Raw genomic sequence first — 237,369 nt, forward strand, 5'->3', positions numbered from 1 at the left:
AATTGATTTAATCCAATGCAATATAACTTCTAGTCCTCTAAAGTTGCTTTCAACCAGGTCATCAATAATCCTATTGCTAAATACAGTGTCAATTTCCAATTACTATCTTACTGTTTCTCTTGGCAGCAATGGACTCTAATTGTGCCTGCTTCTTGAAATGTTCTTCCTTTGGTTTAGGGTTGCCACACTCTCCTGGTTTTCCTTCAACCCCTGTGGTCCCTCCTTTGTTTCTTTTGTGAATTTCTTTTCTGCTTGTCAAGTAATTTTGTTGTTATTATTGGTGATGGTGTTTTGTTCTAGGCCCTTTTCTCCTTCTATGCATTGTTCCTGGGTCATTTTATCTACCACTCTGCAGCTTGAGTGCTCTTTTTAACACAGCAATCTGACAGATCAATTCTTTGCTGAAAACCCTTCAGTAGCTCCCCAGCACCTTTGGGATAAAGTCTAAAGTTCTCGCTGTTGCTTCCTCCACAAAGCCTTCCCTGGGCTCCAAGTCTGGGGCAGGGGCCTTCTGGTATCACTCCATACTGGACTGTTACTGCCCATTGGTCATGTTTCCTCTTGGAGCATGAGCTCCATGAGGGAAGAGAGAATATCCCATTCATAGTTGTATCCTGAGCAGAGCAGACATGTAGATACCTGTGCAACAAATCAGTGAATAACAGAAAAGACCTTGGGGGAGAAGGTGATTCCTTGTTGTAAACAGAAGCAACTAGATGTTTTCATACCAAACAATGTGTTTTCCATTTCTTTTACCCCTAATCTATCCCCCATCACTTAAGCAGCAGCAAGCGCTCTCTAGATGTACTGCCCTCTGCGTAGACATGATATAGAAGATCAAAGTCTTGGTTTTTGAACTCTTAACTAGACCTTTTAAAATCTATTGCAGAGAAGATGTTCTTGAAAGCGTCAGTTTTCATTGTAAGAGCCAGGTTCTTGAGAGGGATTTTGTTTTAATCCAAGAGACATCTCAAGAGCCAGAACCTGATGAACTTGAAGTTCAGTTTATGCCATCAACTGTCGAATTGGAAAGAACATGTGAGCTTCCCCTTCACACAGAAAATATAATCCTTTTTGAGCTTGGAGCAAAACTGAAAAGGATTGGGAAAGGAGAACAAGAGAGTTTAGGTTCAACAGTGGGGTTTTGTTTCCTGTTTCCCCCCACCAAACAATAGTAGACAGAGGGGGTTCATGCTACACTTCATTCCTGGAACTCTGAGGAGACACAGCCTTTCAAAGTACCCTGTGTCAACAAGGGCAACTGCCACAGAATAGAAGTGGCACTGTCACCTGTGTAGGCAAAGTAGGTCTGAGATGTATTCCATCTCCTCACCACCCCCAGGCTTCTCACCCCGTAAGCCCAAGTCTCCTTGGTTCGTCGACCTTTGGAATAAATTGGAAAAATTCCTTGGTGCCCAGCCCCTGAGAGGAGAGTGAGAGTGAGGTGAGAACTGGGTGCCTGCAGGGACTGCTGTGGGGTAGGGGGTGAGCACCCCACAGTAGAGGCTGAGGGGGTATGTGGCCCAAGCCAGGGACCCGATGGAGGCTCAGATATACCAGGGAGAGCTGAAGTGGGAGCCACCACTGAGCTCCCCACGAAGCAATCACTGCTCTTTGTCTATACCAAGACCATAGCTTCCACTCACCAGAGAACATCATCTCTGCAGCAGATGCAGTGCCCAATGGCCAAGACCAAGTGAAGGCTAGAGTTTACCAGTTAGGCAAGGGAGCACTTGACCGTAAAGCCTGTTCCCTGGCATCAGAATAATACATAAACCACAAAACAGAACATTGTGAGAAAGGGATTTGGAGGAGAATCCTAAGAGACTGACTTTAAAACTTGAAATGATTGAGTTGTCTGGAATCGGCATGGTTTACTATTTTTCTGCCATTAGTAGAAATGGCGGCTGAAGAGCTAGGTCGAGAAATAAAGAAAATTACATATTTCCTCACCTAAGTCTATGACCTGAGGTTGTAAACAAGCCTGCTGTACAAGTTAAGGTCAGAAAGGTGGGCTTGCGAGGGGAGCTCCAGAGCTTACAAGGACTGACCTGATTTCCTGACACAACCGTGGACCAGGAGGCCTGTGTAACACCAATTCAGACATGATTTGCAAAGAATGATCATGTATTTGAAAGCAAAAGTCTGAGGATGAGCCAAGATAAAATCTCAAGTCAAATGGGGAGTTCTGATGGTGGTCTGCAGAGGAGGGGTGTGGAGGACCGAACAGCCCTACCCCGAGCTCCCTTCTATAGAGTGGAAAAGCCTGGGGTTCTAGGAGCCTCATGGGATGCGTTCTGAGCTGAGCAATGTTGTGAGTGCATGCTGTTGTTGACTAAATTGGAGAAACTGGAACTGATTTGAGAACATAGAAGTATTACAACCATTTATCTTTGTCCAGTGTGGATTCAAAACAGTACTTATTTGTGGACCATCCCTCCCAAACTATTTTTAACTTGCAAACCTAAGCAATTAAAAACTGGACCTAAAACCACATTTGAATGATTCCAACTCACCTAGGAACAGGCTGGGCTCAACCATGATTCTCAATACTTTTGATTTTACCTGTCAATAATGAACTACTTTTTTCTTCTAAGAAGCTTATGCCACAAAGTCCTCGGAGTACACAGACTCCCATGAAAAAGTGTCTGATGATACCCATATACCTGAAATAAAATTTGGCAGTATCTGCTTAGTGCTAATAAATGAAGGGATGTCTTTGGGGTTCCTTGATCAAATTGCACTGGAAAATGTGAGTTGTGCTGGGAAACTTACAGTGCCAGAACCCAAAAAGAGTAGATTCTGCGTCCATCTTTGAAGCTATAGAAATCTCAGGTCAGTTTTCTGTATCGTAGCCTGATTTACTTGTGCTGTGGCACATAGCTAGGAGTTAGTCATTTCAACTATTATTGGCATCTGAAACTTCCCGGTGGTTAAGACACAAGGTTCTAGAGTCTTGTGACCTTGTTGAAATTCTGGGCCATCACTTTCTAATTGTATGATCTTGGACAAGTTATTTAACTTCTCTAAGCCTCAGATTCCCCCGGAAATAGAGGATCATTCTAAGGGAAGTTGTGGTGAGAAATTAAATAATGCCTGTCAGGTGCGTGACACCTGGTGCCAGATAAGGGCTCAATAAACGTTAGCTATTGCTATTATCATTATTTTACTTGTTTTGTATGTAGGCAAATCTCCCCTCAAGTAAAACATTATGTATGAAAATCTAGACTTGCAAAAAAGGTTAAATGCGGGGAGGGGGTGGTTATTTGCATTACAAAAGGAATTTTTAGTTAATGAAAGAACTGATAACAGGGTTCCTTTCAGACAGTTTCCCAGTATGTTTAAAATGATTTGATTCACACAAAACTGGGTTTACATGTTTTAGGAACACAGCTAGTGTGTAAAGCAAAGGACATCTGTAATACAATCATTCAGGCCAGATCTGAGCCACTGTGACAAGTTAACAATAACAATCCCGGGTATTCCCCTCTACCCTTTATAAAAGGATTAGATGAATTCTCTGTGGTTTCAAAGGGCAGAGCTGGGACCAATGGGCGGAAGATATAGCAGGGGAGATTTCAGTTCAATATAATGGAAAACTCTACCAAACCACTGCTGTCCAAAACTGGAATGGATTGCCTCTGAGGTGGCATCTTTCCCAACAATTCAAGTAAATTCATCAACTCAAGTAAATTCAACAATTCAAGTAAAAGCTAGGTGTCAACTTGTCAGGACAGTTGGAATGACTCTTGCATGAGATCAGGGAGGTATTTCCCAATCCTAAATACACAAAATATACACACTAAATCAATTCTCTGCCTTGGATACCAGGAATAGGTTGAGGAAGGAGGTAGAGAGAGGCTATTCAGGAGGAGGGGTGGAAATAAAGGGAATGAATTGGAAAAAATATTGCTCCTCTGGTTGGGAAGTACTCGATTAAATGAATTCTAAGATTTCTTCTAATTTAAAGATTCTGAAACTCTCCAATTGTTTCACAGATGTTATTTTAACCATATTCCTGGGAGAATTTTCCTATTTCAGTTGCGGAAAACTAGAACATAACACCTAAAGTGACTAGTAAAATGGGAAAAGAATGAAGACATCCTGACCCTTTTAGACTTTTGATCCCACAGCCTTTTCTCAGCTGGTGAGAATGAAAATTGGGGAAACAGAAGATAGAAGCGGCCTTAAAGCTAGAATGGGTGAAAATCAAGTCAGCTTTGGAGACCAGTGAAAGATAAGCTCAACCAAGCTTCCATATTACTAGCTTTAAAGACTTCGTACACCAGCATTCTTGGAAAAACACTTCAGAGTACTGTAATCATACAACAAGTGAACCAAGACTGAACATGTGGAACCAGCGTCCTCTTTAACGGAGCACCTAGAAGAAGATTCTTTGTCCCAGTTAGCCTACTTGTCTTTCAAGTAAAGTTGATCATCTGGCCTTTGAATCAATTGGTTTACTTGGCCATATGTGACCGGATCACACTGCTGTTTCCATTCCTGAGTCTTCTGTGCTACAAAGAATACTTCCCTTCTGGTGGACACCAGCTGGCAGGACAAAGCCAGCTCTGCCTAGAGAGAAAGTAAAAAGCCAATTACGGAGAGCAGAACCACTTTGTGATATAGATTTTATGGGTTATCTAGAAAGAGGAGAAACCAGACACTAACAGGAAAGGAATGCTATCCTGGGCTGGCCCCAGAACCTGCTACTAGTAGATGAGAAATCAGAGATTCTGTGCAAAGGGTGATCGTCAGCCAGGAAAAACAGGAAGCTACCCAGTATCACAGTCAGTCATTCTAAGAAGGAGAGGAAGAAAACATAGGGAACGGGGGTGAAGAAGAAATACTCTAGTTATACAAACAGTGATATCGTCTTGGGGGGAGAATCTTTCCTTTGCTGTAGTGCAAGAATTGGCACAAAAGTCAGCACCACTATAGCCTCTAGTGCCCCCCATAATCTAATATTCCTCTGCGAGAATATCCCTTTCTGACCCCTGATAGGGAAGCAGAGGGAGGTGAGTCATGAAGCTGCCCCAGATTCTGTGCTCCAGGTGGAGAAGGCCTCAAGAAGGTGAAGGGATGAGCTAATCTGAGCTTCCTGGCCCCATTTCCAGGGATGTGATTAGTGGAGAGGCACCTGGGACTTGCTCCACTTCAGGAAACCCGGTTATGGGAACTGGTGGGGCACAGACTTGGCTCAGGACCAGAGAGAGGCAGTTAACCCTTTCCTATTGCCTATATGAGAAGCAGGCTCTCAACAGATTCCCAGGGGGAAAAAAACTACTCAAGTGGACTTAATTTTGCAACAGCCTGATAAGGGGGACCTCGGGGATATTTTCCACATAAGTGCCTAGGGTCATCTCTTCAGGGCCTTTGAATGCTGTAGGGGAGCCTGAGAACAAGGTAGCTCCTAAGAAGTATCCAGGAATGATATACACAGAGAGGGCACATTCAAAAGGGAAAGACAGCTCAACAGTTCCTAAAATGTCACTGTTCACCTGGTAGCATTCCCTAGGATGTTCTGGCTCTGCTCAAACCCTTGGGTTTGGGTCAGAGTCAATCCTGGGCTCTTTTGGCCAGACAGGGCATTTCTTCTCAGAATAAACAGCATGTCCCAAAGTGGGCAAGCAACAGTAATCCAAATCCTGAGGTAGGTGGAGGAATGCAAACAAAGTCAATATGCCACTAAGTCTAAGGACAGGGGAGAACTGGCCCTCTGAAGACACTGGTAGTATGACCCTGAACTCCAGGGCTGAAGATGTCCAAAGCAGCATCCAAAGGCTCCTCGGTTGACCTGGTTGACTAAGGTGACCTTAACCTCACACAGGTCATTTCATTTCTTTGGGCCTCAAATTTTTTCATCTATTGGGGATCACTGATAACCTCTACTACAATCCCTTCTGGCTCTAACACTCCACTGCTCTGAGAATGGGGTCTAAGTAAAAACAGTTTTAATAATATGGAGTCAGTCCAATAGTATGTTAGTTACTAGATCTCAAACAGGATGGGGGCACACACCGATGGGTGAAAGAAGGGTGGGAACTGTGGCTCATTCAAGCCTTAGTTTGTAAGGAGATGAGGGTACCTGAGTTCACTGTCTTAGCTTTTGCACGGAGGGGTTGGCTTCTCATGGTAATGTTAATGTCCCTGTACTACAGAACTCTTGAGACGAGCAGTTAGGCAGGTCATATCCACGTGGGAGAAGGAAAGGGTGGTTAAGAGATTTTTATTTCAGATTCTGGCTCTGCCATTTACAAACTCAGTGTCATACAATCTCTTCTTGGAAGCTCATTCTCATCATTAACAAAACAATGATAATAACACTTCCCTTACAAGACTGGGAGGATTACTTAAGATAAAGGAAAGGTGAAGACCACTTAGCACAGAGTAGGTGCCCACCTGGCAAGCCTGCATCAAACTTTGCTGACTACAATGGTTTATGTGGTGGCAATCCTGACGGCAGGCCCTCAGATCACAGCCTCTCTTCCTCACTTCTGCCTACATCTGGCTGTGTCCCTAGCCACCTCTGTTAGGCCTCCCCTGCCTCTAGGATGGTATTGGGTATTCCACTGCATGTTCATCCCTGATGCTCACTCCAAGGCCAAGGGATGGAAGCAGGATGACCAACTCACTTGAAGTACTTCTACATTGGCAGATGTTCCTTCCCAGTGTCATTCTCAAGGTGGGGCATTTTCTGCTGAGCCAACACGCTCCATGGGAAATATATATATATTTTTTCGGTACGCGGGCCTCTCACTGCTGTGGCCTCTCCCGTTGCGGAGCACAGGCTCCGGACGCGCAGGCTCAGCGGCCATGGCTCACGGGCCCAGCCGCTCCGCGGCATGTGGGATCTTCCCAGACCGGGGCACGAACCCGTGTCCCCTGCATCGGCAGGCGGATTCTCAACCACTGCGCCTCCAGGGAAGCCCTTGGGAAACATTTTAAAGAGCATCTTGGTTTCTCACCCATCAAATGGTGAAGATAACAATTATCTCACTAGATACTTGTGAGGGTAAAAAAAATTGATGTAAAGAGCCAGTGGTATCCTACAACAGGTAGTCATTCAACCTTAGCTCTCTTCCCCTTGGCAACTCCCCTTCCTAAAAGGGACACCCGAGAGAGAAGAGAGTGAAAGGGAGAGGAAGGCTCCAACGATTCCCCAAAAGTCAGCTCTCATATCAAGTCTGAGATGGCATTATGATGAATTTTCCATAAATAAAAGCCACTTTTCTGCAATAGATCTACCTATTGAGCAACAGAGATGGGGAGGGTGGTCAACAGTGCTGAGCAAAGATGGACAAGGCTCTATGATTCAGGTCTCAACAGTCATGTCCTCTGGAGTAGCACCAAGGTTGTGTGCTGGACAGGCACTCTGCCAGCTCCCCTGCCTGTTCTGCCCAGTCCTGGCTTTCTGGAGCTGGGGTGGAAGAATTTTCCTTGAAGGAAAGCAGCCAACACCCTGCACCACCCTTCTTGGGCAATGCTTTGCCAGGCAGGACTCTCTCTCACCAGTTTTCTTTTGGATGCCTGAGGAACCAACTGCCAAATCATCAGTTTGGGCTCAAGCCCCTCTTACGAGTCTGGAGGACTACCTTCCCGATCAGTTGGGAATGCTCCTGGAAAATCCCGGAGCTTCTGTCAGCTGGAGCCTAAGAAATCCAGGTCCTGTCGTTGGCATATTTAGTGCACAAACGTGGGGGGCTTGTTCCCTTCCTGATCCTGCCTAGGGGCTGGCTGGGCACCCTGGGATTAAGCTGGGGATCTGCTTGGGACAGGTTGCCAGATAAAATGCAAGACGTCCAGTCTTGAATTTCAGAAGAACGATTTTTTTTTTTTTAGTATACATATATCCCAAATATTGCATGGGATACACGTATGACTAAAAAATTGTGTTTTTTAAAAATTATTTTTTAAAATCTGAAATTCAAATTTAACTCTTTTTTAACTTGCCAAGGATGGGAAACCAGAGGTTGGCCTGGGGCACCTGGGGCAGTCCCCCCAGGAGGTGAGACTGTTTGGAGGTCAATCACCGGTTTGGGGATCTCGCTTCCGGCACCGGCAGCCCCTCTCCCGGCGGAGGCAAAGAGCTGAGAGGGCTGCACCTCGCGCGGGGACCGTGGGAAAGTTCTTTCGGGAGGAAGGGAGGAGTGGTGGCCTGTCCTCATTCTTGCTCGCCTACAGCCTCGGTTGCCACCCGCAGGCTCTTCCCAACACCGCGGCCGGCCCAGCAGCCGGCCCACTGACGTCCGCTACCGCGGGCACCCTCCGGACCACTCCTAGCAGGTCCTGGCGGCTCGCCGCAGGGGTCGGGGCGGGGCGGCGCTGAGTGCGCAGGCGCGGCGAACCGGTGGGCGGGGCGCGCGCGCGCGCGTGCAGGAAGGGACGGCGTTGCGCGGCCAGCCGTGGGCGTGGGCGTGGGCGCGGGCGGAGGTCGAATCCCTGGCGGGCGCCCAGCGATTGGGCGTCGCTACTGTTCGCCGCACGGAATGGAGGGGACGGCCGTGGCCGTCTGCGAGGTGATGCCGGGAAGGGAGTGAAAGCGGAGGAGGACACTCTGAGGAGACGGGCCTTGTGAGGAGGCCGCGAAGTTTGGGCAGAGGGGTCTGGCTTTGCCTGAGGGGGAGAAGGAAGGTTCGGGAATGATAGGATGCGGTGAAAGGCAGCGTGTCCCTCGCGGGGTTGTGAGGAGCAGAGGAGAAGTGGGGCGTGGGAGCATCTGGGCAGTAAAGCCCGCGGGGTGCTCAGTGAGGAGAATTTAGTCAGTGCGTGGCATGGTCATCCTCTGAGCGCTGGTGTCGCCCCCACCTGACCGCTGAGAAAACCGAGGCTCAGGCAGCTCAAGTGTTTGCCAAACCTCAGCGGACGGCCAGGTTCGAGCCCGGATGCCAGCCCAGGAGGACCCGCCTGTGCCGGGAGGGCGAGCAGAAAGCAGGGGTGGGCGACCTAGGGGGAAGTCGGGGCCGTCCGGTGCAAAGTGGGAGCGAGGGAAAGCCGTATCCGGCCCGCGGGTCAACCGAGGTGTGGAGGGGATTCCTGGGTCAGTTCCCAGAGCAGCTGCCTGATGAGAGGCTGAGGTTCGGAGGCCTCACTCATCCAGCTCGGACCACACCACGCGCCAGAGATGCTCTGGGGGAGTGAGACTGAACACCTGGCCCCGACTTGCCACCTTTGTTCATTCATGACAGCGTTTTTACAGCCTTACATGATTGAATTCTTAACTACTGGCCTCGTATTAGACAGATTAACTTCTAGTACGTAACTACTAGACAGGTGAAATAGGACCAGAGGCCACAAGGGGTTGACCTGAAGGCACCTCGAGTTCTTCCAGTCTTCCTGCCTTCTTTGTTTTCAGAGAGAGTTGGAGGTTTAGATTTTACAGATGACAGAACCTAGCATAGAACCCAGAGCTTCTGACTCACAGGCTGATGTTCTCTTCCCAACTGCTCTCTCATTATGGATAAAGAAACTGCGGGAAAATCTAAACAGAGGGAGCACAGTAAGTCGGAAGATGTGTGAAGGAAAGTGTTAGACTGTAGAAATGCCTGGAAACCTTTCTTAAAAACTGGTACAAATTGGGATCGTAGTTCCCAAGTTCTGATGCTGGGATCTCCCTGCCTTTAAAAAGAAAAGGGGTAATAATTTTTGCTCTGGTACCTCAGTGTGGAAGTGAGAGTCTACTTTCATAAATAGTAATGGAAATTAAATACAGTATATTTTATTTTAAAATTGTCTCATCAAGATTGAATGTTTTACCAAGATATCGTGGGGACCTGTTAAACTTAAAATATTGTGTGCAGACAGATTTGTTAGAAATAATTAAGTATATAATTATAGTAAATTAAGCATTTACTATATACCAGGCACTGTGTTAAACATTTTGCACATATTGCTTTGTTTACATTCAGCAGCTGATGTATGTGGTAGATTTGTCCTCATTTTTATAAATGAGGAAGCTGAGGTACAGAGAAGTTAAGTAATTTGTGCAAGGTCACATGCTAGTGTTTGGCTCATCAGGGATTCAAACCCAGGCGTCTGCTTCTGGAGCCCATGCTCTTAACTAGTATTCTGACCCTCGGAAGTGTTGATTTAATGAAAGGTAAAGGTGATTCACAAGCAGATGCCATTCTTATTCATAATCTTCATGTTGGCTTTTATTTGGGGAGAAGAAAAAAATAAAACAGGAAAAACAAACTCCCACTTAATTTTTTCAAATTATTATTTCCAGATGAACTTATCCTTTGAATAAACCAATTTTTTTGTCTCCATTTCCTGTCTTGGACATTGTGATGAATTTCGCTTTCTCCTTTTTTATGTCACTCACCTAGCTGTTTCTTCTGTTTAGACACAATGCTTTGTTCTTTACAATTGTAAATCTGACATTTTGCGAGCAACAATATTAGTTTTTGGAAATGAGAATTATTAATTTAACTGTCATACAAATTTATTATTACCGTGATTTTTTAAACAAGGTTGTGTTTTCTTCAAATTGTGCCCTTTTCAGATACTGAAATATTTAATTATTCACTGGAGGTGTGAAACAGCAAGAATATCAAAGGGAGCATTGCTAGAAGGAGAGCTAGTGATTTCCATAGAAGCATTAAATTCTAAGCACCAGGCAAATACTCTTCATTGTGTAACAACTAGTAAGTGGAGGAAGAAAAAATACTGATTTCTATCTTTGTTTTGTCATGATTTATGTTATAGTTTATTTAAAAATTTCAATTAGTCATCTTTTATTATGTTATTACTCCAGAGTTGTTCCATAATTAAACTTAAGTGATTATGAAATAAGTATCTGGTGATAGATTTACAAATCTGTCATACAGGAAAGGTGACTAGGATGACTTATCAAAGTATTATTTATTTTACTGGTTTAAGTTTAGATTGCTCAGAAACAATCTAACTCTTGCTCTTGGTTTTAACCTCCTTTTTTATAGCTAAATTATATTACATTGAATTTTGTATCCTCTTTTGTTCATGTCCAGCCTTTGGTAGTTGGAAAGGAGCCCCCCCCCACAAAAAAAATTAAATGATGAATGGATCATACTTTGATAATCCTAACTTGCATTTAATTTGAAAATATATATCTCTTCCATTTGGCTCTTACTCTTTCATCATTTTTGCCTGTACTCTTGGAAAGCTGATGCATTGAGTGGCCCTGACACAATTAATTTTCTTGAACTTGTGAAGTGATAACTTTTTTGTCTGACTGGGGTGTGTGTGTGTGTGTGTGTGTGTGTGTGTGTGTGTGTGTGTGTGTAGATTTATTGAAGACTACTTTGGAATGAAGTTGTCCCATCAGCCTTAGAGGAGTCACCCTGAGTCCCAGTTGAGACTGGATAGTACTTTAGGCTCTACAAGACATTTTCTCACCTGAACTGGAATGACCTGTCTACCCTTTGTTTACCTAGCAGTAAACATTCTCAAGAGGGGTATGATAGTTTGGTTTGCTGTTACTCCGCATGAACTCCACTCTGATTGGACAGAGTTCCCACCATTTGTGAGAGAGGTGGTTAGTTACATGGCTAGGGTGATATTGGTCTGCATATGGTTCTCTTAGCTTGTGCATTGATTCTGATCCAGTAAACTGTGCTCAAAGTGGCAGGGTTGATTTCACTCAAAGAAAGGGACTTGAGCCACAATAGCTTTTGGCAAGAAACTGAATTCCGTAGACATTTTGAGCCTAATGGGCCTCTTCAGCCCGTTTAGTATAAGGGGCCTTTCTCTTCTGCTTATTGTCTCTTTATTATTTTTATTATTTTTTTGACAGGAGGAAAGACGATACGTGCTTGTCATGAAACATAACATTACAGAAACGTGTATTATGGAAAATGAGACTCTTCAGTAATCTCACCTCTTGAGTTAATTATTAACATTCAATATATATTCTTCTAGATTTTTCTATGCATATGTTCAGAGTCTTTCACCAGGTGGATAAAAAGCCAGATTGCCAGCATTCTGGGATTGAGGAATTGGGGTGTGGGGAGTGGGGGGGGTGTATCTTAGCATTCAGTGTTTATGTTCACTCAATCCATTTGTTTTTAGTACAGCTTTGGTTCCCAGCTCAGAGACCTATGCTTCTATCTTTTCAAAGAATAACCTCTCCCCAACCCCTCACCAAGGTTAAGGAGGGCCAGTCCTTAGAAGGCTGCGTGGAGAAGGGAATCTAAAGATCTGACTACTTCTTAAATTCATTTTTTCATCGACTCTCCTTATTTTGGCTCCCACTCCTACTTCCAGAGGTTCCTAATACTGCCATTTTTGAGTCTTTGGGGATTTTGTTGTATAATTGGTGTTGTTTCTTCACCTTTCCCTTTTTTGGCTTATAATTCAATTTTTCAGGTCTTGAGTCCAAAATCCTTTCGCACTAGTCCTTCTGCTTTTCTGTTTCTATAATTTTATTATAATCATTTTTCTCTCTTATTCTCTATCTTTGTGGGTTTATTCCTTTAAAAATACTCCTTTTCCATTTTATTGAGATTTCAGGAGGGAGTAAAAGTAGATGTGTATATTCAATCTGTCATCTTTACCTGAAAGTGTGGATTGGTGTCACTGGGCTAGGGCTGGGAACTAAACCTGGGGCTGCTGTAACAAAGTATCACAAACCGGGTGGTAAATTTATTCTCTCACAGTTATGAAGGCCAGAAACCCGCAGTCAAGATCTCAGCAGGGTTGGTTCCTTCTGGAGGCTCTGAGGGAGAAATCTATTCCTTATTTCTCTCCTAGCTTCTGGTAGTTGCCAGCAAGCCCTTGGTGTTTCTTGACTTGTAGATGTATTGCTCCAATCTCTGTCTCTGTCTACATGTAGTGTCCTCCCTTGTGTTTGTGTCTTCACATGGCCTTCTTATAAGGACATCAATTGGATTTAGGGCCTCTCTAACCCAGTATGACTTCACAGCTTGATGACATTTATGAAGACCCTATTTCCGCATAAGGTCATATTCACAAGTAATGGGCCTTAGTCCTTCAAAATCTCTTTTAGAGGCACAAAGTACAACTCACAACAAACCAGAAAATTTTGTTTCTGGAATGATCCATCTGTGAGAAGCTGAGAGATGACTATATATTAGGTTGGCCAAAAGGTTTGTTTTTTTCTGTAAGATGGCTCTAGTAGTGTTGTCTTTAACTTCATTCAGAACAATTTTGTTAGATTGTATTGTGACAGCTGTCATATCAGCGTGCATTTTAAAAAAAACATCAAAATTGGTGAATTTTTGTGTTGCCATTTTAATATCGAAGATGGAAGAAAAAAGCAACATTTTCAGCATATTATGCTTTTAAAAACACAACTGAAACGCAAAAAAAAATTTTGTGCAGTGTGTGGAGAAGGTGCTGTGACTGAATGTGTCAAAAGTGGTTTGCAAAGTTTCTTGCTGGAGATTTCTCACTGGACGATGCTCCACGGTTGGGCAGACCTGTTGAAGTTGATAGGGATCAAATCGAGACATTAATTGAGAACAATCAACATTATACTGCACGGGAGATAGCCGACATACTCAAAATATCCAAATCAAGTGTTGAAAATCATTTGGAGGACTTCCCTGGTGGTGCAGTGGTTAAGAATCCGCCTGCCAATGCAGGGGACATGGATTCGATCCCTGGTCCGAAAGATCCCACATGCCACTGAGCAGCTAAGCTCGTGCGCCACACACAACTACTGAATCTGCGTTCTAGAGCCCGCGAGCCGCAACTACTAAGCCGATGCACTCTAAGGCCCATGTGCCGCAACTACTGAAGCCTGCGTGCAAAGAGCCCATGCTCTGCAACAAGAGAAGCCACTGCAATAAGCCCGCACGCAGCAACGAAGACCCAACGCAGCCAAAAATAAATAAAATCAAAAAAAAAAAATCATTTGCACCAGCTTGGTTATGTTAATTGCATTGATGTTTGGGTTCCACATAAGTTAAGCGAAAAAAACCTTCTTGACCGTATTTCCACATGTGATTCTCTACTTAAACGTAACGAATGTTATGTTCCATTTTTAAAGCAAATTGTGACAGGAGATGAAAAGTGGGTACTGTACAATAATGTGGAATGGAAGAGATCGTGGGGCAAGCGAAATGAACCACCATCAACCACACCAAAGGCTGGTCTTCATACAAAGAAGGTGATGTTGTGTATATGGTGGGATTGGAAGGGAGTCCTCTATCATGAGCTTCTTCCAGAAAACCAAACGATTAATTCCAACAAGTACTGCTCCCAGTTAGACCAACTGAAAGCAGCACTCTGAAAAGCGTCCAGAATTAGTCAACAGAAAATGCATAATCTTCCATCAGGATAACGCAAGACCGCATGTTTCTTTGATGACCAGGTGAAAACTGTACAGCTTGGCTGGGACGTTCTGATTCATCCGTTGTATTCACCAGACGTTACAAGTTCGGATTTCCATTTATTTAGGTCTTTACAGAATTCTCTTAATGGAAGAATTTCAATTCCCTTGAAGACTGTGAAAGGCACCTGGCCCAGTTCTTTGCTCAAAAAGATAAAAAGTTTTGGAAAGATGGAATTATAAAGTTGCCTGAAAAGTGGCAGAAGGTAGTGAAACAAAACGGTGAATACGTTGTTCAATAAAGTTCTTGATAAAAATGGAAAATGTCTTTTATTTTTACTTAAAAACTGAAGGAAATTTTTTGCCAACCCAATAGTTTTTCCTATCAGTAATTGTTGAAGGCTTTAACAAATATTATTACTGCAGTGTTTCCCAAAATGTGTGCTACAGGATGTTTATATAAATTATGAGAAAGGAGTTATGCAGTCATCTAAACTTGAGGAATGCTGGTTAAAATCAAATGAGTTTTGTTACTTTAGATCTTCTCAGAACCTTTAATATGCAAGCACGGACTGTGAATCTTTAAAAATGGGCTGTAGTATATAGCATTTCCCAAACATATATATATATATATATATATATATATATATATATATATATATATATTTTGTGTGTGTGTGTGTGTGTGTGTGTGTGTGTGGTACGCGGGCCTCTCACTGTTGTGGCCTCCCCGTTGCGGAGCACAGGCTCCGGACGAGCAGGCTCAGTGACCACGGCTCACGGGCCCAGCCGCTCTGCGGCGTGTGGGATCTTCCCGGACCGGGGCTCGAACCTGTGTCCCCTGCATCGGCAGGCGGATTCTCAACCACTGCGCCACCAGGGAAGCCCTCCCAAACATATTTGACCTCGTAGCTTTAAAAAAAAATCATCTTCTGTTCTATAAAGAGAATTTGGGGGAATGCTGTTGCTTTAAAAATATGTGTTCTGTCATCTTTGCATTTGAAGGGTAGCACTTTATTTAATACAGAAAGATTAGAAGCATAGCTGAAAATTTGGGGCTGGGTTGGGTGTGGAGCAGGCAGAATGATTGCTCTCCCTGCACACGTTCACCTAAAGTGACCCATTTTCAACAATTGTTGATATACTTGTTATAACTAAGAAAGGTTGTTAGAGGGAACAGAGTGATATATGCAGTTGAGAAACATCATGGACACACTGTGAGGCATACAGCTTGTGGTTTGTTTCTTATTGATATTCTAGCTCCTCGCTAATCACTGGTGTCGGCCTGCTACTACCTTCCATCCCTGTCCCAATCCCAATCACCCACTCCTTTAGGTCAGAATCAGTGTATACCTGTGAGGAATGCTAAGTTTAAAAAAAAAAAAAGATGGTTTTTGTTAAATATTCTGTGCTACCTGGGCTCAAGCCTTTTGAAATATGTATCATTTATCAAGAATCATTCAAAATCTGGACATCTAGAGCAATGCTATCTGATAGAACTTTTTGTGATGATGGAAATGTTCTTTATGCTGTTCAATACTGTAGCCATTAGCCACACTTGGCTATTGAACACTTGAAATGTGGCTAGTATGACTGAGGAATGGAGAATCTCATTTGATTTAATTTAGTTAGATTTAAATAGCCTCATGTAGCTAGTAGCTACTGTGTTGGACAGCACACTTTTAGAGAATGGTATTGCCTCTCACCTAGATCAGTGGTTCTCAACCTTTTTTCCCTGCCTAAAGAATATATATTTCTTGAGGGAAAGACACATTTCCATTGGTTCTGGTGGCAGTGATTCTTAGATTCTTAACTATGGGGTCGCATCCCTCTGGGGGAGGCATGTTCTAGTTGGGAAAAAAGCCTCCAGGTGATGCTGATCTTTCCCCCCCTCTTAGGTGCCTGCTTCCTCCCTTACCCTCTTTCCCTGAAGAATTATTGCTCTAAGTGCCCGAATGTTCAGATTTAGAACTCTAGGTACAGATAATTCTTACTTGATAGTCTGGTAAAGAGTAAATTTACTAAAGAGTAAATTGGTTAAAAGAAAGGCCAAAAATTTTAATTGAATCTCATACTGGAATATGAGTTATTGGCATGATATACTCTGGTTACTAGCAACAGTCTGTGGTCTTCCTATGATCCTTTTCTATCAGGAATAGTAATATCCAAAGAGTCAGCCCTGGTGTTTAATATAGGTAAAAAGAGTTGCTATTTGGTTCTCATCTCTAAGAAGTTATTCTGCCCCTGAACAGTTGTAGCCTCATAATACTTTGGTGCCTCCATTTTTACTGAATTCATTAGTAGTGACCATCTTTTAATTAATGTTCTGTATCTATAAACAGTGATTTCAGGCTCCCATATGATTCTTTAGATGAAATCCATTGAATTGCTTTATTTATGATACTTCTTTGTATTCTGTTTCTTACAGTTGCTTCTGCAGGAAGCATTTTTGGCGGTTTGGTCCTCAAGAAGTTCCTAAAAGGTAAAGAATTACCCAACTTCCACAAGATTAAATCTCTTCCTGTCAATAAATTTGGTATTTTCTGAAACAAACTTAACATATACTGAAAGATAGAGTTGTCAGATTTAGCAAATAAAAATTCTGGACACTCACTTAACTTTGAATTTCAGATAAACAATGAATACTTTTTTAGTATATTTGCATGTTCCATGCAGCAGTTTATCCCGTAATTTATCTGAAAATCCTGCTGAAAGATGATCTATAAAATTGTACAGATACAGGAAAATTGTATAGACCTAAGACAAGATAGCTAGGTCACTGTAGCTTCTCTGAATACTCTCTATACAACCTCAGGCAGAATTTTCCCAGATGTAAAATACAATTTTTAGTAAAGTATTTGTTCCCATCTACCTCAAAGAAAAATAATATATGGAGAATGCTTTTACTATAAAAGATTTGGACTGGTATTAATACTGTTTTCCACATGCCAAGGTTTATGGTTTAGGAGTTTTCAGTGACCTTAGTTTTAGAAGTTCTTCTTTCCTTTGATTTGAGAATAATCTAAAACCAAAGGACATACATACATTATTTTAAGGTGACCAAAATGATTTGAGAACCATTGTGCTTTCATTTTTATCTTTTATGGTTGTGTGGCTTGTAAATATTATCTAATGGGTCTGTCTTTTCCTAATGAGTGGTTAATTTACAAATTTTACAAAACAATTTTTTAAAAGAAACTTTCCCCAACTAAACCTGGAATACAAATAGATTGTGGTGGTTTTTTTTAACTTTTTATTTTATATTGGAGTACAGTTAATTAACTGTGGTGGGGTTTTTTTGACTTATGTTTGTCACTGCTTTAAGAAAATATGCTATATATTAAATATAGAAACAATCAAAAAGCTACATTAGAAGGGTATAATGTTATAAAGTAAATGTTTGTGAAATGTATTACCATTGGACTTTTAAATAGCAGGGTTTCTTAATGCTTTTTAAAATACAATCAATTTAAAATTTTAATTTATAGCCAAATTGCCAGCAACTCAATTACTGCATAAACCAAAGTACCTACCTTTATCTTGGTCTTATCAAAGAAAAGAAGAAACTATTTTTTTGCAACTCACAGTATGAAAGACTAAAGACATAAACATATAGGAAACAATTCTACCTTTTGAAACTTCTTATTTGAAGTAATTTTTAGTTTAAGCATGGGGATTTAAAAGTGCTTGCTTATTAATTTAAGGGTCATCAGGTGTATTTCCTTTCACCTATGAAATTGTCTTGGCCCTCTGAATCTACCTTCCAGCTGTCTGTACACTGAATTCTTAATAAACCTCAGCTTTTTGCTCTGTGGTCCTAATTTGTTTAGATTCTGCTTGGTGTGCACACATTTAAAAGCAGTAATTGTGGAGGAAAAGTAATACAACAAAAAATAGAGATTTTTGTTCTTAGCTCCATAACAGATGTTCTGTGGGAGCTTGGGTAGAATGTTCTCCCTGTAGTAATAATTAAAATGATGATTTATTGAGCATTTACTGTGTGCTGAGCTTTGTGCTTGACACAGAGGGATTACAGTGGTGAACATGATAGATTTGGTTTCTCCCTTTAGTGCCATATTTAAGATATCTTAATCATCTAATTATACTGCCTCCCAAAGCCTATGCCTGGAAGAAAGAGAGAATCAGCTTACTGTCCTGGAGAGTTTGCTGCAATTCTAAGACTTTTAGAAAATCTGAATTCAACTTTAAGAATCATGAGTTGACTGCCTCAAAATCATCTAGTCTATTTATCAATCTTTAGTTCTCTTCCTTTTTGGATTATGCCATTGAGATGATGAAAAGAGTGGAAAGGCATTCTTAATGCCACTGCTCCAGTTAAATGTGTGAAAGTGCTTTGAAAGAAATAAAAATTCATAAAAATAAAAGGGAATATGTTATTAACTCTAGGGAGGAGATAGGAATATTTCCTGCAACCTAAACCAAAACTGCACAATGAGTGGTTAGATCACACATAGTGCTGCTTCTTTGACTAATATTTGTGAAAGTGCTTTGAAAAAAGTGAAAAGCCATGTAAGTACAAGGAAATGGTTTTATTATCATTGTTAATACTAGGGAGAAGGTATTGAGTATAGTTTATGGAATAACCACCTATTTATTGTGTTAATACAAACTTTAGACAGTTTGTGTCATGTTGACTTAGTTTTAATTTGTTACTTTAAAAGCTCAAAGCAATTTTGTGTATATTTATTTAGTCTATTTTCATATCCTTGTGATGAAGTGGAGGTGGCTAACTTTTTGTACAAAGAGGAAGTAGTGCACATCAAATACACAATAAAAATTGAGTCATTTGCTCATAGTCAATCACATTTAGTAACCAACTTTAGCCTGTTTTCTCTCTAGCTGTTAGGGCTCATGATATTAACTTCCGCTTAATAATGCTATTTATTCTTACTAATTTGTAACAAAAAAGACTCAGTGAAGCTCACAAAGGAAACTGTCCAAGACTAAGATTTGAATTCCTTAGCTCCTGACTTATGTACCATTAATTATGCCCTTATTACTATTGTTATTTATTTAGCATTCCTATAACATTATTAGCAAACTGCTTTAAATTGGTCCATTCACAAATCTTTACACTATTTAATTAACTTCATCAGGAAGTCTCTGGTGGCTGATTCATTAACCATCAGATTTCCCAGTGCTAAAGAATTACGTACCTGTACAAAATTAATATGCCTCTGAATTCAGTTTGTTGGCTGTGTCATCCTCTTCATTGCTCAGTTGATTTCTCTTAGTGCCTAAAAAGAGGTCTGCCCTCTCTTTAGGGGAACTGTACTGTTGTAGAGCCATCCAGCTTCAGTTTTCTTTATTCTTCAATCTATTCTTTCAGAGTTGTATCAAGGTACTTTTTCTCTGGATCTGAACCACTTCAGATCAGTTCCTATACAAACAGGCTCATATTTCTGGGTGTTTTATTTATGCTGGATTAATAAATGATGACCAAGATAATCTCCATTTTTCTACCTCTCTAATGGTTTATGTTCTTTTTAAGTTTTCTTCTGTCTGTGGTACCTAACTGTTTGAACTTTTGTCCAGTAAACCTTTATTGAACCTCTACCTTGCCACAAGAAAGTTATAGTGAGAGGTACCTCTGAAAATAAAATACAGTGTGATAAGTACCATAGTGCTTCTTTGGTAACACAGAGGATAGTCCCTAAATAAAGTTCAGTCACCAATATGCCTTTCTTCCCTTTATTATTCTACGTTTACTTCAGATATCTTCTACTTTTAAGTCTTTAACTATCATTTCTATGTTGATGAGACATTTTTTTTGTCTCTATCTCTAATGCGTCTCCAACTTTGATGGTCAATTGGACTGTTCCATTTGAGGGTTCCTCTGGAATATCATGTGCAACATGTCTAAAATAGGGTTCATTTTCTTCAACTAACTTGCTGTGTAATCTCCATTCCTTTCAGTGATACTAACATTTTCATGATTCTCCAGGCTTAAAATTTTTGGCTTTTTTTGAGGGGAAGGGGAAGCTTCTCCTTCTCTTTTCTCCATTATCTAATGTAATTGAATTTTTGGTTAATTCTGCGTTTATAGTGTAGAATTATTATTTATTAAATTATGTATTAATTTAAACACAGCTTTATGTTCCTCCCTTAATGACTCCCAATTGCTTATTAGAATAAAACACTTCAGACCCGATTTGAGGTCCTCTGTCAATTAGAATAATCTTCTGCACTTTGAAGGATGATGCTCATTAAGATAGATAAATTCTTATGTGTTTAAAAATTCTCATTCCTTTATATTAACATATGTACTGCTATTCTGCATCATATAGTTATCCATTTATGTAGAAATCTATTTACATATTCATTTGTTATCCATTTATGTAGAACTGATTCTATCATATATATCTATTTGGTGAAATGGGATAGTTTTAGCTTGTCCTTCTTGCCCAGATCTAGACGCTACTTCCTAACATGTCCTTACTTTAGTTAAGAAAAGAAGAAAAAGAAAGGGTAGAAGAGAGTGATGAGATGGAGGAATATGAAAAAAGCCATATATATATAGGTCTTTATTTCTTTCACTGTTTTTTTGTCTCTCCTAGCCATATTATTTTTACTTGTTTTTTAATCTTATTTTAAATATCTCCTCATTCCCATGTGTATTGACATAATTTAACTCTTTACTAAAATTGGCCAAACATTTAAAAAAATGTTCATGTATTTTTCCCAAGTAAGAAAATTTACAACCTTTGTTTTCTTCAAAAGACTAGATAGGAAAAAAAAAAAAGACTAGATAGAAATACCAACGCTTGAAAGTGGGGAAGACAGTTTTGCTGTTGATGTATGGTTACATAGTTATCATAGATCAGCTTTTGCCTCCAAAATGGCATCAGGGAGATTTAAAAAGAAAAATATTTAGTTTTGTCCCTTTTGTTAATTTGTTGGGAATGGAAGTCAGGATTTGTGCTTTTCATACATTAGAGAGATTGATGTGTCCAGGCTTGCTCAACATTGAGTGAAAAACTCTCAATGGTGAACTCTTGGATGTCTGACTTAATATATATTTTTAAAATCTGAGATTCTCCTACTCAAAAATTTAAAATCTATTATAATTTTCTATCTTACAAGTTCAACAACTCTAAATCTCACTACTTATCTAACACTTTTCTCCTGGGAGCTCGTTTTGTAGACATGACCTCATTCTCAATAGCTAGGTTAGACATAAGTTATCACCATTTCTGTTTCAGAGATGAGGAAACTGAGACTTACCTCAGTCTCCGATATTAAGTTTAGAAGTAAGGGAAGAGTTTGGGGACTTAGGTCATTGGTTATCCTGTGAGTCCACACTTAACCCTCACGCTTTTGATACATTCTAAATAGTCTCTTGCTGGTAAATTTGTATAACACATGGCAAGATTTTATAAAGAGATTGACTGAAGATCAAGAGAAGTTAAAATAAATGAATTTGTTTTCTTTCGTTTCTTTAGTATTTAAATATGCCCTTTATTGGTTTGAGGAAGTTCTCTTTTAGTCCTGGCTTGCTGAGAGTTTTTATTAGGAATGGATGTTGGATTTTATCGAATGTTTTTATGCATTTATTGAGAAGATCATATGATTTTTCTTTTTTAGGCTGTTAATATGGTGAATTACATTGATTTTCAAATGTTAAACCAACTTTGCATTTCTGGGATAAATCCCAGTTGGCCATGATGCATTATGTATCCTTTTTATGTATTGTTGGATTTGATTTGCTGACATTTTATTTATTTATTAAAAAATTTTTAAAAAATAAATTTATTTATTTTGTTTATTTTTAGTTTTGGCTGTGTTAGGTCTTTGTTGCTGCACACGGGCTTTCTCTAGTTGCGGCGAGTGGGGGTAACTCTTCGTTGCGGTGCATGGGCTTCTCATTGCGGTGGCTTCTCTTGTTGTGGATGGAGCACGGACTCTAGGCACGTGGGCTTCAGCAGTTGTGGCTTTCAAGCTCAGTAGTTGTGGCTCGCGGGCTCTAGAGCGCAGGCTCAGTAGTTGTGGGGCACGGGCTTAGTTGCTCCACAGCATGTGGAATCTTCCCGGACCAGGGCTTGGACCCGTGCCCCTTGCATTGGCAGGCAGATTCTTAACCACTGCGACACCAGGGAAGCCTGATTTGCTGACATTTAAAAAATAATTTTTCCATCTGTGTTCATAAGAGATATTTGTAGTTTTCTTTTCTTGTAATGATTTTGTCTTATTTTGGTATCAGAGTAATGCTGACTTTATAAAATGAGTTAGAATGTATTCTCTGTTCTTCAATTGTCTAGAAGAATTTCTGTGGAAGGTATTATTTCTTCCTTAAATATTTGGTACAATTCATCAAAGGAAGCCGTCTGGGCCTGATTTTTCCTTTGTGGGAAATATTTTAACTACAAATTCAATTTCTTTGATAATTATAGGGCTGTTGAGGTTATTTTGGTTTTTTTGAGTAAGTGGGGGTAGTTTGTACCTTTCAAGTTATTTGTCCATTTCATTAAAGTTGTTAAATTTATTGGCATAAATATAATATACCCTTATTATCCTTCCAACACTTGTAGAATCTCTAGCAATATCACCTCTCTCACTCCTGATGTTGGTGATTTATATTTGTTCTCTCTCTTACTTTCTCACTTTCTCTTTCTTTAATCAGTCTCACTAGAACCATATTCTTTCTGTTGTATTCTATTTCATTGATTTTCACTCTGATCTTTTATTCTTTCCTTTCTTCTGCTTGTTTTGGATCTCTTTTGCTTTTCTGTTTCTAGTTTCTTAAAGTGGAAGCTGTAATCGTTGATTTGAGACCATTCTTTTTTACACTGAAGTCATGATATTAATTTTAAATAGTTCTTTTAATAGTTATAAAGTTTTTAAATTATATTTAATTATTATCATAATTATAATTAATCTAGAGTTTATTTATGATACAAGTTAGGAATCTAATTTAAATCTTTTCCTTTACCCAATAATTTGTGTTATTATTCTTTCATAAACTAGGGCTCTATATATGCTTGAATCTGTTTCTGGGTGCTCTAGTCTTTATGTCTGTCCCTAGGCCAGTATCATAGAGTCTTATTTCCTAAAGCTTTAGAATTAATCTTGTATGATAGGGCAAATCCCCCCTCCTTATTTTTTTCCAGAATTGCCTTTGGTTTTTAAAACCATTATCTTGCTTATGATTTTTTTTTTAAAATTTATTTATTTTTGGCTGCTTTGGGTCTTCATTGCTGCACGTGGGCTTTCTCTAGTTGAGGCGGGCGGGGGCTACTCTTCTTTGTGTTGCGCGAGCTTCTTATTGCGGTGGCTTCTCTTGTTGCGGAACACAGGCTCTAGGCGCGTGGGCTTCAGTATTTGTGGCACGTGGGCTCAGTAGTTGTGGCTCCCAGGCTCTAGAGCACAGACTCAGTAGTTGTGGCACATGGGCTTAGTTGCTCCGCGGCATGTGGGATCTTCCTGGACCAGGGCTCGAACCTGTGTCCCCTGCATTGGCAGGCGGATTCCCAATCACTGCGCCACCAGGGAAGTCCCGCCTATGAATTTTAGTTAAGTTTAGTTAGTTAAGTTCCATGAAAAATCTTATTGTGATCTTTATTGTTATTATTCTGAATTTGTAGGTTAATTTGGTAGCAGTTAGCATTTTTATAGTATTAAGTGTTTTTTTGAGTTGATATACTTTATCATTTATTTAGATCTTCTTTTTCTTAAAAAATATGTTATTTAATTTTAATTGTCACAACTGGGAGGTAGGCCCTATAATCTCCAGTATATAGATTCTAGAGAATAAGGGACTTCCCCAAGAGCACCTGGCTAGTAAAGCTGAAGCCTTCCTGACTCCAGAGGCCATTTTGCTAGATTTTATTATTTGTTTGAAATATTTTCTTCTCTCCCTATGGGCTGGGCCATGTAACTTGTTTGGGCCAGTGAAATGTGAATGGAAGTAATATGCACCACCTCCCAGGAGAAGCTTTAAGAGCCAGTGTGTTTTTCTGTCATAGATCCTTTTCTTCTGCTATGAGGCTAGGATGCCAGGCTAGGATGCCTATGATGGAAGGTGCTCCTTTAGCCTGAAACCTGTTTTGGAGTGACTCCTTTTTGTGCTTGCCTGGCATGCTGCAACCTCTTAATTGGTTTCTAGAGTTCTCAAAAAGGCAATTTGATATTGTTGTTAAGTTTGGTATCTCCAAGGGAGAGTGAGGGCCTGAGACCTGCTCTTTTGCCATCTTGCTGATGTCATTCCTATTTAGATCTTCTTTTATGTTTACACTTCTTTTCATAAGTCCTAGACATCTTTTGTTGTATTTATTCCTAATGTCTTATAGTTTTTATTGCTATTGTGAGTGGTATTCATTTTTTCAATATTACTGACTCAAACTGTTACAAATTTTGATAATTTATCTGTAGGTTCTGTTGGATCTTCTATAAGGACAATCAAAGCATTTCTAAATTCTTACCATTTTTTTCTTTTCATTTTCACTTCTTTTATGGCTTATTTCTTTTCCTTGTCATATTGCATTAGATAGAACAATATTAGTATTGGGTAGAAGAGCACAGGTGATATTAGGCATCTGTGTCTTGCCTTCCTTCAATGATATTACTTAAAATTCTACCATACAGTTTGATTTTACTGTAGTTTTTTGATATGTGCTCCATGTCAGGTTAATGAATTTCTCTTCTGTTCTTAATTTGCCAGTAGTGTTTGTTATAAATGAGTATTGTATTTTCAAAAGTGCTTTTTCTACATCTTTTGGGATTATGATATGGTTTTTTAAGTCTTTAATCTATTAATATGATGAGTTATGGTGATAGACTTTCTGATAAAAAACACCCTTGCTGGTTGTATCACAGTTTCATTATATAATTGTTACATATCCTGGATTTAACTTTTACATCTATATTCCTAGTGAGATTGGTTTATATTGTCCTTGTCTTATTTTGGTACCAAGATTATACTAGCTTTGTAAAATGAGTTGAGTAGGTTTATCCATTTCTGTTCTCGAACATTTTGTATCGTTCTCTGAAAATTTGGTAAAACTACCCTGTAAAAAAATCATTTGAACCTGGTATTTTGGGGGTGTGGGAGGTGAAGAAGGATTTTTTTGTGTGTGGTACACGGGCCACTCACTGTTGTGGCCTCTGCCGTTGCGGAGCACAGGCTCCGGACACACAGGCTCAGCGGCTATGGCTCACGGGCCCAGCTGCTCTGTGGCATGTGGGATCCTCCCGGACCAGGGCACGAACCCATGTCCCCTGCATCGTCAAGCGGACTCTCAATCACTGCGCCACCAGTGAAGCCCAGGAATTATTTTTGATAACCAACTTGCTTTCTTTAACAATGTTTGGCTTGTTAAGTTTTCTATTTCGCCTAGAGCCAATTTTGGAAATACACTTGATCCTTGAACAACATGGGGGGTTGGGCCGCCGACCCCCCCACACTGTCAAAAATCTGCCTACTGTTATCTCTGCCTCAAAAACAAATGAATTGATAAATGACTCACCCAAGGGCAGGAAGTTGAAACAGTTTGGATAGAATCAGGACTCAAACCCTAGTTCTTTTTATTCCACATATTTTGATCTCTAATCAGACACAAACTTTTCCCCACACTTAATTAAAGATCTGTAAAATGAAAACGCAGGTACTATAGTTATTGAAAAAAAAATCAGCATATAAAGTGGACCCACGCAGTTCAAATGTATGTTGTTCAAGGGTCAATTGTATGTATATATTAAAAAAGAAAAATGCATGTGCGCACACACACACATTATCCCTTATTCCTTTTAATTCATTCATCCAGTATGTATTTATTGAGCACCTGCTATGTGTTCGGCATTTCATCTTAGTTTTCAGATTAATTGATGTGAAGTTATTTATAGTATTTTTTTTTTTTTTTGTGGTACGCGGGCCTCTCACTGTTGTGGCCTCTCCCGTTGCGGAGCACAGGCTCCGGACGCGCAGGCTCAGCAGCCATGGCTCACGGGCCCAGCTGCTCTGCGGCATGTGGGATCTTCCCGGACCGGGGCACGAACCCGTGTCCCCTGCATCGGCAGGCGGATTCTCAACCACTGCGCCACCAGGGAAGCCCTATAGTATTCTTTAAAAATATTTTTTTTATTTTTATTTTTTGGCTGCTGGTTGGGTCTTTGTTGCTGCACGTGGGCTTTCTCTAGTTGCGGCGAGTGGGGGCTACTCTTCGATGTGGCGTGGGGACTTCTCATTGCAGTCGCTTCTCATTTCAGAGCGTGAGCTCTAGGCACACAAGCTTCAGTAGTTGCAGCATGCTGGTTCAGTAGTTGTGGCATGCGGGCCCTAGAGCGCGTGGGCTTCAGTAGTAGCGGCATGTGGATTCAGTAGTAGTGGCTTGCAGGCTTTAGAGTGCAGGTTCAGTAGTTGTGGCACGTGGGCTTAGTTGCTCTGCGGCATGTGGGATCTTCCCGGACCAGGGATCAAACCTGTGTCCCTTGCATTGGCAGGCAGATTCTTGACCACTGCACCACCAGGGAAGTCCTATAGTAGTCCTTTATGATTTAAAAATATTTGTACTCTTTTCTCTTTGGGGTTTCTTATGTTGTTTTTGCGCCTTCTCTTTTTCTTGATGGTGGTAATGATAACACTAATAGCAAACATTGCATTTTAAACACAAAAAGGTTAAGTAACTTGTTCAAAGTCACAAATCTATTAAGTGATTGAGTGGGTTATATGAACCCAGACTGACTGGCTCCAGAGGCTATGTCTTAACCACTATTCCGTAGTATTTTGGTCTACTATACAGTATTCTGTTTTGCTAGAGGTTTGACTATGTATTTACTTTTCAGATAATCAACTCTTTATTTATGCTTAATGAATGGATATTAATTTCTCTCTTTGACAACTTCTCACTTCATACCACAAGTTGATGAAATCTGTAGCCTGTATCATTTTTGGTGGTTGAGTTGTTGAGGTTGTGTGAAGAGGTAAGTGTAGGCTTGGAAGAATGATCATGTTTTTCTTCCTCCATTTTCAATCTACATCTTTTTGTTTGGGGTAGTATGAGGCTCAGGTGCATATTCCTTTGTTAGGTACTTTAGTGACCACACCTTTGTTGACTGGCTTGCTTGGCTGGGCAGCCAACTGGATATGCAGCAATGGCCACTAGTCTCTGCTTTTTGAGGGAGTGAATGAAGATTTGACACAGTGTTTCTGAAAGGTTGCTGATTCTCTATTATAATGTCCTGCTTTCTATTTCCTTCTCTAAAGCTGTCTGGGGTTGTTTTATAATGTGGAAATAATTAGCCAATTTAACTAATGACATCAAGCCAACCAAAGAACTTTTCATCTTTTGGCTTAATTAGCCTCATTCTTTAAAATGTTTGATATTACTATTGTTATTTTATTCACTGGTTAAAGTCAAGAAAACCAAATAATTACTGGTTTGCTGAGTCTGTTGGGAAACAACAACAAACAGCCAGATCTCAACTTTTGCCATCATCAGAGAAATTAATTTTAAATGGTACTTTTTGTTATAGAAGCAATATAGCCCATTTTAGAAAATTAGGGGAAAATAGGGAAAAGGAAAAAACTTCTCACAAACTTTTCCCCCATGTATTTTTAATATAGTTGTAATCACAATATATACACAATTTTGTCCTACTACTTTTTTTTCACTTAATGTGTCAGCATTTTTCATGTTATGACAGTCTTCTAGTCATTATTTTTAATGGATAAGTTGTCCATAAGATGTATCATAAATTAAGTAACCATTTTATATTTTTAGGCTTTTAGGCTTGTTCTTTCTTTTTTTCCCATTACTATGAATAGCAATATATTGTAGAGGTTAAGAATTCATACTGTGTATCCTTGAGCAAGTTATTTGATCTTTTGAAAAATACCTACCTCATAAAGCTGTTTTGAGGATTAAACGAGGTAATACACATAATGCATATGGCATAGTGGTTATTCTGAGTGCATAGTTCTCAATAAGTGCTAATTAATGTTAATGTCTCTGGGATGAGTATCTTAATGCATATAGCTTTTTACTTAATTGAAAATTTTAGGACTAATTTCCTGAAGTAGATTTAAGTTGATTAAAGTCTATATTTTTATGGCTCTTGAAATTGCTTTTTAGAAAGTTGTATCATGTAATAGTAGCATTTGTATATGAGGATATTAACTTCCTGTACTTCACTAGCATTAGGAATTTCAATTACTTAAACTATTTTAGCCAATTTGCTAGTTAATTAACAGATATATAGTTTTAATTCATATATTTTTGAAACTTTTTATAAGTGTTTACTATCTGTACTTCCTTTTTTCTGAACTTTTTCCATGTTTTTAGGGAAAAACTTCTAAGATGAAGTTTAAAATAAATTCAGCCATTAGCTCTGTGCTATGGTCTGAATGTTTGTGTCCCCCCAAAATTCATGTTGAAATCCTAATGGCCAATGTGATGGTATTAGGAGATGGGACCTTTGGGAGGTGCTTAAGTCATGAGGGTGGAGCCCTCACAAATGGGATTAATGCCCTTATAAAAAAAGAACTGACAGAGTTCTCCAGGTTCTTCTGCCATATGAAAATACAATGAGAAATTTGTAATCCAAAAAAGAGCCCAGAACCTGACCATGCTGGCAGTATGATCTTGGACTTCCAGACTCCAGAACTGTGAGAAATAAATTTCTTTTCTTTATAAGCAATTCAATCTGTCTTATTTTGTTATAGCAGCCCAAAGGGACTAAGATACTGTGTAAATTGTATTTTTAGGCTTGACACTATGATGTACAAATCATTGAGATTCAGTTTCTCTGTTATAATGCCATTTTGTTTCAAGATGCACAGTTGGCTATGGAATGATAGGTCTAATGTAATGATTTCCTAAATCTTATTTTCTTCTAATACTCTACTGATACAAGAATATCACTATGGATGTTCTTTTTTTTAAATATAAATTTATTTATTTATTTTTGGCTGCGTTGGGTCTTCATAGCTGTGCGTGAGCTTTCTGTAGTTGCGGCGAGCAGGGGCTACTACTCTTCGTTGTGATGCACGGGCTCCTCATTGTGGTGGCTTCTCTTGTTGTGGCGCATGGGCTCTAGGCACACGGGCTCAGTAGTTGTGGCACATGGGCTCAGTAGTTGTGGCTCGAGGGCTCTAGAGCGCAGGCTCAGTAGTTGTGGCACATGGGCTTAGTTGCTCCACAGCATGTGGGATCTTCCTGGACCAGGCTCGAACCCATGTCCCCTGCATTGGCAGGTGGATTATCAACCATTGTGCCACCAGGGAAGTCCCCAGAATGGTATATTTTTTTATTTTTCACTTTGAGTAAGAATTTTCTTATCTCACAAGGTCTTTAAGAATATCATTTAAAAATCATAGTAGAGGTTCTAGCCAATGTAACACGGCAAGAAAAATAAGTACAAGGCATAGAAGTTGGAAAGGCAGAAGTAAAACAGTCTTTATTTTTAAATGATACTATTTTTTTAATGTACAAAATCCTAGGGAACCTACAAAATAAATATTAGAAGAAATATGTGAATTTAGCAAGGTCACAGGATACATGGTAAATATACAAAAAGATTTTTGTTTTTGGCTGGGCCATGTGGCTTGTGGGATCTTAGTTCCCTGACCAGGGATTGAACCCAGGCCCTGGCAGTGAAAATGCCAAGTCCTAACCACTGGACCACCAGGGAATTCCCCCAAAAGATTTTTTTTAATACTAGCAGCTAACAATTGGAAAATAAAATTTAAGAGTAGTTCCATTTATAATAGCATCAAAAAATGTGAAACACATACAGATAGATTTAATGTAAAAAGTAAAAGATCTTTGCTGAAAACTATAAAACATTGCCAAGAGAAATTAAACAATAAATGGAGAGATATATCATGTTTATAGACTGGAAAGTTCAATATTGCTAAGATGTCCATTCTCCCCAAATTGATCTATGGAGTCAACACAATCATAATATCAGCAGACTTTCTGTAGAAATTCACAAACTGGTTAAAAATTTTACATGCACTGATAAGCAGTTATAACAAGCTTGCAGGATACAAGGATAATATACAAAAGTCAATTAGTTTCCTATATGCAAGCAATGAACAAGTGGAATTTTAAATTAAAAACACATTACCATTTACATTAGCACCATAAAAAACAAAATACTTAGATATAAAGCAAAAAAAAAAAAAAAACCACAAAAACCCAAAGCCTGTGTTTTGTGCCTAGAGCTATATGAGGAAAACTATAAAGCTATGATGAAATATATCAGAGAAGAACTAAATAAATGGAGAGATGTTCCATGTCATGGATAGGAAGGTTAAATATTGTCTAGGTGTCAGTTCTTCCCAACTTGATCTGTAGATCCAGTGCAATACAAATAAAAATTCCAGCAAGTTATTTTGTGAATATCAACAAAATGATTCTGAAGTTTACATGGAGAGGCAAAAGACTCAGAGCAGCCAATTCAATATTAAAGGAGAACAAAGTCAGAGGACTGATACTATGTGACTTCAAGACTTATAAAGCTACAGGACAGTGTGGTGTTGGTGAAAAAATAGACAAATAGATCGATGGAACAGAATAGAGATCCTAGGGCTTCCCTGGTGGCGCAGTGGTTGAGAGTCCGCCTGCCGATTCAGGGGACGCGGGTTCGTGCCCCGGTCCGGGAAGGTACCAGGTGCCGCGAAGCGGCTTGGCCCGTGAGCCGTGGCCGCTGAGCCTGCGCGTCCGGAGCCTGTGCTCCGCAACGGGAGAGGCCACAACAGTGAGAGGCCCGCATACTGCAAAAAAAAAAAAAAAAAAAAATTTAAAAAAGAATAGAGATCCCAGAAACAGGACACAGAACAGAAAGAGTAGAGAGCCCACATAAATATAGTCAACTGATCTTTGACAAAGGAAGACAGGCATTACAATGGAGCAAAGATAGTTTTTTCAACAAATGGTACTGGAACAAATGGACATCCACATGCAAATAAATAAATAAATAAATCTAGACACAGATGTTACACCTTCATAAAAATTAATGAAAATGGATCATAAACCTAAATGTAAAACACAAAACTATAAAACTCCTAGAAATTAATATAGGAGAAAACATTGATGACCTTGGGTATAAAGATGACTTTTTAGATACAACATCAAAGGCATGATCCATGAAAGAAATAATTGATAAACTGTGCCTCATTAAAATTAAAAAGTTCTGCTCTGTGGAAGACAATCTCAAGGGAATGAAAAGGCAAGTCACAGACTGGGAGATAATATTTGCAAAAGGCATATCTGATAAAGGACTGTTATCCAAAATATACAAAAATCTCTTAAAATTCAACAATAAGAAAACAATCCAGTTTTTAAAAAATGAGCAGAAGACTTGAACAGGCACCTCACCAAAGAAGATATACGGATGGCAAGTAAGCATATGAAAAAGTACTCCACATTATTATGTCATTAGAGACATGCAGATGAAAACGAGATACCATTACACACCTATTAGAATGGCCAAAACCCATTGACAACACTGGCAACAAATGCTGACAAAGATGTGGAGCAATAGGAACTCACTTTCAGCGCTGCAGCCACTTTGGAAGGCAGTTTGGCAGTTTCTTATGAAGGTAAACATATTCTTAACATATGATCCAGTAATCATGCTCCTTGGTATTTACCCAAATGAACTGAAAACTTAAGTCCACAAATGGGAATATGGATATATGAGAATTCTCCGTGCTTTTCCTCAGTTTTTCACTCAAGACTGCTCTAAAAAATAAGGGTTATTAATTTTTTTAAAATAGGAATATATATATGGAAATGAAAAGGAGCCAGAAACAGGCTCATACTTATATGGTTATTTGATTTTTTTAAACAAATAAAGGCACCAAAGCAATCCATCAAGGAAAAGAAAGTCTTTTCAACAAATGTTGCTGGAATGATCATATGTCTATAAGGAAAAAAAATGAACCTTGACATCTACTGCAGATCACACACAAAAATTAGAAATGGAAGATAGACCTAAAAGTAAAAGCTAAGAAGATTCTTGAAGAAAACAAAGGAGAATATCCTTTAACCTAAAAGTAGGCAAAATCTTAGGGCATAGAAATAAGTAACCATTAAAAAAATTGATAAACTTCATCAAAATAAAAAACTTTTGCTCAGCAAAAGATATTAAGAAAGTGAATATGTTAACCATAGTTGTGAGAAAATATTTGCAAAACATGTCTGGCAACAGGCTTTTATCCATACAATCCATAATATAAAAACAGCTTCTAAAACTTAATAATAAAAAAAAGACATCCTGATTAAAAAAACCAAAAACAAAAATAGACCAAACACTGCACACCTACTAGGATAGCAGTGATGATGAAGACAGTGATGATGATGATTATGGGAGGAGAATGGGAAGTTGGGTGAGATAGGTGAAGGGGATTAAGCGATACGAACTTCCAGTTATAAGATAAATAAGTCATAAGTCACGGGAATGTAATGCACAGCATAGGAAATATAGTCAGTAATATTGTAATTACCTTGTATGGTGACAAAATGTTACTAGACTTATTGTGGTGATCAATTTGTAATGTATATAAATTCAAATCACTATGTTGTATGCCTGAAACTAATATAATATTGTATGTCAATTATAGTTCAATAAAAAAAGAATAATAATGAAAATAACAAATGTTGACAAGTATGTGGTGAAACTGGAACCTTTGAACATTGTGGATGGGATGTAAAATAATTCAGCCACCATGGAATAAAGTTTGGGAGTCCCTCAAAAAGCTAAATATAGAATTGCCATACAATTCCACTCCTATGGATATACCTGAAGGAGTTGAAAGTGGGGATTTAAAATAGATACTTGTACGCCAGTGTTCATTGCAGCATCATTCACAATAACCCAACGGTGGAAGCAACCCAGTGTCCATCAATTTATGAATGAATTAACAAATTGTGATATATATATATGAATATTATTCAGCTATGAAAAGGAATAGAAAGTTCTGATATGTGTTACAACATGGATTAACCTTGAAAACATTATGCTAAGTGAAATACGCCAGACACAAAGGACAAATAATGTATGATTCTACTAATATGAAATATCTAGAATAGGCAAATTCATAGAAACAGAAAGTGGATTAGAGGTTACCAGAGATGGGAAGCGGGGAGAATGGGGACTTACAGCTTAATCGTTGCAGAGTTTCTGTTTGGGATGATGAAAACGTTTTAGAAATAGATAGTGGTGATGGTTGTACAACATTGTGAGTGTAATTAGTGACACTGAATTGTATACTTTAAGATTGTTAAAATGGCAAATTTTGTTATATGTATATTTTACCGCAACTTAAAAACTAATAATGTAATATACCCCCAAACCACTGAATGGTACACTTTAAATGGATGAATTGTATGATATGTGAATTGTATCTCAATAAAGCTATTTTTTTCTTTCTTTTTGAAAAATATTTATTTATTTATGTATTTGGCTCACCGGGTCTCAGTTGCAGCATGTGGGATCTTCGTTGCCATGTGCGGGATCTTTTAGTTGCGGCATGCGGGCTCTAGATCCTGGCCAGGGATCGAACCCGGGCCCCCTGCAATGGGAGTGTGGAGTCCCAAGTGCTGGACCACTAGGGAAGGTCCAAATCTATTTTTTTTCTTAGTGGGCCAAAGATTTGAATAAATACTTCACAAAAGAAGGTATCTGAATGGCCATTAAGCACATGAAGAAGTGCTTACCATCATCAGTCACCAGAGATTGTAAATTAAATTCACCATCCACCAGAATAGCTAAAATTTAAAAACGCCAGATGTTAGCAAGGATGTAGAACAATCAGATCTCTGATATAATGCTGGTGGGAGTGTAAAATGGTACAACCACTTTGGAAAACTGTTTGACAGTTTCTTATGAAGTGAAACATATACCTATGCCATGACCCACCAATTTCATTTCTAGGTATTTACCCAAGAGAAATGAAACTCTTTGTCCAAAACAAGATTTACACCAGCTGTTCATAGCAGCTTTATTAAAAATAGCCAAAAACTGGAAAAATCCAAATGTCCAACAAGAGAATGTATAAATAAGTTGGGTGTATACATGCAATGGAATGCTAGTCAGGAATAAAAATGGATGAATTACAGGCATACCTTGGATATTTTGCAAGTTCAATTTCAGACCACTCTGGTAAAAAATAACTCAATAAAGTGATTCACACGAAAATTTTGCTTTCCCAGTGCACATAAAAGTTATGTTTACACTATACATAGTCTATTAAGTATGCAACAGCATTATGTCTAAAAATATACATACCTTAATTTAAAAATACTTTATTACTAAAAAATGCTAACCATCATATGAACCTTCAGCTAGTCATAATCTTTTTGCAGTAGTACAATAACATCAAAGATCACTGATCACAGAGCACCATAACATAATAATAATGAAAAAGTTTGAAATACTGCAAAAATTATCAAAATGTGACACAGACACTAAGTAAGCAAATGCTGTTGGAAAAATGGCACCAATAGACTAGCTTCATGCAGGGTTGCCCCAAACCTTCCATTTGTAAAAAAAAGTACAGCATCTGTGAAGTGCAATAAAGTGAAACAATAAAATGAGGTATGCCTGTGCATTAATCTCACAGACATTATGCTGAGAAAGAAAATGGACACAAACAAATCACTGTATATGGATTTCATTTATATAAAGTTCAAGAACAGTGAAACTAAACTAATGAAAAAACTTTTAAATGATTGCCTCTGAGAAGTGTTCACTGAGAAAAAAGCAATTAGGAATTTTCTGGGCCAATGGAAATGTTCTGTATCTTGATGGAGCATGAGTTATCTGGTTATATGCATTTGCCAAAACTCTGCAAGTTGTACACTTAAGATTTGTGCATTATATTGTATGTAAAGTTTACCTAAATAAAAGAACTATAAACAAATGTTGAAATCTAGTTAGTAGGTTTGCTTTGCAGAGATAAGGTTTAACAATTCTGAAACTACTTCCTGTGTATTCTAGCTTGATAAATTGAGTAAATATATTGAGATTAATAGGAACGTGATTTTTCACTGTTGGATAAAGAAGTTACAAGTATGGAAAGCGGGCAGACTAAAATGCACCCTGTGGAATTAGAACTCATGGTTCCAACTGTATAGTATATATTACATATGATAGATAAATATAGAAACATAGAGATATGTGTGTGTATCCTAGCTTTGTCTGTTGAGAGAGCCTAGAAATAATAATATCCCAATAGCAATTGCTTAGCTCTCAAATCTTGGTTTCCAACCACCCTTCTCCACTAAAAAGAACTAGAACTCCTTGGGGAAAACACTGATTCCAGGATTGGGGTAGGGAGAATACAAGATGAGCCTAGAATATCCTTGATTTTAATTTTTTTAAAAAATTTATTTATTTATTTTTGGCTGCATTGGGGCTTTGTTGCTGAGTGCAGGCTTTCTCTAATTGTGGCGAGTGGGGGCTACTCTTCGTTGTGGTGCGTGAGCTTCTCATTGCTGTGGTTTCTCTTGTTGCAGAGCATGGGCTCTAGGCACGTGGGCTTCAGTAGTGGTGGCTTTTGGGCTCTAGAGTGCAGGCTTAGCAGTTGCAGCACATGGGCCTAGTTGCTCCGCGGCATGTGGGATCTTCCCAGACCAGGGCTCGAACCCGTGTCCCCTGCATTGGCAGGTGGATTCTTAACCACTGTGCCACCAGGGAAGCCCCCGTATCCTTGAAATTAAGGAATTCCTTGAAAGTGATGTGGACAGACACACAAGCTAGCTTGAAGGGACTTCCATTGACAAAATATGGGACAATAATATAGGGTAAATAATGATAGTAAGAGATTATAACTCAGTGAATAAAATAAGGACACAGGACTCCATACTGATGTGAGTAAATAAGGAGAAAGGAAAGCTGTTCTTTACAGGTAGAATGCCAACTAATAAGTGTCGAAAAGATAGAGGACTTAGGAAATCGTCAATGGATGCTAACACTAATGAGTGCAACTTTAATGAGGAACAGATACATAATTTGTGGAGATTACTTTGAAAATATTTATCAATTACAAGAGGAAAATACTAACTTTTGCAGTAAAGGAATCTATGGGACACGTTAACCAAAAGATCAAAGTTAACATCACCAATGTTGGAACAAACTGTTATCTATGCTTCCTGATGTGTGCTGAGAAGGACACAACATCACTTTTGTGGTATTTCTGCAAAAACTGCATAACCTGAATATTTTAAGGAACAAGCAGATGATCCAATTTGAGGGATATACTATAAAAAAATTGGTCTGAACTCTTCAAAAATGTCAAGACCAGGAAAGGCAGAGAAATAAAGGAGAGTAAGACTGAAAACTAAATGTAATGTGCAATACTGGATTGAATTCTGGGCCAGGAAAAGATAGCTATAGAGGACATTATTAGGATAATTGCTGAAATTTGAATATGGACTATGGATTAGATAATAATACTATATACATTCATACTAAATTTCCTATTTTGATAATTATACTGAGATTATATGAGACTTTCTTCTTAGAACATAAGCACTGAATTATTTTAGGGATAAAGGGGCACAATGTCTCCAGTTTATTCTCAATTGGTTCAAGAAAAAAATATGCATACATACACACACAGAGAAAGAGAAAGAGGATAAAGCAAATGTGTCAAAGTATACAATTTCTAAATCTGGGTAAAGGGTATATGAGAGTTCCTGGTACTATTCTTGCAACTTTTCTGTAAGTTTGAAATTATATAGTAACAAGTTACAAAAATTTATACTATTCCATGGAAAGGTTATAATAATTTATTAAGCTTTCCCCTCTTTCAGGATGTTTGGTGGTTTCCAATTTTATGGTATTATAAAGAATACTTTGATGAAATTATTAAATTGTTCTCCATAAAATTATTGTAATTTACATTTTTACTATCAATGTATACAAACACCTGTCTGATCCCCTTCTTACCAGTATTGTGCACTACTACTCAAAGAAGACTTTGTTAATTTGATAGGCAGAATATTGCCTTTCATTTTTTAGATATTTAAAACACTTAAAAAAATATTTCAAAAGTGGGAGTTCCCTGGAAGTCCAGTGGTTAGGACTCAGAGCTTTCACTGCTGTGGCCTGAGTTTGATCCCTGGTCAGGGAAATAAGATCCCCCAAGTCGCATGGTGCAGCCAAAAAAAAAATTTCAAAAGCAATTCCCATTATTATATAAAAAAAAAAACTAAAGGTGAAAAATAATTATAATATTATGCATATTTATAATATAATCTCAGAGACAATCATACTTTGAAAACCTTGGCATACCTTCTTTCAAATTACCATAGTGTGTGTGTGTGTGTGTGTTTCTATTTCTACTTAGAAAAAAACTAGACTTATTATATCTCATTTTAACTTGCATTTAATACAAGTGAAATGACTGTCATATGTTTATTGATTTGTTTATTTCTTTGTTGAATGTTTGTTCACATTTTTTGCTCATTTTCCCCTTTAGGATCTTAGTGCTTTCCTTTTTTTTTTTTTTTTTTTTTTTTTTTTTTGCGGTACGCAGGCCTCTCACTGTTGTGGCCTCTCCGGCTGCGGAGCACAGGCTCCGGACGCGCAGGCCCAGCAGCCATGGCTCACGGGCCCAGCCGCTCCGCGGCATGTGGGATCTTCCCGGACCGGGGCACGAACCCGCGTCCCCTGCATCTGCAGGCGGACTCTCAACCACTGCGCCACCAGGGAAGCCCCTACTTTTCTATTTGATACACAGTTCTATCCTTTGTATAGTAAGTATAGTAAACCTCTTTGTCATTGTTGGCAATTATTCTCTTAGTTTTTTGTTTGTGCAGTATTTTAATTTTGAGTGAGTTAAAAAAAATTTTTTTTAGAATTTTATTTATTTTTTTATACAGCAGGTTCTTATTAATTATCCATTTTATACATATTAGCATATATATGTCAGTGCCAATCTCCCAATTCATCATACCACCACTGCCCCCCCCCACTTTCCCCCCTTGGTGTCCATACATTTGTTCTCTGCATCTGTGTCTCTGTTTCTGTCCTGCAAACCGGTTCATCTGTACCATTTTTCTAGGTTCCACATATATGCATTAATATATGATATTTGTTTTTCTCTTTCTGACTTATTTCACTCAGTATGACAGTCTCTAGATCCATCCACATCTCTACAAATGACCCAATTTCATTCCTTTTTATGGCTGAGTAATACTCCATTGTATATATGTACCACATCTTCTTTATCCATTTGTCTGTCGATGGGCATTTAGGTTGCTTCCATGACCTGGCTATTGTAAATAGTGCTGCAATGAACATTGGGGTGCATGTGTCTTTTTGAATTATGTTTTTCTCTGGGTATATACCCAGTAGTGGGTCATATGGTAGTTCTATTTTTAGTTTTTTAAGGAACCTCCATACTGTTCTCCATAGTGGCTGTATCAATTTACATTCCCATCAACAGTGCAAGAGGGTTCCCTTTTCTCCACACCCTCTCCAGCATTTGTTGTTTGTAGATTTTCTGATGATGCCCATTCTAACTGGTGTGAGGTGATACCTCATTGTAGTTTTGATTTGCATTTCTCTAATGATTAGTGATGTTGAGCAGGTTTTCATGTGCTTCTTGGTCATCTGTATGTCTTCTTTGGAGAAATGTCTATTTAGGTCTTCTGCCCATTTTTGGATTGGATTGTTTGTTTTTTTAATATTGAGCTGCATGAGCTGTTTATATATTTTGGAGATTAATTCTTTGTCCATTGATTTGTTTGCAAATATTTTCTCCCATTCTGAGGGTTGTCTTTTCGTCTTGTTTGTAGTTCCCTTTGCTGTGCAAAAACTTTTAAGTTTCATTAGATCCCATTTGTTTATTTTTGTTTTTATTTCCATTACTCTAGGAGATGGATCAAAAAAGATCTTGCTGTGATTTATGTCAAAGAGTGTTTTTCCTATGTTTTCCTCTGAGAGTTTTATAGTGTCCGGTCTTACATTTAGGTCTCTAATCCATTTTGAGTCTATTTTTGTGTATGGTGTTAGGGAGTGTTCTAAATTCATTCTTTTACACGTAGCTGTCCAGTTTTCCCAGTACCACTTATTGAAGAGACTGTCTTTTCTCCATTGTATATCCTTGCCTCCTTTGTCATAGATTATTAGTTGACCATAGGTGGGTGGGTTTATCTCTGGGCTTTCTTTTTTTTTTTCAGTTTTTATTTTTATTTATTTTTTATTTTTACACAATTTTATTTGCAGAATATTTTATAGCATACCCCCTCCATTTATCACATGCATGGATTTTTAAAACATCTTTATTAGAGTATAATTGCTTTACAATGGTGTGTCAGCTTCTGCTTTATAACAAAGTGAATCAGTTATACATATAAATATGTCCCCATGTCTCTTCCCTCTTGCATCTCCCTCCCACCCACCCGCCCTATCCCATCCCTCTAGGTGGTCACAAAGCACCGAGCTGATCTCCCTGTGCTATTTGGCTGCTTCCCACTAGCTATCTATTGTATGTTTGGTAGTGTATATATGTCCATGCCACTTTCTCACTTTGTCCCAGCTTACCCTTCCCCCTCCCCATATCCTCAAGTCCATTCATTCTCTAGTAGGTCTGCATCTTTATTCCCTTCTTGCCCCTAGGTTCTTCTGACCATTTTCTTTTTTTTTTTAGATTCCATATATATGTGTTAGCATACGGTATTTGTTTTTCTCTTTCTGACTTACTTCACTCTGTATGACAGTCTGTAGGTCCATCCACCTCACTTCAAATAACTCAGTTTTGTTCCTTTTTATGGCTGAGTAATATTCCATTGTATATATGTGCCACATCTTCTTTATCCATTCATCTGTTGATGGACACTTAGGTTGCTTCCGTGTCCTGGCTATTGTAAATAGAGCTGCAATGAACATTGGGGTACATGTGTCTTTTTGAATTATGGTTTTCTCAGGGTATATGCCCAGTAGTGGGATTGCTGGGTTGTATGGTAGTTCTATTTTCAGTTTTTTAAGGAACCTCCATACTGTTCTCCATAGTGGCTGTATCAGTTAACATTCCCACCAACAGTGCAAGAGGGTTCCCTTTTCTCCACACCCTCTCCAGCATTTATTGTTTGTAGATTTTTTTTTTTTTTTTTTTTTTTTTTTTGCTGTATGCGGGCCTCTCACCGCTGTGGCCTATCCCGTTGCGGAGCACAGGCTCCGGACGCGCAGGCTCAGCGGCCATGGCTCACGGGCCCAGCCGCTCCGCGGCATGTGGGATCCTCCCAGACCGGGGCACGAACCTGTGTCCCCTGCATCGGCAGGCGGACTCTCAACCACTGCGCCACCAGGGAAGCCCAGATTTTTTTGATGATGGCCATTCTGACCGGTGTGAGATGATATCTCATTGTAGTTTTGATTTGCATTTCTCTAATGATTAATGATGTTGAGCATTCTTTCATGTGTTTTGTTGGCAATCTGTATATCATCTTTGGAGAAATGTCTATTTAGGTCTTCTGCCCATTTTTGGATTGGGTTGTTTGTTTTTTTGATATTGAGCTGCATGAGTTGCTTGTATGTTTTGGAGATTAATACTTTGTCAGTTGCTTCATTTCCAAGTATTTTCTCCCATTCTGAGGGTTGTCTTTTTGTCTTATTTATGGTTTCCTTTGCTGTGCAAAAGCTTTGAAGTTTCATTAGGTCCCATTTGTTTATTTTTGTTTTTATTTCCATTACTCTAGGAGGTGGGTCAAAAAGGATCTTGCTGTGATTTGTCATAGAGTGTTCTGCCTATGTTTTCCTCTAAGAGTTTGATGGTGTCTGGCCTTACATTTAGGTCTTTAATACATTTTGAGTTTATTTTTGTGTATGGTGTTAGGGAGTGTTCTAATTTCATTCTTTTACATGTAGCTGTCCAGTTTCCCCAGCACCACTTATTGAAGAGGCTGTCTTTTCTCCACTGTATATTCTTGCCTCCTTTATCAAAGATAAGGTGACCATATGTGTGTGGGTTTATCTCTGGGCTTTCTATCCTGTTCCATTGATCTATATTTCTGTTTTTGTGCCAGTACCATATTGTCTTGATTACTGTAGCTTTGTAGTATCGTCTGAAGTCAGGGATTCTGATTCCTCCAGCTCCATTTTTTTCCCTCAAGACTGCTTTGGCTATTCAGGGTCTTTTGTGTCTCCATGCAAATTTTAAGATTTTTTGTTCTAGTTCTGTAAAAATTGCCATTGGTAATTTGATAGGGATTGCATTGAATCTGTAGATTGCTTTGGGTAGCATAGTCATTTTCACAATATTGATTCTTCCAATCTAAGCACATGGTGTATTTCTCTACCTATTTGTTTCATCTTTAATTTCTTTCATCAGTGTCTTATAGTTTTCTGTATATAGGTCTTTTGTCTCCCTAGGTAGGTTTAGTCCTAGGTATTTTATTCTTTTTGTTGCAGTGGTAAATGGGAGTGTTTCCATAATTTCTCTTTCAGATTTTTCATCCTTAGTGTATAGGAATGCAAGAGATTTCTGTGCATTAATTTTGTATCCTGCAACTTTACCAAATTCATTGATTAGCTCTAGTAGTTTTCTGGTGGCTTCTTTAGGATTCTCTATGTATAGTTTCATGTCATCTGCAAACACTGACAGTTTTACTTCTTTTTTTGTTTTTAAATTTATTTATCTTTTCACACACACACACACACACACACACACACATACACACACAGAGAGACATATACACACACTGTATGTTATTTTTACAGGAGATAAATAGACTGACACCAAGCATTGTAAATGGATGACCACAACAAAAGCTACAATGATTGCAATTACCAAACACGAAACACACTCATACTATGTCATAATATTGACATTCAGTCCAGTAATCCTCCACTGTAACAGCTCCTTTACTTTGCAGTGAAAGTTGATTTGTATATATATATATATATATATATTTTTTTTTTTTTTTGTGGTACACGGGCCTCTCACTGTTGTGGCCTCTCCCTTTGCGGAGCGCAGGCTCCGGATGCACAGGCTTAGTGGCCATGGCTCACGGGCCCAGCTGCTCCGCAGCATGTGGGATCTTCCCAGACCGGGGCACGAACCCGTGTCCCCTGCATCGGCAGGCGGATTCTCAACCACTGCGCCACCAGGGAAGCCCTGATTTGTATAATTTTTGCCTCTGAGTCCTTGTGGGATTTTTTAAAAATTCAAACAGAAAGTCACAAGATTTATAATCATCCTGATCAGCTCACTCAGTCCCATGTAATTAATTTTTTTCATCTTGTTCTTTTAATAGCACTTTTATGAGTTCATCAGTTTTTCATTAGAGTTCTGAAAATGCTTATTCATTCAGTTCAGCAGTGCAGTCAGTTACCAGAAACCTGTACTTGTCAGAGTCTTTTCCATGAATGCCTTGAAGATGCAACCCTTTTATAGGAACATATTTGCAAAAGCATCAGAGTACACCCAGAACTGTCTGTAAATGACAAAAGACTTAAAAATGACCACGGTTAAAGATTTGATGAAAGTTCATAATTAGGCAATTGACAAGGAAATTTAGTTATTTCTGAGATACACACTTTAAAGTAATAACTAGAATTATGACTTATAACATTATACCAGAACATATAAGATTTTTAGAAATTTCATGTAATGTCTGAAACATTTATATTAACATATTTCCATACAAATAACCCAATGAAAGTTTAGTATTAGTTGTTTTGTTTGTTTGTTTTTTATACTGCAGGTTCTTATTAGTCATCAATTTTATACACATCAGTGTATACATGTCAATCCCAATTGCCCAATTCAGCACACCACCATCCCCACCCCACCGCAGTTTTCCCCACTTGGTGTCCATATGTCTGTTCTCTACATCTGTGTCTCAACTTCTGCCCTGCAAACTGGCTCATCTGTACCACTTTTCTAGGTTCCACATATATGCGTTAATATACGATATTTGTTTTTCTCTTTCTGACTTACTTCACTCTCTATGACAGTCTCTAGATCCATCCACATCTCAACAAATGACTCAATTTCGTTCCTTTTTATGGCTGAGTAATATTCCATTGTATATATGTACCACAACTTCTTTATCCATTCATCTTTCGATGGGCATTTAGGTTGCTTCCATGACCTGGCTATTGTAAATAGTGCTGCAATGAACATTGGGGTACATGTGTCTTTTTGAATTATGGTTTTCTCAGGGTATATGCCCAGTAGTGGGATTGCTGGGTCATATGGTAGTTCTATTTTTAGTTTTTTAAGGAACCTCCATACTGTTCTCCATAGTGGCTGTATCAATTTACATTCCCACCAACAGTGCAAGAGGGTTCCCTTTTCTCCCCACCCTCTCCAGCATTTGTTGTTTGTAGATTTTCTGATGATGCCCATTCTAACTGGTGTGAGGTGATACCTCATTGTAGTTTTGATTTGCATTTCTCTAATGATTAGTGATGTTGAGCAGGTTTTCATGTGCTTCTTGGTCATCTGTATGTCTTCTTTGGAGAAATGTCTATTTAGGTCTTCTGCCCATTTTTGGATTGGGTTGTTTGTTTCTTTAATATTGAGCTGCATGAGCTGTTTATATATTTTGGAGATTAATTCTTTGTCCATTGATTCATTTGCAAATATTTTCTCCCATTCTGAGGGGTGTCTTTTCGTTTTGTTTATGGTTTCCTTTGCTGTGCAAAAGCTTTGAAGTTTCATTAGGTCCCATTTGCTTATTTTTGTTTTTATTTCCATTACTCTAGGAGATGGATCAAAAAAGATCTTGCTGTGATTTATGTCAAAGAGTGTTCTTCCTATGTTTTCCTCTGAGAGTTTTATAGTGTCCGGTCTTACATTTAGGTCTCTAATCCATTTTGAGTCTATTTTTGTGTATGGTGTTAGGGAGTGTTCTAATTTCATTCTTTTACATGTAGCTGTCCAGTTTTCCCAGCACTACTTACTGAAGAGACTGTCTTTTCTCCATTGTATATCTTTGCCTCCTTTGTCATAGATTAGTTGACCATAGGTGCGTGGGTTTACCTCTGGGCTTTCTATCTTGTTCCATTGATCTATGTTTTTGTGCCAGTACCATATTGTCTTGATTACTGTAGCTTTGTAGTATCGTCTGAAGTCAGGGATTCTGATTCCTCCGGCTCCGTTTTTTTCCCTCAAGACTGCTTTGGCTATTCGGGGTCTTTTGTGTCTCCATGCAAATTTTAAGATTTTTTGTTCTAGTTCTGTAAAAATTGCCATTGGTAATTTGATAGGGATTGCATTGAATCTGTAGATTGCTTTGGGTAGTATAGTCGTTTTCACAATATTGATTCTTCCAATCCAAGAACATGGTATATCTCCCCATCTGTTTGTATCATCTTTAATTTCTTTCATCAGTGTCTTATAGTTTTCTGTATATAGGTCTTTTGTCTCCCTAGGTAGGTTTAGTCCTAGGTATTTTATTCTTTTTGTTGCAGTGGTAAATGGGAGTGTTTCCATAATTTCTCTTTCAGATTTTTCATCCTTAGTGTATAGGAATGCAAGAGATTTCTGTGCATTAATTTTGTATCCTGCAACTTTACCAAATTCATTGATTAGCTCTAGTAGTTTTCTGGTGGCTTCTTTAGGATTCTCTATGTATAGTTTCATGTCATCTGCAAACACTGACAGTTTTACTTCTTCTTTTCCAATTTGAATTCCTTTTATTTCTTTTTCTTCTCTGATTGCCGTGGCTAGGACTTCCAAAACTATGTTGAAAAGTAATGGTGAGAGTGGACATCCTTGTCTTGTTCCTGATCTTAGAGGAAATGCTTTCAGTTTTTCACCATTGAGAATGATGTTTGCTGTGGATTTGTCGTATATGGCCTTTATTATGTTGAGGTAGGTTCCCTGTATGCCTACTTTCTGCAGGGTTTTTATCATAAATGAGTGTTGAATTTTGTCAAAAGCTTTCTCTGCATCTATTGAGATGATCATATGGTTTTTATTCTTCAATTTGTTAATATGGTGTATCACATTGATTGATTTGCATATATTGAAGAATCCTTGCATCCCTGAGTTAAATCCCACTTGATCATGGTGTATGATCCTTTCAATGTTGGATTCTGTTTGCTAGTATTTTGTTGAGGATTTTTGCATCTATATTCATCAGTGATGTTGGTCCGTAATTTTCTTTTTTTGCAGTATCTTTGTCTGGTTTTGGTATCAGGGTGATGGTGGCCTCATAGAATGAGTTTGGGAGTGTTCCTTCCTCTGCAGTTTTTTGGAAGAGTTTGAGAAGGATGGGTGTTAGCTCTTCTCTAAATGTTTGATAGAATTCACCTGTGAAGCCATTTGGTCCTGGACTTCTGTTTGTTGGAAGATTTTGAATCATAGTTTCAATTTCATTACTTGTGATTGGTCTGTTCATATTTTCTCTTTCTTCCTGGTTCAGTCTTGGAAGGTTATACCTTTCTAAGAATTTGTCCATTTCTTCCACGTTGTCCATTTTATTGGCATAGAGTTGCTTGTAGTAGTCTCTTAGGATGCTTTGTATTTCTGCGGTGTCTCTTGTAACTTCTCCTTTTCCATTTCTAATTTTATTGATTTGAGTCCTCTCCCTCTTCTTCTTGATGAGTCTAGCTAAAGGTTTATCAATTTTGTTTATCTTCTCAAAGAATCAGCTTTTAGTTTTATTGATCTTTGCTATTGTTTTCTTTGTTTCTATTTCATTTATTTCTGCTCTGATATTTATGATTTCTTTCCCTCTACTAACTTTGGGTTTTGTTTGTTCTTCTTTCTCTAGTTCCTTTAGGTGTAAGGTTAGATTGTTTATTTGAGATTTTTCTTGTTTCTTGAGGTAGGCTTGTATTGCTATGAACTTCCCTCTTAGAACTGCTTTTGCTACATCCCACAGGTTTTGGATCGTCGTGGTTTTGTTGTAATTTGTCTCTAGGTAGTTTTTGATTTCCTCTTTGATTTCTTCAATGATCTCTTGGTTATTTAGTAACGTATTGTTTAGCCTCCATGTGTTTGTGTTTTTTACATTATTTTCCCTGTAATTGATTTCTAATCTCATAATATTGTGGTCAGAAAAGTTGCTTGATATGATTTCAGTTTTCTTAAATTTACTGAAGCTTGATTTGTGACCCAAGATGTGATCTCTCCTGGACAATGTTCCATATGCACTTGAGAAGAAAGTGTAATCTGTTGTTTTTGAATGGAATGTCCTATAAATAGCAATTGAATCTATCTGGTCTGTTGTGTCCTTTAAAGTTTGTGTTTCCTTATGGATTTTCTGTTTGGATGTTCTGTCCATTGGTGTAAGTGAGTTGTTAATGTCCCCCTCTATTATTGTGTTAACTGTTGATTTCCTCCTTTATAGCTGTTAGCAGTTGCCTTATGTATTGAGGTGCTCCTATGTTGGGTGCATATATATTTATAATTGTTATATCTTCTTCTTGGATTGATCCCTTGATCATTATGTAGTGTGCTTCCTTGTCTCTTGTAACATTCTTTATTTTAAGGTCTATTTTATCTGATATGAGTATTGCTACTCCAGCTTTCTTTTGATTTCCATTTGCATGGAATATCTTTTTCCATCCCCTCACTTTCAGTCTGTATGTGTCCTTAGGTCTGAAGTGGTTCTCTTGTAGATAGCATATATATGGGTCTTGTTTTTGTATCCATTCAGCGAGCCTGTGTCTTTTGGTTGGAGCATTTGATCCATTCACGTTTAAGGTAATTATCGATATGCATGTTTCTTAATTGTTATGGGTTTGTTTTTGTAGGTGCTTTCCTTGTCTTGTGTTTCCCACTTAGAGAAGTTCCTTTAGCATTTGTTGTAGAGCTGGTTTGGTGGTGCTGAGTTCTCTTAGCTTTTGCTTGTCTGTAAAGCTTTTGATTTCTCCATTGAATCTGAATGAGGTCCTTGCTGGGTAGAGCAATCTTGGTTGTAGGTTCTTCCCTTTCATTACTTTAAATATATCATGCCACTCCCTTCTGGCTTGTAGAGTTTCTGCTGAGAAATCAGCTGTTAACCTTATGGGAGTTCCCTTGTATGTTACTTGTCATTTTTCCCTTGTTGCTTTCAATAATTTTTCTTTGTCTTTAATTTTTGTCAATTTGATTGCTATGTGTCTCGGTGTGTTTCTCCTTAGGTTTATCCTGCCTGGGACTCTCTGTGCTTCCTGGGCTTGGGTGGCTATTTCCTTTCCCATGTTAGGGAAGTTTTAGACTATAATGTCTTCAGATATTTTCTCGGGTTCTTTCTCTCTGTCTTCTCCTTCTGGGACCCCTATAATGCGAATGTTTTTGCACTTAATGTTGTCCCAGAAGTCTCTTAGGCTGTCTTCATTCCATTTCATTCTTTTTTCTTTATTCTGTTCCGCAGCAGTGAATTCCACCATTCTGTCTTCCAGGTCACTTATCTGTTCTTCTGCCTCAGTTATTCTGCTATTGATTCCTTCTAGTGTATTTTTCATTTCAGGTATTGTATTGTTCATCTCTGTTTGTTCTTTTTTTTTTTTTTTTTTTTTTTTTGTGGTACGCAGGCCTCTCACTGTTGTGGCCTCTCCTATTGCGGAGCACAGGCTCCGGACGCGCAGGCTCAGCGGCCATGGCTCACGGGCCCAGCATGGCTCACGGGCCCAGCCGCTCTGTGGCATGTGGGATCTTCCCGGACTGGGGCACAAACCCGTGTCTCCTGCACCGGCAGGTGGACTCTCAACCACTGCGCGACCAGGGAAGCCCTGTTTGTTTGTTCTTTAATTCTTGTAGGTGTTTGTTCTTTAATTCTTCTAGGTCTTTGTTAAACATTTCTTGCATCTTCTTGATCTTTGCCTCCATTCTTTTTCCGAGGTCCTGGATCATCTTCACTATTATTATTCTGAATTCTTTATCTGGAAGGTTTCCTATCTCCACTTCATTTAGTTATTTTTCTGGGGTTTTATCTTGTTCCTTCATCTGGTACATAGCCCTCTGCCTTTTCATCTTGTCTGTCTTTCCGTGAATGTGGTTTTTGTTCCACAGGCTGCAGAATTGTAGTTATTCTTGCTTCTGCTGTCTGCCCTCTGGTGGATGAGGCTATCTAAGAGGCTTGTGAACATTTCCTGATGAGAGGGACTGGTGGTGGGTAGAGCTGGGTGTTGCACTGGTGGGCAGAGCTCAGTAAAACGTTAATCCGCTTGTGTGCTGATGGGTGGGGCTAGGTTCCCTCCCTGTTGGTTGTTTGGCCTGAGGTGACCCAACACTGGAGCCTACCCGGGCTCTTTGGTGGGGCTAATGGCAGACTCTGGGAGGGCTCACCCCAAGGAGTACTTCCCAGAACTTCTGCTGCCAGTGTCCTTGTCCTCACAGTGAGCCACAGCCACCCCCCGCCTCTGCAGGAGACCCTCCCAACACCAGCAGGTAGGTCTGGTTCAGTCTCCTATGGGGTCACTGCTCCTTTCCCTGGGTCCCAATGCACACAATACTTTGTGTGTGCCCTCCAAGAGTGGAGTCTGTTTCCCCCAGTCCTGTTGAAGTCCTGCAATCAAACCCTGCTAGCCTTCAAAGTCTGATTCTTTAGGAATTCCTCCTCCAGTTGCTGGACCCCCAGGTTGGGAACCCTGACGTGGGCTCAGAACCTTCACTCCAGTGTGTGGACTTCTGTGGTATAAGTGTTCTCCAGTTTGTGAGTCACCCACCCCGCAGTTATGGGATTTGATTTTATTGTGATTGTGCCCCTCCTACTGTCTCATTGTGGCTTCTCCTTTGTCTTTGGATGTGGGTATCTTTTTTGGTGAGTTTCAGTGTATTCCCGTCAATGATTGTTCAGCAGTTAGTTGTGATTCTTGTGCTCTTGCAAGAGGGGGTGAGCGCACGTCCTTCTACTCCACCATCTTGAACCAATAGAAAAATTTTTTCTTCTTTTAGCTTATGTATATCATTGGAAATAGATTAAACTACTTATGATCAGCGTTGTTACAAAGAATCTCCCCTTGGCATACTTGATAATTGGCAATCTTCATAAATGCAGATTCTACATAGGTTAAGTCTGAAATTTTTTAAAGTTGAGGTATAACTGACATATAACATTATATTAGTTTCAGGTATACCACATAATGTTTCAATATTTGTATATATTTCAAAATGATCACCACAATAAGTCTAGTTAACATCTGTCATCATATATACTTACAATTTTTTTCTTGTTGAGAACTCTTGAGATCTACTCTTAGCAACTTTCAAATATGTGATACAAAAAAGGTAGTTGCCGTGCTGTATATTATACTCCCGTGACTTATTTATTTTATAACTAAATCCTTTGACATAATCTCATTGGCCTTTGATAACTTTCTTGCTTTCTGGCCCAACAAGATACCTGTTTCATCTTGTACAGTTCTACTTTAAGCCCAGAATCGGCCATTTCTCCTTTTTAGTGAGCACTGATATTTAGAGAACACATTCTGGGTACCAGGATTGTTTGTTGCTTCTAAGTTTTTAATGACCATTTTAACAGGTATGAGGTGGTAGGTATCTCATTGTGGTTTTGATTTGCATCTCCCTGATGATTAGTGATGTTGAGCATTTTTTCATGTACGTGTCTGTCATCTGTATGCCTTTTTTTGGAAAATGTCTATTTAGATCCTCTGCCTATTTTTTAATTGGGTTGTTTGTTTGCTATTGAGTTGTATGATTTCTTTATATTTTTTGGTTATTAGCTCCTTATCAGATATATGATTTGCAGATTTTTTTCTTCCTTTTTATTTTGTTGATGGTTTCCTTTGCTGTGAAGAAGCTTTTTAGTTTGATGTAGGTTCCACTTATTTATTTTTACTTTTGTTGCCTTTGCTTTCAGTGTCAAGTTAAAAATATCATCACCAAACCCCTTGTCAAGGAGGTTACCACTTACGTTTTCTTCTAGGAGTTTTATGGTTTCAGGTCTTATAGTCAAGTTTTTAATCTATTTTGAGTTAACTTTTGTGTATGGTGTAGGATAGTGGTCTAGTTTCATCCTTTTGCAGAGTATTTACATTTTTAATTTGAAAATAATTTTTGATTTATAGAAGAGTTGTAAAAACAGTACACAGAGTTCTTATATACTGTTCACCCAGATTCCTCTGCAGTTAATATTTTAAATAACTATAGTACAATTATCAAAACTAAGAAATTAAGCTCCTTCGCGGGCGGAGACTGCGGGTGGCGGAGGGGGAAGCTCCGGAGCCGAGGAGGCAAGTGCATCCACAGGGTGCGGAGGGCAAAGCAGAGAGATTCCCTCAGAGGATTGGTGCTGACCGGCACTCACCAGCCCGAGAGGCTTGTCTGCTCCCCCGCCGGAGCGGGTGGGGGCCGGGAGCTGAGGCTCGGGCTTCAGTCAGATGGCAGGGAGAGGACTGGCGGCGTGAACACAGCCTGAAGGGGTTAGTGCGCCACGGCTGGCCGGGAGGGAGTCTGGTTGAAGTCTGGAGCTGCCGAAGAGGAAAGAGACCTTTTCTTCCCTCTTTGCTTCCTGGGCTCGAGGAGAGGGGATTAAGAGCACCGCGTAAAGCAGCTCCAGAAACGGGCGCGAGCTGCAGCTGTCGGCACGGACAGTAGAGACGGGTGTGGGACGCTAAGGTTGCTGCTGCCGCCACCAAGAGGCCTGTGTGTGAGCACAGGTCACTCTCCACACCGGCCCTCCCGGGAGCCCGTGCAGGCCGCCACTGCCGGGGTCCCGGGATTCAGGGACAGCTTCCCTGGGAGAACGCACGGCGCGCCTTGGGCCTGTGCAGTGTCACGTCGGCCTCTGCTGCCGCGGACTCGCCCCGCACCCGTGCCACTCCCTCCCACCAGCCTGAGTGAGCCGGAGCCCCCGAATCAACTGCTCCTTTAACCTCGTCCTGTCTGAGTGAAGGGCAGACGCCCTCGGATGACCTACACGCAGAGGCGGGGCCAAGTCCAAAGCTGAACCCCAGGAGCTGTGCGAACAAGGAGGAGGGGGGTAGGTCTCTCCCAGCAGCCTCAGAAGCGGCGGATTAAAGCTCCACAATCAACTTGAAGTGCCCTGCATCTGTGGAAAACCTGAATAGACAACGAATCATCCCAAGTTGAGGAGGTGGACTTTGGGAGCAAGATATACTATTATTTTCCCCTTTTTTTCTTTTTGTGAGTGTGTATGTGTGTGCTGCTGTGTGAGATTTTGTCTGTATAGCTTTGCTTTCACCATTTGTCCTAGGGTTAGACCGACCCGTTTTTCTGTTTTTTTTTTTAATAGAAATTTTTCTTCTTAATAATTATTTTTTATTTTAATAACTATACTTTATCCTACTTTATTTTGTCTTCTCCCTTTCTTTCTTCCTTCCTTTCTTCCCTCCTTCCCTCCTTTCTTCCTTCCTTCCTCCCTTCTTTCCTCCTTTCCTTCCTCCCTTCCTCTCTTTCTTCCTCCCTTTCTTCCTCTCCACCTTCCTTCCTTTCTTGCTTTCTTCCTTCCTTCATTTCTTCCTTCCTTCCCTCCCTCCCTCCTTCCTTCCTTTCCTTTCCTTTCTATTTTTTCTCCCTTTTATTTTGAGCCGTTTGGATTAAAGGCTTTTGGCGCCCCAGCCAGGCACCAGGGCTGTGTCTCTGAGGTGGGAGAACCCAACCTCAAGACACTAGTCCACAAGAGACCTCCCAGCTCCACGCAGTATCAAATGGCGAAAATCTCCCAGAGATCTCCATCTCAACACCAAGACCCAGCTTCACTCAAGGACAAGCAATGAACAGTGCTGGACACCCTATCCCCAACAAAGAGCAAGACAGGTCTACAGCCCCATCCGTTAGCAGAGAGGCTGCCTAAAATCATTATAAGGCTACCAACATTCCCAAACACACCACCAGACGTGGACCTGCCCACCAGAAAGACAAGATCCAGCCTCATCCACCAGAACAGAGGCACTAGTCCCCCCAACCAGGGAACCTACTCAACCCACTGAACCAACCTTAGCCACTGGGGACAGCCACCAAAAACAACGGGAACTACGAACCTGCAGCCTGCAAAAAGGAGACTCCAAACACAGTAAGATAAGTGAAATGAGAAGACAGAAAAACACACAGCAGATGAAGGAGCAAGATAAAACCACACCAGACCTAACAAATGAAGAGGAAATAGGCAGTCTACCTGAAAAAGAATTCAGAATAATGATAGTAAAGATGATTCAAAATCTTGGAAATAGAATAGACAAATTGCAAGAAACAGTTAACAAGGACCTAGAAGAAATAAAGAGGAAGCAAGCAACGATGAGCAACACAATAAATGAAATGAAAAATACTCTAGATGGGATCAATAGCAGAATAACTGAGGCAGAAGGACGGATAAGTGACCTGGAAGATAAAATAGTGGAAATAACTACTGCAGAGCAAAAGAAAGAAAAAAGAATGAAAAGAACTGAGGACAGTCTCAGAGACCTCTGGGACAACATTAAACGCATCAACATTCGAATTATAGGGGTCCCAGAAGAAGAAGAGAAAAAGAAAGGGACTGAGAAAATATTTGAAGAGATTATAGTTGAAAACTTCCCTAATATAGGAAAGGAAATAGTCAATCAAATCCAGGAAGCACAGAGTCCCATACAGGATAAGCCCAAAGAGAAACACTCCAAGACACATAATAATCAAACTGTCAAAAATTAAATACAAAGAAAACATATTAAAAGCAGCAAGGGAAAAACAACAAATAAAACACAAGGGAATCCCCATAAGGTTAACATCTGATCTTTCAGCAGAAACTCTACAAGCCAGAAGGGAGTGGCAGGACATATTTAAAGTGATGAAGGAAAAAAACCCACAACCAAGATTACTCTACCCAGCAAGGATCTCATTCAGATTTGATGGAGAAATTAAAAACCTTTATAGACAAGCAAAAGCTGAGAGAGTTCAGCACCACCAAACCAGCTCTACAACAAATGCTAAAGGAACTTCTTTAGGCAAGAAACACAAGAGAAGGAAAAGACCTACAAGAACAACCCGAAACAATTAAGTAAATGGTAATAGGAACATACATAGCGATAATTACCTTAAATGTAAATGGATTAAATGTTCCCACCAAAAGAGACAGACTGGCTGAATGGATACAAAAACAAGACCCATATATATGCTGTCTACAAGAGACCCACTCAAACCTAGGGACACATACAGACTGAAAGTAAGGGGATGGAAAAAGATATTCCATGCAAATGGAAATCAGAAGAAAGCTGGAGTAGCAATTCTCATATCAGACAAAATAGACTTTAAAATAAAAACTATTACAAGAGACAAAGAAGGACACTACATAATGATCAAGGGATCGATCCATGAAGAAGATATAACAATTGTAAATATTTATGCACCCAACATAGGAGCACCTCAATACATAAGGCAATACACAGCCTTAAAAGGGGAAATCAACAGTAACACAATTATAGTAGGGGACTTTAACACCCCACTTTCACCAATGGACAGATCATACAAAATGAAACTAAATAAGGAAACACAAGCTTTAAATGATACATTACACAAGATGGACTTAATTGATATTTATAGGACATTCCATCCAAAAACAACAGAATACACATTTTTCTCAAGTGCTCATGGAACATTCTCCAGGATCGATCATATATTGGGTCACAAATCTAGCCTTGGCAAATTTAAGAAAATTGAAATTGTATCAAGTATCTTTTCCGACCACAATGCTATGAGACTAGATATCAATTACAGGAAAAGATCTGTAAAAAATACAAACACATGGAGGCTAAACAATACACTACTTAATAACGAAGTGATCACTGAAGAAATCAAAGAGGAAATCAAAAAATACTTAGAAACAAATGACAATGGAGACATGATGACCCAAAACCTATGGGATACAGCAAAAGCAGTTCTAAGAGGCAAGTTTATAGCGATACAATCATACCTTAAGAAACAGGAAACATCTCGAATAAACAACCTAACTTTGCACTTAAAGCAATTAGAGAAAGAAGAACAAAAAAACCCCCAAATTTAGCAGAAGGAAAGAAATCATAAAGATCAGATCAGAAATAAATGAAAAAGAAATGAAGGAAACAATAGCAAAGATCAATAAAACTAAAAGATGGTTCTTTGAGAAGATAAATAAAATTGATAAACCATTAGCCAGACTCATCAAGAATAAAAGGGAGAAGACTCAAATCAATAGAATTAGAAATGAAAAAGGAGATATAACAACTGACACTGCAGAAATACAAAAGATTATTAGAGATTACTACAAGCAACTGTATGCCAATAAAATGGACAACCTGGAAGAAATGGACAAATTCTTAGAAATGCACAACCTGCCGAGACTGAACCAGGAAGAAATAGAAAATATGAACAGACCAATCACAAGCACTGAAATTGAAACTGTGATTAAAAATCTTCCAACAAACAAAAGCCCAGGACCAGATGGCTTCACGGGCGAATTCTATCAAACATTTAGAGAAGAGCTAACACCTATCCTTCTCAAACTCTTCCAAAAGATAGCAGAGGGAGGAACACTCCCAAACTCATTCTATGAGGCCACCATCACCCTGATACCAAAACCAGACAAAGACGTCACAAAGAAAGAAAACTACAGGCCAATATCACTGATGAACATAGATGCAAAAATCCTCAACAAAATATTAGCAAACAGAATCCAACAGCACATTAAAAGGATCATACAGGGCTTCCTTGGTGGCGCAGTGGTTGGGAGTCCGCCTGCCGATGCAGGGGACACGGGTTCGTGCCCCGGTCCGGGAAGATCCCACATGCCGCAGAGCGGCTTGGCCCGTGAGCCATGGCCCCTGGGCCTGTGCGTCCGGAGCCTGTGCTCCGCAATGGGAGAGGCCACAACAGTGAGAGGCCCGCGTACCACAAAAAAAAAAAAAAAAAAAGGATCATACATCATGATCAAGTGGGGTTTATTCCAGGAATGCAAGGATTCTTCAATATACGCAAATCAATCAACGTGATACACCATATCAACAAACTGAAGGAGAAAAACCATATGATCATCTCAATAGATGCAGAGAAAGCTTTTGACAAAATTCAACACTCATTTATGATAAAAACCCTGCAGAAAGTAGGCATACAGGGAACTTTCCTCAACATAATAAAGGCCATATATGACAAACCCACAGCTAGCATCGTTCTCAATGGTGAAAAACTGAAACCATTTCCACTAAGATCAGGAACAAGACAAGGTTGCCCACTCTCACCACTCTTATTCAACATAGTTTTGGAAGTTCTAGCCACAGCAATCAGAGAAGAAAAAGAAATAAAAGGAATCCAAATAGGAAAAGAAGAAGTAAAGCTGTCACTGTTTGCTGATGACATGATACTATACATAGAGAATCCTAAGGATGCTACCAGAAAACTACTAGAGCTAATCAATGAATTTGGTAAAGTTGCAGGATACAAAATTAATGCACAGAAATCTCTGGCATTCTTATACACTAATGATGAAAAATCTGAGAATGAAATTAAGAAAACACTCCCATTTACCATTGCAACAAAAAGAATAAAATATCTAGGAATAAACCTACCTAAGGAGACAAAAGACTTGTATGCAGAAAACTATAAGACACTGATGAAAGAAGTTAAAGATGATACAAATAGGTGGAGAAATATACCATGTTCTTGGATTCGAAGAATCAACATTGTGAAAATGACTCTACTACCTGAAGCAATCTACAGATTCAATGCTATCCCTATCAAATTACCACTGGCATTTTTTACAGAACTAGAACAAAAAATTTCACAATTTGTATGGAAACACAAAAGACCCTGAATAGCCAAAGCAATCTTGAGAATGAAAAATGGAGCTGGAGGAATCAGGCTTCCTGACTTCAGACTCTATTGCAAGGCTACAGTAATCAAGACAGTATGGTACTGGCACAAAAACAGAAATATAGATCAATGGAACAGGATAGAAAGCCCAGAGATAAACCCACACACATATGGTCACCTTATCTTTGATAAAGGAGGGAAGGATATACAGTGGAGAAAAGACAGCCTCTTCAATAAGTGGTGCTGGGAAAACTGGACAGCTACATGTAAAAGAATGAAATTAGAACACTTCCTAACACCACACACAAAAATAAACTCAAAATGGGTTAAAGACCTAAATGTAAGGCCAGACACTATCAAACTCTTAGAGGAAAACATAGGCAGAACACTCTATGACATACATCACAACAAGATCCTTTTTGACCCATCTCCTAGAGAAATGGAAATAAAAACAAAAATAAACAAATGGGACCTAATGAAACTTAAAAGCTTTTGCACAGCAAAGGATACCATAAACAAGACCAAAAGACAACCCTCAGAATGGGAGAAAATATTTGCAAATGAAGCAACTGACAAAGGATTAATCTCCAAAATTTATAAGCAACTCATGCAGCTCAATAACAAAAAGCAAACAACCCAATCCAAAAATGGGCAGAAGAACTAAATAGACATTTCTCCAAAGAAGATATACAGATTGCTAACAAACACATGAAAGAATGCTCAACATCATTAATCATTAGCAAAATGCAAAACAAAACTACAATGAGATATCATCTCACACCAGTCAGATTGGCCATCATCAAAAACTCTAGAAACAATAAATGCTGGAGAGGGTGTGGAGAAAAGGGAACCCTCTTGCTCTGTTGGTGGGAATGTAAATTGATACAGCCACTATGGAGAACAGTATGGAGGTTCCTTAAAAAACTAAAAATAGAACTTCCATACGACCCAGCAATCCCACTACTGGGCATATACCCTGAGAAAACCATAATTCAAAAAGAGTCATGTACCAAAATGTTCATTGCAGCTCTATTTACAATAGCCAGGACATGGAAGCAACCTAAGTGTCCATTGACAGATGAATGGATAAAGAAGATGTGGCACATATATACAATGGAATATTACTCAGCCATAAAAAGGAATGAAACTGAGTTATTTATAATGAGGTGGATGGACCTGGAGTCTGTCATACAGAGTGAAGTAAGTCAGAAGGAGAAAAACAAATACCGTATGCTAACACATATATATGGACTCTAAGGAAAAAAAAATGTCATGAAGAGATTAGTGGTAGGACAGGAATAAAACACAGACTTACTAGAGCATGGACTTGAGGATATGGGGAGGGGGAAGGGTAAGCTGTGACGAAGTGAGAGAGTGGCAGGGACATATATACACTATCAAATGTAAATTAGATAGCTAGTGGGAAGCGGCCGAATAGCACAGGGAGATCACCTCTATGCTTTGTGACCACCTAGAGGGGTGGGATAGGGAGAGTGGGAGAGAGGGTGATGCAAGAGGGAAGAGATATGGGAACGTATGTGTATGTATAACTGATTCACTTTGTTGTAGAGGAAAAACTAACACACTATTGTAAAACAGTTATACTCCAATAAAGATGTTTAAAAAAAAAAACTAAGAAATTAACATTGGTAAAATACTACTAACTAAACTACAGACTTGAGATTTTATCAGTTTTTGTACTCATGTTCTTTTTCGATTCCTGGATCCATTCTAGGATCTCACTTTGCATTTAGTTGTCATGTGTTACTAATCACTTTCCATCTGTGACAGTTCCTCAGTCTTTCTTTTTCTTTCATAATCTTGACATTTTTGAAGTGTACTTGTCAGGTGTTTTGTAGGATGTCCTTCAATGTGAACTTGTTTGATGTTTTCTTACATTAGGTTGAGGTTATACATGGCCAGAAAGAATACCACAGAGATGATGTGTCCTTTTCAGTGCATCATATCAAGGAATTGAAGATGTTGATATGTCTTATTGTTGGTAATATTAACCTTGATCACTGGATTAAGGTGTTATCTGTCAGGTTTTTCCAAGTAGAGTTACTCTTTGTAATTTTTAAATATTTTGAGGAAATACAATAAGATTATGCAAGCATCCTATTTCTTCTTAAACTTTCATCTACTAATTTAGCATTGGTGGGTCTTGCCTGGAGCAATTATTACTGTGGTGTTATCATGATTTAATACATCCTTATTCCTTCTACATTTATTTATTGGAATTTATCTGTAAGAAAGACCTGCCCCTTCTTCACCTTTAATTCAATTATTTATATGAGGATATATATTATATATTTATTATATTTGGGGGATGTTATAATTTAATACTATTTTGAATATTTTTAGGTGTTATAATTCCTGCTTTACAATGTTATTATTTTTGTTTAAACTGTTAGTCGTATTTTAAGAAAAATGCAAGAAGAAAAAATAGTATTTTATATTTATCTACTTATTTAGTATTTCTGATGCTTCATTTCTTCCTGTATAGCTGGGTTTCCATATTAAATAGCCTAAAGAACATCCTTAGCATTTCTTGTAGTGCAGGTCTTCTAGCAACAACATCTTTTGTTTACCTAAAAATGTCTTTGTCTTACCCTCATTTTAAAAGGATATTTCACTGGATTTGAAATTCTAGTTTGATAGTTTTTTCCTTTCAGCATTTTAAAGATGTCATTCATTGTTTTCTGGCCTCCATTGTTTCTCAGAAGTCAGCTGTAATTCATATTATAGTTCCTCTATATGTAATATGTGCTTTTCCTCTACCTTCTTTCAAGATATTCTCTTTATCTTTTTTTTGTTGTTGTTATTTTGACCATTACGTGCCTATGTGATTTTCTTTTTATTTATCCTGTACTGAGGTTTGCTGAGTTTTTCACATCTTATTATTTTTCATCAAATTTTAGAAAATTTTGTCCATGATTTCATTTTTTTACTGTCCCATTCTCACTGTCTTTTCCTTCTGGGACTCCCATTACACATATTTTTGACTAGTTGATATTGTCCTGAAGTTTTCTAAGATTCTATTCATTTTTCTTCAGCCCCCTTTTCTCTGCTTTCCAGATTGGATAATTTTTGTTCTTTGCTTTCAATAATTTCACTGACTTCCCTGTCATCTCAATATTATTATTCTGTCATCTACTATTAAACCTATCTAGTGAATTCTTAATTTCAGTTATTGAACTTTTTAGTTACAGAATTTCCATTTGGTTCTTTTTTTTTTTTTAACAGTGTACGTATTTCTCTGCTGGTATTCCCTATCAGTTCACTCATTTAAACCACCATTTAAGCCTTTGAATATATTTGTAGTATATGCTTTAAAACCTTTCCTAAATGTAACACTGTAACAGGCTTGGTTTTTTTGATTGCTTTTTTGTATGAGTTATATTTTCCTTTTTCTTTGCATGTCTATTAAATATTTATTTTCTACTGGGTAATGTGATCTATTCTATATTCTGTTCTACCTCTGAAGAGTGTTGATTTTTGTTCTAGCAGACAGTTCTAGCAAGCTAATCACCTTAACCTTGTGTAGGCTTTTAAAATACATTTTAAAGGGTAGATCTATAGAAAGCCAAGTCATTTTCAAACCCCTCCAACTTGATACCACTCAACCTCCAACTGTATCTTCTCTGTGAATCTTGTTGAGATTTGGTTTTAGGCTTTTTTAGGGTGGATTAGACCTTCTTCTTGAATGTGTTTTTTACTACTAAAATATTACCTTTTTGCCATCTCAACTGGACACCATCAGTTTTATCAAGTTCTCTCCATTCTGGCTGGGCCTGAAGGCCAACATTTCCCACCATTGCTTCACCACTAATTTCTTGTTCCATTTTCAACTCCACTGCAACTGCTCTCTGGGAAATCTTATATAGTCTCACCTCTGTATGCATAGCCGATCCCTTGGCCAAGGGCTCGTGGGGAGCTTCCATACAGACTTTCGGTACCCACTTCTGCACAGCTCCCTCCTCTCCAGTGCCCTGCCTTGCAGGTTTCAGGTACTTTCACAACCCTGAGCTCTATTCGCTGTCTCCTCAGCTTAATGGAACCACTGTGCTCTCCTTAGGCTCCAGCTCTGTCCTCCATGGGCAGGAAAATTTCCCCAGGCAGATATCCAGGGCAATCATAGGGGTCACGTCATGAATTTCCCTTCTCTCAAGGATCACAATTGCCTAGTATATTTTATCCAGTTTTATAGTAGTTTTTGGTGGGAGGGCTTACTTGGTACCAGTTATTTCGTCACTGCAAGAAGGAGAAGTCCCGATATATGGTTTTGATGTATGTTCACATTGCCACAAGATTGAAATTTTTCTATTTACTTTTTCTTTAACAGTTGAAGAGCTATGTCAATAAGTAGTTTGATATTGATATTATATCATTCTTTTCCCCTTCTCTCCACCCCATCTCAGCAAAAAGGTGCAAATGTAAACTCATTTTCAATGATCATTTATTTAGTAGTTCTTTCAGCAAGGGCTTAAGGAATATAAACATGTTAAGTTTCTCATTCTTTAATGGTAGTTTGATTCTCTTAAAAGTCCAGAGTCAAAGTGAATTTTCTTCACATCTTTGAAGATAGTACTCAGTTATCCTCTGGCATTGAGCATTGTTGATGAGAAGTCTAACTCATGTTTCTTTTGTCTAATTTGATTCTTTTTTGTAGCTTTTAGGGTTTTTTCTTTATCCTTGTTATTCTGGGTTTCATTGTGATGTGTTTAGCTGTGTGGCTCAGTCATTCTTTATTCTGAATTTTTTTAATTTTAATTTTTTTAGTGTTTTTGTCTTTTAGAAATCTGTTCTTAATGTCTTTTATCTTTTCCTTCTTTTAATTGATATATAATTCACATGTCATAAAATATACCATTTTAAAGCATATAATTTAGTGGTTTTAAGTATATTCACAAAGTTATACAACTATCATCACTATTTATAACATTACATTTTCATCACCCACAAAAGAAACCCTGTACCCATTAGCAGTCACTCCCCTTACCCCATACCCCCTGTCCTTTGGCAAACACTAATCTACTTTCTGTCTTTATGGATTTGCCTGTTCTAGACATTTCATATAAACAAAATAATACACTATGTGGCCTTTTGTGTCTGGCTTCTTTCACTAAGCATAATGTTTCCAAGATTCATTTATGTTAGTATGTAGCATGTAACAATACTTCATTTCTTTCTGTGGCTGAATAATATTCCATATTTTGTTAATCTGTTCATCATTTGTTGGACATTTGGGTTGTTTCCACTTTTTCCTACTATGAATCATGCTTCTTTGGACATTCAAGTACTACCTTTTCTTTTAAATATGCTCTTTTACAGTGTCTAATCTACCATCCATAGGGTTTTCATTTCAAACACTGTATCTTCAATTTCTAAGATTTCTAATAGAGTTTTTGGCTGTTACTTTCTGTTTAATTGATGGCAGTGTATTCTTGTTTCATGGCTTCTTTTTATATTTGAGGGTATAAAATACAGAGCACTTATTTTTAAAGTTATTTTCAGATTGTTTTATTAACTCTATTTCCTCAGGTGTACATTTTGTTGGTTGATATGTGTCCTATTTTTCATGGTATTGGTCTTCATTGGTTGGTAATTTTTAGTTAAGAGCTAATTGTCCATGACCCTTTTGTCCTGAACACATCCTGCATTGATAGCCTTCCAGTAGGAGGTTCTCTGGGTTGCTGAGCCCTAATCTGCAGGGCACGTATCTTGGATTAAACTTTGCTTGAGTGGAAAGATAAAAGGCTCTTGTAATAGAATATATAGTTCTGAGTCTCATCCGTACTTATATTACATGGCTCTAAGGCCTTCATCCTGCATCACCGATGCTGCTACTAGCATCACTTGGCTTTTAACCAACCCTCAGGTAGGCAGGTGGCATACCTTTGGCTTTTGTTCATGTTTTGGTCACTTGCTTATACCTCCTATGTGTGGCCTCTGTGGCTCTTGCTCTTAAACCTGTTGGTGTTGCAATATTAGCTCCATTTTTCTTTTCCATTCCATGCCTCAAACATGGGGCATCTTTGGTCCTTACTTACGATTGTGGATTCTCTCTCTCTTTTTCCTTTCTAAAGATTAGGGAAGAATACCTCTCTATTTCTGGTCTATAAAGATTTCTCTTTTCTTTTTTTCCTCACTATGACTATGTTTTGTTTTGTTTTAATTTTTATTCATTCATTTATTTATTTATTTGGCTGTGCCACGCGGCATGTGTGATCCTAGTTCCCCGACCAGGGATCAAACCCGCACCTCCTCTATTGGAAACGTGGAGTCTTAACCACTGGACCACCAGGGAAGTCCCTATGACTATGTTTTATTAAAATTTAAAAATATTGTTTTATCATTTTATGTGTTTGAATGGGAAGATGAAATTTCAACATATGCTTGACTTATCTTGAAACAGAAGGCTTTTTATTTAGTTCTGTTGTTTTACCTTTTCACATTTAACTTTAGTCAATCCATCTGGATTTTTTTTGTGTGTGTGTGTGTATGGAGTGAGTGAATTAAAATTAATTTCCCCCAAATAACTACTCATTTAAAAAAAATCATTATTAAGATTTCTAGAGAATTCCAAGTTATTGACAAACCTTTTTCTCATGTATCTACATGTTTTCCCTATTTTTCACTGTATTACTACTTTATAGGATTGAGGAACAATTTTTTCTTATTTCACAGAAGGGTAATTGAGTCACAGAATAAAGGGGGTCACCCTAGGTCAGAAAGTCAGTCAGTGGTAAAACTGAAGATTGATGTAAGTCATCCTGGTTTAGTGCCAACTTCATTAAACTTCAGTGTAGCATAACCTTGCTGCCATATTATCTCAAGCTTTGTGACTAAATTATATTTGAAAAACAAACTAATGGCAAGAAAAATATTACCCATTAAGATTGATAGCTAGGACTTGATCTTCTTTGAGATGGTTAAAGCTTTATTAGATATATGGTATGAATGTTTTAGAAGAAAGTTGTGCTGTTATTTTAGGATATATGTTACTGTTACTAAAATTTTTAAGTTGAATTCTTGTATAATATCTACATTGTCAACCTCATTTATAAGGTAGAACGTTCAGAGACTGAGATATATATTTTTATTCATATTTAGTTTTCCATTATAATACTACTGTAGAGGGGAAATAAGGGATGGCATTTTATAAAATGGGATATTTGGGGTTTTTTCCCTTTATAATATTAGTGCCAGGGTACAGAAAGAAAGAAGGATGGTGCATACTTTGAGGTTCTATTTGTTGATGATCCAGGACTCACTGATGCTTTGTGTAAAGAGTTCTGAATCAACATATGTAAATGTATGACGTGGTTAATTGACAATTAAATTAGCAAGAGTTTGCTTTTCTTGGGTAAAAAAAAGGCATTAGGCATTAGGTAAATGCCTGAGAGGGTCATTCTTGAATTTTTCTGTTTTAAGTTCTAAATTAGCCTACTTACTGGATTTGTGTTATTAAATAATGAATTGATTTATTAAAAAATATAAGAATATCAGTTAGAGCTATCAACTCTGAAGATTTGTGGCATTGGATATGACCTTGTGGAAATTAAGTGAAAATACAAATTGATTTAGAAAATTTTCAATTTGTGTAAAATTGAAAACATGTGATTAAATGTCTTATCCCCATAAAGTAATTCTAAATGTTTAAGCAATTTGCTGATGCATAGCCATCTCCAGTCATATTTAAAATTTTGCAGATAATCTTTTCATCAGGGAAGAGACTTCTTGGCTCATCAGTTTAATAACTCCAGAAACTCTGGTGCTTATGCAAACTTCCTGTTCTATTCTGCCACCATCTCTTCTCACACAGGAATACAGTCTATACTTCCTGGACTCTCTGCAGAGCTGAGCTGGACTTCAGAGGAAGCCAGCTATTCTCGGGACGTTTCAGGGGTAACACCCTTCCAGATGATTTTTGAGGCAAGTTTTGCTGTGGTTCTATAAGTTAATGATGTTTTGATTCTTATTTTCCTACAAATGTAATAACAGGAAAGAAAAGCCTAGGTCTGTTATAGTTCAAAGTTGAAATGAAATAAGGCATTGGTCCTCAAACTTCCATGTGCCGATTTTTTTTAAATCACCTGGGAGCTTTCAAAATAGTGATGTTTGTGTCCCACTTCAAGAGGTTGTGATTTAATTGGTCTAGGGTGCTGAATTAGTCTGCTTAGGCTGCCATTAAAAAAAAATACCACAGATTGGGTGGCATAAACAACAGAAACTTATTTTCTCATACTTCTGGAGGCTAGAAGTCCAAGATCAAGATATCTTGTCACTGTTCACGTGACCTTTCCTCTATATGTATGTGGAGAGAGAGCCTTCTGGTGTCTTTTCCTCTTCTTACAAGGACACCAGTCCTATCAGATTAGGGCGCCCCCCCCATGACCTCATTTAAACTTAATGACATCCTTAAGGCCCTGTCTCCAGATATAGTCACATGGAGGCTAGGGCTGCAACAGATGAATTTTGGGGGACACAGTCCAGTCCGTAAGAGGTGTGGCCTGGGCTTTGGAATATTTTTTAAATCCCAGATGATTCCTAATTTGCAGGTAAATTTGAGAACCACTGAAATAAACCATTATTTGGATTTGGATCTCCTGAAAAAGAAAATAAAAATGGATTCCCAGTGCAGATCCTATTTAGATACATTTTTATTAGGTTGGTTTAAAGATCTTTATTGATTTATTTGTAGCCCAGATTTATGAGAGTGACAATTGAGTTCTCCATTCCCTTTAACAATTCTCTGATCCCCTATCTTGCCTTCCTTTGAACTGGTGGAGACAAAGAATTTGAGTACTTTAAACGTTTTCCCAAAAAGCACTTGGGAGGCCTTTCTCCATGTTGGAACAATTATATCCTTCTTCTAAAAGGAAATGAGTATGGTATCGGGACAAAAGGTATCCGTGGCCGTGCCATATCTTGTTTAGGGGAACGAAGGGTAAACAATCTGGAGCAATTAATGGTTAGTCAGCTCTAAAACTATTAATGTCAAGTAGCAATAAAAAAGCTGATTTCAGTGAGCCAAGGAAAGCAGTTCTAGAAAAGGAAATCATGTGTTTTAGCCAGTCTGAACAAACAATGGTAATTCTTATACCTAACATATATATTATTTAAGCCTCCTGACAACTCTATGAAATGGATAGGACAAGGATTATCATCACCCCATTTTATAGATATAAGAAAACTGAAATTCAGAGAATTTGACTGACTTTCCCAAGGTCATACCAAAGTTAAGGACAGAATTAGAATCTGAATCAAAGTCTTACTCATATTGGTCAGTGCTGTTTCAATATTCATTCATCCACTCAGAAACCTGTGTTTGTTCATGACAGCTTCACTGTGCTAGGCAGAGTCCCAAGACATGTTACTTGATCCCAAGGAACTTGGAATCTAAAGGAAAAGATAGATAAGTAAACAAGTAATTGCAATGCAGTGTAATATATATCATGATAGAGGTAAGCACTGATGCTGAGGTAGCCAAGAGGAAGGGTACCTAACCCAGTGGGAAGTTGTCAAGGTCTAGAGGTCTTTGATGAGACTGAAAAACAGATTTTCTGGGTATAAGAAGTTCAGAGACTTGAAAGAACAAAAATTTATCATCAGAGTGATAAAGTTTCTTTCTTTTTTTGTTTTGTTTTTTGTTTTTCCTTATTGCAAGAGCAGTGTTTCCCTCAGGAAAATCAAAGTGTGCATTTAGAGTACAGATAATTGACTTAATCAAGGTAGCCACTATTAACATCTTGGCGCATATTTTTTTCACATTAAGAGTGGGACATTTTAGTTTAAGCCTTCCAGAACAATACAGTTACAATCTATGGCTCTGGAAGTAGGTGGCTGGAAATGAGTGGAGGTCAAGGTCGTTGCAGTTGAGGAGGTCAGAGAATTATGAGATCAGATTGTTGCTTAGACATCTATTTGTATGTGGAAGTCAGCCAAGATGATGGCAGGACAGAGTACAGAGGAGAACTGTGAGCTTAGTGCTCAGTAATCAGTTGGTGATAGGTGGGGAGAGGTAAGAGTAATATAACCTAGGAGGAATAAGGATTTCCTGAAAGCATTTCCTCTATTACATCTCATTGTCTCTGATACTGTGCAGCTATAAAATATTTTTAAAATAAATTTATTTATTTATTATTTAGTTTTGGCTGCGTTGGGTCTTTGTTGCTGCGTGTGGGCTTTCTCTAGTTGCTGGAGCACAGGCTACTCTTTGTTGCAGTGCACAGGCTTCTCATTGCATTGGCTTCTCTTGTTGCAGAGCATGGGCTGTAGGCGCACGGGCTTCAGTAGTTGTGGTTTTCGGGCTCAGTAGTTGTGGCTCACAGGCTCTAGAGTGCAGGCTCAGTAGTTGTGGCGCACGGGCTTAGTTGCTCCGTGGCATGTGGAATCTTCCCGGACCAGGGCTTGACCCGTGTCCCCTGCATTGGCAGGTGGATTCTTAACCACTGCGCCACCAGGGAAGTCCCTATTTAAAAGATTTTTGAATGAAGAGAATGAGAAGAGAAAAAGGGGAGGTTGTGAAAGATTTCATCATACATGTATATCTCAACTGGGAAGAAGAGTCAAGTGGCAACGTTTATAGCAAAGGCTAGTGAATGGAGACCTCCATGAAAAAGCAGTAATAAATGATCCACTGCTTTGGGCATGTGAGGAGAGCTAATTCCAGGGAAGACTGAGGAAAACTTCACTTAAGAGAGATGCTGCTTTTGTGTTTATGCTCAGTCAGTCCTGCATCTTGGAGTCCATTAGGCTGGATGACATGTCCTTCCAAAAACAATTTGATTTTGCAAGATCTTCTTGACGGATTTATCCATTTTTGCCATGATACAAAATGATAAAATGGGTAGAGATATACATATCTACATACAAACCTATCTATCTATCTTTGTATTTCTCTATTTCTCAATTATCTATCATCTATCTACTTACCTATTTAAGCAAAGAGAGAGAGAGACAGAGACACTGACTTTCTTTTAGAAAGTCATATAGAGCCCATAACTGCATAAGTTCATGTTTGAAAATATAAAACAGCTCCCATATTCTATCATATGATTAGACTTGTATTTAAAGGCTGAAACATGTGATTCAATAGTAGTTTCTGCTGCCCAGGGCTGGCAGCATATGTTTTTTCCTAACAACACGTAAGTAAATTCACTGCTTCTGAAGGTATGTCAGGCCTGGGGTACTGGGTTTCTAACATCCAACTGTAAAAGGCTGTAAAAGACTGTGTAGTGTCTTTCTTTCTTTCTTTCTTTCTTCCTTTCTTCCTTCCTTCCTTTCTTTCTTTCCTTTCCTTCCTTCCTTCCTTCCTTCCTTCCTTCCTTCCTTCCTTCCTTCCTTCCTTCCTTCCTTCCTTCCTTCCTTCCTTTCTTTCTTTCTTTCTTTCTTTCTTTCTTTCTTTCTTTCTTTCTTTCTTTCTTTCTCTCCTCTCTTTCTCCCTTTCTCCCTTTCTCTCTCTCTCTGTGTCTTTCTCTCTCTCTCAGTAATTCATGAGTGGATCTTAAAAGGAGCTATTTGCTTTGTGTTAAGTATCCTCCGCTGACCTGACATTATGTCACTTTATCTTCTCAGTCTGGATTAGGTGCCAATCGTTCTTGTGTATTTCTTTAGCATCTCTTATATGTTTAAATCATAAAGCTTCTTCACATTGTCATATAAATTAGTTATTTTGTCTTTCTCTTCTACTTAAGTGTAAACTCTTCAAATTCAGATTGTTTTATTTATCTCTGTAAGCCTAATTACATGATAAGCGACATTAAGTGTTTTATCAGTGAATAAATACACATACATATTCAGTAGTCATGTGTAAGCATTGCCCATCAGACTCCATAAAAAATAATGATAGATTATGTAGTATGTGATTCAGATAGCTATGTGTACAGAAAATGAACATTCTTGGAGAGGCAGCATTTCATAGTGAAATGTGGGCTCTGGAGTCAGATCTAGGTTTGAATCCCAGTTCTGCCACTTAATTAGCTATGTGTGACCTTGGACAAATTAATTCGCTTATTTAGTCATTATCCTCATCCATAAAGTGGGGGTATTTCCTACTTGTATATAAACTGCTTGGCATGTAGCAGGTGTTCAGTAAATGGTAGTTCCTATCCTTACTAATTGTAGACCCTCTCTGGTAGCTGCTCAAGGAACTTTCACTTACTTGGTTGCCTTACTGCTAGATATAATTAAGCCCTTTCTGTGATAACCTATAATCACTAAAGTTACAAAAGTTTGAAACTGTTCCAAGAAGTTGTTTTGGAAGTGTTAAGTATAGGAAATGCTTTAAAGAGACCATTGCTTTTCTACTATTTGAACATTTTATAATAAAAAAGTTTTAAAGAACAATGTGACTATGGTATGTATGCTGCAATTACTGTTTAATTACTGCTGTTTGCAAGTGAGAATAATCCTAGATTTGTTTCCAGAATTTTTAATAATCCCCATCCATTTTTCTAATACTTTAAAATATTTTTATAATAGTTTTTCTAATTATCCCCGCCCATTGCACAGTTCTTTTTTTTTTAAATGACAATAATCATTTATTATGTCTCACAATTTCTGTGGGTCAGGAATTGGGGTGCTAAATTTTGGTTCAGGGTCTCCCATAAAGTTGCAGGCAGATGTCAGCTGAGGCTGCCATTGCACAGTTCTTGATCTCTTTTTCAGTGTACTTATAAAAAGTATTATAATAGTTTATTCTTCTGTATTAGATATTTACATGTTTCTTCTTTATTGTGTTATGAGATTTTGGGGTCTGGGACCTTTTTTCTCCTTTAATATACACCTAGTACATGGCTCTGTATTTTCTGAGCCACTAATAAGAACTTCTTGGTTGGACTTCCCTGCTGGTGCAGTGGTTAAGAATCCGCCTGCCAGTGCAGGCGACACGGGTTTGAACCCTGATCTGGGAAGATCCCACATGCCGCAGAGCAACTAAGCCCGTGCACCACAACTACTGAGCCTGCGCACCTAGAGCCCGTGCTCCTCAACATGAGAAGCCACCGCAGTAAGAAGCCCGCGCACCACAATGACGGGTAGCCCCTGCTCGCTGCAACTAGAGAAAGCCCGTGCGCAGCAGTGAAGACCCAACACAGCCAAAAATAAAAAATTATATGAATAAATTTATTTTAAAAAGAAAAGAAAAAGAGCTTACTGATTTCTGACTCTATTTCTTCTTCATTGACTTCTCCATTTTTTCGGAGATGCATTTTAACTTCGGTCTTAGGGACACTATATTAAATATAGTATAGGAAAGTGGTTAATACTAAAGCTTTGGAGCCAGATCAGGCACACCTTGGCAAAGTTGTTTAACCTCTTTGAAATTCATTTTATTTTAACCCATAAAATGTAGGTTATATATACCTAATAGGGTTTCTGTGAGGGATTAATGAGGTAATACAAGTAAAATATTTAGTACCATTCCTGGAATAGAGAAAGCCCTCATTAAATGATAAGTCTTATTATATTTGTATGGAGGTATCAGGGTATATTGGAAAGAGCGTGGACAATTGTTGTTAGATAGACTTAGGGTCAAATTCTGGCTCTATTACTGAACATCTTAGGCAAGTTGCATAACTTCTCTGAGCCTCATTTATTGTTTTTTTGGGTTTTTTTGCCACGCTGCAGGGCTTGCAGGGCCTGAAGGGATCTTATTTCCCCGGCCAGGGATTGAACATGCTCCCTTGGCAGTGAAAGCTCGGAGTCCTAACCCCTGGACCTCCAGGGAATTCTGAGCCTCATTTTTTTTAATCTATAAAGAGGGGATTGTAATACCTGACTTGAGGATTGTTGTAGATATAGCACCTGCACATTGCTTGCCACATAGTAGGCATTCATCAAGTGGTATCTATTATTGTTACCAAGTTTAACATATTTTCAGATTATTCTTTGGTCCTTAAAACAGTTTTGTGAGGTTGAAAGGCTAAGTTTTTTTGTTGTTGTTTGTTTTTTTTTTTGCGGTACGCGGGCCTCTCACTGTTGTGGCCTCTCCCATTGCGGAGCACAGGCTCAGCGGCCATGGCTCATGGGCCTAGCCGCTCCGCAGCATGTGGGATCTTCTCAGACTGGGGCACGAACCCATGTCCCCTGCATCGGCAGGCGGACTCTCAACCACTGCGCCACCTGGGAAGCCCAAGGCTAAGTTTTTTATGCCTGTTTTGCAGATTAGGAAATAAGGTCCAGAGAAGTTAAGTGGTTTTTTTTCATGATTACTGAAGTAATTTTTATAGAGCCAGTATTAGAACACAGGTCTTCTGACTTTTGAGCTTTCTGCTTTACAGCTTTTCCTCAAATATAAATGTTTGGATGAATGAATTAAGGTTTAAAAATAGGTTCTTTTTAGTGCCTGCTCCTTTGACTCCACTCAGATTCTTAATACAGATTGACCCACATTAGAATAGTAAAGATAGAGTTACTCTTCTCAGCTCCAATCTAAATTACTTTTAAATTTCTTCCAAAAGGTGGTTTTGAGATTGTGGGTTTTATTCTGGTATTTGTTCACGTCTCCTGAAGTTCCATGAAATAGGTACCTTAGCCCAAGAAGTGATGGCTATTAGATTACCTTTGGTGTTCAGTTTTCAGACCCAAAGATGTTTCTCCTTGGATGTCTGAAAAGCTTTCTGAGGTGTAGTTACTTTTATAAGAAGAAATACCATAATTTAATTCACTTGTGCTCTTGGGTTTGTGTATGTGCGGTGGATGTTTTTGTTATGTTGTTACAGGTTCATGAAAAGCCCAAAACTTTGATGACAGATAGCCTGGTTATAAAGAACTTTTTACGCAGAGTCATCACTGTGCTCCCCAAGGTAAGCTGTTCTTTTGCACAATAATGATTCTCTTGTTTAAGTCATACGTTTTTAGAAGACCTGTACTCTTTAGGGCATGGAAGGATCTGATTGGTTCTCTTTCTTTTAATTACAATGATTAAAAGTTTTAATATTGAATTGATTTGGTTCCTGTATCCCTAAGGCAGGCTTGATGTTGGTCATGTGACCTAGTTGAAAGCCCTTGGATATAGAGAGAACTTTCTTTTGGGTTCTTATTTTCACTGCCTTACTGTTTTATTGTATCACTTTGGATACCTCCTTTCCCTCTTCTTGTGCTTCATTTTTCTTTTAAACCTGGATGATAAACTTTGCTGATTATCTCCTTTTTTTCTAAAGTGACTATAAGAGCAACTAAGGAAATTTTGATACAATACTTTGAACTCTGGAAAGCTAAAATTTTTATTATTACCTGTAGTTTGATATGTTCATAAAGTTGCATACAATTAAGTATGCAACTTCCCCTTTTTTTCTTGCACGTTTCCTACTTTTTCTGTCTTAAGCAGGATTCAGTACTTAATTGTTTGCAAGTCATTCTTCCAAGTGCTTTCCAGTACTCACTCATTCAACCCTGCCAACACCCCTTGTGAAGTAGGTTTTATCATCATCATTCCCATTTTATAGCCAAGGAAATATGGTACAGAGGTTAAATCACTTGCAGGACCAGGATTTGAAATGAGGCAGTCTGGCTCTAGAGTTCCTTATTACCCATTATATTATATAGAAAGAAAAATAGAAGTTGAAGGTATAAAATAATTAGAACAGTGAAGTAAATTGGAAGGAGGACATAAGAGATGGGGATAGGGGAAGAAAAAACAAAGAAAAAAGCATGGAATATTCCATATATGAAAACAATGGAAACAATAGAGAGAAAAATTGATAATTCATTTAAAAAGGGGAGAAGAGATACATTAGGAGAACAGCAGAGGACAAAAGTGTAGTATTTCCTTATAATTTGTGACTACTTGGAATTGTAATGTAGAACTCAGTGTATTTAAGGTGCAGAATTTGAACACAGACAAGTGTTAAGTATGTTTAGGGCAAGTGCAATGGAAAAAAAAAGGTGATACAAAGAATATCTTCTCCTTTAGGAATTGAGTATGGAAATTTTTAATCCCTATTCTGGTTCATGTTAAATATCACACCCCATTTATTTTGCAGATTAGATTTAATTTTAGTGTCAAGGTGAATGGAATCCTCTCCATGGAGATCTTTGGGTAAGTCCTTAATCCATGGCTTAAGTTTATGCAGTGGCTCTACAATTTTTCTCAGTCATTATTGTCCTATTTCCAGTGGGTTCAATTTGATTTCTTGACTCGAAGTCACTTGGAAACTAATTTTCTGAGACCCCGCCCCTCACATTTTCTTATTCTAGATTAGTTCTTTTTAAAATAATTTTATTTATTTTACTTTTGGCTGCATTGGGTCTTTGTTGCTACACGCAGGCTTTCTCTAGTTGTGGCGAGTGGGGGCTGCTCTTCATTGCGGTGCGCAGGCTTCTCACTGCAGTGGCGTCTCTTGTTGAGGAGCACGGGCTCTAGGCACCGGGGCTTCAGTAGTTGTGGCACACAAGCTCAGTAGTTGTGGCTCGTGGGCTCTGGAGCGCAGGCTCAGTAGTTGTGGCGCACAGGCCTAGTTGCCCCACGGCATGTGAGATCTTCCTGGACCAGGGCTCGAACCCATGTCCCCTGCATTGGCAGGAGGACTCCCAATCACTGTACCACCAGGGAAGCCCTCTAGATTCGTTTTTAATGAGTAAGTAGATTAAATCATGACTTTCCCTTTCACTAGAATGAGAAAACTTAAAAATAGACATTTTCCCCTTGGGTAATTGGTTACTAAATTTCAGTAATCTCTGGGGTTGGTACTCATGGGCCAAAATTTGTAAGAGGCAGAGATTGGTTTTAGAATCTTTGAGATATGGCTTAGCTTTTCTTTGCTTTGCAGGGCAGAGAATGAACCTACTTTGAACCTGTCAAATGGAATTGCTCTTGTCGTAAACTATCGGCATTATGTGAGGTGAAGGGGAAAGCATTGTTGTCCCTCTCCATGTTTTACTCTCTTACTATGAGTATGAATGTGGGCAGAAATTGAAAATGGTCTCAGTTGTCAATTCTTAGTGCCAAGTGTCAGATTCTCTGTAAGAAAATTGAAAGTAAAAATTTTAAGCTATCTGTATTGAAAACTATTATTATTCCTGGCTCCTTGAATATATTCTAATTGACCTGAGGACATGCATGTTCCTTCTCCTCTCCATGCCTTAATTTCTTCTGTAAATGAAACAAAACAAACCCTGCTAACTCCAGTCCCATTTAGACATGAGAAGAGAGGAATGACTTTAAAGATTACTTGAACTCTTGGCTAGAAAGATACTATGACTGCAAAGGAATTCTTTGTATATTATTGCTTGTGTGTTAGCATTTTGCATAGGTTTAGAAATCATCTTTCTTCCCACCTCTACCTTTTTCAGACTGCAAAAAAATCCATGGAGGAGGTGGAAAATAAATGGAATAGAACCCTGTGCTTTGCCTTCCTGTACTATCCAATTACCACAGAACCCAAAGTGAACATGAACTATAGCAAGAAAATGCCTAACTTATGTTTAAGTCCAACGAATCTATTCTTTATTCAGTAGTTTCTGCCTCTACTTATATGCCCTGAATCAACACTGGTAGTCATAGGATCTTAAGGCTTGAAGAGACTGCCTATGATTTTGCAGTCTGTTTTCTTACTGTTGACCAAAATTACCTCTCAGATTAGACTATGTTTTACTCTTCAATATCTGCAGGACACAAAACCCCCACCCCACATCTTTCTTTAGTAATCTTCTAGCATCATACAATCCCTACAGGCAGACAGCTTACTATCATAGATTTACTGAAAGAGTTTAAGCCTCTAAGCCAATGTTTGTGGACATATTTCCCTGGGTGACCTGATTAGTTTAGAGAAAGGGGGAAAGGTTCATTAACATTTCTTTTCTGTTTAGAAAAGAGCTGTTGGAAAGTAAGCAAATACCAAATTTCACTAGATTCTTTCTAGGAGAGAAAGATGTCCCAATTTTTTCTCATTACTCCTATCAAATAGTAAACTCAGACTTCTTCAGGGGAAGGTGTAGCATGTGTAAAAGCAGAAACCTAAGTATCATGAGGCCAGTTTTAGGCCATTTGTGATTCAGGGACCCCTGACCCCCACCCCCACCATGCTGATCTTTGAATGATCTTGGAAACTTCTGCTCAGAACCATAGAGTAATTTTAGTGGAGGGAATATACTTTTGAGAATATAAAACTGCCATTAGTGGCAGCAAAAGCAGGAGCCACGCTATAATTCCTGAAATGCCAATTTGTCTACTTTTTCCATTCCCTGTGATTCACTGAGTGGGACACAAGTTACTTATACCAACAAAAGTTATATGGTGGATAATATGGTTATGCATATGCTAGAGGTTATAAAAAGAATTTTGAATTCCCTTTAAAATAATTTCTTAAGAGGGAAAAAAGCTAACTTTGTCTTACCTGTTTTTTGACAGTACACCAAAATTTGGTACAACTGAATTACTCTGCAGCAGAATCCATCCTGTGCTAGGACATCCAGTAATGCTCTCCATCCCTGATGATGTGGCTAAAATGGGCTTGTTGGGGGAGCTGATACTGACTCCAGCTGCTGCTCTCTGTCCTTGCCCAAAGGTCTTTTCCAACCAGCTGAATAGGATTTCTTCAGCTTCCATATCCTTTTGATGATAGAGTCCACCAAAATGTTCAAATTCATTGTCTTTGAAAATGGATTTTTATATTTCAATTCTAGAAAAGCCTCTAGTATTTAAACTCTGTATCTAGAAGCTGGTAAGATTTGTATAAAAACAAAAATCCAATATGAAAGCTAAGCTTGAGAATTTTTCCAAGAAACTGAAAACTATAAAATATGACATGTGCCACACTGTTTTCATATAATCCAGTAAGACTGAAGCATGGAATGAATGGTGCAAGAGGAAGAGATGAGGCTGGAAAAGTAGTTTGGAGTTGAATATGGTGGATCTTGAGTGCCACACTAAGGCGTGTGAACTTTATGCTCTATATAATGGGAAACCATTAAATGTTTTAGGACTCTCTAGCAGCCTTGTACAGGATGGGTGGGAGAGAGACATCAGTAATCACTAATTAAGTAAGTGAGCTGGGCAAGAGCTATTAAGTGCATGAATTAAAAGTGTGATGAGCATGGAAAGGAGAGACATCACTGGAAGGAATCAACATGATGAGGTAACCAGTTCATTGTTTGGCTAGGGAGAGATTAGGGGCAGAGAATGGCTAAAGTTGATGTCAAGAACTCTATATCCAGAATAGGCAAATTTATAGAGACAGAAAATAGATGCGGAATGATTCTCCTGGGAGTGATAAAAATGTCCTAAAACTGATAGTGGTGATGGTTGCACAACTTTTTGAATATACTAAAACCAATTTAACTGTATACTTTAAATGGGTGATTTGTATGATATGTAAATTAAATCTCAGTAAAGCTGTTAAAAAAGATTTCCATAGATGGCCGACAGAATAATGATACTGGCAACAAGATGGAAATTATAAATAGCAGATCTGAGGAGTGAAGAAGATTAGTTTGGCTTTACATATGTTGCATTTATGGTGCCTGCAGGACATCCTTTAAAAATGGCAAGCAGCCATATAGAAATTTTGGCCTGGAATTTGGAAGTGGTCAGATTTAGAGATATAGATTTTAAAGCCTCAGAGTTTTCTCTATAGGTAACTATAGTATAGTATAGTGCTATGGCTAGAGCATGACACAGGAGTAAAAATGCTAGATTCACCACTAATTAGCTGTGTGACTTTGCACATACTCAACCAGCCTAAGCCTTTATTTCCTCAACTTTAGTATGGGGATAATAATACCTACCTCATAGACTTATTTATTTTCCCTTGCAGAGGTTTCTCTTGTTGTTCTTTTGGGATTTGTTTGTTTTAGGGTTAACTAAATAATAATCCATGTGAAGCTCCCAGCATATTGTCTGACACATAAGTGTTTGATAAATGTTTAGTATTATTATGATTATATGATTGAAGCTGTAGGAGTAAAGGAAGTTGTAGTAGAGTATAAAGAACAAGAACAGAAGAGGGCCAAGGTCCTGGTATTTTAAATGTCAGCTGAGGACGTCTTTAAGGAGGAAGAAGGAGCCAGGATAGTGATAAACACTGTGCATGGACATTTCATATTTTAAAACATAGTTTTTCTTAATATCTAGATCATACAGAAGAATATAAATAAAATATGAAAGTTTCTCTTCGTCCTCATCCCATTCTCCAGAGGGAATAAGACAAATTTTCTATCCTCTTGGAGTTTACATTTTCATGGGAAAATTTAATAAATAAATGGATGTTAGGTAGTGATAAGTGCAGTGAAGATAAAATAATGTGGGTAAAGGGGCTTCCCTGGTGGCGCAGTGGTTGAGAATCTGCCTGCTAATGCAGAGGACATGGGTTCGAGCCCTGGTCTGGGAAGATCCCACATGCCGCGGAGCAATTAGGCCCGTGAGCCACACTACTGAGCCTGCGCGTCTGGAGCCTGTGCTCCGCAACAAGAGAGGCCGCGATAGTGAGAGGCTCGCGCACCGCGATGAAGAGTGGCCCCCGCTTGCCACAACTAGAGGAAAGCCCTCGCACAGAAACGAAGACCCAACACAGCCATAAATAAATAAATAAATTTAAAAAAAAAAATGTGGGTAAAGAGATAATGATGGAGATGTCATTTTAAATATTATGGTCAGTGAAGACTCCAGGGAGGTGATGTTTTAGTAAAGAGAGAGAGGTAACTATGAAAACAGGTGGGATTTCAGTTTCTGAAAATGGCAAACTAGGTAATTTAGACCAACCCTCCTAATGAAGACAAAGGCTGGATGAAATACCAAGACATCATAAAAGTATCTAACAGCTAGTGAATAGGGAGGAATTTCTGGGTCCTGATTTAGGAAAGAAAAGAATTACAAAAAGCTGAGCCCAGCACTGAAGGCTCTTTTGCCCTGGGGTCATTTGCCAATTAAAGCAAGCAGCTGAGACTAAGACAACTTCTGAATCAATGCAGGAGAAGGCCAAAGAGTTCAGGGCCTGCGGAGCTTGGGAGAGTGCTGTTAAAGACACCTCTTGTTTTGGACAGGGATAACTAAAAGGCTATACTTTAAGGAGTAAGGTGAACCTGAAATAAACCATCCTTCAATGGTGTGCATTTATTTTGGGGGGTGATTTAGGCAGGCCAGAAAATCTTAAACTTTGAAATTGGTTTAAGATAATTCTAAATTTCTAATTCTCCCAGATGCCTTGTAGAAGCAAACAAATTCTCGCTAGAGGAAGATAACTGCATCTATGCTTCAAATTATTTAACAAATACTTAAATATAACATCCAGCTCCCATGTGCATGCGCACATTAACATATACACACACACAATCAGGTACAAGAGAAGACAAGGAGGCATGAACAAGAGCTAACAAAGACAAAAGCAACAGCAACATGTACTGGGACTGCAGATAATTGCTAATATCAGACACTGATTTTAAAAATAAAAATATATGCTTACTATGTTTATGAAAATGAGAGGCAAGCTTAAAAATTTTGCCAGGGAACTGAAACTATTAAATGTGACATAATTTTTAAAAGAACCAAACAAATTGTAGAACCAAAATATACAATAACCAATATTGGAATTCAGTAGACAGGTTTAACAGCAAATTAGACACAGCATAACTGAATTTGCGAACTAAAATATAAGGATAGCAAAAACTGAGCAAAACAAAGCAAAGTGAGACAAAGGATGGAGAATACAGAAGAGGTAAACAGTGAGAGGAAACAGTGAGACATTCTAATGTACATTTAATTCATGTTGCAGAGGAGAAGAGAGAGAAAAATGGGGCAGAAATAATATTTGAAGAGTTAATGGCTGAAGCAACTAAAACAGATTTCAAGCTGAACAATCAAGCAGGATAAATAAAAAGATATCCACTCCTTGGGACTTCCCTGGTGATGCAGTGGTTAAGAATCCACCTGCCAATGCAGGGGATATGGGTTCGAGCCCTGGTCCGGGAAGATCCCACATGCTGCCGAGCAACTAAGCCCGTGTGCCCCAACTACTGACCCCGCATGCCACAACTACTGAAGCCTACGCACATAGAGCCTGTGCTCTGCAACAAGAGAAGCCACCACAACGAAAAGCCCACACACTGCAGTGAAGAGTAGCTCCCATTCGCTGCAACTAGAGAAAGCCCGTGTGCAGCAACGAAGACCCAACGCAGACAAAAATAAATAAATAGATAAATAAAATTATAAAAAATATATATCTATATATATCCACACCTTCTAGAAGATCAAAGACAAAATGAAAACCCTTAAAATCACCCAGGGAAGACAGATTTTCTTCAAAAGAGAAACTGACAGCTGACTTCCTCATACCAACAGAAAGTAGTAGAGTAATAGTGTTAATGTCCTGACGTAAAATAATCATCAACCTAGAATTCCATACCCAGTAAAAATATTCTTTAAATAAAAGGTAATGAGGGCTTCCCTGGTGGCGCAGTGGTTGAGAATCCACCTGCCGATGCAGGAGACACGGGTTCGTGCCCTGGTCCGGGAAGATCCCACATGCCGCGGAGCAACTAAGCCCATGAGCCATGGCCGCTAGGCCTGCGCGTCCGGAGCCTGTGCTCCGCAACGGGAGAGGCCACAACAGTGAGAGGCCCGCATACTGCAAAAAAAAAAAAAAAAAAAAAAAAAAGGTAATGAACCTACCTATATATTATATTACTGTCATAATCCATACAAGAAGAAGAATTAATTCAACTGACTAGAACATAGTGTTTTGACTGTATATTCTTGGTGGGATATTCTAAGGATGAAATGAACTGCAAAGAACTCTTAAAATTCATTAAGTGGTCTTGATTCTTAGTAATAATATTGGTATTATTATATTGAAATTGTGTATATACTTATGTAAAAACAAATAAGTAATTATGTTAACATTGTTAGGAACCAAATTTTTTAGCATGAGATAGAAGATATATGGGTGTAAATTCCAAGAAATAAGAATTTTTAAAAGTAACTTTGAGACAGAATTGAATATACCAATGTGAATCCCCAATTTTTCTGACTTTAAAAATTATATATTTTTTGGGTTTCCCTGGTGGTGCAGTGGTTGAGAGTCCGCCTGCCAATGCAGGGGCCACGGGTTCGTGCCCCGGTCCAGGAAGATCCCACATGCCGCGGAGCAGCTAGGCCTGTGAGCCATGGCCGCTGAGCCTGCGCGTCCAGAGCCTGTGCTCCACAATGGGAGAGGCCACAGCAGTGAGAGGCCCGCGTACCACAAAATAAATAAATAAATAAATATTTTTTTAAAATTATATATTTCTTAGCTCTGTCCACTAAAAAAACCTTAGAAGCAATGAACACTCCTGGTACTCAGAATGTGTTCTCTAAATACCACTGCTCACTAAAAAGTAGAAGTGGCTGATTCTGGGCCTAAAGTAGAAATGTACAAGATGAGCTGGGTATCTTGTTGGGCCAGAAAGCTAGGAAGTTATCAAAGGCCAATGAGATTGTGTCAAAGGATTTAGGAACTTCCACTTCCAGCCATGATCAAATAACAGGGACTGGATATATTTTCCTACCTTGAACAGCTAGAAAAAAATGGACAAATTATATTAAACAACAGTTTTCAGGTATTACACAACAGATAATGCAAGACAGTGGTTCTAGAAGGAGGAGAAACAAACAAGTGAACCCTGTGTTTGCCCCACTGTACTGTCTAGAGAGAATTTCCAGGCTACAACACCAGGAGGAGATACCCAACTGGAGTCTGGTGGATCTCTCTGAGTTGAGGAGACAAAGTTCAGAGTTCAGGGAGGTCTAGACAGCTAGGATTTATAGAAAAGAGTACTGAAGAGGAAATAAATACATAGAAATAGAGCTCCAGACAGAGGAGAATCCCTGGAATGCACACAGAGCTGGGAATAGTTCCTGTTCCTATCAGGCAGGGTGGAAAGCCTCATACTTCTTAAGGCATGAGGTGGGGTCTTAAGAAGGCTTTGCCTGAGTAGTGGGGAAAAGTTAGCCATAGCCTACAGGATTCTCTAGTCCCATGTATCAAAGTTTAAATGTAAGACCAATAAGACTGAAACTGTTTCCAAATAACTTTACAGTGTCCCAGAAAAAAAGTTCAAGAATATTTATAGGAATACAAAAATATTCTGCACCCAAAAAGGTAAACTTCACAATGCTGGGCATCCAATAAGAAATTACTTGGCATGCAAACAAGCAGGAAAACAGGGCCCATAATGAAAGAAAAATTTCAATCAATGGAAGCTTACCCAGAAATGATACAGGTGATAGAATTAGTAAACAAGGACATTAAAACAGTTATAGGGCTTCCCTGGTGGCACAGTGGTTGAGAGTCTGCCTGCTGATGCAGGGGACATGGGTTCATGCCCTGGTCCGGGAAGATCCCACATGCCACGGAGCGGCTGGGCCCGTGAGCCATGGCCGCTGAGCCTGCGCATCCGGAGCCTGTGCTTCGCGATGGGAGAGGCCACAACAGTGAGAGGCCCGCATATCACACAAAAAAAAAACAAACAAAACAAAAACAGTTATAACTGTATTCCATGTTCAAAAAGTGAGCATAAAGATTGAACATATTAAATAAAGAGATGAAAGAGATTTTTTTAAAGACCCAAATTGAACTTCTAGAGGAAAAAATATAATTCTCAGGATGAAAATAATACTGAATGAAATTGATGGCAGATTTACACATTACAGAAGGAAAGATTAGTGAACTTGAAGACACAACACTAGAAACTAACTAAAGTGAAATAAAAGACTCTAAAAAAATAAACAAAGCATCAGTGAACTGTGGGATAACTTCAGTTGGCCTAATTCAGGGATATGTAACTGGAGTCCTGCAGGGAGGCAAGGCAGATAAAACATTTGAGGAAATAATGTTCCCCAAATTTCCAAAATTTGTTGAAAACTATAAACCTGCAGATCCAAGAAGATCAATGAACTCTAAGCGTAAGAAACATGAAGAAAATTATACCAAGCCACACCATAATCAAATTGCTTAAAGCCAGTAGTAAAGAAAAAATCTTTAAAACAGCTAGAGATAAAAAGACACATTACGTATTGAGGAACAAAGATAAGAATTACCACAGATTTCTCAATGGAAACAGTGTAAGCTAGAAGAAAATGGAGCAACGTCTTTAAAGTAATAAAAGAAAACTGTTAATGTGGGATTCTATACCAAGAGGAAATACTTTTCAAAAATGAAGGCATAAAATAGATAACTAATAAGAACCTGCTATATAAAAAATAAATAAAATAAAATTCAATTAAAAAATGAAGGCAAAATAAAGAATATTTCAGATGTACCAAAGTCTTCATCATCAGGAGACCTGTATTATAAGAAATGTTAAAGGAAATGCTTTAGGCAGGAGGAAAATGATGCCAGATGGAATTCTGGATCTACTCAAAGACGAGCACTGGAAATCATAACTTTTTGGGTATATATAAAAGATTTTTGCCCTATTTAAAAAACCTCTTCAAAAGATAATTGACTGTTCAAAAATATCAACAGTGTATAAGACTTACAACATGTGTAGAAGTAAAATGTGTGACAATAGCACTAAGGCCAAGAGGGGAGAAATGGAAGTACATTGTTGAAGGATTCTCATACTATACATGTGTGAACTGTTACAATATCACTTGAAGGCAGACTGTGATAAGATAGAGTTGTATACCGTAAAGCCTAAAGCAATCCCTAAGTTAATACAACAAAGAGTTATAACTAATAAGTCAAAAAAAGGGATAAAATGGAGTTATAAAAAATACCCAATCCAAAAATAGAAAAGAAGAAAAAGGAAATAAAATACAAGGAACAAATAGAAAACAGGTAACAGGATGCTAGATTTAAACTTAGCCATAACAGTATTCATATTAAATGTAAATAGTTTAAACAACCCAATTAAAAGACATTCACACATTTTGACTCTTCATATATTCCACTCTTATTCTGAGTTTGCAGCACCTAAAATCTCCCCTGGCTCTAAACAGTGAATGTGTTGGCCTTAGCTCAAGTGTTAATGCCTTCTTGGATTTATGATGGAGACTTCATTTATAGGCACTGCCTCCCTTTGCTCTGTTGTGACTTTCAGTAATGCCCCAGTGCCTACTGGGTAAGGCTTTTAATCTTCACACTTAATGCCTCATGTTTACCCTATGAAAAAGAGGATGAAAACAGAAAGATACAGGAAAATATATATTCTGGTCTTATTAGCCTTGTTTCAGGGGACAACAAAGTTTAGTCAGTGGTTCTTAACTGGGTGATTTTGCCCTCAGAGGACATTAGGCAATGTCTGGAGACATTTTGATCCTTATGACTGGAGGGAGAGGTGATATTGGCGTCTAGTGGGTAGAGGCCAGGGATGCTGCTAAACATCCTACAATGCACAGGACAGCCCCACAATAAAGAATCATCTGGCCCGAAGCGTCAACGTGCTAAGGTTGAGAAACACTGGGTTACAGGGAGGGTGAGGGTAGGAATGAGAAGTCAAGAGAAGGAAACCATTTAAGGGCCTACCTTCCTTAGTCTTGGTTAGAGAGTAGGTTGGAGAAGGTGAAGTGTTCCCCTCTCAATCTGAATATACTCAAATACTTACTGGGAAATATCCTTTTGTATATACTTTTATTCTAGCATGTATCACATCACATTACAGTTTACTGGTTTTTACATGTATCTCCCATACTATAAATATAACTTGAAGGTAAGTATTAAATCTGTATATTAATCTTTGTATCCCCAGAACTTAGTACAGTGTAGTGTTTAGCCTATGGTACCATTCAAACCTATGATTTAATGAGTAGGAGAGTAAATAAACGAATTGTCCCAATACTATATTTGTAGCTCACACTCATTAAACCCAAAATAAATTCCTGGGGATTCTAGTGGATCTATCTCTGGCGCCTCACACCTATCCTTAATGTGGAAAAGGCTTAATATGTAATCGCCTAGCACAATTGTTTATTTCTGAGAGTGTGAACCAGGTCAGTGTTGTGTTTGTTTTATGCATATAAATAGTTACAAAAAACTAAAAATTTGCAGTTTTCTTTAGCAACTATACATATTTCTATATGGACCTTCAGGTCTGCCTCTGATATTGCCGAATCTGGAGCAGCCAACTTCTACTATCTTCAAAGATACCTCTTATTTCATTAACTGGAAGAAATACCACTTGTGTATGGTGCCCAATTTGGATTTCAATTTAGATAGAGGTAAATCTCTCTCTCTTTGTTTGCATAGGAATAAAGAATTCTGGAGAATGTTAGAGAAATGCAAGGAAATATAAATAGCAAGTGTATATAAGAATAGGACCTAGTGATCTGATGGCTTAGGTTGGGGGGTACAGGTGGGAGTCTGGCTAAGTTTGAGATTCCACATGAAGTGAGTCAAACAGGTGTCAACAGGCAAAGCCCCATCAGAGCCTAACCGTTCTGGCATTACGTGTTGATGCTGGTTCTCCTCATTTTTACTGCTTTCTCTATTCCTGGCCCTCTTGATGTAGTCAGTGGGCATTCACCTTCCAGGGACTTGTTCAGAGGGTTTCTATTGTACCTTAATCCATCAACTCGGGGGTTTTAGAAAGGTTAGTAAAGTTGCAAGGATGTCTTTGAACTATCGTGGAAGAGAAATATTTCCCAATGAAATGAAAAAATCCATATAAAATTACTTAGAAAAATTGTAATACTACATAAAAGGCAGGAGTATAAACCATATAGTGATAAACTTAGGAAGCTGACTGTACTATTCATATAGAGCCTAACCACATTGGCTTTGGGTGAATCATACTGAAAGTTGGATGCTTAATAATTAGACCAACAACTAAAACTGAGAAATAGGAATATGCAATCATGAGCTGATGTCTAGGAGCTTTATAGTCTTGAGTTTGACTGTTGTTAGCTAGAATCCTTTGAAATTTAGAAGGCAGTCTGTTCAACTGGATCCTGAGGAAGTTCACCAGTAGCGAGGAGGTATTCTAGAGTTGTGAGTGGTATGAGAAGATTGAAGCCTGCCGGTATAGCGAAGTATCTCCGGGGAACAGATAGAATCTTCATCTTGGAAGTAGGCCTCATGGTAAGACACTTTTTCTTGAGTAGGTAGTTATTGCAGAGGGCGGAATGAAAGGAGGGTGTCCTTGGGCTTCTGGAGGTAAGTGGTTTTGTGAAGAAAGAATGTTTGGTCTTAATAAGGCTGTGGCCACAGCTGTGGGCTGCCCCTTAGCACTTATGTGGGGCCATCAATAAGGGTGAAGTGCTTTCCTTGCTCCCTTGGGTAATGGCTGCCTACCGCACCATGTGGCCCAATGAGGGGGAATACCTACTACTCCTTTCCCCTGGCAAACTGTGGAAGATGTATTAAGAGAGCAATGTCCCCTAATGGCTCTGCTATTGTACCAAAGAGAGCCTTTTGGAATTGGTTTGGCTTTTATCTTGGGGGTGTGTGTGTGAGTGTCTGGGTACCTGAGTCCAAATCCTGTTCTCTCTTCCTGGTTTTAACCCTCGCTAGGGTGGTCTTAGTAACTTGAATGGTGATTCATGTTCCTCTGAAAGTGAGGCAAGTGAATGTGAGTGAATGATATGTATTATTGTCTATTACTGTTATTTGTTTAAACTGAATTGGCTATTTAGAATCTGAAAAAAATCCCTGAAAATGTCCAAGATGGGACTCTTCTGACGTTCTAAAAACTGGTTTTTGCATAGGCCTTAGAGGAAGTTAGCTTTCTAGAAGGAATTGGTATTTCTCTTCCTGTGTCTTTGAGGTGTAAATAATCTACCTGGGCTCTCAGAAACTTTAATTACCTGTGATCCTTGAGGGTGAAGAAAAAAAAAAAAAGGCCTTTTTAAACTCTAGCAAGAAAACTGAGATCTCCGTGTCCACATAAATAAATGTGTGTCTGTGTGTACCTTATAAGGTGTCTCTGCCTCCAAATGGCACTGCCAAGATTGGTTTGTGGATAAGCTTCGTTTAATTGGCTTAAGAGAAATTAAGCGCTCATATAAACTCTCAGAAATATAAAAGAAACTCCAGAATGAATTTCAGTTTCATGTGATATGGGAAATATTCAGTACTGAATGGATATCTGGTATTGAAGCTAGCTTAAACTTGTTGGTTTGATTAATATAGACATGTCTTTAGAGTCATCAGAGTTAAGTATAATACTTCTGTTGTACCTAGGCTTATTTTGAGATCAAATAATACCATATTATATCTGTTGCAAATTTGTCAGCAAGGAAAATATCTTGCTATGATGAAATTTTAAGTAAATGTAAATGAGATAAGAGCCTTTAGGTAAACTCTATAGGAATAATTATGTTTGGGGAATGTCCATCTAGAATAGTTTCTCCAGATTTTGATAACCATGTTCTGCCTGCTGTCTGCCACACACAGTGGGGTATCACTCCAGGACCTTGCTTCAGACATGTAACATCCCCCTATCCATTAAACCATTGATGTCTCTGAAAAAAATAATAATAATTTTTGGTCTTAACAGATGGGATGTCATGCTATCAGGATATTTTAAATCTCGAGGGCTCTCCATATCTCCTTTTCTCTTTCATTTTTATTTTCATGCTTTGTTGATTTCCTTCATTTTTTGCCTATTTGTGATACCTAAACTTGCTCAGTTAATTTTGGAAATGAATAGCGTAGAAAATGTCCGCACGTGTCACCTTCCCTCATTACAGAACAGGATGCACATGGAGGTACTTCTTTATATGGATCTGGATGGAATTTAGGACTATAGTGATTATATTCTAGAAAAAGACCATGGGGATCAGATTACTTGGGAATACAGATATTATCTAGCACTGTGGTTAAGAGCACAGATTTTGGAGTTAGTCTAAAACAGTCCCACCACTTCCTGTCTCATATTGGGCAATGTATCTAGCCTACCTGTGCCTCTTTTCTTGCCTGTAAAAGAGCATAAGACTATGTCCCATACCATAGTGTGGTGAAGTCTGATTGTTGAGATAGTACACGCCAAGAATTTAATGTGGTACGTGGCACGTGGTAAGCATTCAATACAAGTTAGCTGTTATCATTATCATTACTCTTACTAGCTATACCTACTTTTTACTAGGCTCTTATTAGTGATACCTACCTTAGAAAGTTACATGAGGAGTAAATGAATTTACTGTATAATACTTCCCAGTAAATTCTAAGGAATGCTGTTTGGTTTGTATTTTATACACCCAGTTGTTATTTTGATGTTCTTCCTGTGAGTCACTATTATTTGCTTTTATCGTGTGGGTAGAGAAACAGATTCAGGAGGAGAAGGGAGTGTTCAAATTTAGATTTATCTCAGATCCCTCTTTGTTTGAGGTATAGGTTCTTTATTCACTTAGCATTTTGAGGGCTTTACTTATCTTAGGGTACTCTGTAATATCTTGTCCTCTAGATTTGGTGCTTCCCGATGTGAGTTCTCAGGTGGAATCCAGTGAGGGGGATCAGACTCAGAATATGGACCCCCAGGGACAAACTCTGCTGCTTTTTCTCTTTGTGGACTTCCACAGTGGATTTCCAGTCCAGAAAATGGAGCTCTGGGGTAGGTATAGGAGAGTGGGGCTGCAAGCTTGGGTGTGCTTAAATGTTAAGAGAATAAAGAAAGGAGACTTCACATGATGCATAAATCTGAATAGATGTGTTTCTGTAAAATAACTCATTTCAATGAAAAACCTTGCTTAAATAAGTTAAAAAATTATATGCTGTATGGGAAAGATCTATATCTTAAAGCATCACTTAGATGATGACATTCCCAGATTTGGTTGACCAGAAATCAGCAGACACTTCCTGTTGGTCCCTACAGAGTATATTACCTTAGATGGGTAGTTCTCAACCTCAGCTGCACAATATATTACCTGGGGAGCTTCTAAAAAATGCCCAAACCTCACCCCCAGAGATTCAGATTTCCTTGGATTGAGGTGGGCTTCAGGTATCAGTATGTTTTTAAAGCTTTTCAGGCTTGAGAACTGTTCACCACCCTACTGCTTTTCCAAGTGGAATCAAGAAAAGTTATCAGTTTTACTTGGCCTTAATGCAACATCTCAGATTGAATCAAGGAGCTGTGGGAGTACATTGGTATGAATGGCTTTGTGTGATTGCCACATCAACCTCTGGAAAGGGAGAAATTGTCCTTGTTCAGGCATACAAATGCCTTTGGCGTTTATCTATCAGATAGGTGACCTGTTATCAGAAGATTCTCTCTGTTAGTGGTAAAGCAGTGATTTCACTGTTCTGTGGTCCATGAAACACATGCATCAGAATCACCTGGAGTATTTGAAAATGTGCAGCTTCCTGGGCAAGGATTAACTCATTGTTTTGCTAATGTAAAAATCTGGTATGGCTCAAGAATATGCATTTTTAACAAGATTCTCAGGTGATTCCTAAACATAGTAAAGTTTGAAAAGCACTGAGTATGAGAGTTGGTGTATGCATTTTAATCCAATAAAGCCTGAGACATAAATTTAAGTGTTTCTCAGTGCCCTCCTAAACTTTGAAGGAAGAAGCAAGAAGTGGAGCTTATAAATGTCTGGGGAAATGTTCACAAGCCTTCCTTTTGGTATTCCCGATATGTTTCTGGGTTATTCTTTGTGGGCGACTGTTTTTTCTTGGGACTTTACTCTCTAGGCGTTCCAGTGCTATTTGGTGTGGCCCCGCTTCCACTGAGTCATAAGAGAAATGAGACAACTTACAACACCAGATCAGAAGACCACACATTGCTGCCAACTATTTGTTGAACCTGTGGGATTCTTCCTACTGCCAGCCTTCCATGCCTCTCCTACCTTTTTCCATCATGTATATATTCTTTAGGAGAGAAGCACTGCTTTCCAGGGCTCTGGCTTGTAACTCTTTTATTTGAGGAGCTGGTGTTCTCTGGTGCCCCACTGTTCCATTCATTAAGGCCCTGGAATGGGAACATAGAAGAGACCCAAACTAATGAGGCTTCCAGCAAGGAGGTCAAAGGTGAGAATGCCTAGGGCTATTATCCCACCTGTGCTGTCTTGGACAAAGACTCATAAGAGAAGCAGCTTAGTATGGTGGAAAGGACTTCAGGGTACAATCAAGAGACCTGGGTTTAATTTTAGTTCTGCTACCAAATTCCTTAATGATTTTTTGGGAAGCAAGTTGCATAAATCATCTGATCCTTCCTTTTCATATATTTAACATGAGATTGTTAGACTAGGTGCTATCAAAGGCCCTTCCAAGTCTGAAGACCCTCTTAAGATGTAAGATCTGCTATCTTTGGCAGTTGTTTTTTTTTTTAAGGTTGGTCTGCTAGAGGGAGCACCATGTTCAGTCTTCCCTAGGATGACATAAAATCTGGTACCATATTCTGAATACTATTAAACATACTTCCTCAGAAACCAGGGTTACTATCATTATTATAGTGCTGTGATAGCTAACAGTGATAACTGAACAGTGCTCTGTTTAGCTTGACTCTGAAGGCCTGCAGCATCTCAGGTAGTTGTACTCGGTACTGGATTAAACAGAAATCCATCACTGCATCAGTAAACATAGTAGTTATCTTTAAATTTTCCTTATACATCTGAGAGTTTAGGACTAGCCTTTGAAGAAGATGCACTGTAAGGGTAGGTAGGTATAGATACATGGATATAGATATATGTAGTAATTTTATTTTCTTTTCCCCCTCTTCTTTCTCAGATCCTTGAAAGCTTTCTGCAGAGCTCCTTTTAGGAAACAGCTTGTGCAGAACTACAGTCTGTTTCCATGTGTCTTAAAAAAGAAAACCACTTAATTGGCCTTCTGCCTACCTTGTCATGGTAACTTTTCTATGATTAACTAATTTTGCCACAGTGTTAAAGGCATCTGGTGGTATCAGCAGTTTTAGGGATGAAACTATAGCTTTTTAATTAAATGTCTGCTTTCAAAGGGGCTCCAACTGATTTCTTAAGGCTATTCTTAGGACCAAACTATAGAAAATAGTAATCCACATGATATCATAGCAATAGCGGTATTTTCTCTTTGAATATTGCAGTGTACATTTCAAAACACTTGATGTACGTTATCCCAGTTTATCTGCACAAAATACCCATGAGAGCAGGTGGTATAAAGACACTTTCTGTACTAAAATGAGAAAAGTGAAGTGACTTGGTCACTATTAGTTGATAGTAGAATTGACGCTAGAATCTATGTTCTCTTGATTCCAGTTCCAAACCCCTTTTGAGCACAGCAATGCTTCCTTTCCCTTCCAGGAAAGCATCATGGTACCTTGTGGTAGAAAATGTTCCTTCTGACTTGCATGTTTTTTTTCTGACTTACATTTTAATTGCAGCCCTGAGAAAAGCCAGCCAGCCTTACCTTTGAACAGAACATACAGGGAGTAGAAAAACACTGAAAGAAGAAAGATTAATTAAGAAGCATTTTCTCCAGGTGCCCCCCAAAATAAATTTGTCTTCCTGTATTGGTTTTATCAGGATCATCAATGCTGGCATATTGTTTAATGACGTATTTTGCCCATCGGTCTCACGTGTTAGCTTTTCTGAAGGATGCTGAGCAGTGGTGCCTATGGTTACTTTATCAGAGATAATCCCTCATTTAAAAAGACCTTATACCAGCAATTCTCAGATTGTGAGTTTTAACTTTTTCTTTTTTAAAAAAAAATTTATTTATTTCATTTATTTACTTTTGGCTGCATTGGGTCTTTGTTGCTGTGTGCGGGCTTTCTCTAGTTGTGGCGAGTGGGGGCTACTCTTTGTTGCGGTGCGTAGGCTTCTCATTGTGGTGGCTTATCTTGTTGCAGAGCATGAGCTCTAGGCATGTAGGCTCAGTAGCTGTGGCACGTGGGCTCAGTAGTTGTGGCTCACAGGCCCTAGAGCGCAGGCTCAGCAGTTGTGCTGCATGGGCTTAGTTGCTCCGCGGCATGTGGGATTCTTCCCGGACCAGGGCTCGAACATGTGTCCTCTGCATTGGCAGGCGGATTCTTAACCACTGCGCCACCAGGGAAGCCCTTAACTTTTTTTATACCACAGCGTATCTAAAAGGATTGATACCCTAACAGTAGCAGTGGCTCACCACAACAGTGACGCTCAAATAGGAACAAAGTAGTTAGACATACTCTCCAGGAGGTTTTTCCTTTCCTTTGGGAGCCACCAGTATCATTGTTTATAGTATATAGCATATATTTCTGTTTCTGATGTGAATTAAACAGGATCCCTCATTTGATTCTTCAAAAATAATGTCATTCTTCACTTTAAGTTTTGTGAGCTTTCATTCATTTGTAAGTGAGAATTGGGTAGGTTTGTAAATTGCTGGGGGTTTTTGTCTAAAAAAGTAATTATCTCTGGATAGGCAGAAGTAGCTTCTTTTTTCAAGCGGCCTCTTTCCCATTCTCAGCCCTGATTCACAGCATATGAACGGCAGTCTTGAAGTGGTCATTCTCACTCAAGGTTACCAACATTCTCCCTCCCCTTAGGAGTCCACACTTTGCTCACAACTCATCTCAGTGCCATTCTCACGGAGAACCACGGTGTGGTGCAAGATTCCATCCAGGTCACTGTGGACCAGGCCTTGGAGCAGCATCACCAGGCTGTCAAGGTAATAAGAAATTCACAACTCCCTTTCTCCTCTCTCTAAGAAAAAGATAAGAGTATATGGCAGACAGGACTTGAGAGCCCTTCCTCCCTGAATGCTTCTTCCTCTCCTCTTTGGTCATCTGGGCTGATCTTTTTAAAAATATTTATTTATTTATTTATTTATTTGGTTGCACCAGGTCTTAGTTGAGGCATGCATTTGGCATCTAGTTCCCTGGCCACGGATCGAACCTGGGCCCCCTGCATTGGGAATGTGGAGCTGGAGCCTTCACCACTGAGCCACCAGGGAAGTCTCCACCTGGGCTGGTCTTATAAACTGCATCTAGTCTAGGAACTCAGGCTTTAACTTAGATGGGTCACTGTAACCAGCTTGCTTAGTCTTATCTCCTAGTAGGTGAGTTTGAATACATACGGGCAGAACAGTAGACCAGGGAAAATGACTGATAACATACCTTTTTTCCTTTTCTTTTTTTTGAGTGTGAACAAATTTTATTTTCTTTTTGGAACACGTGACTTACGATGTGGGTGTTTTCTCACAAGCAAAATGAGCTTGGTTTTGCCTGCCTGTTAGTTTGTTTTCACCACTCCCATTATACCAGGGGACAGGAAAACATTTATAAAAGAGGAACAGTAAACACTGAACCCAGGACACTATATTCATTCTAGGTAGTTTTACACATTGAAATATTTTTGTATATTAATTTGTAGTGTCATTAATGTCTTCTTCCCTCTTTCACACATTGAAGTGCTATATTATTGACTATAAGTTCTGGATAAATTGAAAGCACATGCATGCACTTGGCCTGAAATTTTTTTTAATTGAAGTATAGTCAATTTATAATGTGTTAATTACTGCTATACAGCAAAGTGATTCAGTTATACATATATATACATTCTTTTTTTATATTCTCTTTTGTTATGGTTTATCATATGATATTGAATATAGTTCTCTGTGCTATACAGGACTTTGTTGTTTATCCATCCTATATGTAAAAGCTTACATCAATGCTTATCTTTCTTATCTATATATTTCCCCTTCCCACACGTTTCTAGAGCTGCTGTTTCACTAAATCTTACATTCTTCCCCCATTTCCTAATCCTTTATAACATCACTTTGTCTTCTTACCTGACTTTTTGAATCCCTCCATCCTGTGTACTTTGGGTAACACATTTCTTATTTCATATGGCCTCCTTTTCAGTGAAAAGACAACTACACTAAAAGAGTAAAGCCTAAAGCTTTTTGTTTTTTAATAGTAAATATATCTGTTTTGTTGCTCAGTGTCTTACTGCGTGTCTTTTCTGAATGTATCTATGTCAATAAGTCTAAGTGTCCTTTGTATGTCATGATTTCAGTAAGTATTTTTGGTGGAGGGGGAAGAAGTTTTGAAATCCTGCTCTGACTAAAATCTTTGGTCCCTTTGGGATTCTCTCAACCAGCAGTTTGGGATTATTATAAACTGCCGTCTCTCCCTTCCTTGTTTTATTCTCTAGGCTCATCAGAAACTACAGGCCTCACTCTCAGTGGCTGTGAATTCCATCATGAGTATCATCACTGGAAGCACCAGCAGCAGCTTCCGAAAGACATGCCTCCAGACGCTTCAAGTTAGTAAGAGATTGGGGATGCTTAAAAGTGCCAGGGTTTTAATGACATTCTACTACCTATCTTAGTAATATGTGCAGTGCTCTTAGAAACATTATTTACTTTGATCCTCCTATGATTCTACATAAGTAAGTGTTTTAAGAAATGTTTGTTGAATGGATAGTGATGTATATACTATTTTACAAATGAGAAAACAAGTTATTTAAAATTTCTGTTTCCCTTCAATCATACAGGTAGTTATAAGCTGAGCTAGGATTAGATCAGTGATTCCCAATTTCTTATTGAAGAATGTTCTATTACCTCATGGCAACAGAATATACTGAAAATAACTGAGCAACTATAAGCATTACATGTGTTTGACAGTATGGAATAGTGTAACAAGGTTTGGAATCAAAGGCCTGAGTTGAAATTTTGGCTCATTTGTTTACTAGCTAGGTGGACTTAGGCCTGTACTGAACTTCTCTGAGTTTCATGTACAAATTAGAAAAAAATAATAGTACCTTACAGGGTTATTATGAAGTTGAGAGCGAAGTGTGAACCTGCATAACACATTGTAGATTCTTTTTTTTTAATGCTAAAGTTTTAATACATCTCATCTTAAATTGTCTTAAGTAGTATGCAATGGCTAGTATTTTATTTTATTTTATTGAATTTTATTTTATTTTTTTTAATACAGCAGGTTCTTATTAGTTATTTTTATTTATTTATTTTTTTTGCGGTACGCGGGCCTCTCACTGTTGTGGCCTCTCCCGTTGTGGAGCACAGGCTCCGGACGCGCAGGCTCAGTGGCCATGGCTCACAGGCCTAGCTGCTCTGCAGCATGTGGGATCTTCCCAGACCAGAGCATGAACCCGTGTCCCCTGCATTGGCAGGTGGACTCTCAACCACTGCGCCACTAGGGAAACCCTAGTTATCTATTTTATATGTATTAGTGTATACATGTCAATCCCAATGTCCCAGTTCATCCCACCACCACCCCACCACCCCTGCTTACGCCCCCCCTTGGTGTCCATACGTTTGTTCTCTACATCTGTGTCTCTATTTCTGCCTTGCAAACTTGTTCATCTGTACCATTTTTCTAGATTCCACATGTATGTGTTAATATACGATATTTTTTTTTCTCTTTCTGACTTACCTCACTCTGTGTGACAGTCTCTACAAATGACTCAAGTTCATTCCTTTTTATTGCTGAGTAATATTCCATTGTATATATGTACCACATCTTCTTTATCCATTTGTCTGTCGATGGGCATTTAGGTTGCTTCCATGACCTGGCTATTGTAAATCATGCTGCAATGAACATTGGCATGCATGTGTCTTTTTGAATTATGGTTTTCTTTGAGTATATGCCCAGTAGTGGGATTGCTGGGTCATATGGTAATTCTATTTTTAGTTTTTTAAGGAACCTCCATACTGTTCTCCATAGTGGCTGTATCAATTTACATTCCCACCAACAGTGCAAGAGGGTTCCTTTTTCTCCACACACTCTCCAGCATTTGTTGTTTGTAGATTTTCTGATGATGCCCATTCTAACCAGTGTGAGGTGATACCTCATTGTACTTTTTATTTGCATTTCTCTAATAATTAGTGATGTTGAGCAGCTTTTCATGTGCCTCTTGGCCATCTGTATGTCTTCTTTGGAGAAATGTCTATTTAGGTCTTCTGCCCATTTTTACACATGGTAGATTCTTAGTAAATGTTGGTTTTTTTCCTTCCTTCTTTCCAGTGTGTGCTGACCAAATTATCAGAGGGATAACACATTCTTTCCATGTCACTTCATTTTTTTGTACTTTTTTTCTTGAAAAGATGGTGTAATATGCATAAAATTTAAAATAATAACTAATAAACTTTATCACTTAATTTTTGTATATTATCTCATATACGTTATACTATATAGTCATAACCAAAGTATTTTATTTTCATATATAATTTGACCTTTTCCCCTATTTCAGCAGTCTTAAAATTGGTATTGGTTAACCAATATTCCACTGTGTTAGTTTAATCTAATTTAAGAAACCATTCCTCTAATGACAGACATTTAAGTTGTTTACATTTTTTCTGCCAACCAGTAGTGCTTCAGTTAATACCTATATGTGATCGCTTGCTTCTTTTGAATTATTTCCTAGAATAAATTTCTATAAATGGTAATGGGTTAAAATGTATAACACCTTTATAATCTAGTGCATCTTCTCACAGCTTCAACTTTCTGGGTCATGTGGGTAGCACAGTGAAAGTCAGCCCTAACTTTCATACTAACTGGCTATGAGATATTGGGTGGGTCACTTCTCCTTTTTGAATTTCAGTTGTCTCATCTATAAAATTAGTGTGTTCATCCCCAAGTTCCCCAGGGCTGCTCCTTTATAGTCAGGAGTAGTGCCACAATTTTGGGGGCCCTTGCAAAATGCAATAAAGGGGGGAAGCAGTAAAGATAGTAAAGTATAAAGCTTTTAAATTTCTTCTGCAGTTCCATTTGACTTATCTGGTATTTTTTATTTGCTAGTTAATGTTCTAAGTAAAGAAAAATTAAAATTTTACATTATTTGTATAAATTTTATCATTCATTTTCATTCTGTGTGGTGCCAGTTTTAAATGCAAATATAAGAGCATTTAAGTGGTATGTGGCATTACTGAAATTATGCAATTTATATTTCATTGCTCGAGCATGCATATGTATTTTGTTCTAAATAGAATTATGGAAAGCTGCATGAAACTGTAACTGAGCAGGACCCTATGGGGCCTTTCCTATAGGGGAAGACCCCTCCACCCATGTCCTCTGCTTTAGCTCCTCTCTGAGGTACCTAGATAACAGTATATGATGCACATTTCCTGAGTTGTTTTATATATGTTTTAAAAACCCTCACCAGGGCTTCCCTGGTGGCGCAGTGGTTGAGAGTCCGCCTGCCGATGCAGGGGACACGGGTTCGTGCCCCGGTCTGGGAGGATCCCACATGCCGCGGAGCGGCTGGGCCCGTGAGCCATGGCCGCTGAGCCTGCGCATCCGGAGCCTGTGCTCCGCAATGGGAGAGGCCACAACAGTGAGAGGCCCGCGTACCACAAAAAAAATAACCCTCACCAAATGGAGGATTCTAACTACTTGATGACCATAAGCAGTAGCCCCCAGACCTACTGGAGCCTGAAGACTGATAATGTTACCTCCTGTGACACCACCCTGTTACCTCACCATCAACCAATCAGAGAATTGTGCATGAACTGATCACATAACCTGCGACTCCCTCCTTCACCTGGCCTTTAAAAATACCCCCCTGAACCATCAGGGAGTTCAGATTTTTTGGAGCATTAGCTACCCTGGACTCCTTGTATGGTGCCTTACAATAAACACTGCACTTTCCTTCATGACATACATACATACATACATACGTAAAAATAAAATGAAATGAAATTAGTGTGTTGTATTAGGTGATTACTCTGGCCCCTTTTAACTGTAATATCCTGTCAATACAATTCTATACTAAAAAGTAGAAGCTGTTACCCATTCCTTCATGGATGCAAACTAAATTGCTGTTCCTTTCCTCCCTGAAAGATTTATCTGGGGAAAAGTTCCTATATCAGCCTTAGTTGTTCAGTAGAACCTCTGCTCTCTTGGGACTTGTTTTAGAGGAGAGCAGTTTATATAACCTCTTCACGAACAGATGGATCTCTGGGATATTTATCTCCTATAGACATAGGGGAACAAAGACCTTGTTTGAAAGATCTTGCTTAGGTAACAGAAGTTGGAAGATATATAGGAGCCACAACTACCTGTCTCATGTCAAGTGTCCCAGACCTTCTTTCTACTTATCCTGTGTCCACAGGAACTAAGGAAACTTCTAACACAACATGAAGGATGTCAGTGGTTTGCCTTTCTATTAGTCTCGATCTCTCCCCATATAAACTTCCTGTGGGTACTTACCCTTTGGTTGCCAGTACTAGAACTCAACATATTCTGTCTCTGGCCCATTTTAGGCAGCTGACACACAGGAATTTGGGACCAAGCTGCATAAATCATTTCATGAGATCACCCAGAACCGATTTCTTCACCACTGCTCACGTGAGGTGAAGCAGGTAAGTGTAAAGTAATAATAGGTACCTTGGTGGAAATCTTCCATATTGATGTATGAGAACCCTGAATACACAATGGGTAGGTATAGTACTTTAGACTGCACAATCTGAGGTTAGCCTTTTAGCAAGGAAGCCTGTGGTTTAGAAAAACTTTATAGAACATAGTATTACATAGAGGTTAAGAGCATGGTTAGAGATATCACTTGAATTCCATTTCTGCCACAAACTAGTTGCATGGTATTATTATAGAAGCTATTTATTCCAAGTCTTAGTTTCTTTATCAGTAAAATAAGAATGATGCACACCTAAAACAATCGTTGTGAGGTTTGAATAAGATAATGTAAGTAAACTGCTAAGCACGTAGCTACTTTTATGAGGATGATGATATGATGGAATTCCTATGTTTAGTTTTGCCTAATGAAAAACATACTTTTATCTATTTACCTTTTTGGATGCTGGAGATATAGAGTTGCAAGAGTTGGGGTCTCTACCCTCTTGGAGGTCAGATAGTTATAGGCTTCTCTAATGAGTGAAGAGAAATCATAGCTGGGAAATTTTATGTATTTCCAGATTCAGGGTGTAGGTAGTAGTAGTGTTTCAGCTGAAGCCCACTTTTCTGGCTCTCTTGGCAACCATCAGCAGGATCGACTTTTCTGGAATTAAAGTATAAAATGAGTAAATAAAAGAGATTAAGAGGGAAATGATTATACAGTGGCTTCTGGCCAAGATAGAGTAACAGGGACCAGATTTACTCTCCTGCCTGAAATAACCAAAAATCTGGACAATAACAAAAAAACCAACATATGAAACAATGGTTCTCAAGACACTGGGCCTCAGACAATGGATGGGATAGTCATTCCTGAGAGATGTAAAACAATGAAGTGAGCTCTATGAATGCCCTTGCACACTGCTTAGAGAAAGTACAGAGACTGTGGAACAGGGAGAAGGAATCCAGGCAAAGCCTAGTGGTGTCCCTGAGTTGAACAGATGAAGCTAGGAATCCAGGGATGTTAAGGCAGCTTAAGCTTTCAGGGCAGAGTACCAGAGAAGAGAGAGCTGCACAGAAAGAGAATTCTGGAGATCTGCAGAGGCTCCTCTCTCTAGTATTCAGTTGAGTACTGATCAGCTCATTCATGTGAAGAAACTGTCCAGGTGAAGAACCACTCCGAAGGATTACAGGGGACAATAGGCAGAGCTTACACGGGGCCAGAAATAGTGCCTATTCCCATCAACCAGAGAGCAAAGTCTTATAATTTATGGAGCATCAGGTAAAATACTAAGAATAGTCTTGCCTCAGAAATGGAAAAAAATGACATCTACAATAAACACTCCTAGGTTCTGCCTAACAAAGCTCTAAAGCAGAAGCAAGACCTAAAAGGATCAAGTTGTTTTCAAGTAATTCAATGGCATCTCAGAACAATGTTCAAGAATATTTATAAGAATAGAAAAATATCCAGCACCCACCAAGGTAAATTCCCACTGCCTTGAATCTAATAAAAAAAATAACAGACATGCTAAGAAGCAGGAAAATACAACCCACAATGAAGAGAAAACTCAATCAATTGATCAATCAATCAATCCAAACTGACCCAGAACTGACATGGAAGATAAAATTAGTAGACAAAAAACAGTTATTCTTATAACTGTATTCCGTATGTTCAGGAAACTAGAGGAAAGATTGAACATATTCATTAGAGATGTGGAAGGTATAAAAAAGACCCCAAACAAACTTTAAGGTGAAAACTAATGTCTCTGAGGTGAAAATTATACTGGTTACACTGAATAGTATCAATGGCACATTAGACACTTAAGGAAAAGCACTTAGCAATAGAAACTATCTGAAATTAAACACAGAGGGGACTTCCCTGGTGGCTCAGTGGTTAAGAATCCACCTGCCAATGCAAGGAACATGGGTTCGATCCCTGTGTGGCCCATGTGCCACAACTACTGAGCCTGTGCTCTAGAGCCCGTGAGCCACAGCTACTGAGCCTGCATGCCACAACCACTGAAGCCCACGTGCATAGAGCCCATGTTCTGCAACAAGCGAAGCAACTGCAATGGGAAGTCCGCACACCACAACAAAGAGTAGACCCTGCTCACCGCAACTTGGGAAAGCCTGTGCGCAGCAACGAAGACCCAACTCAGCCAAAAATAAACAAACAAACAAATAAATGAATAAATAAAAATTAAACACAGAGGTTAAAATAATAATAGACCATTGAGCATCTGTGAGTTATAGGACAACTTCACATAGGCTAATACATGTATAATTAGAGAATCTGAAGAAGCAGCAGAGGCAGAAAATATATTTGAAGAAATAATGGCTGAAATTTTTCCAAATTTGATGAAATCTATTAATCGTACAGATCCAAGAATCTCAACAAACTCCAAGCCTAAGAAGCAAAGAAAACTATACCAAGGCACATCATAATTAAATTGGTTAAAACCAGTGGTAAAAAGAAATCTTAAAAGCAAACAGACAAAAAAACACCACCTTGTTATGTAATACAAGGAAACAAAGATAAGGATTACATCAAGTTTCTCATCAGAAACCGTATAAGCTAGAAGAAAATGGAATAACATCTTTATAGTACTGAAAAAAACCCCAAAACCTGTCAACCTAGAATTCTTTACCCAACAAAAGTATCCTTAAAAACAAATATGAAATGAGGACTTTTTATGACATACAAGAGATGAAAGAATTCATTAGCTGCAGACAAGAAATATAGATGTAAAAGAAGTCCTTCAAGCAGAAGATGATACCAGATGGAAACCTGGGTCTACACAAAGGAATGAAGAGTACTTAAAATGGTAACTATGTGGATAAATATAAAGACCTTTCTTATTATTTAAATCTCTTTAAAACATAATTAACTTTTTAAAGCAAAAACAGTAATAATGTATTTTGAGGTCTATAACCTATGAAAGAAGTAAAATGTATGACAACAATAGCGCACAGACCAGGAGGAGAGAAATGGAGATGTATAGTTGTAAGGATTTATGCCATCTGTGGAGTGGTATAATATTACTTGAATAAACTGGTAAGTTACAGATGAAAGGAACCATCAAAATAACACGTCAAGGAGTTATACCTAATAATCCAAGAAAGGAGATAAAATGGAATTATAAAAATTATTCAACCCTCAAGAGAATGAGAAGACAAGGCACAGGCTGGGAGAAGATATTTACAAGACACCTCTGATTAAAGGACTATTATCCAAAATACACAAAGAACTCTTAAAAATCAACAACAAGAAAAAAAGTTTTTTTTATAGTCATAGATAGATAAGCTTTATTCCAATGTCTGCATAAAAATGAATTGATGTCGAACAGGAAAAGGTTTTTCCAAAGGGTTAAAATTTATCAAACAACAGAACTTGGTCCTTTTCCCTTTAGTTTGTCTCTCAATTCAGTTGGCTGACACATCATTATTAGTATCCACCCTCACTAATCATTTTCACCACACACAATATCTAAAAGTCTTCGGGTGGCACTTCGGCACTTCCCATTTCTCTGGAAATCTCTTAAACTGCTTTCAGTTACAAGAGATGGGCAAGGTTTTTATCTGCTCATACTCTACTCCACTGGAGACAAAAACACACCCCTGAATTCTCTCATTTAAATTGTGGCTGTTGGCAAAGTGTCCAAATGAAGAACGTAACACTAACACACAAAGAACACAGTATAATCTCTGTATAGTATAATAGTAACTTCGCTTTAACTTTTTCTCATTAAAGAATTATTTTTATTATCTCTCCACAAGGTAGTTATAAAAAATACCTGTAAAAACACTGAAGGGCTTCCCTGGTGGCGCAGTGGTTGAGAATCTGCCTGCTAATGCAGGGGACATGGGTTCGAGCCCTGGTCTGGGAGGATCCCACATGCTGCAGAGCAACTAGGCCCGTGAGCCACAACTACTGAGCCTGCATGTCTGGATCCTGTGCCCTGCAACAGGAGAGGCCATGATAGTGAGAGGCCCACGCACCGCGATGAAGAGTGGCCCCCGCTTGCCACAACTGGAGAAAGCCCTTGCACAGAAATGAAGACCCAGCACAGCAAAAATAAATAAATTAATTAATAAACTCCTACCCCCAACATCTTAAAAAAAAACATTGAAAAGGCTCTTAAGGGCTTCCCTGGTGGCGCAGTGGTTGAGAGTCCGCCTGCCGATGCAGGGGACACGGGTTCGTGCCCTGGTCCGGGAAGATCCCACATGCCGCGGAGCGGCTGGGCCCATGAGCCACGGCCGCTGAGCCTGCGCGTCCGGAGCCTGTGCTCCGCAACGGGAGAGGCCACAACAGTGAGAGGCCCGCGTACCGCAAAAAAAAAAAAAAGAAAAGTCTCTTAAAAGTCCTAGAATGAAAAATTCTGAAGTACAAATTATGATACATTGTCTATGATTTGCAAATAAGAATAAAATAAATTCTACAAGCTAGAATTTCTGAATGATTTTGATAGGAATTTACCAGAAGGAGCCAGAACATCAAACCTTAACGATTTCCTATTTTCATCCCAGTTGAGTTTTTGAAAAGCTATATAATCTGTCTACAGGCACAATCCACACAGGAACTTGCTGCTGCCACTAATGATGAAGTCAATCTGAAGGACAGAGATTTGTATGCTGGATGCGCCAGGCTCTTCCATGCAACTGATTGAAGTGGTCGTCTCTTATTTTTTCCCTTATGTTTTAAATAAAAGTAAATATACATATGGTAAAAAATTTAAATGGTACAGAAAGATCTAAAATAGTCAATAAATATCCTTTTCTCCCATAACCTAGAAAATCTGATGTCTTCCAAATCAAAAGTCGTATGAATAATTTGCAAAGTGAAGGCAAACTTGGAGTCCCCTCATCTGAAAATTATTCTCAGGACTTTTGGGCTGTGTTGATTCTGTCGTATATTACTTCTGTTACAGAGGAAACCATGCAGTCTTCTTTAAAAAAACTAATTAAAAAAGCAACACGCACACTCCGCTCAGAGACAGCAAGTCCAGGCAGCACCTTGTACAGGATCTGGTCCTGGTTATGGGCAGATTCCCTGGTATCATCCAGAGTCACGGGCGGCAGGAGCTCAGCCGAGCCCTTCCTGAATGCCTCGGATCCTCCTGGCCAGCGGCACATCCTTTGGGAAGAGAGTGACGCGGCTGGCATGTAAGGAGAGGCGATAGGCATCCTCAAAGAGATGAACTAGAAACGCTTCTGCTGCCTCTTGTAGGGCCAGCAGGGCCTGAGCTTGCCAACTGAAGTCCACACCACGAGTGAATTTAACACATATTTCTCTTGCCAGGCGGCAGAAGGGGGTTCTTCCTTAACAACAGGTGTGTGCTCTTCTCAAGAGTTCGGATCTCCTTCAGAACCCAATGTCTCCGGCGAGCAGGTTGACGGGAGGAAGTGCCTAAGTATGGGCCCGGCCCGGCGGCAGCGGGAGCCAGGCTCGCGGTGCGCCTCCTTGGGGCTTCGGGCTTGCGGATCCGTCGGCACGGGCCCATGGCTGGCGCTCAGGGTTGAGGACCCGCGGCTCCTTCTCTGCCTTCCGGGTCCAGAGGCAGAGGCTGGCGTCCAGGTGAGGACCAGCAGCACCCCGGCCGCATGCCCCGGCTGGTGGCATTCAAATTGCCCGCTCCACTGTGGATTCACTCAGCAAAATTTTTTTCACGGGTCAAAGACCTTAACAGATACCTCACGAAAAATGGCATCAGATAGCAAATAAGCACAGTGGTTCACATCATATGTCATCAGGGAAATGTAAATTAAAACAACAATGAGATATCATTACACACTTACCAGAAGGGCCAAAATCCAAATGCTGGCAAAGATGTGGAACAACAGGAACTCTCATTTATTGCTGGTGGGAATGCAAAATAGTACAGCTACTTTGGAAGACAGTTTGGCAGTTTTGTATAAAACTAAACATACTCTTACCATGTGATCCAGTAATCATGCTCCTTAGTATTTACCCAAAGGAGTTACAACTTATGTCCACACAAAAACTTGTACACAGATGTTTACAGCAGCCTTCTTCATAATTGCCAAAACTTGGAAGCAGCCAAGACATCCATCAGTAGGTGAATGGATAAATAAACTCTGGTGCATGCAGACAATGGAATATTACTCAGCACTGAAAAAGAAATGAGCTATCATGCCATTAAAAGATACGAGGAAACTTAAATGCATATAAGTAAGTAAAAGGAAGCCAACCTGAAAAGGCAACATACTATATGATTCCAAATACAGTGCATGATATTCTGAAAAAGGCAAAACTCTGGAGACAGTAAAAAAAAAAAATCAGTGGTTGTCAGGGTTTAGGAGAAAAGGTGGAATGAATAGGGGGAGAACAGAGGACTTTTAGGGCAGTGAATTTATTCTATATGATAGTATAATGGTAGATATGTGTCATTACACATCTGTTTGAACCTGCAAAATATACACCAGGAGTGAACCCTAACATAAACTATGAAATTTGGATGATAGTGATATGTCACTGTAGGTTTATCAATTGTAACAAATGCACCATTCCAGTGGGGAATGTTGATAACGGTAGAGGCATCAGCGGGGACAGAGGGAATATGGGAAATCTCTTTATCTTCTGCTCAATTTTGCTATGAACTTAAAACTGCTCTAGAAAATAATCTATCAGAAAATACTCAATCTAAAAGAAGAAAAAGATGAAAAAGAAAAGGGAACAAAGAACAGATGAGACAAATAGAAAACAATAAGATGATATATTTAAACCCAGCCATATCAATTATCATATTAAATATAGTGTAAACAACCCAAATAAAAGGCAGAGATTGTTAGATTGAATAAAAAGCCAACTATATGCTGCCTACAAGAATCCCACTTTAAATATAAAGACAGATGGATTAAAAGTAAAAGAATAGAAAAAAGATATACCATGCTTACACTAATAAAAAGAGAGCTGGAGAGAGTATAGTAATACCAGACAAAGTAGAATTCAGAGCAAAGAATATTACTAGGGATAAAGAGGGTTACTTCATAATGATGAATATAATACAGTGAGTACAATGAACACAATAGCTCTAAACATTCATAAAACTTTTTAGAGAGTTTTTAAATGCATGAAGCAAAATTAATAGAACTCTAAGGAGAAATAAAGTCCACAATTGTATTGGGAGATCACGACATACCTCTCTCAGTAATTTGCAGAACAAGTAGACAGAAAAATCAGTAAGTTTGGGGCTTCCCTGGTGGTTCAGTGGTTAAGAATCTGCCTGCCGATGCAGGGGACACGGGTTTGATCCCTGGTCCCAGAACATCCCCCGTGCTGTGGGGCAACTAAGCCTGTGCACCACAACTACTGAGCCTGCACGCTAGAGCCCGCAAGCCACAACTACTGAGCCCACGTGCTGCAGCTACTGAAGCCTGTGCACCCAGAGCCCTTGCTCCGCAATAAGAGAAGCCACCGCAATGAGAAAGCCTGCGCACCGCAATGAGGAGTAGCCCCACCTCGCCACAACTAGAGAAAAAGGCCGTGCGCAGCAACGAAGATCCAACGCAGCCAAAAAAAAAAAAATTAGTAAGTTTGTAGAAGTCTCAAATAACACTATGAATTAACTTTACCTAAGTGATATTTATAAAATACTCTGCCTAACCACAGTAGACTATACATTATTTTTAAGTATGCAAGGGACATATAGCAAGATAGACCATATTCTGAGCCATTAAATACATCTCAATACATTTTAAAGGATCTGAGTCATATAAAGTATGTTTTTGACCACAATAGAATTATTATATTTTATTACTTTATTATAATAAAATCAATAAGAAAAAGATATCTGGAAAACTCCAAATATTTGGAAACTAGATGGCACACTTATAAATAACCCATGGATCAAACACAAAATCAAAAGAGAAAGTAGAAAATAATTTAATTAAAATGGAAGTACATATTATCAAAATTTGTGAGACATAGCTAATGCAATGCTTAGAGAGGAAAATACCCATGTTAGAAAAGAAAAAGGTCTCGGGACTTCCCTGGCGGTTCAGTGGTTAAGATTCCATGTTTCCACTGCAGGGGGCAGGGGTTTGATCCCTGATTGGGGAACTAAGGTCCCACATGCCATGTGGTGCGGCCAAAAAGAAAAAGATAAAGAAAAAGGTCTTAAATCAATGACCTCAGCTTCCAACTTCAACTAGAATAAGAAGAGCAAATTAAACATAAACAGAAGTATGAAATAATAAAGATCAGAGTGGAAGTCAGTAAAATAGAAAAACAATAGAGAAAAAAATCAATGAAACGTAAAGGTGGTTCATTGAGAAAGAAGATTAATAAGAGAAGACACAAATTGCCACTAATATCAGAAATTAGAGAGGTGGCATCAGATATTAAAAGGATTATCAGGGAATATTATGAACACTGCACTAAATGTGACAATTTAGATTAAATGGAAAATTCCTTGAAAGACATAAATTACCAAAGTTCACTCAAGAAGAAATAACTCCATATACCTGGTAGTTTTATAGTATTAAAGAAGTTGAACTTTTAGTTAAAAATCTTACCGTCATGTTCAGATTATTTTAAAACTCTCAAACCTCAATAATAAGAAAACAAACAACCCAATTTTTTTAACTGGCAAAGATTTGAACACACATTTTACAAAAGAAGATATACAAACAGCAAATAAACATACAAAAATATGGGGACTTCCCTGGTGGCACAGTGGTTAAGAATCACCTGCCAATGCAGGGGACGTGGGTTTGAGCCCTGCTTGGGGAAGATCCCACATGCCGTGGAGCAACTAAGCCCGCGTGCTACAACTATTGAAGCCCGCATGCCTAGAGCCCGTGCTCTGCAACAAGAGAAGCCACCGCAATGAGAAGCCCGCGCGCCACAACAAAGAGTAGCCCCCGCTCACTGCAACTAGAGAAAGCCCACGCACAGCAACGAAGACCCAACACAGCCAAAAAATATAATTAATAAATTAATTTTTAAAAACATACAAAAATATGCTCAACATTATTAGTCATAGGGAAGTGCAAATCAAAACCACAATGAAATAATATTTCACACCTATTTGGAATAAAAAGACTGACCATACCAGGTGTTGGCAAGGATGTGCAGGAACTGGAACTCTTATACCCTATTTGTAGGAATAAAAAATGATACAACCACTTTGGAGAACAGTTTTGCAGTTTCTTAGAAAGTTAAATATACACCTATCTCACGACCTAGCCATTCTACTTCTAGGTATTTACCCAAGAGAAATGAAAGCATATACCACACAAAAATGTATACACCAATGTTCATGGCACATCTACCATATTTGTAATAGCCAAAACCTGGAAACAACCCAGTGTCAACAGGTAAATGAATAAATACACTGCGGCATATCCATTCAGTGGAATACTACTCAGCAATAAAAGGAGTGAACTGTTGATACACACAGTAGGATGGATGAATCTCTAAATAATCATGCTGAATGAAAAGACCTGGAAATACAAGAGTACATACTGCTGGACTGAATTTATAACAATTCTATAAAATGCCAGTTACTCTGTAGTTACACATCAGTGGTTGCTTGAAGACAGGAGGCATAGGAGTTGGAGGGAGTGGAGGAGTTATGAAGGGCAGAAGAAACTTTTGAGGGTGATGGATATGCTGGTTATCTTGATGGTTTCACAAGTATGTACATTTGCCAAAACTTATCAAATTGTACATTTGATAAAGATGCAGTTCATTATATGTATGCAAGTTATATCTCAATAAAGTTGCTATAAAAATTACAGACACTGTTTCTGAGAGACACCTCTTCTGCCTCTCTCCCTCTCCTACTTCTGTTTGCCTGATCAGATGGGGAGGTTTGGGTACCTAGTCACCCAAGGATCACAGCATCTCATGGATTTGCCCACTCTCCTCTGCTTTGTAGCAGTGAAGCCCCTATAAATACTCCCTTCACCACACTGTTTTTCCATGGCTGCATGTACCTTCTAGGAAGCACCTTCCTAGGAATGCATCTGCCGTTCCTTTCAGCTGGCTCACTGCACTCTTGCTAGTCTCCCTTCAGCCCGGTAAGCTGCTGCCCACAACTTGAGCAAGAGGTAAAAGCTAATACCCATTGCATCAGTTACCCGTGGATGTTGTAACAAATCACCACAAATTTGATAGCTTAAAAACAAAAGAAGTTTATTATCTCAGAGTTCTGGAGTCCAGAAGTCTGAAATCATGGTGTTGGCAGGGCCACACTCCCTCCAAAGGCTCTAGAGGAGAATCCTTCCTTGCCCCTTCCAGCTCTGTGGCCCCAGACGTTCCTTGACTTGTGGCCACATGACTCCAATCTCTGCCTCCATCTTCACCTGGCCATTCCCCTTTGTCTCTCAAGTCTCCCTCTGCCTTTCTCTTACAAGGACACCTGTCATTGGATTTAGGACCCTCTCTAAATCTACAATGATCTTCTCTTGAGATCCTTAATTACATCTGCAAACACCCTTTGCACATTCACAGGTACTGGTGGTTAAGACTTGGACATATCTTTTGGGGGGCTACTATTCAATCCACTACAGCCATCTATATCTTCAAATTTCTAGGGATAGGTCAAGGGTAAAGCATGTGGCATTATCATAGGACCTGAGATATATGGGCGGGATCTACAAGTGTTTCAGCCTGTGAAGTCCTTTTGCTTGGGCCTCTCTGATATCCCAGTGAGTTCTGAAAAGGAAATGATCTGACCTCCTTTGCCCCACTGTATTGCTGTAGTGTTGGCCCATAGCCTCAGGGCCATTCACAGCCCAGTAAATTTGGCAGACGGCTGGCTAGTCTTACGCAGTAATCATAGGGCTTGGAAGGAAGGAACATTTATTGAATCCCTAATCTGTGCCAAGATTTCCACTTTAATCTCTACAAAAATCCTGAGGTAGGTTGTAGATTTCCCATTTTATAGATGAAGAAACTGGTTAGAGAACTTTTCTAATTTGCCCAGAGTCACAGAGTCAGTAAATGGCAAGGCTAGGATTTATAATGAGGTCTCCTGGATCCGAAGCCTAGTAACATTTTTGCCATATAGGAATGGATCACAAGCCCAGGGAAGATGAGTGACCAAACCCATACTTCTCTACTCAAGATCATTACCATTTCCCTCGGATAATGACCATTTAGTGATTAGTAACTTGTTAGTGGCACATGACTGGCACCCAGTGGCTATAGCTAAAAACTACAAGATTAATGATGATGGGTCCAATTCTTTTACCTCTGCACCAGTCCCTCGGTTTCCATTTCTAAACAGGTAAAGTAGAATAGCTGACCTCTTGAGTAACATTGAATAAAACCATCTATGGCTATTATATAGTTTATGGAGAAATGAAAGAAATGAGAGAATATTTAGTGTTTTATAGAATATATTCATGGAAAGGTCATGCCAGAGTGGAGATTTTAAGCCTTGGTGTTGGAACAGAGGACAGTGGGCCATGAAGACAAGATAGTAATCCTGGACTTACTGTCACATTTGAGTGTAGGGACTAAAAACTTAAACCCAGAGTAAGCAGGAGGAGTAGCATGGAGGCAGCTTCCTAAGGAAAGGTATTGTTTTGCAGGTGGCAGACCAGAATTAAATGTCTCATAGAGTGTTAAACTCAAGGAGGTCTATCCTGAGGATAGGGCTCTCTCATCGGGGGGACCTGATGAGAATGGGAGGTGTGCAAGGCTCTCCTAGGACTCAGAGATTTATATCTGAATGTAGGTATTTCCTTGGGTAAAGGTTTGTCTATTACATGAGATTTCTAGGCTGGAGTGAAGTAAAAGAATAAGCTTTTTCTTGAAGAAAAAAGATGTTTGGAAATTTTCCTAATACTGTTTCTTTTTTCACACCTTTAGGGCCATCTTTACCTCTTCTATGTTTCTTGGAATATAATTACTTAGAAACTGAAACTTGCCTTGGTAAACAACATATGATAGAATATATATTTTTATTGAATTATAATTCACATACCATAAAATTTACCCCTGTAAATTTACAATTCGGTGGTTTTAAGTATATTCACTGTGGTTTGCAGCCATCACCAGTAAATTCCAGAACATCTCCATCACGCCAAAGAAAAAAACCTTGTGGCTAATTTGCAGTCAGTCCCAGTTCTCCTATCTCCTGTCCCCTGGCAACCACTAATTTACTTTTCCTCTAAGTGGATTTGCCTATACTGGATATTTCATATAAATGGAATCATACAATAAGTGGATTTTTGTGTCTGGCTTCTTTCACTTAGCATAATGTTTTCAAGGTTCATCCATGTTGTAACAGGTAACAGTTATGGTTGAGTAATAGTCCATTGTATGGATATACACCACATTTTTTAATCCATCCATCAGTTGATAGACATGTTATTTCTACTTTTTGGCTATTATGAATAATGCTGATGTAAACATTTTTGTGTGTGTGGACATATGTTTGTAATTCTCTTTGGTGTATAGCTAGGGGCAGAATTGCTGGGTCATATGGTAACTCAACCTGTTTTCCAAACTGGCTGCATTCTTTTACTTTCCCACCAGCACTGTGTAATGGTTCCAATTTTTCCACATCCTTATCCACAGTTGTTATTATCTATTATTATTACTACCATCCCAGTGGGTATAAAGTGTTATCTCATAGTGGCTTTGATTTGCATATCCCTAATGAATAATGATGTTGAGCATCTTTTCATGTGCTTATTGGCCATTTATATCTCTTCTTTAGAGAAATGTCTATTCAAATTCTTTGTCAAATCCATTTTTTTATTGGGTTGTTATTTTATTTTTATTTTTTTGTGGTACGCGGGCCTCTCACTGCTGTGGCCTCTCCCGTTGCAGAGCAGAGGCTCCGGACACGCAGGCTTAGCGGCCATGGCTCATGGGCCCAGCTGCTCCGTGGCATGTGGGATCTTCCTAGACCAGGGCACGAACCCGTGTCCCCTGCACCGGCAGGCGGACTCTCAACCACTGTGCCACCAGGGAAGCCCCTGGGTTGTTATTTTAAAGTTGAACTATGAGTTCTTTATTCTGGATACAAGTCCCTTATCAGATATGATTTCAAAATATTTTCTCCCATTCTTCTGCGTTGACTTTTCACTTTCAAGTGTCCCTTGAAGCACAAAAGTTTTTAATTTTGATGAAGAGCATATCTATTTTTATATACTTGTATTGAAAAACAAGGAGCTGGGAGGATTGGGTTCTGACCTTTCTCTGTCCAAATTGAACCAAATAGCAGGGCTTTGAAAGGCTACACAAGACTACAAAATGTGCCCTGTGGCTTCCCATGTTTGACCTCAGTCAGTCATTTGTTGAGCACTTACCCTGTGCAAGGCACTATGCTGGCTGTAAAAGAGATACAGGCATGTTGAACCTTACAAGGAATTTAAGATGTAGAAAATGGACATAAATACATAAATTGATGAAAAGGGGCATGCAGTGCATACTTAAGAGCCCAAGGAATGGAGCAGACAGTACATGAGTGACTGGAGTTCAGAAAAGCTAGGAAATGCCTGGAATGGCTGGAGTGAACTGCAAAGGCTCCAAAAGAAGAAGGAAGTCTTGAAAGTTGGGGGCTGGGCAGGGGGTTCACATGAGCCAGGAGGAAGTAAGATGGGGTTCCAGGTGAAGGAGGAAAGCCCTGTGAGGTCAACAAAGCCATCAGGCACGTGATCTCACTGGGGCCTGTTCATGCTTCTGCAAAACTCACTTAGGACTTCTAATTTTTTAAGCAGCTGCTCCCAGAGAAAAATAATGCAGAGCAGAGCACAGAGGATGCACATGAGAACAGCAGCCTGGAGCTCCTTGCAGGTGAGGTTTCGGCTTTGCAGGTGAGCCCTGGATCAAAGCTGGGAAGTAAAAGATGTGACTTCAAACTGTCAGACAGCACCTTACACCACAGCAACGTTCTTCTGGGATTTGGTTGGCTCCCACCACCACTCTGGGTATTCTGGGGCAGCAGGAGGCATTCCCTCCCAAAAGCTGGTACGATAAAACTAGAAATTTCTCACAGTTTGTGCAGTTAGATAGCTGCACATGATGGGGCAGGGCCCTGAAATCAGTTGGTTCCTTCATGTTTTCATCATTATAGTGTTGCTATTGTGGCTGTCCTTGGTTTTGGTTACTAACTGTGTTTGGGGCTCTGGAATCTGCTCCTGGATGCAGACACCACCTCAACCTTGATAAATGTTATGGGTAGGTGTCAGTGTGTGTAATGTGACAGTGATTATATTGTCTTTTCCCCTCCCTCCAACACTTAAACAGCCTTCAGGGCCTGCAGTAGCAGGTGTATGTCTGAAAATAATCATAGCCACTGGTGCTTGAACTGGTATGGTGCAGGTGCCAGGCACTAGTCCGAGATTTGAAAGTGTATTAATGCTCTTAATTCTCAAAACAATACTATGGTACTATTATTATCCTCATTTTACAGATGAGGAAACCGAGGCCCAGGGATGTCAATAAACTTACCTGAGGTCACACAGCTAGTAAACGACAGAGCCAGAATTCAAACCCAGGCAGTCTGGCTCTGGTCTGTCTCTTAACAGAGCCAGGCTGGTGGGGATGCACTGTCAGACCAGACAATGCCTGGGCTTGAGGGAATTTGGGGACTGCTTTCAGCACTGTGCTTTGTTGATAAAATTCCTCTTTCCAGGGTAACAGCTACAACATACTGCATGGCATCTGTGCTTAGGCCTAAGATGTGTTTCTGAATCATTCTGTCAATTAAACTGTATTTTAAATGTTGTGGGGGCTATTCCTCCTGAAAAGAACCCTGCAGCGAAGGCTGGTACAAAGCCAAGAATCTATAGATTCTGAGATTTAGAAGAATGGAAGTGTATCATATAGCACAATTCAGTATTCACCACATACGATTCAGTATTTATTTAGTGAAAAGACAAAATAATAAGTACTTTCCTTAGAAGAAAAAAATTAACATTTAATTCAGCACCTTCTGTGGACCCAGGGACATGCTAGGTTCTTCCAGTGACCACTTTCACAGTGACCCTTTGGGGTGGGTAACATTGGCCCCCTCTCACAAGAGACAACCTAGGTTCAGAGATCGGATAGAGCACTTAGCAGGAGGAGGATCTGAACTCCTGCTGCCTCTAAAGCCCATGCTTTCTCTACAATGCAACATAAGCCTTAAAATCTAGGTGTTTATGATCTGGTGGACCACCCCCTAGAAGAGTGTTTGAGCTGATCTGCCTTACAGAGCTGCAATTCTAGTTGCCGTCAGTCCCACATGGGCTACACTGAAGAAAATCACTAAGTGTGTGATGCCACTGTACACCTGTGGTCCATTCCCTGAGGAGCCTTCAGTTTGTCAATTCTTTTTTTTTTTTTTTTTATTTCCGCGGTACGCGGGCCTCTCACTGTTGTGGCCTCTCCCGTTGCAGAGCGCAGGCTCAGCGGCCATGGCTCACGGGCCCAGCCGCTCTGCAGCATGTGGGATCTTCCCGGACCGGGGCACGAACCCGTGTCCCCTGCATCGGCAGGCGGACTCCCAACCACTGTGCCACCAGGGAAGCCCTGTCAATTCTTTCCATTGTCTTCCTGGCCTTCTCCTCAGTGGCCACTCCATTCTTTTAAAAAACTACCAAGCCTCGTCCTCCTGATTTAGCCTCCTACTTCACTTACTAATCTCTTTTTTCAGTAAACTCACCCAGTTTGTACTCCCCCCACTGCCAGAACCTTATCAGCATAGGGACTCACCCCCTCCAGGCTCAGAGGTGGCATTATCTTTACTGCTTTCTTGGTAGCACTTTATCATTTCTGCACCTTCAACTTCTTTTCTGAGTTCCTTTCCCTCAGGAGGTCCATCTTCAAAAGGATATCTCCCATGATCTTGAACTTCTCCCACCTCTCTCTCTCCATCACATCTCAATCAAGGTTCTCATAAAAGCAAGCTACACTGTTTCCCTTTCTTTCATTCTCTCCCTAACCCAGGGCACCACTTGCTTTCCCTGTGGCCTCTGAACTGCAAATCTCTTGTTTGGGAAGGCCTCTTAATTACCAAATTGATGATTGTGCATTTATCTTGATCACACCTGGACTATTTGCAGAGCTTGGCACTGTGAGACTATGACTCACCAGGTTCTCCCCATCTCTTATCTTCTCTCTTCGACTAGCTTCCTCTGGCCACCCCCAAACAGTGCTCATACTGCACTCCCTCCCTAGCTGCTCTCTTCCATCCCAGGCGTTGACCCCTGCCTCTGGGCAGAAGACTCCTCAGCTGGTGTGACCATTCCAGGTCTCTCCTGAGTGTTAGGTGGGAGATTTATCTGCTCACTAGGATGCTCCATATGGCGGTCCCACTGGTACCTCAATTTCCTTTCTCCTGATATCTTGCCCTCTGCACACACACCCAAGATCAACTCTTCTTTCTTCAGTCTCTGTCATGATTAATAGCAAAACCTATCCAGTTTTTCACATCTGAAACCTGAGATTCGTTTGAGATGCCCCCCCATTCTAATGTTTCATATCCAGTCTACCACCAAGGCTTGTCGATTTGGCCTTATGAATACTTCTGACTCCTCCATCCGCTGCCTTCACTTCTTCTGGGCTCTTGAGGTCTTCCCTCCTCTAAGTTGACTCCAAGCCACACGTTTGACGAATGACTGTTCTGAAATATAAAATTAACAATATATCTCCAGTGTTTAAAAACTCTTCACTGCCTTCCTATTTCCTACAGATAAAAATCAATTTCTTAGCCTTCTCTGATTCCCACTAACCCATTCAGATTCATCTCCTTGGACCCCCACTTTGCATTTTGTGGGGGATACTGTTTAATGCCTTTGGGTGTTTGCTTAACCCTTTCAGCCTGTTAATCCTTTTCTCTGCCTTGTCACTCCGGTGTATTACTCTTTCTTCATCCTTCAAAACCCACCTCAGACATCTCCTCAAGGAAACCATTTTTCACTTACAGAGATGGTTAACAGCTTCTGTTTTACCCCTGGACTTTGTACACACTTCTGCATCTTTCCTAGCATCTGTGAGCTTCACCCAGGGAACAGCTCATTGATCTACATTCCCAGGACGTGCTCAGGAAGAACCTATAGATCCAAATTTACTTTAAGTTTGCACTGCCTAATGCAGCGTGCGCAACAAAGGGGGAGAGAGGTGAGGCCGGCTTTCTGGCAGGGGAATCACAGCTTGGCAGAGAGGGAGGAGCTGGATGGTGCATACTCCACGAGGAATCTGTGTGAAGTGACCAAGTGGGCGCAAGCCCTAAGCGAGGGCTTGGTTCAATCCCAGATGTCTCTTCCCAGGCCCAGCTCAGTGGCTACAGGGAGACCCCGAAGCCATTGTGCAGCCTCAGCCTGACCCTGAAGACCCGGAGCTGCCGGGTTTTGATCCGGACAGGACCAGATGAAAGGGTCCTGAGGTGGGAGGGCTAAGAGAGCCCGACTCCAGCTCCTCCCTTTCTCCCAGGTTTCCCCCAAGGGTCGTCCTAGCACAGGACATGGGAGTAAGATGAGCGGAATTGTTTTCTCCTAGAGACCAGCGGGCAAGTAGAAAAAAAGAGTCTCAAAAGAGGTGGTAGCCTTTGCCAAGGAGTGGAAGAGACGCGGGCTTTCCATTCCCCTCGGGCCCTGAACCCGTCAGAGGACACCTTGCGCCGCGCGGAACCCACCGCGGCTCCCCTGACCCCCAGGAGCGGCCTGGAGGTAACCGGGCTAAGGCCACGCAGGGGAGGGCGCGGCGGGAGGGCGGGGACGCGGCCGCTGCCGAGGCGTCCTCACCCCGGGTCCCCTTTCCTCCCGCAGGATGCGCTGTGGCTGCAGGAAATCTCCAATCTGTCCGAGTGGCTAAGTCCCGGTTCTGCGTCCTGAACCGGGCCCCCTCCCGCCGCCTCCACGTCGGCCCCGCCGCTGCCGGGGCCGCATGTCTGTAGTTCAATAAACCTACTCTACGCGTGCAGCTTCTGCTTCAGTGTCAGGGAGGGGTCGGGGGCGGGGCTGGAGCCCGCGCCGCCGGATGACGTCAACACGCTTCCGGCCGGAGCGGGCCTGGCAGCGGCGGGACCGCGTCACTGGGGCGCGCCGCGGGTCCGGGCGCGATGGCGGCGCTGGGCGGGGATGGGCTTCGCCTGCTGTCGGTGTCGCGGCCGGAGCGCCAGCCCGAGTCGGCGGCTCTGGGCGGTCCAGGCCCCAGTTTGTGCTGCTGGGTGTCCGTGTTCTCTTGTCTCAGCCTCGCCTGCTCCTATGTGGGCAGCCTCTACGTCTGGAAGAGCGAGCTGCCCAGGTGCGGGGGCTGCTCGCGCGCTCCCGCGCGGCCGGAACCCGCGCCTCCACGAGGCGGGGCCGTGGGCGGAGCTTGGGCGAACAGAGGGTGGGGTCGCGCTGTCAGGAGGCGGCTGTGGGCCCCTTGAACTTACTGCCTCCTTCATAGGGACCATCCTGCCGTCATCAAGCGGCGCTTCACCAGTGTGCTGGTAGTGTCAAGTCTCTCGCCCCTCTGCGTGCTACTCTGGAGGGAACTTACAGGCATCCAGGTGCGAAGGAGGCGGGGCAGAGGGCAGCGGGCGAGAGGTCTCAGGGCTCATTGGGGGAGGAAGCAAGACTGATGCCCCCTTTCCTGTGGCTCAGCCAGGCACATCCCTGCTCACTCTGATGGGATTCAGGCTGGAGGGCATTTTTCCAGCAGCGCTGCTGCCCCTGCTGCTGACCATGGTGAGTGCTCTTGCTTTATTTTTCCTTCTTTGCTCTTTGTTATTAGCGTGACGCTTCTTTCCGTGGCCTTGTTTTCTAATCCTGATTGTATCCAGCTTTTGACTGATGGGAGACAAGAATTGTGAGATGGCTCAGGGCCCTCGGGTATGCATCTATGGGAAATCCTGGCAGAGAACAGGAAGCTTGAAGTCTCATGAAGCCATGTCTGGGCAAGGGCAGTGGATTATGGTTTGAACCTTTCCTTTGATCGCGCCTGTTTTTCTGCCCCCAGATCCTTTTCCTGGGCCCACTGATGCAGCTCTCTATGGATTGCCCCTGTGACCTGGCAGATGGGTTGAAGGTTGTCCTAGGTGAGTCCTCGGGGCCAAGGAAAAAAGTAGGCACAGGCAGTCCAGGACGAGGTAAGGGGATCAGTGCGCTTATGGTGGGTCCTGGACATGAGACATGAGATGTTCAGTTTCCTCATCAGTAAAGTGGGAGCACATATCCGGTGGTCTCTAAGAGTTAGTTCCTGATGTCCAGGGAGGCCTGTAGGGATCCCAGGCAGTACTTGTTGTGGACAAGAAAGCATTGTCCGTTAGTTCCCTTAACCTTTGGTTTCCCAAACTAGAGCTGGTTTTGGGCAAGTTTTGACGTTTCCAGAGTTTACAATCAGGACACCTTGCCTCAGCTACTAATGCCTTCCCTTTTGGTCCCCTTGAGACACTGTTTTATACTAGGTCCGATAAAGAAAATTTGACCCTTTCCTGTTCTCACAAGTATTTATGCCTAACCTGAGTTTGGCCAGGGGGAGGTTGTGGCAGAGGGGCCCTTGGGGCCTCTAGGGTCATTTTGTTCAATAGCTAGTCACTCATTGCTTGTCCTGAATCCCCTCCCTAGCCCCTCGCTCCTGGGCCCGCTGCCTCACGGACATGCGCTGGCTGCGGAACCAAGTGATCGCCCCCCTGACAGAGGAGCTGGTGTTCCGGGCCTGCATGCTGCCCATGTTAGCACCGTGCACAGGCCTCGGCCCTGCTGTGTTCACCTGCCCACTCTTCTTTGGAGTTGGTGAGTTTGTCCAACCTGGTCCTGCTGAGATGTTCCTGGAATGGGAACCAAGAATGGGGTTGGGGGCAAGGGCAGGGCCTATAGGGCAGGCTGGGAGGAATGTGATGTGGTTCTCATCTTCCTCAGCCCATTTTCACCACATTTTTGAGCAGCTTCGTTTCCGCCAGAGCAGCGTGGGGAGCATCTTCTTGTCTGCAGGTGAGTCCTAGAGAGCTTGCCTCGGGCAGTCCTGGGTTGGGTGTGTGAGGGTGTCCCTGATAAGTCACTCTGGAGGAAGAATGGGGAACAGAGGGCTGTAGTACTGGAGGGGCCGCTGACCATGGGAGTTGGGGTGTAGAGAACAGTCTAGGTAGTGGGGCAGGCAGCCACTGCCCCCAGGGGAAGGGGATGTCTCTGGCTGATGGGTGTGCAGTGCTGGGGCAGGAAGGGCATGCAGGTGTGGTCACTCGAGGCCTCCCCGTCTCCAGCGTTCCAGTTCTCCTACACAGCTGTCTTCGGTGCCTACACTGCTTTCCTCTTCATTCGCACAGGTTGGTCATCAGTCTCTCGGGTCCCCTGGGGCTCAAGGGCCCACAGGAGTGGGTGGGAGAATGGGAATCTGTGTTTGTTCTAGGAGCGACAAGTTTCTTCTACTGCAGTCCTTGAGACAGGCTGAGCCAGGGCCCTCGGCCTGGTGTGGTTTGAGAGCTGGCAGGAAGCAGAGGCTGTGGTGTGTGGGTGGATGGGTGGGGCAGTGATCTCCTGTTTCAGGGGATGAGGGTCTTAGCCCTGGAAGGGCCCGGGGAGGTGGTGGGGCTGCTCCATGAGCTACTCTGTCTCCCCTCCCCAGGACACCTGATTGGGCCGGTTCTCTGCCACTCCTTCTGCAATTACATGGGCTTTCCTGCCGTATGTGCGGCCCTGGAGCATCCGCAGAGGTGGCCCCTGCTGGCAGGCTATGCCCTGGGTGTGGGACTCTTCCTGCTTCTGCTCCAGCCCCTCACGGACCCTAAGCTCTACGGCAGCCTTCCCCTTTGTGTGCTTTTGGAGCGGACAGGGGACTCAGAGGCTCCCCTGTGCTCCTGACCCACGCTCCTGTACACACTCCTATGAACTCTCATGGGCTTCCCAGCCCCTCCCCATCAAGGGGTACTGCAGGGGAGGAGCTGGCTGGGGTCCCCGAGAACTCAGGAATTTTTGTAGGGGATTGAAGCCAGAGCTAGTTGAATCCCAGGGACCAAGAGAAAGGAGTAGATATCCAAAGGATGTGGCCCCTCTTGAAAGGGGGTTGAGGAGCAGCCGGGAGTGAGGGGACAAGGGGCGGGTCCCAGGAGCCGTGCACTCCCTTCCTCACTTTGGACTGTTGCTTCTCTGAGCTGCTCTGTCCCCCCTGCCTCTGAAAAGCTGCTCGGGGGGTGGAATTTACAAAAACCCTCCCCCCACCTTCCCAGGGTTTTCTCATTGTCTTTTTGCATCAGGACTTTGTATTGGGATATTAAAGAGATTTAACTTGGGTAACATGGCCTTGACCCTTTGGGAATTAGTCTCTTTGGGGTCTTGGGAATATGCCCCCACCTGGTCCTGGCTACCTTGAACACTAACCTCTAGGCAGTTAAGCCTGGTAGCATAGTTCCCTGAAGTACCAGACAGGGTGGGAGCCTGTGGTTGCCCTGGGTCTGCAGCTTTCTCCTCCTTGAGCAAGGCCTCAAGTCCTAGCACAGGTGGGCCTGGGGCTAGGTACCAGGTGTGGGCCCGGCTCATCCTGGGCCCTGTGCCTATATACCAGGATCAGAGTAGAACCCAGGGCCTTGGCCCCAGTGACGGAGCCTCCAGCCTCTGAGAGGGTGGGGGAGTCCACTGTGGGCCTTCCATCAGGACCTCCCCGAAGTCTACCAGCCTCACGTTACACAAGAGGAAGTAAGTCTAAACTGGAAGTTCAGTCACCTGGGAGGCGTTTTTGGTTCTCTCCACCGCAGACCTCTGCCACCCTGCCGGTTGTTTGGTCCCTGCAGGAACCCAGAACAAAGGTCCAGCGAGCATAAGCAACCCTGGCAAGCAACACTGTAACTCAGGGTTCTTTCTAGAACTTGGTAGTATTTTACCTGCTCTTCCTTGTGTTTTTGGAATGGTTCTCATAGTCTCACTCCGCTGCCCCTAGGACACGCCCCCCCCCCGCCTTTTTTTTAAACGTTCTTAATGTTATCCCTTTAGGTCCCATTCCAGACTCAAGGAGATTGTCCCAAGTCCCCTTCCCTGAGGCTGGTAGTCAAAGGAAAGGAAACCGCTGTGCAGTCACTCCCCACAGCTCCCCCAGGTTGACTGTGACTAAAACTGGATCTAAAAGGGAATCGTGACAGTCCCATACCTACCTCGCTGGAAAGCTTTCCTCTCCCCCAGTCTGTGTAGCAGCTGTCAGGGAAGCCAAGGAATTGAGCACAGGCTGGTTTTAGAGGGTACATTTGGGATCTGGGAGTCGAGAGACGAGGCGGCCCAGGACCACACCAAAGGTTAGGTGTGGTACCCTGAAAGCACTAGGCTGGCAGGGTGCTGGGATGTACTTCCTGCCTGGTCCCCTGGGGGTCAGGGGATCTGGGCTCTGTCCCTTCTCTTCCTTATGCTCCTGCTCAGGAACTGCCCAGGGCCCCCCCCCTGCCTTTCTCTTTACTCACCATCCTTACCTGCCCTGTGCAGTGGGCAGCAGTGCAGTGACATGGGCAGGGTTGCTGTCCCACCCCGCAGGTGAGGGAACTGCAGGGCAGAAAGGATTCTCCCAAGGGCTGTTTGCGGGGCAAGGGGTCAGGCAGGATTAGATCCTGGGACTCAGTCCAGTGCTTCTAACCTCCCACCAAAAGCCACACCCAGAGGTTCCCACCCCCAAGGGTCTCGTCTGCCTCTAGAAAGTGGTGTCTGTTTGCATCTAGTTCTGAATAGGGTGGTGGGTTGGTCCCAGCTTAGAAAATAAAGCAGTGTAGTTGAGAAGCAAGTCCACCAGCAGCCTGGGTTTGAACTCTCTCTGCATCTTAACTAGCTGTCGGGTCCTGGGCAAGTTATTTAACCTGCCTATGACTCCATTTCTGTGCCTATAAAATGGGTGAAAGTGTTACTAGGTGTTAAGTGCTTGGAACAACCCCTTCCCCAGCCCAAGCTCTCAGTGACAACTGGCTACTCCTGTCTGGGGGTGTGTATACAATAGGCACTTCGTAGTGGCTTAAAACCAGGGCCACTGTTGTCATCCTCACTGCCCTCCCAGGAGGAAGACACAACTGACTGCCCCCTGCCCGTGGGGGAGTCCAGGAGGCAGCCCGGGCCCTCTGCCGTGTGGCACTAGGGTGGGGTGGGCTGCACAGGACCCAGAATGGAGGGAAGGGGAAAGCCAGTTTTATTGAGCGAAGTTCTCAGACCTGGGACTTAGGTTTCCCCTGCAGGAGACAGGGCCCCTAAGTCTGCTCCCCTGGGTCCCAGGGCTGCCTGCACCCCCACCTGTAGTCTCCAGCAAGGAGGGGACCCTCATTTGGCAAGGGATGAATATGTGAGCGACTGTCCACAGGCAGGGAAAGGACAGAGGGCAGGAGGAAAGGCATGGGCCACCACAGGCAGTGTCTCTCCTGCCACAAACAACTGAGGACAGGAGCTCCAGGGCCCGGCCTTCCTGCCCTCGGGCACTGGCTGGCCTGGGCCTGCCCTGGCAGCGCAGCATCTTGAAGGCTTGGGGTGGGGATGGCCAGGCTGCCAGTCTGGGGCAAGATCACTCAATCTCCAGGATGAGGTCGTCACCCTCCAGTGTCATGTCTGTAGTCACGTGGACCTTGCGGACAGTGCCCTCCACGGGCGAAGTCACTACAGTCTCCATCTTCATGGCACTGAGCACACACAGAGGCTGGCCCTTGGTCACCTTGGCCCCTGCTGCCACCTTGATGTCTATCACCTTCCCAGGCATGGGTGCCCCAATCTGGCCCTTCACATCCTTCAGGGCCTTGGGGTGGAAGTGCATCTCCTGCGGACAGGGGAGAGGACGTGAGACACCAGGCCCTGCCCATCCCCACCGCCTGGCTGGCCCTGGGGGGCGGCTGTACCTTCATGGCCTGAGTATCCTTGACCAGAATGGATCGCAGCTGTCCATTGAGCTCGAAGAAGACCTGCCTCTGGCCGGCCCGGTTCAGGTCACTTATGGCCAGGGCTTTGATGTGCAGCGTCTTGCCTCGCTCCAGCTCCACCTGCAGGGAGAGTGTAGAGGCTCAGAGCTGGGGGGAGGGCAGCCCCCTGACCCAATCCCAGGCAAGTCCCCCCTCCCTGGGTCTCAGCTCCTCACTTGTAAAGGCCTAGCTCCCTGGTCTCTTAAGGGTACTTTGTGAACCCACAACTCACGAGGCCCGGTGACGGCCAAGCCAAAGCCTGGCACTCTAGATGTGCTGGGGTCTACTTAGGGATAGCAGGAGTGCTAGGGTGGAGTGCAAATGGGTGCCAGAGCCACTGACCTCAAACTCCTCCGCAATTTTGGGTCCCTGCAGGAAGAGGCGGGTATTGAGGCTGTCCAGGGGGCCGAAGGTGGCAGTGAAGTCCTTGAAGTGGGCAAAGACGTCGGGGTACATGGCCGCTGAGAGCACATCCTCCGGGGTCACCTCTTCCCCATGCCGTTCTATCAGCTCCTTCTCTAGCGCCTGCAGATCCAGGGGAGGGAGGGAGGCTCCGGGCCGTCCCTCCACCCTTGGCAGGTCCTTTAGCACCTGGGGTGCAAAGCAGAGGGTCAGGCCTGATTCCTGGACTCCCCTCCGCCGCACCACATTGTGCTGGGCCTTCCTTACCTTGGAGCGAAGGGGCTCAGGGAACCCCCCGTGGGGGATGCCAATGTACCCCTGCAGGAACTCCACCACTGAGCGGGGGAAGGACAGCTCTTCTGCCTGAGCTTCGGCCTCTGCCCGGCTCAGCCCATTCTGCACCATAAACTGGGCCAGGTCCCCCACGATCTTGGAGGAGGGGGTTACCTGAGGAGAGGGGACCCCTGGGTTAGGGTGCCAGGCACCATATAGAGGCCCAGAGGCAGGGGTAGGAGCACTGGGCCTGGCTCACCTTGATGAGGTCACCCAGCATCTGGTTGGCCTCCACATAGGCCTTCTTGACCTCCTTGAACTTGGAGCCGAGCCCCATGCTGTATGCTTGGAAGTGCAGGTTGGTGTACTGGCCCCCCGGGATCTCGTTCTCATACACATCAGAGTTGCCAGACTTCATGGTGGCCGTGCAGTCAAAGGCTGCATACAGTCCCCGGGCCCCCTCCCAGTACTCACTGTAGTCAAACACTCGGTCCAGGGGCACCCCTGCAGGGAGGCCAGAGGCGGAGAGGGCTTGGACATGGGCTGAGCTTCCAGATGCTCCTCCCAGGACCCCAGGGCCAGGTCAGGCGACATCGCAGACGTGGCCGACGGAAGGCAAGACCAGGCCAGGCCAGAGCATCTGGATTCTAGGATGTGCCCGGCTCTGCTGGGACTGGTGAGGGCTGCGACTCTGAGGGGGGAATGGCCTTGGGCTGCTGCTGCTCCTACCTGTGTCCAGGGGAGTCCCTCGGGTACAGGCCACCAGGGCCCCCATGCTGGGCTGTGAAGTCATTCCAGACATGGAGTCAGCTGCCACGTCTACCACATCAGCGCCAGCGTGGGCACAGGCCAGCATGGCTGCCACGCCCGCCCCTGATGTGTCGTGGGTGTGGATGTGCAGTGGGAGGTCAGGGAAGCGGTCTCGGAGGGAGGTGACCAGCATGGTGCAGGCCATTGGCTTCAGCAGCCCTGCCATGTCCTAAGGGAAGAGGGGAGGAGAAAGAGAAAGACGGTGAGGAGGGGGCGTGATGTGGGGGGGATGAGGGACCTGGTGGGGAGACTCCTGGGGGTGGGCTGGGCCCAGGCACCTTGATGCACAGGATGTGGGTGCCCGCTCGCACCAGCTCTTCTGCCAAGCCCATGTAGTACTGCAGCGAGTATTTGGTACGGCAGGGGTCGGCCACGTCACCCGTGTAGGAGATGGCAGCCTCCACCACGCCACCGGCGCTGCCCGCCGCCTCCATGCCCAGCAGCAGGTTAGGCAGGTAGTTGAGGGAGTCAAAGACCCGGAAGACATCCATGCCGTTCTCCTTGGCCACCTCACAGAACCTGAGTGGGCAGGAGAGCTCAGGGGTTAGCGCCATGCCACTCCCTGCAGCACATCCTTTTCTGCCTCCTGGCCCACTTGCAGCCCCTGGGGGATAAGATCTGAGGGTCGGGTCTGGCAGGGGGCGTGGCACCCACAGAGCCAGGGGGCACCACAGTATGTCCATAGCGTGGGCAAGGCCTCTCCAGGGCAGCCTGGGCTGGGCAGGGTCGCCCCAGCAGCATCCGGCAAGGAGCGGAGCTGTCCTGTGCTGGTCGCATGCAGTGCAGCTCAGTCTGTCCAAGTTCGAAGAATCTGCTGGGGATTCTGCTTTGCAAAGGAATGGCAGGCTGAGGGAGACGGTGAGGCCCGGGTTTCAGCCCCAGCTCTATACCACGTGGGTGGCCTGGGCCAAGTCACCTGCCCTCCTGGGGCCTCCACTGGGAGCCCTCCCAGTTCTCTGACTGTAACTTGCAGCCCCTGCTGGGTACAGCTACCAAGAGACTTGGTTTCAAGCCCTCTGTGGGGAGCGCAGGCCTTTGCATTGTGTCCTGGCACCTGCTGGACAACATCATGCAGTGTCTGCCCACCCCACCCCAGGCTCACTTGAAAACCACATTGTCGGGGTAGTTGGTGTAGCCCACGGCATTGGCCCCCCGCAGCAGCATCTGGAATGGGATATTGGGGACGAGCTCCCGGAGCTCCTGCAGCCGCCGCCAAGGGCACTCGTACAGGAAGCGCATCGCAACATCAAACGTGGCTCCTGCACAGGGACCAAGAGGCCCAGGTCAACCCCGAAATGTCCCGGGCACCTCACCCCGCCCTAAAGCTCTGCAGCCTGAGCCTGTGGCCCTAACACCAGGCCCTGCTCATCTTCAGCATCCCTCGCGTCCCAGCCACCATCCCTGCAGACTTTTTCCTTTGCTGATCTCTTGGGACAGCTCAGGTTTACTGTGTCCTCTCTGCATCCGCTTTCACAGCCCTCACCCCATACTCTCTTTGCTATAATTAACAGGCAGGCATCTCCTCTCTGACCCTGAGCTGCCTGGGTCTCAGCTCTGTGATCTCATGCCCAGCACCAGGACTGGCTAGAATGGGCACCAGTCAGTATTTGCTAAACACATGAATGCCGTGCCTTGTTTAGTTCTCACTCGCTCCCTCAGTGTTAACATCTCTAGCTATTCCTGGAGAGCCCGAGTGGCCTGCCCGTACTGTGGATACCACATTCCTTCCATGCACTGTCCCACATGCCATCCCATCCCTCCTCCAGCCTACCTCCCCAGTTCTCTATGCTGAAGAGTTTGCTGAAGTTGTGGGCAACATAGGGGGAGATCTTTTTGAGATCGTGGGTTCGCACACGCGTGGCCAGCAGTGACTGGTGGGCGTCCCTGAAGGTCGTGTCCATCAGCAGCAGCCCCGGGTGGTTCCTCACCGCTCGAGCAAAGCCCTCGGGACCCTCCCGCAGCAGGATGTCTCTGAAACCAGCTGGGGGCAGGCCTAGGGCAGACTGGGGCGTTAGCACCCATCCTGCAGGGGGCAGCCTCCTCTTTGTCTCCCCTATGAGGTGGCAGAATGAATCTCACCTACCTATGGGCACCACAGGGACAATAGGGTCCGTGGGGCTGGGGCTGGCCTTGACGGGGATCGGGGTGGTTGGGCCGTTCACCATGACATGTCCTGGGGAGAGAGTAGGCAGTGGGTCAGGGCAGGCTGGGCAGAGCCTGAGTTGAGGGCAGAGAGAGTCCCTGGGCTCGGGGATGAGGGGATTCCTCCAGGATCCCTGGTCTTCCAGCTGGCCCCTGTCCTCTCCAAAGCCAGGGCCTCCTGGGTCCAGGCAGTGGGGACCTAGTGATGGCCACATGGATGGGAAAGGGGGCCTCTAAGATCAGGAGCAAGGAAGGTGGGCGGGGTGGGAGGGTGAAGCAAAGGAAGAAGGTGCAGGATCAGATTGAGGACAGAGGCAGGGGCTGCTAGGAAGCTCTCTGGGCAGGGGGCCAGAAGCAAGGCATCTGGGCGAGGAGAGAAGGGCAGTCTTGGGGCCGGACCAAGGTAGTGCAGCAGCTTCTGGGCCCGGTTCTGTGCAGGCCGCAGCTGGAATAGCTCCGGGTTCTCATCGATGAACTGGGTGTCCACGGTGCCTGCCAGGAACTGCTGGTTGTTGAGCACATTCTGCAGGAAGGGGATGTTGGTCTGCAGGACAGAGGCAGGTGGGAGGGCGTCACCGTGCAGCACAGACAGGGACAGGAGAGGCTAAAAGTGCCACCCTAGGCTAGCACAGCTGCCCCAGTTCCCCAGGGCACCATGCTGAGGTTCAAGCCTCCCTGTAGAGTGGCATTCCCCCATCTCCTCACCAGACCCACCCCCATTCTGGCAGAGTCCCCTAAGCTGTGAGGGGCCTGAGCCCATCCTGCCCTCCTTGCTTGCCCTAGAGCATGTGCTGAGCCCCACCTCCTCCTTCCTCAGGGGTCTGGAAATAAGCATCTCCTCCCATCCCACAGCCTCGAAGATGGATTCGGCCTTTCCCACAGCGGTGCGGCATAAAGCAGCCCCCTTCTGGCCCTGCTAGCTGCATCTCTTCAAAGAGGATCCCGCCGCCAGCACCCTCCCCGCCACACACAGCACACAGCCATGCCCTGATAGTCTCCTACGGCCCCTCCTTCCAGTTAAGGGGGCACCTTCCCAGTCTTCTCCTGCTAACAGCTCCCACTGGGATGTTCTCTCCCTGGGCTTCCAAGACATCTTGCTCCCCTCCTTCTCCTCCCTGGTCCCCACTGGAGGCTCCTCCCACCCCTGCAGGATGGAGTTCTCAGGGCTGTCACTGGGCCTCTTCCCACACAGCACACTCTCTCTGGGTGGCCTTGTTCTGGGCCTCTAGCTCCAGACCCAAAGTGGAAATGCCTCCTGGGCACCTGTCCTTGTGTGTCCCTCACACAAGCTCATCAGGTCCAAAATCAGCTTCTCTCACCCCGGCCTCTGCCTTCTGCTGGGTGTCTCACCGTCTACCCAGTTACCAAAGCCTCCACTAAAATCACCCTCACCCCCCACTCCTATGCCACTGGTCAAGCCAGACGACTCTACCACAGCCATCTCTAGACTCTGTGACCCCTGTCCTCGGGCCATGCCTTCTGCCGGGCTTCCTCATCATGGCCACCTCCAGCCACACCAATCCTGCCTTGTGCTCTCACACCTCCACACCTGCCTGGTAAGCTCTTCCTGGAAGTCTGAACTCAAAGACCGTCTTTGTCCTCATCCCCCACCCTCACGGTGGAGCCGGATGCTCCCTTTCTAGGACTCCATGGGATCAGCTGTTGGAAAGTTCCTCCCTCAGCCTCATCATCTTTTGCTTGTCTGTCTCCCTCACATGCCCGGGAGCATGGGTGCTGTCCAAGGGACCGCTGCCCATGTGCTTTGTGCACAAGGCCCCCCAGTTATGCTCGTTAAACAGCTGGGTGACAGAATGACACTAGGGCAAGGTAAAGTCCAACCTAGAGGCCACATGGGGGCCTGGGAGCCAGCGCTGTGAGAGATGCCCCATGACTGCAAGTGGAAGGGATTCCAGTGTACGTGTGCCTATGACCATATGGCTACAGCCTGGCTGTTACTTCAGCGAAGGCAGCTCCATGTGTCACCCATTCGTGATCTCTGTTGGCAAGTTCAGTAGGGACTCCAGGCCCATCATGAGCTGCTGGGCCCTGTTGCTACTGTGAGAGATTCTACCTGTTCCCCGGGGCTCCTATCACCTGGAGGCCCAGAATGGGAAGGGTGCCTCCCCAGCCAGCATCCCACTGGCAGCCACTGCAGACTGGGGCCCAGCCGACATTGCCTCGTGCCTGTCTGGTGTGACCAGTTTGCCTGTTTCCCCTGAGACCAGTCAACGCTCCTCTTAAAGAGATGGGGACATTTCGCCTGCGCCAAGGCATGGCATTTGAGATGAAGAAACCAGTTAAACCATCTAAAGAACCTAGAGCCACTTAGGGGTGGGAAGGAGCCTAAGAAGCCTCCCCGTCCCATCCTGCATGTCCCTTTTGTAGACCCCTCCCCGTCTGTAATTTTCGGAGGCTCTATCATCCCATCTGTACTCCATGAGGACAGCAACCAGGCCCATCTGGTTCCTGATGTACCCCAACTCCCTGCACAGAGTGGCACACAATGGATGCCAGTAAACACGTCGTTTAGAGTGAATGAAAACGTTTTTGATGGGGAGAAGAGGAACGAGCGGATATCTAATGCCACTGAGCAAGAGTTGACCTGGGCTAGGATCCAGTGCCTTCATTTTACAAATGCAACAGCCGAGGCTGGGGGAGTGGCAACGTAAGAATGGCTTCCAGTGGCCAGGTGGCTCAGCCCCTCACAGGCTGCTTCATTTCTCCTCTCAGCCCTATGAAGCACATAAAATTAATACTCTTTGGCCTAGATAAGAAAATTGTCTCAGTGGTTAAAAAACTTGCCCAAGGTTACCTCGTGTACTAGGCAGGATTAGAGTTCCGTCTGTTTCCCTGAGGGAAGGGAAAGGGTCTGAGTAGCCTCAGGACCAGGAAATACTTGGGGGAGGTGGTGACTTGCCTTGTTTCCCATCTGGGCAGCCACAAGGAAAGGCTAGAGTGCCCGACCTGGTTCCCAGCCCTCAGGTCTCCCACCCAAGCCCCGGAACTGGGAGGTAGAAGGCAGGGAACTCACGCTCCCACCCCACCCAGCCCACCACTAACACACACACTCCGAGAGCCCCTTCTCAGCTGAGCCGTCTACGCCGAGCTTGTCCCGGGCCACTCTTCCAGGGAAATGGCCCGGTAGAGGCAGAAGCTGGACGGAGGGGCTGCCGGCACAGCCAGGACCACTAACGCACAGCTTCAAACAGCGTGCCACCGCCGACCTGCTGGGAACCGCGCCGCGCAGACCAATTGGGCTGGAGGCGGAGACCGGTTGGCTCCGGAGCGCACCAGGCAGGGCGGGGAACCCGGGAAGGAGGAGGGAGGGGCCGGCAGCGGGGGCGGAGCACGGCGCCAGACCCAAGGCCGAGCCCTCTCGGGCCCCACCCCGCGGGAGCCCTGCCTGGGGGGAGGGGGGGCATCGACCCAAACCCTCCCCTCCCCCCGCAGGGCCCGTGCCTGTTGGGGACCCTCCACGTGACTTGGCGATGCAGTACGGTTATGACCTTCAGCGGGTGTCTGAATGCAAGGGTCCCAGCAACAGTGCGGGTTTGCACCCGGCCCTGCCTGTGGGTGCGGGGACGTGTGGGTGTGTGGGCATGTGTGGGTGTGTTCGGGAGGGTGCCCAGCGACATGTGACAAAGATTCTCATCTCTGGGAGATGGTGAAGGGGCCCGCGAGCTGACGCTTTGTCTGGCTGTCTGCAGAGTGACGGTTCGCGCAGCGGCAGCAGGCGCCAGTGCGGTGCAGGATGCAGGGGCGCCAGGGTGGCCGGGGGCGCGCGCGCCTGTGCCAGGGTGAGTGCACTGCGGCGGCGCCGGGGGGCTGCGCGGCGGGTCCGCGCGGGCCCGGGCCTCAGGCGTGACCAGGAGCCACCCGTGGGCCCTGCAGTGGCTGCGTATCCGGGTGACCTCGGGAGCCGGCCTGGGCCCCGGTGGATCCCCGCGCGCCCCTCCACGTCCGCTCTCCACGTGCGTGTCCACGGTGCGCGTGCTCGTTGGCTCGCGCCCCCCCCCCCCCCCCCCCCCCGCCTGTCACTGCTGCTGCTGCCGCGCCGCGGAAACGGTGCCGGGAACCGAGTGAGCCGGGGCCGCGGGCCCGAGCGCCATGGGCCGGAAGGCGTGCGGAGGGCGGCTGGTCAGCCCCGGGCCTCACCCCCGCAGGAGAGCCGCCTGGAGACGGCAGGGGCCGGCCGGTCCCACGGGGAGGCCGGCCCGCGCCCCATGAGCTGCGGACACCAGGTAAGGGGGCCGCGGGGGACAGACTAGGGGTTGTCCAGGGAGGGGCAAGGGGCCACGGGAGGGGTTGGGGAGGGGCACCTTAGCCGGCGGGGGAGGGGATGGCGCGGAAGGGATGCCAGAGATTCCAGGGAACGCCAGGGAAAGGAAGTTCCGGGACCCTCCCTGCTCTCATGGCCACCTCCGCTTCCTGCCTCAAGCCTCACCTTGTCCCCAGAGCCCGGACTCCCCCTAACTGCTTGGGAAACGTGACCTTTACTCTGGGGGCCCTGGCCCTGCAGGCTCCAGCCTTCTCTCGGCCTTGGGGGACCCCTTGGGCCTCTGCCCCTGACCCCACCCCCAGGCCAGGCTCTCGAAGCTGGCCTCTGAGACTGGGTCTTGGAGCAAGTGGGCGCCTGTGCCAGACCCACCTGTGCTGGGGCTGTGACCCTTCCCGACAGGGCGCTCACCATGGCCCCGCCGCTCCTGCTGCTGCTGCTGGCCAGTGGAGCGGCCGCCTGCCCCCTGCCCTGCGTCTGCCAGAACCTGTCCGAGTCGCTCAGCACCCTCTGTGCCCACCGAGGCCTGCTGTTCGTGCCGCCCAACGTGGACCGGCGCACAGTGGAGCTGCGGCTGGCTGACAACTTCATCCAGGCCTTAGGGCCGCCAGACTTCCGCAACATGACGGGGCTGGTGGACCTGACACTGTCCCGCAACGCCATCACCCGCATCGGGGCCCGCGCCTTCGGGGACCTGGAGAGCCTGCGCTCCCTGCACCTGGATGGCAACAGGCTGGTGGAGCTGGGCACTGGCAGCCTGCGGGGCCCCGTCAACCTGCAGCACCTCATTCTCAGCGGCAACCAGCTGGGCCGCATCGCGCCGGGGGCCTTCGACGACTTCCTGGACAGCCTGGAGGACCTGGACCTGTCCTACAACAACCTGCGGCAGGTGCCCTGGGCCGGCATCGGCGCCATGCCTGCCCTGCACACCCTCAACCTGGACCACAACCTCATCGACGCATTGCCCCCGGGCGCCTTTGCCCAACTCAGCCAGCTCTCCCGCCTCGACCTCACCTCCAACCGCCTCGCCACGCTGGCGCCCGACCCGCTCTTCTCCCGGGGGCGCAACGCCGAGGCCTCGCCTGCCCCGCTGGTGCTGAGCTTCAGTGGGAACCCCCTGCACTGCAACTGCGAACTGCTGTGGCTGCGGCGGCTCGCCCGGCCCGACGACCTGGAGACGTGCGCCTCCCCGCCCGGCCTAGCCGGCCGCTACTTCTGGGCGGTGCCCGAGGGCGAGTTCTCCTGTGAGCCGCCCCTCATTGCCCGCCACACGCAGCGCCTCTGGGTGCTGGAGGGCCAGCGGGCCACACTGCGGTGCCGGGCCCTCGGCGACCCTGCGCCCACCATGCACTGGGTCGGCCCTGACGACCGGTTGGTCGGCAACTCCTCCCGAGCCCGGGCTTTCCCCAACGGGACCCTGGAGATTGGGGTGACGGGTTCCGCGGACGCGGGGGGCTACACCTGCATTGCCACCAACCCTGCTGGCGAGGCCACAGCCCGGGTAGAACTACGGGTGCTGGCCTTACCTCACGGAGGGAACGGCAGTACCGAGGGGGCCCGCCCGGGGCCCTCGGACATCGCCGCCTCAGCCCGCACTGCTGCCGAGGGCGAGGGGACGCTGGAGTCTGAGCCAGCTGTGCAGGTGACTGAGGTGACCGCCACCTCAGGGCTAGTGAGCTGGGGGCCAGGGCGGCCGGCAGACCCTGTGTGGATGTTCCAAATCCAGTACAACAGCAGCGAGGACGAGACCCTCATGTACCGGTGAGGAGGCGCTTTGTAGTCCATGGCCCCCAGCGTCACCCCCAGCCGCCCTCCTCTAAGCCCTGCTCCACCCCTCGGGGCTTCCGCACACCCCTCCTCAGCTTCTGAGCTGCCTGGGCCCAGTCGGGGCTGCAGGGGGAGGGGAAGGGGAGGCCTCAGGTGTGGCAGAGTGGGTGAGGCCTCAGGTATTGGCGTCCATCTGCATTTAAGCTCGTGGGCTTGGTCCGCACACGCATGTTGTTTGTGTGTCTGGCGTGTGATTCTCCACTGCCTCGAGGCCAGCCCTGAGCCCGGGTGTCAAGGTGCACACCTCTCTGGCCCCTGACAGCCGTCTCCAGGGTCACACGCACCTGTCTTGTTTTCTCTGCGTTCTTCAGTGAACACACAGGCCCGTGTGGTCCTGGGGAAGGGGGTGTTCAGAGCTGGGACCTGGGGGCACGTGGTGAGGCTGTGGGGGGGTGGGCTGGGGCCTGGGCCCCCGTGCCTGCGCTCTGACCGCCTGCCCTTGCCCGCAGGATCGTCCCAGCCTCCAGCCACCACTTCCTGCTGAAACACCTGGTCCCGGGTGCCGACTATGACCTCTGTCTGCTGGCCCTGTCACCCGCTGCTGGGCCTTCCGACCTCACAGCCACTAGGCTGCTGGGCTGTGCCCACTTTTCCACGCTGCCAGCCACGCCCCTGTGCCACGCCCTGCAGGCCCACGTGCTGGGCGGGACCCTGACCGTGGCTGTCGGGGGGGTGCTGGTGGCTGCCTTACTGGTCTTCACTGTGGCCTTGCTGGTTCGGGGCCGGGGGGCCGGGAATGGCCGCCTCCCCCTCAAGCTCAGCCACGTCCAATCCCAGACCAACGGGGGCCCCAGCCCCACACCCAAGACGCACCCACCGCGGAGCCCCCCGCCTCGCCCCCAGCGCAGCTGCTCCCTGGACCTGGGAGACACGGGCGGGTGCTACGGGTACGCCAGGCGCCTCGGAGGGGCCTGGGCCCGACGGAGCCACTCTGTGCACGGGGGGCTGCTTGGGGCTGGGTGCCGGGGCATGGGGGGCAGCGCCGAGCGGCTGGAAGAGAGTGTGGTGTGATGGTAAGGGAGCCAGACTGGGGTGGGCAGCACAGGGTGGGTGGGCAGCCTCCTGGCCCGGTGGGTCAGCGCTGCCTGGGAGTCCCTCCTGGTTTTACCCTGGGTCCCTTGGGCAGAACTTCTCCCTGGTTCTGGCCTCCAGTTGGGTGAAACGGGACAGGTAGGTCCCTGTGACAGGTGCTCACGGCCTCCGAGGCAGGGGCTGCAGCCACCAAGTGCAAGTCTTGTTTTTCTTTATAATAAAATTACTGGGGTCACCTCAGCGGTAGTCTCTGGTCTCACCCTGCTACGTTCCCTGAAAAGAGAGGGGGCCTCCGGGCCAGTGGAGGCACAAACAAGATGGGGTCAGCACTGGGGCTACCAGCCCTGTGGAGGGCCAGCCAGCCTGGGGTGCCCTCGGGCCCTGGAGTGCTATGGGGCCCAGCGCCTCTGCTCTGTGCCCACGTCTGAGCGCAGGGAACACCCCTTCCTGCCAGCGCGTGGGCAGGATGTCTCACCCTCACCTGGCATGGGCGTTACAGTGCACAGGGCAGCAAAGGGAGCAGGTGGGAGGCGGTGCCGCCCTTCTGGGCAAAGGGACCTGGGCTGGTAACGTTCTTAGCAGCTCAGTAAGGAAGTCCCCTTTGGCTCCCGTGGGTGACAGCCTTATTTACCATCGGTCAGGGCACCTTCTGGATGTGTAAAATGTCATCCCAAAGGGACTGGAAAGGGACTTGGAATCCTGTTGCCCTGCTCCCAGTCTGGGGCCCCCTAGAAGGTTCCTGTCAGGGATGCAGGCCCTGAGCAAGATGTTGGCTCTCAACTGCTCCACTGACGCCCCTCGTGGCTTTGCTCCTGCTGGACACCCAGGGGCAAACACCAAGGGAGACCACGCCCGCATGGTCACTGCTCTAGTCCCCGCCTCAAGGAGCCACAGACACTGGGTGGCGTGACCTGCCCTGCCTCCTCCACTGCTCCTGGGCATCAGCTGGGAGGAATCAGTGCTCCAAACACACTTCTGGGCACGTGTGGCGCAGCCCGTGCACCCAGTGCTTCGAGGACATGCAGGTGCCCGGGTCCCGCTGCGGAGGGTGGGCGTGGCACTCCAGGCCCGCAGTGCTGCACCCGTGCTGAGGGGTGTGTGGCCCTTTCTGCCTAAGGGGGCCCGCTGTGGCTCTGATAGCAGCCCAGTGAGAGTTGGCGCGATAAGGTACGTGCATACACACATGGCAGGCCGAGCTCACACACTTGTATGTGTGCATGGCATCGACACACACGTGTGCCTGCCCGCCCAGCCCCGAAACACATACCTGGATGTGGCCCAACAGAGATCCTGGTTTAAATAAAATGAAACAAGGTCTTCAACAGAGAACAGCAGGAGAGCGTGAGCCCTGCAAGGGGCCGCGGAGAGAGGGTGGAGAAGGCACGGGGCGGGAGGGTGGGCCGGTGGCCTGGTCCAGGTGCACATTTGGGCGGGATGCTGGTGCCCCAGCCTGCTGTCAGCCCCCCACCTTCCTCGGCCCCTTCACAGCCCCCATGGCCCTGGTCTCCCTTCTCCACCTTCCAGCTCTAAGGCAGTGGGTGCTCAGGAGCCCTCCAGCCCATAGGACAGGTGGAAGGTCCTATGGCCCAGGGGCACAACCACAGGGGAGCCAGCCGGGGTCACCAACAGGACAATACAGAGCAATAGAAGCCGGCAGGCGAGGGGTGGGGTGGCCGGGCCCCCTGCACACCGGCCACCCTCCACCGGAAGCAGCCCTGGGACACCGTTGTGGGAGACCAAGCCCCCGCAGTGAGAAGCGGGTGGCGCACATAACGTCACCACGTGTCTCTGCCACGTGTGCAGGAAATGGCCCCCCGACCGGGAGCCCTGAGGTGCCTCACAGAAGTGCAGAGGTCCTGTGGCACAGACCCCAGGAGGTGGGCCGAGCCCCACCTCCCTCCCATGTGCTTTTTCAAAACGCTTGTGCACCCTCGGAGCACCTGCCAGACACCGTGGAGCATGTCAACAGGTGAGGGGAATGACGTGGGGCTGAGAGGACAGCGCTGCCCATGCACCCCAGACCCAGCTCCGAGCCTGGACGCAGCAGGGCTGGAGCAGCCGAGAATGAGAGGGCAATGCAGAGGGGCCATCAGCCACCCAGCTCCCCGTGTGCAGTGGGCAGGGGACGGTGTCCTCAGCACGGGGAGAGCATCCCCTGGGACTCTCAGATGAGGAGGAGGAGGAGGAGGAGTGGGTCTGCCGGGCCGCCACCCTCTACAGGGGGCTAGGCAGTGTGATCCCCGAGGGGCAGAGCCCCGACCTGCCCCTCCTGCCTTGCAGAGTGTCTGACGGCAGCGTCTGCCCACGGAGTGCCCACAGCTACTCGAGCAGTGCTGGCCTCAGGGACAAGACAGTATGTGGCTGTGATTCCATCTCCAGCTATACACAAGTGACAGGGCCTGACCGAGAGGCCAGTGGGCATCTCGGGCCTGCAGACTCTCACCTTCACACCTCGGACTCTGAACTCGGCAAGGGCCCTGCTCATCTTCGTGGCGGCCGTGGGGTGGTCCTTGCCGTGGGCGATGACTTTGACCAGCAGGGAGTCGTAGTGGGGGGAGATGACGGCGCCTTGGAAGGCAGAGGCGTTGTCCAGGCGGATGCCCATGCCCTCCCCGCTCCGGAACACCTGCGGGGAGAGGCCAGCGTGGGCCGGCAGGGAGCTGAGGGCCGTGCACAGGTGAACCCCAACTCTGGCTTGTGAAGTTCTTACTTTCTGCCAGCAAGCCCAGGGGCACCCCACCGTGTGGAGGAAGGGCCACAGACACCGCTCCCTCTTCCCCAAGGGGAGAAAGGGGGCAGGACGAGGGATGGGGAGGGCGTGCCCTGCCAGCCCCAGGGCTTGGCGGCTAGCACTCTGCAGGGCACGGTGGGACCAAGGCCAGCAGGTCAGATGCCACCGACCTGCCCCCCCTGCCCGCCTCACCAACCCTCTTGCTTTTCAGGTTCATTCATTTGTTCACGCATTCATTCCACAGCACGTGTGCCCACCTCGTGCCAGATGGTGGGGACAGAGCAGCTAAATCAGAGTCCCCTGCTCGTGGGGGGCTCCCAGCCTGCTGGGCAAAGGGGGCAGACAAACAAATGAGGAAACACACAGACGGGTGACAAGGATGCTGCAGGACAAGAGCACGGCAAGCAGAGGCAGGCCAGGGGGCATTTAACGTACGCAGTGACAGGGAAGGCCTCGGTGTCCCCCCACCTTCCCTTCCTTCCAAATGGGAGGAGCCAGCAAGCGGATGATTAATACTAGGAACAGGGAGCCAGGCCAGATGCAGGGAGAGACACAGGAGCCCACAGGCCCAGGAAGGGAAGCAGAGAGTGAGGGTCAGAGAGGCGGCTCGTGGGGATGCACGGCGGCTCCAAACGGTCCCATGGCGGGAGGGAGGCCACAGCACGGGGACAGGGGCTTGGGGCATGAACATCTGTGGAGGGAGAGGGAGAGCCTACACCCGGGGCTGGGACCCACGTGCAGCACAGGTCAGGGAGACAGGGAGCGGGAGGGACAGCCCGGGGGGCTTGGGACACACGCTGCACCGTATTTCCGCGTCTAAGGGACACAGGCCCATGTTCGATAAAGAGGAACTCAATAAAATATTTAAGGATGAACACGCAGCTGTGAGCAGGAACTGTCAGCTAAAAATATTCTGTGGTAAACCAGGCTTGGAGGAGCCAGGCCCCGGAGGTGGAGGTGCAGGAAGGCAGCACTGCGTCTCGGAGCGGCCCCTTCCTGGCCGAGGGCAGAGAAGTCGGTGGCCGCCCAGCGCACAACACTCTGGCCTTGGGGCTGGCCCCCACCTATGGACTCGGATCCTTCCAGAAACGGAACTCCGGCGGCATCTCTGCCTCAAGCCGAGCAGCTCTATGCGGCTTTCAGAATCTAGATAGCTCCCCTTCCCTCCCCGGCCACCCCACGTCACTTGTCTCAGGAACTCAGGGTCTGTCTCAAAATCACCCTCGCCCTCCTCCCTGGACTCCCGCATGCATCCTGCTTCCTCAGAGGATCGGGCCAGATGGGGAGCAGTAAATCAGCAGAGCCTGTGACAGCACTGCTGACGTGCAGGACTGGAGGTATCCTTAACTGGTGGCATGAGACAGGACCAGGGAACAGGAGTCCCAGCAGGTCAGAGGGTGCCTGCCTGCAGCGGGCCCAGAGGCTAGGGTGGGAGGGGAGGGGAGGGGAGGGGAGAGATGAGTGCCCAGGGGAGCCTGCCCAGGCCCTCTCTCAGCCCCTGACAGGCTGAGACTGCCTCTCGGTCTCCTCCCTGGGCCCCTCCATCTCCCCGACTCCCTCATTCATCCCTGATGGGTCCCTTGGCCCAGGCTGTCCCCTCCACTGAGACATAACGGGCCCCAATCCCTTGCTGCACCCAGGGTCTCCCTCAGACTGAAGGCAGGACAGAAGCCAGCAGCACTGCTCGGTGGGTGGTGAAGCTTTGGGTTCTTGTGACACGAGTCAAGGGCCTGGGCTTCGTTCCCAGGGACCCTGCACTTGGTACCCAGCTGGTCTGCTCCCTGTTCCACGTGATTCCCCCCCCACCCCCCGCTGGCCTTTCCGGCCTGCGCACATGGCAGTCTCTCCCCGGGAATGCTCTCCCCTTTAGTCCTGGACAGTGCCTGGCTCCCACGTACTCTCAGCCAGATTCGAGTCAGCTCAAGCCAGGGGCCTCCTTCACTGCTGGGCCCACAGGCTCCCTCGTGCCCCCGGAGAAGTGCCTGCGAGCAGGCCGAGACTGGAGGCTGGCTCAGTGGGGAGGCGGCCCTACCTCAATGCGGCCGGTGTCCGGCTGGAAGCTGCGCGAGGGGTCCTCAGTGGTGACCCGGCACTGGATGGCACAGCCGTTGATGCGGATGTTCTCTTGCCGCAGGCCCAGGTCAGGCAGGCTCCGGCCCTCGGCCACGTGGATCTGGGCGTGGACCAGGTCCACACTGCAGGATGGGGGAGAGGCAGAGGAGGGGGAGAGTGTGAGGCAGGGGATGGGCGAGGGCAGCCCCGGCCCTGCCGCCCCTGCCAGCTGACCCTTCGGCAGCCTCCTCCCCACCAGACTAGGCTGGGAACCCGCAGGGTCTGAATGAGGAGAACGCAGCAGCCGGAGGGGTGGCTGAAATATTAGCAGCTACCTGATCTTGCACCTCCTCCCAAACTATGCCTCCCCACGCTCTGCCCTACTCCTTCCCTGGGGTCTCTCTGTCCTCCTGCCTCCCCCAAACCCTCCCTTGGTCAAGCCTGTATCTGAAGGCTCAGACCCTCATTCTTAAGAGTGGTACATGCTACAGGGTGTGTGCTGGGCGGGGCTGGGGGCCAGTTTGCAAGACGACAGGATTATAGTGAAGGCCAGGCTTGCTGAGATGGGGCCGCAGCTACTGGAGGGTCCACACCGGTGGGCGCCATCGTGGTCAGGATGCCACCCTCCCAGGACCTACATTGCAGCTGGGCTTGTCCCCAAGAAAGACCCTTCAGAGAAGATCTCAAGAGTACAAAGCTCTCCAAACGTGCCTGGCTTTCTAAGCACACCCTCGCTGACTGCCACGCTCCTAAGGACAGCAACAAATCTAAGTGGAACAGCTGTTAAAAAAAAACTCAAAGTTTTCAATTTATTGTCACCGAGGCTTATGATAAGGACAGCCTGGGAACGACTACCCTGGTGGATCCTCCTCAGTGTTTCGTATTTCCCGCTAAACCACTCCACGGCAGCGAGGACGACTGCCGCGTGCCACCGCACCCACACGCCGCGGGCTGTGGCTGTGCCCTTTCCGAGCTTCACCTCCACAGTGACGCCCTGGGAGTCGCTGTCATTGCCATCAGAGGAGCCCGAGGGTCAGAAAGGCTGCAGCCCACCCAAGCCCTACTCAGCTAGTGACTTGGGAGGAACCTGCACCCCAGGCTGTGTCTGTCTGACATAAAGCCTCTGCTCTCGAGCAAGCAAAGACTCTCATCCTCAGCAGAACAGGCTCAGAACAGGCTCAGGACTGGCGGCAATTTTACGGCAGCGCAATGGGGAAAGTCTCATGGGGCCAGAGGGTGAGGCCGGAGCATGTGCCGCGACTCAGCCTTTACCTCGAGAGAGCAAGGACTCTGGGGCCTTCCGTGCACCTGCCGGGCAAACGCAGGCACCCCAGCAGCACCCCACCTCAGTCTCAGGTGGGGTCAGGGGTCGGGGAAGGAACTGTCCGAAAAGTTCCATGGTGAGATGCACTGGCCCAGAGCTAGGGTGTAACACTTAAAAGGCTCAATGTATGCATTTTGAAATAATGAAAGGCCATATTAATTGTTTATAAAATGGGCAGGGGTTTTTTGAATGTCTATACGCAATGCTTGTGGGAGAACAAATTGCAACAAGGGGTCTCGAAGGCTCTTTAGGTGAGATGTTGCTTATCCATTGCTCAGGTAATCCTACTAAAGGTGTCTGTCCTCAGAACTCTTCAGAGAGGTGGGAAAAGATTTAGGCCCAAAGATGTTAATTGACACACCCTTAATAACTACAAAAGCCAAACAAGCCAATTGTCCAAAAATAGAGGAATATGTAGATAAGTTATAAAATACCCAGAAGATGGAATAGTGTGCAACCACGTAAAGTATTTGGAAAGAATGGGAATGCCTTAGACAAATATTAAATTTTAAATGTAGAATAAAAGTTCTATACAAAACATCTCAGTTGTGTCAAACTACTTATATAGTAAATAAAGATGGAAAGAAACGAAAAGATTTAGTGTGGGCGTAGGAGACACAGCACGGGGCTGGAGACGACCAGCTGTGTGACCTTGAGCAACGCTCTTAACCTCTCTGAGCCTCAGTTTCATCATCTGAAAAATGGGGTTGATTGGCACCTTCTTCCAGTGAGGTCGTGATGTGCAGCACACAGCACAGCCTGCCGGGAACCTCCTCAGCATCCTGTTTCTGAGGGGTGGGGTCCTGAGTCATTTTTATTAGCTCCTTTGTACTAATTCTTACAATAACCATGTAATGCTTTTATAATAATAGTTTTCATAAAAAGTAAGTACCTGGATCCCTAAATATTCTCTACCAGTGGACAGTGAGCCGAGCTCCTGCTGCCCACTCCCTAGGAAGCACCTGATGTGGATTTCACACAAGATGGGGGAGACGCCCCTTCCCAGTACTGCTCCCCGCCGTGCGCAGCCACGCGCTGGTCACGGAGGCTGCCACCGCGTCACTGGGTTGACCCCTGTGCTCACTCGGTGATCTCCTCGGTGACGGTGTGCTCCACCTGCAGGCGCGAGTTGACCTCAATGAAGTAGTGCTTGCCGTACTTGTCCACCAGGAATTCCACGGTGCCCGTGTTCTCGTAGCCCACCTGTGGGGTGGCCGCATCAGCAGGGGCACAGTGGTGGGAGCCTGACGGGGATGCAGGCTCACCCACTGGGCTGGTTCCATAATAGAACAGACTGCGGCAAACCCTGCCCCAACCGATGGCAGGCAGCCCACCAGCCCTGCCCCCGGGAGGCGAGAGCCCAAAACCCACAATGGGCCCCGGCCTGGACATCTACCCCAGGCCTCCGCAGGAACCTCCGGGGCTGCACACAGCTTGTCCAGGTGAAACACGAGCAGAAGCTCCTGTCTGGCCCAGACGGCACCCCCTACCCAGCAGCTCCTCAGCTTTTGGGCACAGGCCCACCTGCGCATACCCTGGCCTCTCCTGGACGCTTCTTATTCTTAGAGGGTCTTCGGAAAGTTCCCCCCTACTTTATTCCATCATCACTTCTGGCCACTACCCAAAGAGATGCCATTTGAGAGGAACCAATAGGTGAGGCTCTAACTCAAAATACAAGCCTAACTCTAGCTTCGATTCTGGTCCGACCAAAACCACAAAGTAGGCTTCACTGAGCTCCCTCAAGCCTGTTCTGCAGGGAGACACAGCGTAAGCCAATAAATAAGACCAAACTCAAGGCAAGAACAGTCCTCTTATGAAGGAACCAAAATCTCAACTATAATCAGACCCTAATCAACGCCGCATGTTAGCCGTGGCTGGCTTTACATTTGGGGAAGGTTACAGAAGCGTCCATGGTCCATGGGCACGGGCTGCCTGAGAGCCTGAGGGAGCTCAGCTCTGGAAGAAAAGCAGGCCCAGGGGTCCGCCTGGCAGCCGGGAAGAGCAGATCTGAAGAGATGTCCACTCGGGCCTCTGGGATGGGGAGGCAGAGGCGGGGGTAGGATGCCTGGCCTCTGAGTGAGGGTGGGGTCAGGAGGGCCCCAGAAGAACAGAGAGCAGGGTCCCTGCTGCAGCCTGGCCATGCATGGCAGGCACTTTCCCAGGCCAGCCTGAGGGCAGTCACTCCACATCCCTGCAGAGACAGGCAGAGGAGGACCTGGGGAACAAATTGGTTGCAATAGATGTGATGTAGGGGACGGTTAAGAGTAAGCGAGGGGCTTCCCTGGTGGCCCAATGGTTAAGAATCCGCCTGCCAATCCAGGGGACACGGGTTCGAGCCCTGGTCCGGGAAGATCCCACATGCCGCGGAGCAACTAAGCCCGTGCGCCACAACTACTGAGCCTGCGCTCTAGAGCCCGCGAGCCACAACTGCTGAAGCCCGCGCGCCTAGAGCCCGTGCTCTGCAACAAGAGAAGCCACCACAGTGAGAACCCCAGGCACCGCAACAAAGAGTAGTCCCCACTCGCCGCAACTACAGAGAGCCTGCGCGCAGCAACGAAGACCCAGCGCAGCCAAAAAGAAAAAGAATCTGTGAGGAAGAGGTGCCTGAACACTGTTCCTTAATCTTAATAGATCCCACTGACTTGCGTTCCCTTTGTCCCAGGGGTTCGCTGGTGCTGCGCAGAAACTCACTCTGTGCAGAGGGCGCTAAGGAGGGGCCGGTGGGCTCTTTCCCTCCTCCTCTCGGCCTTTCTGGTCTCCAGGCTTGGCCTCTGGGCCCAGTGCCTCTGCGGCTGCGTAGCAAGGATCCCGAGGGCCCCGCATCAGCCCTCAGTCCTCCTGCCCCCATCCCGGAGCTGGTCACCCTGGGCCTCCCTGCTCTGCAGCAGCTGGCCACATGTGGGGCCCAGCGACCGCTGGCCATGAGGCTTATGCCAGCAGGAGCTCAAAGCAAGCCTGCAAGAATGGGCTCCTTGTCTCCACATGGGGAGGAGCCCGTGCCCTTGGCTTTCAAACTCTGTCCCCGAGAGCCCCTGCCCTTCACCTGCTTTGCAAGTTTGACAGAGTCACTGGTGAGCCGGCTCCGAAGCTGGGGGTCCAGGTGGGCAGCAGGGGCGATCTCGACCACCTTCTGGTGCCGCCGCTGGATGGAGCAGTCTCGCTCGTACAGGTGCAGGATGTTCCCGTACTGGTCCCCTGGGGTGGAGGTAGACTGCGCTCAGCTCCTCCCGGGATCCAGACACCCCCGAGCCCCTAATGATCCCCGCGCAGCCCTGTGGCTGCCCAGCACGGCTCCCAGGGGTGGTCAACCAGGACAGAAACGGGCGCAGCGGAGGCCTCGGGCCCGACCAGCACGGCCACACAGCCCACCTTCCTAGGGAGGGTCTTCCTGAGGGAGAGCCCCTGTAGCTTTCCCCAAGCCAGAAGGAGCGGGGCCTTGGCAGCTGCCTTGCGCTGTGGCCCCAGGAACGCGCCCCACTCACCCAGGATCTGCACCTCGATGTGGCGCGGCTTCTCAATGAACTTCTCCACGAAGAGCGCCCCGTTCCCGAAGGCGGCCAGAGCCTCTGAGTAGGCCCGGGTGTAGCTCTCCTCCAGCTCCTGGGAGGGCAGGCGAGGGCCAAGGAGACAGGGAGTCCCAAGCTCTGCTGTGCACAGCCCCGCCCACCCCCAGCACCCCAGTCCCTCTGCAGGTGGTCTCCCAGCCCTGGTGTCTGCTCACCTCGTAGCTCTGCACGACCCTCATGCCGCGCCCCCCGCCCCCATAGGCAGCCTTGAAGATAATGGGGAAGCCGTAGGTGTTGGAGAAATCGTGAGCCTCGTGCAGGGAAGTGATGGGGGCATCTGTGCCGGGGACCACGGGGACACCTGGTGGGAGACAGGCGGGTCAGGCCGAAGCCCGCCAGCAGCCCCCCGCCCCGGAGAGCCCCCCTCAGGAGCTGCATGGCCCCCATCCTCACCTGCAGCGATGGCAATGGCCCGGGCCTCCACCTTATCTCCCATCTTGCGGACCACCTCAGGGCTCGGCCCAATGAACCGAACCCCGGCATCCTGGCAGGCCTGGGCAAAGTCTGCTCGCTCTGACAGGAACCCATAGCCAGGGTGCACGGCGTCCACGTTGTTTTCCTGGCGGGGGGGGGGTGGTGTCAGAAGAGTGGAGCTCCCCTCAAAGCCCTTCACACAGGCCCGCCCAAACCCTGCAGCCCTCGCGCCTGCCCCCCCTCACTTGCTCCATTCATTCACTCACTCATTCATTCACTCACTCACTCACCCATTCATCCCTTCACAGGGACTCACTGCCAGCAGCGTCAAGTTTTGGGAGGGCAGGCACAGGACCCAGGCCTGGCCCTCAAGAGGCCCCCATCCCAGCCCGGCCCCGCTCACCTTGGCCACCTTGATGATGTCTGGGATGTGCAGATAGGCCTGCACTGGGGCGAGGCCGCGGCCGATGAGGTAGGCTTCGTCAGCTTTCTGTCGGTGCATCTGGCCAGTGTCCTGCTCCGAGTAGACAGCCACGGTGCGGATGCCCAGCTCCGTGCAGGCCCGGAACACGCGGATGGCAATCTCGCCTGGGGCCGGGGGTGGGCAACAGGATGGGACTCTAGATGCCCGGGTCCTAAGAGACGCAGAAAGAGGGGCAGGGAGCTGGGGTAGGGGCTGGACGCTGGCTCCCGCTGTGCTCACCTCTGTTGGCCACCATGACCTTCTTGATGGGCTTGTACTCCAGGCGCCGGACACTGGGCGAGGCAGCAGGGGCAGTGGAGGTTCGGCGGATACCTAGGAGCCTCAGGCCCCCACGGATAATTTGAAACTTCAGCATCTAGGGAGGGAAGTCACGGCCAGGTCAGAGAAGCCTCAGCTCGGAGGGTCCCCAGGAAGAGCAGGGGTCCCGCGCCAGCCTCCCGGAAGCCCCGCATGAAAGCCAGCACCACTGCTGCCTCAATTCCTCCCTGCGGGGCTGACTGTAGGGAAGGGAGCAAATCCATACCCAAAGGGCACCCCAAGCTTACCCTAATACTCTAATACTCACCATAATTGCTAAAGCACCGCACTTGAAGCTTTTAAAGCAATTTTAGAGACCAGCCAGCGGCCCTGCATGACCACAGTGTGTAACGTCAGTGTCCCCTCTGCTGGGCACAGCCGTCCAGGCAACCCCAGACTTTAGAACCTTTGTGCCCCACACTGACCCCTGCGTCCCTCCCTCCCTCAGGTTTGGGCAGGGAGGGTGACAGTGGATCTCCCCAGGAGCGAATCCGCATTGGTGTGTGCTCTTGGGAAGCACAGCCTCTGCTTGGTTAGAATGCAGATTTCTTCAAATTGCAGAAAACTTCCTTGCTACAAGGGCTACTGATTAGTCATGAAACCCAGCTGAGGGCCAGTGAAACGGGCCAGTCACAAAAAGACAAATGATTCTGCTTAGATGAGGTCCCTAGAGGAGGCAAATTCACAGAGACAGACAGTGGGAGGGTGGGGGCCGGGGATGGGGGAGGGGATGGGGAGTGTTTAAGGGGGACAGAGTCTCAGTTTTGCAAGATGAAAAAGTGCTGGAAATGGCCAGTAGTGATGGCTGCATAACGATGTGAATGTACGTAATGCCAGTGAACTAACTATACACTTAAAAATAGTTAAGATGGCCAATTCTGTTATATCAATATATATTTTATCACAATAAAAATAAATTGAGGGCAATTTACATCCCAGAATGTAGAACATCTTCAGAGGTCAACCACCCGCCTCATTTTACAAATGAAGAAAACCAAGGCCCAGGTGAGGTTTAAAAAGTGTGTTCAGGGCTTCCCTGGTGGTGCGGTGGTCGAGAGTCCGCCTGCCGATGCAGGGGACACGGGTTCGTGCCCCGGTCTGGGAAGATCCCACACACCGCGGAGCAGCTGGGCCCGTGAGCCATGGCCGCTGAGCCTGCACGTCCAGAGCCTGTGCTCCGCAACGGGAGAGACCACAACAGTGAGAGGCTCGCGTACCGCAAAAAAAAAAAAAAAAAAAAAAAAAAAAAGTGACACAGCTGTTACAGCAGAGCCCAAACTGGCATTCGGTCCTTTACCCCTGGCCCGGTGCCGTTACCCAGCTAACCATGTGGACTATGTCTCAGTAAAGTTTCAATGCTTGACTCAACCAGTTTGTTTTAAGTTAAGGAGCATAAAAATATATATATTTTTATATATAAAAACCTCAGCATTGTATTATGGCCAACAAGACGGATAAGGGGAAATAAAGACCAAATAGAAAGACAAGAGAAGAAAAGAAACAGGAAGCAAAGAGACGAGAGAAGAGGGAAGCCCTCAGACCGGGAGAGAGGGCGGCCCACCGAGCATCAACCCCGCCAGGCACAGCACCAGGAGAGGGCGGCGAGAACAAGGCAGGAAGCAGCTCTCACAGGAGGTAGACCCAGGAAAGGAGAAGAGAAAAGGAAAAAAACAAACAGAAATAAGGTCCTTTCAGATCATGACTAGTGCCCCCAGGGCAAGAAAACAGGTAACATTTTGTGAATTACCGAGGGGGGCGCTGGATATTAAGTGGGCCTCTCCGAGGAGGGCACAGACCTGGGGACCTAAATGGAGGAAGCCGCAGCCACACACAGATCTGATCTGCAGGGAACGCACCCCAAGCACAGTAACAGCCACGGCCAAGGACCCGAGGGAAGAAGGAGCTGGGCGTGTCCAAGAAAGATCCGGTCTGACAGCTGGGGGCAGGGACCCCATGGCTGAACGTGGGACGGGCCAGGCTGCCGAGGCCTCTGGGTGCGTCCACCTCTCACCCAACACAGTGGTGGAGGGCACGACCTGCTGCGTGTTTGGAAAAGATGCCTGGGTTGGGAGCAGTGAGGACAGAAAGAGGGTGCACGTGTGGGGCTGTGCAGGGGCTGAGACAGAGACAGCACCTCTGACTGCGGGGGACAGAGGGGGTGGGGAGGTATTTGGGGTACAACAGGCTAGATTCACTGAGACCCACTGTGGAAGATGAGGGGGAGGTAAAAGCCCAGGATGGGCAAGTGGAAGTGCCTCCCCCACCTCAGGAGAGACCAGACGGTGGGGACGGGCTGCCAAAGAGGTCAGAGCCAGGCAGGACGCCTGGGTGCTTCAGCAAAAGGGTGGGGTTGGAAGCCCTGGGCCTGGGGTAGATCTGCTGGGCACAGAACAGTCAAGAGAGGAGTGGCGGGTGCACCAACGTTGAGTCTGGATGAGGAGGAAGAGCCAGCGAAGGAGGCTGAGAGAGGAAAGCCAGGAAGCGCCATGGGGCTGGGGCAGAAGCTCTCGGGAGTTGAGAGCCAACAGGGGCAGAGGCGAGGGAGGGAGGTGGGTGCCTGGGGTCCCACCCAGCAGTGCGAATGTCAGGGGTGGGGCAGCAGCCTCGCTGGGCTCTGGCTCATCTTCTAAAAAGGAGCACACAGTCCTTACTTATTAATACAAAGTGGATGAACCTGGCAGACACCCCAGTATGCGCCATGCAGGTTAACATCACCAGCAGGAAATGGCCATCACATGCCTCCTGACGGGTGGCCAAGAAGGACCTGCGGGTGTTCCTGCCACAGATGCCCAGCCTGAGTCTAATCAGGAGGCAACACAAGGCAAACCCAGACTGAGGGATGTTCCACCAAACCACTGGCCTGTACTCTTCACATGTGTCAAAGGTCATGAGGGACAAAGACTAAAGAACTTCCAGGTTAAAGGAGACTAAAGAGCCATAACAATGAAATGCACATGTGCTGCTGGATTGGATCTTGGATTTCAGCTGCAATAAAGGACATTAGGGGGACAATTGACAAAATTTAAATAAGGTCTGTAAGTTAGAAACGAGTATTGTGTCAATGTTAATTGTCGTACTGTGGTTACTTCAGAGAATATCCTCATTCTTAGGGAAAAAACACGTAGTAAGTGTTTAGGAGTTTAAGGGCATCATATCTGCAACTTACACTCAAATGGTTCAGGGAAAAACATGAGAATAAGGAAGCAAATGCGGTCAACAGCGTTTGGGAAATTGGGGTAAGGGGTGTGAGAGAATTCCCTGTACTGCTTTGGCAGCCTGTCTGTGGGTCTGAAGGAAATAAGCCATGCTCCAGCTGACGCCGATGGAGGGGCCCCGGGACCTGCTTACGGTCGGTGCCAAAGTGCCAGCTGGGCCTCAGAGTGGAAACATTTGACTCCCACACCTTTCTGAAAGCCAGTGAACTTCCGACGCTATCCTGTTATCTCCCCCTCACAGGTCTACTGGCAGCACCTAATCCTCTGCACCGGCTTCCGGCTTCCGGATTCAGACACCCACCCACTAGGAGGGAAGCACTTTCCCGGCGGAGCGGCCGGAAGCAGGCAGGCCCTGGCGGTCGATGCATGCGCACACCCCCGTGAGCAGGTGTGGGATGCAAACCTCGCCCTCATCCTGGGCACCAGATGCCGCTCTGCTCAGGGCTGCAGGCCGGATCTTCCTCACTTATCTACAGGTGAGCAGCCTTACAGCTGGTACCACTGACATGGAGATTCTCCATCCTCCAGGGACGTTTTAACTATTTCCAGGGAGGCACGCTCTTTTCTTCCACTTGGGTGGGTTTACTCCTGAGGATGCCTTAGGCACTACGCATTGTCCTGTGGATAAACAGACGTTTCTGTCCTCTCCCCAACCACACATGCCCCAATCCCTTTTCCAGATAAAGAAAGAGATCCCTGAAGGTTATGCCCCCAGGCTGGGTGCCAAGTGCCTCCCTAGCTCAGTCAGCATACAAGGGACTGAATTAGCCAGCCTTAGAGACCCACACATATTTCTGCATTTGACCCTCACACATGCTCTAGACAGCAAGGGCTTCCCTGGCGACCCACTTTACAAACCAAAAACCAGGGTCTGGGCACTGGGTGGCAGAGGTTGGAGGGGCGGGGTCTGAATGCCCCGGAGCCCCGTCCTGTGCAGACGGAAGCAAACATCGGCCTGGACTTGAGACCTGAGCAGACCCTGGGGTGCGGGAGTGAGCAGGCAGATGTGTATAAAAGGGGAAAGGTCACAGTCCTTCGCTGAAGTCAGAGCAGTGGGGAAAGTGGGCAGAGGGCGGCCACACCCACCGGCTGGCAGCCCAGTGTGAACCTGGAGTCAGCAGGCCTGGCTCTGGGCACCTGAGGCCTCATTCCCTCCTCTGTAGAAGTGGCTAACACCACCCCAACCTCGGCAGGTTGTCCTGTGGATCACTGAGCAGGGGCCCTGAGCGCCATGCCTGGGTGATGAACGTGGCTGCCATCACCATCTTCCCACTGGCCTTTCCTCCCTGATGAGTGCAGGGCATGAGAAGGAACCCCCGGCTCTGGTGCCCACACCCGCAGGGCTCTCATTCTAGCCCAAACCAGCAATGCGGCCACCCGCCCAGTGGCTCTCGCCGGACAAGGGCCGGCACGTGCACCCACGGAGAGCTGACTGCGTTCTCGGGTGGGACGACCCGCACCCGACAAGGGAGCCCCGGGGTACTCACCCTGCACCAGCCAGGCAGGCACCCAGGGCTGGTTCTGCCCAGGGAGGCCACGCCATCCGCTCAGCCTGAGTCACTGGCCCAGGGTACAAAGTTCTCCCGCCCCAGACTGCTGGAGGCAGGGACGGCTGCCAAGGCTGAAACTGGGGGAAGGGGCGCCCCGGAGCAGGGGAGGCAGGGAGGCTGGGTCACGCAGGCAGCAGGAGCTTCACAGCCCAAAGCCTGCTCCCCGATCCCCAGGGACGGGGAAAGAGCATGAAGGAGGTGTTCTTTTTTAAATAATTAATTAATTAATTAGGCTGCATTGGGTCTTCCTTGCTGCGCACGGGCTTTCTCTAGTTGCGGCGAGTGGGAGCTACTCTGTTGTGGTGCGTGGGCTCCTCATTGTGGTGGTTTCTCTTGTTGCAGAGCACGGGCTCTAGGCGTGTGGGCTTCAGTAGTTGTGGCACACAGGCTCAGTAGTTGTGGCTCGCGGGCTCTAGAGCACAGGGTCAGCAGTTGTGGCGCACGGGCTTCGTTGCTCCGTGGCATGTGGGATCTTCCGGGACCAGGGCTTGAACCCGTGTCCCCTGCATTGGCAGGCAGATTCTTAACCACTGCGCCACCAGGGAAGCCCAAAGGGGGTGTCCTGAGGCAGGACACCAGCCGGGAGCGGGACAGAGGATTTCCTGCTGCCCCTGCAGGTGAAAGGCACAGAAACGTCAGCCAACAGGCAGAGTGGGGTCTGGGGAGGCTGGTCAGACGGGGCCCTCGTGGATGCCCGAGGGCACGGGTCACACTGCCGCTCAGAGCCTAGACACAGCCCTATAGCTCAGTTCCTGGCTTAGTCACAAGCGACCCCCACCCCGACCCCGCAAAGCCACGCTTGGGTCCTGAGGACACAAAGGTGAATAAAAATCCTGCTGTGTTCCCAGGACACCTCAGAACTTGGTTAACCCAGCATCCAGCCTTTTCCCTTGTCAAGTCCCACTCCCCTCCCAGACCTGAAACCCAGGGGGTTCGGCTGCCTGGTGCCTCTTAAGGCCTTTCCAGAATCAACTTCAGCTGGGAGAAAACCTGCAGGACAGAGGCGGGCCACCTCACAGAGGTCTCCCTTCCAGGAAGCAGGCCCTTCGTGGGTCAAGCGTGTGATGCATTCACTCTGGCTGTGTCGAGTCTGAGGGTCCGGGTTGGGCCGAAGGAGGAGCTGAGTGGAAGGATTCCCTCTCGGGGTGGCGGAGGCAGGCGGCCAGGCACCCGGTAAGGCCCGGCAGCAGAAGCCCAGCGCCTGAAGTGTGAGCGTGGCCAGGCCTCAGGAGACTGAACTCCTTTCTGCAGCCCTCCTAGAGCGGCTGCCTCTGGCAGTCAACGGGACCCCCGTCCTGAGACCAAACTCTGGCATCTTGCAGTGACCTGAGTGCCAGCCCCTCCTCACAGCGCCACTTTCGCAGAGCACTGGCCTTCCTGCAAGCACCATTGCAGGTAGCATCCTTGTCCCCTCAGTGCAGGGCAGAGCACAGGTGACGGCACCGGTCACAGGAGGGCGGTGTGGGCAAGGCCCAGGCTCCCACCATGAGTGCCACACTGTGCCTTGCCTTTGAGCTTTCGGTTGCGGGATGGGAACCCAGAAGTCCTCAAGCTCATTGGCAGTTTGGCTGAAAATCTTCCTTAAAAACGCCGAGGCCTTCGTTAATCAAACCCGACGCCCTGGGAAGCCCTCGTGTTCTGTTGCATCAGCTGACCTTGCCCAGGGGAGCCACAAGCCTTCAGTGAGGGCGGCTGCTCTGCGGATGGACGGGACTCCCCCACTGGCTGGGTTCCCCCGGGGGAAGAGGCCCCTTGGAGGAGCCAGGACACAGCCAGCCTCCGGTCACCTGCCTTGGGGACGCCACTTTGCCGTGCTCAGTGCCAGTGGCACACGTGAGCAAAAATCTCCTTTTCTGACCTCAGAGATGGGGGAGTGATGAGCAAGGGAAAAGCAACCGCCACCGCCCAAAGATCCTTTACCCGGTTTCCGCTCCAGAGAGCCGACGGGCCCACAGAGGCCCGTTTGCTATTTTTGCAAATGCCAGCTGACAGATCCCTTTCCTTGGCCCCGGGTTGTGCATTAGAGACGGGGAGGAAGACGGCTTTGACTCTCACTTGGGACGTGTAAACAACGCCAGCAATAATGAGGCACAGGGAGGCGGGGAGTGTGGGGAACACCTGTTTCTCCCCTGCTGCCTCTCAGCGTGACTCCGCAGCCAGTCTCGACTTCCCTTGCAGCTTCAATCCTCCCCCCAGCACTGAATGGATAAGCTCAGCAGAAGGGAGTGGTGACGATTCAGTCACGAGGGTGCTGGCGACAACCTGAGGCACAAGGCAGGGGGGAAGCAACACCGTCTTCCAGGCCCCGTGACCTGCCCTGCCCCTGCGGCTTCTACAACATCCAACACTCGCCAAGCTCCACCTCCGTGCCAGGCTGGTGCCAGCAGGTGGGGACACAGCGGGGACCAGCACACCTCGCAGAGTCTCTACTCGTTCTCAGGCACTGGGCTCTGCACACACGTACTAATTCAAGTCAGCCTCACAGCTGCTTATCACTCCCTGTGACAGAAGGAACCAGGCATAGTGAGATTAAGTCACACTCAAGGTCAGCCAGCAGGGGCAGTTCCGAGCCCACTTTGTATGTCTCTTTCCAGAGCAAGAGCGCTGACCCATTAGGGTGTCCTCACCTAACTAAAGGAATAAGTTACAGCTTTCATCAGAAGCACAGCGTGACAGGCACTTGGAAACAAAAAGCCAAAACCCCACTCCTGATAGAAATGTGTTACTGCCTGAACTTCGGCAGGGCCACCAGTGGGGCTCTGCACTTCTCACCAGGGAGCAGGCTAACAGTGCCAGCAATCATGTGTCCCGGATGAGCTAGGGCAGTTTCAATTCATCCAATAAATCATCAAAATGTCACTAGAGGGCTTCCCTGGTGGCACAGTGGTTGAGAGTGCGCCTGCCGATGCAGGGGACACGGGTTCGTGTCCCGGTCCGGGAAGATCTCACATGTCACGGAACAGCTGGGCCCGTGAGCCATGGCTGCTGAGCCTGTGCATCCGGAGCCTGTGCTCCGCAACGGGAGAGGCCACAACAGTGAGAGGCCCACGTACTGCAAAAAAAAAAAAGTCACTAGCTGCCTCTTGCAACCAAGAGCGGCACAAAATTCCACTGTCAAGCCACCACCATCCAAATTTTGGTCCAGACAATAAAGCCCCTGGGCTCAGGGTGGACGTGCTCTCAGCCAGAGCAGCCTTGCTGGGATCAGGGTAGGCGGCCACTTGAATAGCTGTTGTAGCCAAGCATTGGGCCCTGGAATGTTCCTTCGAGGATCTGTATTGCTTCCACCCTAAATATCCCTGTTCTTCACACAGCAGCTCCTGCAGACTCAGAGGGCAACGTGGGCAGGAGGCACAGAGGAAAGTAAAGCCGTGGCCCTGCTTTGGGGGTGGCTGGCTGATGTGTTAAGTTTTGGAAGCCCACAGACTGAACTGCCCGCCCCCAGTCCCCAAGTCCCTGAGCACATCCATCTCAGACGTGTGTTGAAGCAGCCAGATGGGGTGAGAAGAAGGGAGAGCGGGTCAGAAACAGGGCCCCAGGAATCTCCAAATTAACTAGTGAGGCTCCTACACAGTTACTTCCTACTACCCACCCCCAGCACTAGCACCCCTGCCAGGCTTTATCCCCTGCCCCCAGCCGGCCTCACCAGCTGGCTGCAAGCAAAAGCAGGTCAGAACCAGAAAGAAAGAGTTCTTGGTGGAGGACTCCACACTGTGGCAGAAGCGAGCCTCTGATGGATGGGGCTGCTCTCAGGAAGCCTTTCTTCCAGGCAGCTCGGTGCTGTCCTAAACGTGTCAGATGGTGGCCCGGGGCGGCCCCGGGCCAGATGAGAAGGAAAGACTCCGCCTGACTTTCAGGGCTGCAGCAGCTGATATCAAAGTGCCCAAGAGAGGACAGACCAAGGCCGATATTTCTGAGTAGGGGGAGCTGAAGGGAGGACACGAGAAACAACGAAGGTGACAGATGAAGAAGAAAGGGGCGTGACAACATCAAAGGCAGGAAGAGACTTGGAGCGGAAACAGTGCGGGGGCCTGGGGCAGCACAGCCCGCCTCCCACCCTGAGCGGCGGAGCTCCGCATCGCCCCTGGCAACCCTCGATTTAGGCGGCAGGCTGGGGGGGGGGGGGAACAGCGGCACCTGGGACAACGGGCCCTGCATGGGCCGAGGGGATTTGTGGACTGGGAAACGGAGGAGGCTCAGAGAGAGAGGCGCATGAGGACTGATCAAGGCCTGCAAGGGAGTGGCAGGAAGTACAGGGTGAGGAGGGGGCCCGGAGGGCACGGCAGCGGCTGCCCTGTCCCAGCCTCATTTGAGGGCAGGGAGACTTTCAGGGCAAACACTGCCCCCTGGTGCAAAGGAGTGCTACTGCCAACCTGTGCATGCCTGCCTGGGGACCTGAACGTCGGGCCAGGTTCACAGCGGGAAGGCCACTCGTGCGAATTTCTCCACATACTTTAGGTCCCACTCAGGAAGGCCTTCCTGGACTCCCCCACCACCCCAGCCAGCTCAGACACCCTTCCTCAGGCGGCCATCTCTCTTCAGCACAGCTCTGTCACTGACCCTGTCACACCCCCTGTCCTCCTGCTTGTGGGGGTTCTCGGTGAGGTCGTGTCTGCATCTGTGTCCTCAAGAAGGAGCATTTAGTGCTCCCCTGGTGGCACAGGGCTTAAGAATCCGCCCACCTGGGGCTTCCCTGGTGGCGCAGTGGTTGAGAGTCCTCCTGCCGATGCAGGGGACACGGGTTCGTGCCCCGGTCTGAGAAGTTTCCACATGCCGCAGAGCAGCTAGGCCCGTGAGCCATGGCCACTGAGCCTGCGTGTCCGGAGCCTGTGCTCCGCAACGGGAGAGGCCACAACAGTGAGAGGTCCACGTACCGCAAAAAAAAAAAAGAAAAAAGAATCTGCCCACCAATGCAGGGGACATGGGTTCGAGCCCTGGTCCAGGAAGATCCCATATGCTGCGGAGCAACTAAGCCCATGCGCCACAACTTCTGAGCCCGTGCCGCAACTACTGAAGCCCGCAAGCTGCAACAAAGACCAAACGCCACCAAAAATAAATAAATAAATAATAAAATAAATTTATTCTAAAAAAAATGAAATTTAAAAAAAAAAAAAAAAGGAGCACTTAATGTTATAACGATTTGCTGACCCATCTCACCAGACACTGTGAGGACTTGGCGACAGGATTCTTGGTCTGTTTTGTCCCCCAGTGTCTCCCTAGCACTCTGCCCAGTGCCTGACACCGACATTAAATGTCTGGGGAATGAATGAGTGAATGAATGAATGACTGCTCCAGGCCACATGAGCTTGCAGAGTACTGTGAGCCCAGAAATACTGTGGAGCGGCTAGACAAAGAATGAATAAGGCATGGCCCCTCCTGGGAGCAGCACACACAAGCTAAAGGGATACACGAGTCTCCCTTACACACAGATAAGAGCCCAAAGTGTTGACAAGGATGGTCAAAGGGGCAAGGTCAGCAAAAAATACCTCCTAGCCTGAGGGTGGGGACCAGGACAGCATTTCAGGGCTGAGAGGGGTGACAGGCACTAAAGACTCAATTCTAATCGCGGCTGGATGATGCTTTGCAGGGACATGGCCACCAAAACACAGCAGGCATGCAGGTGGTCCAGAAAGCTCCCTGACACCTTCGTGGCACACCCACCCCAGCTGGCGAGTCAAATAGGACCTTGTCCCCACTCTCTCACTCAGGTCACCCCAGTTTCAAGGCGGTAGGAAAGTGGACACCAGTGTATGGGCTGAATTTTGTTCCCCAAAGAGATACGTGGGCGTGCCAACCCCCAAGACCTCAGAATGTGACTTTAGTTGGAAATAAGGTCCTTTGGGGGGCGGGGGCGCTCTGCACAGCATTCAGGATCTTAGTTCCCTGACCAGGGATCAAACCCATGGCCCCTGCAGTGGAAGTGCGGAGTCCTAACCACTAGACCACCAGGGAATTCCCCAAAATAAGGTCTTTACAGAGGTAATCAGTGAAAATGAGGTCACTAGGGTGGGCCCAAATCCAATATGTTTGGTGTCCTTATAAAAAGATGAAATGTGAACATAGAGACAGACACACGCAGATGGAAGACCACGTGGAGATGCGCAGGGAGAAGACAGCCATGTGCCTGGAGGGAACGCCAAGGATTGCTGGAAACACCGGAAGCTGGAAGAGATAAGGAAGGGTCCCCCCCTAGAACTGTCAGAGGGACTGTGGCCCTGTCGACACCTTGAGTTTGGACTTCTGATATCCAGACTGTGAGTCAATAAATCTCTGCTGTAAGCCATCCCATTTTGGGTTCTTTGCTATAGCAGCTCTAGGAAGCTAACAGACCCACATTCCCCATAAATGACCAGAACCTATAGAGACCCTAAAACCAGGGTCTGGAGAGCACAGGGTGTTAAAAACGCCCCCTTGAGAATACCCTGGTGGTCCAGTGGTTAGGACTCCACACTTCCACTGCAGGAGGCACGGCTTCAATCCCTGGTCAGGGAACTAAGATCCCAGAAGCCGCACAGTGCGGCCAAAAATTGTTTTTAAAAATAAAAAATAAAAACACCCCCTCTCTCACCCGCTTATCCTGAAGCGGGCCAAGCGGGGGCCTTCAGAGCACGGAGCTATTTAGGACTGTGATGGGCACCCCCTCTGGGCCAGGAAAGGCCGAGTGGGTGGCAGCAAGAAGGAGCCTGTGAGCAGTGCTGATGCCAGCACACGGCTGCATGGAGAGAGGGCAGAGCCGCAGGAAGACCTCCTGAAGAAACGCACCAGGGACGAATCAAAGGACAAGGAGGAAGGAGGGAGGTGGCTCAGGCGTGGGGACAGCGGGAGCAAAGACAAAGGACCAAACAGCCTGGCAAATGTCCACTGAGGCCAGAGGCACGGAGTGAGGGTGCCCAGGAGACCAAGCGCAGACACCTAGACTCCAGGTCATGAGCCTGCATGCACAGCAAGGGGTGCAGACTTACCCTCAATGTCAGGGGATGTGACCCAGGAAACTAGGCAGGGGAGGAGGGATTTGCAATTTAGAGGGACCACTCTGGCTGTTCTGAGGAAGATGAATTTGAGGAGGAAAGACTAGAGGTGGAAGAAAAACAAGGAAGATGTTCTAATGTCGGCAAGGAACACGCCGGAAGTACTCCTCCAGCACCTGTTCGACGAGGGGTAAAGAGGCCACAGGTAAGGGTGGCTCTTAGCTCCTGTTTTAAGGGAAGGGGTGAACAGTGGCAAGGCCAAGTTGAGGAACACAGAGCGGATGGATGTCAGTAGCGGCCGGCAAGTTCAATTCTGACCCTGATGAGCTTGAATTAATGGGAAGCTATCCAGCTGGGGAGTCCAAACAGGCTGCTGGACGTGAGTCTGACATTGAAGGAGAACTCTGAGCGGGAGGAGGTCTGGGAGCCACGTCCTGCTGGGGACATGAGGACAGGAGGAATGGATGGGACGGCCAGAAACACCCACCGGCCAGGATGCGCGGAGGGACCCCCCAGGGACCAGCCAGGGCCGTGGGCACATGGTGAGGGCCAGGGTTCTGAGGAATGTCAATGTCGAAGGCAGCAGAGCTCTGATAAGGAGTGAAAAAAACAGACATGGGATTTGGCAGCAGAGGGCTCACTGGTGGCCTCAGTGGTGGCTCAGAGGGGGTAGAGGTAAAAGTGAGTTAGTGGGAGGTGAGGAGGTCTCTACTGTAAACTCCCCAATGTCTGGACAAGGACATCTTAATGTTCAAGTAAGAAGAGGAGAAATGCAGGATGAGCATTTGAGGATCCTAGATGATCCCAGAGGGTACTAGGATCGAGGGACCCTCCCTCCCTCCCGCCCTTCCTCCCTTTCTTTCTTTCTTTTTCTTTTCTTTATGAAACATTTGAAAAACACAGACAGTACAGCTAGCAATATATATGACCCAGAAACTCAGAATAAACGGATGTCACTATGTTGACATATTTGCTTCACATTTTATGGTAAGAACTAGTCTGGTGAAATGTATGGATCAAACACAGGGGTTCATTTCTACCCTTCTGAAATCCCACTAAAACATCGGTAAGAGGATCTTTTTAAAAAGAGCACAAACCCCCAAGGACAAATGGGAAAGCCAAGGGCAGCAGACGAGAGAGGCCCCTAAAACTGAACGAGGCACAGCATGTGGGCGAGTGGCAATGACTGGGGGTGGGGGGGGAGAGCACGCAGAGGAATCCACAGTGAGCAAATTCGAGTTGCAGGCTCCCGGGAAGTTCAGAACTTAGTGGGTCAGCTGGACAGCGGGGCTGCAAACCGAAGGCTGGTTACAGTCTAAGGGAGTGAGAGCCCCAGACCCATCTCCCCACCACACCCCAGCAGAACCACAGGAACAGCAAACAGCCTCAGCCCTGTTAAGTCCAGTGCAGTCATTGGCTGAATCCTCGCAGCGACCCCTGCGATGGTTCACCTGCGTTCCCAGGTCTAGAGCCATGGAAACTGAGGCTCAGGCAGGACAGACGGAGTCATGTGCCCAAGAGTATGCTGCTAGGAAGTGTCAGAGCCAGGTGGACCGGTTATGGGCATCCAGGGCCCCGCTCCTGACCGCCAGGCACTGGCACCTTTCAGAAGACGAGAGGGTTGGGTTCCTGGAAAGGCTCCACTGTGGCCACGAGGCCCAGCCAGGGGAGAGGCGGCAGACAGGGCACCAGACAGTGCTGCAGACAGCAGGGGAGATGGCAAAGACCTCGGCTACTAAGAAGTGGTTCCCAGGCTGATGGCTAGGGAGCACCCTGAGGGCTCCTCTCTAGGAAATCACACGCCCAGGACAGACATCCCGTGGCTACAGACATGTAGTGGGCACCCAAAGAAAGGGGTGGCCTGCAGCCTCCTCTCAAGGTGAGGACAAGTGGTCCATAAGCCCCACCGTGCCCAGGCTTTCCAATCGGCTTCAGTATGAAGGGACAGCCAAAATCACCAGATGTTTGAGGACAGAGCCAAAAAAATTCACCAAAACAAATTGGGAATAAAAACATGGAACTCTGAGGAGAAAGTAATAGAGAGGGCAGATACTTAGAAAAAAAAAAACACTATAATTAATCTCAGAGAAGTAAGAGAAGCTATTGCACTGCGAGGTGGCAGCTATTTTAAAAAGGCAATGAGAAAGAGCTCTAGGGAATTAAAAATAGCATCGCAGACATTTTTAAACATAATAAATAGAAGAATTAGAAGACAGTGGAGGACATCACCCAGAAAGCATAACAAAAACACTGACAAATGGCAAATAGGAGAAAAGGTAAGAAAATAAGAGGCTGAGTCCAGGGAGCCCACCCCCAGCCCCCCGGGGGGGCAGCAGGGCAGAGTCATCCAGCATCACCTCTTGCACCTCGTGCACTTGTGGCTGTGAGGACCCTTTGAGCCCCAGCACGATGCCCAAAGCCCTGCCTGGAAATAAGATCGGGGGATCCCGTTAACTTCCTGTATCACAGAGTGGGTGGCTTAAACGACCAAAATGTATTCTCTTTTAGTTCTGGAGGCCAGAGTTCAGCATCGGTTTCACTGGTCCCAAATCGAGGTGCAGGCAGGGTCACATCCACTCTGGAGGCTGCAGGGGAGTGTCTTTCCTTGCCTCCTCCCGCTTCCGGTGCTGCCGGAATGCCTCTGCTTATGCCCACATCACTCCAGTCTCTGCCTCTGTCATCACTTGGCCTTCTAGAACTGCAGTGTGTGTCTAACCTCCTGCATCTCCCTTCTGAGGACACCTGCGATGGCATTTAGGGCCCCCGGATAATCCAGGGTCACCTCCCCATGTCAAGATCCTTCACTTCGTCAGATCTGCAAAGACCCTTTTCCCTGATAATGTGACACTTACAGGGGCCAGGGATGAGGACCTAGACATCTTTGGGGGCCATCACTCAGCCAACTACACTCTTGAAGAGAAGAAGGAGGCCACGGAAACGCTGAGCCACTTCTGAGGGAAACGCTCTCCAACCTAGAATTTTCTACCCGGTTAGACTATCAATCAAGTGTGAGGACAAAATAAAGGTATTTTCAGACCTGCTTGGCCTAGGAAGTTTTGCCACCCTCGCGTGCATTTTCCCAGGAAACTCTTGGGAGATGAGCACCAACGAAACAAGGGAGTAAATAAACCGAGGCCGAGAAGCCTGGGAGCCACAGCACAGAAGGAGGCCCGGGGGATTCTCAGGGGAGGGTAAGGACTGCTTCTCCAGACAACAGCACAGGCCAGGAGGCTTCCAGAGATGGGGCTCCAAGGGGGCAATCGGGGGTCTAAGAAAACAAACAAAAAGGCTGGATTACCTGATGTCTCTGAAAAAATGGGGAGGAGATGGCAATTTATAGTTCATCTGGGGATGAAGGAATGAGGTAAAGAGTAACTCCAGGAAACTGAGAAGTTATACAGGAAAATGTTATCATGTATACACTTGGTGTTCTCAACTGTGAATATTTACTTGATTTTAATAATGTAAAAACTGAAAATGTACTTTTAAATGGTTACGTAACCATGCGGGAAGGAGGAGAGCAGGGAAAGTGGGTATGTCTGGGCTAGGGGGTAAAAGCGAGCTAAACCTTCCACAGGAGGAGGTCAGAAAATAGAGCCGAATGCTGTGTGGAAACAGGAGGGTAGGCTGCTAGGAGTTAAAGAGACGGAGCAGCCCCGGAAAGCAACTCAGCTCAGGTGAAAGACTGGCCTTGTACTGGATGAAGAGCGCCTCCCTCCTCTGAGAGCAAAGATCTAGTGCCAGTGTAAAATACCCCAGCACCGGTTGGGACCCAGGCATCACCCAATGCACTGCACCTGCCAAGGGGTGAGATGACCAGCGGCTTTTGTGCTCCGGCTCCCTGGGCTGACAGGGCAAGACATCACATTCAGAGAGGCACAGCCAGAGAAGGAGCAGCCCAGAGAAGGCAGACCTGCAGACGGGCGTGCTTCCTGTTCACACCCAAACTCCTGGTTAGCCACAGCCGCTCCAAGAAGCAGGATGAGAATAAGCTATACGAAAAATATCTGGCCGGTCAGATCAGCAAAAGATACAGATTAGAACAGGCAATGGCGTTTCCCTGTGAGGGGGTTTAAAAAATTGTAGTTTTCTGAATGAGTTGGTTTAAGTCAAATGAGTCTTCTGGAATAGCAAAATATTAGACTGGTTGTATGAGATTTCTTAAATGTCTGCTGTGATCTACCTGAATCTTGGCACATTCCTACAACAGGTTGTGTTAGTATTCTTTCTTTAGAGGAGAAAAGCAAAAGTTAGACATGTTTGGAATTTAGATATTAAGTATGTTTTACTTTAAAATGTACCATGACGGACTTCCCTGGTGGCGCAGTGCTTAAGACTCTGTGCTTCCACTGCAGGGGGCGTGGGTTTGATCCCCGGTCAGGGAACTAGGATCCCACATGCTGCGTGGTACGGCCAAAAAGTAAATTAAACAAAAAAAGTACCATGAATCAGAGATTGGTAGCCCTCAGCACAATCTGGCCAGAGAAATGTGAGTAGCAAGACTGATTACTTCAATCTCCTCCCGCCGGACTCTCTTCTCAACCAAGATAAAGTCGCTGAGCCAAGGGCTGCCAGATTCAGCCAATTAAAATGCAAAGTGTCCAGTTAGAATCTGAATTTCAGCTAGACTGCATTTTTAAAAAATGTACAAGTATATCCTGTGCAATATTGGGGGCATACTTACACTACTAAATTATTGGTTTATCTGAAATTTGAATTCAACTAGCCATTTTAATAAACTAGCCATTTGAATTTAACTAGTATTTTATCTGGCAGCCCCAATGCACCAACAGTGCCGAGGCCCTGACTGGATCTTAAGGAGAAAAAAAAAAACACGTGAAGAGAATTCCCAGATGTTGACGTAACAGGGCAGGGAAAACACAGTGGTAAGACCCCAGGGGTCGAACGGGCTGGGTTCCAGTCAGGGCTCCACCAAGCCCACTAGCTCTGGGCAAGCTGTTTAATCTCCAAGACTGAATTTCTTCATCTGTAAAATCAGGGAGAATAACAGTAACGTGCATAGGCTCGTTACAAAGATCAAACGAGTTAATGCATGTAACATGCTCAGAAGAGTGTCTGGCACATAACGGGCCTTTATTATAAATGTCAGCTTTCAGTGTCAGCAATGCAGAGGCTGAACAGGGGACTTGGCCCTGCTTCTGATGGGCAGAGGTGGGCAGGGCCAGGGCCATGAGGAGAGAACCACAGGCCAGGCCAGTCGGGCTGGGGCTTGCTTGCGGAGATGATGCTTTGAAGCACAACTTGACCCTCAAAGCCCCTTAGTCAGAGCAAGCAGATGACCTAAGAAATGGGGTCCTCCCACCCATGCATATCCTTTGGGGGAGGATCTACCATGAGCCACCCGCACCAGGCACAGATCAATCGCTCCCACCGGCTCCCTGACTCTGCCCCTTTCCAACTCAGTGCTCAGTGACATTGAGGTAACAGCCTGAAACTGACCACAGGGTGCATCTGTACACCACAGAAATCGGCAAATGCTACAACCAGGGCCCTTTCCTCACCTCCCTGGGAGCCACAGATGAAAAGAACACCTAGACGGGCTAAGCATCCCACCGTGACCTGGAGACAGGCAGTAAGGGTGGGCTGGGTGAGTGGTACCCCCTTCTCCACTTGCCCGTTTGGCTACAGACCCCAAATAAAGAGGCCTCTGTGGGACGTTTATAGCAATACAATCTTACCTCAAGAAACAAGAAAAATCTCAAATAAACAACCTAAACTTATACCTAAAGCAATTAGAGAAAGAGGAACAAACAAAACCCAAAGTTAGTAGAAGGAAAGAAATCATAAAGATCAGAGCAGAAATAAATGAAACAGAGATGAAGAAATCAGTAGAAAAGATCAATGAAACTAAAAGCTGGTTCTTTGAAAAGATAAGCAAAATGGATAAACCTTTAGCCAGACTCAGGAAGAAAAAAAGGGAGAGGGCCTAAATCAATAAAATTAGAAATGAAGGAGAAGTTACAACTGACACCACAGAAATACAAAGGATCATAGCAGAATACTACAAGCAACTATATGCCAATAAAATGGACAACCTAGAAGAAATGGTCAAATTCTTAGAAAGGTACAATCTCCAAGACTGAACCAGGAAGAAAGAGAAAATATGAACAGACCAAACACAAGTACTGAAATTGAAACTGTGATTTTAAAACTTCCAACAAACAAAAGTCCAGGACCAGATGGCTTCACAGGTGAATTCTATCCAACATTTAGAGAAGAGTTAAAAACCTATCCTTCTGAAACTATTCCAAAAAATTGCAGAGGAAGGAACACTCCCCAACTCATTCTATGAGGCCACCATCACCCTGATACCAAAACCAGACAAAGATACCACACAAAAAAGAAAAGTACATGCCATGTTCATCACTGATGAATATAGATGCAAAAATCCTCAACAAAATACTAGCAAACTGAATCCAGCAACACACTAAAAAGATCATACACCATGATCAAGTGGGATTTACCCCAGGGATGCAAGGATTTTTCAATACCCGCAAATCAATCAGTATGATACACCACATTAACAAACTGAAGAATAAAGACCACATGCTGGGGCTTCCCTGGTGGCACAGTGCTTAAGAATCCGCCTGCCAATGCAGAGGACAAGGGTTCGAGCCCTGGTCCGTGAAGATCGCACATGCTGCAGAGCAAATAAGCCTGTGCACCACAACTACTGAGCCTGTGCTCTAGAGCCTGCGAGCCACAGCTACTGAGCCCATGTGCCTAGAGCCCATGCTCCACAACAAGAGAAGCCACTGCAATGAGAAGCCCGTACACCGCAACAAAGAGTAGCCCCTGCTCTCCACAGCTAAAGAAAGCCCTCATGCACAGTATGGTACTGGCACAAAAACAGAAACATAGATCAATGGAACAGGATAGAAAGCCCAGAGATAAACCCACACACATATGGTCACCTTATCTTTGATAAAGGAGGGAAGGATATACAGTGGAGAAAAGACAGCCTCTTCAATAAGTGGTGCTGGGAAAACTGGACAGCTACATGTAAAAGTATGAAATTAGAACACTCCCTAACACCACACACAAAAATAAACTCAAAATGGGTTAAAGACCTAAATGTAAGGCCAGACACTATCAAACTCTTAGAGGAAAACATAGGCAGAACACTCTATGACATAAATCACAGCAAGATCCTTTGTGACCCATCTCCTAGAGAAATGGAAATAAAAACAAAAATAAACAAATGGGACCTAATGAAACTTAAAAGCTTTTGCACAGCAAAGGATACCATAAACAAGACCAAAAGACAACCCTCAGAATGGGAGAAAATATTTGCAAATGAAGCAACTGACAAAGGATTAATCTCCAAGATTTATAAGCAACTCATGCAGCTCAATAACAAAAAAACAAACAACCTAATCCAAAAATGGGCAGAAGAACTAAATAGACATTTCTCCAAAGAAGATATACAGATTGCTAACAAACACATGAAAGAATGCTCAACATCATTAATCATTAGAGAAATGCAAAACAAAACTACAATGAGATATCATCTCACACCGGTCAGATTGGCCATCATCAAAAACTCTAGAAACAATAAATGCTGGAGTGGGTGTGGAGAAAAGGGAACCCTCTTGCACTGCTGGTGGGAATGTAAATTGATACAGCCACTATGGAGAACAGTATGGAGGTTCCTTAAAAAACTAAAAATAGAACTACCATACGACCCAGCAATCCCACTACTGGGCATATACCCTGAGAAAACCATAATTCAAAAAGAGTCATGTACCAAAATGTTCACTGCAGCTCTATTTACGATAGCCAGGACATGGAAGCAACCTAAATGTCCATCAACAGATGAATGGATAAAGAAGATGTGGCACATATATACAATGGAATATTACTCAGCCATAAAAAGAAATGAAACTGAGTTATTTGTAACGAGGTGGATAGACCTGGAGTCTGTCATACAGAGTGAAGTTAAGTCAGAGGGAGAAAAACAAATACCGTATGCCAACACATATATATGGACTCTAAGAAAAAAACATGTCATGAAGAGATTAGTGGTAGGACAGGAATAAAACACAGACTACTAGAGCATGGACTTGAGGATATGGGGAGGGGGAAGGGTAAGCTGTGACGAAGTGAGAGAGTGGCAGGGACATATATACACTACCAAATGTAAATTAGATAGCTAGTGGGAAGCTGCCGCATAGCACAGGGAGATTACCTCTGTGCTTTGTGACCACCTAGAGGGGTGGGATAGGGAGGGTGGGAGAGAGGGTAACGCAAGAGGGAAGAGATATGGGAACATATGTATATGTATAACTGATTCACTTTGTTGCAAAGGAAAAACGAACACACTATTGTAAAACAGTTATACTCCAATAAAGATGTTTAAAAAAAAAAGTTTAAAAATAAATAAATTTTTAAAAAAAGATTAAAAAATAGAAAAGAAAGCCCTCACGCAGCAATGAAGACCCAATGCAGCAAAAAAAAAAAAAAGAATAAAATACATTTAAAAAATATTTTTAAAAACCCATATGATCACCTCAACAGATGCAGAAAAAGCTTTTGATAAAATTCAACATCTGTTTATGATAAACACTCTCCAGAAAGTGGGCATAGAGGCAACTTATCTCAACATAATAAAGACCATATATGACAAACCCACAGCTAACATCATACACAATGGTGAAAAGCTGAAAGCATCTTCTCTAAGATCAGGAACAAGACAAGGATGTCCACTCTAGTCACTTTTATTCCACATAGTTTTGGAAGTCCTAGCCACAGCAATCAGAAGGAAAAAATAAATAAAAGGAATCCAAATTGGGAAAGAAGAAGTAAAACTGTCACTGTTTGCCGATGACGTGATACTATACATAGAAAATCCGAAAGATGCTACCAGAAGACTACTGGAGCTCATCAATGAATTAGGTAAAGCTAGAGGATACAAAATTAATACACAGAAATCTCTTGCATTTCTATACACTAACAATGAAAGATCAGAAAGAGAAATTAAGGAAACAATTCCATTTATCATCGCATCAAAAAGAATAAAATAAACCTACCTAAGGAGGCAAAAGACCTGTACTCCGAAAAGTACAAGATGCTGATGAAAGAAATTGAAGATGACACAAACAGATGGAAAGATATACCATGTTCTTAGATTGGTAGAATCACTATTGTCAAAATAATTATACTACCTAAGGCAATCTACAGATTCAATGCAATCCCTATCAAATCATGAATGGCATTTCTCACAGAATTAGAACAAACAATTTTAAAATTTGTATGGAAACACAAAAGACCCCAAAGAGCCAAAGCAATCTGGACAAAGAAAGACAGAGCTGGAGGAATCAGGCTCTCTGACTTGACTATACTACAAAGCTATAGCAATCAAAACAGTATGGTGCTGGCACAGAAACAGAAATACAGATCAATGGAACAGGATAGAAAGCCCAGAAATAAACCCATGCACCTATGGTCAACTAATGTATGACAAAGGAGGCAAGAATATACAATGGAGAAAAGACAGCCTCTTCAATAAGTGGTGCTGTGAAAACTGGACAGCTACATGTAAAAGAATGAATTAGAACATTTTCTAACACCATACACAAAAATAAATCAAAATGGATTAGAGACCTAAATGTAAGACTGGACACTATAAAACTCTTAGAGGAAAACACAGGCAGAACACTCTGACATAAATCACAGCAGTTATCTTTTTGGATCCACCTCCTAGAGAAATGGAAATAAAAACAAAAATAAACAAATGGGGCCTAATTAAACTTAAAAGATTTTGCTCAACAAAGGAAACCATAAACAAAACGAAAAGACAACCCACAGAATGGGAGAAAATATTTGCAAATGAAGTGACCAACAAGGGATTAATCTCCAAAATATACAAACAGTTCATGCAGCTCAATATCAAAAAACAAACAACCCAATCAGAAAATGGGCAGAAGATCTAAATAGACATTCCTCCAAAGAAGACATACAGATGGCCAAAAAGCACATGAAAATATGCTCAACAATGATAATTATTAGAGAAATGCAAATCAAAACTATAATGAGGTATCAACTCACACCAGTCAAAATGGCCATCATCAAAAAGGCTACAAACAATAAATGCTGGAGAGGGTGTGGAGAAAAGGGAACCCTCTTGCACTGTTGGTGGGAATGTACATTGGTACAACCACTATGGAGAACAGTATGGAGGTTCCTTAAAAAACTAAAAATAGAACTACCATATGATCCAGCAATCCCATTCCTGGGCATATATCTGGAGAAAAACATAATTTGAAAAGATATATGGGGCTTCCCTGGTGGCGCAGTGGTTGAGAGTCCGCCTGCTGATGCAGGGGACACGGGTTCATGCCCCAGTCTGGGAAGATCCCACGTGCCGCGAAGCGGCTAGGCCCGTGAGCCGTGGCCGCTGAGCCTGCATGTCTGGAGCCCGTGCTCTGCAACAGGAGAGGCCACAACAGGGAGAGGCCCGTGTACCGCAAAAAAAAAAAAAAAAAGATATATGCATCCAATGTTCATAGCAGCACTATTCACAATAGCCAAGACATGGAAGCAACCTAAGTGTCCATCAACAGATGAATGGATAAAGAAGATGTGGCACATATATACAGTGGAATATTACTCAGCCATAAAAAGAAATGAAACTGAGTTATTTGTAATGAGGTGGATAGACCTGGAGTCTGTCATACAGAGTGAAGTAAGTCAGCGGGAGAAAAACAAATATCATATGCTAACACATATATATGGAATCTAAGAAAAAAAAATGTCATGAAGAGATTAGTGGTAGGACGGGCATAAAACACAGACCTACTAGAGCATGGACTTGAGGATATGGGGAGGGGGAAGGGTAAGTGGTGACGAAGTGAGAGAGTGGCAGGGACATATACACACTACCAAATGTAAATTAGATAGCTAGTGGGAAGCTGCCGCATAGCACAGGGAGTTCACCTCTGTGCTTTGTGACCACCTAGAGGGGTGGGATAGGGAGGGTGGGAGGTAGGATGACGCAAGAGGGAAGAGATATGGGAACATATGTATATGTATAACTGATTCACTTTGTTGTAAAGGAGAAACTAACACACTATTGTAAAACAGTTATACTCAAATAAAGATGTTTTTAAAAATAGATGTGGTACATATATACAATGGAATATTACTCAGCCATAAAAAAGAATGAAATAGTGCCATTTGCAGCCACATGGCATTATTATTATAATCTCTGATAGAGATTATCATACTAAGTGAAGTCAGACAAAGACAAATATATTATATCACTTAGTATGATAATCTCTGATAAGAGATTATCATACTAAGTGAAGTCAGACAAAGACAAATATCATATTATATCACTTATATGTGGAATCTGAAAAAAATGACACAAATGATCTTATTTACAAAAGAGGAACAGACTCACAGACTTAGAAAACAAACTTATAGTTACCAAAGGGGCAAGGCGGGGGTACGGAGGGATAAATTAGGAGTTTGGAATTAACATATACACATTACTATATATATATATTAGATAATCAACAGGGACCTACTGAATAATACAGGGAACTCTACTCAACATTCTGTAATAACCTATATGGGAAAAGAATCTGGAAAAGAATGGATATATATATGCATAAATGAATCACTTTGCTGTACATCTGAAACTAACACAACATTGTAAAACAATTATACTCCAATATAAAATAAAATTTAATTTTAAAAAAAAGAGGCCTCTGTGTCTTTTGTAGAAGCCTCTTGTACAACGCATTTAATTCAGTCAAAACATGAGGATGAGCTAAGGAAGAAATGAATCAGAAACTCTATGCTCAAGGCAGTTCAGAAGCCATTCTGCAACACTAATGAACCTGTGAGAATACCAAAATAAAGATTCCTTTGACAATCTCATTTAACAACGTGAAAATTAGTCTTTGCTTTTTAAAGGACTGATTTCCTTGCTTATATACCCTTGACACCTTTTCTCTCTCCCCACCCCACCCCCTTCTCTCTTTCTTAACCAACAGAGGCATTTGCAGGTTGAAATATGAGGATTTAAAATAATAGCTGTTGGGCTTCCCTGGTGGCGCAGTGGTTGAGAGTCTGCCTGCCAATGCAGGGGACGCGGGTTCGTGCCCCAGTCCGGGAAGATCCCACATGCCACGGAGCGGCTGGGCCCGTGAGCCATGGCCGCTGAGCCTGCGCGTCCGGAGCCTGTGCTCCACCACGGGAGAGGGCACAACAGTGAGAGGCCCGTGTACCGCAAAAAAATAAAATAAAAATAAAAAATAAAATAAAATAATAGCTGTTGCATATACATGTCAAATGTCTATTCTGTAACAGAACTTACCCCCTCCCTCCCCAAAACCCAACCAAACACACACTCCCCAAAACCCAACCAAACACCTCTTGTCTTCCATCCCCAGGGAACTAGGGCTTCAGTTTGGGGGTCATCTTTGCCCTTCCCTTTCCATCTCCCACCATCTAGTCAAGAAGGCCCATCAGTTCTTCCTCTGAAATCCCTCACATCCCCCTTGCTTTCATTTCCACTAACCCACCCTAGATCACCCCCCTCGTCCTACCTGAACTGCTGTAAAAGCCTCCTAACCATGACCAACCATTACCATTGGTTGGCTTTAGCTACTGATCCAGGCTATATACTGAGGACAGCATCCCCAATGCAGGCATTCTTTCACTCCCTTTTTAAAACCCTCCACTACCCTTACTGCCTGAAGGTAAGAATCTCGCCTCACATCATTAGTCCAAACTGCCTGTCGAGGCTCATTTCCCATCACTCCTCAGGCTCCTGGGTCCTGTAACTCCAGCCAAACTGCCTCCTCCTTGTTTCCGAATAATCCAAGCACGTTCCTATCTTCCTCAGGGCACTCCTTCCACCAAGATGCTGCCCACCTGGATGCCCTTTTCCCTGTGCAAAGCCCACTCATGTCTGGGTTATGTGTCTAATTTTGTTGTGGTGGTGGTGGTGGTACGCAGGCCTCTCACTGTTGTTTGTGGTCTCTCCCGTTGCGGAGCACAGGCTCCGGACGCACAGGCTCAGCGGCCACGGCTCACGGGCCCAGCCGCTCTGCGGCATGCGGGACCCTCCCGGACCGGGGCACGAACCCGCGTCCCCCGCATCAGCAGGCGGACTCCCAACCACTGCGCCACCAGGGAAGTCCAATGTGTCTAATTTTTCTCCCTCCTGAAATCCCACCAAAACTTTAGTAAGAGGTTTTTGTTTTTTAAGCTATAAATCCCCAAGGACAGAGAGACCAGGAGGGGAAACCACAGCAACATAACTGTGAAAGCAGCTTGGGTTAACTGACCTCGTGGCTCTCCCTGGCAGTGGGGAAGGCTGATCATCCACCAGTTTCCACCACAGAATCCAAGAAAAGCTAAGGAACTGTGGCTCCAGGTCCCCGGGGATGGGATGAATGGGCTGATACGTACAATGGAATCCCCCACCTCATGCTGCTGGAGACCACCCCTCTCCCACCCTCTCCTGAAGAACAGAGGTTTGCTCTCTGGAGAGGACGAAGCTCAGGGTCTGCACTGGGGTGTGCAAGGCACAGTTGAGGGTCTGGGTACCTTGCCAAAAACAGGAGAGGAAGGTTAAGTGAGCCTATGCATCCTGTCCCCTCGCGCACTCAGCTCCTAGAACACCCTTCCCCTCCTCTGAGACCTGACCCAGCCCAAGAGGGGAGGCCTCAGGATATTGACACTGAGGTTCCCCAACAAATAGCATGCCTCACCACCACTGTGCACCTCAGAAACTGGACTCCCAGGCAGCTTTTAGCTCCTACTAGTAATTGTGAACCAGCAACCAAAGATCACTGGGCAGCCGAGGACAGATTCCTTCAAAGAGAGACCAAAGGAAAGTAGCAGAAAAAAGCAACTTGGAGGAAGCAGCCGATGCAAGGAGAAGAAAACTTAAATGAACATGGCATTAATATCCTCAGAGAAACAAGAAAAGATTACATGAGTGGAACTGCAGGATGTTATGCACATATGTTTAAAGACCCATTCAGAGAGCAAGAAAGGCTCTTGGAAATTAAAATATAATGGGAAAAACAAACAAAAAAATCAATAGAAGGGTTGGAAGATTAGGTAAAGGAAGTCTCCTAGAAACTGAAATAAAAAGACAAAGAAATGGAAAGTGGGCAAGAAAGACAAGAGAGGGCTTCCCTGGTGGCGCAGTGGTTAAGAATCGCCTGCCAATGCAGGGGACGTGGGTTCAGGCCCTGTTCTGGGAAGATCCCACATGCTGCGGAGCAACTAAGCCCATGCGCCACAGCTACTGGAGCCTGCGCTCTAGAGCCTGTGAGTCACAGCTACTGAGCCCTCATGCCTAGAGCCCATGCTCCACAACAAGAGAAGCCACTGCAATGAGAAGCCTGCACACCGCAATGAAGAGTAGCCCCCTCTCGCCACAACCAGAGAAAGCTGGCACACAGCAACAAAGACTCAATGCAGCCAAAACTAAATAAATAAAATAAATAAATTTATTTTTTTAAAAAAAGAAGAAAGGGAAGAGAATTTGAGGCCAGTTCAAGAGATCCAAAAATTAAATAACAGGAGTCTCAGAAAGAGAGATCAGCTAAAACACAGGGGAAGAAACAAAATAATTCAAGAAACCCCTAGGACTGGAGGCCACTTTTCCACATGGAAGGACGTACTGAGCCAACAAGATGGACAAATGCAGGCTCACACCCGGCACGTTGTGAAATTTCAGACCCTGTAAGCTTGCAGAAAGTGGGGGAAAGGGGGCAAAAAGAATCTGAAATCAGCATGGTTTTGGATTTCTCAACAGCAACTTGGGAAGCTAGAAAAGTACAAAGCCATTCTTTAAAACTGCAAAAGGAAAATGATTTCTAGCCTGAAGCTCTCTATCCAGCTGAACTATCCATTATGTGTGAAGGTGAAATAAAGATAAAGAACAAATCACTGGATCCTCAGGCCAGTTAGATGATCTCTCAATTTTAATCACTTTGGAATCAAACTCAATTTAAGAGCAGTCTATGTGAATGAGGATGCGTATGAGAATGGGACTTATACATTATTATGGTCAAGTTCTGTGGGAAACCTGGGTAGCTACTATTTTTGGATTAAACCGAAGTTCATGTATAAAGCCATTTCACTCTTTGTAAAATTTGAAACTTTCTGTCTTGTGACTGTGAAATCATGACTGTAATAAAGTGATACTCTGTTAGTATTTTGAGCTCTCTTCAAATAAAGACAATAAGGAAAAAAAAAATACAAAGAACAGGGCTGCCACAACTGACCTCCTGGCACTGCTTCTCAGGAAGCTACTGTGGATGAGCCCCACCCAAAAAAGGGAGAGAACAGGCCAGAAAGGCAGCAGGAGCTGCAAGAAGAGTAAGGCAGAGGGCGTCCCCGGAGCGTGGCACACAGAGGGGCACCAGGTAAGGCATGGACTACACAGGACCACTCCACAGGCACCCTTCCCCACAAGAGGAACTGAAGGAAAGCGGAGCCAGCATTCCTACTGATGGGACCCACAGTGGAAATGGCCTCTGGCTGAACCTGACTGTGACACCGGAAGACAACATGAGTGACACCTGAGGGCCTTGCTTCTAACTGACACAGGAATACTAAATTATACGCTCCTCTGTGTCTGGCTTCTTTCACGTAGCACAATGTTTTCAAGGTTCATCCATGTTGTAACAGATAACAGTACTCCATTTAATTGCCAAAGAATATTCTCATTGTACAGATAGTCCACATTTTATTAACCCATCTGATGGACATTTGGGTTGTTCCTACCTTTGGGCCATTATGAATAAGGCTGCTGTGAACATTTGTGTACAAGTTTTGGGTGCATATGTGTTTTCATTTCTCTCGGGTGTATATTGCTGGATCATATGGTAACTCTATGTTTAACCACTTGAGGAACAGCCAGACTGTTTTCCACAGCTGTTGCTCCATTTTATATTCCACCAGCAGCTTATAAGGGCTCCAATTCCTCCACATCCTCACCAGCACTTGTTATTTTCTTTTTGATTAGCCATCCTAGTGGGTATGAAATGATATCTCATTGCAGTTTTGTTTTACCTTTCCCTGATGGCTAATGATGTCGAGCATATTGTCATGTGCTTACTGGCCATGTGGATATATTCTTTGGATAAATGTCTATACGTATCCTTTGCCTTTGGATTATTTGTATTTTTATTGTTGAGGGTTGTTTTTGGTTTTTTTTTTTTTTGCGGTACGCGGGCCTCTCACCGCTGTGGCCTCTCCCACTGCAGAGCACAGGCTCCAGACGCGCAGGCCCAGCGGCCATGGCTCACGGGCCCAGCCACCCCGCGGCACGCGGGATCCTCCCGGACTGGGGCACGAGCCCGCACCCCCTGCATTGGCAGGCAGACTCCCAACCACTGCACCACCAGGGAAGCCCTACTGTTGAGTTTTAAGAGTTTTAAAAAATCTATTCTAGATACAAGGGCCTATCAGATATATGATTTGCAAAAAAGTTTCTCCCATTCTTTGAACTGCCTTTTTACTTTCTTGATAGTGTCCTTTGCTGCACAAAAGTTTTTAATATTGATGAAGCCCAATTTACCTATTTTTAAAATTTTATTGCTTGTGCTTTTGCTGTCGTATCTAAGACACCACTGCCTAACCCAATATCACAAAGATTTATGACTATGTTTTCTTCTGAAAGTTTTATAGTTATTACCTCTTACATTTAGGTCTTTGATCCACTTTGAGTTTTATGTGTGGTATGAGGCTGGGGTCCAACTTCATTCTTTTGCAAGTGGATGTCCAGTTGTTTCAGCACCATTTGTTGAAAAGACTATTCTTTACCCATTAAGTTATCTTGGTACCCTTGTTAGAACTCAACTGACTATAGACGTGAGGGTTTATTTCTGGGCTCTCAATTCTATTCCATTGATCTGTATGTCTGTCCTTATGCCAGTACCACTCTGTCTTGATTACTGTAGTTTTGTGATAAGTTTTGACATTGGAAAGTGTGAGTCCTCTGTGTTCTTTTTCAAGATTCTTTTGGCAGTCTAGTTCCCTTGCATTTCCATGTGAATTTTAGGCTCATATTGTCATCTGCAAATAAAGGCAGCTGGAATTGTGAAAGACACGGCATTGAATCTGTAGATCAATTTAAGGAGTATTGCCATCTTAACAATATTAAGCCTTCTCATCCATGAACATAGGGAGTCCATTTATTTATTTAGGTTTTCTTTCATTTTTTTCAACAATGTTTTATACTCTTATAAGTTTTACACTTTCTTTGTTAAATTTATTCCTGAGTATTTTATTCTTTTTGATGATACTATAAATGGAATTTTCTTCATTTCCCGTTTGTTCATTGCCTCTGTATAGAAATACAACTGATTTTTGTACATTGACCTTGTGCCCTACAACTTTGCTGAACTCCTTTATTAGTTTTAATAGATTTTTAGTGAATTCCTTACATTTTCCTTTACCAGATCATGTCAGCTGCAAATAAAGATACTTTTACTGCTTCCTTTCCACGCTCTATGCCTTTCGTTTCATTATCTTTCCTAATTGCCCTTGATGATCAAATCTGAAACTGTGACTAACTTTGGAGATAGCCCCTGCCCAAAGAGCAGCAGCTGCTATGACCCTTAGGAGGCCAGAGCTCTCATTCCTCCGTTTGTCACAACTTTTTTTTTGTGGTTGTTTGGTTTTTTAATAAATTTATTTATTTGTTTATATTTTATTTTTGGCTATGTTGGGTCTTCATTGCTGTGCGCGGCTTTCTCTAGTTGCGGTGAGCGGGGGCTACTCTTTGCTGCGGTGTGCGGGCTACTCGGTGCAGTGACTTCTCTTGTTGTGGAGCACAGGCTCTAGGCCACACAGGCTTCAGTAGTTGCAGCATGCAGGCTCAGTAGTTGTGGCTCGCAGGCTCCAGAATGCAGGCTCGGTAGTTGTGGAGCACGGGCTTAGTGGCTCCGCAACATATGGGATCTTCCCGGACCAGGGCTTAAACCCATGTCCCCTGCATTGGCAGGCGGATTCTCAACCACTGTGCCATCAGGGAAGTCCGTCACACCTGTTGAGTCGATGTTTCCACCAGGAACTAGCCTTTGGGAGAGGTTTCCTGGTAGGTTGCTCTCCGCTTACCTCTCTGCATCCCCCTTCTCTGCTCTGCACCCAGCGAAGCTGAGGCCTGTGGATGGAGGTACCTGGACTCCCTCGCTGGCTGGCGTCCTGCAGGTTCAGCCAATGGGAGGCCCTGGGCAGGAGAGAGGAGGCTGGGAGAAGAGAGAACGTGGAGTATGCTCTTCCTTACTCTCTGCTGGCCTTGACGTCACAGTCCTGACTCAGGACATGTCAGGCCTCTATGACAGTCCCTGCTGGGCATCCTTGCCTCTACACTGTCAACCCGCTCTGAAGTCTGGAGGAAACACTATTTCCTCTCCTGACCCCTTCAGGCCTAGAGGTAAGTAATGACTTCCCACCATTGCTCTTCCCTGGATGCCTCAACCTCCCCTGTTGGGTGCCTGACTTGCCTTGGCGGATTAATTCAGTTTCTCAGAATCAATGCAGGACCGTCGACCATTCCTGGCCAGCCTTTACTGCTATTCTGCTCAACACCCACACCCCGAACAACCCTACAGAGGAAGGCACTGTGGAACTTCACTCAGCGTGAAAACTTGGTTCTCTAGTAAACTGATCACCACCTCACAGAGTCCACAAGCCGAGGAGATGGTGACAGAATTCAGTGGCAAAGAGCTTCCATTCCTGGAAGAAGGAAAGTAAACAGCAACCCAGACAGGACACGACCTTGACCAGGGCTGCTGCTGCTTTCTCTCCCTATTCCTGATTCCCCAGGAAAACATTCCTTTGTTGCCCCTTGATCTGACCTTTCACCCTGCGTTGGAATTTGAGGACAAAAGCTGGCCAGAGGCTTCCCAGAGACGGAGTCCTAGGCATCCACTACTGCTGGGTTTATCCTAATGACCGCGGCCACCTGGCAAAGCATCAGAACCACGGATATCACTTGCATGGGCTTGCCACCGACTGCCAGCCATCGCATTAAGTGCTTCACATTATCTCATTTAACCATCAAAAAACCTTGTAAGGTGAGTAGTACGGCCCCAGCTTAGTAAGTAAGGAAATAGAAACTCAGGCTACGTAGCATGGCCACGGCAATCACATTCCGTTTCTGCCCATCGTCCCAAGCTGTGCCTCGGTCACGGCCCTGCTCCCCAGGAGCCTGCTGTGGATAGATTTAAGATCTACCATCCTATCCAGCTTACTCATTACCACCCTCACTCTGCCCTGCCTGCCAACCCCCAACCGTTCCTCCTCAACCATCACCCTTGCCCTGGCTGTTCCCGGGCCTGCCATCGCTGTGTGAGGGCCTGCTCCCCCACCAGCCGGGTCAGCATCACACCCACGCCTCGTCCCCCAAGCACAGCCTCTCCCGCACAGGCTAACTGCACCTCATTGGTCCTGTGCCCATCGCTGGTGGAAGCCCGACTGAGCACCCAGCTGCGTGGAGCAGGAACCTCCCCTGGGTTGTTTTGAAGTTTTGCAGTGATAGCCAGGGCGCACAGACCCACACTGGCCTTTACCCTGCAGCGCATGCCCTGGGAGGGGAGAGGAGCCGGGTGGCTGCCAGGAGCTCTGGCAACTACAACCGCAGGCTCTTTTGCCTACTGAGCAGGTTCTGAAGTGCCAAGACTCACTTTCTGCTTACCAACAGCAGTGGGCGTGTTCGCTTGAAGGTAGTAGTTTCTCTTCAACGTTGACAAGTTAGACTGCTGAAAATTCTCCAGGGAGGAAGGAGCATCCCAGCTGAGAAGTTTAGACTTTATCGGGACCTGAGGTAGTAAATGAATTACTAAAGTCCCAGGTGACAGACGGCCTTTTTTATCTTCTCAGTCCCAACCTACAGGTCCCTACTTCAGGAGGCCCTCTCAGTGCCACCAACCCCTCTCTGAGGAAAGAGGCCATGTCTTACAATAAGTACAAAAACAATAATAATGAATAATAGCTACAAGCGTCTGTTAAGTGCCAGGCCCTGGACGAGGCACCAGCCAGGTCACCCTCACACTTATGAGGTGGGTATCATCCCATTTGAAACTTTACTGAGCTGCAACTTGCATACTATAATTATATTGAGCAACAATATTCTTATGGCATTGCAGTTTATAAAGTACTTTAATAGATGCTCTCATTTGCTACTAACAGGAACCTTGACTACTGGCACAGGCAGCATCATCTTCTTTTTTTTCTTTAAAATTTTTTTTTTTCGGCTGCGCTGGGTCTTCACTGCTGCGCACAGGCTTTCTCTAGTTGCCGTGAGCGGGGGCTACTCTTCGTTGCGGTGCGTGGGCTTCTCATTGCGGTGGCTTCTCTTGTTGCAGAGCACGGGCTCTAGGCGTGCGGGCTTCAGTAGTTGTGGCGCGCGGGCTTCAGTAGTTGTGGCACGTGGGCTTTAGTAGCTGTGGCTCACGGGCTCTACAGTACAGGCTTCAGTAGTTGTGGCACGCGGGCTTAGTTGCTCCGTGGCATGTGGGATCTTCCCGGACCAGGGCTTGAATCCGTGTCCCCTGCATTGCCAGGCGGATTCTTAACCACTGCGCCACCAGGGAAGGCCCTCATCTTCACTTTCTAGATAAGGAAAATGGGGTTTCCAGCCCCATCTGCTGCCCCCCAGGCCCCAGCACCACCTCCTGAATTCCCTGCCACCTCAGAGTTCCTTCATGCAGCCCATTTTCCATTTCTACTCACTGCAACAGCATCCCAGGAGCTGGAGCTTTGGAAGGATAAAGGGAAAAACAGCCAGGGTGTGGGAGGGAGTGGGGAGTGCAGGGGTGACAGTCAGGTGAAGTCAGGCAGGAACCTCCCTTCATGGAGGGCAGGAGCAGCTTTGATGAAGCGAAGGTGGGGACCACACACCCCCATACGCCCCCTACACTGCGTGGTCCCATAGGGAGGGCAAGGCCTGACAGTCAAAAAACTCAGGCTCAATTTCTGGCTTTGCCACCATCTGGTCATTTGACCCTGGGGATCAATCTACCTCTCTGCACCTGTGTGATACTGTGATCTATAAGAAAAATATAATCTGGGTTTTGTCCCTGGTTCCTGGCATAGAGCTCTTAAAATGCTTGGAATTTCCTGAGTGGAAGGGGAAACAGGAGCCACCTTTCTCATTCATAATTAGCCCCTTTCAATCACACCTGGGTTTATGCTAATGAGGTGACTCCTGGTGTGTCCCTAGATAGCCTCAGGATGGGGGCTGGTTGCCAGAGGGCTCAACCCTGTGATTAGAAGGTTGGAACTTTCAGCCCTACCCTGTTACCTGGAGGGGAGGGACTGGAGATTGAGTTAATCACCAATGGCCTATCATACCTGTGTAATGGAACCTCCATAAAAATTCTAAATGATGGGGTTCAGAGAACTTTCAGGTTGGTAAATCCACCCTTGTGCCAAGAGGTGGTGCACCCCAACCCCTGGGGGGGACAGAAGCTCCTGCACTCTGGACCCTTCCAGACCTTGCCCTGTTTACCTCTTCATCTGGCTGTTCATGGTATCCTTTAAAATAAACTGGCAATAGTAAGTAAAGTACTTTTCTGAGTTCTGTGAGCAGTTCTAGAAAATTTTCGAACCTGAGGAGGGGTCAGGGGAATATCTGATTCACAGGAGGCCAGGTGTTGTAATTGGTGTCTGAAGCCGGGGCCGTCTTGTGGGACTGAGCCCTTCACTTGTGGGATCTGCGCTAACTTTCAGCAGTGTCAGAACTGAATTGAATTGGAGGATACCTAGTTGATGTCTGCAGAGAACTGGAGAATCGGTTGGTGTGAGGAAAAAACCCACATATTCGATGTCAGAAGTGTTATGAGTAAAAAACAGTTCAGACCTGTTAGTCCACCTATAAAGCAGGCTTATCCGTCCAACACGGAGGCCTGACAAGTAAGCGACCTGTTGTACGTGAAACTGCAGACTGTCCCTTCGGTTTCATAAACTGTAAACTGCAAAGCATCCTCAAAGGACTATGATTAGATTTCACACAATCAGAGCCATCAAATGTTTATTGAGCACCTATTGCCTGTAACACAGACTTGAAGGACAGAGGATAATATAAAACACGGCCCATGCCTTCAAGAAACTGTCTATCTAGTGAGGAGACAAGACTAGTTCACTTGAAATATAAGGAATATTAAACACCTAGCATACACAAAGGAGGCAGGGGAAGGGTGAAGCAGCTGAGGAGAGCTGGGTGAGGTGTCATGGGGGTGGGTACTTGATCTGGGCTCAGAGGAAGGATCCACTCAAGAGGCCCCTGCAGTTCGCAGCGCCTGGCACACGGGTGGCACACGGGTGTCGGCACCTGCTCGGCAGGCAGATGGACAGAGAGAGGGTCTGGCATGGGCCTCCTCTCCCTGTGAGCACAGTCTGGCCTGACTAGTTTAAGGCCAGGGTCAGGCGTCACCAAGTAGGTGCTGATCAAGTGAAAAAGTCTGGTATGGAATCAACAGAAAATGAAGTTGGAGAGGTTTAGTGAAATGAGAAGCAAAGAAAAGGCACTCCATTCATTCAATCATTGGATACTGACTGAGCCTTTGTAACACACCAGATGCCCTTAGGCACTTGAACAAGAGAGAAGAGGTCACTGCCCACGTGAAACTGACATTGCATTCCAGTCAGAAGGAGACCAAATACACAAACAAGATCATTCCAGATCCATCCTGATTAGTAAGTACTGATTGCCTCCTTGTCTCAGACTTCCTCCTCATGGCAGGTGTCCCTTAGAGTTACCTGACTGACAATAAAGTCAAAGGAACCACATCCCTCCATCCCTGGCCCAGGACACCAGGGAGAAAAGGCATATTCCTTATCAACTTCTGCTCTTGGGAAGTCTGGGACAAAGCAGAAGGAATTGTATGTCACACACACACACACACACACACACACACACACACACACACACACACAGCGTGCCAGTTTGGGACAAAGCAGAAGGAATTGTATGTCCCTCCCTCTCACCTGTTCCTTGAAACACACACACACACACACACACACACACACACACACACACACACACACACACACACACACACACACACACACACACACACACACACACACACACACACAGTGCGCCAGTTTCTCCCTTCTCCTTGAGTCTTTATCCCATGACCTGGAGGACAGTCTGGCCTGTTTGCAGTTGAAGATAAGAACCAGAAGCCATTTGGGGTCCTTATCTGTTTCTCCTCCCTGTAAACTGAGGGAAAGGTTTTCTTCTAAGCAAATGGGATAAGTCCTCCCCACTGAGACCTGAGCTTCGAGTCTGCTCAAATGCCAGAAATCTGGCCTCCCAGAAGGGGGTGCCTACCCACTTTCCATTCATTGCTGTCTAGGATATAATCATAAACTCACATCTTGAGGAGAGCTGAGCTTTCCCAGATTCCTAAAGGAAAGCCAGGCCTTCCTGTTCTGCGGCTCCAGAGCACTTCATCAAGGCCCGAGTTGGCCAAGGATGTGCAGTACAGCACGTGTGCACCCTGGGCCTCCAGCCTGGTGCTCTGCTCAGAGCAGACCCTTCCCCTGACCGCTGGCAGCTTCACCATCTCAACAAGGGACCCCAGTCAAAGGAACCACGTGACCTTTCCCCTAAATGTCACCACCACACAAAGGCACTCTGGCCCACAGCTCTGGGACCCACGGCCCATCTTCCTCTGTCCCCTGGTCTTGGGCAGAACCCATTTTCACTGTCAGGTAGGGTTTGCCTACCTTGGGCTCCTTGGTCCTGCCCATCCCTGACCAGTGTCCCCACAGGCCCATGAGCCATGATCCAGGCCACCCTCCTGGATTCCTGTCTCCAAGGACCATTCCCAGAATCCCTGTGCCCTTTCCTTTCCCAGGTATGAGCAGGCTGCCAAGTTCCAGAGAGGAGACAGACGAGGCCACAGTGCGTGCACACCCCACCCAGGACAGTATGCCTAGGGGACTCTGAAAGGCGGTCCTCTTACCATGGCAGCTGGTCTGCAGAGCCCCAGGGAGGCCATGCTGTCGTTGGTGGCGGAACACCGAAATCTGGGCCCTCTGCCTGCTGCCTGTTTATAAATGATGTTCTGGGTTAAGCCTCTGTCAATGACTTTCCAGAATTGCCCCCTCCCCTATGGCTCAGGGGAGAGAGAGGCTGCTTGTGAGCCAACCTCCAACTCAGGAGTAGACCTTGAACAGACTGTTTGAGAAAAGGCAAAAAAACAAAATCAGGTCAGGGGTGAGCTGGGAGGAGGCAGTGAAAAGCTGCTGCCTATGTGTTCTGGCAGAAGGATTAAAGGGCAGTGGTATTTGGGTTTTACAAGGGGAGGAGGACCGGGGCCAGGGATGGGAGAGCCAGGCAGGAGAGAGAGCTTCTGGCCTAAGAAGAGGAGCAGAGGATCCAACAGGAGAAGAAAAACATGAGGTGTCTACTGTCTTTCTCCCCATTCTGAGACCTTGGGATGCCTCAGGTTGTGCCCCTGGGAACTGGTAACATCATGGGGCCAGGAGACTGGATTCCTCACAAGGGCACATGTTACCCAGTGGCTCTTGGGGGCTGTTGGCCTGGTATGACCTCATTAGCAAGGTTTTTGGTTTTTTTTAATTTATTTATTTTATTTATTTTTGGCTGCGTTGAATCTTCATTGCTGCGCATGGGCTTTCTAGTTTCAGTGCACAGGCTTTCTTTAGTTGCCGTGAGCGGGGGCTACTCTTTGTTGCGGTGCGTGAGCCTCTCATTGCAGTGGCTTCTCTTGTTGAGGAGCACGGCTCTAGGTGCGCAGGCTTCAGCAGTTGTGGCACGCAGGCTTCAGTAGTTGTGGCTCATGGGCTCTAGAGCACAGGCTCAGCAGTTGTGGCGCACAGGTTAGTTGCTCCGCAGCATGTGGGATCTTCCCGGACCAGGGCTCAAACCCGTGTCCCCTGCATTGGCAGGCGGATTCTTAACCACTGCACCACCAGGGAAGCCCTAGCAAGGTTTTTAAATGCGTGCCCACATTATTAAGCCCACCCAGACCAATTCATTTAGTGCAGTGTTCTCCCAAAGACCACTCCAGTCAAGAACAGGAGTAGAGGGACTTCCCTGGTGGTCCAGTGGGTAAGACTGCGCTCCCACCGCAGGGGCCCTGGGTTCAATTCCCAGTCACGGAACTAGATCCTGCATACATGCCGCAACTAAAAAATCCTGCATCCTGCAACAAAGATCCCGTGTGCCTCAACTAAGACCCCGCACAGCCAAAATAAATCAAATAAATAAAAATAAATCTTAAAAAAAAAAAGAAAAGAACAGGAGCAGCGTTCCCACCCACTGGGTACCACCCTCTACCATCAAAACAAAAACAACCAGCCTCAGCTCTGACAAGCTCTTGGAGGGAGCAGAGTCAATAAAACTCACTGTTCTAACTTTGTTTAGTGTCCAGAATCCGAGGTTAATTAGTCAGAGAGGGCCTTCCCTGGCTCCGTGCAGCCACCTGACATGGCAGCTGGCGCCCAGAGAGCCTGCTAATGAAATGTGGGTGCACCTGGTCCCTAAGTCAGGTGAAGGTCCAAATCACAGGAGCCTCCGGGAGCCCATGAGTTAAGTGAAAACCCAGTGGGGGAGGGAACTGGCTCACTGCTCTCAGATCCAGATCCTGACCCGCACAGCTACCTGTGTTTCCACCTCTTCATTGTTCTCCAGGGCTGACAACAAGCAGCCTCGTGCTTCCCCTCCAGCCCACCAAGGAAGGGTGTGAACCACTAATAAACCCTGCAAAGACCGGCAGCTAGAGATCCTGGGAGATGAGGCCAGAATGACAGTCCAACGAGAGGCTCCATCCAGGAATAGTAAAATGTTTTGTCATCTGTAAACTGGGGATTAACAACATATACCTTGCCTGGTTGTTTGTGAGGGCTCAGTGGATCTGGTTATTATGAATAGCCACTTTCTATTCAAAAGCAGCAGGAATGACATCTAGAGATGAGACTGGAGGTTAAGGAGGAGACTGACAGGTGGCCTGGCAGGGAAGGAGGAAGAGGAAGTGTTCCAGCAAGAGGGAGCATTGTGATGGGAAGGCCACCTGGCTTTGCGTGTTCACAGGCCATGTGTGGCTTGGTGTGACTGGGACACCAGTTGCCACAACAAGGCTGGGGAGAAAGGCAAGAAGCTCCCTACCCCTCACTGCATCACAGAGGAACGTAATCATCTGTGCAGCTGTTTTCAGTCTAAGCAGAACATCCAGCATTGGAAATTGCAGCAACTAACTTTCTACGCAGTTGTGAAATACCACCAAGGCCACCAATTACTACTTCTTCATGGTTGTTTTCTTCATCTTAGGAAACAAAAGTTTGGGGAAGGAGTAAGCGTCTGTCACAGGTAAACTGATGGCCAAGTTATTGTGGTTTCATGGGTTGCTCAGAGGTGGAAACAACACTGTTGACCCTACGTGTGACAGGCAGACCAGACTTCCCATCAGGGACTCCAAGTAGGAAAAAGATCGGTCTGCACTCAGATCTGGGGATGGTGACGTGGTCAACCAGAGGCAGATCTTGCATCCATCTCAAGCCTCTCGTCTCGTACTACCAGAGCAGCTGGACCCCTCTAATGGCCTTGGTCCCCCATTCTTCTCTATCACCCCAAATCCAGCCACACAGGCACTGAGAGTCTATAACTTCTAGGAGCAAAGCAAGCAGAATGTCTTCTATTTATTCAAAAAGCTTATAAGGAATGCCCACCGGGTAACAGAAACAATGCTAGGTGCTATGGAGAAACAAAGATAGAAGGTGATGACCCCTGCGCTTTAAGAATTCACCATATGTAGGGGCTTCCCTCGTGGCACAGTGGTTAAGAATCTGCCTGCCAATGCAGGGGACATGGGTTCGAGCCCCGGTTTGGGAAGATCCCACATGCCGCGGAGCAACTGGGCCCGTGAACCACAAATACTGAGCCTGCGCGTCTGGAGCCTGTGCTCCGCCACAAGAGAGGCCGTGACAGTGAGAGTCCCACGCAGAGTGGCCCCCGCTCGCTGCAACTAGAGAAAGCCCTCGCACAGAAACGAAGACTCAACACAGCCAAAAATTAAATAAATAAATATTTTTTTTTTAAAAAAAGAATTCACCATGTGGATGGTGGAGGCAAGACCTACACGTGGCAAATGAGCTTCCACCACCATAATTAATCACCAAAGGATAACGCCACAGGGTATAGGGTCACAGGGCTGTCTCCAGGCCTCTGCTGGCACTTCATCACCCCCAGAAAGACACAACAAGCCCACTACTCGGAGACATCAGCTCCAGACTAATGAGCAAATGCTTCTGGATTGACCCAACCCAACCCTAGTGTTAGGGAGCCTCACAATTTCCAAGAAACCCCATTCCCTTCCTCCTCCACACAGCTCACACCTTCCATCACCACGACTCCCCTGGTCCAGCGCCACAGCTTGAGCTCTGGGAACTGTGCTGAACTGCAGCTCCAACACGTAATTTGCTCTTTGACTTGGGAATTTTCATGACCCTTTGAACCTTAGTTTCCTGATCTATAAAATACAGAAAGATCTGAGTCATCTTGTAGAGTTGCTCTGAGGGCTTCAAGAGGTCATGTGTTTTTGAAATACCTAGAGAGTCTGGCACACTGGCGATGCCTGGAAGAGTGATCCCAGTGGCCAGTCCTTGTGATATCAGCCTTCATCCATCTCTCTTCCCATCAGGCCCAGGGGCTCAAGATAAGAGAGGGAGCAACACAGAAACAAGCCTGGGGGCCAAGGATAGCGTGTCAGTCTCAGGGAGGATGATGACTGGAAGGAGCTGTGAGTCACAACGAGCCTGGCCCTGCCTCTGCGACCATCAGCCAGTGTTGTGCTGGGACTCACCTTGCATTCTGGGCTTCGGTTTCTTCAACCGTTATGCCAGGGGCAGTAATGACCATGCCTTCTTCACAAAGGTGGTGTGGGTAAAAAAATCAATAAACCATAAAACCTTTACTGTAGTGCACTGTGCTACTGAAGTCCAAGGCCCTATGGAGACTCAGTGTGGTTGAGAGGAGAGAGTGGGGAGGAGGGGTAAACAAGATAAAGTTAAATCAAGATACAGTAAGACAAGCACCAAAAAGAATAAAACACCAAGAAACAGATTTAGCAAAAGTGCAGACTGGTTCACTGAAAACTACAAAATATCATTGAAAGAATGTAAAGACCTAAACAAAAACATCTCATTTTCACAGATCAGAGACTTAATATTGTTAAAATGGCAATACTCCCCAAATTGATCTACAGATTCAATGCATGCAATCTCTATCAAGAAATCACAGCTGGGCTTCCCTGGTGGTGCAGTGGTTGAGAATCCGCCTGCCGATGCAGGGGACATGGGTTCGTGCCCCGGTCCGGGAAGATCCCACATGCCGCGGAGCGGCTGGGCCCGTGAGCCATGGCCGCTGAGCCTGCGCGTCCGGAGCCTGTGCTCCGCAACGGGAGAGGCCACAACAGTGAGGCCCGCATACCACAAAAAAAAAAAAAAAAAAAAAGAAATCACAGCTTACTTTATTAGAAACTGACAAGATGATTCTTTGCATGGGAATGCAAAGGAACCAGAACAGCCAAAAAAATAGTGAAAAATGGGGCTTCCCTGGTGGCACAGTGGTTGAGAATCTGCCTGCTAATGCAGGGGACATAGGTTCGAGCCCTGATCTGGGAGGATCCCACATGCTGCGGAGCAGCTGGGCCCGTGAGCCACAACTACTGAGCCTGCGCATCTGGAGCCTGTGCTCCACAACAGGAGAGGCCGCGATAGTGAGAGGCCCGCGCACCGTGATGAAGAGTGGCCCCCGCTTGCCACAACTACAGAAAGCCCTCGCACAGAAACGAAGACCCAACACAGCAAAGATAAATAAATAAATTAAAATTTATTTTAAAAAAATATATTGAAAAAGAAGAACACACTTGGAGGACTCACACTTGCCAATTTCAAAACTTACTACAAGGCTACAGTAATCAAAATGGTATGGTACTAGGATATGGACAGACATATAGATCACTGGAATAGACTGAGGACCCAGAAAACTCTCACATTTACAGCCAATTGATCGATCTTCAACAGGGTACCAAGACAATTCAACAAATGGTGCTGGAACAACCAGATATATACACGGAAAAGAATGAAGTTGGACCCTAACCTCAAACCATCTACAGAATCTCACACAAAATGGATCAAAGACTTAAATTTAAGGCCTGAAACGGTAAAAATCTTAGAATAAAATATAAATCCTTGTGGCCTTGGATTAGGCAATGGTTTCTTAGCTATGACAGCAAAAGCAAAAGCAATCAAAAAGAACATAGGTAAATTGGCTTCATCAAAATAAAAAATCTTTTGTGCTTTCAAGGACCCCAGCAAGAAAATGAAAAGACAAACCACAGAATGGGAGAAAAGTTTTATAAATCATATAACCTGATAAGGGTCTAATATCCAGAATACATAAAGAACTCTTACAACTCAATGATAAAAACACAAACAACACAATTAAAAATGGGCAACAGATTTGAATACACATTTCTCTGAAGAAGACATAAGAATGGCCAATAAACATAAGCAAAGATGCTCAACATCATTAGTCTCACAGAAAATGCAAATCAAAACCACAACAGGATACTACTTCACACCCACTCTGGTGGCTATAATCAAAAAGACAGACAATAATAAGTGTTGGTGAGGATATGGAGAAACTGGAACACTCATACACTGCTGGTGGGAATATAAAATGACTACTTTGGAAAACTCTTTGAAGTTCCTCAAACAATTAAATACAGAGTTATCATATGATCCAGCTCTTAGATATACACACAAGAGAAATGAAGACATTTGTCCACACAAAAACATGCATTTAAATGATCATAGTAGCACTGTTTATAATAACCAAAAATTGGAAACAAACCAAATGTCCAACTGATGAATGTATAAACAAAATGTCTTATAGCCATACAATGGAATATTATTCAGCCATTAAAAATTAAGTATTGTTACTTGCTACACGGTAGATGAACCTTGAAAATATTCTAACTAAAAAATGCCAGACACAAAAGGCCACTATTATACAATTCCATTTCTATGTAATGTGTAGAGTAGGTAAACCCATAGAGACAAAATGGCTGCCAGGGGCTGTAGGGTAAGGTTTCCTTCTGGGAAACAGAGTTTCTTTTTGGGGTGATAAGAATGTTCTAGAACTAGATAGTGCTGATGGTTGTATAACACTGTGGATATACTAAAACCACTGAATTATACACTTTAAAAAGGTGAATTTTAAAGAATGTGAAATATATCTCAATAAAGCTGTTATAAAAATAAAATATTGGGCTTCCCTGGTGGTGCAGTGGTTAAGAGTCCGCCTGCCAATGCGGGGGACATGGGTTCGAGCCCTGGTCTGGGAAGATCCCACATGCCGTGGAGCAACTAAGCCCGTGTGCCACAACTACTGAGCCTGCGCTCTAGAGCCCGTCAGCCACAACTACTGAGCCCGCGCCACAACTACTGAGGCCCACGTGCCTAGAGCGCGTGCTCCACAACAAGAGAAGCCACCGCAATGAGAAGCCCGCGCACCGCAACAAAGAGCAGACCCCGCTCACCGCAACTAGAGAAAGCCCGCACGCAGCAGCGAAGACCCGATGCAGCCAAAAATAAATAAATAAAATAAATAAAATTAAAAAAAATAATAATAATAAAAAATAAAAAAAAATAAAATAAAATATTAAAAGTAATGCATGTTAAAGTTTCTTGAAAAGTTAACATTCTTATGCAAATAAGTTTTTTGTGTTTACCTTTAAACCATCAATCGGAAGTCTAGATGCTCCTTGATCTCAGAGAGTTTTCTAATAAGGGGTGGAGGAGTTTCTGTAGACAAAGGAAATTCAGTGCTGGGTTATTCCAGGATGTGGTACCTTTGTTGATATTTATTAATTTGTTTAAAAATAACAAACACATTATTAGCTAACATAAATATTTTAATAAAATATAACTATATTTTTAAAAAATTAGTGAGAAGAATGGGTCTTGTTTTACATTTTGCAAATCTCTTTAATGTTCAGCTCAAAAGAAGATGCTGGATTCTCACATCTGCACTTCTGTGTTCAATTTATTGTAATAAGTAGAGTCCTATGAAGAAAATCTAGACTCACCCAGACATGTAGTTGCAAAAGGGAGGAATATTTTAATTGCCTTTTCAGACAATTGTGGATACCACTGTTGGATACTATACCAAAATTTGACAAATGGTAGTTAATTATAATGTGAAATATGAAATCCTATGGTTTAATGTACTGTTATGTTAAAAATCCATTGGCCTTTTTTTTTTCCCTAATAAATTTTATTTATTTATTTATTTTTGGCTGCATTAGGTCTTTGTTGCTGTGCGCTGGCTTTCTCTAGTTGCAGCAAGCAGGGTCTACTCTTTCGTTGCGGTGCGGAGTACGGGCTCTAGGCACATGGCTTCAGTAGTTGTGGCACGCGGGCTTAATTGCTCCACGGCATGTGGGATCTTCCCAGACCAGGGCTTGAACCCGTGTCCCCTGCATTGGCAGGCAGATTCTTAACCACTGCACCACCAGGGTAACCCCCATTGGCCTTTCTTAAATTGCCAATGGGCCTTTTCCCAACATGATTTTGTACCGTCATACACTGGTCATTTGGAAAATACTGGATAACTGGGTTATTCTAATCCTCAAGATGCTGACACATTTTACTGATATAATAAAATGCCAAGATGTCACAGGTGTAATATCACCACCAAGCTCATCAGAAAACTCTTTAAGTATTGAGAAGTTGTCGAGCACAAGAGGATGGATACAAGCTTTCCAAAATGCTAATTTTGGCCTGAAAGCTCTAATTTTACCAAATACTATTGGTAAACAAACTGGCAACAAATACTATTAGTTGTTTTCTTTGAAGCAACAGGCTCACTACATTCATTTCCGAGAAAAAGTCTGTCGGATACCCAAGTCTGAATAACCATGGCTGCCAGTTATTTTCAAGTAAAAACAGCATCCCCTGAAAATATGGCTAGTTCAGCTCATAACTCAAAAACCCCCGAAGTGCTTTCCCTCAAGCCAACCAATGCAGTTTGTTTACTCCCCATCTCATCGTCATAGAATATCAAAGACCTGCACACAAGCATAGAGAGTTAATAAAATGAGCCATCTTTACTGTTTCATCAAGACCAGTCTTAAGTGAAGCTGGCTCTTTTGAACTGCAAGTGTGTGAAGGTGAAGGGATCCGCCTTGACTCCTGCAAAGCTGCCAGCCGTTTTGCCCACCATTGCTTTTGCACCATCAGTGCAAATGTCAACACAGTGGAAAAGGCAGGTAACTTCCTAGTATTATATGAAAATCTGACTCAGGGACCCCCTCAAAATGGCCTTGAGGACCTGCAGGGACCTGGGGACCCCACTTGAGGAACCACTGGTCTAGGAGGCCACTCCCTGTGGACTGAGAGAAGGCAAAACAACTTTAAAATAAAGCAAACAGTCTTCGCTTTGTGACATAAGAGGAGGTAGTGGAGGTGAGCACAGAATGGGATGTGATTCCTGCACTGAGTCAGGGCAGGCAGACTGACCTCAGCGCCCTATATTTGACCACCTTAAAGGGCCCAGGAGTTTCAGCTGAGCAGATGGCTTCCTGTGGTTTCAAAGTCTTACAAACAAGCACTTTGTTCCACACCACCCTGCCACTCCTTTGACCTCGACACAAAAGAGGCCCCTTCAATCTCGGGATTGTTCTGCTCTACAGTAGACAGGGCAAAGAGGAACACATGTGGCTGGGGAAGGATGGCAGGAAGCAAGGAAGAAAGGGAAGAGGGCAGCAAATATCTCACCTTGGCTCTGCCCAGTTGCGCCCAGTCTCAGTTCACCCAGGGGGCGCAGAGGGGGCTTCCTACCAATCCTCTGCATTCCTACCACATTCCTCTCCTGCCAGGTCAGAGCTGGCCGAGATTCCTGCCAACTCGCCCCTTAATTCAATGTGAACAAAGTGGTTTTCCCCCTTTTGCTTCCCCCAGATTAAGGTCTCTTGGTAGGAACGGCCCCTTTCTCTGCACCTCAGTTATCAGCTCCCACCCAGCAGCGACCAACACAAGACCCCATGTTGGCTCAAAGCCTTATCCTCCCATGATTCCAGTAAAACAATGTGAAGTCAGGGTGGGAACGAATTTCTCATTTGAGATGAGACTGTTACAACTGCAGCAGCAGGAAAGCTGCTGGCCCGGGAGCCAAATGCAGAAAACAGAGTGCCATTCAGGCCCAAGGGAGAAACAATAGGCCCTTATCCTACACTCTGGTCTAGGCCAAGAGCTGCTAAGCAGAGCTGGAAGACCCGATGGGTAGCCCCTGGACAGGGCTGCCCTAGGATACGTGGGGTCCCAGGCAAACACTTGGTGGGGGGGGCGGGGAAATCCCCTCATCTATATAAAAAATTTGAGTCACTCAAAATTAGCGTGTCAGCACCATTCTGGCCGCCCAACCTCACACAACCCCACAAAGGACTGTCGCAGCCACCAGTGGAATCTGCCCTGCTGGAACAGGGCCTGGACTCAGGGCCCTGGGACAACCCCACAGGACATCTGGTTGTCCCTGCACAGGGTAGAGGGTTGAGAGCTCCTCAAAACGGCTGATGTGGGTCCCAGTCTGGGTTTGGAATGTCCAGCTAGAACAGCACTGGAGGGAGGCACTCCAAAGTGTGGGCCCCTCAGGTGTAGAGTTCCAGGCAGAGGCCACACGTGCCCGGCCTAAGGGTGGCCCTGGCCCTGCAGACACAACCACAGTCATGGCCTGAAGAGCTACGAGGCCTGCCTTCAAAAAAGAAATCAGGGCCTCACAGCCCGGGTACTTCTTGTTTTCCGGTCACTGCGACCTGGGCAACCCCGAACTCGGCTCAGTTTCTTCCACCTGCGCTCCTGTGGGTACCAAGGCAGTTTGTTCTGAATTCACACCTCACCCCTGCCCAGTACCTCTCAGTAAGGTCAGCAGGTAAGAGGCCAGGAAAAAAAGACATCAAGAAGACTTTGCTGGGAGTTCTTCGAGAGAAGGGCTGATCCTGGCCTGAAGTAAACGCCTAACAGATGTGAGGAGAGAACCAAATAATCTACAATCTGATAATCCGCTGCCAGGCAAGAAAGCATTTAATTCAACTTGAAACAAGACCTTCTGCCATCACCCCAGAGACACCACAGGGGCTAGTTAAGAGCAGTGCCACACGGGGTCCTAGGGTGTGCCAGTGGGAAGGGACTCACCAGGACAACACAGCTCCGGAAGAGACTCCAGCTGGGAAGGGGGAGGCGTGGCTCCAGCCAGGGAGGGGGCGTGGCTGCCATAGCTCCTCCCACCCTCCACTCCAGTTCACTGAGAGTTTGAGATGTGAAACCTGCCCCAAGTTCCCGGCTTTCTGCCAAGATCCTCACCCAGCCGTGCCTGCTCTGAAGCAGATAACAGCACGGGGGGGCACTTCTCCTGGCCCACTCGGGTTAAGGCACTCTCCTTACATCAAGGCTGCAATTACACGGCAACTGGCCTTCTCTGTCTGTCTCCCCTGAGGACAGGAGATCAGGGCTGTTTTTCTGGTTCCCTGCTGTGTCTCCAGTGTGTAGCATGGGGCCTAGAACAGGGTGAGCACTCAATAAATGATTGGGGAGCAAATGCAAGTCTCTCTCAACTACACAATGGCCCCTGAAGCTGAGGGCTAGCTGCTGACCACTCAGAGCCCAGTGACCATGGAGACCAAGGGCTCCATCCCGGGCGGGGCTGTGCCAGGGGCCCTCCCCTCGGTGGGGGCTACTGGGAGAGGGGCAATAGGCCTCAGCGAGCTTCATGGGGAACAATTCATTGAGAGGCATTGGGCCAGGTTCTGAGACTTCCATGACAAATATCCTTAAGTCTCGTGCTAAAGGAACAGAGAGGGCAATCAGGTGGAATTCCTGACCCTGAGGAGCAAGCGTGGGGCGAGAGGTAAAGGTTGGTTCCAATCCTCAGAGGCCGCTGATTCGGTTCACTCTCCCTTCTCCTTCCTCAGTCCTCGCCTAGCACCAGCTACTGCTTGAATCTTTTAGCATTTCAAGCTAAGTGCTAAATACCCTTTCTCCCCATGCTGGCTCAGTCTCTCCTTAAATGCTCTTATACGACCACCCACCCACTGCCTCTGCTTCAGTCCCTCCTCCTCCTCACCCCCTGAACAAACACACCAACCAGTGTTGCTTTTAGCCACCAACAAAGTCTGCTAGAACTCCCTCTACTGCTGGTGGGACTGGCAAAAACGAATGAGCTTTTCACGGGGCCCAGACCTCCTCCCTCACTCTCCCATCAATCCTCAGGCTTTCTGTGCGTGGGCTCCACTTTCTAGGGAAGGCACTCAGTTCTCATTCACCACATCCTTCCTGAGTGCCCCCACCATTTGGCCCAGCCCAGTGTCTTCCCCCAGCAATGGGCAGGCCCGGTTCATGGCTCTAGACAGAATACCTGTTCTGCTTGTTGCCAAGCACATTTATTTGTGCAGTCTGTGTTCCGAAGAAGGTTAAGAGGAGCCTTACTTCCCAAGTGATGTGGCTGGCTAGAGGCAGCAAGTAGCTCACTGCACTGCCAGGCCTGAGACCACGGCTTATTCATCTTGGCATCCCAAACCTAGCAGAGCAGGGAACCAAGCAGGCACTGGGTAAATGTTTAGAGAACAAATAAACCCGAAAGGGAGAGAAACATGGTTCTGCAGAATGCAGAAGACTTGGTGGCAGAATACCTGGATCCCAGGCCTGGCTCTTCGTGACCTCGGGCAAATCATCTGCAAAATGAGACCTCTGATACCCCGTAGGAATGTATGTGAAAGTACTTTGCTTACTGTAAGGGCCTATGAAAATTGGTATAGGTTTCCAGAGATGGCCCCTCACCTTTTCCTACCTAGGATAAGGAGTTCAAGGATATGGAAAATTGATAAGCCAAGAAAAAAAGTCAGGTCTGAAATTCCAGAACTAAGCTCCAAGGAAAACAGAAGCCAGGCCCGGAACGACTGATCGCATTTTATAGTGGTTGATGTGTTTGTTGCTTTGTACATTGTTCTCAGGCTTTGTCTGGTATGTCTGTGCTTTGCCTAAACTGGATCTAAGCTTCACGGTAATCTAACAACTACATAAATGCATGTCAACTGCTCTGAAATGAGAAAGTTGCTGACAAGGGGAAAGGGTCTGGAAAACTGTTGGCATCGTGTATAACAAGGGAGAGATGATTTTTATGGCCTGAGGAGTCGGCAAAAGGCACCTCAGCCCCGGCCTCAGCCTTCCGGACAGCGGTACTCACAGCTCCGGGTGGGCTGTGGGGAGGTCCTTGGAAGGGCTGCCTAGGGCCTGGGATGGTCCATGAGGACCTCCTGCTACAGGGAGGGGAGAAATTGGGATCCTGTTAGCTCCCCACTAAGTTAGCACGTGTTCCTATCCAGCAAGGAGCACCCAGCATCCTCTGCAAAATCTTGAGTCAAAATGCCCAAGTCCTACCCTTGCCACAGCTTGTGAGCTCCCTAGGTGGTAAGGAAAACAGCAAGTAAAATCTTCTTTCTTCCTCCTAAGTAATTCTGAACTAAAGGGAAATTCATGTGAAGGCAATGAGAACCCTCGTCTCCACCTGCAGCTCCTGCAGAAGGGAGATAAATAAACCACCAGGCCTGAGTCTATAAGAGTCTACTCTGCTGCTAACATTTCTACTTCTGACATTCTCCTTTTGGGGAGGGGAGATGAGATGGGTGGGAAGGTAAGAGGCAAAAGAACAAATAAAGAAGGGAATGAATAAAAGGCTTCCCCAACCCCTAAGCCCCCAGATGTTCCGCCCACCCTGGCCTCAAAGCAGAGCCCCCGCCCGGTGGAGAAGGCCCAGGACCAGAGGGCAGCAACACTCAGGTCTTCGCCCTGAAGATCTCCGATCCAGAAGTGCCCCTAACACAGCAGTTCATAGAGGAGCTAGACCAAGCCCCACAAGCCTCCAGCACCCCTAGAAACCAGAGGGTTCCAGAAGAGGCCCTGGGAAACACGCCAATAATCCTGGCATCATGGGGCCAAGTGGACTGATTCAAGCCACCAGGTTAGTCTCAAAGGGTAAAATAAGTGAATGGAGTCCCTTTTTCTATTTTCAAATTCTCCCTTCACTCACACCCTTAAAGAGCATCTTTGCAGAACCCTGGATGGGGCTTCCTGTGTGCAGTCAGGGACTCTCCAGAGACCTCCAGGAGCTGGACAAGCTGGGAAGGAATGAGAGGCCATTGCCTGGGGGGAGGAGCATAGGGTAGGAGTGGGGGACAGGGTAGCTACAACAATCAAATGGGCTCCAGGCCAGAGGCAGTGCACAGGCCAATCCTGAGGATCTGTGCTAGGAACAGCAAACTAATAACAAAGCGGGAGGGAGGTTCTAACTCCCATTGCTGAGAAAAGAATGAGACCTGGCAGTGAGGGGCCTGGTCCAGGCTCCCCACCTTGAATTGAGGTCAGAATCAAAATCTAGGCCTCAACTCTTTGGGGAAGAGGTACTGTATTATTCAAGAAGAAAATGAGTTTATAAAACGGGCATCAGGTCAAAGGCAGATCAGTGACCCAAACTTTTGCATATGATACTGGTTTGACAATATCAGATACAGCCTTGAAAATGTAGGTTATCACATTGCCTGGCACAAAAGGCTTGTTGAATGAATATGTGGGTAAGTGAATTCAGATTGAGGCTGGTTTGACCTGGAATAGTCAGAGTAGCAGAGACTGAAAGAAGGTGCGTGTGCAGCTAAGCTTATTTGACTGTTGACCCAGGATACCGCATGCCCCTAGCTGGGGCATAGAGGGAAGGGGAAGGGAGGAGGGGGAAAGCAAGGGAGATGTGTTCTCAGACTCTACATGCCAACAAGATGAGTCCCAGCTGGCTCAGGAGACACCCTGAAGAAAGGTGCCAGGCTACTCATCAGCAGGGCTGTCAGCCCCAGATTGAATATGTGTCTGGGATAAGTAGAGGGGAACAGAAGAAATGGCATGGACGTAAAATTGGGTACATAAAGTGGCAGTCACCAGAAAGCCTGTCTCTCAGGGACCTGCTTGCAGCTTCAGAAAGGGCAAAGGGCCAGCTCTAAGCAATGGTTTCCTGTTGACCCCAAGATCCCAAGACTCTCAGAGCCACTCCTGTCTTCACCGCACCCTGCTGCAAGCAGCCTCACTGGTTTGGCTTTCTGCCTTCTACCTGGGATCAGAACTCCGACCTCTTCAGGGAATGGCGCTGGGCCTGGGCTCCCATTTAATTTGCTTAATGCAGAGAAATGTGATAGAGGAAATGTGGCCGAGGACAAGATGCCTCACTGGGTCCACGGCAGCCCCCAAGCTGCGTCCATTTATACACCTGTCTCCTCCGCTTCTGAGAAAGACGACCCCCAGGGCATCGAGGAGTGTGGCAACAAACCTTGTTGAAAACCTCAACTGCTTGCTAAAAAACCTTCTCCCTTACATTTCTTCAAGCCCTTGGGCAGGATTATCTTTATCTTTACTACAGTCTTAAAGACGCATTCCAGAAAGGAAACAAAAGCAAAAAGAGAACAGAGGCCACGGATAATCTTGTAAAACAGATGAGAACCAAGATGTCTGAGCAGAGAACCCAGCTTCCAGGCCCTTGGCATCACTCAGAGGCTACCGGGGAAGGAAAAATAGAAGGAAACCACAGGCTTTGCAAAGGACGCAAGCACAGCAATGACACAGGGAAACACACCACGTGCAGCACTCCGCAGTGGGGCGCGTTTTGTTCTTCCGGCAGCGCCCGGCACAGGGCACGGCCTGGGTTGTCGGGTAGAGAGACGAGTCTGAACGTGGGCTCTGCCACTTCGTACCTGCACAACTCTGGGCAATCAGCTTACCTCCTGGAGCCTCAGTTTCCTGAAGGTAACACCTTCTACCCTCCAAGAAGAACCACAGCAGAGCAGAATGGACGGAACTGCCATTACTATTTTACTGTTGTATCCTTTTATATAAATTGAGTTCTAAACGAGGAGAAAAATCAACCTGCAGATACAACATCACCCAAGAATTCTGACCTGATTTTGGCCACACTTTGGAACTCTCCCTGAGAGATCCAGACTCGCAAGCCTCCACAAAGAGAAAGCTACCTCCTCCACATCATTCACAAAGGGGTTCCTTCCCTAACCCGCCCGCTCAGTTAAATAGGAAAAAAGAGACCCACCACCTTCCTAAGTACAAGTTCCCTGTGCTTGTGAATGAGGTTGGGGATCCCTTTGTCTGCATAAAGCCCACCCAGCATCTACATCCCAGAAGAGATTTTCTGAAGAAAGAGGGTTTCAGACAGTACTAATTTAAATCAGAGGGGTGGAGGTAGAGAATGGGGTTTGGAGCTTGAAATCTAAACAAACAGAATAATGGCAAGAAGGATGATGAGGCAGCTACAGAGAGCGATACTTACATTCAAAAAATCACGGTCCCATCCTAAGATTAAAATATTCTTTTTGTCATCAGCTCAGTAAGGAAAAGCAATGGCCATCAGCTCTGCTGGACTTGCATCTACAACTCCAGGGAGAAGTGCCTGGTCTTCCTCTACTCTACCCTCTCATTTCCTGTCTCTGGCCCACATGCCCACATGGCCGCAGGTGACATGGGCATGAGTCGTTTACTATCCATAGGAAGCCAAGAGCCATCGGCCTCTCCATCACTGAGAAGCCCTGTTAGTTGCACTCCAGGTCCTGGGCTCTCCCCGACTCTGAGGAAGTGTCCTGCCCAAGTTTGCCATTAGCTAAAAAGGGGGTTTCAGGACTTCCCTTGTGGTGCAGTTGTTGAGAATCTGCCTGCCAATGCAGGGGACACGGGTTCGAGCCCTGGTCCGGGAAGATTCCACATACTGTGGAGCAACTAAGCCCGCGTGCCACAAATATTGAGCCTGTGCTCTAGAGCCCGCGAGCCACAACTACTGAGCCCGCATGCCACAATGACTGAAGCCCACGTGCCTAGAGACCGTGCTCCCCAAACAAGAGAAGCCACCACAATGAGAAGCCTGCGCACCGCAACCAAGAGTAGCCCCCACTCGCCTCAACTAGAGGAAGCCCACGAGCAGCAACAAAAACCCAATGCAGCCGAAAATAAATAAATTTATTTTTTTTAAAAAAGGGGGGGTTTCAGACAAGGATATAGAAAGTATGAGAGCATCCCCATTCCTGGAAAGTAACTCCCAAGAAAAAAGTAAGGCACAGGTCAATAACATTAGCTTCATAGACAGAATGGCCAGTCATTGCTACCACGTCTCACCTCAAGGTTACTGAGCCATGAGTGCAGCAGGGAAAGGGGACCAGATATCACTGAGAAGCAAGAAGGCAGACTGGCAAGCATCTCTGCCACTCACAAAGGGAAAGGGAGAAGTCTTAGAAGTCCACAGCCTCCTTTTCTCAAAAGAGCTACATCATAGATGAAGGTTTTAAATGGGTCACGGAAAAGCACGCAGCTTTGGAATTCAGAAAATGACAAGGCCAAAAAAAGAGAAAGAGAGAAAGAAAAACATCAGGAATTAAGGGAGTGTTGACTTAGCAGAACAAATGGCAAGCACTCTGTTTATTCTTCCTTCTTATTCTCAAACAAGAGAGATGAGATCTTTGGACAAGAGGACAATGGCATCCTAGGCTCCTGTCTCAGAGAAGGTGACTAAGAAGCTATTTAGCAGGAAATGATGAAAGCCAAGCAAACTCCAGATGCAGAGAAGATGATGAAAAGAATGACAGGGCAAAGAGATTTCAAAAAAGAAGCTCCTTTGCAGATACAGAATTGTTTGGAGGCCTCTAAGAGCTAAAGGCCACAGTCCGGGCAAGACCATTACCTGAACAATCTCTTATAATTAGCAGATATAACCTTTGGGACCAGAAAAGGCAAGTAAGCTATTTTCTATCGGGGAAAAAAATATGTACACAGCTTACAAATGTAAAATGTAGAGCTCTTATTGAAAGGCACATAAACAATCTGGAACAATAGGTAATTACAGCTAACCTGCAATTGTCCACACTAATGAAATGGGAATAGCAAGCACAGGTAATTCAACAAATATTTGTAGCGTACTTCTTAAATGCCTGGCATAGCAGAGGAAGTAGAATTTTTTTTAACTGTATCAAATCATGGTAAATTGATATGATCAGAGACTAGGTACATGACCAATTAGAATTGTATAGCAGATGGGCCTGATAATGTACATACAGTGGGTTCAAGTACGTACAAAATGTACAGGTGCATTGACACACAGGAGAAATTGGTCTAATGTGATGTGAATAAACTTTCAGTTTGCTACTTTAGAAATTTTTTTAGTTGTTTTTTCACTATTTTAACCATTTTAAAGTATACACCTCAGTGGTTTTTAGTATATTCAAAATATTGTGCAACTATCACCACTATCTAATTCCAAAACATATTCATCACCCCACAAAGAAACCTGGTACCATTTACGGTCACTCTCCATCTCCCCCTCCCCCCACCAATGGCAACCACCAATCTAGTTTCTGTCTCTATGAATTTGCCTATTCTGGACATTTCATATAAATTTCATACAGTATGTTGCCTTTTATGTCTGACTTCTTTAACTTAGCATAATGTTTTCAAGGTTCATCCATGGTTGTAGCATGTAGCATGAATAACATTCCACCATCTAGATATACCACATTTTGTTTATCCACTCATCAGCTGATAAAAATCTGGGTTGTTTCCACTTTTTGGCTATTATGAATAATGCTACTATGAACATTCATGCATATGTGACATTTTAAATACATAATTTTTAACCATCCAGGCTGGCCTTCCTAGTTATGCTTTAATTAGTCAAGAACTTGACCCCAGTAGTCTGACTCCAGAGCTTGGCGCCCAATCACACCACTGTATTCCTTCATTTTCATTCTCTGATATGGAAGGCAACAGTAGTCCGGAAATGTGCTAGATGGCAGAGGGAAGCACCTGAAATTTAAAAGTCATTGTCAACAATCTATATACATGAAGCACCAGCTGCATGGACAGAAAACCACCTCATTGTACCCCTTCCTGTCCCCACAACCCAACAGAAGGGAGTTTGCAGATCGTCAGTGAGAAACTCCACAGGCTGACCTTTTGGATCCTTTAGTAAAACAGGGATGCTGTTATGTGCATCCATGCTGCTGTAAGGCTAAATAAGACAAGGGGGTGACAGGTGGGCAAGCGCTTACTCAAGCCTCCAGCACACAACAGGCTTTCAGTAAAGGTCTGTCTATTCATGCAATAAAGAAAAGGATAGAATTTGGGTTGCTAACTTTGGGTTGCTCTCCCCACTTGAAAGAGCTGGATGGTGTCAAACCTACTTAAGATGAAAGAGTGGTAAGGAAGGCAGGAAACCAGAGCACAGGAAACAAGAAATGTTTGTAGAATCAGTACTGAGAGAAAGAAAAGAAAAATGTAAAGAACAGAAGAAACTTATATCAAGAAACAGGAGGGGGAAAAGGCTAAGAAAATAAAAACAAACATATGAATTTACGTCTAAAATGGTCCAAAGAACAGACTGATGCCTTGTGATGAGCACAGCATGACAGGCAGATATCAAAGGGACTAAAGAGGACCACCTGAGAGCAGAGACAGAACTACTAAAGAGGCAGGAATGCCTTAGGGCACAGAGAGGTTCCAGGGCATTTCCCTGGCAAAGGAGGGGAAGCTGGAGAGCAGAGACCTAATAGGGGAAATGAGACCCTATGCAACTGATTACACTGAAAAAGGCAATGCTCCACAGCACAGAACATTTCAGAAATGTGATGGCTACAACTGCTAAACTCAGAAGGCAATTTATAGAACTGAGGCAAAAAAATGCAAAATTCATGTAAAGAAAGTGGGAGGAGAAAAAAAGGGGCACTAGTAAAGGAGAATGTGAAAAGGAAACAGGTATTTTAGAGGAAAGTTGCCTTAATTTTTTATATCATTATAAAATGTAGAGTTCTACAAAAACTGAATATAAACATGGGAAATAATACCTGTATATTTATGGACACACCTATAAGAGATGGGCGCCTTCCCAGAATCCTCCTACCTATTTTATTATTATTACTTTTTTTTTTTTTTTTTTTTTTTTTTTTTTTTTTTTTTTGCAGTACGTGGGCCTCTCACCACTGCGACCTCTCCCACCACAGAGCACAGGCTCCGGACTCACAGGCTCAGCGGCCACGGCTCACGGGCCCAGCCGCTCCGCAGCATGTGGGATCTTCCCAGACCAGCGCACGAACCCGTGTCCCCTGCATCGGCAGGCAGACTCCCAACCACTGCGCCACCAGGGAAGCCCCCTCCTACCTATTTTATTTTGTATACATACAGGGTAAATCACAGTTAGTTTTGGTCAGTTGTGGTTAAGTTCAGTCAGTTTCAGCTCCTAGCACAGTAGCATCTACCCATTCCCTACCCATCCCAATAGCAGGCAACTGTGCCACTGTTCTTGCAGCACCTTGCACAGAGCTTGTGGAGCCAGGTTGGGCAGAAAGGACTCTGTCCTGCAAATACTGAGGACAATCACTGATTGCTGCTTCTTATCACAAAGGTGCAGACCAAGAGACAGCCATTGTTGCTGCATCCCCCTCATCCCCCCAACCCAGTCCCACTGCAGCAAGCCCCATCCCCTCTGGCTGAAGTAACTGCCAAGGGATTTAAAGAGCCCACACCATCTTTTCTCCCACTTCATTTTTGGCTTTTTCTCCTTTTGGAAGCCAGACATTAAAGACTAGGAAATTCAAAAACAACTGCATATAGAGGGAAAATTAGAAAGTGACCATGCATGCCTAGAAAAGAAAACATCTGAAAAGACCTTAAGTTTATGATTCTTGGCACAGGGACAGCCTACAACAATCAAAAAAACAAAAACAGCACACACACCCTGGGAAAGGGGGAGAATCTGATTTCCAGAGTTACCCCATTATTAGAATCAACTGTCCACTGTTCAACAAAAAATATCACAAGGCATACAAAGAAACAAGAAAGTATGGCCCATTCAGAGGAAAAAACCTAATAGAAACTGTCCCTGAAAAAGACATATATATATACTAGCAGATATACTAGACAAAGACTTTAAACAACTGTCTTAAAGATGCTCAAAGAACTATCAGAAGATGTGGAGAAAGGCAAGAAAATAAATGAAAATATCAGTTAAAAAATGAAAATATCGGGCTTCCCTGGTGGCGCAGTGGTTGAGAGTCTGCCTGCTGATGCAGGGGACACGGGTTCGTGCCCCAGTCTGGGAAGATCCCACATGCTGCGGAGCGGCTAGGCTCGTGAGCCATGGCCATTGAGCCTATGCGTCCAGAGCCTGTGCTCCGCAACGGGAGAGGCCACAACAGTGAGAGGCCCGTGTACCGCAAAAAAAAAAAAAAATCAATAAGACACAGAAAACCTTAAAAGAAACAAACAAAAAAAGTCTAGTGCTGAAAAGTACGATAACTGAAATGAAAAATTCACTACAGAGATCCAAAGCAGATTTCAGCAGACAGAAAACAGAATCAGTGAAATTTAAGATAAAACAATGGAAATTATCAGCCCTGATGAACAGAAAGAAAAAAAACTGAAGGAAAGGTGAACAGAGGCTAAGGGACCTGTGGTACCCCATCAAGTGTACCAACATATGCTTTGTAGGAGTCTCAGAAGGAAAAGGGAGAAGGCTTCCCTAGTGGCGCAGTGGTTGGGAGTCCACCTGCCAATGCAGGGGTCACGGGTTCGAGCCCTGGTCTGGGAAGATCCCACATGCCATGTAGCAACTAAGCCCGTGTGCCACAACTACTGAAGCCCGCACGCCTAGAGCCCGTGTTCTGCAACAAGAGAAGCCACTGCAACGAGAAGCCTGCACACCACAACAAAGGGGAGCCCCCGCTCACCACAAGAAATCCCGCATGCAGCAAAGAAGACCCAGCACAGCCAAAAATTAATTAATTATTTTTAAAAAAGAAGGAAAAGGGAAAGAAAGGGACAGAGATAATATTTGAAGAAATAACAGCTGTAAATGTCCTAAATTTGATGAAAAACATAAATATAAACATTCAAGAAGCTCAACAAACTCTAAATAAGATGAAGAAGTCAAAGAGACCCACACCAAGACACATTATAATCAAACTTTCAAAAGACAAAGACAAAGAGGATTTTGAAAGCAACAAGAGAGAAGGAAATTGTCACATACAAAGGATCATCAATAAGATTAACAGCAGGACTTCCCTGATGGTGCAGTGGTTAAGAATCTCCCTGCCAATGCAGGGAAAATGGGTTTGAGCCCTGGCCCAGGAATATCCCACATGCCGCGGAGCAACTAAGCCCATGCACCACAGCTACCGAGCGTGTGCTCTAGAGCCCACGAGCCACAACTACTGAGCCTGCGCGCTGCAACTACTGAAGCCTGCACACCTAGAGCCTGTGCTCCACAACAAGAGAAGTCACCGCGATGAGAAGCCCCAGCACTGCAACAAAGAGTAATCCCTGCTTGCTACAACTAGGGAAAGCCCGCACACAGCAACAAAGACTCAACACAGACAAAAATTAATTAATTAATTAATTAATTTTAAAAGATAAGATTAACAGCAGATTTCTCATAGAGAAACTTTGGAGGCCAGAAGGCAGTGGTTCAATATATTCAAAGAGCTAAAAAACAAAACAAACCTATCAAACATAAGTCCTGTATTTGGCAAAACTGTCCTTCAAAAGTGAGGGGGGGGCTTCCCTGGTGGCGCAGTGGTTAAGAGACTGCCTGCCAATGTAGGGGATACGGGTTCGTGCCCTGGTCCAGGAAGATCCCACATGCCGCGGAGCGGCTGGGCCCGTGAGGCATGGCCACTGAGCCTGCACGTCCAGAGCCTGTGCTCCACAACGGGAGAGGCCACAACAGTGAGAGGCCCGTGTACCGCAAAAAAAAAAAAAAAAAGTGAAGGGGAAATTAAAATATTTCCAGATAAAAGATGAGGGACTCTGTGACCACAAGACCTGCCCTGCAAGAAATGTTCAAGGAAATCCTACAAGGTGAAATAAAAGTATACTAGACAGTAACTCAAAGGCATATGAAGAAATAAAGATCTCAATAAAGGTAAAAACACTGGCAATTATAAAATCTATTATTATTATAACAATGGTTTATAACTGTACTTTTTGTTTTCTACATGATTTAAGAGACTACAACTGACCCTGAACAACATGGGTTTAAACTGAATGGGTCCACCTATACAAAGATATTTTTCAATAGTAAAAACTATAATACTACACAGTCCATAGTTGGATGAATCCATCATACAAAGGAACCAGAGATACAAAGAGCTGACTATAAGTTATATGTGGATTAACCTCTGCATTGTTCAAGTATCAACTATAATACATTTAAAGAAAAAAATTATAGTGAAAAAGCTAATATTACTGTAACTTTGGTTTGTAACTTCAGATCTTGTTTTCTACATAATTTAGGAAACAAATGCACTAAAAGGAATTATTGTTTTATGTTTGGGGGCACACAACATATAAAAATGTAATCTTACAACAAAACAACTGATAGTGGCGGGAACGTAGCTGTAATGGAGCAGATTTTGTATGGCACTGAAGTTACACTGGTATAAATTCAAATTAATGTTATAACTTTAGGATTTTAAATGTAATCCCCATGGCAACCATAAAGAAAATAGCTATAGAATATTACACAAAAGCAAATGAGAAAGGAATTTAAACATTTCACTACCAAAAAACAACTAAACACACACAAAAAAACAGTAACACAGGAAATGAGGGACAAAAAAAGCTATAAGTCATATAGAAAACAAATAGCTCAATGACATAAGTCCCTCCTTATCAGTAGTTTCTTTAAAAGTAAATGGATTAAACTCTCCAATCAAATGACAGAGATTGGCAAAATGGATAAAAACACAAGATCCAACTATATGCTGTCTACAAGAGGGTCACTTGAGATCCAAAGACACAAACAGGTTGAAAGTGACTGGATGGAAAAAGATATTTCATGCATAGTAATCAAAACAGAGCAGGGGTGGCTATTCTAATATCAGATAAAACAGTCTTTAAATTAAAAAGGTTAAAAGAGACAAAGAAGGACATTATATGTTAATAAAAAGTTCAATACAGCAAGAAAACATAACAATTATAAACATTTACACACCTAATGACAGACCATCAAAATATGTGAAACAAAAACTGACAAAATTGAAGGTAGACATAAACAGTTCTATAATAATAGTTGGAGACTTCAATACCTTATCAAAATAATAGGTAAAACAGAAGTAAGGAAATAGAGGACTTACACAACACAATAAATCAGCTATATCTAATAGACATATGAAGAACACTCTACCCAACAACAACAGAATACACATTCTTCTCAAGTGCACATGAGACATTTTCCAGGATAGACCATATATTAGGTCACTAATTAAGTCTCAAAAGATTTTAAAAGATACATATCATACAAAGTATCCTCTACCATAACAGGATGAAGTTAAAAATTAATAACAAAAGGAAAACTGGAAAACTCACAAATTTGTGGAAATTAAACACATTTTTTTAAACAACCCATTGTTCAAAGAAGAAATCACAGGGAAATAAAATGCTTAGAGACAAATGAAACCAAAAGCATGACATACCAAAACTTATGGGATGCAGTGAAAGCAGTGCTGGGGGGAAATTTATAGTTATAAATGCTTACATTAAAAAACAAGAAAGATCTCAATCACCAACCTAACTTTATAACTTAAGGAACAAGTAAATGAAGAACAGCTAAGTCCAAAGCCAGCAGAAGGAAGGAAATAATAAAGATTAAGAGCAGAGATAAATGAAATAGAGAATAGAAAAACAATAAAGAAAATCAGTGAAACCAAAAGTTGGGTCTTAGAAATGATCAACAAAATTAACAAACGTTTATCCAGATGGACTAAGAGAAAATGAGCGAAGACTCAAATTACTGAAATCAGAAGTGAAAGTGGGGACATTACTACTGATTACACAGAAATCAAAAGGACTGTGAGAGATAACTATGATCAACAGTACACCAACAAACTGAATCACCTAGATGACATGGATAAATTCCTAGAAACACAAAATCACCAAGACTAAATCACATAGAAATAAAAAAACCTGAACAGACCTATAACTAGTAAGGAGATTGAATCAATAATAAAAAATCGCCCAACAAAGAAAAATCCTGGACCTGATGGCTCTGATGGCTTCACTGGTGAATTCTATCAAACATTTAAAGAACTAATATCAATCCTCCTGAAACTTTTCCAAAAAACTGAAGAGGAGGGGACACTTCCTAACTCATTCTATGAGGCTAGCAGAATCTTAATAACAAAGCCTGACAAAGACACTACAAGAAAAAAAAAAAACAAAAAAAACTACAGATCAATATCCCTGATGAATATTGATGTAAAAATCCACAAACAGAATTCAGAGGCATATTAAAAGGATTATACACCATGACATAGTGGGATTTACTCCTGGAATGCAAGGATGGTTCAACAAACAAAAATACATCAATGTTATATGCCACATCAACAAAATGAAGGGAAAAAAACCCCACATGATCATCTCATCTGATGCAAGAAAGGCATTTAACAAAATTCAACACCCTTTCAGAGTAAAAACATTCAACAAAACAGTAACAGAAGTAAACTACCTCCACATAATAAAAGCTATTCATGAAAAACCCACAGCAAACATAATACCTAATGGTGAAATACAAAGCTTTTTCTACAATCAGGAACAAAGTAAGGATGCCACTTTCTCCACTCTATTCAACATAGTACTAGAAGTTCTAGCCAGAGCAATTATGAAAGAAAGAGAAATTAAAGGCATCCAAATTGGAAAGGAAGAAGTAAAATTACCTCTGTTTGCAGATATGATCTTACACATAAAAACTCAACAGAGTCCATAAAAAAGCTGTGAGAGCTAATAGATGAATTCAGCAAAGTATCAGGATACAACGTTAGCACACAAAAAACAGTTGCATTTCTATACATGAACAATTAATTACCTGAAAAGAAAATTACAAAAACAATTCCATTTACAATAGCATCAAGAAGAATAAAATACTTAGGAATTAACCAAGGAGGTGATAGACTGGTACAATGTAAACTATAAAACACTGCTGAAAGAAATTAAAGAAGACATAAATAAATGGAAACACATCCCATGTTCATGGATTGGAAGTCTTAATATTGTTAAAATGTCAATACTACCCAAAGCATTCTACAGATTCAAAGCAATCCCTATCAAAATCCTAATGACATTTTTTTGTAGAAATAGAAAAACCCATCCTAATGGAATCTCAAGGGACCCCAAGTAGCCAAAACAAACTTGAAAAAGAAGAACAAAACTGGAAGACTCATATTTCCGGATTTCAAAACCTACTACAAAGCTACAGTAATCAATTACAGTGTGGTACTGGCATAAAGATAGACACATAGACCAATGGAATAGAACAGAGAGCCCAGAAGTAAACTCTCACATATATGGTCAAATGATTTTTGATGAGGATGCTAAGACTGTTCAATGCAGAAAGGACAGTCTTCAACTAATAGTGCTGGGAATATTGGATACCCACATCCAAAAGAATGAAGCTGGACTCTTACCTAACACCACATACAAAAATAAACTCAAAATGGATCAAGGACATCTATGTAAAGCCAAAAATAACAACACTCTTAGAAGAAAACAGGACGGGCTTCGCTGGTGGCGCAGTGGTTGAGAATCCGCCTGCCGATGCAGGGGACACGGATTTGTGCCCCGGTCCGGGAAGATCCCACATGCTGCAGAGCGGCTGGGCCCATGAGCCATGGCCACTGAGTCTGCGCGTCCGGAGCCTGTGCTCCGCAACGGGAGAGGCCACAACAGTGAGAGGCCCGCGTACCACCAAAAAAAAAAAAAGAAGAAAACAGGACAAAAGTTTCATGACTTTGGACACTGGACTTCTCTGATATGACATCAAAGGCACAAATAAAAGATAAAAGACAAATTGAACTTGATGAAAATTTTAAAAATTTGTGTATCTGAAGACATTATTCGGATGGCCAAAAAGCACATGAAAAGATGCTCAACATCACTAATTATTAGAGAAATGCAAATCAAAACTACAATGAGGTACCACTTCATACCAGTCAGAATGGCCATCATCAAAAAATCTATAAACAGTAAATGCTGGAGAGGGTGTGGAGAAAAGGGAACCCTCCTACACTGTTGGTGGGAATGTAAACTGAATGTAAACTGGTACAGCCACAATGGAGAACAGTATGGAGGTCCCTTAAAAAACTAAAAATAGAGCTACTATGTGATTCAGCAATCCCACTCCTGGGCATATACCTAGAGAAAACCATCATTCAAAAAGATACATGCACCACAATGTTCACTGCAGCACTATTTACAATAGCCAGGATGTGGAAGCAACCTAAATGTCCACCGACAGAGGAATGGATAAAGAAGATGTGATACATATATACAATGGAATACTACTCAGCCATAAAAAAGAACAAAATAATGCCATTTGCAGCAGCATGGATGGACCCAGAGATCATCATACTGAGTGAAGTAAGTCAGACAGAGAAGGACAAATATTCTATGATATCGCTTATATGTGGAATCTAAAAAAATGTTTTAGATGAACTTATTTACAAAACAGAAATAGAGTTACAGATGTAGAAAACAATCTTATGGTTACCCAAGGGGGAAGAAGGGGAGGGATAAATTGGGAGATTGGGATTGACATATACACACTACTATATGTAAAATAGATAACTAATAAGGACCTACTGCATAGCACAGGGAACTTCTACTCAGTACTCTGTAATGACCTATATGGGAAAAGAATCTAAAAAAGAATGGATATACGTATATGTATAACTGATTCACTTTGCTGTACAGAAGAAAGTAACACAACATTGTAAATCAACTGTACTCCAATAAAAATTAATTTTAAAAAAGAAGACATTATTCACAGAGTAAAAAGGCAACCCACAGAAAGGGAGAAAATATTTGCAAATCATACATCTGATAAAGGGTTAATAACTAGAATATAGAGAGAACTCCTAAAACTCTACAGCAAAAAAACAAACAACCCAATTCAAAAATAGGAAAAAGGACTTGGATAGACATTTCTTCAAAGAAGATATATAAATGGCCAATAAGCACATGAAAACATGAAAAGCATAATGATGGTTGCCAGGGCCTGGCAGGGAGGGGAGAATAGAAGTTATTGTTTAATGGAGAGAGTTTCTGTTTTACAAGATGAAAAGAGTTATGGGAATGGATGGTGAGGACGGTTGCACAACAATGCGAAGTGGACTTAATACCACTGAACTGTATACTTAAAAATGGTTCACAGGGTAAAGTTTATGTGTATTTTACCACAATAAGAAAAAAAGGAAAAATAAAATAAATAAGTAGCCTTTTTGGTTTCCAGACAACAGAAGGACAATATGAAAAGGTTTTTAAGAAAACAGAAAACCAAACAAGAAATCAGGCCAGCCTGAAATTAACACGTAACAAGATAGGTTTGGCAGCAGCACAATGACAGCAGGGTCTTCAGCTTTCCCAGGAACGCAAAAACTATGTGAATTATGGGGAATTTCATAAATCAGAAGGGCAAAATATTTGGAAAAAGATCTATGTGAAAGTAGGAATCTGCAACCAGAGTCAAGGGGGACCAGGGTCTGAAATAGGATAATATCATTTTTTAAATCTCTTAAGACACATATTAATAGTCGTACTATTCCTGCTCTCCAAAGCAACCTTATCTATATAGTGAATGCTAGAGTGGACCTAGTCCCTGGCAAGACCTACTTGGTACAGATGGGCCAACCACAGGTCTTTAAAACCAGGAGGGGCAGACCCCAGGGATTCCATCTTCCATTAAAAATTCACAAAGTGGCCTTCTGGGACAAATCAGTGTCACATGAGTTTGAAATGAGTGAGTCACATTTCCTGGCCCAACCCAAGCAGCAAAGTACTACAACTCTGGAGGAACGGCCCAAACTGCCTCCATAACATCACTGTGATACTGATGGTCTTATTCTCAAGTGTGAAACCCAAAGACCCATGAGAATGGAAGCCACATCCCTAGGGATGTAAGGACTCCATTCCAAAAGCACTACTTTAAACAAGAATTTTTCTAGCTGGGGGAGATAACCGTCCATCCCTCCTGCTGAAAACAACTAAAAATGCTAGATAAAATATGTGTGTGGGTCTATATATGTATATATTTAAATTTTTTTCTTAAAAGAAGAGACAAGTTAGCAAGAAAATAAGGAACATTTGGGTCCAAATCTAAGCAGAGGCAGAAATCCAGAGAGGCAAGTAAACATTGAAGTTTTTGCACTGAGGGCATTTGCAGAACCAAGGCAAACCTGAGCTTCAGTTTTCAAAGTTTCAAAGGGCACACAGGCAGAGCCCAGAGTCCACCGAAGGTGGGAGGTCTAAGGAGACCTTACCTCCAGTGAAGTTGTGACTTCCAACAATACTCCCTCAGAATATGAGTAAAGCAGAAATAAACCTGATCTACCTCTCCTCACCCCCAATAGTTACCTGCACAAAACATGAAGTGTCTCTATCTGCGGCACTGAGCAGTTGGAGAAACAAAAAAACTCACCCCAAGAAGTTGTAATCACAAGACAACACTCAAAGGTTTGTGGTCCAAATTCCCACCACATGGGTGGTCAGAAAATACTCAATGCTCTGTATTGCTGGTGGGAAAAAGGGTAAATTAGTACAACCACACTGGAATAGAGTTTTGCATAACCAGGAAGAGTTAGATGTGGCAGGAATTCCACTCCCACTTCATATCCTGGAAAAACTTGCTCGCGTACACCAGGGGCAGTGTATAAGAATGTGCACAGCAGGGTTATTCCTAAGAGCAAACACATGGAAGCAGCCTACAGGCTTCTTGGCAGCAGAAAGGATAAATACACTGTAACACATTCATACAGTGTAAAGCTACACAGCACAGAAAATGAAAGGAGTCACATGCATGCCCATGGATAAATCCCAATGTAATGCGAAGCCAGTCACAGAAGTCACAGTACAACTCCATGTCTATGATGGTCCAAAAAAAGCACAACTAAACAATAAGTTATTTAGAGATTGTTCATAAATGGTAAACTATTGAGAAAATCAAGAGAATGATTATTACAAAAGTCAGAATAGGGACTTCCCTGGTGGCACAGTGGTTAAGAATCCGCATGCCAATGCAGGGGACACAGGTTCGAGCCCTGGTCCGGGAAGATTCCACAGGCAGCGGAGCAACTAAGCCTGTGCACCACAACTACTGATCCTGCGCTCTAGAGCCCGTGAGCCACAACTAATAAGCCCACATGCCACAACTACTGAAGCCTGTGCGCCTAGAGCCCATGCTGTGCAACAAGTGAAACCACTGCAATGAGAAGCCCGCACACCACAACGAAGAGCAGCCCCTGCTCACCGCAACTAGAGAAAGCCCTCGAACAGCAACAAAGACCCAACACAGCCATAAATAAATAAATAAATAATAAAATAAATTTTGAAAAACCACAAAAAAACCCAAAGTTAGCAGAAGAAAAGAAATAATAAAGATCAGAAATAAATGAAAAAGAAGGAAACAAGAGCAAAGATCAATAAAACTAAAAGCTGGTTCTTTGAGAAGATAAACAAAATTGATAAACCATTAGCCAGACTCATCAAGAAAAAAAGGGAGAAGACTCAAATCAACAGAATTAGAAATGAAAAAGGAGAAGTAACAATTGACCCTGCAGAAATACAAAGGATCATGAGAGATTTCTACAAGCAACTCTATGCCAATAAAGTGTACAACCTGCAAGAAATGGACAAATTCTTAGAAAAGCATAACCTTCCAAGACTGAACCAGGAAGAAATAGAAAATATAAACAGACCAATCACAAGCACTGAAATGGAGACTGTGATTAAAAATCTGCCAACAAACAAAAGCCCAGGACCAGATGGCTTCACAGGCGAATTCTATCAAATATTTAGAGAAGAGCTAACACCTATCCTTCTCAAACTCTTCCAAAATATAGCAGAGGGAAGAACACTCCCAAACTCATGGTATGAGGCCACCATCACCCTGATACCAAAACCAGACAAAGATGTCACAAAAAAAGAAAACTACAGGCCAATATCTCTGATGAACATAGATGCAAAAATCTTCAACAAAATACTAGCAAACAGAATCCAACAGAACATTAAAAGGATCATACACCATGATCAAGTGGGGTTTATCCAAGGAATGCAAGGATTCTTCAGTATACTCAAATCAATCAGTGTGATACACCATATTAACAAATTGAAGGATAAAAAACATGATAATCTCAATAGATGAAGAAAAAGCTTTTGACAAAATTCAACACTCATTTATGATAAAAAAAAAACTCTCCAGAAAGTAGGCATAGAGGAAACCTACCTCAACATAATAAAGAACATATATGACAAACCCACAGAAAACATCATTCTCAATGGTGAAAAACTGAAACCATTTCCTCTAAGATCAGGAACAAAGACAAGGTTGCCCACACTCACCACTATTATTCAACATAGTTTTGGAAGTCCTAGCCATGGCAATCAGAGAAGAAAAAGGAATAAAAGGAATCCAAATCGGAAAAGAAGAAGTAAAACTGTCACTGTTTGCAGATGACATGATACTATACATAGAAAATCCTAAAGATGCTACCAGAAAACTACTAGAGCTAATCAATGAATTTGGTAGAGTAGCAGGATACACAATTTATGCACAGAAATCTCTTGCATTCCTATACACTAATGATGAAAAATCTGAAAGAGAAATTAAGGAAACACTCCCATTTACCACTGCAACAAAGAGAATAAAATACCTAGGAATAAACCTAAGGAGACAAAAGCCCTGTGTGCAGAAAACTATAAGATACTGATGAAAGAAATTAAAGATGATACAAACAGATGGAGAGATATACCATGTTCTTGGATTGGAAGAGTCAACATTGTGAAAATGACTATATTACCTAAAGCAATCTACAGATTCAGTTCAATCCCTATGAAATTACCAGTGGCATTTTTTACAGAACTAGAACAAAAATATCTTAAAATTTGTATGGAGACACAAAAGACCCCAAATAGCTGAAGCAATCTTAAGAAAGAAAAACAGAGCTGGAGGAATCGGGCTCCCAGACTTCAGACTATACTACAAAGCTACAGTAATCAAGACAACATGGTACTGGCACAAAAACAGGAATATAGATCAATGGAACAGGATAGAAAGCCCAGAGATAAACCCATGCACATATGGTCACCTTATCTTTGATAAAGGAGGCAAGAGTATACAACGGAGAAAAGACAGCCTCTTCAATAAGTGGTGCTGGGAAAACTGGACAGCTACACGTAAAAGAATGAAATTGGGGACTTCCCTGGTGGCACAGTGGTTGAGAATCTGCCTGCCAATGCAGGGGACACAGGTTCGAGCCGTGGTCTGGGAAGATCCCACATGCCTCAGAGCAACTAAGCCCGTGCGCCACTACTACTGAGTCTGCGCTCTAGAGCCCATGCTCTGCAACAAGAGAGGCCATTGCAATGAGGAGCCCACACACTGCAACAAAATCCTAACACAGCTAAAAAAATAAATAAATAAGTAATAAAATAAAAAAAATTGTTTAAAAAAAAAAAAAGAATGAAATTAGAATACCTCCTAACAGCATACACAAAAATAAACTCAAAATGGATTAAAAACCTAAATGTAAGGCCAGACACTAAAACTCTTAGAGGAAAACATACGCAGAACATTCTATGACATAAATCACAGCAAGATCCTTTTTGACCCACCTCCTAAAGAAATGCAGATAAAATCAAAAATAAACAGACGGGACCTAATGAAACTTAAAAGCTTTTGACAGCAAAGGAAACCGTAAAAAAGACAACCCATAGAAGGGGAGAAAATGTTTGCAAATGAAGCAACTGACAAAGGATTAATCTTCAAAATATATAAGCAGCTCATGCAGCTCAATATCAAAAAGACAAACAACCCAATCCAAAAATGGGCAGAAGACCTAAACAGACATTTCTCCAAAGAAGATAAACAGATTGCCAACAAACACATGAAAAGATGCTCAACATCACTCATCATCAGAGAAATGCAAATCAAAATGACAATGAGGTATCACCTCACACGAGTCAGAATGGCCATCATCAAAAAATCTAGAAACAATAAATGCTGTAGAGGGTGTGGAGAAAAGGGAACCCTCTTGCACTGTTGGTGGGAATGTAAATTGATACAGCCACTATGGAGAACAGTATGGAGGTTCCTTAAAAAACTAAAAATAGAACTACCATATGACCCAGCAATCCCACTACTGGGCATATACCCTGAGAAAACCATAATTCAAAAAGATACATGTACCACAATGTTCACTGCAGCTCTATTTACAATAGCCAGGACATGGAAGCAACCTAAGTGTCCATTGACAGATGAATGGATAAAGAAGATGTGGCACATATATACAATGGAATATTACTCAGCCATAAAAAGAAATGAAATTGAGTTATTTGTAGTGAGGTGGATGGACCTAAAGTCTGTCATACAGAGTGAAGTAAGTCAGAAAGAGAATAACAAATATAGGAACAGGATATAACAAATAACAAATACTCATATATATTTGTATGCTAACAAATATATATGGAATCTAAAAAAAAATGGTTCTGAAGAACCTAGGGGCAGGACAGGAATAAAGACACAGATGTAGAGAATGGACTTGAGGACACAGGGAGAGGGAAGGGTAAGCTGGGACAAAGTGAGAGAGTAGCATTAACATATATACACTACCAAATGTAAAACAGATAGCTAATGGGAAGCAGCTGCATAGCACAGGGAGATCATGCTCAGTGCTTTGCGACCACCTAGAGGGGTGGGCTAGGGAGGGTGGGAGGGAGACGCAAGAGGGAAGGGATATGGGGATATATGTATGCATATAGCTGAGTCACTTTGTTATACAGCAGAAACTAACACAACACTGTAAAGCAATTATACTCCAATAAAGATGTTAAAAAAATAGTTTGACAGTGCTATGTACCTTATGTAAGTGGAATCATACAGTATTTGTCCTTTTTTGTCTGGCTTATTTCACTTACCATGATGTTCTCAAGAATCTTTTACTTTTGAAGACAAAGGGCAAGACAGAGAAAAGCTGGCAGCTGAATGACACTGTTGAACTCTTGCATCAACCCTTCACCAAAGCCCACTTCACCTCTGAGCTTTTTGGTTACTTGGTCAATATATTCCATTTATTATTTAAGCATATTTGTGTCTATATTTTCTATTATTTGCAAGTGAAAACACAGTAACTGATATCCTCCCTTTTTTTTCCTCAAATAGAATTAACAGTGTGGTATATATTCTTTCAGATTCTCTAATCTACAAACAAAGATGTGCATTTTATTTAAAAGAAAAAGAGCGAGGCAGACGTCTGTACTGATATGGAAGATCTCTAAGATACATTCATAAGTGAAAAGGGCACAGAGCAGAGAGAGGGTGTAGGAGAAAAAAAGAACAGAAATATACTTCTATTTTAAATGGCCACATCATCTCTAAAAGGATAGACAAGACACTTTAACCAGAGGTGGCTTCTAGGGAGAGACACTGGGTTATAAGGGAGAGAAAACAAGAGGAGATTTTTATACATTTAAACATCTATACCAGGTGCAAATATTACTGAGCTAAAATATAAAACTCTTTTTTCTTTTTTTTAAGTCAAGCCGTAATCTTTTGGGTTACCACTTGGTAACCTGTTATAAAACTCTATTAGGTTCAAGTGTAGTGCTGCCGAGGCCATTACCTGGGTCACACCTGGGTTTCCTTTGCCTTATCAGTAACTGTTTCACCAGACCTCAGATTTCAGGGTGGAAGGTACTCCATCACCTCAAAAGATTTCACAGCCAGGGTACAACTCCAGCTCATCCAAGCCCAGAATCCCACAGAGACCCTGCAATGTTGTGATATAATAAGAAATATATATTTGGTCTTTGCCCTAGGTTCCTGGCACAAGAGTTTCTAAAACGCTTGGGATTTCCTGAGTGATAAGGGTGAGAGGAGCACCTTTTGTTATTCATAAAAGTCCCTTTCAACCACGCTTGAGTTTGTGCTGATACAATGACTCTTGGTGAACCCCTAGACATAGCATCAGGATAGGGGCTGGCTAACGCAGGAAGCAACCACATGATTAGAGGATTGGCACTTTCAGCCCTAACCCCGGACGGACTTCGAGGAAGTGGGGAGGAGCTGGAGATTGAGTTAATCACCAATGGCCAATCATGCCTACACAATGGAACCTCCATAAATACCCTAAACAACAGGGTTCAGGGAACTTCCTGGTTGGTGAACACCAGGAGGGTGAGGCACCCTAACTCCATGGGGACAGAAGATCCTGTGCCTGGATCCTTCCAGACCTCACCTAAAGTACCCCTTTATCTGGCTGTTTATTTGTATACTTTAAAATAAATCAGTAAATGTAAGTAAAGTGTTTCCCTGAGTTCTGTGAGCCATTACAGCAAATTATCAGACCTAGGTGGGAATGCCCTATTTCTAGCCAGTTGGTCAGAAGTACAGGTGGTAACTGGGGACTGAGGACTGAAATAGGGACAGTCTTGTGGGACTGAGCCCTTAACCTGTGGTATCTGCACTAAGTCCAGGTGGTTAGTGTCAGAACTGAATTAAATTGTAGATCACCCAGATGGTGTCAGAGAGAGAATTTGTTGGTGCTGGGAAAAACAGCACACATTTGGTGTCAGAGATGTTGAAGGTAAAAAACACCATCAGAGACCCCTGGTTGGGATCCCATCGATAACTGACCACTTGGGCTTACTCTGCTGGGCTGGCTGATCTGGGACAAAAATCTCAAAGAGGCAGTGACTGAAACGTCCTTCTGGGGCCATAAGTCTGCTAGGAATGGCTACATTCTGGGGCCCTCTGCCCCAGAAATGTCCTTCATCTGCCCCCTAGAGAGAAAGCCTCTTTAAGCTGTGTGTTCTCCCCAGCTGCAGAAGTGAGTCATGAGGGGGAAGAAAACTGACTCAGAGTTGTAAAAACAACAAAGGGAGAGGCCAGCTACAGGACTAGACTAGACCTTTTCCACAATAGAAGGTAAAGCTGACCATCCCCTAACTTGTGACTTCAGTCTCCATGCACTTCCCCTCTAGTCAGCAGGTGCCCCCCCATCTATTCTAACTTTTCTCCAGGTAAGTTCTCAGGACTAACTGCTCCGGTCTCAAGCAAACTCAATTTTCTCAGGAAATTCTGAGTTGGGTTTAATAGCCCATCTCCAAAGATGGCACCCCATTTCAACTCCTTATTTCTACGTCTCTCCACTTTCCCCAACCTCAGTCCTTCAGCTACATGAATGCGTTGCTTTTCTTGCTCTGCATTTCAGGACAGAGGTAGAGTTACAAACTAGAGCTCTCTAGGTCCTCTCTCCACTTCACCCCATGACAACCCTTCTTCTGTGTTCACTTCTTCCTTCCCATCACCACCCCTTCCCTGGTCCACACACGTGGCAACAGCAGGTCTGAATTGCAACAACTGCCTCTTAGAGCTGGTCCCCCACCCTGACCTCCCGCCTCTCCCCATGCCAGGTCAGCTGGCTCACTGCTTCCAGAAGAGTTTCTCAAAACCCCATTAACCTTTCAGGGGGTCGCCAGCTCAAGCATCTCAGAGGCTTCTTGTTGTCTCAAATTCCAACAGGCAGCTGGGCATTCACAGAATGAATCTCCCAGCCCTGATGCTCCCTACTCCCCAACAGCTTCCTTTTTTTTTTTAACAGGGTTTCCTAAGTTCCAGGGTCCTGTGGGTTCAGCAGAAAACAAAAGCAGACACAAATATCCACCTTCATGGACCATCCATCGCCCTCCTCTTGCCAGTGAGGCTAGGGGCATCATCCCTTTCCCATGCCTGGCTCTTCTCATCGCCATGACTTTGCTCCGTGTGCCACTGCCTGGGTACCGTCCCCTCCTCTCCACCAACCCCAATGTGACTCCCTCATTCAAGGGCCAGCTCTCCCAAGAAGTCCTTTCTGAGCAGCTCCCCTCCTACCCAGTCCCCTCAGCTTGCAGGCCCTTGGCCTCATGTATTCTACTCTCCTTAATGAGTTCTCCTGGAACTATTCTCCACTGGCCCCATCAACACAGCCACCACTAGGATGTGCCCACTAAGTGCCGCTTTACGTTATTTCATTTAATCCCCGCAATATCCCCATGAGGAAGGTCTTATTGCCCCTATGTTATAGACTAGGAAACCAAAGCTCAAAGAGCCTAAGGAACTTGCCTGATAATTTTCTACATTCGTTTTTGCATTAGTATCTTACCTGCCACAGAAACAGCACTCAGTCAACAGTAGTTATGACTGTTCCTGATTAGCTAGTTACTACTTGAGCGAGCATGTATTTTGCCCCAGGACATGCAGCCCTTCTCTCCTCAACCACAGGATAAGCAACTGAAGGCGGGGCCACGCCATCAGATTCATCTGTGCCTGCCACAGACGCACAGCAAATGCTTGAGGAAAGAACAAACTCTTTCTTAGAATAATGCACAGTAATAACTTTTGCCCTTTTTAAACCATTCAGTCAAGTGTGAAAACTCAGGATTAGATCACGGGGAATTTATTTTGACAAATATTGAAATTGCCATTTAAGAATATCAGAAGTAAAAAGGGATGGAAAGATGATTCGGGTCAGCAAAAACACAAACAGCTGTTTTGTAACCGGCTGGAACTGAATAGTCAAAATCCAGAAAGGTTGAGGAAAGGCAAAAGGTCTTAGGCAACATGGCAGGGAGGAGAGCCCTGCCCTGAGTGAAGACTCCCAACTGGCCACAAGCCCAGGTGACAACAAATGGCTTTTGGGACAAAAGCAGCAAACACAGATCAAGAGATTAAGTAGGAAAGTAGGAGAGTTTCGGGTTGGTCTTTTCAGACCTGCGCACAGTGACACTGAGGCATCATGTTCTAATATTCTGTGGGACAGCAGGAAGAACCCAAAGCCAGGAACTGGAACTGCTGCTTCCAAGGCTTGGCTCTGCCTCTTACTGGTGGAGCTGGGTAAGTCATTGAACCCCCCCGAACCTCTGATCCATCATCATCCATGACGATGAAACCACAACCTTAACCTGTCTCAATGAGAACTGTCCAATAAAGAATAAAACTATAAAGTGTGATACACATATAAGGAATATTATCAACAACAAAAGCAAAAGAACATCAACAGTTGGTTCCATAGTGTCCTGGGGTGAGATAGTTGAGATGAGACCCCAAAATCTGTTGAAACCTTGATGGCTGATGGGTAGGGGAGAGGCTGCCATTAGTAGATTATAGTAGTTGTTCTATTTTTCTTGAGGTAAAGGTTGAATTCACCTTTGGGGACAAAACTTTTTTTTCTGTGTTGTAATTCCATCCTGCTACCCCCAAGCATTCAGTAAAATTTTGTGAAATATCTGGTGATATTTTTAATTTATTTTTTAAAATTTATTTATTTATTTTTATTTTTGGCTGTGTTGGGTCTTTGTTGCTGTGTGCGGGCTTTCTCTAGTTGTGGCGAGTGGGGGCTACTCTTCGTTGTGGTGCGCGGGCTTCTCACTGCGGTGGCTTATCTTGTTGTGAAGCACGGGCTCTAGGTGCGCGGTCTTCAGTAGTTGCGGCTTACGGGCTCTAGAGTGCAGGCGCAGGAGTTGTGACACACGGGCTTAGCTGCTCCGCGGGATGTGGGATCTTCGTGGACCAGGGCTCGAACCTGTGTCCCCTGCACTGGCAGGCAGATTCTTAAACACTGTGCCACCCGGAAGCCCTGGTAATATTTTGAAAAGATGTACTTTGAGAAGTTATGAGATAAGTCTGTTTGCATGTTGAAGGCAAAATAATATGAGAAAGGAGGAAACAACCCTGAGACAGGGAGAACTAGTGACATGCAGAAGAGAAAACAGACAGCTGGCCAAGGAAATCAGTAACTCGGGTAGAATCTATTCATTTAACAAAGACTTTTTGAGCCCCAACTATGTCCCAGGCTTGGTGGAACACATAATAAGTATTCCTAAAAATACCTGCAGAGGGGAACTTGGTAAAAGAATTCCTACAGGTCAAGTGTGAAAGGAGCTTGAGTAATTGTTATTTAGGGACTACATTGACATGTTATCCCTGAAGATGGAAGAGATCAGAGCCATCTAAGACTCAAAGATCAAATACAGTTGAAGGTTTTGCCTCATGTGGCATCTATGTTCATCCCACTGACTTCTGACATCCATGGTTTCCAAGGAGAAGTGAGCTCTTAACCTTATCAAAAGTCCTTGTGATGAGTCGCTTATCTCTTGCTGCTTTCAAGATTCTTTGATTATGATGTGTCTAGGTGTGGATCTCTTTGATTTTATCCTACTTGGAGTTCACTGAACTTCCTGGGTACATAAATTACTGTTTTTCATCAAATTTGGGAATTTTAGGGCTATTATTTCATCAAACATTTGTTCTGCTCCTTTCTATCCTCTTTCTAGGACTCCCATCATGAGTATGCTGTCGGTGTCTGAGGCTCTGCTCATCTTCCTTCATTCTTTTTTCCTTCTATTTCTCAGTGTTTAACCTCAATTGACCTATCTTCAAATTTGCTGATTCTGGGAATTCCCTGGTGGTCTAGTGGTTAGGACTCTGCACTTTCACTGCCGAGGGTGCAGGCTCAATCCCTGGTCGGGGAACTAAGATCCCACAGTCTGTGTGGTGTGGCCAAAACAGAAAGTTTGCTGATTCTTCTGCCTGCCCAACTCTGTTGTTGAGCTCCTAGTGATTTTTTCACTTTAGTTATTGTAATTTTCAACTCCAGAATTTTTTTTTTTTTTGGTAATTTCTATCCCTTCTCGATCATCTCTTTTTGGTGAGGCATTGTTCTCATACTTTCCCTTAGTTCTTTAAACATTTTTCTTTTTTTGGCCATTCAGCGAGGCATGCGGGATCATCTTAATTCACTAACCAGGGATCAAATCCGTGCCCCCTGCAGTGGAAGCTCTGAGTCTTAATCACTGGACTGCCAGGGAAGTCCTAAACATATTTTTTAATAGATGATTTAAAAGTCTTTGTCTATGAAGTCTAAGGCCTGAGTTTCCTCAGGGACACTTTCTACTGATTGTGTCTTTACCTGTGAATATGCCATTCTTTACATGCCTCATAATTTTTTGTTGAAAACAAGATCCAGCCATTTTTCTTGAATAAATGTTCCCTGGATTGCTGTAAGCCTTTGGTTAATTTCCAGAGTTCTGAAAAAGTTGATTCTGACAATTTTTGCCAGTTTTCTCATTTCTTTTACAGAGGAATATCTTTTAAGAACTCCTTATTTCACCATTCCCGAGGAATCTATATCTCATATGGCAGTTAGAAAGAGGTTTTCATCCCTCTAAACAATTTTTTGAAGAATACGGGTAAAAGAACTCTGATACTTAAATACTCTGTACTTGACCTTAAGCCCCAAATAGTGTTCTAAATGCCACACTTCTCTAAATTTTTTTAAAAATCTGATTACTTACAAAGACACAGCAACATTTATTAAACACATAATTTTATAATTCCAGCATCCAGAAAAAAAATTGGAGTAACATTCCAAAATAACCAAAATGAGGTATTATACATTTTGTTTTGCCCTTCTCGAGTAAAGGTATCTTGGCTCTTGCTCTGTGGTAACAGGTTTACAGCAACAGTTTGACCAGGGTACACGGGCTATGTTTAAAGCTGCATTGTATGACGCTGAATGGACTGCATATGTAGCAATCCTTTTCTGATGTACATCTGGTCGTTTCCCATTTTTTTTCTGCTATAAAAATGCTGATCCAAACAGCCTAGTATGCTTGTGTGCTTGTCCCATTATACCTTAGGTTACATTTCTAGAACTGAAACTGCCATGTCAAATGCCTTTTTTTTTTTTACGTTTTAGTTTTAATTTTCTCTGTATCCTCTGCCATTTAATGTCCTTCCCTGAAATGGAGCACATTTTCCTATCTCTTTGGATGGAGATTCTGATACTCAGTGATGTCACTGCCATCATTTAATAGACTCTCACGCTGTATACCACGCAATGCTCCTTCACCACCTGAAGGGGGAACTCAGAGTCAAAGGTAAGGAAAGACTGTATTTAAAACTTCTGAATAGCAGGAATCTAAGACAGTCCCCCATTCAAATTTCCTTTTCGTGGAACTCCACAGACCTTCGCTTTTACCCATGTGGAGCCACATAAGCATCACACAACAGGGGAGAGGTCAGCCTGCATTAATAATTTTCAGCCAGGTCCCACTCACCAGTCACAAGCTTCCTAAGGCCACACCCAGTGACCAAGACAGGAACGCAAGTCCACATCTGTTTATCATCTAAAATCCAAATCTCTGGGACTTCCCTGGTGGCACAGTGGTTAAGAATCCGCCTGCCAATGCAGGGGACACAGGTTCGAGCCCTGGTCCGGGAAGATCCCACATGCCACAGAGCAACTAAGCCCGTGCGCCACAACTACTGAGCCTGTGCTCTACAGCCCGCGAGCGACAACTACTGAGCCCATGTGCCACAACTACTGAAGGCTGTGCACCTACAGCCCGTGCTCCGCAATAAGAGAAGCCACAGCAATGAGAAGCCCGCGCACTGCAACGAAGAGAAGCCCCCGCTCACTGCAATTAGAGAAAGCCCATGCACAGCAATGAAGACCCAACACAGCCAAAAATAAATAAATAAAAAATAAACTTAAAAAAAAAATCACTTAAAATAAATAAAATAATATGCAAATCTCTAACAAGAGTTTGATGACAATGTCCCTCCAAAGAGACCTGTAGCTCTCCACTGGGAGGTTAGGGAGAGGCCAGGGTTCTCACCATTTCCAGGGGGATGAACTAAAGAATATGAAAAGGCAGGTACGGGTTTCAGGTGCCAGAATTTCTTAGTAACCAAGCCTGACCAGAAACCAAGAACCCTTAAGTACCAGACTCCCTTTCTCTGCATTTGATAAGATGTAAGATATAGGGAGGAAACGCCAGACCCAGACCCAGAAGACTGGGACTCAAATTCCCACACTGCTGTGTCACTGGTTTGCTTTACTTACTTACTTACTTATTTATTTATTTATTTACTTTTGGCTGCATTGGGTCTTCATTGCTGTGTGCAGGCTTTTCTCTAGTTGTGGAGAGCAGGGGCTACTCTTTGTCGCAGTGCTCAGGCTTCTCATTGCAGTGGCTTCTCTTAGCTGTGGAGTATGGGCTCCAGGCACGCAGGCTCCAGTAGTTATGTCACACGGGCTCAGTAGTTGTGGCTTGCGGGCTCTAGAGAAGCACAGGCTCAGCAGTTGTGGTGCAGAGGCTTAGCTGCTCCGCAGCATGTGGAATCTTCCCGGATCAGGGTTTGAACCCATGTCCCCTGCACTGGCAGGCAGATTCTTAACCACTGTGCCACCTGGGAAGTCCCACTGGCAAGATTTTAAAACTAGTCCTTGATCAAATGTTTGGAAGATAGGAAGAATCTAAATTCCACCTATTTTGTATTTTAATTCCACCTATTTTGTGGCTATAGTGCACAGAAATGAAGCCTTAAGTAGATTAATTGAATCCAGTCACACAGCGTAGCAGCCTTGGTGTAGAAGTGCAGAGTTCCATGAGAAGAGAAGGATTAGGCATGCTTCAATCTAGGGCACATGGGTTATGAAACCATCCCCAATTGGGGGCAAAATGGCAATGATTCGGGGCTCTGCCTAGCAGTTGGATTCAAAGACTAAGACCTAGTTTCACCCTGGGCAGCAATCTCTTGAATTATAAAAATAAGTGTTATCCAGTTGAGAAAGAAACTCCAAAAGTCACTTAGGAAAGTAATTTACTGCAGTTTGAGATCATATCATTATTTCCTTATTAGGCAAGCTTCTTTAATTCCAGGAAGATTAAATTCAAGCATATAAATATGCCTAAGAAAATAAAAACCATAGTATTTATAATTTTGTGTTAAGAAATCTGTGTGTATCTGTTACTTTATGTACTTCAATGTTCAAGGGAATTTCGTCTGTTCAGAGTAACGAGTCAGTCTCAAGATTCCAATTAAAATATGTAACTGAGTAATTGGTTTAAACTTAGAATTTTAACTAGGAATTTTACTAAGTTTAAAATCAGTATTGGGGCTTCCCTGGTGTCGCAGTGGTTAAGAATCTGCCTGCCAATGCAGGGGACACGGATTTGAGCCCTGGTCCGGGAGGATCCCACATGCCGTGGAGCAACAAACCCCATGCGCCACAACTACTGAGCCCGCGCGCCACAACTACTGAGGCCCCTGTGCCTAGAGCCTGTGCTCTGCAACAAGAGAAGCCACTGCAATGAGGAGCCCGCGCACTGCAACAAAGAGCAGCCACCACTCACCACAACTAGAGAAAGCCTGCGCACAGCAACAAAGACAACGCAGACAAAAATAAATAAATAAAATAAAATAAATAAAACATTAAAAAAAGAAAAAAAAGATGAAGTTTTTAAAAACTAATAAAAATAAAATAAAATCAGTATTGGCAGATGACAAATAAGCACATGAAAAGATGCTCAACATCATTAGCTACCAGGGAAATTCAAACTGAAACCACCATGAGATGCCAGTACATATCTTTCAGAATGGCTAAAATGGAAAAGACTGACCGTCCCCAGTGTTGGTAAGGGTGTGGAGGGACCAGAATCCTCATCCGCTGGTGGTGGGAATGTAAAATGGTATAACCACTTTGGAAAATGGTCAGGCAGTTTAAGTTAAACATATACCTATCATATGATCCAGCCACTCTGCTCCTACACATTTGCCCAAGATAAAAGGAGATATATGTCCATACAAAGACTTGTACAGAGGTTCACAGCAGCTCTATTTAGAATCACCAAAAACTGGAAACAACTAAAATGACCAACAGGTGAAGAGATAAACAAATTGTGGAATATCCACTAATGGAATATTACTCAGCAATAAAAAGAACTATTCATACATGCAACATAGACAAACCTCAAAATAATTATGCTGAGTGAATGAAGCCAGACAAAAAAGGAGTACATTATATGATTCCACTTATGTAAAATTCCGTAAAATGCAAATTAATCTAGAGTAACAGAAAGCAGTTCAGTGGTTACTTGGAGATGGTAGAGGCAGAGAGGGGTGGGAGGCAGGGATTACCAAGGGGCACAAGGACACTTTTGGATAATCACTATCTTAATTGTGGTCCTGGTTTCACAAGTGCATGCATATTTCAAAATATAAATTGTACACTTTAAATATGTGCAATTTATTATGTCAAAAATACCTCCGTAAAGCTGTGTGAAAAAATAAGATTAAACAGTATAGGAATGTTTAAGATAAGAGTCAGTTTAATTTATTAAACAGGAATATTTAAGTATTAAAGATTCGGTAATCAGACAATTGCAAGTATTTTTTTCCGTTGCAGAGTACAGGCTCCGGATGCGTAGGCTCAGCGGCCATGGCTCACAGGCCCAGCCGCTCCGCGGCATGTGGGATCTTCCTGGACCGGGGCACGAACCCATGTCCCCTGCATCGGCAGGCGGACTCCCAACCACTGCGCCACCAGGGAAGCCCCAATTGCAAGTATTATTAAAGGAAGTTGAATGTAATTCATAAACTCAATTTAAAATTTTCAAATGAGTTAAGATTGCAAATGGATCAAGTATTAACCCAAAGACCCCTTAAAGTGATTATTAAAATTTTCTAGAATCATAAGAACAGAAAGATTTGTAGGCTACACTTAAAAGCTAAATGTAGGGCTTCCCTGGTGGCGCAGTGGTTGAGAGTCTGCCTGCCTATGCAGGGGACATGGGTTCGAGCCCTGGTCTGGGAAGATCCCACATGCCGCGGAGCAACTAGGCCCGTGAGCCACAATTACTGAGCTTGCGCGTCTGCAGCCTGTGCTCCACAACAAGAGAGGCCGCGATAGTGAGAGGCCCACGCACCGTGATGAAGAGTGGTCCCCCACTTGCCACAACTAGAGAAAGCCTCTCCTTTAGAGAAAGCACAAAGACCCAACACAGCCATAAATAAATAAATAAATAAAGCTAAATGTAAAAGACTGGCGCTTAAAGGAAGAATGAGATTTTTGAGTTTGTAACTTGAACAGACTGAAAAATCACTTTTTACAATCAAAGTAACTTCTGAAAAATCTTTGCATTACACAAAAACCCAGGGGCGGGGGATGATTAAAAAAATCTCACTCAAACATGCTACTCACCAGTCACCCAAAACTCACCAAGTCACTTGGTCTCACCGAACTCCAGTTTCCTCATTCATGAGGAATGTTTTCCAGAATAATCCACTTATTATAAATGATTTAATATCAATCAATTTCATATTGATAAACAGCACATTAGTAAAAGCACTCGGAAAAGCATACAGCGATGGGCAAATAGAAAAGATCAGCAGCATGATATCACTCTATAGTAACTGCAGCTTTCCCAGACCCTGGCCTGACCAGTGACAGACACGCGAAAGGTGACACACGTATCCTCAGAGACTAAGCATGACTCAGCACAGCCAGATCATGGAATTTTCCTGAGGCCTCAGCCAGAGAGGAGCTGCCACATGTGGAGTCTGGCCCACAGCTGGTGGAAATGTACCTAGAGCTGCCTTGGGTATCCCAGCACCACTGCCAAATGCCCCCCGCCCCACAGGCAAATCAGGATAAGGAGGTGAGGAACAGCAGCAATGAGGGGGTGTTGAGATGACCCAAGGGTTATGCCTTCTGGAATAATACTTAAAAAATAAAAAAGCCCACATCTACCTCCCTCCAGGATCACCAAGGCGACCAAAAGGAGGAAGACAGGGGAAGGCGGGAACCTTCAATGGCAGAGTCTTAGTTACAGTAACTAAGCAAAGCTCCATGGACTCAGGAGGGAAGTAGGGACTGAAAAGCCAAACAAGCTTTAACAAATTAGATGACCTGGCAGAAGAAGGCCCTTCCTGGCGACTAATTTTCCCTTCCTACTGATGGATTTGGGGAAGACATGCAAGAAAAGATGACACTCTGGAAAAAAAAAAAAAAGGAGGTGTGTCAGAATCTTGGATTCTGCTAATTAGCCTTCTCTGGGCCCCAGTTTCTCAGCTCTGTAAGCTGAGAAATTGGGACTGTCACCAAACTGCCCCTCTTCTCCTCACAGGGATGCCAGTAAGAGCAACAACATTCAACTCTGTCAGCTAAGATGGGAGACCAGGAGCAAGCAGAGAGAACAGTGGGAAGTTTGTGGAGTGTGGAGTCCATCAAAGGTCTGGAGGCATTTCCACTCATACCACCTGCCTTTACACTCCACCCACTTTTCCAAGGAAACTCCATCTCAGAGTGGAAAACGGCCACTCCTGGCCCAAGACCTAGGACACGTGAGGACTGTGGAAAAATCTCAGGATGGAGAACAGCTTATGGGTTCTGAAGGATCATCTGAAAAAAATCCCCGGACAAAGGAATCTCCACACTGAGCACTGAACCTGAGCTCTGGGCAAAGTTGTCCCCGAGCCACTAAGTTCCCAGGGCACCTGGCTGTGAAACAGGGGGTAGCGCTGGCCTGCCTCTGGATGAAGGGAAGAGCATATCAGTGTCTGAAATGCAGGCGGGATGCTGCACCGAGCCAGGACCGTGCCCGGCTAGGGCCCTCTCACAGACCATCAGGTGGACCCTGGACCCGAGGGCCTTGGAATTTAGGCTGCGGAGATGCACCGGGATCAATGCAATCACTGGAGTTTCCTGTGTGAGGGGAAACCTTAAGAGCAGGAGGTTATACAGGGCCGTGCTGCCACACAGAGCACTATGTGGGGGGAAGAAGGGGCAAGTCCACCTTCACTCCCTTATCGTTGTCTGGACACATGTCAAGTGCTTTTACAGCCAGCTGACAGAGCCACCTCCTGTCCCCAGCTGCCTGCTCTCCACATGGACTCAAGGGCTCTTCTCAGAGGCTGCCCAGCCCTACGGATGCTTCATTCCTGTGGTCCTGAGGAGCCGCGCCACTCTCCCCCACCACCAGGCGTCCCAAGCCACACCCTTCCAGAAGTAGGGCCTCCTGCTGAGGCTGGCCAGCAGCCAGCTGGGGCCAGCAGGGAGCCAGACATCACTTTCCTGTGAAAACCAAGAAAACCAAGAGAGTCGGGAACAGACAAAGACTGCGTATATTTTCCAAAAAGCAGAGCTTGGCCCTTTTTATTTATTGAGCTTGATCACTGACGTGCCAGGACTGCTAACATCTACAGCTGCTGCTCCCACAGGCAACCCACTGACCTGGATCCAGGCACAGGACTTACCTCAAGTGTATTGTCAGCTCTCAGGAGGCAGGGGTTACCTAAATAAAAGAAAAAGAAAGTGTTACCCTCGTTTCTCTTCCAGCACTCCCCAGAGAAGCCAGGCATAGCAGGAACACAGACTTAGAACCCAGAGAAGAACTGCTGCTTTGCTTCCGCTGATCTCAGGGGTATCTGGGGGGCCACCAGGACAGCGTGGGGCTGAGAGCACCCCAGCTCTGTTGTCCAACTGTCTAGGCTCTATTCTTGCTGCTTTGCCACCCGCTCCCAGAACCACTCAAAGCTTGTTTCCTCATCTGTGAAATGGGAGTAACAACACCACCCAGGTAGGAGGGTTCCCGAGGAGGTACACACTCAAAGCACTGGCACCGTGCCTGTTATAGAGGACGCGCTCAGACGTTGGCCGACGTGCCTAATAAGAAGCATTTAAGTAAAACCTTTTTCTGGCACCCACTACACATGAACAAGTTCTAGAAACTTTTCTTGTTTGATCTGAAGTGTCTGGTGCTCTTGCCCACTCCCATCCAACCTCAGGCCAATTTTTGAGCCACCTTCAATCCTCCCGAGGAGCTAACTCGCCTCCGGATTCTCTGAGCCTTGTTCCTGTCTCACTCTGCAAATGGACACAAATGAAGAAGCTGATGTGTTTCCTATTTCGCTGGCTATGTCCTCAGATCCCTTCCTGCAGAGACCCCCACCCCACACACAAAGAGCACACCCTGTGTTTGGACCCATGGGAGCCCAGCTGGTGGTGCATGACCACTTTCTGGAGTTTACAGACTGCTTGTTTTTGAAAGGCCACACCTGTCCGTTAGCTTTAGCCACTGGTCAGTAAAGAGCAAAATGGAGACCCAGGCCAGCAAACCATCAAATGAACTAAGTCCATGTTCCAAGAAAACAAGTTGCCTTGGTAGATTATGTCAAGGCTGAAAATGAATGTTTGGGGCATTCACTTCAATAAAATACGTCTTGAGCACATGCCCTGCATAGGGCACCATTGTTGGGGGCTAGCTAATAGAGGTAAGAACAGGATAGTACGTGAGAGGGACCCAAGTGTGTACTCTGAGCCTGACAGCTTGGGGAGGACCCCAGCCGTGCCCCTTCCTAGCTGTGTCACTCTGGGGGAGTTATTTCACTCACAGTTCCTCATCTGTAAACAAGGAGCTAACTGTACTTTTGTTGTAGGGTTGCTGTGATAATCAAATAATACATAAAAGGGGCTTAGCAAGGTCCCTGCCACCACACAGCAAGAGCTCAATAAAGGATGACTTTTATTATTAATAACAATCAATCATTATTTATCATCATTACTATTAAAAGAGAGAACCCACATCCAGCTGAATAGATTCAGCGAGGCTTATCGCAGGAAAGCCTGAAGAGTAATTTTGACAGGACAAGAGAAGTCCTGCAGTCAAGATCGCCAGGAACAAGATCAGAGGAAGGACACAAAGAAGCGAGTTTCAGGGCAACAGCCAGTCGTCTCAGATGAGGCTGAGGCAGAAGAGGGTACCTGTGGGGTCAAAGAGAAGCAAAAGCCCAACAGGTGGGAGCCTATCTTTTCATTCGGTAAGGAAGAAGAAAACAGTTTCCTCTTTTCGTCATTGTCCCATCTTCCACTGTCAGGCCCTACTCCTTTGACAGTTTGGCAAAGTATCCACAGCTGAGACAAGAGGCAGCTAAGACACAGAGGGAAGGGAAAAGATGGTCAGGCGGGCCCAGGTGAGGCTTCAGAGAGAGTAGGCAAATGCCCCACTTCTGTGAACGATGTGTCTGGAAGAGAAACTTGCCCCCAAACAGGCACGCCTTCTGGATGGGGGCTCCCTCCCTCCTCAAGGGCCCTGTTCAGAAGAGAGTAAGATGCTACTGGGAGGGAGCCAGACACTAGTCCTCACGGGAAATGTTTACTGGCCTGAGATCTCCAGCTCATGCGAGAAAGTGCCAGGGAGAGATCTGGACAGTCTGGGGCCTGCCCAGGCCTTCCGCCCAGATCCTCTGACATACGACAATCATCCCTGCAGCCCCTGAATGTGCTGCGACTTGGAATGAGACCTGGATCTGCAGTCCTGCTGTGCCCCAGTGCCCCACGCCTCTGCGAACAGTGTCAGGACAGGGACCTAGCACAGCACCCAGGGCGCTGGAAGTGAGACAAAGGTTAAACAAGGCAGAGGATTAAAAAAAAAAAAAAAAAAGACAAGCCACCTGAACTGGCACCTCAAAGGCAGGAGGGATCCACCCGGGTTACAACATCAAGGCAAACCCCTCTAAGGGATGATCTTGGAGGTGAGAACTGGCACGGAGTCAGTCAAGCTGGGACAGGCTTCAGTAGAGAAAGATAAAGAAATAAGGAGCAGAGGGGACTTTGGGGTAAACTGTGGAAATTCTGAATGGCAGCCTAATTCAATTCAACCAATAGATACTGCGCAGCTATAGTGAACAAAGCCCTTTTCTGCAGGGCAGAGCAGCCACTAAAAAACTTCTCACAAGCACACGTGCTCATAGGTTGCTTACTAGAACACAAACAGAACAGACTGTAGCTCAGGCCCGCTGCTGCTGGGCTCTCAGAGCCCAACCAAGAACCCCGGCACCTCTGGACCCGATCTCACTTCTGACTCACCCGCACCTTAGCAAGTGCCCTCACCTTATAACGCCTCCTGCAGAAGCCTCTGCAAGGCGACCAACCAAACTTCCCACACTCAACTGGGAAGTGCTAGCTCCTCCAAGTTCTCCTTCCACTTTCCTCAGCCTTCCTCTGCCAGGGTTCAGTTACTTAAAACTCACCTGTACTTCATCATAAAACCTTGGCTGCTCAAATCCAATCACTGCTGGCCCCGGTGGAATCAACAGGCTCACAACTCAGGCTTCCCTGGTGGCGCAATGGTTAAGAATCCACCTGCTAATGTAGGGCACACAGGTTCGAGCCCTGGTCCAGGAAGATCCCACATGCCACGGAGCAGCTAAGTCTGTGTGCCACAACTATTGAGCCTGCGCTACACAGCCCACGAGCCACAACTACTGAAGCCTGTGCACCTAGAGCCTGTGCTCCGCAACAAGAGAAGCCACCGCCATGAGAAGCCCCCACACCGCAATGAAGAGTTGCCCACGCTCACCGCAACTAGAGGAAGCCCACACACAGCAACGAAGACCCAACGCAGCCAAAAATAAAATAAATAAATTTATAGAAAAAAAAAAAAAAAAGAGGAGGCTCACAACTCACCTCCTCCACCAAGCCTTCCCTAATCCATGCCCATCCAGCCCCCAGCCAGCCCAGTTCTCCTGTCCCTGGCCTTGGTGTGAGTTTTGCCCTGATTTGCCAGCCTCTATGGAACTTCCTCTTCCATGTCCTCCTCGGGCCATACCTCGCCCACACCAGCTCTCTACAAACAACTGCGGTATACTGACTTTCTGCTTACACTCTGTTTCTTTTTCTCCCCCCCAACCAGTTTGTTGGCAGTTCTGGGGCACCTCGTCTCCCACGTCTTCGCGCAGCACCCAGTTAAGGGCTCTGAACATGAGAGGTGTGCAAAGAATGTGATGAAGAGTTCAAGGGTTTAGATGAAGAGCAGGCAAGCAGAAAAGCTGTAGCTGCGAGGGCATCGAAATGCTGAGCACATCCACTCCAGTATTTGCATCACAGGCAGGGGAAGGGTGGGGGGGTGGGGAAGCCAAGGCTGCTGGTAGCAGTGGGTAAGGGAGCAACGGGAAGGCAAAGACTTCTTGGTAAAGACTGGGGAGGCTCTGGTTACGATCTGGCAAATAGCGGCACCTCTCTGACGCTCAGTTTTCTCAGCTACAGAATGGGAATCCCTGGCCTCCTCTTTATCACAAAATGAATTTTAATCAGATTTTTAAGAACTTCAAAGCTCCCAGGGACCTAGGGACCTGACCTAGCCCTGGCACTTGTGAAATGAGGAAAGGGATCCCCAGAGGTGAAACAACTCACTCCAAGTACACAAAGCAAGATGTGCTGGGAGGAACCTGTATGGCAGGTCCTCAAAGCCAGGGCTTCAGACTGCGTGCCCAGGAGGGCATTTCCCAGAGGGCCAGCTGCTACTCACTGCACTTTGTAAACTGCTAAAAGCTGTAGAAATAACGGGCTGAGCCCAGCCCCACCTGCTCCTAATCACTGCTTCTGGGCGCCCAAGCTTCCTCTTCAGAAACTAAGTGGAATTACAAGAATGCCCCCCAGGGTTACCAGGAGAGGAGGATCCTATGGGAAGCAGAGTGCAGGCACTCGTAACACGGAAAACCCTCGCCTTACACGCCACGGCTTTCTTCAGAGCTGAGCAACTTCCAGTATGTTGGGGGACACTTGGGCTCCGGATTCTGACAGACTTGGGTTCGAGCCCTCAGGGACCTCGCGCGAGGCATTTGAGGGCTCCGTGCCCTCAGTTTCTCCATCTGCAAAATGGGCCCGAGAGCAGGAATAAGGCCGCCGGCGGCCCCCAGGGCGCCGAGTGGACGAGGCCGGGCTGCGCCAGCGCGGGAAAGATGCTCGCGGGGCGGCGGGCCCGGAGAACTCGGGCGAAGGGTCCCCAGGGCGGGGGTGGGGGGCGGGCTCGCGCAAACAGCCCCTCGCGGGAGGGGTGGGGGGAGGGGAGGGGAGGGGCGGCGCGCGTCGCGTCGCGTAGCGCACCGCCCGCTGCCGTCTCCTCCAGCCGTCACTCGTGGAGCCGGCGCCGCCTTGGCGCGCGCGACCCTTACATAAGCGTCCCCCGCGGCAGCGCCGGCGCACGCCCACCCGCTCCGACCCGCTGCGGGAAGAGGAAAATGCACAGCGCCGCCGGCACTCACCTCCTCACTGCTGCCGCAAGTCGCCGCCACCGCCTCTACCGCCGCTGCCTCCACTGACAGGGAACAGCTGCGGTCTCCGCGCAACCGAACTTGCTGCGGTCCCAGTCCCGCCTTACGGACTTCCTATTGGCTCAGACAGCCCAACCCCTCCTGTTACTGGACAGCGTCCTCTGTCACTCACCGCTCCCCTGCCCGGGACTCCTCCCTACGCCCGCCTGCCCGTCACGTTTAAGCCTTGGCGCCCCACATCAGCCCCGCCCCTCCGTTCGCGTCTGGACCCTGGATTGGTGACGAGGCTGGGGGAGCCCGCCCCTGGCTCACCACCACCTACTCCCTTGTCTCCAGAGCCCCACGTGAGCCGCAAGGTCCCAGCCGCGGCCCGCAATAGGCGGAAGTGGCCGGGCTCTGACAGGCTGTGATTGGCTGTTGGCGGGGGTGGGGACGTGCGATTCATTCACCCGCGTAGCACGTGTATCTCAAAACCCCAAGCACAACAGATAGCCCTCGGGCTCTGGGATCCGGGTGGACTCAGGTGCACGCTAGTGGGTGGGGAAGAGGTCGGAGGAAAAAGGGTTTGCGAAGGGCAGGAGGAAGGAAATGGCGCTTGTGCCAGACGGGTTTACGTGATTGTCTTTTAGCAGCTGTGGGGGTGATGGTGACGGGCAGGAGTCTCGGTGTGACCCTGGACAAGCAACCTCACCTCTCTGAGCCTCAGTCTCCTAATCTGTAAATAGAGGCCACTCAGGACCTAGAGGGTTTAGAAGGCTTGGTTGAACGGAAAGCTTCAAAAATTGGGCTCTGTGCCAACCAGGAGATGCAGGCGTGACCAAAATAAACCAAAATTTCTGCCTCCCAGTGAGAGAAGACAGATGATAAAATAAAATAAAATATAAGGTACATCAGATGATAATCAAGCCATGGAGAAAAAATAACCTGCTTCTAGACAGTTGGGAGAATCAAGGACTATGAGAACATCTTTTTAACTAAAATTTGATGATTGAGTGTGGAGAGATATTACAACTCCATTCTCTTCTCTATGTTGTTTCCACTTTGTTTGTCTCTCCAATTTCTTTGTCCTTCCTTCCACATATCTGGCTGAACTCCAACCTGGGTCAATCCAACACAGCTATTTTAGTACCAGAACAAGGATTAAAATTCCAGTTTTCCAGATTCAGGTATTCATTCAATTAACAAGTATCCCTTGAGCACCTACTATGGGCCTGGTGCTATGCCGGAGACGCAGGTGAAAAAAAAACAGCCTCTGCCATCACATCATAGAGCTCACCTGACCACAGTTCTTGCCCTGAACAGGTCTCAGTAATAATAATCTTAAGGGAACAAACACTGTTATCAGGCAAGAGAAGTAACAATAGCAAAGATAATAAATTAGTTGTAAACTTCCAGTTCTGTTTCAATGATAAAGATTGGCCTGAAGCACTTTCTTTATTCTTTTCTTTTTTTTTTTTTTTCTTTTTACGCGGGCCTCTCACTGTTGTGGCCTCTCCCCAAAGCACAGGCTCTGGACGGGCAGGCTCAGCAGCCACGGCTCACGGGCCCAGCCACTCCGCGGCATGTGGGATCTTTCCGGACCGGTGTACGAACCCGTGTCCTCTGCATCGGCAGGCGGACTGTCAACCACTGCGCCACCAGGGAAGCCCTGAAGCACTTTCTTGAGCTATTTTGCGGAACTTAACACCTTCCCCCACCAAGGTGCTCAACCACCAGGTCCACTGGAACCTAACTGTCAACCTTTTCCCCAGTTCTATGCTGTGTTCTCCTCTGCTCAAGCTCCTTCATGAACATGCATATACCTTTAGCTTAAAACTTCCCCAATTTTGCTGTTTGGGGAGATACTGCTTTGGAAAAAATCCCCGGTGTTCTCCTTCCTTGCTGCAAGTAATAAATCCTTCCTTCTCCTGATCTCTGGCTTGGTTGTATCTTTTGGCTCAACACCCACCAAGAGGCAAACCCAGTTTTCGGGGAACATCGGCTCAGTCCTGGCTGGTCCCTATGAAATCCTGAGTCTGGAGCAGAGGGCAGGTGGCTCCACGCAGGTTCAGGTGAATCCCATGTCAACACCACCAGGTGGAGGTCTGAACAAATAAACTAATTGAGAACTAAAAGATGGACTGCTGTGAACAAAAGTAGTATGGACTTTGGACGATTAGCTCAGGCACATAAATTAGTTGAAGTTTGACTAAGAAACAAGACATCTCTCTATCCAGGCTCTGTCCTACCTCCAGGCTGAGTCCTCCAGGAAGACAAAGCTGGGAGGGGTATTCCACCCCAGACAGAGAAAACTGCCCAGGAAAAAAGCTGCGATGAGGAGTCCAGTGTGGCTAGAAAAGGCATTTCTCAGCATGGGCTTCTGTAATACTAGTGACAAGATCTCCTTGGGACAAGGTACTGATTGGAAACATAGATTCCTGAGCCCCACTCCTCCCCCATGGTTCTTACACATATTAACCACCAACTCAGGGGTCTTAGAAACATCAGCAGAATACCACTTAAGTCTGTCTCTGGCAAATGGAATCCCCTGCATTGCACTGCATTGCATTACATTGCTAGTTTTAGAAGCTCTCCAAATGGTTCTAATGTGGGTCAGCGTTGAGACCCACTGAGATGCCTAGAGAAGTTATTACCCAGACTTCCCTGATAAGAGGAATCCCCTGGGGCTCTTTAAAAACAAAATGGATTCTTGGACCTCAGGCCCCCTGTGGATTCTGATGCATGGGGTGGGGCCCAGGAATCTTTCTATTTAACTTATTTTTTTTAAACAGGCCCCAACTTGTGAAATTGACTCTTTTTTTTTTGAAATTGACTCTTGAGGCCCGGGAAGGTTGGGGAACTTGGCTGACTTTCTGGGAGATGCAAGGGAAGGTGAGGCGGGACAGACAGACAGGCTGAGTCCAGCCTGTGGAGGGCCAGCCAGGAGGGGCATAGGCTGGGCAGCAGGGCTCTTCGGGAGGGAGTGGTCCAGGGCAGCTGCAGAGCAGCTCAGAGCTCCTGTTAGGCTGGGAGTACGTCTGCCTTATTGCTTCTTAGTAACTATCACTTTTTGGAAAGTTCTTGGTTTTTGTCTGTTTATCTTCTGTACTCCTGTCCCTTCCCCACACTTGAACATCACCTCTACAAAAGTTGAATTTGGCACATGGTAGATGCTTAATATATAGTTGGCAAATGAAGGAATGGGAGTCATCAGCCCACACTTAGTGGTCGAAGCTATGGAGTGGATGGGACTGCCCCAGAAGCTGAGCGGAATCCGACAGAGAGAGGAGTCTGCAGGGTACCACATTTAAGGGGAAGGGGAAAGTTAAAGAGAAGCAGGCACGATCGGATAGGGAGGAGTAAATTAGGAGGAGGGAGGTGTCAGCTGGGCCAGGAAGGAAAATGGGGTGGTGGGGACAAATGTGATCCCTTCACTCTGCAGCCCCCTCAGCAGCACCCAATAGAGATACGGTGAAAATGAGGTATTTTCCCCATCCCCAAGCTGCTCCCAGACCAGTGAGGGTACACAGACCTCAAAGCACTCCACTTCAAAAACAGTGTGGTTCTGTGCTAGAGATAATGGCCAGAGTGCTATGGGAGTACAAGGAGGGGCCCTTTCCCCATGAGAGGGGGCTTGGGGGGCTTCCTGGAGGAGGGAAAGTCGATAGATAGATACATACATACATGCATAAATCAAGAGTTAATCAGGTAAATATATTGGTAAAAAAAGGATCCCATACATGGCCCAAGCAAAGCTGGGGGAGGGCATCATGGGGTCAAGGCATGGAGAGGGTCAGTGAGGACAGCTTGCTAGTAAGTTCAGGAAGTGCAGCCTGAGAGGGAGCTGTGGGCAAGGCCAAGAGCAGTTGGCACTGAGAAGGCTTGGGTAAGCAGAAGCATCTGAGTGGATAGGGACTCCCAGACAAAGCCGTGAACCCTCAAACTGTAGCAGTCACTATAAACCCAGAAACAGCCCACCACTCTTGTGTTTACAATTCGGAAGGCCAGGTTTGCCCTGAGGATCTCACAAGGACAACCTAGATTTCCCAGAACCCCTGTCCTGAGATGACACAAGAAAAATCACTTTTTTAAAAAAATTAACAAAATTCTGGCAGTTCGAGCTGAGCTGCAGATAGCCTAACTGCTGGTGAGACCTCAAGATAAACCCTTATTGATGGAAACACAGGGCAGGGCACTAGGCTGTGATGAACGTACCCACTCACTGACTGAAGAATGGCCACGACAGCCCTTCTCCGCAGGCTGGGGTTGTGTCTCCATTCTAAGCAGCAGGGGACCCTCACAGTGTGTGATGTGGTGGGGATGGTTCAGGAGTAACTCTTCTGCTCTTTTTGATATGTTTCCCTCCCCCAACATCCTCGAGGGGTCCAAGCCACTCCACCCAGGCTTTTGGGGTGACTCCTCCATACACAAGCCCATCCCATCATGGCATCTCTACAAGTCAGTCAGACCTTCCACCTGCCAGGGTGGGCCTTGGTCTAGCAGATCACAGTCTCAGGACTTCCCCAGGTCCATATCAAGGCCTCTTCCCACAGGGTGAAGCAGAGGAGGGTAAGATCCTCCTCCCAGCTCTGAGCCATAGCTCCTCTGGACCTCCCAACATCCCTGGGCAGGTATGCTGTACCCATTTTGCAGGTGTGGACACTGAGGCTCAGAGAAAGGAAATGACTTCCTCTCTGGATCACATAGCTAGTCAGGGGCAGAGCTGGAAGTGGACCTCCAGTCCTCTGACCCCCAGGCTGTGCTCTTTCTGCTCCACTGGCCACCTTTGTGCAAGAGAAGACAAGAATGTTTAGAATTCCGATTTCAAAGGAAGAGCTTTGGTTTGAAATTTGAGTCCTAAGATCACAGTCCTCAGAGGTAGAAGGGCCTTGAGCAATTGTTTCCAAGATTTCCCACAAGAGACAGATCTCCTGGGATGTGATTGTACAGACAGCTTTTCAGGGCCCTGCCCAGACCTGTATATGCAAGGGGTTTTGATGGGGCCCAGTGACAGGTGTTTCTTTAACAAAGGAAACCTTGGGGCACCCTGGCTAGACCCGCTCAGGCCCATTTTACAGATGAGGAAATAGGCTCAGACAGGAGAAGGGGCAGACCCACCACTGAGAGTCATCAGGTCCTGCATATTTGAGAAAAATGCAAGAGCATCTGCATTGCCAGTCCTGGGACCCTGCAATTATGAAGTAAAAGAACTAGTTCCCCCAAAATGTACTGTATTATAAGAGCTGCTCAGGCAAAGAGATAAATTATTAGTTGAAACACACACACATGAGCCCCTTGCCTCATTGATGATGGGCATCATATTTTCAAGGAAAACTCTAGTGGCATTAACCTTAGGCTAATGGTTCTGTCTGATCATCGTGTAGGGTGCATGAAGACCGGGGTGAGGAGTGGGGGCTGGGGGGTGGAACACTCATTTGCTGAGGACTCTGTTTGCCGGCCTGACTCTGTGGGGCTGCATTCAAGGCCCACTACTGACTGTGTCTCCTTGGGCAAGTTGCTTCACCTCTCTGAGCTTCTGTTATTTCATCTGAAAAATGGGGCTAAGCTCCAGAGAGTGTGAGGGTGAAATGCAATCACAGAGGTAAGGCTCTTGGAGTGGAGGGCACACCCCATCCCCCTTGTCTCCCAAGCTCAGATTCCTCTTCCAGGCTCTGGAAGGAAGAGCAGGCTCCAGTCTGCCTTTCCAGATTTTTCTCCCACCCAAGGACAACCCTTTGTGTTCCCACTCTTTGGTCACCCACAGGACCCTACCTCTATCTCTACTGCAACAGTCCTCCCTGCCCTCAATGCTGGGCTCCAACACCACCTCCTCCAGGGAGCCTGCCCAGATGCTAACCACCCCCAAGACAGATGGGGGTCTCCCGTTCTCTTCCGTGCACCCTCAGCACTTGGTGTCTGTTTTAAGGTGCCTTGCTTCATGTACATGAGAATCCCTCCTTTTCTGGGGGTGGAGATTCTATCCTGCTCCCCTTGGCCTCACTTCTAGCCTAGACATCATCAAAACAAGATCTTGCCCACAGTGTGCAGGTGTGGATTAATTTCATTGGCTCACCAATAAAAAGTAACATCTGGGGCTTTCCTGGTGGTGCAGTGGTTAAAAATCCTCCTGCCAATGTAGGGCACACAGATTCGAGCCCTGGTCCGGGAAGATCCCACATGCCGTGGAGCAACTAAGCCCGTGTGCCACAACTACTGAGCAGCCACCGCAGTGAGAAGCCCGTGCACTGCAACAAAGAGTAGCCCCCGCTCGCCACAACTAGAGAAAGCCTGCATGCAGCAACAGAGACCCAATGCAGCCATAAATAAATAAATGAATGAATGAATGAATAAATAAATAAATGGAACATCTGGGCAGCCTGCCCCAGTTTGCAGTCTTCGGTACATTTAAGCCTCACAACAACCTTAAATGGTACCAGGCATTTAAGTCTCAGATCACCTTAGGAAATAAACACTGTGTTTCATTAATTTTAAGACGTACATTTTCCTCCCACACTTCAAGCTGTGAAATGGGGTTGCATCTTTCAATGAATGGGCAGTGGATATTCTTTCTTACTGGTGTATAAAATAATGCTATCTTTCTATCAACGTCATCTTAGATTTGATTAAATAAAATATTAGCCCCACTTTATAGCTGAGTAACTGTAGGCACATGAGGTTAAGCTGCTCACTCAAAGCACATAGGTGTCCCATAAACGTGCAAGGCTTTCGGCTCAGGCAGTCTGATGGGGTTGGGACCCAGGTCTCACGGGTAAGCTGCCTCCGCGATGACCCGCAAAGATCCTGCCTCCTGGTGTTCATGCCCTTGTGGGTGCCCTCCCTTGGGTGCCGACTGGACCTGGTGACTCGCCTTGGAGGAACAGTGATGGCAAAAGTGATGGGAGGTCACTTCTGAGGTTAAGTTCCCCAAAGACTCTGGCTTCTGCCCGCCTGCCATCTCTCACACACTCTCTTGCCGGCTCCAACTGAAGCCAGCCCCCACGGTGTGAGTTGCCCTTGGGAACAGCCAACAATCAACAAGAAACTGAGACCCTCTCTGCAACAACCTGCGAGGAAGCAGGTCCTGCCAACAGCCTTGGAAGCAGATCCCCCCCAGTCAAACCTGGAGGTGATTAACAGCCTCCTGATTGAAGCCTGCAAGGGACCCTGAGCCAGAGGCCCCCGTTAAGCTGTGCCTGGATCCCAGAACCACAGAAACTGTGAGGTCGTACGTGAGTGCTGCTTTAAGCCGCTAAGTTTTGGGGTATTCTGTTACACAGCAATAGACACGTAATAGTCTCCAATATTTAAGCCCAAGCATTTACTATGTCATGTCCTGGGGACAGAGATGAAAGAGATGTTGTCCTAGCCATCAAGGGACACCCGGTGTGGTGGGGAAAGGCATCCTGGGGTGACTGCTGCTATTGTGTGTATTGGGTGGGCTGGACAGGGGACTGCCTCCCTATCCCAGGCTGAGGGGTTGGGCAGGCTTCCAGCGGACCTGTCACCCAGCAGGGTCTGAAAAGGTAAGAACCACCCCTCAATGCCTGTGACAAAGGCAGGGAGGCAGTGGGGATGGAAGGAAAAGAACACATAGTTTCTCCTGGTCCTCCACGGATTTATGGATTTGGAAAATTGTTGTAAGATTACACGCTTGGCAAGAGGGTATTCGGCAGCTACAGGCGTGACACAAGAGCGAGTGATTGACCCTGATACATCTCAGAGGCCCGTGAGTCATCAGCAAAGCTCTTCCCAGCTCAGACTTGGATGAGAGTGAGGATTTGAGTTAACTGTGCTGGAGTGAAGGCGTTGAAGACTGTGTAATGGTTTTGTTGTTTTGTGTGTGTGTGTGTGTGTGTGTGTGTGTGTGTGTGTGTGTGCGGTACACAGGCCTCTCACTGCCGTGGCCTCTCCCGTTGTGGAGCACAGGCTCCGGACGCGCAGGCTCAGCGGCCATGGCTCACGGGCCCAGCCGCTCTGCGGCATGTGCTTTCTTCCCGGACCGGGGCTCGAACCCGTGTCCCCTGCATCAGCAGGCGGACCCCCAACCACTGCGCCATCAGGGAAGCCCAGTTTTGTTGCTTTTTAACCAAGGTCAGGATTGGCATATGGGTCAGGCATTAAACGTGTGGTCAGGGCTGGAATAGTGGTCATAGTCCACCTCTGGGACAGGCTGGGACAGAGGGTCAGGGTCCCTTTTCTCCATTCTCCTCTTCACACTGGCCCTGCCTTGGCTCCTCTGGCTGGGAGGTGAGCCTGACAGATATTAAGAGATCCTGAACCCAAGGAAGGCCTAGAAATTCTGAGAGAGGAAAAAAAAGCAAGACCAGGCGCAGAGGAGTCTGGGGTGAGCCAAGAGTTGCAGCCAGCACTTCCCTGACCCCAGACAGGGCACCCCGTGCGGCACCCCAGACACAGAGGAAGCAGGACACCTAGCTTCCAGTTCCGCCTCTGCCACCAACACCAGGACAGGAGAGCAGAGTGGTTGAAACACGGGCTCTGAAGCCAGTCTGACTGGGGCGGGAGTCCCAGAACTGTCGCTTACTGGGCATGCTTAATCTCTCTGAGCTTCAGTTTGCCCCATCTACAAAATGGGGATCTATAAAATGAGGATAATGATGCATACCTCATAGGACTGTCATGAGGTTTAAATGAAATATAGGGAGGAATTAGTTCCAGAACCAGTAAAAAAAAAAAAAAAAAAAGCTCAAAAAATAGTGGTTAAAACAAAAAGGAGTATGGCCCAGATGTGTGAGCTCCCTTTAAACTCTCAAATTCTAGGATTCTGAGGATCAGCTGGCCCAGCCCAAGTACCTTTCTCTTTCCCCTGACTTGGGAGAAAGAGCTGCTGCTGGTAGTCTTGCCTTTAAAGGCGTCCACATTCATGATTTCATGTGATGTTCACAACAACCCATTTTACAGATGAGAAGACTGACCAAGAGGAGAAAGGATTTGCCTCAGATACTGAATGCCACCAACTCACTTTTACTGAGCTCTTGCTGCATGCCAAGCCCTTCGCTGGGCAGAGCATCATCACATTTAGTCCTCGCGACAACGCATGAGTTATCTCTGTCTCTGTTACAGACAGGGAAACCAAGGGAGAAGGCGCCCAGCATCACGTAGCTGTGGGGGATGGAACCAAGGTTTACCCAGG

General features: G+C 44.9%; 4 protein-coding genes across 41 annotated transcripts; 3 read left to right on the forward strand and 1 right to left on the reverse strand.

Annotated features, from left to right (window-relative positions):
• The first annotated feature begins 8,350 nt into the window (after nt 1–8,350).
• Nucleotides 8,351–113,931, forward strand: TOP6BL (TOP6B like initiator of meiotic double strand breaks). Of its 20 annotated transcripts, none has more exons than XM_067037654.1 (18): nt 8,402–8,519; nt 9,467–9,499; nt 10,505–10,646; nt 16,701–16,754; nt 63,751–63,860; nt 70,652–70,735; nt 71,915–71,970; nt 72,701–72,772; nt 74,281–74,475; nt 82,910–83,061; nt 86,244–86,390; nt 90,279–90,400; nt 91,888–91,998; nt 95,960–96,058; nt 101,344–101,619; nt 109,746–109,821; nt 113,509–113,678; nt 113,778–113,931. In XM_067037654.1, the coding sequence occupies exons 1-18, from the start codon at nt 8,490–8,492 to the stop codon at nt 113,841–113,843; spliced, it is 1,995 nt and encodes a 664-aa protein (XP_066893755.1). In that variant the 5' UTR covers nt 8,402–8,489; the 3' UTR covers nt 113,844–113,931. The 20 variants fall into 20 exon arrangements, with proteins under 20 accessions (XP_066893773.1, XP_066893765.1, XP_066893770.1 ...); XM_067037652.1 differs by having other exon boundaries at nt 8,448–8,519; nt 9,356–9,499; XM_067037653.1 differs by lacking the exon at nt 8,402–8,519 and adding an exon at nt 8,622–8,634 and having other exon boundaries at nt 9,356–9,499.
• A 108-nt stretch (nt 113,932–114,039) lies between these two features.
• On the forward strand, nt 114,040–126,002 carry RCE1 (Ras converting CAAX endopeptidase 1). Of its 8 annotated transcripts, none has more exons than XM_067037678.1 (8): nt 114,040–114,255; nt 114,403–114,505; nt 114,600–114,683; nt 114,955–115,033; nt 115,563–115,730; nt 115,857–115,928; nt 116,198–116,260; nt 124,322–126,002. In XM_067037678.1, exons 1-8 carry the CDS (start codon nt 114,071–114,073, stop codon nt 124,387–124,389), a joined length of 822 nt encoding a protein of 273 aa, XP_066893779.1. In that variant the 5' UTR covers nt 114,040–114,070; the 3' UTR covers nt 124,390–126,002. The 8 variants fall into 8 exon arrangements, with proteins under 8 accessions (XP_066893779.1, XP_066893775.1, XP_066893780.1 ...); XM_067037674.1 differs by lacking the exon at nt 124,322–126,002 and adding an exon at nt 117,686–117,944; XM_067037679.1 differs by lacking the exon at nt 124,322–126,002 and adding an exon at nt 117,686–117,813 and having other exon boundaries at nt 115,883–115,928.
• Nucleotides 119,072–228,431, reverse strand: PC (pyruvate carboxylase). Of its 11 annotated transcripts, XM_067037645.1 has the most exons (25): nt 228,231–228,311; nt 223,443–223,480; nt 183,976–184,048; nt 172,902–173,025; nt 171,320–171,431; nt 141,395–141,530; nt 141,095–141,279; nt 140,671–140,836; nt 140,433–140,578; nt 140,194–140,311; nt 139,755–139,906; nt 137,796–137,914; nt 135,368–135,530; nt 133,048–133,230; nt 123,869–124,013; nt 123,411–123,500; nt 123,099–123,320; nt 122,430–122,586; nt 121,606–121,846; nt 121,247–121,496; nt 120,777–121,021; nt 120,512–120,691; nt 120,185–120,433; nt 119,783–119,923; nt 119,072–119,703 (listed from the first exon to the last, which is right to left on the reverse strand). In XM_067037645.1, exons 6-25 carry the CDS (start codon nt 141,528–141,530, stop codon nt 119,455–119,457), a joined length of 3,537 nt encoding a protein of 1,178 aa, XP_066893746.1. In that variant the 5' UTR covers nt 171,320–171,431; nt 172,902–173,025; nt 183,976–184,048; nt 223,443–223,480; nt 228,231–228,311; the 3' UTR covers nt 119,072–119,454. The 11 variants fall into 11 exon arrangements, with proteins under 11 accessions (XP_066893746.1, XP_066893745.1, XP_066893748.1 ...); XM_067037644.1 differs by lacking the exons at nt 171,320–171,431; nt 172,902–173,025 and adding an exon at nt 145,091–145,305; XM_067037647.1 differs by lacking the exons at nt 171,320–171,431; nt 172,902–173,025 and adding an exon at nt 205,788–205,881.
• On the forward strand, nt 127,445–130,844 carry LRFN4 (leucine rich repeat and fibronectin type III domain containing 4). Of its 2 annotated transcripts, none has more exons than XM_059069340.2 (3): nt 127,445–127,710; nt 128,148–129,506; nt 130,022–130,844. In XM_059069340.2, the coding sequence occupies exons 2-3, from the start codon at nt 128,158–128,160 to the stop codon at nt 130,581–130,583; spliced, it is 1,911 nt and encodes a 636-aa protein (XP_058925323.1). In that variant the 5' UTR covers nt 127,445–127,710; nt 128,148–128,157; the 3' UTR covers nt 130,584–130,844. The 2 variants fall into 2 exon arrangements, with proteins under 2 accessions (XP_058925323.1, XP_058925324.1); XM_059069341.2 differs by having other exon boundaries at nt 127,534–127,710; nt 127,908–129,506.
• Nucleotides 228,432–237,369: the final 8,938 nt, after the last annotated feature.

Source organism: Kogia breviceps, chromosome 7 (assembly GCF_026419965.1).
Source record: "Kogia breviceps isolate mKogBre1 chromosome 7, mKogBre1 haplotype 1, whole genome shotgun sequence".
NCBI lineage: Eukaryota > Metazoa > Chordata > Mammalia > Artiodactyla > Physeteridae > Kogia > Kogia breviceps.

Excerpts from the sequence above, each read along its gene's own strand:
- TOP6BL (XM_067037652.1), top strand. The coding sequence starts at position 9,383 with ATGACAGAACCTAGCATAGAACCCAGAGCTTCTGACTCACAGGCTGAT. Across the intron at positions 72,773-74,280 it reads AACTATCGGCATTATGTGAG|TACACCAAAATTTGGTACAA; the intron begins GTGAAGGGGAAA and ends GTTTTTTGACAG. Across the intron at positions 113,679-113,777 it reads CCCCCAGGAGCGGCCTGGAG|GATGCGCTGTGGCTGCAGGA; the intron begins GTAACCGGGCTA and ends TTCCTCCCGCAG.
- RCE1 (XM_059069393.2), top strand. The coding sequence starts at position 114,071 with ATGGCGGCGCTGGGCGGGGATGGGCTTCGCCTGCTGTCGGTGTCGCGG. Across the intron at positions 114,684-114,954 it reads TGCCCCTGCTGCTGACCATG|ATCCTTTTCCTGGGCCCACT; the intron begins GTGAGTGCTCTT and ends TTCTGCCCCCAG. Across the intron at positions 115,731-115,856 it reads CCCACTCTTCTTTGGAGTTG|CCCATTTTCACCACATTTTT; the intron begins GTGAGTTTGTCC and ends CATCTTCCTCAG.
- LRFN4 (XM_059069340.2), top strand. The coding sequence starts at position 128,158 with ATGGCCCCGCCGCTCCTGCTGCTGCTGCTGGCCAGTGGAGCGGCCGCC. Across the intron at positions 129,507-130,021 it reads GACGAGACCCTCATGTACCG|GATCGTCCCAGCCTCCAGCC; the intron begins GTGAGGAGGCGC and ends CCTTGCCCGCAG.
- PC (XM_067037642.1), bottom strand. The coding sequence starts at position 141,530 with ATGCTGAAGTTTCAAATTATCCGTGGGGGCCTGAGGCTCCTAGGTATC. Across the intron at positions 135,531-137,795 it reads GTCACCGAGGAGATCACCGA|TGTGGACCTGGTCCACGCCC; the intron begins GTGAGCACAGGG and ends CCCATCCTGCAG. Across the intron at positions 124,014-133,047 it reads TCAGAGTCCGAGGTGTGAAG|ACCAACATCCCCTTCCTGCA; the intron begins GTGAGAGTCTGC and ends TCTGTCCTGCAG.